This window comes from Sabethes cyaneus, chromosome 2 (assembly GCF_943734655.1).
Source record: "Sabethes cyaneus chromosome 2, idSabCyanKW18_F2, whole genome shotgun sequence".
Lineage (NCBI taxonomy): Eukaryota > Metazoa > Arthropoda > Insecta > Diptera > Culicidae > Sabethes > Sabethes cyaneus.
Window position 1 is genome coordinate 133,719,796 of NC_071354.1, and position 254,072 is coordinate 133,973,867.

Consider the following 254,072-nt stretch of genomic DNA (forward strand, 5'->3'; position numbering starts at 1 on the left):
TCTGTTACAAGCATCGTTTGGTCGATGGGACATGAATAATGTTTCAACAGTTCCATAGCTTGATATAAGTGCATATCAACCCAAGATTGTAAAATTATGCAATACTGTCGCCAAAGTAGCTTCCGGTTCGCAAACGGGAAGCTTACCTAGAGTAGTAGAATAGGAAAACTACATTCAATTGTTCATTTTTTACTTTCTAACATATGTTTTACGTATACTGCAGCTACCTACATGTATTTTCTCATGTTCTCATTTCAATTCTCTTTGCATGGCCCAACAAATTCAACAACAAATTTTCGGCATCGAACACGGAACCAATGTCGTTTTATAACGTAATATTGTTGCTTTGCCAAACGACGACATCGCCATCATCGGTAAAACGACAATGATAATCATCGGCACACTACCCGCTTGTACAACTTTCGGCATCCACTCAACTGTGATGGTCAACTGACGAAAATATGCCAAAACGTCACCTCCAAAATGATGATGTCGTTATGATTCCTCGGCACTCGACAAACGGGGACGACACAATTGATCGTAACCTGCAATTTTCCAACCACTATCTAATGGTACCGATCACCCCCAAAATATGGACCTTCTGCGACAACTGCTGGCTGGTAATGATAATCTTTAAAACTGTTGATACCTTCTAATGATCACATTTGGGAATACATTGCTGCATTAAACAATGTGCTATCCGATGCTTCTACTGACCGAATGTCCAATGCTGCTCATTTCCGCTCGATGTCTGTGGCTCGTCAATTGACCTGTTGACAAACTTAACTATGTGTAAATTCAACGAATGAAGGGTGTAAGTATCATTATCGTTGCGCTATAGCTTTTAGTTTGACGGACAGGTAATGGCAGGGTTAGTCGCCAGTTATATTTTCTACATTAGCCTGCTTCTGATGGAACACATTTTCTAGTATCTATCGCACGCTGCGGTGAAACGACACAATAAACTATTTATTTTACTTTAGTTTTTCTTTGCATTTTCAGTCACATGAAATCATCGTTATCCTATTATTTCTATTGATAGTTCTTCAAATAGCTTATTAGTTTGTTAGATAAAACTGTCATAGACAATATTTTACTGCAAATTTAATATAACACGAGATACGACGCTGATCTTACAAAGCAGTCACCGCATGTTTTCGAATCTCGGCAAGGAGCAACGTAAAATCGTAACACTATCCCTGCAATTGTTCTACACTATAACAGTTGGCTTCGTAGTTTGCTCAACAAAAATAGAAGGTTAAGTTTCGAAAACTACGTTCCGGACCTAGGCTTTGCGAATCTGAAAATGCGAGCATCATGAAATGTTCTCAGCGATTTCCTGATCGATTTTAAACATATTTGCACCACTCAATCGAAAAAATTTTCTTCGAATCGATTCCAATAAAGACAACAAGAGTTTACTAGCTTACTGTCAGATTAAATTTTTCTTGATAGCTAAGTACGAAAGATGAGATACGGTGCAATATTGTTACTTATTATTTATTTTTTTATATCTATCCGACCTGTTTGGTCTCAATAGATTGAATGGAGAAAAGCCTAGTAGAAGCCATTTTATTGCAGGCATAAAACCCCCACCATCTTTTTCAAACTCAAAGAAATGTCGGGAGCACAACGTGCCCACGTATCATATTTTCGTGGATTTCAGGAAGGCATACGATACGATCGAGGGCGAACAACTATGGCAGATAATGCAAAAGAACGATTTTGCGGAAAAACTGACGCAGCTGATTATAGTTACCCTAGAGCGAATGATGTACTACGTGCGTGTTTAAGAGGCACTGTCTGTGGCAAGGAGATGTACTATTCTGCATGTTATTCAACCTCGCTGTTGAAGGTGTGAACCGCGGAGCTGGCATCGAAACGAGAGGAACGATCTTCACCAAAAATAGCTAGCTCTTTCCTTTCGCAGACTACCTCGACATCATTACTAGAAACTTTGAAAAGGCGAAGGCAATCTACGCCATACTAAAACCGGAGCCTAGGAAGATTTGGTTTCATATCATTTATCATTTCATATCATTTACAAATCAATGCTTCGAAAACCACATATATGGTAGGAAGACGCTCCAGAGAAAATAACGTTCTCCACCCACGGACAGTGACTACTGATGGCGATGAACTGGAAGTTAATATATTTGGCATCTCTCGTCAACGCCGAAAATAATTCGAGTAAGGAGATTCAGCGACGCATTCAAGCTGAAAATCGAGCCTACTTTCCCTCCGCAAGACACTTCGACCAAGGAACATATGCCACCGCACAAAGCTGACGTTGTACAAAACGCAATTCAGACCGATAGTCTTCTACGGACTTGAGACAGTAACCTTACTTACGAAAGATATGCCTGTATGCCGTATTTGAACGAACGGTGTTGCGGACTATTTTTGGCGGAGTACAAACGGATAGCAGAGAGTGGCGTAAGCGTATGAACGACGAATTGTAGGCTCTACTTGGAGAGATTCCCATCGTACACCTGGCGAAAGTTGGGAGACTACGGTTGGCCGGTTACGTCACAAGGATGCAGGACGACTGTACAGTGAAATCCGTTCTCCTCAAGAATCCCACTAGTACCAGGAATACATGGGTCCAACATGCTAGACGGCAACTGGGTATTAGCATTGGAAGAACTAACTGCATCAAAGATCTAGGCGTGCTATTAGATATCAAACTATCGTTCCAGCAGCATATTTCATTTGTAATCGGGAAAACCTCTAGAAATCTAGGTTTCAGAAAACAGTTCTTCCCAGTATATTTTTTTCGCAGTTTAAAGGTAACGTGGTTTCGAGATATTCATCATGTAGGAGGAGAAATGAAAGTAATTGTGTGCGGTCACCTGCAGAATTCATAATCGTCGTCTCGGGAGCTGGCGGCAATGACGGATTATCCTAAAAGAGCTGTGGTGTGAGTAATTGAGGGGTGCAAGAAAACTCTCAGAGCTGTCCGCAAGGCGCAGGCCAGATGTTGGAGTTGAACTCTTGATCCTTAACTGCAGTTGAGGGTCATTCGGAAAGTCAAGGGTGATCTCAGCATCGCAGATTGTGCTTTGGCGATGCTACAAGTGTTACCGAGCCCAACAGAAGCCTCAAACAATAAACATAGGCTAGAATCCGGTCTCATGGGCTGTGCGGCCGGGTGGTGACGAAATGTGATGCATGTGTCTGACTCGATGATGAAGAGAGGGCCGATTTCAGGGGTTAAATTCTTCATGCTCTGGCTCGCGGTAGGGTTTGTAGTAGAATCGAGATTGGTTTTGGCAATGGGTTCCTGATAAAAGATCATGACTTGGCAAGGGATCTGTATCATTGGCATCCATTTGAAAACGAGTGTTTAGTGACGGATAAGAATTCGGAGATACGTAGGGGTAGGTGCCTCACCAGGGGTTTTTACCTTTCATTAAGTCTCATGATAGCCTGCCGTAGTTTCAGCATGCATGCTACAATGGACAATGGACTTCAGTTCATACTGGAGGATAATGAAGCGAAAGCTGAAGATGAAGAGAACAGTCACTGGCGACATTGGTCATTCGTTCGTGTGAGCGGTTATGAACCGTACAGTTTCTGCTGCGAACCAATTCAAATCAGCGGCTCATGGTTCACGGTTCGTTCATTCAATTTGTTGAGCTGAGTTGACAGCTCGGTATATTACAATCAACGAACCAAACTTCGTGTTACCTTCGGGTGTGTTCAAAGAACCGTGGTTCTTTTTCAAGAGCCGTTCATTTCAACGCTCTTTCTTGTGAACCGGAGCATTTGAACGACTCGTGAGCCCATCTCTACTGGGGAGGGTGTGCACCGGCTGACGAGCGGTGTCAGCAGCAGGTTTTTTCATGCAATGTAATATAATTTCCTATGTTTCATCCTTAAAAACTGTTTCGATTAAAAATTAATCAATGCGGGATGCTCAGTAATCCGAGACAAGACATTCAAATGTGGAACAGTCCCGCATAATCCGGGACGTCTGGTCAGTTTAATCTATAGTCTAAAGTCTTTATACTGTTGGCTGGTGCGTTCATCTCTCGAGTATTACAGCCAAATTTTAAATCCACATTACCAAAGTAGAGAATTGCGGCATGGACGGTAATATCGTTGGGCTTCTTCGGTTATTTAGTAGAGTTGCAGGAGGTTTTGACTTCAATTTGTCCAGAGAAGTGATCAAGCGTAATATTAAGACAATTCTAAATTATTGAAAGATCATTCGGGCATAGTGATAGCCTGTTGATAATAATGTAATAAGTCCATTACAAATATTTTAAAAAGTTTTTGTCCCTCCGGTGTTGGGCCACTGAAGGGGGGGGGGCGAAAAAAAAACAAAGAGAATGTTTTAATCGAGCAAACAACAGCTTGTTGGATTTACCTACGTCGTCCTAAAGTATCTATACCGATAAGGCGACACCGTTCAGGATATCAAAAAAGATTCACAGGTTCACACCACGGGGGATCACGTAATAAAAAAGCAAAGCCTTTAGACAATACCCTTTTTTATTGTCAGACTTCGCACTCGGTTATTAGTGTACACTGAAGTCGCTTTTCACGCGGTTTTTTTACGCGAATTTCGGAATTTACGCGGTTTTTTTTAAGCGGTTATTTGAATTTACGCGGTTTTTTACGCGATTTTCGGAATTTACGCGGTATTGATTTACGCGGGACGTATCCTTCGCGTAAAAAGCGACTTGAGTGTACAGGATTATAACATTGCGGGGCTAGACTACGGGCAGTCTACCTAAGCTAAGTTACAGGACAATTACGGGGTTAGTGCCTCAAGCCTATTGACCCTAACAGCATCTCTCGTTCGAAATTCAAACTTACGACGACAGGCTTGTTAAACAAATATCGTACCTCGAGGCCAACTGAGAAGCTACTTCCCAAGCACGGACGATATAACTGTACAGGGTATGATTACTTGGTAAACCTAAAAGAACGAAACAAATAGAGCGAGAATGAGAATTTAAATTTGGTATCCACCATTAGATAAATTTTCTAGCAATAGTATTCGTTTTTGGCAATATAAAATAGCAAGTTTGCCAAAAATATAGTAAAAGGCAGGTTTAACATCTGTGTTCAAAGTACATGAACATGAACAACAGATAATGGTTCTGATTGTTTAGAAAGAATGCAATTCGGCACCAACTTTTCAAAAGGGCCAATCTGCAAAATGTAAACAAGCCGAGTGAGGGTTGCTTGTTGCTGGAATAGCATAGGGAAAGAAACCCTCACTCGGTTTGTTTACATTTTGCAGATTGGCCCTTTTGAAAAATTGGTGCTGAATTGTATATTTATCGTATTGGTTTTTTATTTAATTTTTTACGCTATATTGGCGGTAGGTACACAAAACACAAAAAAACCTGTCTAATGTAGTCCTACATGCGATCGTGTTTTTTACCTAAAATTTTATCGATTTGATGTTGTAAAGCACTGAACACAAAAGCTCCTGAAATTCGTTTCAGATTACCGCACGTGCTCTGTGAGCTCACAGAACATCAAACTTTTTCGTACCGTCGTTATCCCATCCTTTCGCTAGCTGCTTCCACTGCACATATCTTAATGATATCAGATGAAGAAAACATCGATGACTATCAGCTGCCAGTACCGCTGTTTTGCAATATAATTATGCAAATTGATCGACATAGCCGATAATTACAATCTGCATGTCTTATCGCTAACCTCATTGTTTTTATATGTTTCATGACCCGTAAAACACATTCATAAACAACTGCTTCTAAGAGAGTAGCTTTCGAAGCACGTAGCAAGTTGGTTTTAAACCAGAAGCTGTCAGAATTATTTAGAAAATACGTAGTTTTCAAAGTCAATCGAAGTATCTCATTTTTATCTTCGTTTTGCACTATTTATCACTGTAAGCGACGATCCGTTTATGAATTATACCAATTTTTTAATCAAGCCTAATTAATTATATTATAAACGACTACACTCGGAGCCGATTCTGATCATTTAAAAATACCTCAAACATGTCTGTGAATTAATCTCCCGTGGCTTACCGAAACGGCTTATTTTTCAGCTCGGAACTTTGCGATGTTACTATGGTTCGACTCACCCACCTTGCTGCGCTCTTGAAAGGGTGAAAAGACAATAACAAAGAATAATAATAAAAAAGATGAAGCGACAGAACGAGCCGTATACAAATTTTCCTTTCCGATCTTTTTCTGTAAATCATAACAAGCCAAACATTACTCTGTCTGCAAACTGGCGCGAAATATCCCAAGTTCATCATCGCACCGCATGCGGCACTTCTCCTCCATCGATCTGACGGGATTGTTGCGATGAATCTGGTGCCCTGTTGCGTTCGCTAAGGTCAAGAGACACATTGTAGTTTTGATAATGTTTCATAATTAACGCGATCAGATAGGAATTAGTTTTGTCAGCTCCTTGAATTATCAATTTAAGAAACAAGACGATTGAATGAATGAATAAAAATAAACCGAAACGTCATTGTACTATGCAATCTTGTCGACTTTCCTGATTGCTCCTTATGCCTCACTTTTGTTCTAGATTTCCGTATGCTGATAAAAATTAATTCGATTACCCTAAAAAATCATCTCCCTTAAAGATATTGTTAAAAATGTCATTGCGCTTGGTTAGTGCTATGGGGTCAAACCACCTACTAGTCGCCACCTGCCGTTTTTTACCAGCCTAAAATTTTAAATTTATTGCTAAAGAAAGTTGCAAATGTTGTTTTGCTCCATCTCTTTTCTCTTACACATTCTGCCTTGCCCAAAGGAATAACTATCGAACTTAGCAACAGCTAATTCATTCATAATCAAAGACATAGTTGCTGTTGTATATTGACGGCCAAAATTTTGATATTCCTAATGATAAAACAAACCTTTCTCATACAGGTACCTATTTATTTTATAAATCAAATGTAAATCTTAGCGATGTTACAGTGATTTGATTCTTAATCTATGAAATCTATCTAAAATATATATATTTTTCATGACATATTCACAAACTTTTCAAACAGTTTTATATGCAATCATCAGAAAAGGGCTTTTTAATTGAAAAAACAACCTTTTCCCTTTTTAGGATGATAACGCCTTGAAAGAGCTCCCGCTCGAAAATTGCAGACAAATTTCTCAACTCTGACATTGCACTCCAAATAGAGAGCAACCCGATCCTTTGTTTTTCCGTTTGTTCGAGTTTCGATTTGCATTTTTTTCTTTTTGTTTGTAGATACGTCGTCGTGCGTATTAAGCAAAATATGATTGAAACAAATTGCCCAAATGAAATTATGCTCGTTTGCCTTTTTATCTGATCCAAATCGCAAGGAAGCATAAAATATCGATTGAATGAATTCTTGTTTTGCTTTCCGTTCGTGTCGGAATCATTCGTGTAGTGGTTTTGTCTGTGACATATGAAAATAAATTCAACATTCATACAACATGAAGATTATGTTTTGTTCTTATCATTACTTTGCCTTCAAATAAAGCAGTATAAATTAATAATTTTATAATTTCCGGTCCATGTAGAATGAGTCGCGAAAAACAGTATATTAATCAATGGGCGTATGATTGGCGTAATCGTGTCTTTTTTCGGAACAACTACTTAGTCCGATACAACTTATGTCTTGAACTTCATCATCAGTAAATTTGGAACAACACACAGAATCGAAGTTGTTGGGCTAATCTTGGAAATATTAAATTGCTTTTTATAGCAGTTTTTTAAATTCCATCAAACTACAGTGATACAAATCCGTATTCAGTATACAGCAGCATGCAGATTTCATTTTTCTACATTTTAAAGTTTAACAGAAATTTTATGGACATGTTATTCAGGTAAAATCATAGTGTCAGACGTTAATTTTAAGGTATGTTATCTGGTTTTGGAAAAATGGTTTCATTTACCTGAAAAAAATATAAATTAGCGCATGAGAAAATCCACTCAAATTCATATTCATACGGGCTTCGAATTAACAGTTTTGATTTCGCAGATGTGGCTTAGTTTCAAAGATTAGTGTTTAGTATGGTCTCCCTTGGTCATTGCAATTGCCTTTAGTCGTTTTGGAATGCTGTCTACGAGTTTTTCCGTGTATTCGGTGGAAATTTGGTCCCATTCGTCCATCAAGTGCTTTCTAAGATTGTTTTTGCTAGAAATTTGATGGTTTCTAACTTTTTTGTCGAAATATTCCAAAAGGTTTTCAATGGGATTGATGTCTGGAGATATTGTGGTAGAGTATCAATAAGTTTCGAGTAGTTGTAAAGTGACCATGTGGGTTTCTTAAGTGCTTTGCGCTTTGGGTCATTGTCTCGGTACAATTTGAACCTCTGACTAAATCCCATTTTGTTGGCACTTTGCTTTAAATTTTGGTTTAAAATGTCTAAATAGACAATTTTATCCATTATGCCATCGATGAAGACTAAATTGCCAACACTTTTAGCCATAATCCACCCCCTTACCATTAGTCCACCCCTGCCGTGTTTAACCGTCGCTTTCAGATTTTTTACATTTAGTTCATCGTTTGGCACCCATGGGAAAACCCATGCAAAACGACGACCATCTGAACCAAAGATATTAAATTCGAACTCATCTGCAAAAATAATATCTTACTGAATTACTGAAGAAATTGTCTGTAGAAAAACGAAATCTGCATGTTGCCGTACTAATACGGATTTGTATCACTGTATATCAGAAATACTATTGGAGCTACAAAATACATTTCAATACATATGTCATTTGTTCCAGCTTGTCTTATATAGTGGCGGAAAATTAAAGACATTTACTCATTCAATATTTGATGACTTGTTCCTTTTCAGTAAATTTTAGATCTGATTTTTCGATTGATGCTTTTAGTGTCCCCTTCTGAGTAAAGGTGATCCCAAAAATCACCAATTATGCCCATTTTGTATTTATTTCAGCTTATAAACCTTGTTGGAATGAATCATAACTTTTAAACCACAGAACATTGACACAAAGTTTTATAAAATTATGCGTTTTATATGTTTTAAAGTTGAGTTAAATGTTTAATAATTTGCTCTACTGAAATACCAAATGTGCGCTTGTCTCTCAAAGATCACTAAACCGATTCACGCGAAATTAGTATCTTATCATTTGGTTTCTCAGTTAGCCATGAAACATCAATCTAAAGAACCAGTTGCCTGATGTTCTAATACCGGTGAGAAGCAACTGTTAGAATCAATAGGATTGTATCACTAGCTTGCAATTGTCCTGTATTCTAACCAGCAAGCAGTCACAAAAAAGCAAAATGCCTATTTATAAAGCAAATAAAAAAAAATCACAACACAAGCTCTGATTTTTTATAACGAGATTAGTTTTTACCTCCAGTTTGTCAACCAAACGGTCGTTTCGTTCATACCTTTCCTTGATTCTGCGTCGCTACCGAAAGCTGTTTATTGAAAAGTTTCCTTGTGCCACCATTTGCCTACCTTGGAAAAAAATATTACGAAAACAAAAGCGTATAAATATTTATAATCAAAAGTACCTCTTATTTGTTTCAAATAAGGTCACAAGTAAATTGATCAAAGATTATCGGTCAGGGATATCATCGTATAGGGCATTCCTCGCAGATGAGGACTGGTACGCCAGAAAGCATAAACTTTCATTTACAGACTTATACTGAGAAACCTCACGTCTTGTTTTTACCATTGTTATATGCATTGAAACAAACGTGTTGAAATCAGTCACAGAAAGTACCTCATAAATATAATCGTTGAAATATTTCAAGACTGATTATTTCGATGATTAAGACTGATCTCTATAGAAATTAATCTAACTCTAAAATTACCATAAAAATGTGAATAAACAGATTTGTAAGTTAGGTACAGATTTCGATTAGACATTTGTAACATAACATCTTCTATGCGTTGAAAATTATACTAGTTTATTTGTTAAAAAGTCAACAGATTGTTCGATACTTATGACTACTTAAAAACTACCAGCTAATGTCCTGAAGGGGGAATTAAGCACGTTGCGACAGACGTCAAAGTTGAAACAGGTTACGAAACGGTTAAAATTACGTTATAAGCCAGTTATAGTGCTAAAGGTGCTGTAATTGGTTCTCCTGTGTGGTATACGCAAGAATAAATTGTTCCGTGATAAACTCGGCCGAGCTAAGATGTCGATTCTCTCTAATATCCAAGGGCAAACGTCAAAACATCTAATATTAAGACAGCTTTGATTACGTCCCGACGTGTTAGTAGAGAGTCCAGGTTGATTGGTCTGCAACGCTGTTTGTAGCTTGGTAGTCTGATCGGATCGTTCCACGGACCGTCGGAGCGTAATGCGAATGGACCTCCGCTGCACCGTCTCGATTTGGATGACACCATTTGGGTAAAAGGGGCTCCACTCGGGTACGCAATGTCCGAGACTGGAGCGAACTATCACACAGTAGAGCGATTTCTAGCAGTATATATCATTGAAGTTTTTGGCGATACACATAATGAATCCCAAATTCCAACAGGCCTTGTCGACAACGAAAAAATCATGTTGTTTGTTTGAAGGTCAATTTGGAGTCGAGTTGTACCCCGAGATCTTCGACGCAATCTACACATCGTAAAGGTATGCTTGATAGTCAGTATTCGAAGATCATCGGATTCAACTATCTAGAGAACGTAATACTTCGCATTTAGCGGGATTCAGTATTGGACGATTGTTTTTACACACTTTTCGGTGAATAGCAACAGTTGGAGTGCGAGGAGTATCAGATGAGTCATTGACTTTTGCGAACAGTTTAAAGCCGGCGGCGGACGTAAACCGAGGACCTTTGAGCATTATGTTGACATCGTTAAAATAAATAAAAATCAAGGGTCCGAGGTAGAAAGTGGTGAAAGTCTGCAAAAGAGACCCGTCGATAGATACATTAACAATACTATTCGACAGATATAATTTAAACTACTGGAATAGCGGTCCTCCAATTTGGTGGTTTGGTGGTTTGGCCAGTTTAGCGAGGGTGATTTGATAATTCAGCTTATCAAAGGCAACAGGAGGTGTAGATAACGTCTATCTGAGAACGATCGTCGAAGTAGTTCATTACGTAGGAATAAGTGAGTGTTAGTAGATTGGTGGACGTTGGGCGCTTGGGCCTAAATTGAGCGTGCTGCTCATCGGCCATGTACTGCTGGACGTCCGAGGAAATTGGCACGATCACAACGAGCTCGAAGAGTGTTGATCGCCGTGATGTAAGGAACTACCGCGGGATTACTAGTCTCTCCGCGGCATCAAAATTGTTTGAGATAATTGTGAGCGGTGTAATACTGTCCCGAACTAAAAACTATATATCCACTGTTCAACACGGCTTTATGCCTGGTCGATCTGCCTGTACTAATCTGTTAGAGTTTACCTCGACGTGTATTTTGCAAATGGAAGAGAAAAAACAAGTTGATGTCATCTATACCGACCTGAAAGCGGCTTTCGATCGGATTGACCATGTAATACTTTTGCGAAAGCTCCAACGACTTGGTGCATCCCAGAAAATGATTGATTGGCTTCACTCATATCTTAGCGATAGAGAACTACGTGTGAAACTAGGATCCAGTACTTCGTCAGTGTTTAGCAACAAATCTGGAGTCCCTCAAGGTAGCAACTTGGGTCCTTTGCTTTTCTCATTGTTCTTCAATGATGTTGCGATTCTGCTAGAACACGGCTGCAAGTTAGTTTACGCCGATGACCTGAAACTATTTGCTACGATAGATAATGGAGATGACTGCCGCCGTTTGCAACATTTGCTCAATCTATTTACTGAATGGTGCAGACTTAATTGGCTTATCATCAGCATTTCAAAGTGTGAAGTTATGAGTTTTTACCGGATTAAAAATCCAATTTGCTTCGGTTATACTATCGACGACATTGAACTTCGCAGAGTGGATCAAGTTAGCGACCTGGGTGTCTTGCTGGACACTAAATTGAAATTCAATCTACACTGTGAATCAGTCATTTCCAAGGCGACCCGACAACTTGGATTTATTGCTAAGATTGGACGGAACTTTAGAGATGTTTACTGCCTGAAATCATTATATTGCGCTTTGGTTCGTCCGCTACTTGAGAGCTGTAATTTGGTTTGGTCCCCCAGTCATCTTACTTGGAACCTACGGATCGAACGTGTGCAACGTAGGTTTATTCGGCTGGCTCTACGACATCTCCCATGGCGGCATCCTGATAACCTGCCACCTTACCCGAATAGATGTCGTCTACTTGACCTCGATACACTCGAACGCAGGCGTAAAATGCATCAGGCTATATTCGTGGCTAAACTTATCAACGGCGAAATTGATTCTCCAAAATTGCTATCTATGCTTAACTTTCGGGCATCGCAACGGACATTACGCTCAACTGGCTTGCTGCAAATACCGTTTCATCGAACCGCGTTTGGAGCTAATGAACCGATTACGGAATGCATTAGGTTGTTCTCAAAAGTCGAAGAACTATTTGACTTCGGTATGCCTTCGCACTTATTCGCGCAAAAGATAAGAAGATCGAATTTACTGTAATCTGTAATCAATTTTATTCATGTAGACAATTTATAGTCAGATGAAGTACTCAAATAAATAACAAATAACAAATAATGCACATAAGGCGGAGAACATAAGCGGATTTCCAGGCAGAAGGCAATACACTTGGGCTATTCGATAATCTTAATAAACGATGGATTGGAGCTACCAAGGCTGGGTCTTATACCTTGAGTACCTCTTTAAAGTAGTTTTTTTTTGGATTTAAAACAACGCAGCGTAGCGCTTATCCGAGGCAGATACGGTTCTGTGCGTATCTTTTTTTAAGCTCGAGGCGGTTGATAATGTAATTGAGTAATTCTCACTGAAACGGGACCACTACTGACACGAGGTGTTCTAATATAGGAAGTTTTGCGCTTAATTGGTTGAAAATGGTTAAAAAATTAAAATTACACTTTTGATACCTTGAAATACTGGACCCCTCGTTCGCCAAGGGGCCTAACAGGTTCAAAAAAGTTGAATTTTGAGCAAACCTTGAGATCTATATCATGTGATATTTCATAAATTTGCCATGAAACAACTGACAAATGACCCGGTTTTGTAAAGAAGAAGAACAGGGCTTTCAAATCAAGTAACAAAATTTTTGGCGGCGCCATGTTGAATTTTATCAAAAAATCGCCGTTTTTCATTTCACCTCAACCGATTTTCATTTTAAGACCATCATCGGAAAGCTGAGAAAAAATGCTGTGAGGAACATTCATTAAATTACATGTGTAGTGGCATTAAATAAACGAAACAATTAATTCTGTATCAAGGTTTAAAACTCTCATGTAATGGAATATCTTGCTACAGGAAATTAGTTGTTCTATTTAGTTAGTGCCATTGCACACCTAACTTGATGAATGTTTCTTACAGTATTTTTTCTCAGCTTTTCGATGGTGATCTTGAAATTAAAATCGGTTGGGTGGATCATGGCGAAAACGGCGACTTTTTGATAAAATCTAACACGTCCAAGATGGCCGCCAATTTTTTTCCACTTTGTTTATAAGTCCTATCTCTCCTCTTTACATAACCGTGTCGTTTCTAGTTTGTTTCATAGCAAATTTTGGAAATATCACAATTATTATATGAAAATTGTGAACCTTGCTACAAATAACTGGTTGTTTTATTCAGTAAATGCCATTGCACACCTTATTTTATGAATTTTTCTTGTAGCATTTTTTCTCAGCTTTCCAATGGTGGTCTTAAAATGAAAATCGGTTGGGGGGCTCATGATGAAAACGGCGATTTTTTTTATAAAATCCAATATGGTGACCAAATCCAAGATGGCCGCCCAAAAAATTTTTACTCTATTTGAAAGCGCTGCTCTTCTTCCTTACAAAATCGGGCCATTTGTTAGTTGCTTCATGGCAAATTTATGAAATATCACATAATATAGATATCAAGGTTTGCTCCCAATTTTTTTTTAACCTGTTAGGCCCTTTGACGAACGAGGGGTCCACTATTTCGAGGTATCAAAAGTGTAATTCTTATTTTTTAACCATTTTCAACCAATTAAGCGCAAAACTTCCAATATTTGAAGACCTCGTGTCAGTAGTGGCCCTGTTTCAGCGAGAATTACTCAATTCAAAAGATGCGAAAAGTTCAAAGCAGCAGCGTTAAGGTCATTGGCGTCAAAGGCCCAGGTGATACTCGTTAAAAGTCTTTGGATGAGGTCAAAATCGGCACGATTGAAATCATAGTACACAGACAGTGGGGCAATCGCAACAGCAATCGGGGCCTGCCACAAAAGACGATCATGACTGTCGCAGTGGCCTTTTAACCCAATGCCCTTCTGGCATACAAAAAAAAACACAGACAGTGTCAGATGGTGTATGTTGATGAATCGAAATTAATAATGGTAAATGTGGGAAGGCCTCCATGACGAGAGGAGCCGGTGCCAACGCACATTCTGGAGCAAGACTGTTAACGCTAGCGAAGTAAGGATCCAAACAGTGTCCGTTTTCGTTGAAAATTTTATTGATTTGCTTAACAGTAGCTGTACTCTAGCAAATGAGCAACTCGTTGGTGATAGGGGGAATTGTTGAAGAAGTCGGAGTCGACGAACAGATATCCGTTGCCGCGTTAACACCAATTTATACTGGGAAGGTTGAAATCACCCGAAATGAGCATGTCGGTCAGAAGTGGAAGCTGTCGAGGAAATCTCGGGAACCGAAGTCATATGAGTCTTAAGAAGAACGACGTCTCTTATGTGGTCCGGTGAGAAATAGACGGCATACAGGTATAAACAGTGATCGGATAATTTTATAGTGAAACTTGGTCGTCAGGTAACCAAATGTTGTGTTCCAAGACGGACGCCTTGAGTTGAGTTGGAGTTGAGTAAAATGCCGCCACCCGTTGATTTACGGCTGTTCCCAGCCAGCACCAGCTCGTATATCATTGTATGAAAATTATCGTAAATTACTTTTAACAAATTCGGATTCGTAAATAAAGCCTAGTAAAGCGCGTACAAGTTGATACTCAGCACAAAGTTGTATAGCTGTATGAAGCTGGTCGCGCCTACTCGGATCTTATCGTATTGAAATACCTATATAAGTGTATCGCTCAAAATTATTCCCCAGTGCGTATATCGTCTCCAATATGGTATGGATAAGCGGCTTTTGCGCGTCGAATACGATTTTGTTGGATACATATCAGTACATAACTCTTATTTGCAATCTAATTATACTTAAGAAGATGCTGACTGCGTTCATTCCACCAATATTTTGGTAATACACGTTGAATTTTCGTAGTGTATGTCGCTCATGCTCAAAATTAACGGTGGAATCTGAATTGGTAATAGTGTCACTTTCCTGACCAGTAGTTTTAGAAGCCCCCATCACTGTATCCACACGCAGAGCCGGGACGGCTGTAGAACGCTGGCAGCAAAATTCCGACTGCGCAGGATGGCAGGATGAGAACTTCCACAGTACCAAGGTCGGTGCGCCCCGACGTTCTGTCATACTCTGTCCCACGACTTGTTGGTACGCTTCACCGCCAGCATTGGTCATGCGACAGATGGACTGGTGGCCATAAGTTTGTCTAATTTGGCAATACAACAAAGCTGTCTTTTGCTATTAGGTGAATTGAATGTGGCTTTTTCATGACGATACAGTGAACAATACAGCTACTCTAATTTTTTTGCTATGTTGTGATCACAACGGGATATTTATAGATTTATGAAAATTTACTCTAAGCGTTATACTAATAAAAACTATCTCTAAACTAATCGCAATATCGAATTCTGGTATGATATATAAGTCGCGTAAATTGTAGCGCTGACCAAAAAAATCCACAAAGGTATACTCTTTTATCTCGCTGTGCTTGCGCCTTATCTTCTCAAACGTCGTCGTCCTCGCCGTTCTTATATACGCTCTTCGTGGTTTTCAGTTCCAGTTAAAGTCATATCGTTATCTGTCATCAATCCAAAAGCCGGCAGAAGCAAATCATTCTCTTCACGTACTTTCGATTCCACATCAATTACAGATCAGCTCTCATACGATAACAGAAATGTTTTATTTCAAAATTGAGACATTTTCATTTTAACAGTGAACCGCTTGCTAGTAAATTATGTACATAAAGGATGAAACGCAGCTATCAACAAATATCAACTTACGACATGTCGTATTGAATAGGTATTGTAATCTAATAGATACTTCGCTTTGTACATAGTGAACAATACGGATGAAAAGTTTTTTTTCAAAAAATGCCCTCCAGAAATAACAAGGGTATCTATCGTATAAAAAAACATGATTGAGTGATGGCAGTCAAATCGGTTTACCTATTAGTCGCAACCGAATTCAACAGTAAGCAGCATACTGCAGAACCACCTGTCGATCCCTATCACAAAAATATACACCTTCTCGCCTCGAGACAGATAACAACAAAAAAGCGATTCTCCAGCAGCACCGGCAGACACGTCAATAACAGACGATGAATATAATAACAGCCAGTGTTAATGTTAGGCATTTATGTTACGACATGCTTTTTCTTTGTGAGGAATGTCATAAAAAGCTAACAAACTTGTTAAGAGCGGTCCACTCGGTCAGCTTTGACAATTTAATTGCTGCCGCCGTTGCGGGTTAAATCCTAGATTTATGGGTCTCCGTCTGCGAGGATCATTCAACCGTTCCTCAAAGCATAACATATAGTGGCAAAAAGCGATTATTGAGGTCGTTTTGGCCAATTTCCTACATGCCATGCTGTTATCGTGACACTTATGATCCAAAAGTAATAGCCACAACAAAACTGGGAAATTTTGCAATGCGAATGGATAATGGCAAAAAAGAGTACCGTAATTGATTACATGCAGATACTTTTTGTTTTGCTCGAATTTATTAATGTAATCGTTCATTATGGTTGCTTTATGTTTTTCACCCTTCTCAGCTTAAGAGATTATCGCAAGAACTTTTCATTGCTGATACGTTTGTGTTATGGAGTCTCAAGAGGAAATAATTATAGTGAATAATTTTTATCTACTTATTCGATAATACTGTGTTTCAGTATTCAAAGTAGTAGTTACAAGCTGCTTCAAATTGCAAGCACGTACGGTACGATTCATTTACGATATGAAAAGCTTCAATCCTGCAATCTTCAATTTGTTCATATCTCATAAAAAATGGAATCAATGTTAGGCGCGCGTAAGCCTGCAATCAAAAACGTGGATCAAACTCGCTACTCTTTTCACGAAATATTATCAAAAATTCTACAGTTTAACAGCTTCGTAAATTGGCATAGTCGTGGTTCGCATATTAATACACAGGCAGGTGCCAAATCGTGCACCTTTTCTTCCACCGTTTAAAGGTTCTCTTCAACTCATGTGTACAAGTTACCGACAATAACCGCCAAGGTTGCCTCTACGATGCGCGTCTGATAAAAATCAACATCTGGCCTAGTTGATATTTAAAGAGGTTGCCGCGTACCGGCGATATCGTTGTAATTATCATACAGTAGGTACTCAAAATTTAGACAGCATTTTAGTTGCTAAAACAATTTTCGTTCTCGACAGAAATATAAACAATTCAAGCAGCTTTGGCAAGGTAGTTCAACATGTTGAAATACATATTATGTAACGCAATAGATAAGGCGCAATTTTCTAAACCGTAGTAAAGTGTGATACACTACATTATATTTTTAGTTTATTATTTCTCCAAAAGTGAAAAGAGCAAATTCAAATTTAACTGTGTGAGCCAACCCTGCTTTTTCCTGGCACTTATTCTACAATAACTCTTAACTTAACCAGTACCTATTTATTTCCACGATAAAACTCGCTTTCAGGCACTTGAAAATATAAGATGCCAAAAAGGTAACTTCAATCAGAATCACAGAATTTTAATAGAATTTTATATTATCAACAGTAAAAATTCCTGCTGGGGATCGAAGAACCATCCAGTGCACAATTGATTCATATTGTTTCGAATCTATAGCATGATGAAACCTGTATTTTTATGATACGAATTACTTAAGGCACTCATTTTTCGTTACCTACAAAGGCGATTTTTTCTGCTCAACATTATCTAAATGAATCTCCCACTTAAATTCGTGTTACTTTTTACCAGCAATAACTTCAGCGGTCAATCATAATTTAATGCTTATTTATTTCTGTGAACAATTTTCGATCTCATATGATGATACGCATTAGAGTATGCAGCAACCGACGCGACGGCAAAAAATAAACATAAAAAGACAACTCCACCTTTTGCTACCCTCTGCCAACCACGATGCTGCTTTTGTCTTTTGCCCTTCGAAGAACATCAATGTATCGTATAAATTATTTTAAAGTTTCTCTCTGATATTTTCTCGTTTCATGTGCGCAACACTTGCGAATCTCTTCTGCCTTGCTTCCGCTGGCCATAAATTCTACAATCGAATGAAATCTATACCCGATCTTTACCGGAATCGCATTTTCGTTCACCTATTCAACAACATCAACCACTCCTTGCTACTCGACCGGCCAACAACTACTCGAACGCATCATCACATGGACATGTAATCCGATACCGACAGTATGTAAGTATTTAGTTTATTTTTATTCGATTTTAAATAGCGTATCGTGTTCTCTGCGCGTTGTTCCCGCGCTTAAAATGGGTTGCCGACACAGGTACTATTAAGTTCAAAGTAGCTCGAAAGCGACTACTTTAAAACGATTCATTGCCGATGCATAACCGGAGAATTTGCATCATCATACATACGTTTGATTTTTGGTAGGCTTCGATAGCCGGTAAATGATACCGCTCTGTTGCAATGTAACGCCCCACAATTGGGTCGTAATATGAAATTCAAAGGGAGAAAAGGGCATGGATATTAACCTAAATCAATGTTTCTCATATATGCTAGCCCAGGTATCTATGTTTAGCGAAAATATTATGATTAGCGTTTTATTTGATGATAATAGTCGATAAACAAAAGATTTCTACTTTAATACTATTCATACTCCAGAACGTTCAAAATTTTGTCGCTCCTTCCTTTGCGATAATTTATGTTTAACCCAGTCTTCCGAATCTTAAATGTCATAGTCCAACAAAACCGCATCAATACTGAGAACATAATTTCGTATTTCTTTTAGAAAAAATATACGTAAAACTATATTCGTAGTAGATAAAAAATCATACCGTTTAAAAACATTCGTAGGCTTATTATTCGTAGGCCAAATGTTATTAATACGACCGGTTCGTATTTGGTACGAGCACATTTTGCACCAGAACACATTTGATGCACAGTTATTGTCTGACATCGATATCGACGAGATCGGGTTGCAAAGATTGTATGTAAGTCAAAATATACCTACTTGTGCAATTATGACCTGTGCCTAACACGCAGTCGTCGTGGTTATGACAATATGACAAACGAGTTCAACTTCGTTTCCCGATCATTTAAACTTTTTTCGAAGAAAAAAGAGATTTTACAATTTTCCGATTCCGTGTCGGTATTAAACTATTCTTATCAAAAGCTTTTATAACAATCAAATAATACACGAAGCATTTCTTAAAATACAATAATTTGTATGAATATAACTTTTTTATATGTACGAAAAATTCAGCATTGATTTTACGAATCTGCTTCGTGGTAGAAAACAACAAAAGAATTCGTGAAACAAGCGTGCGTTTACGTACCATAAATCATGTTTTATTCTTAGTAAACTCTGAGGCGTCGTAGTTAGCTGAAATTGAATCAATTCTCAAGTAGAGCATCAGGAATAGACCGCTGAAAATTGACCCAGATGGGACGATGTTGCGCTGAAGCAAGCGATGGTAGTACTCTTGATCCATTTTTGAAGCTAAAACCACCCTTGACCATGATAGTGCCACCGCCACGCTTGACTGAAGGCGCTACACATACACGCTCAATATGACTTTCGCCGACCTTTCTACGCGCCTATTGGCTCCGTTTATTACCGAACAAATCGAATTTCGATTCATCTGTCCAAAATACATTTTTCCAATCATCAATCTCCAATTGCCTCCAATGAGAGCCTTTTTTGCTTGTTTACGGGTCTCAAAAATGGTTTTTTCTTCGCGACACGGCCCATCATGCGAAACACATTTTTCCCAAGGAGACCCAAACTTTTACATAGAAGTATATATTGGAGCAAGCCAACGAATTCCATGACGTTCCCATTCTCGTGTTTGTTGATTTCGAACATGTATTCGACGTTTCGACCATGCAAACAACTGGTACGCTATAAGAAGCAAAGGAATCCCAGATGAGCTCATTCATCTTATACTGGTTAGGGGTGTCTAACCGGTAGTACTGATAGTACGGAAGCCGGTAATACCGACCAAATTTTTGGATACCGAAATACCCGTTTTGGAAAGCCGAAAAACTAATATCCTAGTTATTTTTAATTTCCTTGTTCGAAGAAGAACATAGTTTGATAGAAGATTGTAAAACTCATAGAAAAACAACATGGAGTAAATGCTGAATTGATTCTTCAACTACTAGCAATGAAAAGGGTGAAACTGTGGTTCAAATAATTTTAGATATTGAACCCGTTTAAGGAGGGACCCTACTCTAGAAAGTCGGAAAAATAGAATTTTATTTTTCTGCATTTACCAGACGCTTAAGCCTTCAGAAATGTCATGCCAAAAGGATTTTTTGATATCTGATCTCGTTGAAAACTTACGGCAAATATTGTGAAGTCACCTCAAGGGAAGTCCATTGCTGTACGAAACTCTGAACGCGTTTTCCCCGAAACCATGTTTCTTCAGCTGGCGATACGTGTATCTCAGAATCCAGTGGATCGATTTGGCTGAATTTTTTTTTTCAGCATGGTAAAAATGAATTAATGAATTAATGAATTGTTACGTAACCGTTTTTTGGTATCTCAATTTTTCAATTTTTTATGAGCTCTTAATTGGCGATTTTTGATGAAAAACCATCTTTATTTTGGAAAAATTGCCGCCATTTTGGTAATTATTCGAATTTTCAAAAACCGCTACGTAACAATTTAGGTATTGACCTAAAGCTTCAAAATCATCCTTGAAATCCGTTCTACGATACTCCGTTGGTTCCCGGCACGTACCGCCAGCATGGAACTATTTTATAGAGGGCATTCACGCGCCCACCTACCACCAGCATAATAATCACTATTCTGGTATCCAAAAAATACAAAATTTATCTTCAAATATACCTTAACCAATAACCAAAATACCCGAACACTTAACTATAATTCTAGTATCTGAAATTTTTGTACGAAAATCTTTAATTTTTCGGTCTTCCAGAGTAGGATCCCCCCTTCAGGCACAGTAGAGCATCTATGCTGTACAAAGGTTTCATTAGGCCATATAAATAAAAGCGTTTACTTTACTTTGCCCATAAACTTAACAGGAGAAAAGCAACGCAAACTGTTTTATTCATACGGGCTATCGTATTAACCAGGTCGCGTTTCAAATTATTTTTGAACAACTTGATATTTAAAAGTCTAATTTGGTTCGAAGTTCAAATATCGAATTTAGGAAAAAAGATGGCCCGGCAACGTCACATCAATAGTAAATCATCACTCAACAACAGAGGTTGGAAAACTCGCAAAATGAATAGATGCGCCGAGCATCGGCAAACGGTTTTTATCATGATAAAACAGCTACGCGAGTGGTTCAATTCGCTTATAACAATGAGCAACATACACTCACGCTTCATAGCATCGCTGAATATACGAATATCGTGAGCATCGCAAAAGTGCAAATTACTGCTTTCTGCTGCTTGTAAAGCCACTAACACTACTTTAAACTATTCCCTTTTCGTGGTAATATTATTTTGAATACTTTCCGGCGTCCCCGGGCATTCTATATCCGATAAATCGAACACACTCAATGTTCAATATTCAATTTTTGACCGAATTCTGATGTTCACATTGAGGTTCTGTTCGTGATAAAATTCAAAGCTGATGCGTGCATTATCGGCGAGGCAGGCGAATAGTGTGTGTTCATGAGGGATGTTCATCAATTCAAACGATCACTTTTTCGCGAATTCTCCAACCACTGCTCAACAATGAACTAATGAAGCTTTAGTTTCAACTGAAGCAGCGCTGCTTCGTTTCAAAACTGGCTTCAATCAGCGACAATGAAACGGGTTTCACTACATCATGACGACTGGTTTTAATGTTTCATTTGCATTTTTCTAGCTAATATTCAATAGAATGCCAGCAACTTTGAATGCATATGAATTGAATTTGAGTAACGTTTCCTACAAATTAACGCATGTTATAATTAACCTACTCAACATCGACAAATTGTGCCTTCGCTTCCTGTATGACGCAAAGGTAAGAGAAAGTTAGCTTCATTTATTTGTTTCGACGATGTCGGGCCAAGATCAAAATACGGGTATCTTTGCGCTTTTTGAGCATTCTTGCCATCAAAGGATCGGCCAGGAAAGAATTTGAAATATTGATTGATTGAATAAACAACCAGGTGAAATCTCCAATTGATTATTTTGCACAAAGTAGAAAGTAAAATAGAAGTAGAAAGTAGAAAGGAAAGTAAAAAGTGAAAATCATGATAATTTAATATTTTATAAACAACTTTCTTAAATTAAAAAAATGGGGGTTTTAAAGGGACAAATAATCAAAGTTAGATACCAATGTTATTATCAAAGATATATTTAAAATCTAATTGACACTAAATGACTCAGCTGCACTCAAATTGATGAACACCTACTTAAAGCCTGGTTTTATCCTTTTAGCTACCTTCGTTTTTGTTTTGGTAAAAGAAGTAACAATATACGGTACAGATATTCAAATCAGGTAGCATCAGATAAACGTTCGATTATTCTATCAGCCTGAGAAAATCTTCTATACAGTCGGCTCCGATCGGTTTCTTGGATGGCTTGGAGACATTACTGCTTTGCCTTCCATACCGAAGGCTTTTTATAAAAAACAATTTCGGTTTTGATTTTTTTTCGTGGAATCGATTGGCATCATCGCAATTCGCATGCCGTTTTCGGAAACGCACTTTGCTATAAATTAACAAGCAATTGCTGTCTCATTTTCACACAAGAAGCCGCGTAAATAACCAAAAACAGAAAAGATTCGTTCGTCTGTCTACCTAAATATATGTTCCGATTCACATCGAGAGAGTATACACCTTGGTCATTGGTTGCAGTTAAAGCGTTCCAGAAATATTTCCTAAAAGAAAGGAAACGCGTTGAAAGGTTTTAAACCGCGTAAATATTTTACGGCTAGTCTGATGAGCCCCCACCAATCTCTGCCCGGGCCGGTTCGGATTAACCGGAGCTAAAGCATAAATTGCAAACACCTTTGAAGTGGACAAAACGCTCCCCAGTGACAAAGCAGAGAAAGAATGTTACCACCGAACAATGACATTTTATTGGGATTCCATCGTGCTATTCACGAGCGATACTTTAAGAACGGAATGGGAAATGCCCGATTAGCAGAAGCGGTAGACTCATATATACCGGTAAACCATAGATTCAAATGTGCAAATTCGATTTTGGTGATTGTGACCATTTATCTGTTGTGTTTTTATAAATTTTCGCCACCCATCCGACCTGTACCGTGGTATGGGTATTCTTTTTGTGCTATAGCCTACGTTGCTTACCGGTAAAAAGTAATCCTGGATGGAGTCAACACCTGTGTACGTTCCATTTACTGAGCATTATAATATTTATGAGATTTATGCCACTATGCAGGAGCTTATCCCAATTGCTTTCTTCATGCTGATGAGAGTAAAAGTGGTGCATTATTGATATAGGACTTTTTAAAATGATATCGATACTCTAATTATTTTGGCGATGAAGAAATAAGTAAAAAAAAAGTACGAAAGGCCATGATTGGTTCGAAAACAGTTTTTATTATTATTCAATACTTACATGGTTTGAGGTAGCAGTTCGTCCATTAAGCATCATATTATCTATTCGCTTTGGGCAGAAGACATATTTTGAGCGTATTGGGCGCAGCCTGAACAATATTTATGAATTGTGTTGAAATTCTATTTATTCGATACAAGTTATTCCTACCAATTCGTTGGTTAACATTTACTGAATATCTGAGTGAATTTTGATATTAATAACACAGGCCCGCGGATTGATTTGAAGATGGCAGACTTATGAATAATTTTTTTGATGACACAGGTAGTAGTACCTCGTGCATATTGTAGATCTGATTGCTTTCTGGTGTAAATTTTTTTGGAGATTCCTAAAAATCGGCTTTTGCTGCCGCCTATTTTACATTTTGGTATGCGCAAGAATGGCCAAAGGTTGGATCACAAACGCGTAGTTGGGTTTTCGATCGAAAATTAAACTCCTCCGTTTGAGGTGTAGCAAACAAACTGAATCTGACCAAAAGTTTCGTGCAGAACACCAAAACTCAAGCTAGATTACGTAGGTTCAAGGTTCAGAGAGCCCCAAACCGTGACGAAAAACAGAATGCGGTCGCGAAGAGCCGTGCCCGAAAGTTATACGGTGACCAGATTTCAGGAATGGTCAGGTGTCTTTGAAAGAGTGTCTCTAAAAGCGACTTTTTCCTCTCTGAAGTCTCACAACCGTGGGCAGATTTGGCTTAATGCCATTACGCAAAAAACGTGCAGTAGTGGTATAAGGTAAATTGTAAAACGTAAAACGTAAAACGTGCAGTAGTGGTATAAGGTAATCTTTACTCGAGTACAGCGTGTTATTTTCTTTATCGATTGGTATACTATGATACTTATTTACTTTACCAGCCGAGAGACGGTGTGGCTCTTACCGTATCAAAAATTCCACTCCGCCGTACTCAGTCCTAGGCTACTCGTCATCAATTCATTGAGCGTCTCGACACACCTAGTCGGTTTCAGCCTAGTCGAACCGTCTAGCACGTTGGGTCCCTTTATTCCTGGTGGCTGTGGCCGGCCCAAAATTCGCCAAGTGTACGATAGGAATCTCTCCAGGTAGTACCTGTAACTCGGGATTCATACACGTACGCCTCTCTCCGCTATCCCTTTGTACTCCACCAAATATAGTCCGCAACACCTTCTATTCAAATACGGCAAGTGCACGTATGTCTTCCACAAGCAAAGTTGCTGTCTCAATTCCGTAGACAATTACCGGTCTGATTAGCGTTTTGTACATCGTCAGCTTTGGCGAATAATGCTTCTTAATCGAAGCGTCTTGTTGAGGAAAAAATAGGCTCGATTTGCAGCTTGAATGCGTCGTTGAATCTCTTCACTCGTACCATTGTCCATTGTACCATTGTGACAAGAGTTCATCGCCGTAGGAGGCAAACGTTGCTTTCCCTAGAGCCTCTTCCTACCATATATTTGGTTATCAATGCATTGATTTGTAACTCAATCTTTCTAGCTTCCGTCCGGTTTTAGTCTGGCGTAGGTTGCCTCCGCAGTCCCAAGATTTCTAGTAATAATGTCGAGGTCGTCTGCGAAGGCTAGGAGTTGGTTACTCTTGCTGTAGATCGTTCCTCTATTGAATAGCATACACGACAGTAACCTTCTGCCGCAACCCTCTGCGGGATTCGAAAGAACGCGAGAGTGTCCCCGAAACGCGCACGTAGCACATCTCTTGCGTCAGGGAAGCTTTGGTCAGCTGCGTCAGTTTGTCCTAAAACCCGTACTCGTGCATTATCTGCCATAGCTAATCGCGTTCAACTGTATCGTAAGCTGCTCTGATCTCCACGAAAATATGATGCGTGGGCACGTTGTACTCCCGACATTTCTGGAGGATTTGTCGGAGAGCCGTCTGATATTGCCCTACGAATTCTCTTGCTATTGGGTATAGACAACGCAACAAAATCTGAGAGAGCACCTTGTAGGCGGCGTTAACCGACGTAATGCCGCGGTAGTTGCAGCAATCTAGGCGATCGCCCTTTTTGTAGATGGGACAGACTTCACCTTCCATCCACTCCTGCGGTACTTTCTACTCTTCCCAAATACTTGAGATTATCCAGTGAAGTGCCGTTCTTGGACATTTTTGTAGAGTTCTGCCGGAAGTCGATCCTTTCCGGCAGCTCTATTATTCTTCAGCTGACCGATTTCTCGCCGGATTTCTTCCAGATCGGGGGCCTGCACACTATTGTCTTTGATAGGCACTCCTAAGGAAACTTCCGTTGCGTCTCCTTCTGTTATGTCGCCGTTGAGTTGCTCATCGAAGCAATGCTGCCACCTGTCGGCCACCTCGCGCTCGCTTGTGATTTAGGTTGTAGGGTAGGTTTAGGTTTAGGTGTGTAAACCTTACGAGATTGGTTCACCTTCTCGTAAATCTTGTGCGTGTTATTAGCCCGGAATAATTGTTCCAGCTCCTCATGACTTTTGACCCAGCACTTTTCCTCCCCTGAATCTTGGTCAACTCATTCCGCGCTCGTCGATACTTGGCCAAATTCTTTCTCGTTGATATGTTTATATAGTTTTTCCAAACTCTTTTTTCTTCACTATTGCTTGTTGGCATTCCCCGTCAAACCAAGCGGTGGCGGTCTCTATGACGTCCGAGCGTATCATACTCCATACGTTTTCGAGGGTCAAAGCATCTAGCTCAACAGAGAAAGGCAGAACTTCTTCCGGTACACGCCCGTAGTTTTCAGCAACTCGCGGGTTGTTTAATTGACGAATGCTTAAAAACCGTCGATAGTTTTGAGCGCACATGTTCTGCTACTAGGTAATGGTCCGAGTCGATATCCCGTAGGGAGCGTACGTTGATGATGTTCGAGAAAAACCGGCCCTCGATGAGAATATGGTCAATTTGGTTCAAGGTTCGTTGGTCAGATGATCTCCAAGTGGTTTTGTGGATATCTTTGAGGGGAAAGCAAGTGCTTCTGATCACCAAGCCTCGGGAAGCTGCAAAGTTGATGCATCGCTGGGTGTTATCGTTCGTGTCGGTGTGCAGGCTATACGGCCCTGGGCGTTCATATCTCCGATGACGATCATGAAGTCCCGTGGTGAGTGGCTATTGTACGTTGCCTCCAGCTGCGCGTAGAACGCTTTCTTCTCGTCGTCGGGTCTACCTTCATGTGGACAACACGTCATTCCTAAAACAACTGATCAAACACAAGCAAATTGTAACAAATTTATTTTTATTTTCTTGGTAAAGATTGGGAAATGAATTTTATAATTTTTAAAAATTTTTAACAAAGCATCACCTGAAAAAAGAAGAAGAAGAAATTTACGAAAAAATGCAATTCCTCTTTTTTCAAGTTGTGTTGTGTGGTATATATAAAGCTCAAAAGTTCTAAAGTAAAAACTTCTCCAAACGTATACCAAGAAAAAAAATTTTGAAATAAGGTTTTTTTAGCAGCAAATCCTTGTAACGGATCACAAATAGGGCTGTCTAACCGGTAGTACCGGTAGTACCGAAACCGGTAATACCGGCCAATTTTTGGATACCGAAATACCGGTTTTGGAAAGGCAAAAAACCGGTATTTCCGGTATTTTCTAATCTGAACTAAATTTGATAGAAGATTATAAAACTCTTAGGAAAACAAATTGGTGTTAATGCAGACGAGATTCTTTGACTACTAACAATGAAGAGAGTGAAATTGTGGGTCAAATAACTATAGTTCTTGAACCCGTTTAAGGCACAGGAGAGCATCTTTGCTGTAAAAATGTTTTATTGTATGAGCCAGACGTCGCGTTTCAATTTATTTTTGAACAACTTGATATTTAAAAACCACAAAATTATTCGAAGCTCTCAAATAAAGAATTTAGGAAACAAGTTCAGGGTCCAGAAACATCACTTACAATAGTATGTTGTTTTTTAACTATGAATTAATGAAGCTTCAGTTTTAACTGAAGCAGCGCCGCTTCATTTCAAAATTGGCTTCAATCAGCGTCATTGAACCGATTTTTAGTTCATCATGACGACCGGTTTTAATGTTTCATTTGTATTTCTCTATTAAAGGCCAGCCACTTTGAATTCAATTGAATTGATTTTGAGTAACATGTCCTACCATTTAACGCATATTATGATTAAACTACTCAACATCGACAAATCGTGCCTGAGACTGTGTCATTTGACACAGTCTCTAGCTTCAGGTGAAGTTTGCTAGAAACGCTCTGTTCAACAAATGAAACAAGTCACTTCATATGTGAAGCGAAGGTAAGAGAAGGTAGCTTCATTTATTTGTTTCGATAAGGCCGGGCCCTGATCAGAATACGGGGACCTTTGCGCCTTTTGAGTATTCTTGCCATCAAAGGATCTGCCAGGAAAGAATTTGGAATATTTTTCAAGTCTTTCGAGTGATATATTAAACAAGGAGATGAAATCTGCATCCCACTATCTTCGAATAGTGGGACTGATAACAGAGAAGAGAAGATATCTGTGCAGGATTATTGTAAACTTCAATACAAGATATTTGTAAATAATTAAAAGCGGGTTTCCCTACTTTAAATTTGAAGAAATGAAAGGAAAATTCCTGATGCGCTTAGAGTCGTTCGTCAGACATCGATGAAAGCGGAAGTTTTTTCAATTGTTGGAAGCGTTGGTAATAAAATTCGTTCTAGTAACGGAAATACATCGCTTAGAGTATTATATCTACATAAATTCTACTTTAATAAGCAACAATACTGAAGCTAAAGTTTAAAAATAAAAAGATTTACTGAAAAACATCGACATCTATTGATTTCGAATAATCTGCCAATACCGGTATTTTACCGGTACTACCGGTATTTTCTACGCCAATACCGAAATACCGGTTTTCACCAAAAGCGCCCAATACCGACAGCCCTAATCACAAATGAAAGCAATTAAGGTGTTTTCAAGCAAAACTAAAATTTGTTTCAAAACTTTTACTGAATAAGTAATTGAGCGATACTAATAGTGTATTATTTGCAATGTACGCTAACCAGTCTACCCAGCAGTCCACTTTATCCATCCAAACGATAGCGGTCAGAATAAATTCCGTTTACTGATAATTGAATCGTCATCTGAATCTCTGACTGACCGTACGAATTCAGAAGAAAATGCAGTCCATGCAGTTGTCAATCATTCCACATACCGCTTAGGATGCAACTGCCTTTTAATCGGATAAGCTTCTTTACTAACTCTCAGTCAATCGTATAGAACTAGACATCGATCGATTCTTTCGTTCGGAAAGCAGATTGACAAAACCAAGCTTTTAGCTCCTTGAAAACTGTCCAACGACCTGGAGAAAATTCTAATTAAAGCATTCCCCTTCACATCTATAGTTGACAATTGATGGAGCAAAAGATCCACCGCAATTTTTCGAAAGGCTGCCGATACCAGACAAATCGCTTCGTATTTGTATCAATTTTGTTGGCTCTTCTCTTCATTGTAAGCCAAAATTCATTCTGCTTGGGCTGGGTACCTTTCTTCAGCGGGGAATAACACAAGAAAAATCAATTTGAATACAAATTCTGATAACATCTCGCTTATAGTCCAACCTAACCACCTCCATACACATAGGCGGATGAGGAAAGCTCGCATTTCTGCCATCGTTTATATACTGGTTTCTGTTTTTTCTCGACCAAAGCACCGATCAGGCCACTAAATTGTCACGGAATCTTGTTCCCGAACAGATTGAGACAACAATACACGAAGCTTTTTTCAGATTTTCCCTAATAACCATAAATTATGTCACTGCGGAGAAAATAATGTTTTATGCGGTCGTGCATAGCAACGTACTGCGGAGCATATTTATCTCCACATAGCTGTAACAATAAAATGTTATCATTTGTTACGATATTGTTTTAACAAATCGAACACTATTAGATTCAGACAAGGTAGCAGTACGCGGCTGTCGTCCAAGCAGCCAACTGCGGCGAATTGAATCCACCGAACAGTGAATATGCTGACCCTGTAAGTTCTATATTTTGTATTCTGTTTATTGGATACAAATATGTATAGGTAAAAAAGGTACTATTATTATATTTTCTGTCAGTTAGCTAAAACGGCGAAACTTTTGGCAAACGTTATATAGACTCTTTGTAAACTAAAGTTAAATATGCGGTTTTACAATGTTAGTAATAGTCGAATAATATATGATGCTACTTTTCAAATCCAATTCAAAAGAAAATACCACTCTACCACTCTATGATAAATGCAAAAAGCAGCTGAAAACAAACGACATCTCGATATCAAAGTGTAAAATCACTTTTTACTCAACCCTTTCAGTTAAAAGGTACATCGGAAAGATACTTTGTCTAACACTGGCAAGTCTTGTATTCAGCCCGCTTCCCCCGGCGCGGAATGCAAATTTATAATCGATGTTAGGAGCTACTTCATAAGCCAGTTTTTGCCGTTTTTGCATGCATTCCGAATGTTAAAATGTATGTTCGTAGGAAAGTACACGTGTTATTTAAGTTTTTTTTACTGCCAGTGACGCTAATGGTGATGATGATGCTCACTTGCTCTCTGTTTCGAATTGACTCTACAAATGTGAATCCATTGTTCGAATGCAAGTTTGATCTGCAGAATATTGCGCCCTAATGGCAAAGGTGTGCTTTTCATCGCATAGTCAAGGAGGTAGGTATTCCGTGTCAACTAGTTTTTCATGTTAAGATAAAAATCAATGAAACCACAAACAAATATAATAAATTTCGTAACATCATCCTATCGTTGTTGTAAGAGTGACTAGCAAGCTATTCTGTTGAGGACCTTTATTTCATTCGTATTTTGTACATTTTTCCATCGCCCTCACATTTTTAGGCTTAAAGTTAATAGCGGTTTCATTCATCATAGTTCCAACTTTACGACTAGTACCTATCTCATTTTTATATCTCCATTAAATCTGTTGCGATCAAAATAAACCAACTTGCTTTGTATGTTGCTTAGATATAAGAAAGAACTAAGATTTGCTATTTTACATCAAAACAAAATCAATATTGAAAATCCTAACTATAATAGATAACAACGGCGCATTCATGACAAATTTTTATTCACAACAACATCTCATCGAATAGTTCTAGCTTATGTAATATAAGCAACCTCTTTAATTGTAGAATTTAACAAATAGAGTATACCGCAAAAAGGCAACACAATGGTGTACAGAAACATATGTACACACTGCACTTGGTTTCCTTAACTTGCAGCGCATTTTCCTACATCTCTCCTGTTTGTTTTTATCAGATAATCATCTTGGCGACAGCATAAGACAACAATGATAGTGCGATTGCGTCCAAAAAGGAAAATAATTTATTGAGAGTTTACCTTTTTGCTTCTTCTCACGAACTGACACAATCGGGTTTGGATCGTCTCCCTGGGCGATGTTAGGCCGACTTCTTTTCGAAGGATCGTCCCATCTGCACAGTACGAATAACAATCCACGGGACCTGAGCTGTTTCGCCCGGGACCACAGAAGCAGCCACTCGCTGGTAGCTGCTGTTGTTGCGGCAGATGGAGTAATCTTCGAATTGAAACAATTTTATTTTCAAGAAGTTTTGCATTACCTGTCCTGCATACTGTTTCTGTTCGGAACTGCGACCTTCAATGCAGTCTTTCACCATATATAGGTAACGATAGCATGTAAACGCGGCTTTTTGCAACGCCCGCAGCCAAGTGACGAAGATTTGGCTGTTTACGCTATTTTCGTTGCAAACAACTATTAACATCCGCTAATCCTCGCACTTCCGAAACAGATGCAAGTTTTTCTGTGCAAAACGCTTCAGGATAACATCCAGTTCGCCATTAGTTTAACCAAAGCAAAGCATTGCCGTTAGAAATAATCATATAAAATAAATCTTCTACGAGCAGCAATTTTATCCTAAACGATGTGATTATGGCAACAAGCAAACATTGTGTAGAAGTGAAACGTGCGAGATAGTGATCATATTCCTTACAGCGTACCAATTAGGACGATTTGCTCAACTTTATTGGCGTGGTGGCAGCAGTTGTTCGGATGTAAAATAATATATATGAAAAAGAAGTATTCAGGATTTATAGAGATTTCCCCATAGCCCCTCAAATAGCAGAATAGCAGGGTTGGAAACTACAGGGTTAAGGTGTAAGCAGCGATAGCATCAGAAAGCGTTGGTGCGCGGGATCAATCCCGGTGTAGTGGTTAGCATTCACGACTCCCACGCCGAGGACCTGGGTTCAATTGCCAACCCTGCAGAAGTCACGAATGGCCTAAGCTGTTAAAGTGACCATAATAAAAAAGCGAGGGTGCGTAAAAAAAACGATGGCATTTTGAAAATGTTGAATATTTGTTACAAAAAACTTTCAAATTAGTTTTTCGCACACATCGTTATGTGTAAATACAGTACCAGATATGATAAATCACTAGAGTCGAGTATTCAAAACGATCCAATCGAAGTGCATTCTCATTGAAAATTTTACTTTACCTTTTTACTCTCTTTAGTGTGTTGACCTAGCAGGGTTTAGTGTTGACCTAGGAGTGTAAGAATTCTCGCGTAACTTTTCAAAAGGACCTAAGTAACATTGAGAGACTCTCTTTGGCGTCCCTCTCTTCTGATTATTACGGCGACATGAATGCATTCCAACAAAAAACTTCCTCACGTTTAGCTGGATAATGACGCTAGCAACCGATTAATGCAAAGCTGGTATTTTAAAGTGCATTTGCATTACCGTGGGAGGTGAAAGAGAATAGGCACGAAGAGAATCTCTCATTGTTACTTACTTACTTACTTACTTAGGTGGCTTGCCATCCTAAGACAAAGCCTGTTGAACAAAGTTTCTCCATGTAACTCGGTTGAGGGCTATCGCTCTCCAATTCCTCGGACACCGAGTACTCTCCGCCAGATCTCGCTCCACCTGGTCTAACCATCTTGCTCGCTGCGCTCCTGGTCGTCTTGTTTCTACCGGATTTGAGGCGAACACCATCTTTGCAGGGTAGTTGTCCAGTATTCTTGCAACATGTCCTGCCCATCGTATTCGTCCAGCTTTAGCCACCTTCTGGATGCTGGGTTCGCCATAGAGCTGTGCGAGTTCATGGTTCATGGTTCGCCTCCACACTCCGTTCTCCTGTACGCCGCCGAAGATCGTTCCTAGCACTCGTCGTTCGAAAACTCCGAGCACTTGCAGGTCCTCATCGAGCATTGTCCATGTTTCATGCCCGTAGAGAACAACCGGTCTAATAAGCGTCTTGTACAGGGTGCACTTTATACGGGGACTTAGTCTGCTCGACCGTAATTGCTTGTGAAGCCCATAGTCAGCACGACTTCCGCTGATAATACGCCTTTGAATCATCGCTGGTATCATTGTCCGCCGTTACCAGTGAGCCAAGGTAGACAAATTCATCGACTACCTCAAACTCATCGCCGTCGATCAATATACTACTGCCCAAGCGGTGTCGTTCGGCCTCGGTTCCGCTGGCCAGCATGTACTTTGTTTTAGACGTATTTACCTTTAACCCAATCTTTTCTGCTTCGCGCTTTAGTCTGGTGTACTGGTCAGCCACCGCCACAGATGTTCTGCCGATAATATCCATGTCATCGGCAAAGCAGACGAATTGACTAGATTTGTTGAATATCGTGCCCCGCGTGTTGATATCCGCACCTTAGAGCGCTATATTGAACAGCAGGCATGAAAGACCATCACCTTGACGAAGCCCTCTGTGTGATTCGAATGAACTTGACAATCCTCCCGAAATCCGAACACAGCACTGTGTACCATCTATCATAGTTTTAATCAGTTTGATGAGCTTCCTAGGGAAACTCATTGTTACTTAGGTACTTTTGAAAAGTTACGCGAGAATTGATCTTGCAGGGAAGTGAAGTGTTGACCTAGCGGGAAGGGGAGCGGGGGGCGTGACAATTTATACAGGAGCAATGTAAGGGTTAATCTAGCAGTGGAGGTAAGGATTAACCTGACAGAGAAGGTAAGGGTTGATCCAGCAGGAGGGGGAGGGGGGGGGGGGGTAAGGGTTGACCAAGCTGGAGCGAGTTACCAAGGGAGCCAGGTGTTGACTAGCAGGGGAGTAAGGGCCAACCTAGCAGGGGGAGTGAGGACTTGCATTACTGGGGGATGAGCTCGACCTGGCAGGGGGGTTGGGGACTGATCTGGCAGAGAAAGTTGAGATTGACCTAGCGTGAGGGGTGCGCTGAACTGGCATGAGGAGGTTTGAATTGATCTACCACGGAGGTAAAAGTTTATCTAACAGAGTGGGTTCAAGGTTGACCCATTTTCTCACTCTCGCCTTTTCCCTCTCTATCTTTCTCAGTCTCTCTTCCCCTCTCTTAATTTATTTTTTTTTACTTTTTCTTCGGTTCTGTATCTCCATTTCACTGTCTCTCTTTAGTTCTCTTTCTCCTCCTCGTTTTGGTTCTCATTCTCTCTGATTTTCTCTCTCTCTCTCTGTTTGTTTCGAGACCTGTTTCTTAATTCAACCACTCGCCCCAGGTCAGACGCTGTCGGAGCTAATTCGAGCTGTCGAAGCTAATTCGAGCTGTCGGAGCTAATTCGAGCTGTCGGAGCTGATTCGTCAGACGCTGTCGGAGGGATTCCTAATCTGGAGTACAGACACAGTGAGTGTTAATCTGGAAACGATGTACCGCCTTACAGGCAGTAGAACCATCAATAAGTACCGTTCCTCTGTTCCTAAGGCCCTGGGAGGAAAAATTCATTCTCATCTGGTTATAATTGGCTCCAATTATAGCTTGGTTCGATCCGTGGATTTCCCAGCACAAGACTTCTTAAGTGTTGCTTCAATGACCGTCCCTTACTTCATTCTTCCGCTCGTTCCCCTTCACACCTGCTTCCATTGTGTCTAGATCCTATCTACATCAAAGACTACCGTTATAAAAAATTAGTAAAACCATTGTTAAGAGCCGTCCTTGACGTGGGGTCACGTGCTCCATGTAGCCCCATACCCCCTGTCAGCATATGACCTTTTACCGGGGTTGTTTGATCTCGGTTTTATTTGATCGAATAATTTAATCGAGTTCCTTCATCGAATTGTTGCTTCTTAATTTGTGGCAAATTCAAGTTCCCAGCTAGCACCAAATCGTACATCAACGAACGAAAATTATCTAGATATTTTTTTTTTTTACTAATATAAAATATCGTTTATTCATCTCGTAACAAATTCGGAATTATAACTAAAGCTTAATTAAGTGCGTCCAAGTTGATTTTCATTCATATATAATGATAATAATTGACACACATACCATTTTCAGCACAGAATTGTACAGCAGTATGGAACGAGTCGCGCAAAGTCGGGTATTATCGTATATAAATACATGGATGAAACCCGTATCAATATTCCTTGTCATGGATATCACCTCTGAAATAGTAGGGGAATGTCGTCGTGGTTGGGCCATCTTTTGGTCCACAAATCTCTTTTCAAAAGAAACTTTGGAAATTTAACAAAGGTCTAAATAGAAAGGTCTAAATACGAATACTATTAATAAGAAAATTAGACCACACGAATGTGGGCTTCGCAACACTGGTCAGGTTTGGTCAAAATTTTCTGTATAACTCTACCAAGTATTGATATGTTAGATTGAAAAACTTAGTTCGTAAAGATCTTCGATCTAATAGGGTTTCAACAAGTCAGACCTCACTTGCCTCAGAATCACGAATAGCTCAGTGGGTGCAGATCGATCCAAAGAATTTAACAATATCATAAGCAGCTATGTTATTCTGTCCAGCAGGCTTCTGTGCTCCGAGGGTTGGGCAATATCGGCAATTTAAGGAGATCTAAAAGTTGGGTTCGAATCCGGTTGTGATTGTCCCCATCATCCCATACATGAGAGTGTTCTAAGTCTAAAAATGATTTGTAACTTTTATCGTTCGTGGTTGTACTCGTGTTCATCAAGATCGTATTGTGTCAAAGTATTTTCTAAAAATCTATTTTAAAAATAAATAATGTTGACCTAAATTCAATGTATATGACGATTTTCTGCTATTGCCTTTACATATTTACCGATAACGAAACCAGAAACGTGATTCTCGAAGTAACTTTTTTCGACCAATTCCTAACAACCTTCATCGATGATTATAATTCGAAGCGAAATGATCTTATGTCCCCACATTTCCCAACATTGCAATAGCAATCGACTACACGCCTCCGTTTGTTTAGCCGTAAAATGCGGTCATGCTGCTCTCGGTTAGTCTACTGGGCGAAATCTGCAAACAACGGCAAAAGAAGGATAAATATAAAACTACTGTCTCCCACAGACAACATCATTCCTGACCGGCCGTGGTGGCGCTGGTGGCTCACGGTTGGCGCCATCTCATCATGTAGTTGTGGCTATAATTTCAATTGCAAAATTTTTTTAAACCACCCCGGAGAATTTGTGGTAAGGTTTGGCATCAGGAGGAGTCGACGTACGTAGGGAATGATAGGATTTCGTAAGAGAACAAAAGTGCATTCCCATTTCCGAGTGCATAGTGGGGCTTCAATTTTTTATTACCAAGAAGGGCAACGATTTAGCTGTCTGTGTACTTTGTAAGATTTTCTTTTGTGTGTTTTCCTCGGAATCGTATAGGGCGATGGATCATGAGCTACAAAGGTAAGACTTCGTTCGTGATTTTAGCGCGTGGATTTAGCTAGGTAGCAAGGACAGGAAGGAACAGCCAGACAGGTTCAGGTTGCGAAATATTAATCATAACCGTGAGACAATACAATACACGCTCGCTTCACGAATGCATCCCTGCTCAAACCATTTGTCCCCATAAGGAGAGTGCCAGAATGCATTTTTCACTTCATGCTTTTGGATGGTCGGTTAAAACAATTATCTGATGGGTAACTTACCAACGGCAAAGCAGACTATATTTCTACGGAAGAACCACGGGAAACAGCAGACTTAGGATGACATCAGTTTTTGTTGAATCTCGAACTGATTTTATCTCGTTGCAATAATTATCATCATTATGATATACCAGTTTAAAATCTTCATAGCTCAGTTACGTTTCTGAGAATAATATTTGACGTATCTTATTACAAAATAATTATACGCAAATAAATAGACTATCTACCTAGTTCATTAATTGATTTATTTTGAAATGCTGCTGAAATCTTGACGATCTCCGTAAAAAACAATTTAAGGGGCATATTTTATTATTATTATTCTTTATTTAAGAGGTTTTCAGCCTGCGACTGGTTTAAGGCGCATAGGAGTTTTTCTGTTCTAAAAACTCGATTTTGAGCATATGTATCTGAAGCCGTTTGTATAAATTCAAAAAATGACCAAATTACAGCTATTTGTACCGCGCATGTCCGAAGTAATGATACAGCGAATAAGAACTTCTACACTGTTTTTCTCGAAACCTGCTCAAGCAATCCCTTTATTTCTGCTCTTGTTTAAAAGCTTTTAAAATTAAATAGTTTTCAACCAATCTTTTTTCCTAATTGCAATTGTCGTATTTTTAGGAAAGTTTAAATTCAATTTCTTTGACGAAAAAACTGACTTTTATCTTTGAATGCTTCGCCGTTTTGTTATGCTTTCGAATTTGAACAAAAAGTTTGGTCAAACACGAGAAAATTTAATATTTTTTCATGTCGTTTTAGAGTTTTTCATTTCTGATAAACCACCGAGCGCCAATCCATGATACCGCATACCATGCATTTTGGAATGATTATCTCCAAAGAGCCATAGGGGAGAGGAGAAGAGGTCCCCATACTCAAACAAAATTGCTAATGTTAGTCTAACAGCCAAGTTAACGCAAAAAAAATCGGATCAACGTGTGTTTCGCGTTATTGAGAAAAAAAAATTTATTCCCGGTGGTGCTTTTTATTGAGATGTATTTACATTTCAATTTAGATATTATTAAAAAGAAACGAAACTACAATTTATTCCAAAATTTAATAAAATCAAACTTGCAGTTATTAATAAAATCAAGGCGACATCATTTTTCATGGTAAATAATAATTTAGTGCACTCATTTTGAATCAATCAATTAAACTCATCAATATTCCTTTAGGTCAGATGTTATGCAAAGTTATTGTTATGCATAAACTATTGAATATGATTTATCTAACCGTTTTTCGTTTTCAACAGTCATTCGAATAGATTTAGTAGATATTTTTATCCCAGAATAATAACAGTACGCAATTTTTAAAATAAGCTATGTGAACTTGTGTTTAAAACCTAAATTACCTAAATTTGGCATTATAGAGAAAACAACGATTTTTATTTCTTTTCTAGACCGCACTTCACTGGGCAGCCAAGCATGGTAGCAAAGATGTCGTTAAACTGGTAGCCGGAACACTAAAGGCAGATGTCAACGCAAGAACGGTATTAATTATGAAATTACCATTGGTAATATACGACTTCTAAATGCGTTTCTTTTTTCCCTTTCTCTTTTCTTTGGTATCATTTCATCTCGTCCTTCGGCGTGCGGGAAACCTTCACGTAATTTGTTAATCCAACAGAATGGGGTGAGTAGGTCGTCACACGATCTTATCTTAATAACATAATCATGAGCTTCGAATGAATAGCTGTGAGCTTAAGCTGTTGATCTAGGCATTCCTTGGTAAGGTTAAGGCAAAATAACTTAGCTCTTAAAAGCATGATACCCACGACCGAATCAATAAACATTCCGCTACAAAAACAGTTCTAAAAGCTGGTACTAATTATATTTACTTTAGACGAGACAAGTCGAGGTAACCTTAACACTTTGTCTTCTAATTAAATATTTTTTGTCTATTAATATTACAAATGTTTAATTAATTCGTTTGATGGTTGCACATATTATTATGACATGCTACAACTCATTGTCTAAAAAGAGAGCATCGCACAGTGGTCCAAAAGGACGAGAAGTGGAACTTTTTTCCTAGGATCTTTTACTTTCATTTTAGCATTCAGGGTCTTCAGCACTTTGGTTCGTATGAATCTAGAAGTGTCAAAAGTTAGCCATCGCTTACTATAATAAAAATACAAAAATAACTTTTTTGTATTAGGAAATATCGACGTAGTCTCTTCGGCAAAGTTGTAAACAGTGTAAAAACAAGCAAGTTTGCTGAAGAAATCAAATTTATATCTTTGTCGAGTGCAGAACTGTAGAACATTTTCTTTGAAAGATTTTTAAAAACTAGTTTTTCATACTAAGCTTTTGTCAGTTGCATTTTACAAGAGTATATTGCTTTAAGCAATTATCGAGGCACCCAAAACACATATTTTTGCAGAAGACCGCAAGTCACCTGGACCTTCACGTGCTAATTTATCGCATATTGAAGCTTTAATTTATCAAATCAGTGGTTCACCTTAAAGCTTAGGTCGAGCACTATAAACTTGTATAGGTGCCGCAAGTGATTTCTGGTCACAACCGACGCGAGTGCGAGTAAGCAGATTAAACGACACATTCGGGCCTACTTTTCCCTCCACAAGACGTTTCGATTACGGAGCTTAAGCCGCCACACAAAGCTAATAATCTGTACAAATCACTAGCGTGCCCAGGCACGAGCCCCATCTTCTCAGTAAAATTTAATGTAAAAAAATCTATAGCCCAGAAGTCTGCACTTTTTAATTTGATTGGCCATTATTTTTATGTTTAGTAAATTAAAATTAATTGCATGAAAATAGTTTCAGTTTTAAGTCCAATATCAAGTCCAGTTATATACAAAATTTCAAGATTTGTTTCAAACCAAATTTAAGCCCAATTTCAAGTTTGAATTCAATTCTACTTTCATGCCCAATTGCAACACCGATTTCAGCTCTAGTCTTCTAACCAATTCATTCCCATTTTCCAAACTGGTATGAAGAAAAGAAAAATGAAAGAAAAACGTGAGAAAAGCAGAATGGAATGCAGAGCGGTACCAAAAAGAGAATAAAATAGGAAAGAAGAAAAGGAAAAGGAAAAACAAGAAAAACGAGGCAAAACCGGAGCTGGAATGGACAGAAAAAGTTGAAGAACGGAAGAGAAGAAGAGCAAAAGTGGTGGGTAAAAGGAAACCCCCAAAATAAAACGAAGAAATTGAGCATAAACTGGACAGACAAGCAAATGAAAACAGAAGATAAAAGGGGTTAAACGGAAAACAAAAACAGAAGGTGGCATGAAAGAAGGAATAGCAAAACATAAAAAGAAGCAACGAAAAACGGAATAAGAAAGGAGTTAAAAAGCGAAAAAAGACGAAAATCGAAAATCGAAACCGAAAAATTTGAAACGAGAGAGAAAATAAAAAACATTTAAAACGAGAAAAACGGAAGAAAAAAGATTAAGAACGGAACAGAGGCAATGCATGACCCAGGAAAAGGACGAAAAAAGAAACAGGAAAGAGGAAAGAAAGAAAAGAGCAAACAGCGGGTACATAAAACGAGACAAGAAATGGAATACATAACAGAATAGCAAAAGAGAAAAAATAGAAAAAACGAGAAGAATGGGAAAAGGGGTCAAACAAGATTCGAAAGGACAATTGGGACAGATACGAATATGAATCAGAAAAAGAAGAAAAGAGAAACGAATTAAAGAAAACGGTACAACGGAAGAGAAGCAAAACTAGAGACAACAAGGAAAAACGATAAAGAAAACGCAAAAAATAAGGACAAACTAGACAAAAGGAAAAAAGAAGAAAATACGGGACCAGGATAAAGGAAAAACGAGAACAGAAAAGAAGAAAATGAAGGAAACAATGAATAGGAAAAGAAGAATAGCGAAAAAAATGAAATCCGATAGAGAAAACAAGGAAAAGGAGTCAAAGATATAAAGAGAGAAAGATGGGGAAAAAATGGGAAAACAGAGGAGAAAGCTGCTAAAACAGTCTAAAGAAAAAGGTAAAACAGAAGAGGAATCGAAAAATAAGGAGCCAAAAACAGAATAAATGTGACAGAAAAAACCAAGCATCAGCAGAAAAATCGGAACAGACTAAGGCAAAATTGGAAACGATAAAAGGAAAAAAGTCCGCCTCCCAGTTGGCTTCGAGGTATGATGCTGGCCTACTAAGCCAGTCGTCGTATGTTCGAATCCCGGCTGGGAGAGGCTGTCAAAGTCAATAGGATCGTAGCAACTGGCCCTGCAATTCTCCTGTACTCTAACAGCTGGCTGCGAAGTCTGTCGTATAAAAACAGAAGGTCAAGTTTCGATAACGGAATGTAGCACCTTGGCTTTGCTTTGCTTTGCTAAAAGGGAAAAAGTGAATAAAAATATTTAAATGCGGAAAAGGAAAAAAACAAAAACAAGTGAAATACATAAAAAACAAGACGAAGAATAAGAAAAAATAGTACAGGAAACGAAGAAAACCGACACAATAAAACAAGAAACACGCAACAGAAAAATGGAAAACGAAAGAAAAAGAGAAGAAAAATGAGGTCAACAACCAAGAAAACGGTACGGAAAAGAAAAAACAACGTTTAGTTCCGTTATGAACAGACAAAAACGGTGCAGATAAGAGGTTAAACGTCTGAGAGAATAAAACAAAATATGCCAATCCTAATTTCAAGTAAAACTTCGTATCTAATTCCATGTCCATGTCCAATGTGCAATAAAACTTCAAGTTTAAATTAGTCCAAATTACTTCAAATTAATATTGTTCAATATCAAGTTTAATATTCAATTGCATGTACGATTTGAAGCCCAACGTGAAGACTAATTTCATTTCAACTTTAGGGTAAATTTTAATTCAAATTGAGCTCTGATTTGCAATCCTTCTTTAAGTACCTATAATTTGAATTTCAATTTCAATGTTATTCCAATTTTATGTCTAATTTCAAGTAAAGTATTCAGTCCAAATTACTCTAAATTTGAGTCCAATTTTAAATTTGAAGTCCAATTTGCAGTTTAATTTCAAGTCCAATTTCCAATTTAATATGAAGTAAAGCTTCAAGCCCAAATTAGTCCAAATTCAAGTCTAGTTTACTGTCCTATATTAAGTGTAATTCTAGTCCTAACTTTCAACCTAATCGGCCGGTATTTTTGTGATGCGTAATAATAGATTCACCATCTTACGATTACTTTTTCCAGACCAAAACATTCTTCTGAAAGGTCGTGTGCCCCACCTTTTGTTTATATCTGGGCACTAGCCAAATACACTACAAAATATGTAAATGTGCTATGACTTATAGTCAATACGTTAGGAATAATAAATTTATTTTAATAATTCTTTATGTTTCGCATATACAGTTCACAATTTATTGGAACGTGGAATATTTCAATGAATACGTGTAAAAAAATAAATGATTTTATTGAGCAACCCCAGATACCGACAAAAATTTGCAACATCACTACAACGAGACATTTTTTGATTATTATGTTTGTCGTTATTTAGCTATCGGCAAATAATCTCAAATTATCAACAAGTAAACAACAAGCAGACATATATTAATACACAATTACTCGTGATTAAGCGTGTGCGACATTGCATGCGACGTTTTTTTTTTGCAAAACGTTGTGGTAGGTAACTTGAATTCCCATCCGTAAAATACCAAAGAATACTCCTTGCAAGTTTCCAGAACACGACTTTGAGCAACAACAATCTGCATCATCCGTGCTGTTGTTGGTAGGTAGTAGGTAGACATCAGATAACATAAAATATTCGGTCACGACTTTCCGATCCAAAGACAGGAGGCTACATGCGGAAATTAAGATTCAACTGAAATAATTAAACAATTTTATTCCAAACAAATTAGTTTTTAATTCCTACGAGAGCTATATATCCGCTTTTATGATAGCTCACGATCTACAGCAAAATTGTTTTCGACCGTACACAATCCTTTAAGGTTATGGCTCTGATAACACGGATTAAATATTCCCATTTGAAGGTCAAAGTTAAATGTTGCAACTAAATTCAAGCCGGTATCTGCTAGAAACGGGTACGTAAAGAGAAAATGCCCTCGTGTACAAGCAATAAAAATATTAATATATGCATGCATAATTTTTGCCGCTATTCAAATTAGTCACACATAAACAATTAGAATAACGTGTGTTTGGTTACTTGGTTTCTCTCTTTCTCTTGGCCATTACCATAAACAATATTACATACTGGCCTTTTACCGGAATCAACCTTAAGAAAACTGCATGCTCCGGTATAGCCGACGCTAAGTTTTGATTGATTGTGGGAAAGTTTCTATTGCCATATTGTGTACAAATTGAATCTTGGGCATTGTTCGATACACCTAACTGCATATTTCTGATTTTCTCATAAATTACATAAGCTTGACCTTTCGAGTCTGCTGAATTCTGTAGTATGGCATTTGAATTTTTCAATCAATTCTCCGTTTCTTTTAAAAATATTAAATAAGTTTTTACATACATGCATTTTCATAAATAGATGTAAATTATGACGTGTGCGTTTCGTGGTTTGTTTGCAATATTTCAGCTATATATTAGCTCAATATCGCAGTGCTGTCTACTTTAAAAAAAATCTAATAAATTTTTGCATTGAACCGTACTGTGTAGCATGTGAGTTTTATATATCTTTTGAAATATGTGATCGCAAACAGCTTGCATGAAAGATAGATAGAATCCAATAACTCCGCTGTTCACAGAATTGTATTATTATTACAGCTTGGTTCAACGCGAAATCCAATAAATTGGGCTATTTTTCAGACAACCGATTTTAAAGCGCGCGTCTGCTGTGAAAAAGCATAGGGTTAACTTTAAACTTTTGAGCCAATTCACTAGACCATTGCAAGCGGCGCCACGAGCAATCAGTTCCGCTCATCAAAGGATGTGTTACATTGAACGCATGAGAACTGCGTTTGCACACACGGGAGAAAGGAATAAAATGTGTTCCGAGCAAAATGACAGACGAAGTACAATAGCGACTTGGTACAACGGTTACCTATGTCAACGGTGGAAAATAGGAATCACATTTTGTACATTTTTACCCTTCGTTTTGTACATGCTATCGAGTAACGATTGGTAGCAACAGCTTGTATATTGAATTTTTAAGCATGACAGAATCATGTTACCTAGCAGTTGATCCGTTCCTGTCCGGTAAAATGCACCGTTTGGTCACATTGTGCGTAACATGCCGGCAATGCTTATAAAGATGCCTTTGACGACGGTGTAATCCGTCCAGATCAGTACAGGTAAATGAAAGTCGGTTATAATATTTACCGGGTTTATCAATAACTGTAATTTTGACGTATACTTACTCGTATTAAATTTAACTAACTAACTAATACACTATTTCAGTTGACGCTACATTACTTTATTGCTCTAGCAAACGGAAATATAAAATGAATCAACAACACGAATAAGAAACAGATTAAAGTGGTCTTTTCTTAAAAGTTATAGCAGTTTCTGAAAAGCCGAGTGTATGGTTCGCTGTTAAATTCACTGCAAATAGCATAAACAGGGCCATTTCTCCTGATCCCATCGATGGACGGACATCTGAAGCTCTACCTCAAAAATTTTCTAGATCTCAGTAATACTACGTTTAAAAACGTTAAAGTTGCGAGGAATTAATATTTCCGAGTAATAGTTTTAGAACTTCACCATTAAGTCTTTAGACTTAAAGACGACGTACGATTCAGTTTAACGAAATGAACAGGATTTTCCAAAAAAAACAAATTAGACTGATGCGTGCTTTCTAGACGGCTAAAAATCAAGCGTCAGGATAGCAGGTGAGGCATCGGACTCATTTGTGACGTTAGATGATTTGAAAAGTAAGGTGACGGGCTATCGATGCATTGGATTTGCATTGGAAGGTGCTATTCGACGGCGAGGCGTGCAGAGAAGCGGTACCGTCGTCACGAAATCACATGTGCTCCTAGAGTTTTAGGACGATATCGATATCATCGGTATTTACCATAGAGCTGTGAAAGAAGTGTACACGCATCTTAAGGAGGCTTATCATACATTCTCTACTAGCCACCAGATACCTTTGGTGCTACTTTAGAAACGGTCAACGAATTTGTTTACCTTGGTACGTTAGTGACATGTGACAAGGATGTGAGCCGTTAAGTAAAAAGGCGGATAGCGGCTACCAATAGGGCCTTCTACAGATTACGTAGCCAGCTGAGGTCCCGTAGCCTGCAACTCCGTTCGAAACTCGTGGTCTATAAGATGATAATTCTCCGTATGGTACTCTCCAGCCACGAAACGTGGACGTTGAAAGAGAACGACCGACGCACTCTTGGCGTTTTTCTTGGCGGCATATTAGATGAAGGACTATGGCGCAAATGCATGAATCGCAAAATATACCAATTATACAAAGATGTGGATATTGTGAAATGACAATGGCAGGCTACAATGGGCTGGCCACGTAGCAAGGATGCCGGATGAGAGACCAGCGAAAATAATATTTAGCAGATTACCCGACAGAGCCAGACCCCATACCCGTTGGATGAGCACTGTTTACGTGGATGCTAGAGCAGCGGGTGTTAGGGGTGACTGGAAAACGGCAGCCCAAGACCGAGAAACGTGGAGACGGCTCCTGAATTCAGCATGGATTCGATAAGCGAATTGTCGCCGAAAACATAAAGTAAGTATAAGGGAAACTCCATAGAAAATACGACTGTTATGCGAGTAGCGGCTGCGATGAGCATCTTAACGGCGATATAACAGAAGAACCCGCAACGAAAGTTAACCTAGGAGTGCCTACAAACGATAACAGCCGGCTTCCAATCTCGAAGAGATCCGGCGAGAAATCGATCAGCTGAAGAATAATAGAGCCACTAGAAATGGCCTACTCCCGCCAGAACTCTACAAAAATGGCCAAGAACTGCTAGCAGCTTCACTGGATAATTTAAGGATTTAGGAAGAGGAGAAACTACAGGATGAGTCGATGGAATGTGTGGTCAGTCCCAGCTACAAATAGGGCAATTGGCCATATTGCTGTAATTACCACGATTTCACGCAGGTCAACCCAATAGCAAGAGAATTCGTAGGGCAGTATCAGGCCTCCATACCGTGCTACTACGGATCAAATTTTTACTCTTCGACAAATCCTTCAGAAATGTCGGGACTACGTACCCACGCGTCGTATATTCGTAAATTTCAGGGCAGCATACGATACAGTTGAACAAGAACAGCCATAGCAGATAATACACGAGTACGGTTTTACGGACAAACTGACGCGGTTACTCATAGCTATCCTGGAGTGAGTGATGTTTTACTTGCGCGTTTCGGGGGCACTCTCGCGACTTTTCGAATCGCGCAGAGGGTTGCGGAAAGGGGATGGAGTGTCCCGTATGTAATTCAATATCGCTATTGAGGGTGTGATCCGGTGAGCGGGCATCGAAACGAGAGGAACGATCTTCAGCAAGAGTAGCCAACTCCCATCCTTCGCAGAAGACCTCGACGTCATTACTAGAAACCTTGGGACGGTGGAAGCCATCTACGCCAGGCTACAAACTGGAGGCAAGCAATATAGGGCTATAAATCAATGCGTCGAAAACCAAATATATGGTAGGAAGAAGCTCCATAGAAAACAACGTTGGCCTCACTCGGACAGTGACTATTGACGGCTATAAACTGGAAATGGTTGATGAGTTCGTATATTATTGCATTTCTCTGATACGAACAATACAATACGAACGACATATTCAAGCTTCAAAAGATTGCAGATGTCCTCGTGGGTGTCATCAGCTCTAGCATTAAGCAACATAGTTGTTGGAAGCCCACTTGTTTTACGTTTCTCGTTCATAACATTCCAAAAGGTTTCTTGGATTGCGCTCTAGACCAGCTTCCTTTCCTCGGGACCATCTTGAGCAAAGGTAGCCATTTAATGTCCGGTACTTGGTACTAGCGACGGTAAATTCAGTTGATACCACAATAGATCTTTCTAATTGTCGCAATGAGCTTTTACAAAACAAAATCACCCTTTCTCAACGTGGTTACTCGTATCCGTTGCAGTTCCTGAAATTGATGATTCAACCAGAGCGGTTTTCTCCGAAGGCGTAAAATAGCAACAAAGCGATGACAATACTACAAAAACCTGCGATAATAATTGCAACCAATGTAATAATTGAAACCAATGTTTTTTGGCAAAACTGAATGGGGAACAGTTTGAACACACTAGATCAGTACAAACAAATCGCGTTTATTGGCATTGTCTTCATAAGCAAATAATGTCATGTTGATTATGACATTTAAACCATTTTCAATTTGTACCTCGTGAAAATAAGCGGAGTTCATATTAACAAAAATGTTCACGTTAAAAACGGTCAAGCGAACGGGGATTCACGTACAGGTTAGTGACAAAAGCTGGATGGAATAGATCAGTCTGAAGTAGAGATTCGACTGTCTCAGACACGGAGCATCTCGAAACAAATTAATTAGTGACTAAAAAATAACGTCCAATATACGGACTGTTTTGAACATTGCTAATTTGTTTCATATTCAAAGTAGCTATATCTTCAACTGAAGCGGAGCTTGGATTGGAAAAGCTTGATTTTGATGGATGGGGACAAAAAGAAACAGAAAGTTATATTAAAAAGTGATTTTTTCTCACATTATCAAAAACTAGAATTGATTTCTAGTCGATTGGTAAAAAGAGAACAAAAATAATGAGCCTCTTCCAACTCAGATTTAAACGCACGATTTTATAAATTAACAGCAAAAAGTAGGAAACAAGTGCAAAAAATCGTAAAATATGAGTTTTCTAGATATAAAGTGGTGAAACATTTTTGTTATACCTAATAACCAAAAAAAAGACACAATATTTTTTTTACGAACAAAATAATTCGGATATCTGGAAAAAAGTAACTGTTCCAAATACGTAATCGAGTTTGGCTTGCATCAATTTGTTATAACCATTCTTTATGCATTATTTATTAACAAAACTGGTTACTTTTTTTTCTTTTTTTTTTTTTTTTTTTCAAACATTTTATCGTTCTTTTTTCCATTGAGATTTGATTTCAGAATGGCAGTTTCGATCTCTATTAAAGGTAAAATAGATAGGTGATTGATTCCGGTGAGAGGGTTTCCGGTGCCTGTTCAGGGCGTTTTCTAACCCTTTATACACACTATTTGTGTGGTGTTAAAACGACAAGTTACGGAAGGGCGGTATGGGCGTTACGGCGCATAGCAGTGTGGGCGAAGAAACATTTCAAAATGTTTTGAGTAGATGTTTAATTTTATTTATATATGTTTCAAATACAATTGATGAGACAGACAAAAGTGAGTGAAAGAAGGTGGCAAATGTTTCATCATAGGTGGAGCTGGGCTCTTTCTCCAAGGTTTGGTTGTAGTTTGGCTGTGTTAAGCGCACCATAGTGGTTGCCTGCTTTGCCCCATACAAAGGCGAACCAGTCAATGGATTTGACGACAGGCAGAGGAAGAGAGACCGGAAGATCATTCGGTATGAACCAAACCAAACATAGTATGTGGAGAACAGAATTGTGCCAGAGATCTACATCACAGGAACGACGAACTCATTGATTCGTTATAACGCTGGGAACATCTAGTATATTGTTTTGGATTTTCAATTTCCTATGTACAAGATTCATGCTTTGTGCCTTTCCCGGCTGTGCACGGATGCTGTAGGCTACATTGCAGCAATAACGTTTCTGATGTATGCGAGAGAAAATATCCATAAAACAGAGCCTTGTAGCATCACAGTGAATTACTGACATCAAATCCGCTGCTCGAATGCAGCGTCGAGTTGTAGGTGTACACCTCTGCTGTTCTCTAGCGAAGGGATAGAATTGAAGTTTAAGTTTCATTATAATTTAACCCAAGACAAGACCGTTAATTGATAAGTGGTGTTGTAGTGCTCCTTCAGCCTGCCACACCAAGAGGTATTAATTTTGCACGTTTACATCACGCTCTGGTACACAATCTAATGGGAAAATTGCGATCCAGTTTGTCATCTGCAAACATTTGGTAGCTGTGTCATCTCGTGTAAACATAAGATTCCTTTGAACTGTGCGGAAAACGCAAATGCGACTGATGAATATGAATAAGGTTGGATACAACGTGTAGTGGCAGGTCTAAGTATCTGGAATGAGCCGTTAGAAAAGAATTTTAAGTAGAATATTCTTTTTTATATTTCACACTCTGCAACTGATAAATTTCTTTTCTTTTCAATTAAATAGCATGGCATTAATAAATAAAATCCAAAAAATCTCTTATTTAGTTGGAAATTTTCATACTTACTTTGGTTGACCAAGAAAATCGTTTTTTACTGTGCATTTAGTATTTTAAACTAAGCACGTTTTAATAGTACATTCTATAAAAATTGTTACGGTGACTAAAAATAGAAAGTAAGCACGTTTTACTAAAATTAAAATTCTAAAGTTTAAAAAGCGATTGATTCACTTGAGAGTATACATTCAATTTCACTTACATATCATCAATGCATCAAAGATTTTAACTTTCGGGAATCGTAATCAATCGTGACATTTTCAAGAAAAAATCACAGGTAGAAAGCTTATAGAAAGTTGCAAAACGTATATATTTCGGAAAAAAAGAAAAAATTGTTTTAATAGTTTTGGTTAATAGTTTTAAAATTTTTTGGTGATTTGTTTTGCGACTATATTTTATAATGTCGTTAGTTATAACGAAAACTAAATTAATTGTTTTGAATTGCATCAAATATAATATTGTGTTAAAATCTCTAAAACAATATTGTTTTTTTTTCTGGCAGGGTTTATAGTATACCATCCGATTACATTTGATGTGAAACATAAAAAATACATCACAAGTAACTTAGTGTATATAAATTTCCTAGCAGCAGCAGTACCTATAGTTCAGCATGACTAGTGTCGCAATATACAGGATACAATAAAACAGGCTCATGCGCCATGTTGCGTAAATGGCACAATCATTGCGACTTTTTAAAAGGGGTGACATAAAAATGCAGCAGAACGTTTACGCTTCTTGTAAACTGTCAATCAAAATTATAAAGTCAAATCTTGGCACCCTTTTATATGATCTAAATTTTCCGCATACCTATTGCGGTCTATTTTATGAATTCTAACGCATTTTCAGTAGCTTAGAATTATTCACGCAAAAAAGTTCTAACTCTTTCATGTACCAATTTCATGGTTCTAATTATTGTATTTAAAATACGATTGTACAGTTTGTTACCACGCGTCAATCAGATCTTAAAACTTTTTTTTTCATTACAGGGTTACACGGCTCTCCACATCGCAATGCAATTCGGAAGAAATGATATATTCGAGCTTCTTTGCAACGTTTATAGTAAGTAATCACTATTAGGCACTACTTAGTCCGAAAGAATTTTTTACCTTTCAGTAAATTTAGATTTAGTAAGTTAATATCTGTAGTCAGTCACATCACATACATTTCCACGACTCTTCTGACTTCCATCTGACAAAAGCTTAAATAAATTACAGCCTATAGTCGCACTATAAATCATTTCTGCTTGACTAGTCTTCAAAGCAGAATGCATTATACACCGAATATAAAAAAATGGTGATCATCTATGCGTTGATCGATAGCTATGACTTTTTTGTTTTAACGATAATACGTGCCGGTGGCGCTGTAGTGTGTGACATGTTCTCATCAAAAATCTTGGATTAACATTTCGTGCATCGTTTGATTTTTTCTCCGTTTAAAAAAACGTCATACTTACTTCCCTATTTATTGTATTTATTTTATATAACTAAAATAATATGTGGTTTTATTGAAAATATTCAAATACGATAAAAAGTAAACCGAGAAACTTGCATCTAAAAATTGTCAGTTTTATGCTGCGATTTCTTTCAACCCTTGGGTCCTTGTCCGAAGCTGACTATCGCTACTCGAGTAAGATGCATGGTAAAACCCACCTAGTACTAGAAAACAGGAAAAGAATATGTATCAAATTCAAACGAATCAATTAAAACGACTAATTAAGGATAAGAAACACATTACTTCATACGATCATACAGAATCGGAATCGCGTTATTTCGATATCGAAACGGTGCTGCGATCAAAATTTGGTTGCTTTAAACTTAACGCATTTCTTTTAATCGTACCTATATAACGCACAACCCCAACCTCTCTATCCGACAGGTCACAAACAAGCTGGAAGTAGGGTTTATTTCTAATTCCCGTCGTAGTAAGGAAAGCCACTCTAATTTTCATCATTTCTTAGGTGGATTTAATGAATAGTCCAAAAGTTCTGCTGCTGATTTGACTCAAACACACTTACCTTCCGATCCGTGCCCTTTGAATTCACTAAAAAGCGATTATTAAAGCATTTTATTCAAATTACGCAACTGACTTTATATCTTAAATTCGTCGAACCGTTTTAAAATCCGTTCATCAAAATTTTTCATCGTCCGGACTAAAAATCACAATAATGTTTACGAAGCTAGCGCGCATGTATTTGTGCAGGACGGCATGACAAATGTCACTCTGCAAAATTTCTGCAGGCCATGCAAGTTTTCCCGGCTGCAGAATAACGACAATGAGTTGCGTGAGTTATTTTCATTTTATGAATAACGGAAATTGAAACGATTAGTCGACCTTTTCTTCTTCGTCGCACGAAAAAACGTAGGAAATTTAGCTGCTAGAAATTCTTTAATAAAAAATGCCATTTAAATAAAGCTCACTTTGATTGATCGCGTATGATAGTCAACAAACTAAAATATTAGGGAATAACTAATTTTGCATTGTGTGTCATAAAAATCGCTGATATTTTTAATAATTTGTGTTGGATAGGACGGGAATAGGCAATTGTGACGAAGCAGCAACATACCCTATCACTTAGCGTGCGTCAAATGGTAAAAACGGTGAAAAACGAACTGGACTTATAGTAAGTTGTGACTCCAAATCGCAAACGTTGCAAGACGGCCAAAACACAATCCTGGAAGCCTACATCAAGGCCTACCTACATCAAGGTAGATCTCAAACTGCTTCCTGGACAGAAGTTTTATACGGCAACCGGAAAAGTAAAGGTGACTGATATTTTCAAGCATATAAAACTATTGAAGTTTGATACTGTTGCGGTTGCGTAGGTAATAAGTTAGTCACCCCAAGTAACCATAAGCATTAATCCAAAACCGTATATTGGAAATAATTCTGCATCCCTAGTGCCAAACTTTTGTATATCAGCAATCATAATGCTTATAAAACGTATATTAAATTGTTGATGCATAGAAGCATTAACGTAAACCAGCATTAAAGACAGCAATATATGCGCATATAACGTTACAATATAATGCATTTAGTCAATTGCATTAAAACAAGCCATAAGTTTTGATAAATGGCTTGGAATGGAATGGAAAATTATCGTTATTGACTTTTAATAAATTCAGTATCGTAAATATAGCGTAATGAAATGCATACAAGTTTATATCCTGTGGTATTTAACAATTGCAAGTGATTGACCTACGACTTTCAGTACAGAATTGTATATAGCATTATAAAACTAATCGCTTTGAGTCGGACCTTATCGCATACAAAGACTTATAAAGTTGAATTGGTAATGAATATTTTGTAGTACGTATATGGCCTCCAAATTAGTATGTATATGCTAGTTTTGTGCATTAGATACGATTTTTCAGAGTATATATAGGTGCATATAACTCATTTGTTACTCTGATATGCATATGAAAATGTTTACTGGGTTCTTATTTTGCTATTCTACGGCCACTATTAGTGCCCTCTTCCACCTAAAGGATGCCGTCTTTTTCTACCCTATTGGTTTGGTAATGCACGACAAGTAGCTATGATATGAGAGGGATTATCACCAAATTTTTTTTTTTTTTTTTTTTTTTTTGAGTGGTTTTAACCCAAAGGGTCATTCACCACTTGGTACCAAAATTTAAATACGACCAATTTCAACTCACTCAATCACGTCTGCTATGGTTTAGGTTGCAAAGGAGCAAGGAAACGAATGAGGTTGCATGACTAATTCCCGGTTCGAACCCCTGTCTGGCAGGATTCTGTTTATCCTGCTCCCCTTGAGAGATGCTGCAAAAAATCGCTTGCTCTTTTAGTTTTTTAAATCCCGACCGAATCTACTTTTATTTTCCATAACAAGCAAACGATATGCCGTCGATACTTTTTCGATACGTCGATAATGTAAACAAAATGACGTTTCGATTAAGCCTCAAACAAACACTAATAATGTTTATCGAATGCTTGTGGCGTAGCATTTTAATAACCTGCTATTTCGCCTTTTTAGCATTATGTTAGTTCTACAGAAGTATATAAAGAAAAATAAGATTTTTATCATAGTTCTGTATGCTTATACAATGTTGTCAAAGGACTAGTGTTTAGTGCTTACTGGTTACTTGGGACATAGTCCGCTAACGGGTTTGACGTGACCTGCATTAACACTTCCTCTCAGTACGCTGAGATCATGAGTGTGTATACTGGAATGGGAGATTAATGCAAGGAAAGTAGAAATACCCGAACAGAGCCTAAGCCATCCGAGTAAAAGTACTCAAACCGATCGGCTTCGAAGGAAGCCAAATGATCGTTGACACGCTTGTGACCACAGTAAAATCTCTCATTCCAGTGTACACACGCCAGGTTAAGGTGGTGAGACAACGATGGCGGCAGAAGCAGAAATGAACTTACCCTAGTGAGTTCGATCCTGATTCAGTACCAGAGTTCACATCCGAGTCTGCACTAAAAATCACCTCAAGTTAACAAGATCTCAATGGTCGTGAGTCCGTCCCAGTCATCGATTGTATTGCACCGCAACAAGTCATTTAAAAGTCTAACGTGAATTATAAGTACGATCAAAATCTTGGAAACTAGATAACGCAATTGGTGCACAGTGGTCCCAAATCGCAAAAAAATTGTGGAGAAGCTTATTAATAAAAAATAGTGCATCTTTAAAACAAACCCGATAGTGGTTCTCAGCCTGTTATCCAGCAACTCCTATCCCTACCTCCTCGTGGTACTAGGCGGAATTCGAGCAACCTTAGGGTAACCAACCCCGGTGGATACTAAGGTCGTGTGCTAGCAGGGGAGGGGGAATCATCGGCCTCGGGTCAGTGAGGGACGCTAAACAATACTGCCGCGATGGTCATGCGCTGACACAGGGTCCTTGTGACAGGGGGTTGATGCAGGCCTTACAAGCCATCCGTAAAACATACCAGTACTTGCTTCCTGTAATAGTAACATAAATACGGACCGGAACAATCGGCATAAACAAAGGCAATGAAAAAGTACTAATGATTGGAAACGTGGAACATGGAACTGCAGGTCTCTCTATTTTCTGGGAAGTACCCGCATCCTTCCCGACTTAGTGAGGACCCGCAAGTTCGACATTGTAGCGCTGTACGAGGTATGCTGGAAGTGCGTTCCAATCACCGCAGGAGTTCCGCAAGGTTCAATACTAGCTCTGGGGTTGTGGAACGTCATGTATGACGAGGTATTGAAGCTAAAGTTTCCGGTAGGGGTGGTGATTGGCGGCTTTGTGGACGATATCACCTTGGGAGTCTACGGTGAATCTATCAGAGAGGTTGAGTTGACGGCTGCCCACTCTATAAGCATTGTCGAAGATCGGATGCGCTCCAGGAAACTGGAGCCTGCGCATCATAAAACGGAGGTTATCGTGGTGAACAACCGCAAGTCGGTTAAAACTCCTGGGAGTCATGGTTGACGACAAGCTCAAGTTCGGGAGCCACGTCGACTATGCCTGCAAGAAGGCTTCCACAGCTATTTCGGCATTGTCTCGTATGATGTCTAATAGCTCTGCGGTATATGGCAGCAAGCGAAGGCTTTCAGCCAACGTGTTCCAGTCCATACTTAGGTATGGCGACCGGTGTGGTCATCAGCGTAAGAAACCAAAAGCTACCTAGGCAGTGGGCATGGTCTGATTCCACAAAGGGCTGGTGGACACACCGACTTATTCCGGAGGTATCCGGGTGCGTCGATAGGCGCCACGGCGAAGCCAACTTCCACCTGACAGATTCTGTCAGGGCATGGTTGCTTTAGGCACTATCTGCACAAGTTCGGGCATGCGGAGAACCCCGCGTGCCCCGAATGCGTGGATGTAGAAGAAATTGCAGAACATGTTTTCTTTATATGCCCTCGTTTCGTGGGCACGAGAAGCAACATGCAGGCAGTGAGCGGACAGGACACTACTCCGGACAACTTAGTCCAAACGATGTGTTCTAGCTCGGACGTTTGGGGAACGGTCAATGCGGCTGCTACCCAGATTGTACTTGAGCTACAAAACCGCTGGAAAGCCGATCAACGGCGAATAAATAGCCTAACTACCCATATGGTTATATTTTTAGAGGGTGCGTTAAGCACAATAGCACCTTCCTGAAGTAATACCAATAAGGTGGTGCCAGGGGGGATTGAGGCTGGAGACTCGAGTGGGGTTTTAGTGGATCTGGGTCCTCACGTCCCATTAGGGGGGTCGGGATACTAAACCCCACTCCCTGAGTTGTCTTCTCAGGTGTCTGATAGTACCGTATCTTCTAAGGTGCTGAGCAGATTTCACTTCTCGTTAAAAAAGGAGGTATGCTGGAAACGGTCTACAGTGCATTCGTATAGAAATGGATACAACTGCGGCAGCACACACGAGATGGGCGACATAGCATTATCAACGTGCAGGAACTGACGAGGACGATAAGGACGCTTTTTATATGCAGCTTGAGTGAATACGATAACTGCCCAAAGAACTAAAACGGCCATCGACTCGTTGACTTTGGCATCTCTAAAAATATAACCATATGGAGCACTTTCGACACAGCCTCCCATATCGGTACACTTGGGGATCACCACAACAGATGGACTCGCAAATCGACCACGTTGTTTCCTAGATAAGAGGCGTCGCCTGGAAAAAATGGAGTGCGATGACATGGAACAGCCTTATTGCTCTCAGAAAACGCGTAAATTTTACAAGAAACTGAGCACATCACGCATAGGATTTGTGCTACGAACCGAAACATGTCAGGATAAAGGCGGAGGGTTCTTGTCGGATGAACGTAAGGTGGTCGAAAAGTGGAAACAGCACTACAACGAACACCTGAGTGGGTAAAGCAAAGCAAAGCAAAGCCTAGGTGCTGCATTCCGTTATCGAAACTTGACCTTCTGTTTTTATACGACAGACTTCGCAGCTAGCTGTTAGAGTGCAGGACAATTGCAGGGCCAGTTGCTACGATCCTATTGACTCTAACAGCATCTCCCAGTCGAGATTCGAACATACGACGACTGGCTTCTTAGGCCAGCGTCATACCTCGAAGCCAACTGGGAGGGGAATATGCCCAATATACCAGAAGGTCGACAAGTTGGAATGTGGGAACTACCAAGCGATCACTACTCTCAGCGCAGCCTATAATGTGCTTTCTCGGATCGTCTATCGCAGCTAGCGAGTAGATTTGTGGAAAGATATCAAACCGGTTTGGTGGAGGGACGATCGACAATGGACCATATCTTTATGTTGCCGTAGATTCTTCAAAAGTGCCGCGAATACTGATTCCCTTTGCTCTATCTATTCATAAATTTCAAAGCTACTAATGACGCCGAATACTATTTTGCGGAACACCACTTCTCGGTTGACCATAACGCGGAATATAGAGTTTCGCCGTCTCACCATGAATCGTTTAGTGTTACTATAGGTAGTTTTGGTGATCCTATTATTGACTAATGTTCAAACTCAAACCATCATAAAAAATTCCTGCCTTCAAAACCCCCCAATGCCAATATTGGTTCCATTTGCTTAATTAGTTCACGAGTTATGGAAAAATTTTGTTTTTCATTTGTGTGGGAGCCCCCCCCCCCCCCCCTCCCCTCCTTGGGGGAGGAGACTCTAACTATCATAAGAACCTTCCCAGGCCCCAAAAACACTGCATGCAAATTTTCACTTCGATCGATTCAATAGTTTCCGAGTCTATAAGAAACATACAGACAGACAGACATGACCGAAATCCATTTTTATAGATATAGAATCCGAAATATGTAATTGGCAAACAATTGCATTCTCGATGGTACATCTTTAAAACGTAAGAACACTGTGAAAGATCTTGGTGTACTTCTTGATTCCTCACTGACATTCAAAGATCAAGTGTCATATGTTGTCTCCAAGGCCTCGTCGCAGTTGGGATTCATCTTTCGATTCGGCAAGTATTTCCAGGACGCTTACTGCCTCAAAGCCTTATACTGTGCTTTAGTGCGTTCAACTCTCGAATATTCGTCGGTCGTTTGGGCACCGTTCTATCAAAATGGGATCATCAAAGTCGAGACCGTCCAACGCAAATTTGTACGCTATGCACTACGACACTTGCCATGGAACGACCGAAATAACCTACCTCGTTATGCTGATCGCTGCAAGTTAATCCACCTTGACTCACTCAGCGTTAGGAGAGATGTCGCCAAGGCTTGCTTCATCAGCGACTTACTAACGTCCTACATTGACTGCCCTGAACTTCTAGGTCTCTTGGACGTGAACATCCGCAGACGTGCTCTTCGTTCCCATATGTTCCTCGATATAGGGAGATCCAGGACAAACTATGGGATGCATGAGCCAATAAAAAATATGTGTCGTGTATTTGAGAATTGTTTCGAGTGCTTCGATTTTAATTTGTGTAGACGTGTTATTAAAAGTAATTTTGTAAGAGCGTTATCGGTGTGATGTTAAAAGATGTTTGTATTATTTGTAAGTAAATTTAACCCATTATGACCCAGCGTATGATATATCATACCTCGTCTTCAAAACCTGTTTACTGCTGAATTTCAATAGTTAGCATTGTTAATATATCACTACAAGAGAGATAAGACATCAATCTGATGTGTGTGATATAATTTGTCAGTTTTTGTCATTTCATCTGTATTTTCAACAGTGCAAAGTTGTGACAAATGGCGGAAAAAAAGTTGAAAAAATGGCGAAAAATTTTTTGTCTCCAAAACGCATGAAAAAGTCTACATTTAGTGACGAAATATTACCTGACATGTAAATTAGTATTTATATGTAAAGTCTATCACAAAATTCGATAAGAAATCTGTAAAAAACGTTGTAATTTGTTTGTTTGAAACTGAGCCTATAAAATATTTAACCTGCGATATTTTGGCCTTGAAAGCATTCCAAATGACGATTTTGCGTTTCCCGACACATTCGAGCCATAATATAATAGATTACAGAGTTTCACTTCATTTGGTCCAAATTTAGGTATACCCGGGTCATAATGGGTTAAGTGGAGTCATTGGGGTTGTTTTTAACCTGTTGACTGTATATAAATAAATAAATAAATTGACGTTGTCAGACTGAGTAAACGGACTTTATTCGGAAGAATTTTTGTAAAAGTTGAAAACCGCTTCAGTATGAAAGATTAAACCCGAAATATGATTTCTAAAAAGTAGTATCGCTGCAATAATTATTTCAACCTTCTGTTAACTGATTATGCACCCCGAACAGGACATGTTGGCCGTTTCTACCTCCATTTGATAATTCATTATATTGAAATATGATTTTTACTCAAATCAGCGCACAGAAACTACGCCCGCCAATTATTGGCATGATGCCAGCGCGATAAGCAAGAATAATTGATCGATTCCGCCTGATTGACAGGTGATAACGAATGAGTCGCGGCGGGGTGTCTCTGATGCGCGTCAGCGGAAATGAATTCAAAATCACAAGGCTCTCGATTGTTGTAGTGTGTAAAGCCTGGCAGAAGCGTGATCGTCATCAGCCTGTGTGAACACGTGACAAGCGCTGTCGATAATTATCAAATAAAGATATCACATTTCTTAGAAGCGGTCATTGATGTCTTTATTCGACAAATAAACCGCCATTTGTGGCTATAAAGCGATCTTCTACATAACAACAGAATATATTCAAATTTGTTTGATTGCTGATAGGCAACCAGTTCTTTTACTACGATCAATGGAGCTATTTTTTGATTCCTAATTTAAACTTATGAATGAATCCCAAACGATGGTCATTAAGATTAGTCAATACAGTGTCTCGTTTTTTTTTAATGCATTAGATCGATTTTATTTACGCCAAGCTGATTGATGGTTTTCCTTTTTTCGTTTCTTATTTCAACCCGTGCAGAGGCAGACCGCGACTTGTTGGACTGGAGCGGCAAGAAACCGTTGGAATATCAGAAACAAATGACAAGTGTGTCGGCGTCCACCTACAGCAGTGAGTATGATCCCATGTTTGTAGTGAACGAACGGTTCCATTCTCTTCCGTCGAAAAAAATTCTCTCGCCGCTTGCACGAGGCGGTACTTTTATGCGTAAGAAAAGCCGCCGACAGCGTCCTTCCACTACGACTGGGCTCGAACTTCAACGCACCCATTCAATGCTTACTGTGGTCACGCCGGAACAACTATCGCTTGCCACTAACATTCGACCGGTTCCAACCGGCAGCACTAGCAGCGCTAATGGCAGCGGCATCTACAATCGTGACAGCCTAACGGCTCAACCGAGCGACACGATGAGCCTTATAAGCGGAAGTACCGGAAACATACGTAGAAATGACAAAACCAACCAGAGCTTTTTTCGACGCAAGAAAACGCATCACTAACTAACGATTGCATGCCAAGCTACAGCTGGGATGCTTGCTAAATGTTTTCTTTTAGTATGATTTGCCTTCTACTCGTTATTGTTTCATCTGTACTTATCTTAGCTAAAAGTAGGCGTAGTGAAGTGCATTTATTTATTATTTACTATTGCGATTACAGAAAATTTCATTGTTTTAATTATCATGTAATGTATACCATTTAGAAATAATTGTCGAACAATACTTTCGATTGCCTATTTTACATTATTAAACGTCATCAAAAAATTTAGAATGTTGTTTTAATCTTTAATCATGTGTGCAGAATTTAATTGATTTTCAAGCAAAATTTGCATGGTAGTTTACTAATTAAACTCTAAATTAGACACTAATCACAATTATATATTACTATAAATAATATTATTTTCATTCAACAAATTGCAAGTCTTACAGTTTTTGGTGGTTTCTATGAGTGTGCTAAGTTAAGATTATGTTAATCACAAACAATACGCTGGTTTTGGTTTCTTTTATAATATTTTCAACTTCAAGTTACAATGTATTAATATTTCTGTTACTCCGTTGATCTTTTATCTTCTCTATTTGCAATTGTCGTTCCCTGGCGGCCAACATACGGAATTTTAATAATACATTTTGGTGGTGGTTTTATGCGAACGCAAAAATGAACAACATAAGAAATCCAAGCAATGAGACTACAAGCGCTAAGCAGTGGTTGTTCCACATGGAGTATAGGATATTGGAGGCAAGTTTCTGTAAATTTGCATCCTCAAGTCATATATTCGTGTTTGTGTTAAATAATCTAAAAATTGCTCGCTTTTTTCAGTTCAATACTTACTGCTAGCTTTTACACCGCACAATATTCACAGACACATTGAGCTAGTACAATTTCAAGTAATCTGGTGTTCGACACCTGTCAAATTTCTTCAGACTGATTTTAGTTTGCATATCTAGCAAGTTGCTGGCTAATTACGTTTAATTGAACCTCAGTCGAGGTGCAAAAAATGACTTCAAATATTTACTCGTGACTGGTTAAATTATTCTATTATGTAATCGAGACCAAACACTTTGCACAGCTTTTAGCTGCTTAATACGTACTTATTCACGACTTTAGATCTAAAAGCAATAAACTGGTTGTTGTAACTTGCTACGAATTGGCTCAGTTTTGCTTATAATTTTAATAATTGGAAAACAATTCTCTAAAAATAAATGTGCGCGCCTGATTGTGTATTATATGTTTAATAATATGTCTTATTATATGTACAACTAGTGAAAATAAGTTGATATAATGCTATAACTACCAAACTATATATTTTCAATTAATCATTCCCCATTTAACTAAACGGGGCACTAAACTTTTTTTAACGGTTTAAACACTTGGTTCCAGTTTAGCTAAACCTAGAATATTTATTATTATTAAATAGTATTTGCATGCGGATTATTTAACAAGATGATTTCTTACAGTTAGTGTAGGTTTCGTGATTTGAAATTCGAATTTACTGAATTCAAAGCAAAGCCCAGGTGCTATATTCCGTTTTCGACACTTGACCTTCAGTTTTTATACGACAGACTTCGTGGCCAGTTGTTAGAGTGCAGGACAATTGCAGGGCCAGTTGCTACGACCCTATTGACTCTAACAGTCAGACTCCCAGTCGAGATTCGAACATACGACGACTGGCTTATTAGGCCAACGCCATACCTCGAAGGGCTCAACTGGGAGGCTCAATTCACTAAAAATTAAATTCACTTATAGGATAAACCATATGCTGTAAATTTAGGTTCAATTAGTTTTCATCAAGTCAATTCAAGTATGAAGTATGATAAATATCGCACATTTAGCACTGCACCCTCGACTTACTATTTGAATTCTATATCGTTAGGTTTATTGTATATAATCACTAGATTTAGAAATTTCTCATGGGTTGTAAGAATTTTAGCAATTAGAATGGATTTAGTATAGTTAGATTTCAGATCTTCTTCGAGGAACTTGTTATTTATTCATTGACGTTTTACTAACATCTCTCCTGTTATTGTTTGCTGGTCCGAGTGGGAACTTCCAAACAGCTGTTGCCGATTAAACATCCAGTATTACCAGAAGGTGTTGGCAAGGTTTTCGCCTCTGAACACTACGTGTCTGGAGCAGTGTTACCTAGATTATTACTGTCTTGCACAGCCAGATCTACTATCTGTTTCCAACTGCTCACTAGTACCTCACGCCGATTTGTAGGACTCGTGGCAGGTTGTTCAAATTCGCTAGAGCTTCCACGAAGAACGACGATTTAATTGAACGGACTATCCTCTCCCAAGCTCCACCCATATGTAACGCTGCTACTTCTGGAAGCGCCCCTCGAACGTCCAACGAATCGGCGAAAACACGAGTTGCAATATTCAAAACTCAAATTGTACGCAATTTAGAGACGAACTGCCCGAGTGGTCGCACTCGTAAACAATGCAACTGCGTCCAGCCTTTAGTAGAAGCGGAACACTTTAACACATTAGAAAGAATGCTCGAAAGGTGCTAATTTAGCAAAACGAAAAGGTTTCATTGCACGGTGTCACAATGGCGTCTTTCCCGAGTCTTTAAGGTCTACTGCAGATCATCAAAACAAAACTGCAGGTTATTAATCACTGCCTGCGATAAATCATCGATAACTCCATCGTCGATGTCTTCAACGACCGATAACAACCGAAATTCGAGAGCTTAGGTGGAAGTGGATAGGGCATACCTAGGAGAGGAGCGAACGGGATCTGCAGCTACGCACTCGACTGGAACCCGCAAGGAAAACGAAGAAGAGGCAGCCCCAGATGCTCATGGCGATGTAGCTTAGCCAACGACATCCGAACTGTTGACGTTAATCTGTCCTTGCGACAGGCCTGGTAACCGCCCGAATGAAACAATAAGATTCGCAAAGATTCTCTGGGATTCCTTGCATTGCAATCATGTATAGGTATTCTGCATAAGATTCGTACAGAATCCCTTGCTTATAGAACCAGGATTCTTGTATGAGAATCCAAAGGCGAATCCACAGATATCTATAACTCGGTAAAGGAATCTCCTTTACTGTGAAATAGGAATCCTCGAGATTCTGAAACAGGATTCCAGTATGTGTTAGTAAGGGTGTCGACAGTCGAGACCCCGGAGTTCATCCCTTTATTCTACCGGTGCGGACATAGACAAATAAATACGTAAGTTTGCACAGGAAGGGGTTCAGAACACACGCAGCTATCCGATGCGGCATGTGAAGCGATATAGATGCGTTGAATAAGACGAAACTGAATTCGGGGACATTCACGCAGGAGAGGGGTTTTCTCGGTTTCTGCTGCTCCTGCTACTTACTATGCTGTTTTTCGTTCATCTGTTTCTTGCTTCGCCAGCAATCTTCCTTTTTATTTTCGAGTCGATTCGAATTCCAGAGCCACCTCTTTCAGAACCTGCTTGCGAGGGATGCTGCCCTTCTTATAAGCGTTTTCGGGCGAATAATTTGTTGATACTGTTTTCGGATGTTTTACTGCTAAAATTTAACATGCAGAGAAGACTTAATGTCGTGTTTTGTCCAGTTATAGAACTGGACTGTAATAATTTGTAAAGATAGTACTAACAATATACGACGCAAATTGTAAAATAAAGAAAAGAAATTAAAGCTGTAAATAGTACCCTTAAAATAGGACAACGTGTAAAGCAAACGGACTAGAAGATTAAATAATGGCAGGATTGTTTAAAGCACGCTTATTAAGCTCGTAGTTTATTGTATTTAGGTAATTAATCCCTGGGTTAGAACCGGCCTAGCGGACGGTTTCTTATACAACCTAGATAGCGTCCGTTGGGTTCCTATCCGGTATTGATCGAGTCAAATTATCAGTCGATCCTAATCCACAGAAACTTACTGCTGCTAGTAGAGCAGAGAGCCGGTGTGGATCTTGCTATATCAAGAATTCCTCACCACTGTACTCGATGCTTGGCTACTCGTCGTCAATTCGTTGAGCATCTCTACACACGCAAGTCAGATTCAACCTGGTCGAGCCACGTAGCATGTTGGGCCCCCTGTTTCTGGTGCCGGTGGGGTTCTTGAAGAGAACAGATTTCACTGCAGTCGACCGGCATGCTTACGACGTGGCCGACCCAACGTAGTCTCCCAACTTTCGGCAGGTGTACGATAGGAATCTCTCCAGTGTTTGTGTCTGCAGCTTATGGATCTTGTGCAGCTGTGTTTATACGCTCTCCGCTTTCCGTTTGTACTTCGTAAAAATAGTCCGCAACATCTTTCGTTCAAATACGGAAAGTGCACGTAGGGGGACTGGGGGTATAATGCCCACGTTAAGAAGAATATCATATTATTCATCAATGCGGAATGCATTTCCAGAAACTAGACTATAAACCCTAAAGTAGAACAGTTTTCTACCTAACATGCTCGTCCTGAAGCATAAAAATCAATAAAACACGTTTAAATCGTGAAATTATATAAGGCATTTGAAAATTTGTTTTCAGATTCGTTAGGGGTAAAATGCGCATAGGTGTGTACAAAATGAACCACAACAAAGGGTCAAAATGCTCCACAACAAACTGGCAAAATGTTTTATTTTAATGCAAACCCGGCACGACTCAGAACAGCGTGAGGAGCTACCTACTTGTTAAATCTGTTATTCCGGATCGCGGTTTTGCAATCGCCAGGTCCATCTTCGCTGGAGCGGTCGATGCTAAGATATCACACAAGGGTTTTTCTTGGTACCTTGCCGGCAACGCGTCTTTCACTGTTTTTCACTGGTTTTCACTACCGCCGCAAGTGGCAGGCTCAGGCCAAGACCACGGTGGGTTGTTTATGTAGCTTCGCGACATCTTAACCGGGTTTTTCGGAGCGAATCAGAATTAAGAAAACACTTTGCCTTTTTAATATTTTTTTGAAACGATGGTTCTACAATTGATGAAGGGACGGTAGGGGAAAGAAATGAAATTTTTTTTTTTTTTTTTTTTTGGTGACGGAGGGGGGAGAGCGGAAAAGGAAGGGGGGGGGGGTATTGGTAGCTATGCTTGACAAGTAGTCATTTTGACTCCTACCTTTTGTCCAATGCTGGAAGGTGCATGAGTCGAACCAAGCTGTAATCTGAGATTATAACCGGATTCGAACCCACAACACCCTCCAGGGCATGTGGTTCGCTGGTACTTGTACCTTTGAACCATAGAGGCGCTGGACAAAAGGAGACCGCAAAATCCACTTCTCAAGGATAGCTACGCGTGTTGGTTGTGTTATCGACACATATTGTGCCGCTTCCTGCATCAATTGCAGATTACCACCGAGCGAGAAGTTTTAATCTAACTACTATTTACTTTCAGGACGACGGCACTGTGCCGGTCCTTACGACTTTGCCTTTTGCTTTTACCAACGTTTTGACGTTTGCCTAAAAGTGTATGGGCTACTAGATCGATTAACGTTTGGTTGCACTGCAAGTAAATTCATGCTTCTCACGGCGCATTTTGCCCCGCTAGAACTTGTTTAAAAAAAATCGTTTAAATCACATAAATAATAATTCAATTAAGCATATTTACACTGGCTGCTGGATACCGAGACCATTGTTCAAAACAAGAGCCATTTACCGATACGTAATATTGTTTATTGGTGGCGTAATGTCTTACGAAAAAAGTTGCGAAAATTGTAAGAAATAAGACGGCAAATAATATTTTTGTTTTTTCATAGGATTTATGTAATTTAGAAAGCTTATATGCTCAACACAAGTTTGTAATGTAAAATATAAGCGATTGGCACCTGAATTACAGTTTAAAAGTGAGTAATTCGTGAAATATTACAGCGGCGCATTTTGCCCCGACTGGGCATTTTACCACCAGTTACCCTATGTCTTCCGTAAGTAACGTTACAGTACAAAAGTCCGTAAAGAACTACTGGTCTGATTAATGTTTTGTACATTGTCAGCTTTGTGCGGCAGCGTATGCTCCTTGATCGAAGCGTTTTGCGAAGGGAAAAGTAGGCTCGACTTCCACCTTGCATGCGTGCGTTGTTGAATCTCCTTACTCGTATTATTGTTGGCGATGACCAGCGATCCCAAATAAATGAACTAATCAACCACTTCCACTTCATCGCCATCAATAGTCATTGTCTGTGGAAGGCGAACGTTGTTTTCTCTGGAGCCTCTTCCTACCATATATTTGGTATTCGACGCATTAAGTTGTAATCCAAACCCCCTAGCGTTCGTTTTTAAGCTGACGTAGATTGCCTCCGCCATCTCAAGATTTCTAGTAATGATGTCTAGGTCGTCTGCGTAGGCTACTTTTGCCGAAGATCGTTTAATAACGATGTTGAATGACATACAGAACAGTACATCCCTTTGCCGCGATAAACGTTGAGCTAGTCATCTGAAAATCCTCTTCTTGGTTATTCAGTCAAACGCTTTATCAAAATCGACGAACGCTAACAGAAGAAAGACCTGGAACACGACGATCCAAACATAATATGATGCATTGTGATGTGGTCCACACGTCACCGGTCGGCATGGAATCCGATTTGTTGACGCTCAAAAATAGCATCGATCTACTTCTGAATTCGGTTGCTCTGAAGAGTTTTTTAAGGGTAATACCGATCAACACTAGTTCCAGAGACTTCTGAGAGACTTTGACCAATCTATCCTGCATTTAATCCGCTTGAAAAGTTGCGGTCTACCCCAGGTGCTCTATTGAACTGCATGCTGTTGATTATTGCTTCAATTTCAACTAGTAATAGCACCTCAGAGTGTCGCAATTGATGCGAAGAACTGTGGGCGCCATGCGCTATTAGATTTGTGACTCTCTAAAGAATTGTGTAAAATGTTCAGCCCATCGTTTAAGCTGTTATGTCAGTAACACGCCAGTTTTCTCTTTTAACGGCATCTTGGCATTCATTCTAGTACTCCTAAGACAGCTAGAAATGTCACCATGGGCGGCTGCGTTTTCTCCTGCATCTAGAGAGTTCAGGCCCTCTTGTCCCGACTGCTAGATTATTTTACAGTCATCTCCATTTTGGCGTATCATTGACGAATACGACGCTACCGGAGAAGTATATTAGTGCTTGGAAGATCTTTCAGGCCTTATTTAAAATCAGAAAGCGGAATGTTTCGCTTCAAAACATTGCTGTTACAAGCTTTGATGCTCAAGACAGAATTAGAGCAGTGATGATCAAAATTGACTTCTGACAGCACCTCGTATGCATACAGGAAATTTCAAAAAAAAACTTGACTACCGACAATAAATATAAACTTTCGAAAAATGTTGAGAAGAAAATTAGAGAGCACTTTTTCTTGTGTTTTGATTGTAGGGTAGTTGATCCAGTAGTTGTCGTAGTACCAATAGTTGCGCTACTATTCATTATTAATGCATATTTTCGTCACCGTAGCATTTCAAATAGAACAATTACGATCATTGTATAAAACAAGTTCTTTGGAGTACTGGTAGTTATACTACACCATTTAAAATTAAAGCATTATTTGCTAAAATGCCGATTTTCTAAAATCTAACACAACTATAGGCGCTCATTTCTACAGTTCCGTAACAATGTTTTTACCTTTGTTATACTATAACAAAGGTTTAAAAATTGGCCGAAAAACACGAAATTGATCCAAGGCCCGGAGGGCCAAGTCACATATACCAATCGATACGGTTCGACGATTTGAACAATGTCTGTGTGTGTGTGTGTGTGTGTGTGTGTGTGTGTGTGTGTGTGTGTGTGTGTGTGTGTGTGTGTGTGTGTGTGTGTGTGTGTGTGTGTGTGTGTGTGTGTGTGTGTGTGTGTGTGTATTTGTGTGTGTGTGTGTGTGTGTGTGTGTGTGTGTGTGTGTGTGTGTGTGTATTTGTGTGTGTGTGTGTGTGTGTGTGTGTGTGTGTGTGTGTGTGTGTGTGTGTGTGTGTGTGTGTGTGTGTGTGTGTGTGTGTGTGTGTGTGTGTGTGTGTGTGTGTGTGTGTGTGTGTGTGTGTGTGTGTGTGTGTGTGTGTGTGTGTGTGTGTGTGTGTGTGTGTGTGTGTGTGTGTGTGTGTGTGTGTGTGTGTGTGTGTGTGTGTGTATGTAATGATTTTTTCTATCGCCTGTTTCTCAGAGATGGCTGAACCGAATCGTTCGCTATTACTTATGTTTGAAAGATATTATTGTCTAGTAGATCACTATTGAGTTGCTTCATGATACGACTTTTCGTTTAAAAGTTATAAGCAAAAATGTGAAAAATACGTGACACGGGTTTCTGCGGAACTACATGACCGATTTCAACGATCTTAATATCAAATGAAAGCCCTTATTAATGCTAAATTGTTCAGAAATTTTCAATTGAAATTAAACATGTAGTTTAAAAGTTCTGCTAAAAAAACCTGTTTTGACAAGGTAATAATTATCGCCTGTTTCTCAGAGATGGCCCAACCGATTTATGCGCTATCAGTCTCATTTGAAAGATAATATATCCTAATAGATCACTATTGAATGATTTTTTGATTGGACGTTTAATTTGAAAGTTATGAGCAACCGTATACCCCACACCAAAATTAACAATAATTTATAATGATTTAAACCAAGATAATTTATCTAATTTCAATTATTTTAATATCAAACGAGAGGTTTTGACACTACGAATGTATATGCAAAATTTCATAAGAATTGGTTTTACCGGTCAAAAGATATTAACCCTCGAACACTCGCGTTAACTTTTGTAACACAGTTACTCGCGCGTAAAATAGCCCCAAGCCAAAAAAAACGTGTGCACTAGAGTTTTGACTGAGAAAACTTGGTTTTAGGTTTATCAAACCTTTGGAAAAGTTTCTTGAAATTGAAAACTCTATCGTCTGGTGGAATTTAAATTTTGATTAATCCCCCTAAAAGTGAAATAAAAAAATATTTTTCTTCAGTGTCAATAAAACACATTGATGTGTTCTGCAAAGTTTTAGAGCATATTATTACAAGAAATTTTGCTAAAGACAGTAACCTTCTATCTCTGCAGCGAAGATAGAAAAATCTTATTTATTGTATATGAATTTGTAAAATCAGTTTTTCTATTTTTGCTCTTTTTGTAATTGTTCTATGACTTTTCATGTACTAAAAAATTGCACAAATAGTAAAAATACACAACTTTGCTGAAAATAGTATACCTGTATGTTCGCTTGTTTAGGAACTGTAGAACTTTGGTTATAAAGAATACCCTAATTTTGACTCCGAATTATTCGACTACCAGCAGACGGACACATTTTAAACATTTTACATTTGCTGATAGTTTTGCTGTAAACATTTTCCCAACAATTTAAATTAATAATGCATTGAATAATTATGACATTTTGCTCACAATAAGTTTGTTGAAGAATATACGTTAGTTAAATAACGATTTGTAACTTTATAACAATATGGCGTTGAAAAACCTACACGAATTGTATAAAATACAAAAGCGTGAGTAACCGAAGGTTAAAAAAATTGATGAAAATTATTCAAGAAAACTCTATTGATGTGAATCACATAGAATGGCATTACAGGAAACTATGCATAGTTCAAAAATCTATAAACTAGACCTTTAATAGGTAATGTATATGTTAAAGAAAAAGATTTCCTCTTATAACTTACTTTTATTTGCACTTACTCAGATTAATAACAACTTACTTATCCTTACTCAGTAATTTCATGAAAAAAGTATCTATCAAAATTTAAAAGTGTTCCTATTTTGTTCAAATTTTGTAAACTTATTCAATTTTCAAAAATTTTATGTAAACCAACGCACTACGCAACGATAACCAATAGATGAATTATATTCCGAAGACGTGTCGATTTCTATCTCAAATAGCTAGTAAGACCGTATAACAAAGGTTCCTTTCACCACTAGGTGGATTAAATCGGGTTTTCACCTATCACAATTCACAATTCACATTTCAAGGAACACCAAACTTAATTAAGGTTACATTAGCGCAAGTATTGGTACAATAAGTTGAATCGGAAAATTCACTTTTTTTCTTTATAAAGCTTCTCGTGCAATTGTCTTGCCTTATGACAAATACCTTATGTTTGATAAGTTTATATCCCACAAGCATTAATTGAAGCATATACCTCAATAAACAAGAAAAAAGAAATTTTATTGTGCTTAGCTACGCAACGCTCCATTACGTCTACCCTAGTTACTTTAATAGCTTAGGTCATTCGTAACTTCTGTGCGGTTGAGATTTGATCCGGAATCCTTGGAGTGAGAGGCGTTGAGACTAACCACTACCTACCCGGTATCCCTCACAAACCCCTCACAAAGCATTTGAATGATTAAAATTAACATTTCGACAATGTTTCCCGAAACCTAGCGACAAACACAATTGCATTATTGATCCTTTCGCTACAGGAAACTTGTAAACAACTATATTAAGTTTAAAGAAAGACTGCAAGATGTGGAAATTGAAAAAATTAAACTTTAAATAAAAATCATGTTTGGTTATATCCAAATATAGATATCTATACTATTCAACAAACAGTGGATAACATATGTCCTTAAGCGGTAATTCATTCAATACAGGTTTGTGATTTTACATTTTGAATGATTGCACGTACACGATTAACGCTATTCGCGTTTTAAAGACCTAATACATATTCAACTCACTGTCGATCTATCGCTAAGAGTTTAATCTAAAGTAATTTACTAATTTAGCTATAATATTCGTCTAAAAATTTACACAGTTCTACTAACATGACACATTAGCCTCACAAGTTAGATTTTGTGTTTATTGATGTAGATGTAAATTCGTTCATTTTTAATTAATGCCGTTTAAATATATTTCATATTTTTCTATTGATTCCAATCAGAAATCAAAGCCAGGAAAAAGCATACAGGTAATGTTCAACATGGGTTATGTGTTTCTGAATGTTTTCTATTACTGTTACCATACTTTTTCTTCGCCGTATGTTATCTATGCAGAAAAAGACTCGGGATTCCTGAGGATTGGCTCTCTGAACGTTCGAGTGAAGAGAACGACCGAAGCCTTCAGCAACTTTTTGGGAGTTGGGACAAATACGACACGTCTCCCACAGAACATGAGGACTAGCGCTCCGCCGAATTCCGCCTACTTTGAGAAGCTTCATAAGAGTTGGGGATCCGCTGATAATATACCGGTAAGTCCGAAATATATACCTATGTACTCAGGAATTTTTCTATTTATGGTTGAGTTCTCAGCGACATATATCCTAATTCCATACAAATATTTTAGCATGAAGATAACACTATGCCACCACCGAAATACGGTTCTGTAAAAAAGCGACGACCGAAGCAATACATCGAATACGAGCTAAACAGTGATCACCATAGTCAGAGCGTGCCGACAACACCAAGCCAGCCTCGTGCCCCCATTGGTACGCTTTCGGAAAATCAAGACACAGAATCGGAAAATCCAGGCGATTCAGACTCGGATACAGCCTGTGGTTTTGACTCCAATTGGCGGCCAACTTATATATAGGTTTTAAAGTTTAAAGCGACACTTTCGAACGAGTCTCTTTTCGCAAATGAATATAACAGTTGGATAATGTTCTCCTTATTTTTTAAATTTTCAAATACTTATTATGTGTTAAGTCTACTGAACATTCCATAATCAATTTTTTTACTCGGATGTTCTCTTAGTACATAGATTTTATTACACAGCATAACAATTTTGCTAAGATTTCAATGTTTATTTTTCCTATTTCTCGAGCTTGTTTGTTATAAAAAAATCGTTCCGAAGTCGGTCGACTAAAATGATTTGGAAAATAATATCATATATCTCTCGCTTACAATTGTGATTTTTTTTAGAGAATAAAATTCATAATAAATAAGAGTTAGTCGTAGATATTATATGCAAAGCAAAGCAAAGCCCAGGTTGTACCTTCCGTGGATTAGTGCTACGATCTAATTACCCTAACATTTGCTCCCCGTCGAGATTCATAACGCCTGGTTTGTTAGGCCAGTGTCGTAGCTTAATACCAATGGGGAGTATATATGCGTATCCTGGCTCAATTTGAGTAAAAGTTATACCATGGTACCATGGCAATTTGGCCTAGTAAAGGAAGGGAAACCCCAATACACACAAGCACGCATAAATTTAATAAGCATATCGCTCACTCAATAGCGATTATAGCAAAAAGAAATGCAGTGCAGATCATACAGCAAACACCCGGGCGATATTACAATAGATCAACTATACTGGTCGCAGTAATGAGTCCACACATGGAAAAAACTATTTCTACTAAAGTTAACCGCTTAGTTAGTTTCGAGGTACGAGTACCAGTCGTCGTATGTTCGAATCTCGGTTAAGCGGCGCTGCTAGATAAAAGAAAATCTAGAAAATGTCGATGGCGGTCAAATTTTTACAATAAAATCGAAAAATATATAATTCGTACAATCGATTTCGTAATCTATTGATGAAAAACTCTGCGGCGCCATGTTTGAAACACTGAAAGAAATGTTCATTTGTAATTTTTTCAATTTTTTTACTGTGGAATTGTAAAAATTACATTAAATTTCAAATACAAACACAATTCTTATTTCAAAAGCACTGCCAGCCATCATAAATTACCATTAGTGTAAGCCAAAATGCTCCTCAGGTCAAGTACTTTGTTTGAATCATTGCATAATTTAATTAGGTTCGGATGCATTTTTTGTATGGAAAACCGGCTAGTCCCTTTGTACGACGATTATATCCGACTCTTATTCCACACTTCCTCTTAGCAACGCTTGCGCAACATTCATTGCACTCTTATTCCACTGTTTCACCACACTTACTCTCAACGATGCTGCTGATTCGTTTGCGCAATATTCTATCCACAGTTATTCGACTTGTATTCCGCACTTGCTCAACAATGCTGCTGATACGTTTGCGCAACGCTCATTTCACACCTATTTCACGTTTATTCCGCACTTGCTCTCAGCAATGCTGCTGATTCGTTTGAGACACATTCATTCCCCATTCACACTGCTTCCGATCAACCGGACAGTAATCAGATTTTCCGTATGGAAGAAACCAAATTTGTTGAAATAGCCACTGGGGTCGCCGATGGCAAATTACTGAACGACGAAATGTCCCCAACGGACTATCTGGTCAGCAGCTGTACCGATTCGGATGATGTGCATAAAAATCGCATCGCAAAAAGTGCTCCCCCCTATAGGAAAAAATGATAGGGACAAAGAAAAGGACATGGATGAAATGTCATCCGAGCTGGATAACCTTACCAATTCGATAACACCGGAAATACCCACACATGCTTCAAATTTCCTCTCGATGAGTTTGCTGAACAACTGGCGCTGGTTTCCGTTGAGCCAGCTTTCAATGACAGCAGCCTGATTGACCTAGTGTATCCGTCAACATCAACGTTACCGACGAGGCAGCGACTCTTCGGGATTCATTCCACGTTATTCGACTTTTATTCCACACTTGCTCTTAGTAATGCTGCTGATACGTTTGAGCAATACTAATACCACACTCTCTCGCAGCATTGCTGCTGATACGTTTGCGCAACATTTATTTATTTATTTACTATAAGTCTTCGGCCAAGGTAGTACAGACATATCTTATATTCATTTCAAAATTTCATTCTTAAACCTAGTTTTACAAATGTTAAAATCAAACACGTGGTTCACTTCATTGAAACAAGTGGAAAGACAAAACAATTTAAATATCTAAATAGATAAATTCGCCCAATTCCCATGTACGGGGTAAGTGGTGGGCCATCATCATCATTGAACAGCCGACTACACAAATGCAAAGGATTATTCTGGCCATATTGAGTTCGATGACTCCGGCAGAGGAAACCTCGATTTCGAAAAGTACGGCGGTTTACATTCAAGTTAATTTCTTCCAATAAATTACTACAGACGATTATTCCCATCAACAAGTCAAAGATTATTAGTCTCTAAGAAGTTCGTCTCCTTTCAACAAGCGTGCTTAGGTTTATCAGTCGGCAACGATTACCGTAGTACCGATAGTACCGTTTTGATTCAAACTTAAAACAGTCTCAAACTTCGAACACCTAGAATAAAATGCTCGTTAGTATCGCCAATATGATTAAACATTATGCTTATTGTATACTACCGGATAGAGGACATTCTAACGAACACGTCCTGTTTGGTATGGTGCCTACACTGGTGCTGCGTATTCCAAAATACTGCGAAATAATAAACAGTAAAGCGTTTTTAGAGCATAGACGTCTCTGAAATCCGAAGCATTCCATCGTACGAAGCCAAGTACAGCACAAGCTTTTGATTCCGCTGTTATTCCCCTCTTACTCCACACTTGCTCTCAGAAAGGCTACTGATACGTTGGTGCAATGCTCATTATACTCTTATTCCACTTTTACTCAACATGTGTTTTTAGCTGATACGTTTGCACAACGTCTATTCGACATGCATTTTTATGGTAGCCTTTAAGCGACCGGTATTCCAAATTGTGCCGCTGATCCGTTGGCACAACGTTTATTCGAGTCTTATTCCACAATTACATAACAACATATATATGTTGATTAGAAGCTAAAAAAATGGGATATGACGTTTAAACAACAGGTGCTTCAGCAAATTCGCTTATTCAGCACCGGATACTACCACAAAACTCTTATTCAACACCTGTTCATTTAAGGGGGGACCGTACTCTGGAAGACCGAAAAATAATAAATTTTCGTAAACTTTTTTCAGATCCTAGAATTATAGTTAAGAAAGTCACGAATGACCGAAGCTGGTTATAGTAACTATAATCAAACAAAAAAAATTATAGTTAAGTGTTGGGGTATTTTGGTTATTGATTAAGGCATATTTGAAGATATATTTTGTATATTTTGGATACCAGAATAGTGATTATTATGCTGGTGGCAGGTGGGCGCGTGAATGCCGTCTAGAAAATAATTCCTTGCGGTACGTGCCGGAAACCAACGGAGTATCGTAGAGCGGATTTCAAGGATGATTTTGGAGCTTTAGGTTAATACCTCAATTGTTACGCAGCGGTTTTTGAAAATTCGAAAAATTACCAAAATTTCGGCAATTTTTCAAAAAGAAAGGTGTTTTTTCATCGAAAATCGCTAATTAAAAGCTCATAAAAAATTGAAAAATTGAGATATCAAAAAACGGCTACGTAACAATTTAGATAATTCATTTTTACATGTTGAAAAATAATTTCAGCCAAATCGGTCCACTAGATTCTGAGATACACGTACCGTCACCTAAAGAAACATGGTTTTGGGGAAAACGCGCTCAAAGTTTTGTACAGCAATACACTTCCCGTGAGGTGAATCCACAATATTTGCCGTAAGTTTTCAACGAGATCAGATATTAAAAAATACTTTTGGCATGACATTTCTGAAGGTGTAAGCGTCTCGAAAATGCAAAACAATAAAATTCGATTTTTCCGACTTTCCAGAGTAGGGTACCCCCTTAAAGGTTGCCATTTTGTTCCTTGGGAAATGATTCGAATGCAAATCATAATCAATTTCCCTATTCTCACAGTCACCTCACCTAAATTTTTCAGGAACCCAACTTCGACGGTACATTAATTGGACAGAGAAGATGAAGTTTTTCAGGGGTCCAGCGGGCTACTTTTGACCTAAAATAGTAAGATATTCGCTTTTTCTACTACTTTGCTTGTAAGGGGTGCATGGAAAGCTGTGAGGTAGCAAATTTATATATTTTTTGATAGAACTGCAAGTAAACTTGTTTATCTGAACAATTTTAAGCTAAATTAAAGCAAACTTGTAATTATGTAAATACATTCATGTTGAACCGGGATGATAAATCTAAGCATACTATCAATAACTTAGCCCAGGATTGAACCTCGATGACAAACTTTTGAGATAATTTCAAAACTATAACGAATCAAAATGACTTAAGCCCAGTTCTGGTACAAAAATGGTCAGCAATTGATACAGGAATATTAGGGAAATTAGTTAATTTTATCCCACACAGATGGAAACAGTCAAGATTCGAGATGGTCCTACAAAATAGCCATTAAGCGATAAAGGACATTTATTTCAACTAATAGTTAACTGTCCGAATTCTTTTTTAACTGCATTTTTGGGCAATTCAATCTATATGGACTCTATCTTCTATAAAACTGAAAGCTTTTCCCTTCATTATGGCCATGCATCTAATTATGCTTTAATTAAACTCTTTTTTTTAATATATGTATTGTATAGTCTTTGAAAAATACTGAGCAATGTTATTTAAAGAAAATTTTAAGCACTGTTGTCCGAATACTTTTTTGATTGACTGTACTTCATAATAGTTACATTAGATATAAAAGCCATCACCTTTGTCTCTCATATTATGTTTAATCAGTTGAATTCTGTTTATTGGATAATTTTGTACGTCTTTGTTTATACATTATCTATATTAGTAACCATATTCGGTAAATCACTACTCTAGATTCTGCCCTCTCATTCAAAAGTTGCAAGATGGACTTGAAACAAACCTTTTCTGCAACATATTGTTCAATGATTTCTTGTATACAATGACAGCGGAAGCCATAAGCATAAGCAAAAACATTCCATCAAGAAGACTGGCATCTCTTCCACCGACGAACCGACATGACATGAAGTACATTACATTTTCCTTAAAAAACTTGAAGATAGAATTAACAAGAGGGCGAATGTCGCAAGCGTAAACAAATCGAGTGAGGATTGATTTTCCTATGCTGGTCTAGCAAAAATAACTCTCACTCGTTTTGTTTACATTTGCGACATTCGCCCTTTTGTTAATTCTATCTAGACTTGTGTCCGAAATTTGAATCAAAATACGTTAAACGCCATCTTCACAACGGATCGCTATTTATCTTGGAAAAGTAGAGAACAGGTTTGGCAGCGTTAGGCAAAATGTCATTCACTAACCATATGTGTGAGCGACACAAAGAAATAAAAACACACTACTTAGGAGCACAAATGAATGCATAAAGCCCTTTGTAAAAATTACTTTAACCTTTGTTTTTGCAATACACAGAGTTACCGGGTTATCTCCGATATTCATACAGATTTCCGTTAAAACAAACTGGGGTGACATTGCAATTCTCGTTTCGAGTGATTTTGGTTCGTTTCGCCCTTGGTTTCACCCTTGGTTTCGCCCATTCGTTTAACGTGGTCAAAACGAACCAAAATCACTCGCAACGAGAAGTGCAATGTCACCCCTGAATTTTGCATAAATCTGTCTCCCGTACCTTTGTACATCTCTCTGCTGTTTGACATAAGCGGTCGCTCGCTTGTAAGCAAGTGGTCGTTTGCTTGCAAGATCTTGTGAGTCAAAAATGAAACGCCCGCGTCATGTCAGTTCATCAGTGTCTCTTCCTCGCGTCCATCGCGTCCTTCCGACAAAAATTGAAGCAGTGTGTACATGTATTAGTGGGAAAAGATTTGCGTGAGCGTAGCAATGCATTGCATACGTGTTCCCGTACATCCATATTCTAATATACACACACTAGTATGTGATAGTTGAACTTTAACTCGGCAGATAGCATTGCTGTTACTTACTCACTTACTGTCGCTCGACTTTTGGTAGAGTTGCCAGTCTTCTTGATGAGATGTTTTTGCCATAAGCAAACTAAGTAGTCGAGATTAATTTTTTTCCACCCCATCGACATCTCTATATCGAGCTGCAGTAAACGTCAGCGACAGCATGTCCGGGGCTCAAAATTTGACAGCGGGCCCAAATCAGACTGCTGGCAGTTGAGTGAAACGCAGTGCTGACATGCTATCTCATTTTCGCACACACGATATGTTGGCAGCGAAAACATGGTTGTCTGCCAATGGGGTGTTTTTTTCACTTTGTTCTATTCTTTCACTTTTTGTCTTAACAGTATAGAATCAATATATATAGAATGCCAGTGTCGCTGTTTTTCTATAGGACTCATTGTGGTAAACATGATGCTAACAATCTGTATCAAGTTTGTGAATCGGGAACTTCGTTGTCAAAGTTGCTCATTGTTATTTATCTGTTCTTTATCTGTGCGCTGGTTGGTGCTGTCATCAGTGCGTTCTCCGCTGTGTTTTTATACCAGTGAAATGGTTTTAAACGTTCTTTTTCTTTTCGTCCGGATGAATAGAATCCCACAACTGCGCCCTTTTGCACCGATTTCTTCAGAAATTTGAAGCAAGCGAAGTTTCCAATCACATTACTTGGCAGCCATAATTGAAATTTTAAACTGGTTGTCAAAGTTTGACAAAGAGATTCCCCTTTTGATGAATCTCAGGCACACACACATTTGCATATATAATGTAAATACATTATCTGAACATGTGTGATGTTTACCACGCGCACTGCAGCGACACTGGCATTCTATATATATATATTGATTATACTGTCTTAACCCTCTAACGGGCCATGCGTAACCTGAATTAATAACATGAAAAATGTGTTCAGAACAGGTTTCTTGACATTTTAATGGTCAAAGTCCCTACCCCACCCCTTTGGCAGGCAACCATGGTTTCGCCGCCAACATATCGTGTGTGCGTTTCACTCGTCTACCAGCAGTCTGATTTGGGCCTGCTGTCAAAATTTGAGCCCGGCGACATGCTGGTGCTGTCACTTATTGTATAGCTCGATATTAGAGATGCCAATAGGGTGCCTCCATTACTCTGTTCAACAGACGTCCTTTGTGAATGATGCCTAGAGGAAAAGTTCGCAGCTTTTTACGAGCCGTAATGGCAGATGTGTTCGTAATATTTGAACGGTATTTTTGACATTTCAGTAATATATTGTCAATTGCAAGAAAAATTGTCCAATCAATAAGTGCGCAATCGCTCATAAAAGTGTTATTTTAGCTTAAATCGTTTCGGTCTCTTCGGCGCACTTATTGCTGGGAAGATAACGAAAAAGTGCGCCAAAGATCCTTTAGTTTTACCGTGAACATGCGGAAACAAGACGTGTGATGTATTAGTGAAATGTCAAAGATGCCGTTCAAATATGACGAACACGTCCGCCATTATGGCTCGTAAAAAGCTGGATAGCATCAGCAGAGTAGAGTGACTATAGTATATATATATATATATATATATATATATATATATATATATATATATATATATATATATATACAGAGTGGCGACATGTCATCCCAAAAGTATGCAATGATTATTATCTTTCTCTTTCCTGCATACGCGTTGGATTGGTCGTCTGCTCGATTAGAATGACACTGACAGATAATTATCATTCCAATTCTGACATTGCCGCCATCACTCTACACCTACCCCGTAACAAAGTGACAGTTATTAACAGTTTCCCATAACACCCGCCAGTGTCAAAAATGTCGCGACGATCGTTTTTACGTGCCGGTCAAAATTGACGCACCTTCAATTTCCAAAGGAAATGTTAATTTTTGTTACGTTAAATGTGAACGCAAAAAGCTGTCTGGACAACGATTTGAAAAGTGCGTATTGATTATTTCAGCATTATTTCATGTTTTCGGTAAAACTGTTTGAATTCTTGGTGGGTTGTTTGATTGATTTGTTTACAAGATAAAAAGCGGTTTTTATTACAAGATTGTCACTCTTGTGTACGAGTTGTCTGCTCTAAAGTATTTAAATATTGCGTGTTTCATTGAAAGTTATCCGCTGCGCAATTCAAAATGAAATGCTCTTTCATGATTGCCGGATCGATTTTGTCATTACAGAACAAGTTAAGCAAAATTTAAAAGTAAATCCAAGCAATAGAGATCGTTGCAGTTGTACAAACACTCTGTTACATGACAAAACTAAATAGAGCATGTTATTATGACAGAAGAACCAGTTATGCTGCTATTGTCATTACCACGGAAACGTTTTGGTACTTGACATAATGTTGTCAGTTTGTAAAATACTCTATTGAAATAATAAACCAATTCAGATCTTATATGCACAAGGGATTTTTTTGCCAAAACAAATGATAATAAACTCTTTCTTCGATATTTACGCCGCTTTCAAACATCTGTTGTGAACCATGAACCAGCAGTTTTAGGCAAAGTAAATTGATATATACCAGGTATATGACAATGCGAGCTGTCATATACACTTTGCACTAACACATCTACACTAGTTCTGAGATTTCGAGCATTTTATATGGAAAATTAGTTAATTTTTTTAAAAAATCGTTGGATACGCAAGATTTGTCTATTTTTTTTCTCACAGTTTTTATGTTTATGCTTAGAACATTATTTCTAGTATGTATTTTCATGAATACAATGAAGTGCAACATTCCAAATTACAAGCGGAAATTTTTTCGTCAAAACGGTATCAAGATGTCTCAAAGAAATGTCGTTATATCGCTTTCCTACAAGTAGTAAAACAAAAAAGATTTTTTTTAAAATGCTCGGACATGATTGTTCAATAAGCAGCATGAGCAACATTGTTATCCGCCCGCGATATTTTTCGTCTGATTTCTGGTAAGCTTTTAAAGTGTTAATTATCTTCTTAGACCGTTTTGTAGCAATCTAAGATTACTTTTTATGGTTTTCTACGTAGTGTTGAGACGGGTAAATTTATGATAAAAAGGTATCATCTTGGAACAGTGACTTCAACTTAAGGATTTTCAAGCAGTAGCACAAGCATCTATTCGAATAAAACTATTTTTTAAAAGAAGACATCAAAGGCATATTCAAGAGCATCATCCAAGCAAAATGTTGGATGGAACGTGTTTTAATTTAAGCAACCGTATACCGTATTGATCGTGAAGTATTAGAAACATTAATTCATTTTTCAATTGCACATCGAAATAGTTAGTCACCCATGTTCTCAAATTTTTTACGCATAATAAAGAAGGCTACAAGTGCAAATGACTTTAAAATATATTCCTTACATTTCATTGTAAATGTTCAAATATTTCTCTGGAATAATATAGCTGCATTCATTAATTACAATTAATTTAGTTTTAATTTTCATGCAAGTTCCACCATATTTCAGAACTATTTCTTCTTCTTTCTACACACACTAATGCAACCCTCGATGGTCACATACCTGGTATATATCAATTTACTTTGAGTTTTAGGTACGTTTGATTAGTATGGGAGCTGTCACATAAAGCATTGCACGCAGATGTCAGTGCGTTTTTTTCGTTCCAGGTTTGACAGTGTTGTGGGGTTTGTTTTGATTACTTATTCGCAAGACCCAGAAGCAAAAAACTGCAAAAATTGCAAAAATATATGTTGTAAAGAACTGCTATCATTTTCCTGCTTCGGAAAAGTCGGGCATTTCCGGTTTCCGCAAACAAGTGGAATGAATTACAAGTGATAAACCCACTAGCAATAAAATTAGGTTACAAAGGGAATCAAAACAAAACCCACAAAAACGTCAAACCAGAGTTGAGGTTAGGCACCGTGCAAAGGTTTATTGTTACCGGGTTGCTCTACACTCAAAATAATCCACACGTCCTTCCCACGTGAAAAATCACGTAAATTTCTCTACAAGGATTTACGTGACTTTCAGGTGATTGTTATTGGGAAAAATGATAACATCTATGTGATTTTCACGTTAACGCATTAGTATGCGTGCAAACTACCTGAAAATCACGTAAATAGTACAGGAAAAGCTGGGTGGAAAATATTCACATAACTTTTCAGGTAACTTCGACGTGAAATATATTTTGAGTGTATATATATTATATGTCGACCAACATTTGAAAGGGGCGGATAATCCAACTGTCAAACAAACCGAGCGAGAGTTATTTTTTGCTGGTTTAGCCAAGGGTATGTAATCATGCTATCTCCCCAAGGAACAATTTTTGCTTATTAAACGTTTAATCGACAGCTTTTATTCAGCACATGCCGTATAGCTGATTTTCAAGTATGTCTAAATACCTCTGTTCAATGCTTATACAGTTGGTTTTGGAGAATTTAAACAGCACAGTACTGAATATGGGCATGGAAGATACGTTTGTATGACTGTTAGGCAACGTATAGTGATGCGTTTATTCAGTATACGTATAGATATGTTGATTAAACTACTGCTGATGACACTAAAGCTACGTTTATTCCACAGCAGTTCAACATTTAGACAAGCAAAAAGAAAAAATATGTAGGAAGTATTTATTTTATTTTGTGGGTTTCGTTATTTTCATGTCCATTTTTGTATTCATATTATTATTATGATTTATAATGAGAGACTTAGTAGGAAATCATTCATTGACTCAAATTTCATCTAGCCCGCCATTTTACTTTTTTCACTCATCCGGATTCGAACTTACATCCTGTCGGTCGGACGCCGTCGATGAACACATCTGAGATAACCTGACATATGACAGGCGCCGAGTTTTTAGCCGATGTAGATTTACAAGTTAAAGTTTGTCAAGCGTGGAACAAACCTCGGCTAAAAGATATTTAAGCGCTGAAAAGTAGCTTCTTAAATCATTTGACCAAACTCGTGACTTTAGTCATGACCTCGAAACGCGGTCAAGCATATATTATTATTTTTTTTGAAACGATGATGAAGGGACGGTAAGGGAAAGTAATGAAGAAGGATTTTTTTTCGGGACAATGAAGGGGAAGGGTGGAAAGGAAGGGGGGGGGGTAATAGGTAGCTACCCAAGTAACAACGGTAGCTGAATTGCAAGAGCAATGGCTGTTTACGGGTTGGTTTAAGGCGATCAAAGCTGCATAAAGTAAGCGCTCAAATGGTGTTTAAATAAGCGATGTGTAAGCTACTTTAAGTTTTTCAAATCAGTTCTCTCCCAAAAGCTGATAAAAAGCTTAATAGCGGATTTTTTTGGTAAACAATCTGCTTCTAAACAGCCATAAACATCAAACCGTTTTACGGCTGCTTAAAGGTGTTAAAATGTAGAGTGGAAGCTTTCATTAGGCTCACAGTTTTCAAACTACTTTAAGTCTGCTTAAGGGTGTAAAAGTGGCTTAACAAACTTCTACCAAGTTTTCTTTCGGCTCACAGCACACATACTGTCAGATCACAGAATTTCGCAATTCGACTGACAGCAAAAGTTTGTCAGTTATCGACATTATCGACTGCTTCACGCTAGACGAGCTAGGCTTCAGGTGTAAAGATATTCTCACTGTCTGTTCTGCAGATGCAAATGGGGCGGATCATACGGTGAGTGCTTATGGATCAAAAGATGGCGGGTTCGATTCCCGGAAAAAAGACATGCATTTTTAATTAGCTAGCTTACTTACTTACTTGTACGAATTAAAGTTATCCGGAGCTAAAAATATTGCGTTAACGACGAAATAAAAATGACACGTTCCATTTTTTTAAATTTAAAAATAGATTTTTTTTGGCTGCATAAAGGTTGATGAAGCGTTGATTAAGCGACTGGAAAAGTAGATTGCAAAACTATTTCTCGTTCTAAAAATAGAATTGACAGCATGGCGCAAATTGGCTATTTAAAAGTGCAAAAAAGTTTCTATTAAGCTTCATTGCAGCTTCGAAAGCAGCTATTAATTAGCCTGAAGCTTGATAAAATCACCAGATTTAGATGTTCAAGAGCTGAAAAAAGGTTTTCATTTCTTAACCTAAACCATAGATCAGCCACAGGTTGAATAAAATCAGCTATAAAAGCGTTTGATCAGCCTGAAATTGTTACTTGGGTATGCTTAACAAGTTTTCGTTGTGACTCCTATCTCTTGTCCAATGGCAGGTGTTGTGGGTTCAAATCCGGTTATAATCTCTGATTACAGCTTGGTTCGACCCATGCACCTTCCAGCATTGGACAAAAGATAGGAGTCACAACGACAACTTGTTAAGCATAGCTACCTATTACCCCCCCCCCCCCTTCCTTTCCACCCTTCCCCTTCATTCCCGAAAAAAAAAATCCTTCTTCATTACTTTCCCTTACCGTCCCTTCATCAATTGGGTATTTTAGCGGTATATAAATTTTCACATATTATGGTAACATATGATGTCACTGTATCGTCACATGAAGACTTTTTCAAATTTGACGAGTGAATGTAATAAAAATAGCATTTTTTTAATTTAAAATTTTTTTTTGTGATAAGACGATAGCTGAAAAGTAACCCACTTTTCTTCTCAGCTCACCTCAGACAACACAGTGAATAGATAAACTATGGTCATCGGATGATACAGGTTTCATACGGGAGCTGTCAAAAGCTCGGTCAAAATGAAAAGCTCTATCAGAAAGATAGAAGGGAGGGAGAGAATTTCTGACATCATTTCAATCAATCAGCTTGGTTAATATCTGTCAAACAGCAAATCATTCTATTTTTGATTTTTATTAATTTTTTCATTAAATATTGACCTAGTTGAAATAAAAAAAGAACTGTTAGATGCAGAAAACGACGAGCTATCAAATAAGGTGAAAAAATCCACTTTTTTGGAAAAATTAAAATACCCAATTGTAGAATCATCGTTTCAAAAAAATATTCTTAAATCATGTTAGGCATCTGCTGTACAAAATTACGCAAGAAACCTTTATTCAGCACATATTAAACAATTATACACTATTTGTACTAGCTTTCGGCTAGCTGTGAATAATGTGTGGGGTTGTTCATTTGTGATTAGTTAGCAGCAGGAGTGGTTCGTGCAAGTGCCGCAGAGGAGAATTAATTTTGTCACCCCGTCATCACCGATAGTCCGGAGCTTATCGCTGCTTTAACCCGCTCGCTGTCTGCACATCTATTCGTCATCGGGTCGGATTTAAGGTTTTTCATCAAAAAAAAAACAGCAGCGAATGGCACGAGAAGGAGTGGGGTTTTCGCGCACCGGCAGCGGGAGCTGGCCGTGCGATTGCGGCGCTACCAGCGGTGGCATCGCCACTATGCCACCCGATCCGATTCATCTCGTTTAGCGAGTCCAACGCGAGTAACTCGATTGAGTCGGTAATATAATAATATCTTAATCTTAATCTAAAAAAAAAAAAATAAAGTGGGCGTAATACAAATTTGAAGTATAAGGCTGTGAACCATTTCGCGAAATTTTTAACTTTTTGGTTAAAATTTGACAGTTCGATGGTTTTTCGAAAATAACCCTGCTCGGAAGCATGGTTAGTTTTGACCAAGGTTTTGACAGTTCGATGGTTCACTTCAGAGCCAATGAGATATTCACAGATGAGGAAGAGAGCTTCGACGTGTTTCACTGATTTTTCGTTGGATTTTTTTTGCATTGGTATGGATGCTTATCACATAATAAATTTGTTCAAACAACCCGGGTTGAAATGAGATGAATTTTATCTATCAAATAAAAGCAAATCAACATCAAAAATTCATCCAATTTTAACTCGAACAGAATAAACAATATTTTCATCCTCACCTTATAGGCTCTCATTGAACAAAAAAAACTATCAATACGTCAAATATGAAATGGTTCGCATTCTGAACTGATTTTAACCACTCGAGGAGAAATAACCATCAAACTGTCAAATTTTAACTATAAAAAGTTAAAAATTTCGCGAAATGGTTCACAGCCTAAGTGTCATTCAAGTTATTGGTGTTATTGGTTGCCATCAAGCACATTCAATTCCACACCTGCTCTTAAAGGTGCTGCTGCTGATACGTTTGTATGACAATTATTCGACTTTTATTACACACTTCCAACGTTTGTACACATTTAGCAGCGTGTGCGCAACATTCATTCCACTCTTATTTCACTCTTTCACCCAAGCTTTCACCACACTTGCTCTCAGCAATGCAGCTGATATTCCGCACTTACTTTCGATAATGCTGCTGATTCGTTTGCTCAACGTTCATTCCACACTTATTCCGCCTTTATTCCACACTTGTTCTTATCAATGCTGCTGATGCGTTTACACAACGTTCATTCCACCCTTATTCCATTATTATTCCACAATTGCTCTTAGCAATGCTGCTGATGCGTTTGCACAACGTCTATTAGACATACATTTCCATGGTTGCCTTTAAACAACCAGTATTCTACACCTGCTCTTATTCCTGCACTCTTATTCCATATCTATTCCACAGTTGTTTTAGTTATAACTTCCAGAGCGGTAAGTACCGTGGACCCCCGTTCGTTTGACCATTTTTAATCTGAACATTTTTTAATTTGAACCCCGTTGGTTTGCACGACGTGCAAATTAAAAATGGTTCAAATGTCATTCTCAACATGACATCATTTGTTTATGCAGACAATGCACAGAAACACGATTCGTTTGTACTGACCTAGCGTGTTTAATCGGTTTCACATTTCGTTTTCCTAACGATTAAGAGAGAAATCCGATCGGAAAATGCAATATTCGCACTTGCAACTGCCAACTAAAACAAACCACCAAAACAATAACAGAGAGCAGGGCGGCCAGTTCACACAGGTTTCAGCATATTTCGGGTTACCAGTTGTTCAAATTAAAAAGTAACCCCGTTAGTTTGCATGAGGAATCATTCAAACGAACGGGGGTCCACTGTAAACAGAGTGCAAATTGTCGAAAATCGGCAGACTTTCTGTAGGTGTTTGACAGTGTGGCTGTGTAAATCTACTACCCAGCGATTTTCAGTGAACGATTTGGATTCGCAGGTATAAATACAACCCAGGTAACCAATAAGCATTTCCAATGCAATTCAAAAGCAAGCCAATAAGCATTTAAGGTGCCTTAAATGCTACTTAAATGCTATTTTGGCAAAATATGCGGCTACTTTACTGCTAGCCCTCTTATAGTGCTGACAATGCTTATTTGCAGCTAGTTACCAGCAAGAAGAATTTAAATAGAATTTTGGATGCCAATTTGCAACAGTTATGCAGTCAAAAAGCTGATAAACAACAACCTGCAGTATAAAACGCCAGGGATGCTGATAAGCGACTGATTTACTGCTTATTTTAATGCTTAATGGTTACCTGGGAATGATCCCGCAATAGAATCTCTGGTTCCAAGACCAAGTGTTACTTCCACACGGACCTTTTGATTGGCATTGTTAAGTATATTTTTGACGGAGCAATCGACAACGGTCGAAATGGAAACATGTATCGTTTCCAGTTCTCCTGCTAGACGAAATGTACGCGGCAGGATTTCGGAAAGTTTCTTGAAAATAGTTTTTTGACGTGCAGTTTGTTGTCGGTAGTGATAAGGCGCCCGCTCAATGATTATCGTACGATTATAGTTTTTAAGGGCGAGAAAGTGTTATGTTTTAATATTGAAAAGAGCTGAGTTATTTATTTGTGTCCTGACATGTGCAATAAAGTGGATCTAATAATTATTTCATAGTGCTGTTTATGTTATTAGTTGCCCTCAGGCGGCTCTTATTCCACCTCTCTTAGCGCTTATTCGACATGCTTTCTCTTGGATGCCTTTAAGCGACCATTATTCCACACTTGCTTTTAGCGGTGCTGCTGATACATTTGTACAACATTCATTCAACTCTTGTTCCACACTTACATACCAACAGTAGAGACAGTGTAGATGTTGGTTAGAAGCTAGAAAAAAATGTGGGATATGATGTTAACACAATATGTACTTCAGCAAATTAGTTTATTCAACACCGGATGCTACAACACAACTCTTATTCCACACCTGGTCTTTTAAGTGCTGACGTTTTGTTCCTTGGGTCTTTCTCATGTAGGAGTGAAGAGAGCATCCTTCAACTATTTCGCCGGCAATTAGAATTTCCATTGAATAAAGCGTTAGCCGTCATTGGAACCGAAACGTCAGAAAAAACCAGGGGGCTGATATGACGTCACATTTTCGTTGCTCACATGAAAAAGGCGGCAAACGCAAAGCGATTTCACATAACGAATTTAACTAATCATTTACACAGTTTCATGTACTTCGCATCAATTGCCTGCCTGGCATTGGCAATGTGATGCTAAAATCAAACTAAAACTAACAAAATTTAACAATTTACACATTCGACTCGGTTGTCAGCTTGAGCCCATCTATGAAGCTGTCAGCTTGGGCCCGCTCTATGTTGGCTACGTTATTTTTGTACAGGTTGGTATTGGAAGTGTCATTCCCGTGGAAAAAACGCTTACACTGCAATCATATGCATCTGACGTTCGTTTCAAACCCTTGGGTTTAGCCAGCCCATCGACATCTGTATATCGAGCTGCAGTGAACGTCAGCGACAGCATGTCCTGGGGCTCAAAATTTGACAGCGGGCCCAAATCAGACTGCTGGCAGTTGAGTGAAACGCAATGCTGACATGCTATCTCATTTTCGCACACACGAGATGTTGGCGGCGAAAACATGGTTGCCTGCCGATGGGGTGGGTTTAGCAAAGGAAAATGACTCTCACACGTTCTGTTTGACAGTTGGCTTATCCGCCCTTTTCAAATGTTAGTCGACAAATATTTCCATCCCGCACACAAAATACATAAATAAATAAATAAATGTCAGAAGTCAGACTGCCAGCGCCAGGTAGTAGATCAAGCATTTACATGCGGTAGATTTAATATTGAGTTTGAACGGTTTATTAGAAACTCTGTTTGTAAAATGGGTAAAAAAGATAAAAACCAGAAAAAAGGCAAAGGTGCAGAAAAAACGGCTATGAAAACGGACAAAAAATTAGTTGCAAAACAGAAAAAACTTATCGCAAAACTTGGAGAGGTAAAAACCAAAGAACACGCGTAGTATACAGTCCATGTGGGCTCTTGAATAAATAGCTATTTTTACTTTAAGGATGATATAGAGTCTGTTGTTGCGAAATACGAATTAAAGGATAACAAATCCTCAATTCTAACAGAAACAATATGTGCACCTCCCTCTGCCCGTGTGAATTTTTCTATCTGTTCTCATCCTGACAAAGAGGAACTGTTTATCCACGGTGGTGAGTTCTACAATGGTCAAAAAACAGTCGTGCACGGAGAGTTCTATTGCTATAGCATAGTAAAAAATGATTGGAAAGAACTTAAAGCAACTAACAGTCCTGCTCCTCGAAGCGGTCATCAGATGGTATCCGTCAGTACAGATGGTGGACAGATTTGGTTGTTTGGGGGCGAATATGCTTCCCCGTCTCAGTTACAATTTTATCACTATAAAGATATGTGGGTGTTCAGAATCGCAAAGAAGCAATGGGAAAAAATCAATGCCTCGAACGGTCCAACTGCTCGAAGCGGTCACCGGATGGTAGCATCGAAGAAAAATATTTTCGTATTCGGCGGATTCCATGATAATAACAGTTCTTACAGATACTTTAATGATCTGTACGCATTTTCGTTGGAAAATTATACCTGGTCGAAAATAGAAACTAAAGGAGTTGCACCTGCCCCGAGATCTGGCTGCTGTATGGTAGCCAACTCAGAGGGCAAAATTCTCATATGGGGCGGTTATTCGAAATCTTCTGTCAAGAAAGAAATTGATCGCGGAACAACTCATGTCGATATGTTCTCTCTGACAGTAGACAAAAATGACCCCTCGTCATATAAATGGACTAGCATTAAACCGGGAGGCAGGAAACCTCCACCGCGAAGTGGAATGAGTGCAGCAATTGCATCAAACGGCAAAGTTTTCACTTTTGGCGGAGTCATGGATACTGAGGAAGATGAAGAAGACGTACGAGGAACATTTAGTAATGAATTGTATCTATTAGAAACATCATCGCACACGTGGAGAAAGCCAGAGCTTGCTTGTAAAATGAAATCAACTAAAAAAGTTCAAAATACAGATTCAACAATGGACACCAAGATGGAAACTGAACTAAAAACTGTGGTTTCTGATGACGGTATATTCACTATGTCTGTCGGTGGACCATCCAAAGACGTTTCTGTCGGTCAAAATGACGGTGATAAGCTTGATCTTCCAGGGCCTTCACCACGAATGAATGCAGGCTTAGCCGTATGCAAAGGTAACCTGTACGTGTATGGAGGTTTATACGAAAGCGGAAGTCGACAGTATACATTGAGTGATTTCTATTCATTGGGTAAGAGGGAGCATATCGAACTTTTTAACTAAGACAGGAATAATGAGACGTAATTTACACGTTCAATTACAGATGCCCACAAGTTGGATCAATGGAAAACTTTGATCGCAAACAGTTCTACGGAATGGCTAGGTTCAGATAGTGAAGAAGGTTCTTCCGACGATGATGACGACGATGACGATGATAGCGATGATAGTTCCGAAAATAATACAGACGATAGCAGTTCTGATATGGATACGGATTAATTAATACCACACCGTTGTATCATATTGATAATAAAAAGTTACTTTTACTCAGTTTGCATCGGCCACAATTCGCGTTAAGGAATGAACAACGCGACTGTTTTAAGATATTCGCAATATTCCTTTCAAATAAACTTGACTCAATGCAGTTTTTGTCGAAATTTATCGTTATGTGTATGGTGGGGTTTACTCTATAATGCCATAGGGCACTCTATAATGCCCCACTGACAGTGAGGTTTTGCATGACTTGCACGTTTATCGTTTTTAGCACTGTCAGCTAGAGACAATCAAAAACTGATAAAGCATTTGTTTATTTTGGGGCGAACCAACCGCCGGTTGAAAGCCCCATTAAAAAAAGGAAATATTTTCCTATTGATTATCATTGAATTGATGTACTCCCAGGTATGCCAGGTATTTGATTTACTCCCCAAAGCTTTGAAGTTGCAAATAAAAAAAAGCTTAGAATCAGCGTCCGCAAAATTATAACGATCAACTGTTAGTACGTAATGCTGTACCATATAGTGCTTGCTCTATACTGTAAGACTAGGCTAGAATGGGCAGTTTTGTCCTACTGGCTGATCTCACTCTGCCTACTCTTGCACTTGAACAAATTCGTTTTGCTCAGATAATGGATTGGAATGGTTTTTCACCGTCTTGGGGACTTACCGCCGCGACCATGCTTCTAATCTATTGTGGTGTCTTCTTTTAATTTATTATACCACGTCGTATCAGTGAGCTATCGAAGTTTGGTGGACTACCTCTACTACTGTCGGCATTTATCCCAATCAGATGATGCATTTCGCATGAAATTTATCACCTGATTGAAAACAGCATTCCAAATATCGCACATATAATGCAAGCAACACAGTCGCATAACAAATGTTCCGAGCTTTCGATATCAAGATTACTAAAGCGACAGCTATCTTCATTAAGTTTACCGATGAGTTTCAGGTGATATTTACAAGGACAGTGTCCTGTTATCAAACCGATGCATCGTGTATGTGCTCATGACGGATTTTGGCTCTTTAAAACGTTTTGATTGCCAAGTATTCGAGGTAATATTTCAGTTAGATCACAAACTGTGACGTTACGTTGGATCTTACTTGCTTCAACTTAAAAATTTGTATGAACTTTTTAATGTTGCAACCCTGATAACTGCTTGTCGGCAAGAGCTTTAGGGAATGTCATCAATTGAACATCGGTTTATAGGATAGCACGTCTTTTATTAGCAGCGCATCACTATTTTTCGGACACAGGAGGTTATTCAAATACTCATTTCACATGAAAGAGAACTAAACGATTGTAAATTCGAAGTAGTAACGATACTGACTTCGAAAATCGTATTTTCAGCGCAAAACGTCACTTTAAAACCTACAATCATATTTTTATAAAATATTTTTACATAAACATTAGTGAGGTTTATCTTTGCATACAGATATTTTTATTACGGTTTTTTCTTCGCAGGAAAATACATCCAGGAAGCAAATACAATTCAAAAATACACGATTAAAACTTTTCTCATTCGATTTTTTTTATTCAATGTGCCAAAGTAACTCACGAATTGCAATTTACAAAAAGGATGTTCGCTGTTTCAATAAAGGACTAGCTTTGAATACATATAATTTAATTTCCTGCAATTGTAAAAATACCGTTTAGTAAAGTATTTCTTTATTTCTTTACTTGCTTTGAGATTAAAGCTTGCTTTCCGTATTGTTTCCCAGTTGATTGGACATTTCACTAAGGATTAAGTATCTTTGCTTTGTGTATCAGTTTGCTACATAATCTGATTGATTTATGATATTACATATATTGTATTGTATACTCTGGCAAGCTATTTTCAAGCTGCAGACTGCAACAATTGTATATACCAAATTATTTATCACTTCTTGCGGAACTATAATTGAGCGCCGATGAATAAAATAAACAGTGTTAGTAGAATTGTTTCTAGAAAAAACTTATTTATCGTTTGCTAAATCAATACTTTGCATTGAAACAGCATGAATAATTACAAAACACACACATTCAAATATGTAAACGGTATTTTAAGCGTAAAAGAAGTAGACAAAAAAGATCAGAAAAGAAATCAGATGTTTCTTTAAAAAAGATGCAGTACGTATAAAATTTTACGCTTTGCCATTAATCATTTTATGGGATCGCCCTTTCGCTCTGAAATCGCCTTCGTCTTGATCTAGAATTTTGAAAGAAAAAAAACGCATATTTTGAAGCATTACCAATCGGATGAACTGAAAAAATTAAAATTAATTTTGGAACCAAAATTGCAAGCGACAAAAATGTATGATTCAATGAGAGATGAAACTTAAATTTGACGCACATATGTAATCGATATAAGGTTAGCGAAATTAAGGGAAAAAACAACGTTAATTCGAAAGTGTTTTCATTAAACAGAATAGAACAGCAAAAAAATTACTTCATGTAGACATCCTTCACCGAAACGATTGAGTAGAAAGCTATTTTCGCTTTATTTGTTTACTTCATCCCTCAATGCAAAAGAAAAAAAAACTCGCTAATGTTTTTTGATCAATCGGGATTACAGAACCTAATAAAAACAGATCTAACTTGACATGCTTATTCTAATTTCACAATCGACGGTAGATCTAACTCTTATTAAAAACCGCATTCTTCGACAAATCAACACCACCCAATCAGCGTAAAGTTTGGGAGTAAATTACGGGGCCTATAATAGTCATTATTATAGATAATTCATTTATCAACCTGGTTCAGGTCGATTAGCACGACTTTTTGTTAAAACAAAATTAAAAAATTGGATTAATATGAACGATATGAGAAATTATAACTACTGCTGATCAGAGATTAGGGTTATCAAGTGGTCGGTCTTCGTCCGGATATCGTTTATAGGTCGATTTGTGAAACTTCGTATATTGATTATTAATCTATGTAAGAATGATAGCAAAAACCGAACAAATAAATTCCGAGAAATATTCTCGAGTTGTCTGTTCCATCGTCTGCTCTATCGCTGAGTGAAAAATACTGCTTTTTTTCATTTTAGGCAGAAATAAAAACATAAGATGAAATTGACCTTAAGTACAAACATGGCAGACTACTACTGCAGGATAATGGTGAAAAACATAGCACCATCAAACAAAAATTAGCCTCGGACCATTGAAAAGTGTTTCCTAGTACTCAATTTAATTATTTCATTTTTTCTCACGTCGCTTTCATCGTGAAGGTGACCACAATAACAAGATTGTGAGGAAATACAAGGACACACAAAGAACGCAGGAGCTATTGCAGTTATTGAATAAAACACTGGCACTTGCCAAATGTAATAAGTTTGTACATTATTTAAACGGGCGAAAATTTTTTACGAATCAGAAACACTAGTATTATAATAAGTGAATTAAGAGCTTCACTAAAAAATACACAAAACGTTAGTCATCGGTTGAAATAAGGGGTTTCGTATAGGAATAAAAAATAATTGATCAATATACAACCTAGTTCCGCAGTAAAAAGGGTTAATTTGAAATGATTAGTTAGTCAAGCAAGTAAATAGTAAAAAAAGAATGACACAATACGATAATAATAAAGCACTGTTGCATCTAAACACATAGATAGGTAGCTTAATCTTGGTCACTCGAAGCTAACATGCATTGATATCTATTTGTCGCTGTCGCTAGGGCCGGTATTGGGAACGCTATGACAGCACACCGTTTTCTTACCATGAAGCGAATAGCAAAACTTTTTGGTATTGCTCCAGTCTTCTTTTAAAGAGAGATTAAACATGGAGTAATCGGGATGCCCAGTAACCTCCTTCACAATTTTCAGGAATTTCGGCAGAATACCCTTCAGCTTGTCACCAGTTAATGAGGTATATGTTTCCAGAAGAATTAATCCTTTGCACCTAAAATCCGTTAAACAGTTTATAGTCACCATCCACACAGCACATTAACCAGTTGAAATACAGTACCTTGGATGACCCGGTTCCTTATAAATGTCCATCTGGAAATATTGGTTATTCACTAGGAAGCAACGTCGCTTTTTATAAATAGTGAAATGGGCATCATCTCGCTGGGTAAGCATGTTCAGGTAATCTCTGTGGGTAAGCTGCGTTTTAACCTCAATTGATTGACCATGCAGATGAGGACGACGAATCGTGTGAATGTAACTAAAATGTCCATTCTGACCACGTTTTCGCAATCTAGCTTGTACCCGCGGTCCCGCACATTGCAAATAATGATGAACGACGTCGAAATCTTGAAACGCCGGGAAACTAGAATCCGGTGGTAACTCTGATACTAGAAGTGTTAAAAAGTTATCAGCAATGCAAATAGCAATAAAAAATATTGTGTAAGCTACACTTACCGAGAAATTTGACTTTCTTCGAGGTGGTCGACAGTCGATCCCCTGTATCGATTCCGAGCTTTTGACACACACATTCAATCATCCTGTTCATTTTATTTTCGAAATCAGTCGAATTATCAATCACGTCAAAATAAGGATGCCCAATCCAAGCTGCTGCTGATTTGTAGTCCAATTCACGGGCCAAATCGACACCTTCAGAACGACAGGCATGATCTTCGGTCGAATAAAACGGCTCTGCACCATTAGCAGCCGAAACCATGTGGACAATATGATTGTATCGATTATCGCGCAACTCCACCGGGTTCCAGTTGTTAGTTTTCATCATTCGTTCCCATTTTTCTTTGGATACAACTGTGTGTGATGATGAAAAGTAACATTTTTATCTTAACAACCCTCAATAGACAGTTCAAAACTTACAAGCGCTAGCATCCATTACTCCACGATCGCAGATAATCAAACAATTTCTCGTGCAAGATTTTCCCAGTTCGAAAAAAGTGTTTTCGATCTGAATCATTGTCCGCAAAAGGTTCTCCTGAAACTTGTAAGCTGGAAGCGCAAAAATATCATCGAATCAAACATTTGTATTTAGAACAAAATGATTTAAAATATAAACAATAGACTTTTCTACAACAGAAAATCTAGTAAACAAAACAACAAACTTTCAAAACTAAAGTAATTTTGTGAAGGTCTTGTTAGCAATAACTTTATACTCTGCTCTTATAACCATGTGTAAAAATCGAGTTTATTCTGCGAGGCAAGTGACGTGACAGATGAATGTGAAGCGTTAAGTGAAACAAGTCACGTGCCGCGAAATACACATCGCACGATTCGACTTGTCTAATACCGAACGAAACGCGAACGGCAGCGAATTGTAAAATTTGCCATGTCACGTCACTCGCCACGTAGAATAAGCCCCAATAGGAAATAAAATTTTTATAGCATCACTCTAACAGTAGAATAACTCAAAAAAATGTTACTTTTGTGGGCTGATGTTATTGCTAGCAAGGCAAATTGTATTTTGTGTAACGTGCCATGGAAGATGAATGATGGGAGATGGGAGATGAAAATTAAACAAAGAAAAAAAGGTTACCAACAAAGTTACCACTACCTAACCCAAGAAAAAGTAAAGGAAGTAGAGGAATTTATCATTAACGAATTACATCTCGAATAGCAACAGCAGTTTTTGACCAACAATTTATCTTGGAAATTTACATTTTTCGATATTTCTTTTCCCCATGTTTTACAGAAAACCCATTTACATTCTATCCATTGAAGTTTATTTAATAGAAGCGAGTCATCTTCGACGAGCAAACTTTAATAACTTTAGTTTTACCAACTTTTCTTGGAATTAATTTTTTTCTGGATTGCTTATACTTGCACTTTTATAGAAAAATATTTGTTCTACGACGCTTCACTCATGAGATACAAATCATCTGCCAAAACGGCAGAACTGAAATATAAAATTTTTTGATCATAGCATCCAATGAAGAACAAATTTCGCAACCTTACGCGATAATTCATTTTAGTGCGCATTTTAGTGGTTAATGATAGCTCTGTTTCAGGATAAATACTTCCATTTACCTCACCACTCTAATTAAATTAGCTACTTGTATTTCCTATATTTCCGTTCACGTTTATTCCACTACGAGAAGTTATTTAAGAGCAGTATAAAAAAAACTTACAAATTGAGCAAACTGATGCAACATTAATTGTTTCTTTTTAGAAGAAGTAAAAATAGTGCAATAGAATTTTAAGAATTGTCAACATTACTGAATAAACCAATCTGTATTTGCTACATTCCATGCGCTTATCTGAATCTGTGTCCTTTTAAAATGTATTAAGGGGGACCCTGCTCCCTAAATGAAATACTGAAAGCTAGCATGTAAAAATGGATTATCTAAATTGTTGTTGAAAAAACACCTTTTTGTATCAATTTATACGTTGACCTCAAACCTCAAAATCATCATTGAAATCCGTTCTCCGATACTCCGATGGTTCCCCGCGCGTACCGCCAGCAAGGAACAATTTTCTAGAGAGCATCCACGTGCTGCCAACTGCATAATAACCACTATTTTTGCATTCAAAATACCCCAACACTTAACTATAATTCCAACAGCCGAAAAAAAATCACGAAAATCCATTATTTTTCAATTTCCTATTAAAATATGAAAGTCATACTCATAGTAAAGTATGCCCCTTGGACATACATCTGAAAAAGATGACGTATTTTTAAAAACATATCTGTCACATGTGTGTAATTCGAATCATGCGAGCAAATGATATATATAGCTTCGCACTCGCAGTAGCTGATAATAATTATCACGTACGTACGTATACTTCTTTTGTCGTTATATGGACACGGGGTTGTGTTCTGACGACAGACACGCCTTTACTAGAAATCTGCCAAATACCAGATAGAATAGCTGATAATAAATAAAATAAAACACGTAGACTCAAGCAAACAAATATGTTTACAAGTGGAATGATTGAAAATGACCACACTGATAGATGCCAGCGAAATTTACAAACATCTTGCTGCTATTTACCACCTATATGGAATACAAATACGTTACAAAGTATTAATTGTATTTCAAAAACCTCAGTTTGCGCTTCACGCTGGACCATGCGGTTTTTCTTGAGATTGTTAATTAAGCTTTGGATAATTGAATTTTACGAATTACGAATATATACGAAGATATACGATTTTTTACATCATAAGTCATAAATGCAAAAGTACTGCATTTTACATATTGGACGTTTTTGTCTTTGACTTTTGCGTATTATTTTCAGTTTTGAAAACTGATCTATTTTGCAAAACGGCAACTCAAAAACGTGATTGACAACTGACATAGTAAATGAGTTGTCAACCGAAACTGAAAATTCCTATTTTTAAAAGCGTTATATACCTATTTGTTTTGTTTTATTCCAAGGCTAAAAATTGCGGCAGCATATTTTTTAAAGTTCTGCTTTTCAACAGACAAGCTATTCTTTCTTTGAATGTTTTTTTTATTTTACGGCATTTAACCAAGCACTTGTTTACACTTGTTTAGCGTAATTTTCAATAAAACCTATCATAAACAATCAGCCGACATTGTTCGTGAATAGTGTTAGTGTTGTTCATAATTGAATTATGGAAGATTTTTTCGTGCTATATCATGGTACTACAGTCTAGGCGTAAGGTGGTATTGCTACAGATTACTTCACACAAACATAATTTATAAACAGAATCGAACAGTGATAGACTTTTCGCCGGTCGTCGGAGGAAAAGCTCGAGTGTAACAATAATTCAATTTACGTGCGAAAGACAACACAGCTTAACAGAAAATAGCATGAATGAAACTCAGTGCTATTTTTATAATTAGCGTCGCTTCAATCTGTATATACACCGCAAACGTTAGGTATTTCATCATACGAAACAGAAATTTTCTGTTAAGACATGTGATTAATCAAGTATACACTAAATGCGTCTGATAAAAAATTGCCATCTCAGAATTCTTAGTAGCAGATGCTTGTTGCCCGTTTTTCCAAATTTCCAAATAACGTATGATCATACTTCATTTGAAGCTGTTTGAAAAGCGACATTAAAAAACACTATCAGTTCATAAAGGAAAATACATAATGCGTTAATTTAGCTCGGCTTTACTTTAAAAAAAATTAGCTACTCTCTGTTGATTTCGGCTGAAGAAATTGAAAACTTTTTTTGATACGTAATACAGGGATACCTCGATATAAGACAATTTATAATTTCTAAAAGTTGTCTTATATCGAAATTGTCTTATATCGAAACACGGGTTTTCAAAAAAAAAATGCATTAGCGGTCGCCAGTTTTGCTCTGTGTTATGTGTTTACGGTTTTTTAACTATTTATTATCGTTTGAACTATTAGTTTTTTACTATTTTTGGGGTTATTTTGAAATAATGAACATCTTCAGCTCTGGTATCGTTACTAGCTATGTCAAAGGGATTTGTTCCGATATAAGACAAAAATTGTCTTATAACGAATTGTCTTATATCGAGCTTCTTTTATAACGAGGCTGTCTTATATCGAAGTATCCCTGTACCGTACACACTTAAAACGTTCGGTAAAATTTTACCGAACTCTGAACAGCCGAACGTTCGGTAAACATTTCGATGGCGCCAATCGACGTTTACGGATCGTTAATAATGTTTGGCATCATAAAAAAAAAACGTTCGGCTGTTCAAAGTTCGGTAAATTTTACCGAACTCGGTACTTTTTTTTAGTGTGTATGCGATCAAGGGGTTATATACAGTTGGGAGGCCTCAGGTATTGTGAGCCAGTTAGAAATGCCAAGAATTTGAAATTGTTTCGCAATGTTAATGTTCCTAATTTATTAATTTCTTTTTTTTTTGTTTAGATCATAGTCACTTTAACCAGTTTTGGGTCATTCGTGACTTCTGCGTGGTTGGGATTTGAACCCGGGTCCTCGGTGTGAGAGGCGTGAATGCTAACCACTACACCGGGACTGACCCCTATTCCCGATTTATTTCTAATCATTCATGAAGCAAATTATTATTCTCAGTTTTCGTTAATAGTGCTGAGGTGTTCAAGTTAATGATTTTATTGCAAGGAACTAGCATCGCTTTCTTTTGTGTCTCGTTCGTTGCAGAAACTTTGACAACCAAATTTTTTCGAAGCCCTGACAATTACGCAATTTTAAATTCAGGCCAGTAGTTTTGAAGTTGTTTGTATTGTAATTTACAATAATATTTGACTCTGAGGAAACGAAGTGGCCGGGCGCTTAGATACGTTACTTGCATGATTTTTGTTGCGAAACGGTAAATTCGCGGAGCAGCGTAAAATTTTTAATGCAACGGTTCGTAAACGAATCAGAACGCGTGATTTCGGTGACCACCTTGATATCGTTATCTTGATTTTGCAAGAAACTTCATCCTCATATAACAAGACGGATGCAGTATTATCCGCCCATACAGTGGATTCACGCGGGATCAGTTTATGTTTTACTTACGGAGATAAACTATAGTTACTATATATATAGTTCGGCGGATAGAAAACCAGGCGAATTGGCATCCCTGATTTATGAAATTAAATTTGAAATTATGGTGAAATGTGCAGGTTTTTACGAAAAATAATCACTGGCGGGTGTTGAAAATGACTAGTTCTATGAAAATAAAGTGTGTTTTTTTAACATTACTCCTGCATATTTTGGATTTTGAAAAGATTTTGGCTCCGCTTTTGACGTTTATTTGGCTCCCGATTTTCTATCCGCCGAACTATATATATAGTAACTATAAAATAAACGTCAAAAGCATAATATTTATATCATCGAAACGAGCGCAAATACTGGGTATGAAATGGGGAAGGTAAATGAGGAGCGTCCAATATAGCTCTAGCTATCCCAAGCCCCTACCTAGCGCCTCCACGTGGCCATACCCGGTAATGCTCTATTGAGTAGCCAAGCTAGGAGGTGCGATACTGTGTGGTTCCCGGCTGCCTGATCTCATAATCGAGGTTTTGGGCAGACGGCGGAGCCACACGATCTTGATAATAGGTAAGCATAATATAAGTTATTTTAATAATTTTTTTCGTTTTAGCTTATGAAGCATTTCCTGCTATATAGTGAAAACTTGAAAGTGGCCAATACGAGTGTTAATACTGCACATGGATATTGGATACCAGAAGAAAAATTAAATTATTTATTAGAAGCACTAATGGAAACTAAAAGAACGCAACTCTATTCCATTCGAAGGACTGCTGGTGAGATTGTTCTATTTTTACCATATATACCACATTTCATAAATAAACTAGAATCGGGAAGAGGGAGGGACCATCAGAGCACTTGTTTGAAGCGGTGGGCCTAAGGAGAGTGAAACAGTCAACTTTCTAGGGTTAATCTTGGCCCGATTAACAACACATCGTGGATAATGAGCGGGCTCTTCCCCCCACCTGCTGGAGTCATTCTGTATTAAGACGGTTTATTCAAGGATTGACTCAGGAGACTTAGCCCTTGGAAGAAGATTCTCTAAATCCCTGGTACGTGTAAGTGATGTTGCTTATCGACCAATTCCCTTTTGGCCCTACATACAAGAGTTGGGAAGCATGACCAATCGTTGAATATGTTCCACTCTTTTTGACATGATAGGCTCATTGCCATGAACGGATGTTCTGCTAAGGCAGGTGGTAGTACCATATATTCATAAATACGTTGCACGCGCTTACTAAACGACTATTCATAATGGCGATCGCGGAAAGTTTTTGTAATGGATGAAATGTAATCACCGACGCGCGCCTTGTTTCGATGGATCATATCATCTGCCAAGATGAACCCTGTTCTGTACCTTCCCCTACTAACACAAATCCTATCCCGCGATACTTGTGGAGATGCAGTGGTACCTGCGGTCTCAGAAACAACAAGTATCGGACTTTCGTTGCTTCCTTTTCCCATGTACACGGGTACAAATTTAATCTCGATAATGCGAAAAATGACTCATGATTTCAAGAATCTAGTGTATTTTCATGTTATGAATATACACCATGAATAATATTCATGATTTCATACTTTTCTGTATCGTAACGCAGCCTTAGCGTTACTATTTTGCACGCGAAATACTGAAATCATGAATCTTTCAACTTGGAACCATGAATTAAATTCCCGATTTTTCGACTCAAATCATGAAATCATGATCTGTAAACCATTATATGCGAGCTCCTAACCTCACTCTTTTGACAGCAATGGGTAGTTTGTTTACATGGTGTTAGAGTGTGAATTGAAATTTCGCTCGGAAGGTAATAATCAAATTGTTTGGTTTTTCTGAGGGAAAAGTGCTTTACGTGCATTTTAAAGTAAATCGATACAGTAATCTTTCACGAAAACTTATATCGAAACCGCTGGATTAGACAAATTGGTGCGAGTTGCAACAGCAGCAGTGGAACTCCAGTGGTAACAGCATCACCACAACGGCCACTAGCAGCAATAGTAGCACTAGCATGGCCGGTGGAGGTTGGTACGAGCGGAGTTGGATTAAGTGGCGCTGGCAGCAGAAGTGCTCACAGTTCCGGGCGAGGAACTTAACTTTTTACTTAGGTAAGTAAGTGATATTTGCTGCCAGCTCCAATACATCACTTCAAATTCCATTTTTCAGATGCTGATCTGGCAATTTGTCCCGTATTTTCTGTAAGATAATGCACATCTTTCGCACGTACCTTTTGTCAACAGCGAAGTACATCCAAGTGCATCAGCACGTGTCCGATATTATCCGGCCGGCATCTAGGAGGATTGGTAGTAATGTAAGACATTTTGATAATGTAAGATTTAATAATTGCTTTCATTTCTCCTATAGCAAATCAAACCAGTGTTACCGATGGACATTACCAATACGAGGAAGGTGGAGACAAAAATCTGCATGTTCAATATCGATTATTCAGAAAACGAAGGCATGTCCAAATGAGTAGGTGGAATGTATCCCTCTTTGAACGAGTCGCTGTTGGAGACAATCAACTCTTGGTATGGTACTGTGGTTGCTGCCGATGATTTACGAAAAACCATTTGCAACTTGGAACGGGTTGAATGCAACGACAAAATTAACCACGCGTTGAACGGCTGCGTCGACACTCCGGTGGCCTCCAGATAACACATATCCGGCTAATTATATAAGAAACTGACCAATTTATCTTTTCTTACTTTAAAAACACGAAATTTCTACAAATCATAGCTGTCAAGATATTAATGCTATTGCAAAATTTAATCAGAATGAATTGCAAGACCCAGCCCAGCAGACAACCAAACTCAATTGACACCATCAGGCACATCGTCAACGATTACAGAAGACAGCAATAATATCTTAGCCGAGGCTAGCGAAGAACAATGTGGCGCCCGCCATGCTTGATCAACTAGGCAGTTGTTTATACAGCTATAAATACACTGAGCAAAAAAATTGTCCGTACAGTATTTGGTAGCTATACTGTTGCTATTACTAACAACACCAACAGCAGCAGCAGCAACAACAGTTCCAGTCACCTATAAAAGCTAGCTTTTCCCCGAATATCCAAACACCTTGATCAGCACTACATTATTAGAGCCGACCTTGAGAGCAAGCGTGCTACTCATGGCCGTGCTAGCCGTTTGAGAAGAGGTTAGAGTTGCCCACTCTCAAGACCGCCGACGGTGTCTGACCAGCGATCGAATTTTTGTTATGGTCGGTGTTGCACCTCCCACTAATAAAATAGGGCCCTATACCAAGCAGCAGTTTTGATACGGTAGCCAGAATCATTTCAAAAGTGGTTTTAGATAAGAGGACAGATGATAATATTTATGGAGTATGGTTTAAATTAATACAGAATGTTACCAGAGTTGCCCGGATCCATTGACGGATGGATTGGGAATTGCTTGAAAGGTGCTCGAAGTCGGATCAATCCTCGTTATTCTTATGCTCGCTAGTGCACAGGTTGATCTCTGAGTATTCCTAAACCATCAAACGATATTTGGACCGGATTGATCTCTGGCGCATCAGCTATTGCCGGTTATTTACGAGATTCCCTGGTACTAGATGCGGCCATTTCGCCATGAGCTACTGCTAGGCCAATGGAGGCTTTTCTGTTTCTGCCTTCTTGGCTGCGTCAATGATGTATGACGCAAGTTCTTCTTTCACCACAACACTTACTGCGTCGGGTAAAGCAGTCTCATTGTTATCTCAACGGAACTGCCGTCATTAAAACAAATCGATGGTTTAATTTCCATATTCAGAATATAGGATATCATAACCTTTTCACTTTTATCGTCTTCCCCCACTTTCACGGTAGCGAAATTTTCTATTTTGCTATCCATCATTATAATGGCACTTTCAACACACAACTCACGTCAACGAAACTGAAAATCAGTAATCTGTTCACTTTTTTTGCTTATCAGCGACCGAAGCTGTCACAAAAACTTAACTTCTTGATTTAATAGAATCGTCACTTACAAATCCCTAACAAATTTTATTGGCTGCTGTAATTACAAAGACTCGATTTGACAGTTCGTGTAACGCTAGAAGCAATCATGAAGAATATTCACAAAAATGCTTGTTATAGTTCATGATATTTGTCGGTACAGTCATGAAATCATGGGTCGTGGTAATGATTTCATGAAATTTCAAGCTTTTTGTTTTCATGACTTTTTATTCATGAAAACAGAAACAGATTTCTTTCCGTGTATAGTACAGTTTTTTGGTCGGGGCCGGCGTCGTTATTGGTCGCAATTTTCAAAGTATTGAAACAGAAGAAGTTGCAAAATGAGAATATCATGTCACTTCCAAGCACAATTCAATTGGTTTTTTGTGCAATCCTACTGGTTCAACCAATAACGGAGTGCAATTACGGGCAGTATACCTAAGCTAAGCTAAGCAGTTTTTAACCTATTTTATTTGTAGAAACAATTATTGAAATAGCTGCTGTAGTTAGTCTCCTGAAACACTTCTAAAATAAGGCGTAAATTTCATGTTCAGGAACCTTTCGGCTCACTTTGTGGAATATTTTTATAATATGGAATTTAATAATGTTACAACTTATTTTATCATTGTTTTCTGATACGTTTTATTAGAAATTATTAATAATTGCTGAAAACATTGGAATAATATCGACCTATAAAAACCAAACATGTGCAAATGTAAACAAACCACGCTAGAATTGTACAAATTAGTTTTACCCATTTCATAACGTACCGCACTTGGGGGTAAGACCGCTTGCCGTATTACACGCCATGAAAACATTATAAAATAGCCTTACATAAGGGACGATTAAACATAATCGAAATCGAAATCGGCGCTACGTAATATATGAATATTTCCTAATTTATATTATAGTGATTATTAAATACAATACTAAATTACTGTGATATAAAAAATGTTACTGAGAAAAGCAGCAATGAATCAGCAGTATTATTTGTGTTTTGCTGAAATGGCACTATCACACAGCAGTCGAACGTTCTGGGATACAAATGCCTTGTGACGAGAGCAAAACTTGATAACAGAGCGAGGAAATGGTGAATGATAGATGCAACAAGGAGTTTCGAATAGATTCTAATCAAAAAATAAGCATCGAACACGTATCACTTGCGGTAAAACGATTTCCTCCGCTTTTTGCAAGCAACTCACCCTCACTACCATTAGGTTTCTCAGCGGCAGCCGCCAGGCAGCGAGGACACGACGCAGTTTTATCAACACTGTGCTCCGGAATACCCTCTTTCAAAGTCGGCTGATGATCACTGATTTTCCGTCGTTTTTCTAAATATCATATAACAGATATATCATTGGATATTATCATGCAAAAGAGGTTCAATTCATTGACATTTGTATCGATCAGTGTTGAAGTGTGAATGATACTGCCATTATTCACATAGCATGTTACATATTCAATGAGTTCTGAGCTGAGAACAGCATAGCATTCATTGCATTGTAGAGTTTAGTCAAACATGCTGAGTTAAATATAGAGGCGATGATGCTTTCTTCTGGTGCTTAAAATAGGGGTCTCTATACCAACAGGTAAAAATAAATTAAACTGTTATCAATTGGGAATATTTTTCAATTGCGCTTGTTATAAACGCAGATACATGAAGTTCTCAGAAAGATGACATAATCAATAGCTAAGAGTATCAACGCAGTTACAAAATATGCGTCCAAGCGATATTATTATAACCTTTCAATATAAAACATACTATCAAGAGGATCGAGTGAAACTAATTTATCGAAGATAGCTGGTGGTTTGCACTTGTCTGAAACGAAAATATGATTTACTTAAGGTTTTTTTTTATGTGATAGAAGAGATTTTTTGTATGCTGAGTATGGTAGTGGTCTAAGTCAACGTTGGCGTTTCGATAGGAAGAGTAATGTCAATGTTGTCTGAGAAATGCCGGAAGTCTATCAAACCGTGATCCATCTGTCGTTTTGTCTAATTTGATGACTTAATTTCGCGAAAAACACAATTCGAGTTTTCATTCGCTATTAAAATGCTCACGCCATGATCAACACCAACCGCCAATTAATCAATTTTACGAATTTATTCAAATTGGAAGTTATAATTTAATTTTAAATAATCAACTCAAAGAACTTATATCATAAACAATAGATGCGCTTTGTATTTTCTTTGATCTAATGGAGATCGCAATTTATAATTTATTAAAACAAAGCTAGAAAAAAAATGAAATGAAAAAAGAGCAATCTAAATTTGAAATCCGATTTTGTTCGAATCTTGTGATTTGTTTTTCAGAAAATTTCAAACCTGTGATTTTATATTTAACCCTTACGGGCATTTCTGACCGAGGATAGTCCGAAAGGCAAAAAATCATTTGCCTTGAGACATTATTTTAAATTCATACATTTTGAACCACTACTGGGTATCTTAATCAGGTTATTCGGAAAATATTGGATTTTGTTATAAGTGCACAAATATCGAAAATATGGAGTGAGGACAAAGGAGGCACTTTTCTAAAAGATGAATTTTTGAAATACAGTTTTCCAAGAAATGAATTTTTAATAATGCGATGGAAGTGCCTCATTTCTGAGTTGGAGTGGTCACAAAAACCGTCATTTTTGCCAACCTTTCTTTCTTTTGAAATTCATAAAATATTTGTTTTATCTTGCTTTCGTGGTGTGCACACCAGCCTTAATTATCAAGACACTGAAGACGCTGCAAAACTTTGTGAACATTAAAAGTACAAGTTTAAAAACCTTCTATAAAAATGCAGGTATACTCTTTTCCAACAGATTATAATAACTGTGGAAACCAGAGCAATTACCAATTCGTTGCAATCGATAAAATGTCAGCGTGTTTTTTATTTACTAAGGAACAAACATTTCAGGGAACCGACGCCAATTGATAGGAGACCTATCCTTATGACATAGTATACCCGAACAATAAGACAGCGAAAACTGGAAGAGATGTGCGTGACAGATGGTAATTAGCTATTGCTATCGATGATAATATTTTAACTGTGTTATTCTTTGTTAAACAAAACCCATTTAAACTACCAGGAAACCCACGAGCAAAGTAAGAAGTTGGCATGCAATGTAGATATTACAGGATACGGGAGCGGTTTTTTCGGTCTTCGAGCCTATCGTCTATCCTCCTTACACTGAAGGTAAAATTATCAATTTTTGCCAATAGATACCGCATTGCTTACAAAAGCACAGAATGCCGAATAATGGGAAGCCTGCCGAAAATACCATCCCATGTCCTACTTTGTATGATGTATGATTAGTATGCGATAAAAAAATCAAGAAGCAGAGTTCAGTGAAAATAGAGACAACATTCATGCAAATTGTATTTGTATTAGCTGTTAAAACGAAACTATACTAACAAAAAATATGAATTTGTGAAGTATGGTCTTGTTTTAGCTTACCTTCATCTGTTGTCAGGTCTGAAAATTTGATTCCACCACTGCAAATGGAAACGACAGTAGCGTTTTACATCATTCATTTTACAAATATTGTTCTTAGAGCAAAAACATAAAAAAAAATATGTGAACATATGCTTATAACGAATAAGAACGTATAAATAATGAAACATTAGAAATCTACTAATTGCTAAACCTAAATACTTGCAAAGCGAATCGAATATTTATCAGTTCCTGTGTTTATATGTAAATTATATGTGTAAAACTATCGCAAGTATCTACTTTTGATTGTAAAAGATTGCAAAAGTGATAATATGGAGACTTGACCTGTGTCGTTTATCCTCAGAATTAACATATTTTTAAAAGTTGACATTACAAAACCAATGTTTACAATGACAGGCTATTCTATTTCTATCTGGTGTCAACATATTTTATTCAGTTATGTCGGTACTTCAATGCAACGCAATGCTTGTTAAACAAAAGAAAAACAATAGTGAAGAATGTCTTTACCAACTATAATATTACTATATCAAATTACAAATTATCAAAAATTGTGTAAACTGCGTGTAAATTGTAAAAACTGTGTAAATTTAAACTGATCGGTGATTACTGTATCTTGAATAGGTACTATATATGAGGCAATGAGTTACGCGGGTTTGAATTAACGAATGGAAAAGAAATATAATCATATGACACGCGATGTCTAATAAATGATAAAAATGATGAAAAACGTTCTTTAATTCGTCAGTAAGTCGGTCTTTGTTTACAAATTCAACTACTGATCATGTTCACAGGCATTACTAAATCATACCTGAGGAGAACAGTGGCCGTTTCAGGCACTCGAAACACCTGCAAAAATTAACAGATCGAACAAAAATATCCTATATAATTCTCTATTGTTGCTATATAATCTACTCTACTTTCGCAAGTATGGAACAAATGTGTTAGAGCGAATTACATTTCACAGCGCTGAAAATGTATGCCGCAGTTAGTTAAAACATATTATAAGATATTGTTATTGATATATATGAGATTAATGAGATTTATATTTTGAAATAACTCGATGTGGCTTTAACAAACGATAACGCGTATTTTAGGCCGGAAAAATCCTCAACCACGGGCACCAATTTCTTCATTTAAACATTTAAAAAATAATGTACAGTTCTAGATGGGCAAGCAAAACCAATCCATAAAATCAACCATCTAACGCAAAATTTTTCTCAAAATAAATAAGCGATTAGGTAGGTATTCCGATGGTGATGGTAATAATAATAGAATAAATCTACATTACTCCAGTTTTTTCAAGGTAATATATCTGGCAACAAGATGCCATATAGTAGACATGACAATATTTATCCGTAATTAAAAATATTCTCAGCTGCATTTATAAATATAAAAATACGTCCTTTATTATATTTAGAAATATTGAAAAAATTATTCCTAATGGCGTTTGAAGCTAATATGATTCGGCTGACACAATTCAGCTATACAGCTATACAGTACGACCAATAATTTAGTGACAGAAATTTGGATTCTTTTTTATTTTATTTGCATAAATTTTATAACAGGTGTTACAAACAAACAAAAATGGCTGAGATTCAATAAAATATTGGCAAATCGGGTGTTGTCATGTACATTTATGTTAATGAAAAGCCATTAATTTATAAAATGTGAATTCAAAAATAGAAGTTGCGGCACACTTTTATATTTATTCTAGTTGTTCTGCCTCTGAGCATTACCGCTGTGATGGAATTTTTTTTAATAATACGTTGAACACTAAGAGCAACGTGCATTATTTTCAACCATAGAAGTCTTGTATTCAATCTAACATCGAGGAATACCCGCATTGACATAGAAATACATCAACTAAAACCAAACGTTATGGAAGCACAAGATCTACAACAATGAATTAAGAACTTTGGAAAATGTCAAGACGAACGATACAAAAGACGGGGCCTAAATACAAAATGAAAACAAATCGAATGAGGAATATACTTTGTTAGAAAAAGCACAGGAAAATGGACCCTCACTCGGGCAGTTTAAATTTTGGACTTTGGCCGTTTTCAATTGCTGGTCTCGATGAGATTAAAGCGAATAAAATAAATTATTAACAACACATAATTCGTTATGTGTTGACGTTAAGATATTTCAAACATATCTTAGTTCTAACTCGGCAACCATGTAAGGGGATATGAGCATATGTGAATCTCACATGTGTTTTAAAAATAAATCTGTTCGATAGCAAAACAAAACAATCATTAAACGTCGATGTAAAACGGATGAAAACAAAATCGTCAAGTGGTTCTATTGCGATCATGTACTTTACGAATCGTGCTCAGCGCTGTGTGATGATGCAGCGTTACAAAAATAGAATGTAATTCGCCTATACACGAAGTAAGATTTTCCTTAGCCAAAGAAAATCTCTCGGATATCAAACCATTATGCACTCAACTAGTAAATAGCAACAATTTTAAAATCAACTAACGGCAGTAGAGAAGATATATACAAAACATTAGAGACTATTAATATTAATAAATGCTGTCACCTACATACCTTCCATCCAAGATTTTCGAAAAAGGTACACATTCGTGCCTGTCCGGTAGTCTTTCCACCACAGGGTCCTGTAAATAAGAAGAAATTTGCAAAAACAGGTTGAACACTATTTTGGATCAAATTGTTATGATAAAACGCTACACAAAATCGATTTTTAGCGACTGACTTCCGCCTAACTTAAAATCTCGAAAAAAGCACGTAAAATTCAAAACCCGGGCATACCAAAGAAATTACGAAATTCGCGAAAAAAGGCGTAAATTCTAAAATTTGCCTAAAATTCGCGTCAATTCTAAGACTACCCGTAAAAATAGCCGTTAAAAGCCGTTTCTTTCACTTGAAATGTCCTAGATTAATCCAATGGATAGGATTGAATAAGCTGGGAAAACAAATCAATTTCCAATATCTACTGCCTCAACCTCATCAAACCTATAGGTACCCAGTATATTTCATTTGATTCTTAACAAATTTTGCTTCAAACGAAAAGAAATTTACTCAACAACTCAACCATGCAGATGCGGTAAAGCACTTTAAGCAAGAAGGTAGTTAATTCAATAAAGAGACAAAGCTGGGTCGAAGAGCCCTAAACAATACCATGACAACCATAGTCAATCTGTTATGGGAGCATAAACAAAAACAAATTAGTAACTTCGCAAGGCAAACACATGTTGCACATGTGGTTAATATTAATCAGCCTCCAGATATTACAAGCAACAGCTACTAAATACACAAAAATACGTTCTGCCATTTGCAATAGTAATACAGCGCAGTGTACAACGCAAAATGCACCGCTGTCAATTTTCATTTTTAAAGTTTCGTTGTATAAGGAATACAGAGGAAAGACTTATGTAAGAAATCACAATATGGATTCCCTTTTATAACTATTACTATATATCGAATACGACTTACCTCCAGTTAGCACCAGTTTATACACTTTCTTCACGTCAGTGGCTGCCATATTTTTCATTAGTGATTGATTCACGCGGATGAATAGTCGCCTCTTTTGGATGTTGTATGCAATGATTTAATGTTGCTTTTGATATGCAAAGATAATTTTGTAAAGGCGCGATATATGCTAACCTAGCCAGTTTAGTGGTACCTGATTCCTGAGAAGGGTATTCCTGGGTATCCTTAAAATTTTCACACTTCCACTTTTATGTTGCACACACTTTAACACTCAGCCACTAGCCCACACAAAAAATAAATTTTATCAAATAATTTGGTATATACTCATTATTGCAGATTTATTTCTGATTAAAACCTCCATTAGGAACGTGTCTGATACATGCAACTTTTCGATGCCAAGTGAGAAAAAATCAAAAACTACCAAGGATTCCGGCTGTCACTGTCAAAGGCAATGTCAGTGATCCCAGATGATTAAATTTGAAAATACAAAAATTACTCAGATTTCAGTCAGAGTTCAGAGATGTAAACAGATCCCTCAGACCAAGGGGTTTCCAACAGCAATGATTACTACGCACCTTTGAAAAAAAAAATACTTTTGATTACTCTACACTGAGAAAACTATTCGTATAGTTTCTATGTGTTTCACACATGGATTTTTTCCATGTGCCCAGTAAATGAACTTTATGTGCCAAACAGTTACCATTTAAAAAGCAAAGCCTGGGTGCTAATTCCGTCATCGAAACTTGACCGTCTGTTTTTTATACGATAGACTTCATGTGCGGGCGTATAACTCGAATTCAAGAGGGCGAAGGATCCTCTTATTTTTACGTTTCTTAGATACGGAAACGGATCGCGAAATTCTTCCTTAAGAACAGGAAGATAGCCTTAGCACTTGGTTTTGTAAGTTCGGATTACAACGTTCCTTAAAACAGGAGACGTCTAGGGGACATGTGATTTCATTCCTTAGCAACAGGAATAAGCAAATCTACAAGCGAGGTCTTTAGAACAAGAACACTAACTTTATTAAATCGAAAAACTTAGCGTATATAGTCACAATTATTTACATTACAGAAAAATTTCCCTCTTGTGCACTGAGAAAACTTTTCGTATAGTTTCCATGTGTTTCACACATAGATTTTTTCCAAGTGCCAAGTAAATGAACTTCATGTGCCAAACAGTTACTATTTATGTGTTTTTAAAATTTACCTTTAAAATTTGCACATACTATTCATATGCATATAATTTTCATGTGTACTTCTGGGCGGATTGTGTTTATATGTGACAAATAATAATCATAAGGATTTTCATATGGAAATTTTCCATTTGTTATGTGCGGATTATTTTGAGTGTGGGTATCGCTTACATTCTATCCTAATCAAATGTCCTAATCGTTACAAATTCCATCAAAATGCCATAGTAAGAATGAAACGGATAGTTCAATTGATATCAACATAACAGAGATAGATATAAAACTATGTGGGTCTATTTGCCTACCAATACATAAACTTCTATTTGGTTTGAAACACAGAGAACAGACATTCATCTTTGAGCTCGTAACGTGTGTAAAAGCTTAGCCACCATTTCGAAAGTAAGTGGTAATGCTCCCGTTACGTGGCGCTCGTATCACTAACATAATAGGCTTTGGTTGTTAATGTCTGTCAACGATTTGATTTGAGCTTTCGTCATATTTTCACCAAAGCTTTTAACAGTTGCTACAGAAACTAACGTATTATTTACCCAATCTACGCAACTCAAAATAAAGGTAAACATCATTCATTAAAAATAGTAAACAATTATTGAATAATTCGTTTTTAATTCTTCGGAGAAACTGTGTATCTGTACCGAATTGCGAACATACCAGAACGGAACTTTCGGGGTAACGGAATTGCTTGCAGGTAAGTTTCGCCAATTGAAATTAAAACGAACTTCCTGGCGATAAGAGTGTTTTTGATTATGAATCCGATGACGAGTCATTGGCATATAGGTCGAAAATATACCGCGATTATAGTGGTCGCCACCTCTGAGGTCAATGAATCGCAGCCAAACGCTTCTCGGCGGACTTCGATGAAGTAGTACTGATTTTCCGGTGCTCAAAGATGAAAAATCCATAGCTAGTACCACCGCGGTGGGGTCATGCTGGCTGAATGGTGAAATGGTTCGATTCAATGTAGAAAAACTTTAAATACGATACCTGTTTGACCATACTAATCCAAAATAACAGGAAAAATTGAAATGCGCTTTGGTTTCTGTTTTCAATGTTTAGCCGTGTTCGACAAATAACAAACAAAATCGACCCGTTGCTACGGTTGCTACAGTAACTGACATTGGAGTTGCCAGTGTTTCGAATATGTAGATTATGACAAGCATATATAATAAATTTGGCAACGAGGATGTTGGGCAACTGTTTTTAGGTTGCTAGTAAGCGAGTTGGCGAGTAGATCGTGAACTCGCCCTGTGTCATCATACACACTAGCTGACTAGCAGATTGTTTGCTAGTAGCGAGTAAAGTTGAATGCTGCTCAACTTTACTCGCTACTCGATGGCGTGTATGCTTGTTGGCTAGTACACTAGCTATGTGGCATCATAGCTGCGAGTAACTAGCGACGCAGCGAGGGGGTTTTTAAATTATTAATTTTACAGCACCAGAAATGCCAAATATTTTTACTAAGTTTGTAATTGTAAATGCAATGTAAATTAATTGAAGTAATTCCTCCTTCCACATTTACCAATTATACATCTATGAAGTTAGAATTAAATAACATAAGATAACTCTTATGTAAATTGTACATTGTGTACGTTAAACTTGATCGTTTATCTAGTAACGATTTGTTCGAATGTACGGCATCGCTGCCTAATATGTTTTAGATTTATCAAAACCCCTCGCATACTAGCTTACTTGCCGATTTGTGAGTCATCATGACTCGCGCATTCGCTAACTCGCCCACTTGTGAGATCGCTGACTAGCAGCTTACAAACTCGTCCAGTGTCATCGACGCTTAAGAGAGATGTCGCTAGTGTCTTGTTTAAAAACTTACACACCTTTTGCGTAATATTTTATATGAACATAATTGTCTGTTCTCTGTGTTTGAAGCATGAATTTAATAGGAACTTAATTCGTATGATAGAAAGAGAAACACATATTTGTCTTAATCTATAAACCTACTCTAAGCATCCTATGGACCTACGATCACAGAGAACAGATTAACAGGCTCGAAGAAAGTAATCGATTTTGTGTGTGTAAAATTTGGCTGGTAAACGGCTGAATAATGCGTACCGTCGGTGCCTTGTGCACGTGTATTCATAAAATAGACCCTACAGTGGTTCATAGCCTCTTATTCAGTAACTTCTATACCTCCTCGTGGTACCAGTCGGGATACGAGCAACTTTGGTGGAGATCGGGTAACCAACCCCGGTGGAAGCCAAGGTCGTATGCTGACAGGAAAGGACCCCTCCGGCGAAACAGGGGGTTGGTGTAGCAGGCTTTGCAAGCCGTCACCACGAAAAATACTAAAGCACGGAACGAAGAACAAATAAATTCTTACTGGAACAATCGGAATGGATCCACGCGACAAAAAAGGACTGTGGATTGGAAACTCGGGACGTGGAACTGCCGATCTCTCAACTTCCAAGGGAGCACTCGAGTGCTCTCCGACGTATTGAAGAGCCGCAAGTTCGACGTCGTAGTGCTGCAGGAGGTGTGCTAGAAGAGCTCAACGGTACGTACGTTCAGAGATGGACATACCATCTACCAGAGCTGCGGCAACACACACGAGCTGGGTACAGCTTTCATAGTGATGGGCGAGATGCGGAAACGGGTGATTGGGTAGTGCACCATGGCCATGGCCAATCAATCCTCGAATGTGCAGGTTGAGCATCAAGGGCCGATTCTTCAATATAAGCATCATCAACGTGCACAGCCCTCACCTCAGAAGTACCGATGACGACAAGGATGAGTTCTACGCGCAGTTGGAGAGTGAATACGACCGCTGCCCAAAACATGATATCAAGATCGTCATCGGGGATTTCAATGCTCATGTCGGCCAGGAGGAGGAATACAAACCGGTGATTGGAAGGTTCAGTGCACACCAACGGACCAATGAAATGGGCCTAAGACTTATAGACTTTGCCGCCTCCAAGAATATGGCCGTACGTAGTACCTTTTTCCAGCACAGAATCCATCATAAGTACACCTGGAGGTCACCAAATCAGACAGAATCACAGATCGACCACGTTTTGATCGACAGTCGGCACTTCTCAGACATTATCGACGTCAGATCCTATCGAAGCGCTAACGTTGACTCGGACCACTACCTAGTGATGGTTAAGATGCGCCCAAGACTCTCCGTTGTGAACAACATTCGGTACCGACGCCAGCCTCGGTTAGATCTCGCGCGGCTGAAGCAGCCAGACGTCGCCGCAAACTACGCGCATTCACTCGAAGCTGCGCTGCCGGAAAAGGACGAGCTGGACGAAGCCCCTCTCGAGGACTGCTGGAACACTATCAAAACAGCCATCAGCAGTGTATCGGAGAGCTCCATCGGGCATGTGGTCCGGAATCAGCGGAACGATTGGTTTGACGATTAATGTAGGAGGGTGATGGATGAGGAGAACGCTGCACGGGCGGCCAAGATGCGCAGTGCCACACGACAGAACGTGGAAAGACACAAACAGAAGAAGATGCAGCGAAACCAAATCTTTCAAGACAAAAGCGCTACCTGGTAGAGCAGGAATATGCAGAGTTGGAGCAGCTGCATCGTTCTCAGGAAACGCGAAAGTTCTACCAGAAACTGAACGGATCCCGCAAAGGTTTTGTGCCGCGAGCCGAAATGTGTCGAGATAAGACTGGCAGTATTCTGACGGACGATCGTGAGGTGACCGATAGGTGGAAGCAGCACTTCGACAAACACCTGAATCGAGCCCTGGCGGCGGGGACAGCAATTTCGGCGGTGCAACAAACGGGGAAGAGGTGCCAGCCCCAACTATAGGCGAAGTTAAGGAGGCCATCATGCAGCTAAAGAACAACAAGTCAGCTGAAAAAGATGGCATCGGTGCGGAGCTTATTAAAATGGGACCAGAAAAGCTGGCCGTTTGTCTGCACCAACTAATTGTTAGAATTAGGGATGCGGAACAGCTACCGGAGGAGTAGAAAGATGGGGTTATCTGCCCGATCTATAAAAAGGGCGACAAGTTGGACTGTGAGAACTATCGAACGATCACCGTTCTCAATGCCGCCTATAAAGTGCTGTCCTAAATCATTTTCCGCCGTCTATCACCAATTGCGAATAGATTTGTGGGAACTTATCAAGCCGGCTTCGTCGAAGGTCAGTCTACAGCGGATCAAATATTTATACTGCGGCAAATCCTCCAAAAGAGCTGTGAATACAGAGCTCCCACGCATCATTTAATCGTGGACTGGAAAGCCGCATATGATACCATCGACCGGAAAAAGCTATGGAAAATCATGGACGAGAACAGCTTCCCCAGGAAGCTCATCAAACTGATTAAATCTACGATGGATGGTACACAGTGCTGTGTTCGGATTTCGGGTGGATTGTCAAGTTCATTCGAATCACACAGAGGGCTTCGTCAAGGTAATGGTCTTTCATGCCTGCTGTTCAACATAGCGATACAAGGTGTTATGAACCGAGCGGATATCAACACGCGGGGCACGATATTCAACAAATCTAGTCAATTCGTCTGCTTTGCCGATGACATGGATATTATCGGCAGAACATCTGTGGCAGTGGCTGAACAGTACACCAGACTAAAGCGCGAAGCAGAAAAGATTAGGTTAAAGGTAAATACGTCTAAAACAAAGTACATGCTAGCCAGTGGAATCGAGGCCGAACGACACCACCCAGTAAACCATTTGGTTTGTATATCTCGATTGCAACTGAGATATACGAAATCATATCTGAACGAAAAAGTTATATTTCACGCCATATAAGAACATATATGTACCAAAGTGGAGGCGAAATACGTGCGAAAATTTTGCACGAAACTATTTGTAATTCTATTTTGCGCAGTTTTTATAACACGCAACTAAATACTCCTGAATATATTATTAAGATATAATCAAATATTGCAATTGTCTATCCTGCTTTATAATTCACAGTCATGAATTGTATATGAAGACACGCACGACTGCAAAACAACTTATTGTACACTTCGATTTGACATACTCTAATCATTATACAATTCCAATGTGAAATTAACATGAAAACGATTTAATGTGAACTTTCTATTACGATTTTGTGTTATCTGGGCACTTGGGCAGTAGTATATTGATCGACGGCGATGAGTTTGAAGTAGTCAATGAATTTGTCTGCCTTGGCTCACTGGTAACGGCGGACAATGATACCAGCCGTGAGATTCGGAGGCGTATTATCAGCAGAAGTCGTACTTACTATAGGTTCCACAAGCAATTGCGGTCGAGCAGACTAAGTCCTCGTACAAAGTGCACCCTGTACAAGACGCTTACCCAGATAACACAAAATCGTAATAGAAAGTTCACATTAAATCGTTTTCATTTTAATTTCAAATTGGAATTGTATAATGATTAGAGTATGTCAAATCAAAGTGAACAATAAGTTGTTTTGCAGTCGTGCGTGTCTTCATATACAATTCATGACTGTGAATTATAAAGCAGGATAGACAATTGCAATACTTGATTATATCTTAATCATATATTCAGGAGTATTTAGTTGCCTATTATAAAAACTGCGCAAAATAGAATTACAAATAGTTGTCAAAATTTTCGCACGTATATCGCCTCCACTTTGGTAGATATATGTTCTTATATGGCGTGAAATATAACTTTTTCGTTCAGATATGATTTCGTATACGTCAGTTGCAATCGAGATATACAAACCAAATAGTTTACTGGGTATTAGACCGGTTGTTCTCTACGGGCATGAAACATGGAAAATTCTCGAGGAGGACCTGCGAGTGCTCGGAGTTTTAGAACGACGAGTGCTAAGAACAATCTTCGGCGGCGTACACACTTAATTTTTTTCGCCGAAATCGGCAAAAAAAATGCCGAGAATTCAACAGCTGAGCTCTCGGTAACCTTCTCGGCAAAAGTTACGTTTACTGATCACTCGGTAAACGCAAATGATATCGAATTGTCAAAATATACTGAGTACTTCGGCAAAATATGCTGACTCATTCGGCAGTTTTTCAACGAGATCTGGCAAACTTTACCTACGCGTTCGGTAGTTTTTTGACGAGATCTGGTAAAACATGCCGACACACTCGGTAGCTTTTTACCGAGATCCGTTGTATTTTTAAATTGAGTTTGCCGATTTTGTCAGCAAGGCTGCTGATTTCTCCTGTGAACCAAAAATCGCTGCGCGTATCATTCGCACCGTGCTAACCTTTTACATATACACTCGCTTGCCTCATCGGTGACGAACGTATGTGCATAGGGAACGAAACAAGTGATTTTTATTTTATCCCTCTTCTGCATTGTCTTTCCATTCAGCGATTTGTTTTCTTTTACAAATAAGCTTCGAACATTCGGCAATGATTCGCTTCAGTATAGATGTGATCCTAATTGACTCACAGGCGATGCGAAGCAACGTGATGAGAAGCGATGCGATTGCGAGGCGATCATATGCGGTCGCTTCATATAGATTGTTCTGTTGGCTAGCGCTGACGGTAACGTGTCTATTATTTGCAGAGTGACTAAATTGTTCAATAAGTTTGTCGTGTATATTAAAAGGACTACGTCTTCTGGGCTTTACATATGAGCAGAGGTGGGCACCGCTAACCGAAATTTCAGCTTCGCTACCAGCTAACCCGCTAAATCAAAACGTTAGCTAATTAGATAAATACAAAGAGCGAAAAATATATTCTCGGATACAGGATACACATTTTTATGTATCTAAAAGTTGTATTGTAAAGAAATATGTAGCAAGATCTTTATGAAATAATATTTAGTCCTTTCAGTAAATTTAAAATAGTCGGTAATACTAATTTACTTTTGTTTTCGTAGTCTACGACTATAGTACGTTTTGATAATGTTCGCACTTATTTTATGTTCCCTGTTGTTCCTTATTTTGCATTTAAAATTCAACCTGACCTTGCGCTTTTCTGTGCAATTCCGTGAAAAAATTTGCAGGCATTCACGAAAAATGTTTAAAGACCATTTTCACTTGCCACATTAGCACATAACAAAAGGGTAAAAAATATTTCCATGCGACAAAACAGTTTTCTAGATTTTTCATTCGTACATTCGTTTCATTTGAGTTTTCCATCGCTGTGAAAGTTTCTGTGATAGCTTTCCAAATAACATTTTCACTGGACTGCTTAAAAAAAGTTATTTACATTTTATTGAGTTTACAGTTGAGCATAACCCCGCCGATGGGCAACTGTTAAATGGGTAAAAAGGAAAATATTTTTTATGTTTTTTAAGAACGAAGTGTGTTCTGTCCCATGTTAATATTTAGATTTTCATTAAAAATATTTGTTTTATTATATGCTTAGTTCCTGAAATTTCAAATTCCTGCATTTTCAAAATAGTAGGGTAAGCGTACCAGTAGTGGCACATTTAGTAATAAAGTTTCAAGTTTTTAGTAAATATACAATGAAATCCAATGAGCCTTTCGCTGCCATAGAAAGTTTTGTGAAAAACTATTTTGCAGATAATAATCTTCGTTGGTTGTTAAGAAAACTTTATTCATTGATACCTGGTCCAACAATTATGAATTTATATATTAAGGCCATTACAAATATTTAAAACAGTTTTTGTCCTTCCGATGTTGGGTCACTAAAGGGGGGGGGGCGAAAAAAAAGAGATCGAGCCAAAAAATATGGGTTGTAAGTATTTTTTAGGTAAAGTTTAAACGTGAAAACCAAATCTATTCTAGCTTTTAAAGCCGAGGCAACGCTAGCATCAAACGGCATTTGTGCGAACGAGAAAGATAGCATTTGGAAAATCTTGATTATTTCTTAAATAACACTACAAAATAGTTTTACGAATACATCATTGTGTGTAAAACCTGTATCTGATATGATATGTCACTACAGTTGAGTATTCAAAACCATCTAATGAAAGCGCACTCTCATTGAAAGTTTTGCTTCGTCTTTTTTTCTCTCTAGCTTGGCTTAGCTTGGCGCTGGCTTGGCTTTAATACATACGTTATTATTTTCCATGCAAAAATCTACAAAAAAAAGGAAAAAAACGGAAAAAATTATTTTTGGACGATTTTCGGAAATTTTATTAGGATTTCCACTTCTGTTCCGTGCGTAAACTAAACTCGTACACTCAATTTTCGAGCTTTTCACGCTGTAGCGTCCACAGACAATTGATTTAAAAAAAATTAACACATATTCTACAAATTATTTTTTTGCCCCCTGAATTTTTAAGCCAAATCCCAAGGAGGAGGTGACAAAAACTTTAAAAATAATTTGCAATTGCCTAAGTGATGTCCGAGAAAATCGAAAAATCCCCCTTAAGGAGGCCTCGAATACTCGAATTTGTTAAATATTGATTTATTTGAGTCCGCGTACAAAAGTTTAGAATTTGGAATCCTTTGACCCAGTCTAAACCTGAGAGAGAGGCAATCCACCGCTGCCAGCTGGCAATCTGGCATGGTTTTTATGCACCGAACTTTACCTGCACCCTTTATTCTGCGCGATTCACTACCATCGCAAACGTTTGCTTTTTTCTTTGCTTTTATCCATTCACGGCGAATACTCGATCGATTCGCGAAGCGAAGCGCTACGATGCGATGCGATGCGGTGTGTTCGCCTTCGAACCCACATCCTCTACCTCAAGATTTGAATGAATCGTGCCTGATGCGATGAAAAGCCGAAGTTAGCTTGTTTTCGCTCGTGTGTATTTCCCCCTTACATGAAGCATCATGAACGTGTCAGCGTATCGACGCTACTGACTCATCCGTTGAACACAAGCTCTGTTGCTCATTCTTAGTACGATTCGCGTACGATGCATGAATTTGAATGCAACGAAGCGAATATCAGCAGCCTTGTTTGTCAGTTAATTTTGCTGAATGATCAGTATTATTTACTGCCGATATTCGGAAAAAACTAAAACCACTTTTTTGAAAATAGCAAAAAACCTCAACGCATGTAATAATAACGGAATAAATATTATCGCTTAGCCGCTAACCTCGAACGATGCGACCGATGTCTTCGACGCCAGCTCCGGATCGGTGTCCTCTCGCTTCATTCGATTCATTTGCGAGTGCAGCTCGGCCTGCCGCATGGCATCCGTTTCCGACAGGATGTCGAATCCGTTCAACCGGTCCGGCTTGAAAACGAACTTTTTCGCCCGAATATCCGAGATGGTACGAAGCAGGGTATCGAAACAGCGCGGCATTATGCCGCGGTACTGAATAACCCCGGTCATGGTATACGTTTTCCCATTGCCTGTTACTCCATAGGTGAAGACTTCATACGGATCAGCGCTTCAATCAACGGTTGAGCCACCGTCAAGTACAGTTCGTGCTGCGTTTCGCCCGATTCGAATGCGTGCCGGAACAGGTACATATTAGGGTGGGTGTGAAATCTTATAGTTGATTACAATTTCGGGCGGTGTTAAGACAACCATATTGTGAGCGGCCTCCCGCAGACAGGAAAGATCAGATTCGCACGGTAATGGAAATAGATCAGATTCACACCCCAAGCAGCACTTGCAACATCTTCCATGTGGCTATTAAGTCTTGTTTAAATTGCAAAAAACTTCACCGGTTACAGTATTGAAACACGCAACAAATAAGCAACTTCATGTTATTAATATGTTGGATTCAGGTTATCCAATACTTATACTGGCTGTCACAAATATATTAGTCTATATCTAGTAACATGAAACTTCATCGCAACATCGTGTTATTATAATGCCATTGCTAAACAATAATGTCACATGATGTTGCATCATGTTGATTACGGCATATTGTTAAATAAAATGTAACCAAACAAATACAACCAATGTAACATCATATTCCGCCATATTTTTATGAAAAAATATTTTTCAACGAAGGAATGTTTTTATTTTAACAATAATTACACGAACATTCATCAGGAATCCATGGCATTTACTAAAATATTATTTGATTACAGTATCTAGTTCGATTTTACACCGCATTTTTCCATCATAAACGAATTCTTAATCTGGCTGGGTTAATTCTTTAAACTTGAAAATAAATAAATTAATAACTTTCACGAGGCGCATCAAATAATACAACGCAAAATTATATTTTGCACGATAAATTTTGAATGGCATGGAGATTAGCTCATAATAGGCCCAAAAAACTAAAGTCGCATTAAGAATATTAATGTAAATAATTTTCGTCTTGGAGCCCAGAGAGGAAATCCCGGTTCCCGCTAAACATAATTCGTGATGAAGTTGCTCATAATTGTTTGGTTTTTGTGCGAGGAAAAAAGAGAAGAAAGTATTTTTGTTTTTGTTTTCACGCAAGTTTTGACAACGCGGCATAGGATTTCGTGGGAGTGCGAACAGGCTTAAAATCTCTTTTAGTATCGTAGTCGCAAGTTTTGACAACGCGACATAGGATTTCGTGTGAGTGCGAACAGGCATAAAATCTCTTTTAGTATTGTAGTCGCGAATACCTGCTTGTATTTAGATAACGCGCATTGGTTTTTGTGCGAGAAAAAAAGAGAAGGAAGTATTTTTGTTTATGTTTTTACGCAAGTTTTGACAACGCGGCATAGGATTTCGTGGGAGTGCGAACAGGCTTAAAATCTCTTTTAGTATCGTAGTCGCGAATGGATAGATAACGCGCATTGATGTTTCATAAAACATCTGTGTAACAATTGGTTGCATATAGGCTCCGCCTCTTGCGCTTTTTCAATCACATAACAGTTCGATAAAGGTAACTGATGCGAACTTTTACCATATTTGAATGTTTCAATTATAGTTGCGTAACCCTTCATGCAACAAATGGTGCTGCTTGGGACGGTGCTGGTTTTCAAATATTCTGAAAAAAGTCTATTACAATAAGTACAAAAAACTTAATATACTTCCAAATTTCTTACGCACCTTCACACGACGAAAATGAAATCGCTAGCGAAATGCCAAACAAAAATATTGAAATGCGCTGGCTGACGAAGTGACGAACGCAAAACGTTTGACATTTCTCGCTGTCATGTTGCCGCCAAAAAAACTGGTGGAACAAAAAATATCCCATGCATTTGCCGATTTATGGCAAAGCAAGATGCGGCATGAAATTTTACCGAGAGCAAAAATCAAAATTAAGTGTGATACAGGAGAGCGGAGTATGGAGGCGGAGGATGAACCATGAACTCGCACAGCTCTATGGTAAACCCAGTATCCAGAAGGTGGCTAAAGCTGAACGGATGCGATGGGCAGGGCATGTTGCAAGAATGCCGGACAACTACCCTGCAAAGATGGTGTTCGCCTCAAATCCGGTAGGAACAAGACGATCAGGAGCGCAGCGAGCAAGATGGTTAGACCAGGTGGAGCGAGATCTGGCGGAGAGTACTCGGTGTCCGAGGAATTGGAGAGCGGTATCCCTCAACCGAGTTACATGAAGAAATTTTGTTCAACAGGCTTTGTCTTAGGACGGCAAGCCACCTAAGTAAGTAGTAAGTGTGTAAAATCTGCCGGTGGCGGCCTCCAGAAATAGTTTGCCAAACGCATAAAAAAATATGCATGCACCTTTACCAATTTTACTTTGTGCTGGAGTTATTGCTGTTGCAGTTGAAAACCGTAATAATCGACGTGCGATATTCGGTTTTATTAGTTGAATCAATATATATAGAATGCCAGTGTCGCTGCAGTGCTCGTGGTAAACATCACACATTTGAAAATTACGTATTTACACTGTATGCGCATATGTGTGAGTGATCGATTCGAAACGGGAATCTGATTGTCAAACTAAAAAGGCAACCCAATAAAAAATCCTTCTGCTTTTCCGTAAATCACGTAGGATAAATCACCCGATTTGGTCGTTTTGGGGTATTTCGTCGGGAGGAAAATTTTCTATTGGGCAATTTGACAATGTAGTTCCCGTATCCCGACACGAACCAGCAACATGTTTGCCACCAAAATATCCATGAAACACCAGCGACACTGGCATTCTATATATATTGATTATACTGTTTTATTCTTGTTCTGTGTGTCGCAACTACACCACGTGCCACGTGCGACAGAGGTGAATTAAGGCGAAATGAGTCGTCATTGATTTTGTACATTTCAAAAGCAGTTTTTTGATTGAAGCAAAAATTCTTTTCATGAAAACATTCGCTGTGTTCAGTGTTCAGGCAAGAAGAATGCAGGGAATACATTTTTAATACAAAACCCCTGTTTTGTGCCCAAAAACTACTTCCGAAATAGGGCTTTCCGACGAAAAGTTAATGACTGCTAGTTTTCCGTTGATGGTAATCAGAGGTAATCAGTAATAATCAAAGCTATTGTCAATTGCAAGGAAAATTGTACCATCCAAAGTGCGATATCGCTCTCGCTCATAAAAGTGCTATTTCGCATTAAAACGTTTCGGTCTCTTCGGCGCACTTATTGCTTGGAAGATAACGAAAAAGTGCGCTGAAGATACCGAAACGATTTAATGCAAAATAACACTTTTATGAGCGATATCGCACTTTGGATGGTACTATTTTCCTTGTAATCAGCAATATTATCAATTTCCAACCCTTTCGTACGCGATGAATTATAACCGTCGCGGGCGAAACCATCGCCGGAATCGTCGCGGGGGCAAATATCGTTTATTTTGTCAAGTAAATCAATAGCTTACGTGCTAGGCAAGCATAATATATATATACTTATAACTTATATACAGCCAAGCAGATTCTTTCTGCGACGATTTCAAGCTATCAAAAAAGTGAGCAGCGCGTTTTGTTACCAAAGAAACGGACAATATCTTATTTTAAAAGTGCGTAGTAGCTCTTGGAAACCTCTTTTCCAAACTTTATCTTTAAATGACCACTTTAGAAGGGTCCATTTTTAGAGTGTACTTTCTACACGCTTAAAAAATTTTACCCACTTTGACAAAAAGTGGAACAGCTCAAAACATGCGTAATTTTTACACATTGAGTGTGTAAAGAGCGAATGAGTAAAGCCCCAAACACAATGCATACGGATTTTACTATACGTTGCGGCAATTTGACAGTTTTTACATAGGTTTTCTGTCAAATTTCCGCAACGTAGTAAAATCCGTATGCATTGTGTCTGGGCACGGGAACGACACTTCCAATACCAACCTGTACAAAAAAACGTAGCCAACATAGAGCGGGCCCAAGCTGACAGCTTCATAGATGGGCTCAAGCTGACAACCAAGTCGGATGTGTAAATAGTTAAATTTTGTTAGTTTTAGTTTGATTTTAGCCAAGGTTTTAGCATCACATAGCCAATGCCATCCAGGCAATTGATGCGAAATACATGAAACTGTGAAAATGGTTAGTTAAATTCGTTTTGTGAAATCGCTTTGCGTTTGCCGCCTTTTTCATGTGAGCAACGATAATGTGACGTCATATCAGCCCCCTGTGTCTGGGCCTTTACTCGTTTTATGAGTTCAACGCAGAAACTCATTAATGAGCAATATTTATTCAAAAATAAGTACCATTTCACCCAAAATTGAGCAGTACTTACACAAATTACGAGTAAATTTAACTCAGTTATGAGGTCGGCCTAAACCACTCAGAATTGAGAAATTGCCACTACCGTGTACCCCCGTTGGTATGACCTTCTTTAATCTGAACATTTTTAATCTGTACCCCGGTGGTATGAATGCATTCACATCAAAAACCGATCTAGCGTCACACACAATTGACGTTAAAGTGGACCGGTAAATTAAAAAAAAGCAAAAAATCTTAATGCGTTTCCTCTTGCTCAGGAGCTTTGGCAATATAGCTCATATGCAACTTATCTCTCTTCAGCACTCAAAATAGACCATTCCCAACTAACAATGGTAGCTGAATTGCAAGAGCAATGGCTGTTTACGAGTTGGTTTAAGGCGATCAACGCTGCATAAAGTAAGCCCTCAAATGGTGTTTAAATAAGCGATGTTTAAGCTACTTTAAGTTTTTCAAACCAGTTCTCTTCCAAAAGCTGATAAACACGCTTAATAGCGGATATTTTTGCTGAACAATCTGCTACTAAACAGCCATAAACATCAAGCCATTTTACGGCTGCTTAAAGTTGTTAAAGTGTAGAGTGGAAGCTTTCATTAGGCTCACAGCTTTCAAACTACTTCAAGGCTACTTAAGGGTGTTAAAGTGGCTTTACAAACTTCTACCAAGTTTTCTTTCGGCTCACAGCATACATAGTGTCAGATCATAGAATTTCGCAATTCGGCTGACAGCAAAAGTTCATCAGTTATCGATATTATCGACTGCTTCACGCTTGGCGGGCTAGGCTTCAGGTGTAAAGATATTCTCACTGTTTGTTCTGCAGATGCAAATGGGGCGGATCATACGGTCCCAAGCAGCACTTGCAACATCTTCCATGTGGCTATTAAGTCTTGTTTAAATTGCAAAAAACTTCACCGGTTACAGTATTGAAACACGCAACAAATAAGCAACTTCATGTTATTAATATGTTGGATTCAGGTTATCCAATACTTATACTGGCTGTCACAAATATATTAGTCTATATCTAGTAACATGAAACTTCATCGCAACATCGTGTTATTATAATGCCATTGCTAAACAATAATGTCACATGATGTTGCATCATGTTGATTACGGCATATTGTTAAATAAAATGTAACCAAACAAATACAACCAATGTAACATCATATTCCGCCATATTTTTATGAAAAAATATTTTTCAACGAAGGAATGTTTTTATTTTAACAATAATTACACGAACATTCATCAGGAATCCATGGCATTTACTAAAATATTATTTGATTACAGTATCTAGTTCGATTTTACACCGCATTTTTCCATCATAAACGAATTCTTAATCTGGCTGGGTTAATTCTTTAAACTTGAAAATAAATAAATTAATAACTTTCACGAGGCGCATCAAATAATACAACGCAAAATTATATTTTGCACGATAAATTTTGAATGGCATGGAGATTAGCTCATAATAGGCCCAAAAAACTAAAGTCGCATTAAGAATATTAATGTAAATAATTTTCGTCTTGGAGCCCAGAGAGGAAATCCCGGTTCCCGCTAAACATAATTCGTGATGAAGTTGCTCATAATTGTTTGGTTTTTGTGCGAGGAAAAAAGAGAAGAAAGTATTTTTGTTTTTGTTTTCACGCAAGTTTTGACAACGCGGCGTAGGATTTCGTGGGAGTGCGAACAGGCTTAAAATCTCTTTTAGTATCGTAGTCGCAAGTTTTGACAACGCGACATAGGATTTCGTGTGAGTGCGAACAGGCATAAAATCTCTTTTAGTATTGTAGTCGCGAATACCTGCTTGTATTTAGATAACGCGCATTGGTTTTTGTGCGAGAAAAAAAGAGAAGGAAGTATTTTTGTTTATGTTTTTACGCAAGTTTTGACAACGCGGCATAGGATTTCGTGGGAGTGCGAACAGGCTTAAAATCTCTTTTAGTATCGTAGTCGCGAATGGATAGATAACGCGCATTGATGTTTCATAAAACATCTGTGTAACAATTGGTTGCATATAGGCTCCGCCTCTTGCGCTTTTTCAATCACATAACAGTTCGATAAAGGTAACTGATGCGAACTTTTACCATATTTGAATGTTTCAATTATAGTTGCGTAACCCTTCATGCAACAAATGGTGCTGCTTGGGGTGAGTGCTTATGGATCAAAAGATGGCGGGTTCAATTCCCGGAAAAAAAGACATGCATTTTTAATTAGTTTAGTTAGCTTACTTATACGAATTAAAGTTATTCGAATTAAAAATATCGCGCACGACAATGTTCACGGCAAAATAAAAATGACGCGTTCCATTTTTTTTAATTTAAAAATAGATTTTTTTTTGGCTGCATAAAGGTTGATGAATCGTTGATTAAGCGGCTGGAAGAGCATATTGCAAAACTATTTCTCGTTCTAAAAATGGAATTGACAGCATTGCGCAAATTGGCTATTTAAAAGCGCGCAAAAACCTCTATTAAGCCTCATCGCAGCTTCGAAAGCAGCTTTTAACAAGTCTGAAGCTTGATAAAATCACCAGATTTAGATGTTTAAGGGCTGAAAAAAGGTTTTTATTTCTAAACCTAAACCATAGTTCAGCCACAGGTTGAATAAAATCAGCTATAAAAGTGTTTGATCAGCCTGAAATTGTTACTTGGGTTTTATTCGAAACTGCCGAGCCAATTTCGTATTATACAAACCGAACCTTTAGAATTCGCACATGTTTGAGATGTTTTCAAAACGTTTGTTTTCGTCAAATCAAAACAATAAGTTCATAGGGTGCGCGTCTTGCGCGTGTGTGAAAATGAATAGAGTTACCAAATATTCAGATTAAAAATTAACTCGCCCAATCTGAACGAGCTGTTTTTCATATTAGCGGGGGTTGAGTGTACTCATATTTTTGGGCTGTTCTAGAGTGACTATATACAGAGTGGCGCCAAGTCATCCCAAATGTATGCAATGCGGGTTTTCCAAGGTTTTTCTTTCTCTTTCCTGCATACGCGTTGGATAAGTCGTCTGCTCGATTGGAATGACACTGACAGATAATTATCATTCCAATTTTGACATTGTCGCCACTCTGTATATAGTCACTCTAGGCTGTTCCACTCTTGGTTCCACTTTTTGTCAAAGTGAGTCGGTTTTTACTAGAAATACTCAGAGGTGAGAGATACGCGGAAGTAGCCATTTTGGGAGCCAATCGAGCAGCGAGAATTGTCAAAAGGGAGCCAATCGAACACGCATATTGTTTGCTTAGATGTTTGATTAACAAGTATTGAAATAGTTATGAAATCTACTTAAGTTATTGTCACGAACCTTGAATATTATACTCGGACACAGTGTGTATAAAGCTTTGCGATGCATTTCACATTGATTAAGTTGAAAGATATATCGCTCTAATTGAGTTAAACAAAACAGAAGCGGATCACGTTGAAAACAATCAAGTTACACTGCTACACCATTTTGCTCCGCAGCAAGTGCTGGCAGTTTTTGTACATTGGTGCCAAATCGTTGGCTTTAGTTTTCGCGTATCTCTTACTGTGAGTATTTCAAAGTTTTACTCATTTTCGAGCTGAAACTCACTCATTTCTGAGTTAATCTTACTCATTCGTGAGTAAAATTTTTTAAGCGTGTATAAAGCCTACCCTCTCCTCGGTAATTACTCTCATTGGATAATCTTGATAATATGATCTATCTTGTCAAAATAAAATTAGATTTGGATTTGTAATAGTATATAGTATAGTAATAGTAATAGAGCAGATGGACTTATGGTCGCTGTCACTCGTCCAACAAAACCAGAAGAAGAAGAAGAAGAAGTAATAGTAATAATAGCTTTGTATAGGCCTCAAGCACAAGAACAATATGCTCGCTAGGTTTTTTAGATTCGGTAGTGATGTGTAGTGATGAGAGTAACTTTGGTTTTGCTCTTATATGAATTTGTAGCTTGTGTTTTGAATATCCTAAATAAATTTTTCAACGTACCGAGATTGCAACTTCTCCGTGAGATTGTGGATGAAAGAGCAGAAAATCTCGAGGCTATGAATAACGAATCAAAATCTTCAGCTGCTTTAGACGCAGTTAAAAGATATAGTTTCCGACCTTACGAATTGAAACGTATTAAATTTAAGAGTTACAACAAAAATGGGAGATCCAGACCATACGCTCGCAGTGGTCATCGGATAGTTTGCAATGATTCAACGATTTACTGCTTCGGTGGTTTTAATCCTAACATGCCGGAAGTGAATGAAGCGTCATGTTTGTTTCAAGAACTGTGGAAATACGATATCATTCGGAAGGAGTGGACACTTGTTATGGGGCCCAACAATGACTTACCACAAGAACTGGCTTCGAATGCCATGATTTTGCAAGGAGACACTTTAGTTGTAATTTCCGAATAGTTGCTAGAGTTGAGTATCGAAAAATGAAGATTGCTGCCATTTCAGGTATACGGGGGAACAGGATTTCCGTTTGGTGTGAATTGTTCAAATAGGCTGTACGTATGTCAACCTGGTAAGAAACCAAAAGAAATGACCGAAGTTGAAGTTAATGGCGAACTTCCTCCTGCACAGTATGGACAGACAATATTATATCATGATGGCTTTCTGTACACAATAGGTGGTACGGAAGGTTTCAGTTATACCTGTGATGTCTATAGGTAAAATATTATTATGAAAATTTAAAGTTATTTGATGACATTGGAGTTTTCAGGTTGAACGTGTTTTCTAGAACATGGGAGTGTTCCTACACTTGTCGAACCGACATTCGTGAAGATCCGCTAGGTCGTTACCGGCACGAAATAGCATATGATAATGGAAAAATATATGTAATTGGAGGAGGAACTAGCGATACTGCGTTCAGTCTAGCGTCAATACCCACATTCGATCTAAAGAAAAACATATGGACGTATACTGTAACGAAGCCAGATCCAAAGTTACCCGCACCAGGCGTACCATCGGCACGAAAGTGCCATTCGTGTGTACAATATAAAACCGACAATGGAACGGAAATTGTGATAGCCGGTGGCTACGACGGTCGTTTATATTATGGAGATATTTGGAAACTAAATTTGTCGTCTTTTGAATGGCGTTTGATGCAAAAATCTTCTTTGCCTTATCCATTGTTTTTTCACGGTGCGGCTGCTAGCAGTAGTGGGTGCATGTATATTTTCGGTGGAATAAAACTTAGTGTTACCAATAATGTCCGAACGAACGTCATATACAAAATGTGGGCAACTATTCCTAAATTAAGTGAAATTTGCTGGGAAGCAATTGTGCACTATAGTCCAAGCTTAACTAAAACTTCAAAACAAAAATTATTACAAATTGGAATTCCGGCGAAATTTGTAGAAAGAATTGACGAAACGTAAGTGAACGTTTAGGTTTCACTAGTTGTGGATAAGGCGTTCTCCACTTGCGAAAGGAGATTTGTGCCTCTGAGTTATCGAAACTTATTAATAAAAATTGATTAAACATAAATAAACTATAAAGAAATTTACACAACTTTAAGAAGACTTTTCTTTAACATCATCAGACTTATTTTGTTTGCGCGGTAATCATGCTGATCTCTTTTAGAAAATTGATTTACTCGAATGGATGTGTAACTGTTTAAGACTCGCCAAATCGGCGTTTGACTTTGTTTAATTGAGCTAATTTAACAATTTGAATTTGATAAAACGAAAAACTTCAAGGTGGACATCTACATGGGATGTATGTTTAGTGAAGTACGACGTAATATTTAGTTTTTTGTTTAGTTTTCAGACTATTTTATCAGTTTATTAGAATATTTTCAATGTATTGGCCATTAACAGTTAAATGATACAATTGCATTCACACACACTGCTACGCATGGTAAATGCTTCCCATTTTAACAAAAAAAACCTAAAATTTTGGAGAAATTGGTTTAGCTTTCAACAATTTAAGAAATGATTTAAAAAAGTAGTTTAAAAATTGTATAAATATCAATATGTTAGAACACGATGGAATATTGTGTATTTCTTTTAAGTGTGCTCCGTAGTTTGTTTGGATTGTGTAAACAAAACCAAAATAATGATTAATAAAACCCTGTTTTGCAGCCTTCAATTTCTTCGAAAAGGATAAATAAAATAAAAGAATTCAAATTAAATATACAGTAAAGTTTTGAAAGAATGATCCATAGACAATAAGGTTTTTGCAAATAATTTCAAAAGTTTTTGTCAGACCACCCCCCTTGAAATTTGGCTTGAAAAATCGGTGGGCAAAAAAATAATTTGTAGGGTAGGGTTTATTTTTTTTTTTTTATCAAATGAATTGTCTGGGTTCTACAGCCTGAAAAACTCGAAAAATGAGTGTACGAGTTGATTTAGTTTGATTTTTCTTCCGTTTTTGTCTTTTTTCGTAGATTTGTGCATGGAAAATAATAACGTATATTTTAAAAGCAAGAATAGATTTGGTTTTCACGTTTAAACTTTAAATAAAAATGCCTAAAATCAATTATTTTTTTGCTCGAATAAAAAAATCTTTGTTTTTTTTCGGCCCCCCCCCCTTCCCCCTTCAGTGGCCTAACACCGGAAGGACAAAAATTTTATAAAATATTTGTAATGGCCTAATATGCAAAAAAATTAATATTTTTGAAGGAATAAACAGTTCAGTTAGTTTACAAGATGAACCAGTCTATGGCTGAAAATTTCGAAAATAAAGAGAAAAAAAATCCAGTTAACGAAGAATAACTGCATTAAAATACATAATATAATATTTACTGCTACTGCTTTATCTGCTACTTAAGTTTTCACACAAGACTTTAATTTTGATAAAACTTTTTTTTCCATGTGTGGACTCATTACTGCGACCAGTATAGTTGATCTATTGTAATATCGCCCGGGTGTTTGCTGTATGACCTGCACTGCATTTCTTTTTGCTATAATCGCTATTGAGTGAGCGATATGCTTATTGCAAATTGCATCAAAAACGCGAAATGCAAGAAACTTGCAAACATTTTGCAAGCAAAATTCCAGCAGTGAGCCGTCAATTATTCATGTCAATTTATTGGGATTGACACGTGCAATAAGTTGACATAAATATTTGACAGCTCGCTGGTAGCATTTTACTTGTAAACTGTTTGCAAGATTTTTGCATTTCGCGTTTTTGATGCAATTTGCAATATTAAATTTTATGCGTGCTTGCGTGTATTGGGGTTTACCCTTCCTTCAAAGCTTAATCTACTTTACCCAATTATTCCTCGCTGCCAGCACTATCCCATATTATAGCCGTCCCTGGCGAGGACTCATTCGTACCTCTGACCAGTACACTTAACTATAGGAGGGACATTTGCACTGTTAAGAGGGTTCAGAGGGTAAATATAGAATTCAGCACGAAGGAAGGGTAAATGGAGGGGCCTGAGAATAAACCCATGCTAAAGTCACTTGACATCGAATGGCTTGATTCTACTAAGATTCGAACCCACAACCACTCGCTTGTCAAAGCAGACTCGGTAACCTTACGACTACGGAGCCCCCCTTGATAAAACTTTACGAGTCTGTGCTTTATGGGTCGATCGATAAAATTGATCGAAGAACAAGGGAAGTAAAAAGTAATATCGACCAAGTTAAGGATGTATGTAGTATGTAGATGCTCTATCTCTTCAAGATAAGCACTGCTCCACGTGCCCTTCGCAGCTCAGATTTTCTTCGGCTGGATTTTAGAAGAACTGATTACGGACAAAATGAGCCAATCAGAGCTATGTGTTGTATGTTTAATCGTGTATATAGTCACTTTGATTTTAATTGTTCTGCTAATTGTTTTCGAAATCGCTTGCAAAGTTTGAATGTAATCTAGTTAGCCTGTTAGTAGTAATTTACTATGTTTTATTCATGTAGACACTGTTGTCAGATGGATCAATGTTAATAAATAAATAAAAAAAAAAAAATAAATAAATAATCAGTTGGACATCGGTCGGTTTAAAAATGAACTATCCGTTTTCTTAGAACTATTAGTGTTGTGTCCCGTTCACTAAATATTGAAGTAATAAGTGTTCTTGCATGTGATTAGAAAACCAAAAATTGAAAAACTACACTTCTCAAACAATTTTGACTATTTTTTTAGTGATCTGGTTTTATGACAAAATTGTTGTACATTTTATATCCAACAACATATGTCGACCAACATTTGAAAGGGGCGGATAAGCCAACTGTCAAACAGAACGAGTGAGAGTTAATTTTCCTATTTGCTCCAGCAAAAAATAACTCTCACTCGTTCTGTTTGACAGTTGGCTTATCCGCCCCTTTCAAATGTTAGTCGACATATCTAATGATGATGGATCCCTCCCATGGGAAGGTGGTTTGACGATAGGGTTGCCAAGTGGCCGGTTTTTCACTTGTAAAGCCGGTGGCCGGTCAATCTGGCAAAAAGGCCGGTTTTCCGACGTATGGAGCCGGATTTGTACTTTTTGCCTGGTCTGTTAAATTTTCTGATAAATTTATTAGCAATCCTAAACAGTGGATCATTGAAGATCAAGATAGCTAGTTTTGCAGTGATAATACCTGGCTTCTGGCGGTAATATACATCAAATTGTCCACTAGCGCCAGAAGCAAGTAGCTGTCACTTACAAAATTAGCTATCTTCAATAATTCCCACGGGAAAATGTCAACCGACTCCCACTTTCTCTTTATGCCGATTACATGCTATCGCGACTGTCTAACGCACATTACACCACATTACAGACAAATCGTCTAATATGCTGACAAAACCCCCAACCCCCCCCCCCCCCCCCGGGCATTTTTGACGGCGGGACCGAGCCGCCGATTTTTGTAATTTGCAGTCTTGGCAACCCTATTTGACGAGCACTTCGGCATCCGTCTAAAATTTCATTTCCACATGTAGAATGTAATATTGCGATTATTATCTAAAATTTTTCTTTCGTCGGTTTAGTTGTGCGCCTAACAGTTGCGCGCAGCTCTGTTCTGGTTGCTAGCAGTCAAAGTATCTCTTTTACACTCTTACGAAATCTCGTAAGAAACTGTCAACGCAAGAGTGATGAGAAAAACAACAATATTTCTCTCTCGCTCATCAGCTGAATGCTAGGGTAGCTTGCTTCGTGTTTACCCGTTCAAACATGGACAAATTTTTCACAAACGCAATCAGCATTTAAATTTTATCATTTTCGGTTAACGTAAGACATTGTAACTGTGTTGTTTGTAAGTCTGTACGTAATAGGACAAAACAAATGTTATCTAAGCAAAGAATAAGAGCATAAACATAAAAAACTTACACGTGCTTACACTGTCAATAATATATGATTTACCTTTGCGCACAACTATATTAAACTGGAAAACGAAATATTTTCTCGGGAAGCACAATATCCCGCTTAGGAAAAATTCGGATGCCCGGCCGAAATCGAACAGAATCAATATGGCGCCGGCAAAATTTGACATTCAGAACCGGTTCGTCTTCTTCATTTTTCGCTCGCTTTTCTGTATGTCAAAAATGACATTTTAAAACGGGAGATACGTGCTTCACACGATGCTGCCTAATGTTGCAGTTCTGCATTACAGGTAAGAAAATAATATTCAACCTGTTTCTGCGGGATTTAGTTACTGATTTTAAATGCATTCTTTTTGTTTTCAGTTTTTTGTTTGCATTCTTTTTGTTTTCAGACCAAAGGTCCCGCTCATCTGGCTTCAGCTTCTGAAATGCACCGAAAACTAACAAAAATAAGCTGAACGTAAGAATGAACAATAAAGTAGTGTGAAATGCGCAAATGTATGTATTGTATTTAAATATTTATGATGACAGCTTTTTTTAATTAAAAAGTTACGCAAAAAACACAAACCGGTTGAATCGGTTTCGGTATCGGTTCTGCTCGTCATGGCTGACAGAAATCGAACAGAAATCTGGCAGACAAAACCGTTAGGCGAAATTTCTGCCAGAATCGGTTGTTGCATTTCTGCTAGTTTTCACGGGTGACGGCGGCCAGAAATCCGGCAGAATGCCTAGCAGAAAAAGTTTTTCGCTGCCAGATTTTTGTTTGATTCCTGCCGGGCGCGCCTAAGCGGGATAGTTTAAGTTAGATATATGTGTAGTATGTAGTATTCTACAATTTACCTTTACGTGTAGCATGTGTCTCGTAAAGTGAAATGGAGCGGAATTGAACTGATCTGATTTTAAATCAAGTCCGTTTAGGCCGAAGCACCGGGAGAGCTTACTCAGTTCCCTAGATGAAATGCTGGTATGAGGTATGTACAGAAATTTCTCTAGAAAACTGAAACCAAATCCTACCCACCATTCATGATATTTTGACTTACTCATGAAAACTTAAATTTATCGCTAGTTAGAACGAACGAGTGTTCAAAAATGATGTGGTCTTTATTTGCGTCATCGCGACATTTTCTTTGGGTTTGCCATAGAATTTGTGGCTGTTATGCGGTTATGGACAGCACAGCACTGAAAAATATAAACACACGTGCATGTATACATGTGTATATATACGCATGTATGAGTGTGCATGCGTGCGTGTATAGGTATGAATGAATTTATGTTTAAGTGTTCTATGATGAGTCGGAATTTTCTCTTCTATGCTGCCAAACTGCAATTATTAATTGGTAGCGTAGGTACAGTATCCCCCCGCTAATCCGACACCCAATAATCCGACGACTCAATAGTCCGGATCTCGCTACTCCGGAAAATTCCGAATTAAAACGTATTGTACTTGACTTCTTTCAATCGAACACTACCTTCGTTTGGCGTCTCCGTTAAAGTCAGAATGGCACTCTTTCTAACTAAATGAAAATGGTACATGGTGCTGCTTCTAACTACGTTCACTTTTGCCATGGCTATAATATTTTCATTGCTACTCTCAATAGACAATACGTTCACTCTTGCCATGGCTATAATATTTTCATTGCTACTCTCAATAGACTGATGCTTGCGCTTATTTCGACACTAACTAAGAATTTCAAAATATTTTGTTGACGAAATAAAGCATTACCGAGTATAAAACATAGTTATTGCGTACTTACGACAAATATTTTCAAAAATTTCCGGAGTTGTTTACGTATGGATGTAAACAAAACCACATTTCAAACTCACACTGACGTCAGTTTGACTGTCGGATTATCGAGTCAAAATTCGCTAATCCGGCTATAAATTTGTCGGATTAGCGAGGCGATACTGTAGTTATAATCAGTAGCTGTGTTTCCCGTGTCAGTTTCCTGTGTTATTAGGGTAACCAACCTATTTTGGACCCCATCAGCAGCTGTATATAATTTGGACACTTGCATTTGATTTTGCTGTAAGTGTCCAAATTATGTACAGCTGCTGAGGTGGTCCAAAATACGTTGGTTAACCTACTTCATTATTATTATTATTTTTGCTACTGGTGTTACAATTATAATCATCTTCAATATTGCTATCATTTTTGTTGCTGTCACCTCTATTGTATTGTTTTGGATGTAATTAATTATAATTATTATTGTTATTTTCTCATTTCCCTCCTTTATTAGAGTAATTTGCATGTCTTGTGACTAATAGCGTTAACGGTATTCAACTAAATATAAAATTATCATGAATGACGCTGTTTGTCTCCCAAAGACCCTCCTAATGCTGATGAGCTACTGTCGGAGAATCCATCAAGTCGGACGGTGGCAGCTCACCGCTCGCCTGTACCTCTCCATTCTTGCAGTTGTCGGCACGGTTGCACTCAGTGGATCTCTCGAAAAGCGTTACAGCCTCGATATGCATTTTATTCTGTCCATTGCCCAAACCTGGCAGACTTCAACTGGAATTCCACTTCTAATAGCGTTTTTGTTTTTTAACCTGGGTTTATTCCAACCGACTACTGAATAAACAAATGTTTTCGGGTTGTCAGTGTATTGCTTATTGCGAGGTTCAAACTGTGAAAAAACTCAGTGCGAACCCGTCGTCTAAAAAGTGCAACCCAGAGTGAAACTAAGTTCAACCTGAGTGAAAAAACAAACGTTTTGACAGCCGTTCGATTGGAACTAGAGCGACCCTAGATTGGACCTAAGCAAAAACAAAAACGGTATAAGTAAATCTTTTTAGAGTATAGCTCTTCAAGTAAAAACAGGTATTCGATTCTCTGGCTGATTCAAGCGATAGCGAAGGGCTGTCCTCAATATACCATCATTCCCACTTCTTAAAATATGGTCATAGTACATAATATATGGCCATGGTATGAGGATTTTTTCGATTCAATACCATCCTCACAGAATTGGGTTGTTTAGTGCATGAGAAATGTCTCATTTAGACACATTTATGCACGAAGAACACTTCCAGGAACATACAACAAAATTTATTTTTGCATTTAAATTGTCTACAGCTTCGATATTATAAAAAACATTATTTTAAATTTTTATTAAAAGACACTTGCGTTTATATAATGACGTTCGTGAGTTACGTTGAAAAACATGCATAAGACACGTAAGGTGATTTCAACAGGGACAATATTTCTCGCGTCACTTTTCATTTCGTCCAATGTAACAATTGTAAACAAATCCGGTTTATCACAACAAATTATTGCTCTTTTTAAACTCTATGTTATACAAAAACACCTGCCCAAATAGAATTATTTTGAGGTGAAAAAATTAGCATTATCAAAATGTCCAATGTGCACATTCGAATTACGAATGACTGACTGTTACTTCGGTCGTTCTCATCTGATGTCCAAAGTGCAAAAAAAATCAAAACAAACCCAATCTGTACGTTGGACGTTTAGCAAGTGAAAGTTTTTTTTCGCATTATTTATGCATTTTAAGTGAAACAAGCGGTCTAATATTGAAAAATAACCTCGAAAATAGCGTAGCACGGCAACGCACGTATTTTACGGTGATCTCGCTTAATTTATGTGCAAGAGCCTGGAAAAATAAAACCGTCCAAAGTACAGCATGAGATGGTAAACAGTCCAATGTAACTTTTTCCATAATAAACCAAAACTGCTTAGTTTTAATTAGATTTTTAAAATCTCCGTTAAATATTGAATGTTATTATTCATCAACCACGTTGAGTGAATAACTGAAAATTATTTCATTTTGAAACAATTTAAAGTTCAATTCGAAGAACTTCGATCTCGTTTTTCTCAATATGGTGGAATTGTTACATTGGACGAAATCAAAAGTGACGCGAGATTTCATCACTGTGACATCAAGAAATGTCAAAAGCTTTCGCAAACGCGGCGGACTATAGTTGATGTTGAATGTTAGGTTGTCACAAACTATCAGGCAATCAAGCAGTGAATGTCGCGAATGGTTTTTCGAAGGCATATAGTCTTAAATATTGACCTGACATATTAAACATTAAAAAAATTTTTTTTGACGTTTATACAATAAAAAAAACCAAATGGTTAATGTTTTCTGATTTTTTATGCCAATCTGCATCATATGCCATTAAAACCCATATACCGTTAAACAACCCAATTATCAACTTCGTTAACATCTTATCACAAAAGTTACATATTCGATTCGAGCAGTCTAGCACCGGTTTTGGAGTAGTTTCACATTTATTTAAAAAATATGGCATCTCTGTTTTCAAGTTAGTTGGGCGTGTGCTTGTGCTATGCTATGATCTACGATGCTTGTGTTATAGACAGAAAATTCGTGTTTTGTAGTGTAAATAGTTGATGCAGTGATACTCATTTGTGGAGATATGCCGCCGATTGTGTACAGTTTTGTGATATTGTTAATAGGTTTTGTTTACGGTATGTCTTGTGTTCTAATTTGTTGTAAACTTATGGTACGATTAAGCAAGTATTCCACTCGCGCATTACTGACTAAATTATGAGAAAGAGATAGATATATTTTTACTTTTGTTTTAAATACCATGACACTAGAGTGACTATATACAGAGTGGCGACAAGTCATCCCAAATGTATGCAATGCGGTTTTTCCAAGGTTTTTCTTTCTCTTTCCTGCATACGCGTTGGATAGGTCGTCTGCTCGATTGGAATGACACTGACAGATAATTATCATTCCAATTTTGACATTGTCGCCACTCTGTATATAGTCACTCTACATGACACTAGCTTACACGGTTTCTTGCAGTTGCGGGCAGGTACCGAATTCGCAACTTAACTCTTTTTGGGCGCAAATACAAATCTCGACTAACATTTAAAAAGGGCCAATATCCCTAACCCAGTAAGAATTACAGACGGCACGGTAACCAATATATTTTGGACTCCATTACTACAGTACATAATTTTCACACAGCAAAATCAAATGGAAGTGTATAGCTGCTGATGGGGTCCAAAGTACGCTGTCCCCGAAATTCAAAAGTATTCGTTTTTTCTAAGCCCCTAACTCCCCTGCACGACGGACGTTCTTTGTGAATCACGCATTAGAGCGTTTGCATAGTTCACGCGACGATAGTTGAGATGTCCTAGGTTGAAATCTGACACGTCACGTTGCCTATCAGTTTTACAAAAAGTAATGAATGTGTTTTTCTTGATAACACTGCTGAGTGACCTTTTTTTTGTTGTTTCATGCGTGCAAAGCAGTCCAATTCCACCAAGCAGCGATTGGTCTAAAATGGTCTAAAAATCTGCTACGAGTTGACACGTCTCGTCTCTAGATGAAATATTTAAATTATGAAATATTTAAATTACAGATATTCAGCTTTTTTCCCATTGGCGTAACGTTCCTCTTTACCCAAGCTGGAAGATCCGCAAATCGAACCAAGCTATAATGGGAGCCGGCAACCGGATTCGCACCCAACTTTTCCCCAGGCCCAGTGGCTCGCAGATATCAGTGAACCTTCGAACTACCGAGGAATAGATATAAAGGAAACTATAACTCCCAGCTTGGGTAAAGAGGAACGTTATACAGACTTAATAAGCATTGCCTCGTAATTTTCCGCTTTTTGCCTTCCCACCTTGTCTCCCCTGAGATAATCAGCATCTTTGTTTCATTACTTTCTTTTACCGTTCCCTCCGTCAATTATAAAAAAATAGTGCCCGATCACATTATAATCTAGACCAAGGTTTAGTCAAGAGAGGTTTAACTCACCTTGATCTAGACAACAAAACATGAGTATTGCTTAGATTTATCAGCATTAAGTGCCTACTGTTTATTTATTAACCGATAACAATTTAGAAAAATGATTTCCAAATACCTAAATCCTTTTTTCCCCAGGCCAACATAATTTCGACAATGTAGAACTAGGACAGGAACTAATCTGGTGTGCCACCAGCGAAGCAGAAGTGTATAAATGTCGAAACTTTACGGTGGCACTTGAACGTGATTATGCATTGTTCGAAGGTTACTTTTTGAATGTGTCCTGCCATTTTGGTTTCGATCAAGATGAATGTATGCGACTCATTGATGAAGGAAAGGCTCACGCAATGACGTTGGATGCTGGTGAAGTTTACACTGGTGGACGGCACCATTCGCTAGTTCCAATTATGCAGGAAGGATATGATGGAGGTTTTTTACAATATCATGCGGTTGCAGTTTTGAAAAAAGATACCCTTCGTGATGTGACAAATTTGCGTCATTTGAAGGGCAAAAAGGCTTGCTTTGCTTGGGTCGGAAGCCATGCCGGTTGGACTCTTCCGATTTATACAGTGAGTTGCTTGTGCAAGTATGATTATGTTGAAATTAAACAATTTTGTTTTACAGCTCCAACGTGAAGGTGGCATGGAAATAACAGACTGTAATAATCATGTTAAAACAGCAACAGATTTTTTCGGACCGTCATGTGCTGTAAACGCTTTAGTAGACAAATATAACCCAATTGGAGATAATTCTGACAAGTAATTCATTGAGAATATTATTCACGAAGGTTCTATAAATAGCAATCGATTATTTCAGATTATGTTCCTTGTGTACAGGAAAAGTTCCAGGAGAAAAATGCACTCCTAAAGACCCATATGCTGGATTCGAAGGCGCTTTTCGTTGCTTATTGGAAGCAGGCGACGTTGCCTTCATTAAACATACAACTGTAGACGAAATGGTTGACAGCGGGTTAATCCACGGGGTTTCGTCTGATCAGTTTGAACTTCTGTGTAAAGATGGTACACGGCAGCCGATTTCAGAATATCGCCAATGCCATTGGGGCTTAGTACAGTCGCATGCATTAGTTGTATCGTCAGCCAGAACTAGTGCTGAACGACGGCGTTACAAGAAATTTTTCACTCAAGCCGTTAACTTGTATTCTTCCAAATTCAAGCGAGGTAACGAAACGGATAACCGTTTTCGTAACAATAATGAGCGAGTAAATATTAACAATCGATTTGACAGTGGACGTTCTGATGACCGTTATTACAACAGCCGATTTTTTACGTCATCCACAACTGAACGCTACAATTACGGTGATCAACAACACGATAATGATACACAGTTTTATGAAAAATTTAATTTATTTGAGTCCAGACGTTATGGGAAGCAATTAAACCTTATGTTCCAGGATACTGCGCGTTATTTAGCACCGATTGACGAAAATAATCAAAATTTCCAGAATTACCTCGGTGCATCCCTCGATCAGATTTATGGTGTGCGTGCTTGCCCGGTAAGTCGGATGACTTTATGTGTTACGTCCGATGCGGAAATGGAGAAGTGTATCAAAATGAGGGTAAATTTTGTCACTATTTTTTTATTCATTTAATGTAGTGCTAATTAAAGTTTATATCATAGACTGCATTGAAAGCACAACTGATTAAACCCGAAATGCTTTGTCTGAAAGCTCATTCCCACATAGATTGTATGCGACATGTCAATTCTGGACAGGCCGATGTCGTTGTGTTGGATGCCAGCGATGTCTACACGGGTGGTTTGAAGTATGATTTGCTGCCCTTTATGTCGGAAATATACGATTTAGGTCGTCCAGAATATTACGTAGTAGCAGTAGCTAAAGAAGAGGATCCAGATACTGAATTGACATATCTGAAAGGAAAATACACTTGTCACTCGGGTATCAATACGGCAGCTGGGTGGGTTTATCCGATGGCATACCTTATTTCCAATGGATGGATGCGTCCTTATGGTTGTGACAGTATCCGTGCTGCAGCAGAATATTTCACTAAATCGTGTGTGCCTGGAGCGATTAGCAACGAATATAATACTGGTGTGCCTTATGATAACTTATGTGATCTATGTCGCGGAAGCAGCTACCGATATTGTAGACGTGATGCTTCTGAAGATTATTATGGCAATAGTGGTGCTTTTAGATGTTTGGTAGAAGGTGGGGGCCACGTAGCTTTCGTCAAGCACACGACTGTACTGGAAAACACGGGCGGGAAACGACGCGAATGGTGGGCTAGAAACACACTTCCAGACGATTTTGAGCTCTTATGTCCAGATGGTACACGTGCTGAAGTTAACGAATACATGAGGTGTAATCTTGGAAAGGTGAAAGCTAATGCTATCGTAACCCGAGGGGGTCGCAGTTATAATGCAACGCAGTTGAATGCATTTATCAATTTATTTACGTATGCTCAACAGTTTTACGGTCGTCGTGACGCGGATGAATTCAGGTAATATTGCACATCTATACGACAAGTAGTCACATTTAACATGGCTGTTAGGCAAATTTAGCTTTAAATTTTTAGTAAACAGAAATGCTATTTCATGTTTAACTAATTAATATATAGTACACTTATATGTATAAATTATCAGTACAATCCTTTTCACAAATGTGTTTTCTTCTTTGTTTCAGTTTTAGTTTGTTTTATTCAAATCCACCATACTATGATTTAATATTCTCCGATGCGACTCGAGAATTGCGCCTAATTCCAGGTGATAAGCGTTGGTTTGATGCTTATCTAGGACCTGATTTTATGAGAGCACGTCGAATTACAGACTGTCATGCAGGTGCGAGTTCTTTAAAATATAGCATATTAACTGTGACCACAGTAGTACTAGTGTCAACTTTTAGACAATTAATGTAGGCCATCGAATGCATTCAATTAACACCTAGTGTTTTTCAGTCTTATGTTAAGAAGAGTTGACCGTCAAAAAGAATCTCTCGTTTCTTTAGTACCTAGTTGCATTGCTAAATGTTTTGTGATGATTTTGAGTTTTGTAAACAAAACACGCATGTCAAAAACAAAAAAAAAATCTACCTGTAATTTTTGTTCTTGGGTCGTATTATGTTCAAAAACACTATAAAAATCGTCTTTAGCTTACATTCACTGATTTAAAATACGCCATATGGCTTACTTAAATAAAAAGTTATGTCATGACGACCAACTCTTCTCTAACAAAACATTACCTCTTATTACCGAAAACTTTGTATCGGATTTTTAATCAATGCAGTTGTTTGCACGAATAGTTTATAGTAATCTGACCTACTATCAGTAGATAATACGAAAACTCATATGTACAAAGTACTACATTCCGTCCAGGTTAACACCTAAGTAGTGATAACCAATATGTATTGTAGAAGAATGACGCATGACATTCCTGTTTTCTTGATAACTCATGTCTGTATTTTATCGATTTCCTTTCAAATTACCACCATCAGCAACAGATTGAATTGGGCACAGCCTTCGTGCAAGATAAAATGGATTGCAGTTTTATTAAGGATAAAAGAAATTATGCAGAACGAATATACAATAAAGTTTCGTAATCGCATCAAATAAATAAGATGACATCCGTGATCCCGTGAACTAAATCTTGCTCTCAAAAAAGCTACATGCATGATGAGCCAGCATTAGCCTTTTTAGAACTCGAAGAATCAGTCTAGAAAGCACAGAATTTTTTTCCTTAAACATATATAACTTATGAAATGCTTTAAAATTAGTAATTGACATCAGACCGAATAAAGTCCGGAAAATCCGTTCCACAGTCCTATCTAAGGTCCGATAGAAACGAAATCTGAGAGTTCGATTTTGACGTAAAAGTACATTTTTGTTGTCTATATTAGGGTGCACTTCAGAAGTACGAGAAATGAACATGTAACGAAAAATGGCTACGTTTTGCACGCTTATAATTCAGCCATTCTTCAATGACTTTTAGAGATGTTTGTAACCATCGATTTGAAATTTGTGAATATAACACAACTTCGTCAAGTCACTATGCACTCTTTAATGATTCTACCTGTAAGTAAGTCGGATTTAGCTAAAACTTGGTTGAATGTACTCAAAATGCCCTTAAAGAGTACAAACTGAAATTTTGGGTAAAAAATTCAACCAATTTTCGATACCTGCTACCGTTAACTGAATTATTCTCTGTGACAAATAACGCACTTTTAAGTCCCTATCAATTTTATGGTTGAAAAACTACTTAAAATCTGAGTTTGTGTAGCTTACTGTTAGTGTTTAATACTTTGAGAATATCGGTTTCACTTTACTGCCTGGGATAAAACACATGTGAAGCAGGTTATACACAGATGTTCTTCAGTTGATATTAGCCTCATTTAAACTACGAAAATATAGATCTTAGATAAGGTTGCAGGGTAAAAATATCAGAACAGTAGCAGTACTATTGTAGCATAACCTTTATTACTTTTATCCTAACCTATTAGCTTATTACTTTTAGCACTTTTTCCCACGACTAACTCCTAAACTTTCTTCTCCACGAATATCTCACTTTCTACATTTTGAATCTGAATCCCCCTGCTCGTAGCGTTCCCGCCTGTATTTATAACAGCTTTTAATTGCTCGTAGTAAGAAGTACTAGAACAGCTGCTGAGAAAAACAAAGAGAGAGTAGAACGGAACTTAAGTTCTATGAGAGTTTCAGTTGGCGCGCGAAACCTCTCACACATGTACTAAGCTAACTCCCATCGCACGTTCGACGTACAATGTTTGTTATGTTCCACGTGCAAACGTTTGCGCTTGCCCCTGAAACAGTCAGAGAAATAAACTTTACAAAACCGCACCGAAAGGTAAAACTTTCGCTGTCGCGGAAGCTTCGGTCAATGTTAACCGTCAATGCTACCGTTTGTCAATGTTACCCGTACTGGGCACTGACGCTGCATTTGTACACTTTAAGGGTATTTTGAGTAGTTTTAACCAAGTTTTAGCTAAATCCAACCAATTTATGGATAAACTCATTTAAGAGCGTGGAAATAAGCATAAATATCAATCACTGTCAAGAACTCAGCCAGTGCAACATTAGCACACTTTTGCTTCCCAGACACGCGCCAGTAAGTTTATAAAGGTACTTGCGAATTCGACTACCTGAATTTAAGAAAAATAGTGACAGAGGTTTCTCATTCAACAGGCCAGGGATTATTTGTTTCTATTGAAACTAAACCAAGCTGATGCCCGCATAGTTATCAAGCCCTCATAGTTATCAAGATGCCAGCATAGTTATCAAAGAGTACAACCATCTCTTATGAATTGAATTCTTTGTTTAACATAAAAACCAGATATACCTGATTTCCTGATCCTGAACATCCTGAATTCACATCGAAGCATACATAACGGTAGTGCAAGAATGTATGAGCCAGATCTTTTTCACGTTTGAGGAAAAAAATTTCAAGCAAGATATTGGTCTGGACTTTGGATAATTTGCTCTTGGACAAGAGGCTTCATTCGCACCTCGTGCAAGTACAAGTACCGTGCAAGATATCCACAAAGCCACCTGGAGATCACCTGACCAACGAAACGAACCAAATCGACCATATTCTCATCGAGGGCCCGTTTTTCTCGAGCATCATCAACGTACGGTTCCTACGGGGCGCGGATCGACTCGGACCATTACCTAGTAGCAATACACGTGCGCTCATAACTATCGACGGTTTATACCTCGCGACAAAGTCGCCCTCCTCGGCTAAACATTCGGCAGCTAAACAACCCGCCAGTTGCCGAGAAGTACGCACGCATGCTGGATGAAGCTCCCTTCCTCTGTGGATGCTTCATGCTTGCTTCGACCCTCGAAAATGGATGGAGTAGGTTACGCTCGGCCGTCAACGAGGCCGTAACCGCGGTGCTAGGAGTGGAAACCTCGAGTGCAGGAAATGATTGATTTGACGGGGAATACCAACAAGCGATAGAGAGGAAAAAACTTGGAAAAATTATCTAAGCATATCCACGAGAGAGAATTTGACCAAGTATCGACGAGCGCGGAATGATTTGACCACGATCCTGAGGAGGAAAAAGCGTCAAAAAGAGGACAGAGATCGTGAGGAGTTTACGAGAAAGTGAACCAAACTCGTAAGAGCTACACACCTAAACTTGACATGTGTAGGGACGAGGAAGATAATCTAATCACAAACGAGCGCGAGGTGGTCGACAGGTGGAAGCAGTATTTCGATGAGCACCTCAAAGGCGATATAGCAGCAGGAGATGCAATGGAAGTTAACATCGGAGTGCCTACAAATGACAACAGCGAGCCGGCTCACGATCTCGAAGAGATTCGGCGAGAAATCCGTCAGCTGAAGAATAATAGAGCCGCTGGGAAGGACCGATTCCCGGCAGAGCTCTACAAAAACGGCTAAGAACCGCTTGCAGCGACACTTCATTGGATAATTTCCAGGATTTGGGCGGAGGAGAAACTACCGGAGGAGTGGATGGAAGGTGTAATCTGTCCCATCTACAAAAAGGGCGACCGGCTAGATTGCTGTAATTACCGCGGCATCACGTTGATTAACGCCGCCTACAAGGTGCTCTCCTAGATTTTGTTGCGTCTTCTATCCCCAATAGCAAGAGAATTCGTAGGGCGGTATCAGACAGGCTTTATGAGGGCTCGTGCTACTACGGATCAAATTTTTACTCTCCGACAAATCCTCCTGAAATGTCGAGAGTACAACGTGCCCAAGCATCATATTTTTGTGGATTTTAGGGCAGCATACGATACAATCGAACGAGAACAGCTATGGCAGATAATGCACGAGTACGGTTTTCCGGAAAAACTGACGCGGCTGATCAAAGCTAATCTGGAGCGAGTGATGTGCCACGTGCGCGTTTCGGGGACACTCGAGTCCTTTCGAATCGCGCAGAGGGTTGCGGCAAGGGGATGGACTGTCCTGTATGTTATTCAATATCGCTATTGAAGGTGTGATACTAGCCTTGGCTAGAGGCTTCATTGTCACCCCTATGAAAGAAGATTTCATGACGGAAAAGAAAATATATATAACTTTGCCAAATTTAATGGATATGATAAACGGTTTGTCGATAGGATTATCCGGCTACACATGAGTGCACGAAACATAAGCAAAATGTAACTATACTACAGCCAGTTAAAGATAATATCGAAAGAATGCAGCATGCCCAGTGGCGACTCGTCCGCATGTTCAACCTGTTCATAGGACAGTCAACAAAATCCAACCCGACAAAATTGTTTTCATCACTCGTTCATGATTTCGTTTGCACCGACGCATATACAATACGAATTTAGTTTAGTTGCGAAGCTGATGAGCAAACCGTTCAACACGACGTTTGAACGTTGCTTTAGTGATCTCAATGCATAGGCATACCACCACATTATTCCTGATGTTCATTCTTGATAATCTTGATACTGAATTAGCACCAGGAATGTGTTGGTACGAAGGAGATAAAAAGAGAATTTGAAACAGCTTTTACTCGACAGTGCGGGCGCATTATTGTCTCATTAACTCGTTCATCTTCAGCATTGAACAACTTACTACCACATATCCTTATGGCCTGCGCTTTGATTCCATTTTACTTAGTTACGAAGCTAATGAGCAATACATTCAACACGACGTTTGAACGTTGCTTTAGAGATTAGCACCAGGAACAATGTGTTGGTACGAAGGAGCGCGGTTGGCATGCATTATTCGCAAAATTATCTCATTAACTCGTTCATCTTTAGCATTGAACAACTTTACGCATATTGCTTGTGGTGCGTGTAGTGTGGGCTTGTGCGTGCATCGCAGGAAGGTGGTTATTCTTGAATTTGGTTCAATAGGTAAATTGAACGAAAAGTTTTCGGTTCGTAGTTAAATTCAGAGACGAGTTTGCTGGTAAAGTAAATCGTCGTATTCCGTTGTTATTTAAATAATAGCAAGCGCTACGTGAAACCCCTAATGGTGGTTTTATGATTAAAATATAGAAATGCGATAATAAAAAAAAGCTGCGTATCAATTTGTATTTTTCGCTGGTTGAACAGGTAAGCTAAACCCCCACGAGTCGCCACTGAACATGCCATTCTATCCCAATGTGGTATATACAGGTGCGGCAATGTTGGTAAAATGGTGTTAGTGCCATGAAGAAATTTCGTCATGGTGTGGGTGAAATCGTAAATCGACCAATCACGATTAAGCGTAACGTCAAACTCCAAAAACAAAACCCCATTGTTCGGCGCGGTTTGTTTTTGTAGTTTGACGTCGTCTCATGATTTTTCACTACTAATACCATCAAATGTATTCTTCTTCCTCACGTTTTTAAACCATATTGATTCTATCCCAAAGCCACCAACCAACCCGATCAAAAACATTTTGAAACGACATGGCTATCACGTAGTTTATAAAAATAATACTACACTACTAAGATTCCTACCAAAGATAGGTCAGGAAACTATCAAATTAATTGTACACTGCCCGTCAATATATATTGGCACTCGCCGTAAAATCCAAATCAGGATGAAGGAACTAGAGATGGTCGGGTATCGGGTTTTCTGACCCGGGCTTAACAGTTTTACCAGGCGCCGGGTTCAGGTCGGGTTCAGGTCGGGTTCGGGTTTGGCCGAAAAAAAACTCGAGGTAAAAAGAATAAATTTTTGCTTGTATCTTGCAACAGTACTCTAGACGGAGTAGCCTATGTTGGCCGGTTGAACACTGGTAGCACAGAACAGAAGTGGAAGTCCGAACGATTCGGCGATCAAAACTGGTAACAGTCTTCTTTGTTTTTATTTTTCTTTGGGAAGGTTTTCGCACTGAAGCAAATAACAGCAATATAAGCAGAACGCTCGCTGCCAATCGCATAGCAGCTTTCACATGCTTTCGTGTGCATTCGTATGCGTTCGTGTGTTTTCGTGGAAAAAAGTGACTCGTTACCGCCAGGTTCGCTAGTATCTGTAGCAAGTAGCATGTACGAGTTTGGATTTCTACTTCCACTTCTGTTCTGTGCTGGTACGCCAGTACCGACTTACACTAGATAGGTTTCTAAAATAAAACACATTGACTATAGTACGATGGGACTGTTCAAAGTGGTCTCTGTATTCGTCAAAGCGACGCTATTTAAGGGGGGACCCTACTCTGGAAGACCGAAAAATACTAGATTTTCGTAAAAAAATTCAGATGCTACAATTATAGTTAAGTGTTGAGGTATTTCGGTTATTGGTTAAGGTATATTTGAAGATATATTTTGTATTTTTTACAAATCAGAATAGTGATTATTATGCTGGTGGCAGGTGGGCGCGTAAATGCCTACTAAAAAAATAGTTCCTTGCTGGCGGTACGTGCCGGGAACCAACGGAGTATCGTAGAACGGATTTCAAGGATGATTTTGAAGGTTAAGGTCAATAACTAAATTGTTACGTAGCGGTTTTTCAAAATTCGAAAAACTACGAAAATGGCGGCAATTTTTCTAAAAGAAAAGTGTTTTTTCACAAAAAATCGCCAATTAAGAGCTAATAAAAAATTGAAAAATTGAGGTATCAAAAAACGGCTACGAAACAATTTGGATAATTCATTTTTACATGCTGAAAAAAAATTTCAGCCAAATTGGTCCACTAGATTCTGAGATACACGTACCGCCAGCTAACGAAACATGATTTCGGGGAAAACGCGTTCAAAGTTTCGTACAGCAATGGACTTACCTTGATGGGACTCTACTATATTTGTCGTAAGTTTTCAACGAGATCAGATATCAAAAAATCCTTTTGGCATGACATTTCTGAAGGTATAAGCGTCTCGAAAATGCAAAAATCAGAGGGGTTGTGTACAAGACACGACCGCATATATAGGTGACGCAGGACTACGTAAGTCTCTTTGTAGTGATAGTAGCATGTATTCATGCTTGTAATCATTCGATTCTTCATGTATACATGCTATATGCAACATATATAAATGCTATATGCAACATATATAAATGCTATATGCAACATATATACATGCTACATGCGTTGTATGTAACATTTATCAAAGTAGTAACATTGCATACGTTCAATTCTCAAAAGATTGTGCATTTGAAAACAATTTAACAAAATCAAGAACACAAACTATTGCTTTCCTGCTACCTTACTGAAATTAAAGATTGTTTTTATTACCCATGGTTCCCCACGTTGAAGGGATTTTACCAATTCAATCCTATTTTATCAACAGCACATCTTTTCAATACACTTCTAATGAAACGGTAAGCATGCGTATTCACGGGAAACTAGCAGTCATTGACTTTTCGTCGGAAAGCCCAATTTCGGAAGCAGCTTTTCGGCCCAAAAGCGGGATTGTGTTTATAAAAATGTCTATACTGCATTCTTTTTGCCAATCTGAACACAGCGAATATATTTTCATAAACCGAATTTTTGTTTCAAACAAAAAAACTGCTTTTGAAATTGGCAGCATCGATTATGACTAATTTCATTTCAATTGGCAGCATTTCATGACTAATTTCATTCAGTCGTATTATAACCGAACACTACAGCTGTAGCACATTTTTCCAACACAGATATCAAATTCGCCGAGGTTTATTCGTCTCGCAGTAAACAATTTGCGATCTGTTGGGGCAACGAATTTGTGTCATTTTTTCTGGCACACTTCCCTAACACAGACATCAAATTGGACTAGGCTTAATCGCGTTCGTAAGAAATCTGTTGGTACGAGGGGGCTTTGTCACTCTTTCTGGCATACTTCCCAAGCAAGGACATCAAAATGGTCTAGGTTTAACTGCGGTGTTAAGAAATCTTGTTGAAATCAGGAAACTTGGTCACTTGTTTTGGCTTACTTCCCAAGCACAGATATCAAATTGGTATAGGTTTAGATCATCGCAAAGAATCTTTCAACCAATCACGAAGCGAGAATTCTGATAAAAGATAGGCTCATTATTTTCAATTTTTCAATAGTTCAACATCAAGAACCCATACTTTTCTTCATTTGGGTCAATTCTTAGAAGATTTTCCGATCGATTGGTGTAAGAATATTGAAAATCGATCGGAAAACCACGGAGCTATTAGCGCTCAAAACCTTTCATTTTTCGTGACGAAAGGAGGAAATAGCTATTCATAAAATATTTACTGGTTCGAGGGATATCCTGTTGAAGGTTGGGAATGTCGATCATAGATGGTGTTAGTGTGTATGCAAAATGTGCGTAGCGATGTTTTTTTTCAAGATTGCCTTCAAAGAGTTATGTCTGTTTATCTATGGCCACAAAATGTCTCGATAGGCCAAAGTTGCGGAGTGTTTGGAGAGTTATTTTGACGTAGGACTACGTCTTTGCTTACTATACTGGGACTGGGTAGCACTTTGTGAAAACGAAAATAGAAGTGTAAAATATGAATGAAAGATTCCAAATGGTTATAACTACTAAACTACTGAACAATTTATGTGTCGTTGGTTAGGTAAAATGACTAGCAATTTTATGGAGGGGAAAGGAGAGCATTTTTACGGAGGGCGTAAGAGGGGAGGGGGGGCTCCTATGCAAATGAAACACAAATTTCCTTAAAACTCGAGATATAATTAAGCAAATGGAACTAAATTTGGCATGTGTGGATTTTAGAAGGCAGGATTTTTTCTATGGAGTACTGAGGCTCCTTCCCTTTCTAAGAGGGGGGCTCCCATACAAATGAAATACGAATTTCTTCATAGCTCTAGAACTAATCAAGCAAAAGAAACCAAATTTGGCAAGTGGGAGTTTTTGGAGGTTAGATTTTTTTCTATGGCGTACTGAGACCCCTACCCCTTCTAAGAGGGGGGGGGGGCTCCCATACAAATGAAATTCAAATTTCCTCATAACTCTAGAACTAATCAAGCAAATGGAACCAAATTTGACATGTGACGGTTTCAGAAAGCAGGAATTTTTTCTATGGTGTAGAGATCCATCCGTATTTTAACAGGGGGGCTCCTATACAAATAAAACACAGATTTCCTCATAACTTGAGAACTAATTAAGCAAATGGAACCAAATTTGGCATGTTGGGGTTTTCGGAGGAAGGAATTTTTTCTATGAAGATTTAGGACCTTTGCCATCTTTAAGAACCCCTTCTACAATACCCATACAACTCCCATACAAATGAAATACGAACTTCCTCATAACTCTACAACTAATCAAGCAAATGGAACCAAATTTGGCATGTGGGGGTTTTATGATGGTTTGGGACCCCTCATCCCTGTGGTAGGTAGGAGCAAAAGACTCCTCCGCTACCTTACGTACCTGTTGTCATTCATGTCAAAAGAGGACATTCGAATGGCACGTCATATTTGCGATGAACGAGCTTTGGCTTTAATGTTATTTGTAACCAATGGCCCTTTTAAAGGCCACAAGCGAGTTAACCATCTAACGGGCAACATCGTAAAAACGATGCGATTGAGCAAATAATTACTTTATCATGAAAGTACACTCAAAAGAAGCTCGAGTGTTGATTTTCATGGGAAAATATTTATCTGGAGGTCCGCTAGGTATGAAATAGTCCAATTTCTCTTTTTAGTTTGCCTAACGCTGTACCCAAATATTTTTTCAGTTCAAATATATCACAAAATTGAAAAAAGCATGTAAATTACTCATAGCAAAAATTTGAGATCGAACATTTTGTTCTAGATGTCCTTTTTCTTCAAACGTAAAAAAGGGAATAATCACACTATAATTTTTTTTCGGAATTTTTCGGAATTCTTGTTTTTGAAAGATGATAACTTCTGAACGCATAGTCAGAATGTTGCGATATTAGTATTAACATGTCAGGAAATCTGTTCTGAACATATTTCTCATTTTGCCAATTCAAGACAAATTTCGTATGTGGCTCGGAAGCTCTAAAAGCGAAGGCCGTCTACAGACGGTCTTACCCGTTAGAGGGTTAAAGTAACGTTATTGAAACATGGGGTTGACAAAAGAGGGGAGGGGTTCATAACAGGGGGGAAGCCCTTAACTCAGAAATACCTCTACCGTTCTTCATCAAACTTGGCACACATGTTCCTTGACATAAGAGAATCAGCACTGGGCGGTCTACAAAAAGGGAGGAGGTTCCCTAATAGGTGGGGGGTCCCTAATAGGCGGGGGAGGCCGTAACTCCGAAACGATTTGACCCTTTTTCATCAAACTTGGCACACATGTTCCATGACATAAGAGAATCAGCACTGGGGGGTCAATAAAAGGGAGGGGGAGGTTCCCTAATAGGTGCGGGAGGGTCCCTAATAGGGGGAGGCCATTACTCCGAAACGCCTTTACCGTTCTTCATCAAACTTGGCACACATGTTTCTTGACATAAGGGAATCAGCACTGAGGGGGTTGACAATAGGGGGACCGAAATGTTTAGACGGTTCTCCCATAAGTGACGGTAGGACAAAAGGAGGAGCTGATGACCGGAGGTTGCTGACGAGAAGGGGGAGTAACGCCTATATGACTGTAACAATTTAACCGTACAATAGAAAAAATCTGAATACGAAACACTAAACTGCAAAGCTGTAGATTTGTCAAGTGTGATTATGCACCGAATCTAAGTGACCTGTATAAATAGTGTTCGATCATTAGTGCTAATTGTTGTTGTCCGACTCTGTTTGAGTCACAGGGCAATCATTCAAACAGCGTGGAGTTTATCTGAGAGCATCATGTTTTTCCCATGGTAAACTTTATGTGGCATGCTCCAGAGTGGGCTCAGCCAATAATTTGTGCATACTTGCTTCTGGTGGTGACACTAAAAACAAATGTTTACAAACAAATTTTGTCTTGAAGTGAGATAAAAGGAATGACAGGTTTGTTGTATCCATGGAAGAAACACTGTTGCATTTGCACCTTCTACTTTTTTATTAGGATAGCATGTAATACTAAACTAATAAATAAACAAAAAGCTGTGTTTAGAAAAGTACAATAACAAAACTATTCATTTCCTATGGGTGGGGTGGCCATTGTTAAAAGCGAAAGGTGCAAATAGGAAAAATGGCTTTGTTTTTCTTTCTTTATAGGGATTTCCGTAAAGAAAACAAATGTGCAGGTGGCTGGGTTGGCAAAAGAGGGGGAGCTGACGAATGGTGAGGAACGTCCGAAAGAGGGACAGCGTTGTATTTTTGCATTATAAACATTTCGGTTACAATACCGATGTACAAATGGCTGTAAGCCAAAGGCTCCCCGAGTAAGATCGGGCACTCAGCTAGTATTACTATAAAATGCAATGTTTAGAATGCAAAAAAACCTGAATCAATTCGCATTTCGCGTTATCGAGAAAAAAATATTTGAAATAAGTCAAAAATTATGGTGTAAAAAGTACTATGCCCCCTTAAACAATGGCACTCACAGATTCTCATAAACATACACATGCCAGAAATGCAGTTTACTTTAGTCTTTGATCTAATGATCTGATACAGTCCTACGTCACCCTTTCGTACAACCCTTAGGGCTGTATACCTTGTAGTTTTTTAGTATGGCAACAAAAAGAAGCGTAAAAACCGCTTTTGTGACGAACGGCATACTGTAGGTATCATCATTCATTGACTGAAGTTTTTGGAGCGTTTTAGTAGAATCCGAAACCTAAAAATTAAAAAAGGAGAAAACTTATCCAATTTTATTCTACTATGTATATTTTATTCACGACAGATACGTATTTCGCCTACGACTTGCAGGCTTCCTCAGTGTCTGTTTTCGAACATCTGTCGTGAATAGAATATACATAGTAGCATTAAATTGGATAAATTTTCTCCTTTTTTAATTTTTAGATCATCATTCATCACAATGCAGAACGGTTATGTGAGCCACTTCTTCCACAACCTACAACTTTCTTCCACGAGTCCTGGCGAATGTTCTGTGAGTCCGGTCGGTACCTTCTCAATTATGTAACTGCACGTGATAGTTCAGATCGGGTAATTGTTTTTTTTTTTGCTTAAGACAAGATAAACAGAAGCTTTCGCAATTTTTGCTACAACCTACAACACAAAAATGAGAAAATCGCACTCAAAGTAGAAAAACTAATTTTTCTAAAATTATTTATTTTTGAAAATTATCATTTGTCCCTTTTTGAGAAAATGTTGAAAAACTTCAATCAATTTTGTATACATACAACTTCTAAACATTTTAAATGGAATGATATACAGTGAGACAAATATGCGTCCATTTTTTCAGTGGGATAAATTGTCTTTAAATTTTTTCGAGTTTTTCTAGTATAAACACCATATTTTTGATTCATTTTTTAAAAATACACATCGAATTATAACGTTAGACAATAAAAAGTCGAAAATGACAAAATGTAATATGGGACAGTTATGCTTCCACCGGCAGGTAACTGCTCAATCAACTTTGATGAAGCTCTGCCGATGTAAAATACTCTCTACTATACTTTTCAAAATTTCAATCCTTTTTTCTCACTACCGTGTGAAAAACACCCAAGTAACAATTTGGGTTTTAATACAATCTTATTGTGGCATTTAAGACCAATATTGGTCTTGAAGACCGCCATAAGAGTACAATAATACTCACATTGTTGCTTGGGCAATACAAATTAGTGAGTCTAATTATTTTCGAATACAGTCTTAAAAATCTGTACGTAATGACTAAAGTGTCATTAAACCTCAAGTTTAAAAGCAGATTTTTTCGGAATCACAAAATCAGTCTTATTATATTGATTTACCCATTTGTATTCAGTATATTTGTTTTAGATTACAGCGATATATTTTCATGATAATGTTACCGTTCATAGTGTATAGTTAAATTGAACATTATAATTTCACCGATAGTCGTTACTATTGTTACTACCCGAAAAAACAGAAAAAAACGCTCGTACTAATAATGTTCGTGTTTTGTATAAAAATATATATGTGTATATGTGATATTTCTACCAGCCGCGTAACCTAATCATTATTCGTGGTGATGCCTTAGTAGTGTTTAATATTTCGTAAAGTTTCACGTACGGCTCACCTATCTAGTAGTTATTGTTTTATTTGCTGTTTGTTTGAATTTTGTATTTTTTTCCTTGTCTTTGGGAATTACAGTTCAGATTCCGTTAAGATGCTAAAAGAAAGCTGATTTACTATAGACTGAATAAATTACCCCGGGAATAAACCTAGTCGGTAGCTTAATACTTATATACATTATTCGCATCATAATAGTTATACAAGAGAAGCAAAAATAAAGCTTTTGGCTTTAGTAATATGTACTTAGTTCAATGTGCTATTCGAGATTCCATCAAAGTAGAGTAGTGCAAACTCCGCTTGTTTTTATAGTTTGATAATAAATATTGATTAAATAACTAATTGGTAGAAAACTTAACGTTCTGCTTGTAGTAAATTTAGCCTCTATTGATGAGTAAATTAGGAGTCAAGAAAGAAAGAATTGTGTGTCGACATTTGGAAAACTTGTTTGAAATTTTGTTGTGCAACGTGGAAGACGCATTACGTGATAGATAGTCAAAATAAAAAAACAACGGTACGAATTCTTTTCCACTTTCACACTTCGATCTTATTAATTATAAGAACAGGTAGTAAAAGTAAGATTTTTTATCCCAGAACATTCCTTGATGAGGAAAAGAAGGTCGATTAATAACGCATGGGGTGATGCGGCGTAGGAATTTTTGAATAAAGTTTGAAACAAAAATTTTATCTTCTCACGTTTTATACGAAAGGAGCTCAAGTACAACTGAATGATAAATAAATTGAATTGCAAAAAATCAGCCTTTTTGCGTCCTTCTCTTCGCACAATATCGACAAAGTTAGGAATTTATTATAGAGCTTCCCGGTTGAGCTTTCAATGCGATAATGCATACGTTTGTATTATGTGTTCTCCTAAAAGTTAATGGACGACATTTAATGTTTTCATCTCCTTTTTTATCATCATTCTAGGAGATCTAAAGATATCGTTCAAGAAGGTAAAATCACCTGTTTATGCAGATTATTTACAGGTTCATGTATATCTTCAGTACCATAGTTGATAATAATTGATATAGTTTTTGCTTCTTACCTTGTTGATAATGTTTTAACGACTCCTATAAGAGTGGTTTTAGCTTTGTTGGTTCAGTGCTTTGCGTTTCGCAGAGAGAAAATGATATTTTTCGAATCAGTTCTGTTATTTCAATGCTAAAACATTAGTTTGTTCAAAAGTTTAGTGAAAAATGAAATAAAAGTTCCTTTGGTATGAATTACAGGAGTATAATATGTATATATGCATTGTTATTGTAAAATTGTCCTTGATCAAGGACAGATTGCTAAAATAAAAGCATTTTATGCATGTACAACTGTTTGAAGGAGATGCTTATCTAGAAACAGTAGCTTTTGTATCCAAGTGATACCTACTTGCAAAATTGGCTCGTGTAAAGGCTACATTCAACCTTTTTGTTTTCTCTTTGACATGATATCCTATCCTGCATCTCTAGCTAATACGTTTATAAATATTAAACCAAGTTGTTAAATACATATTAGTAAATAGATAACATTTTAAATATGTAACTTTGTCATTTTACTGACATGCCTTCTTTTCGTTAGTCATTATTTTTAGAAGTTGGAACTTAATATGCATAGATATCGTCTCGATCATTTTATCGTCTAGCGCAAAATGTATTTTTCCATGTTTTTACAATTTCTTTGCTGACTTTCGTTAAATCTGTACGTAATTTAGTTCTCAGTAACCGAAGGCTAAAACATTATCGGTTTGAGATATACTCAACCAACGAGCACATGGAACATTTACATATTCACCTCAACTTAAAGAAACTAGGGATTATTTGGCTTCAATTTTCGTAGACTCCCTTCTAATGAATTTTCGGTGCACTTCGATCGTTGATTGTTCGATTTCGCTTCAGTGTCGCACCCCGTTTGATTTGATCCATAAGTGATTCATGGCAAATGCGGGGATCCGGCTATAATAAAAATAATCGGTTAGATGAAAAGTTTAACATTATTTTGGCAAATCTTCGCACATCTAAAAATTGTATGTAAAATGTTAGGTTAGTTTTGAAAATAACGAAAATTTTGAAATGGCACCAAAAGTTAACGAGAGCTACAACTTTTCGAAAATAATTGCATACTAGCCGATATCATCGTCGAAGTAGAAGTAAAATAGTAAAATTTAACCATTAAACATTTGAAAACAAAATTTGAGAATAAGCTATAATCAAAACAAGCTAGAATATCCAATTCTAAAACAAGACAAAAAAATCGAAAAAGTCAAAATCCAAACACCTGCATCCTCTCCTCCGCTCTTCGTTGATGTCTCACCCGCTATTCTGACGCGAGGTTTTGACCTATCCAGTGTCGTACGAATTAATTCGACTAGCTTAACTAGTGCCACAGCTCATTTCGTTTGACTGAACCACCTTTTAGGCAGAAGTAACCATTTCGATCAATGACCATCAGGTGCCTTGCTCAATCAAACTCGAAATTTTAGATAATTGGTGTTATTCACCCGGAATAGGTTGACAATTAGCAAAAATTCACTAATATTCAACTAGACTTCAACATCTTTCAAATGCAGGTAAAAGTCTTGAAATTGGATTAGTTCAAATTGGCAAATGAAAGTGATTAGAAATTGGATTAGGAAATTGGGTTTCGGAAAATACATGTAACACATGTCTCTAAAAAAAGAATATTTCGTTGATGAACTAATTCTGCACCGAATACTAAATAACAAAATGAGAATGACTCACAAAATGTTATATAATGTACTCTTTTTTAATACAGGTATTCAATTAATGTGTTTTAATATATGAAGTTAAAAAGTATTCGGAATAAAGGTTTTACATATATTAAATCAAAAAGGGAAATAACCATCCAGACAGATCGGCTGGTTGATTTTCTCTGTTATTTGAATGATGAAATATCAAACGCATTAATGGTGACAATAAAAAAACAGACATTTTGAGGGTATTAGTAAGATTGGATCCAAGCAGCATCCGTGCACTGCAGCGTATTAGGCACAATGTACTTTTAGCTGTTATTTGATTAAATTCGAAACAAAGCTATAAAAACTCACACCTCACCTTATAAATAGAAGAATCTCAATCAACACCCAAGCTTGATATTAAAAGCTGTGGAGCTGACTAATAATTGTACGGCAGATTAGACATTTTGATAATATTTGTGACAATGCTCATCATCCTTAATCAACACAAATAAACGCAATGATAGGAGAAATAAAAGAAATTGGTTTCTTTATTAAGTACCTCCAATAGTTGAACATAGTAGAATTTGACATGAGTTTGTAAGATGCTTACCAATGCTTTACTGTTGATGAGATTTCGCACCGCAAACGCTTTTCCAGAGAGTCTCTGTTCGGCCAGTCTTGCATTTAGGTTTTCCAGAAAACCGGCACTTGTTTTTGCAAGTACATTACTGGTGTTGCTAGCATTGCCACTATTAGTACGGTTTTGATAATCTGTAGAAATGAATAATTTACTTTAAATTTACGAAAGGATTTATATATTAAGCTAACAAAAAAATTTAAGCACACACTCAGCACATAGGTATTAAATATTTGTAGTTTCTGGATGAATTTAAGTTGACACTAAAGCGCTGCTGTACAACATGCACTCGATAAATGCGATAAAACCAATGATAGTTTCTGGGTTGATTGGTGAGATTTAAATCAGCGGTGACCAAAACAAAAAATAATTTAAAAGTAAACGATAGTGAGCTTTTCAAGCTGTAATAAAAGCTATTATTTTTCAAAAAAGACGAAATCTTTTCGATTTCAGAGTTCACTTAGAACGATATGAGTTATCATTTCAAAAACAAGACTTTCGCCAGCGGTATTTGTATGGTTCGGTGTATTTTAATTTAGTTTCATTCGTACATGACTTGTACAGATTGATTATGTCTAACATGCAATACTTTCGAAACAAATACTTTCAAACCCACTTCCTCGAATATTTCGCAAATGCACAAATGTGTAAATACATATTTTCTCGAATTTTTCCAAATGCACAACTTTTCCGAAACCCATTTCTCCGAATGAACTTCCAGAAAATCATTTCCCTGAATTTACCGCCCCGAAAGGTAACAAAGAAATCAATTTCCCGGCAATCTTCCTTCAACAAACTATTTGAATACTCAAATTGAAAGCACGTGGGGTTTATTTCCAAATACCCAATTTTTTCAGCATTTTTATAGTTCGCTTTTACGATATCTGAAATATGTTCAGCAATATGTTAATAAGAGAAAAAGGTCTTTTTCGTTTTTACGACAATTCCGTGCACTGCGGAAAATTTGTTAAATATACACAGGTTTTTTTGTCCTAATAGAAAATAACTACGAAAGAAACTTTGGAGAAGAGCAAAAAAGATTGCGATATAATGGAAATTCGCGATTTTCTCATTCATGAATTTTACTCGAGGAATTGGTACATCCGGTAAAATAATTTTCGGGTATATTCACTATTCTGGGGATATATCCTTCGGGGAGGCAGTTTTTGGAGAAATGGTTTTCGGAGAACTGTTATATAATTTCACATAACTGTTATATAATTTCGGTTAACTGTTATATAATTTCAATTAGTCGTCCATTAGAATCATAAAATTAGTGAAACAAAAAAATTCTACTAAAAAGTGAAATTATTGCTAACGCAAAAAGTACATATAGAAAACAATTCATTTTTCGAGGAGTTTTCTGCATCATGTTCAAAAGTATCTTTTACTTGGTCATCATTCATATGAGATCTACCGTTGGAATGCAACACAAATTCGGTTTCAATATAAATGTAGTGCAACGTAGTACTGCCTCTACATTCAAACTTCTATAATTGGTTATTTTCAACTTCGTTCGGCTCAAATCCCAACACCGAGATGCCATGAATAGCAGCACATGTCAAAATGTTAGCTAATCACAACATATAGTTCAATTCCAACGCATATATCTGTTTAATTTCTAATTCGAGCAACTATCTAACAACACAACAAACATAAAAAGGTATAATTTAATATACTGTGTCCGATAACAACTGCACGCCAAAATAACAAAATCGAAACAAAGCAAACTAATACACAAAAATCCAGAAGATAATGCTGCACGATTCGTAGCACTTGTTTTGCAATTACTTGATCGGCTGTTTACGCTTTGGGTGGAACTATCATTGCTGCCAGCAACGTGACGACTATCCCGAGGCGATTTACCAAAGGATGAAGGGGAATAGCTAGAATGAACAGGGCTTGCTGTTGCGAATGGATTCGTAGATACGTAAATATTTTGAGTTGCAAAGGATTGCTGTGGCTGCGTTTGTTGATATAGGTACTGGGACTTCGTTTGCTGGTACTGTTGAGAATTATGCTGCAGTTGCTGAGCATGGTGGTGTTGTTGCTGCTGGGTTTGAGATATAGCAGGTGAATAAATAACATTTTTACCGTCTCTTTGATTGCCACTGCTCTTGGATGTAGAATGGTGTTGCTGTTGGTGATAGTGGTAATGCGAAGTTTGTTGCTGATGTTGAACTTGGCTATGCTGAGCTGATGAATAGATCCCCAGAGATGATGCTTGTGGTTGCTGCTGATTTGCAATATTGGGAGTACCACGCTGCTCCGCTTGATTTCTTTGAAATAACGATTCATTCGAAGGCGCCGTTGTATAAGTGTAGGACTGTTGTTGCTGCTGCGATTGGTAGTGTTGGGGGGATGACTGCTGCTGAGTTTTACCAGGATTAATTCGAGCATTTAATTGCGCTAGTAATCCACTATTTTGTTTTTGTGGCCCTTGGATAGTAAAAAAGAAATTTGAAAAAGAAAAAAATGTTTAAATACATTTACCATGTTAAAGGTCATTTGCTTTTCAGATATCATCTCAAAAAATGTTGTTTCGTAATGAGTAGAAAATATAATATATAGGTAATATCCAACTTTTGAATTAATTTTTGTTTTACCATTTTCAATGGATGTCCTAATTTCACTTACTCCACATTAAGCGCTCCCAACGATAAACAAATAGTAAAACTAAGTCTCTTATCTTTCAAATTAGTTATCCGATTGAGTAATAATTCAATTTGGGAGAAAGTTCAAAAAGTGACAAGTTGTGTTTTCGTTGAATGTCACCACGTAGTGTTACTCTTCAGTGAAGCATTTTGCACCTAATTTGTAACGGAAGCCATAAACTTCTATAGAAAATTTAATAATCTATCCGAATCCATAGCTATATTTGAGGTTATTGCAAGTCTGAAAAAGTTCGAGACGTAACAACGAAGAGTGTGTCAAATATGATCAATCTAAGCTGATATACGAAGGTTCATTTAACAACCTATTGAATCAAAAACGATGTTTGTATTACCAATATTACAGATTTTACGTAATCGTGGTAGCTTGAAAATTAGCTGGGAATGATTTTTGTGCAATACTGAAAAGTAGAATCTAATCTAATCGGGAGTCTAGAATCTTATCGGTAAATGGATACTTTATAGCAGTAATTCTAACTAATAACTGTATTTACCTGGGCTTGTTGCACGAAAACTGGACATGCTCGTAATCTGTTTTGGCTGTGCATAAATGCCTTGTTGATGATGTACTGACTTCGAAGTTCGATTCGCTGACTGTTGCGCAGATTGAAAATCACATAGAATAAGAAAGAAAACGTCCAGTCCAGGTTAAAAATTATAGATCTTTAGAATAGTGGCGAAAAAAATCGTACCATGTTAGGGCTACCACCACTAGTTGTGGAATATGAAGCAGAATTTGGTGGAGAAAATTGTGATGTGTAAGGCAGTGCAGTACTGGATTCAGGTATAAGCGTGCTACTTAATACATTGATAGGATGCTGCAGCTGGTTATTGTAGATAATAGTCACGACACGACAGGCCAATTGCGAAGAGGTAGACAAAATATAAAACCAGGAATAAAAATAAAATAACGTTTGATTTTATTTGCGACTGCGATAGAGTGGAAGGGCTGAAATGAATCATGAACATAGTGCAACTTACGGTTGATGACTGTTGTTGATTCGGCATATTATGAGGGATACGTCGCAAAACACTGGGACTAGCAGGTTTATGTCGGATTTCATTCAGAGCTTTTACCGTGCCCGCTACGTTTCCTGGAACTATGCATGATTATTATGATAATTACAATCTACTTAAATAGGAAAGATACATACCCGGAGAATGTCCAGCATTACTATCAAGCAAATATGCAGGTGGGGGCGGCAAGCTTTCTGATGAGGTATACACAATACTCTGCTGGACAAGATTTGGAGAACTCTACAATAAAGTCAAATTTGTTAAAAAATTTACATTTTGAATGTGCGTGCTACATACAGTCCCTAGATTGGGATTTGGAGTAACACTGGAGCTTCGGCGCACTGGCGGTGGTGGTTTAACAGTATTCACAGACGATCTCCTGGCAACACGACTGGTTCCTGGAAGAAAAAATAAACAGCGCGATGTAATCTTGCTCACACCCTATGGTATTCTAGAACACATTATTATTATTAAAATATGTGACTTCAAGCATTCTGAAAACTATAAACCATAAAGATAATGAAAGTACAGTAGACTCTCGGAAAAGTTAACTCTCTGAAAAGTTAATTGTTCAGAAAAGTTAGGCGAATATCAGCTCCCATGCAACGCTCTAAAAAGTTAATTTTTGCCTTAACTTTTCTGAGAGTTCGAATTTATTGGTTGTCCAAACGTTCGTCCACACACGTGTGTTTTCATTCTATCTTTATTTCGCATTTTTCGGTTTATTTCGGTTTGTTTCACAGTTTCATACAGAGTCGCATCATAACTGCGATTAAATTAAATTCTTGTACCGGACAGTTGCAACAATAGCTCAATACGGGCACATAGTTACTTCAGGATTATTGATAACATACTGGAAAAGCGCCAGCTCAGATTGAATTTTAAATGCAAAAGAAGGAATAGCAAGGAACTAAAAATAAGCGCGAACATTATCAGAACGTAGTCGCAGACTACGAAAAAACAAAAGTAAGCTAGTGTAACCGACTATTTTAAACTTACTTAAAGGAACTAAGTGTTATTTCATAAAGATCTTGCTACATTTTTCTTTCCATTACAATAAAAATGTGTACCTTATGTCCCGAAATGCATTTTTCGCTTTGGTATTTATCATTTTCACTGATTTTTAGGACTACTCGGAAAAGTTAATTTTTCGGAAAAGTTAATCGACCCATTCCCCAATCGATTAACTTTTCCGAGAGTCTACTGTACTGCATTATTGATAAAATCTTTCATAAAAAATCAAAGTTTGAAGGAATGTATGCATAAACATATCATATAACATCAATAGAAATTAAATAGTCAAATGATATTTTTAATAATATTTACAGGGTAGATGTAAAAAAACGCCATCATTAATTTGAATAAAATCTAAAATATCCTTTGGTTATTTTATTGTTATAACCCATTTAAATTGATTCAAGAAGTCAAATGAATTAAAATTAAATAAAATTCAGTTTTAGTTTTAGAGCGCGAAAATCATATTTAATCTTTAAAATCTTTGGTAGGAGGCAGTTATGACTGTCAGACTGTCGCAGTGGCCTTTTAACCCAATGCGCTTCTGGCATACAAAAAAAGCAGTTATGCAGATTGAAAATTGTAGGAACTGCTAATGCTAACTACATGACATAATATTTCATACATTTTTGAAATATGTGATCGGCGTGCTTCTGCCTTTGTCTTACTAGCCCTAATGGTAGTGAGAGCTAGTACGACTTCCAATTTGGTTGAGGATTTTTTCGTCAGAAAGCCACTCCTGACAAAAACTTTGGTACGCTATCATATAATTAGAGTCAGCTCATGCCCTCACCAGCCGGTTAGAGTTCGGGATATAAAAGCCAACTAATAAACTAACAAATTTCGCGATAGCCTAAGAGAGCCATTATCGGACCAGGCCCTTAAATTATATTTAACTAATTTAATTTTTTTTATCCCCTTTTTGATCATTACATTGTTTGAACTTCTACTTTCTTGTTCAGATTTGTATTTCGTATCCGATTTGCCCGCATCTTCAATGGCGGCTGTATCGAGCTGTGAAACTGATAAAGCCTACAAGTAACAGGCAAAAACAAATCTCTCAGAATAATAATTAAATAATAGAAAGAAAAAGAGAAGTTTTTCTTCCTCATCAGTTCATTTAATAGTTTTTGTTATGGGTAAACCATGGATACATAGCAAAATTGTAGTGCTGGCTATGCAAAAACCCGAATTAAAAACATTTTTTTGTGAATGTCTGTAACATTTTACCTTCTTATATTCTATCTTTTGTCGAAATTATTAGGGGAATTTCGTCGTGGTTGGGCCACCTTTTGGCATTTGCCAATAACTTCCGTTTCAGAAGTAAGATTTCTATTTCTTACATGAAAAAAGTTATAGAGCCAAACTGTCAGGGACACGTTTAAAACAGACTCTTTAAACTTCGCTTTGCATGCCTTTCAAATGTTCTAAGAAGTTGGTAATCGAATTAAATTGCACATTTTTGTCGAAGATAGTAGAACTCTATCCTTTTCCTTTTAGAAGCCAGCACTAGTTTTTTTTATTTTTACATGTACTCTTTAAGAGGGTGTATATCGGGAGAGAGCGGCTCTATGAGCAGCTAATTTCACTAGTTTTTTGTGAATCAATTTATGCTGTATTCCATCATGTACAACTTAGCATTGTGAACATTGTGGTATAGCAGCATTGGCGGAACTAGTGCTCATTTCTAGGGGGGGGGGGGGGGGGGGGCTATAGCCTCCGGAATTTTCAACTGTTTTATTTCGTCGGCATATTAAAATTTAATGCACATTAATGCCTGGAATCTTATAACAGTCATGCAAATAAACTTTACACTGAAGTTTTTCGTACCTATAGTTATCTAACTATTGGTTTTTCAAAAATTAAAAAACTTAGTCAACTTTTCTAGGGGGGCTAAATCTTTTCTAGGGAGGGCTTAGCCCCCCCTAGTTTCACCAATGTGTAGCAAGCCGTCACCACGAAAAATACTAAAGCACGGAACGAAGAACAAGGAAATTTTAATTCTTACTGGAACAATCGGAATAGACCCACGCGACGAAAAAGGACTATGGATTGGAAACTCGGGACGTGGAACTGCCGATCTCTCAACTTCCAAGGGAGCACTCGAGTGCTCTCCGACGTATTTAAGAGCCGCAAGTTCGACGTCGTAGCGCTACAGGAGGTGTGCTGGAAGAGCTTAACGGTACGTACGTTCAGAGATGGACATATCATCTACCAGAGCTGCGGCAACACACACGAGCTGGGTACAGCTTTCACAGTGATGGGCGAGATGCGGAAACGGGTTACTGGTTGGTGGCTGGTGGCCAATCAATCCTCGAATGTACAGGTTGAAAATCAAGGGCCGATTCTTCAACATAAGCATCATCAACGTACACAGCCATCACCTCAGAAGTACCGAATGAATTCTACGCGCAGTTGGAGAGTGAATACGACCGCTGCCGAAAACATGATATCAAGATCGTCATCGGGGATGTCAATGCTCATGTTGACCAGGAGGAGGAATACAAACCGGTGATTGGAAGGTTCAACGCACACCAGCGGACCAACGAAATGGGCCTAAAAGTTATCGACTTTGCCGCCTTCAAGAGCATGGCCGTACGTAGTACGGGTCGAGGACCCGGGTTCAAATTCCAACCCCACAGAAGTCACGAATGAGCCAAGCTGTTAAAGTGACTATAATCTAACAAAAAATAGTCCACCTGGAAGTTACCAAACCAGATACTGAGAGAGAGGAGCCAGCTGGGATTGTTTTTGTGCATCGAACTGTCGGGTGAAACCGGGTAAGAACTGTCACTGTGAACCGGGCTAACTTGATTGAATAAAACAGGGGAAGTATTTATTTGCGATGAAATTTCAAACCCCTCGCAAACCCGAACATGCTGACTTGATTTAAGTGGTGCTATTTGAATTTTCTGCATCAAATATAAGAAGAAGAAGAAAACTAAAACAATCAATCTATCACTGAGCTGGCCCTTCTCTCTCAGATCAGACAGAATCACAGATTGACCACGTTTTGATCGACAGTCGGCACTTCTCAGACATTACCGACCTCAGATCCTACCGAAGCGCTAATGTTGACTAGGACCTAGTGATGGTTAAGATGCACCCAAGACTCTCCGTTGTGAACAACATTCGATACCGATGCCAGCCTCGGTTAGATCTCGCGCGGCTGAAGCAGTCAGACGTTGCCGCAAACTGCGCGCATTCACTCGAAGCTGCGCTGCCGGAAGAGGACGAACTCGACGAAGCCCCTCTCGAGGACAGTTGGAACAGTATTTAAACAGTCATCAGCAGTGTAGCGAAGAGCTCCATCGGTCATGTGGTCCGGAATCAGCGGAACGATTGGTTTGACGATGAATGGTGGAGGGTGATGGATGAGGAGAACGCTGCGCCGGCGACCAAGATGCGACACGTCAGAACGTGGAAAGACACAAACAGAACAAGATGCAGCTTTCGGAAGAAAAAGCGCTACCTGGAAGAGCAGGAATATGCAGAGTTAGAACGGCTGCATTTTTCTCAGGAAACGCGAAAGCTCTACCAGAAACTGAACGGATCCTGCAAAGGTTTTGTGCCGCGAGCCGAAATGTGTCGATATAAGACTGGCAGTATTCTGACGGACGACCGTGAGGTGACCGATAGCACTTCGACGAACACCTGAATGGCACCCAGGCGGAGAACCATGGCGGCAGGGAAAGCGATTTCACCGGTGCAACAAACGGGGAAGAGGTGCCAGCCCCAACGATAGGCGAAGTTAAGGAGGCCATCATGCAGCTAAAGAACAACAAGTCAGCTGGGAAAGATGGTATCGAAGTGGAGCTTATTAAAATGGGACCAGAAAAGCTGCCGTTCGTATACACCAGCTAATTGTTAGAATTTGGGATACGGAACAGCTACCGGAGGAGTGGAAAGATGGGGTTATCTGCCCGATCTATAAAAAGGGCGACAAGTTGGACTGTGAGAACTATCGAGCGATCACCGTTCTCAATGCCGCCTATAAAGTGCTGTCCCAAATCATTTTCCGCCGACTATCACCAATTGCGAACAGATTTGTGGAAACTTATCCAGCCGGCTTCGTCGAAGGTTGGTCTACAACGGATCAAATATTTACACTGCGGCAAATCCTCTAAAAGGGCCGTGAATACAGAGTTCCCAAGCATCATTTGTCCGTGGACTTCAAAACCGCATATGAGTCGACCATCGACCGGAAAAAGCTAAGGAAAATCATGGACGAGAACAGATTCCCCAGGAAGCTCATCAAGCTGATTAAATCTACGATGGATGGTACACAGTGCTGTGTTCGGATTTTGGGTGGATTGTCAAGCTCATCCGAATCACACAGAGGGCTTCGTCAAGGTGATGGACTTTCATGCCTGCTGTTCAACATAGCGCTACAAGGTGTTTGAACAGAGCGGATATCAACACGTGGGGCCCGATATTCAACAAATATAGTCAATTCGTTTGCTTTGCCGATGACATGGATATTACCAGCAGAAAATCTGTGGTGGTGGATGAACAGTACACCAGACAAAAGCGCGAAGCAGAAAAGATTCGGTTAAAGTAAAGGTAAATACGTCTAAAACAAAGTACATGCTGGCCAGCGGAACTGAGGCCGAAGGACGCCGCTTGGCCGGTAGTATATTGACGTCGGCGATGAGTTTGAGTTAGTCGACCGATTTATCTACCTTGGCTCACTGGTAACGGCAGACAATGATACCATCCGTGAGATTCGGAGGCGTATTCTCAGCGGAAGTCTTACATGCTTACTCTGGGCTTCACAAGCAATTGCTGTCGTGCAGACTAAGTCCCCGTACGAAGTGCACCCTGTACAAGACGCTTATTAGACCGGTTGTTCTCTACGGGCATCAAACATGGACAATACTCGAGGAGGACCCGCCAGTGCCCGGAGTTTTCAAACGACGAGGGCTAAGAACGATCTTCGGCGGCGTACAAGAGAACGGACGGATACGATGTTGCAAAAATGCCGGAGACTACCCTGCAAAGATGGTGTTCGCCTCAAATCCGATAGGAACAAGACGACCGTGGTGGCGCGAGATCTGGCGAAAGTACACGGTGCCCGAGAAATTGGAGAGCGGTAGCCCTCAAGCGAGTTACATGGAGAAACTTTGTTCAACAGGCTTTATCTTAGGACGGCAAGCCAAGAGTAAGTTAGAAAGATAGCTTCTAAAGGGAAAAAGATAGATAGGCATTCAATGCATATTTCTTCGATTTTCGGCGGTGGCCTAAACTGTACAACGCAACGTGGCCCGACTTTGACAACATTTTTTTTTACTTAAATGGCCCTAACTTGATTGCTCGAAAAATCAGCTCAGGATTTTCTAAAAATATATCTTGTTTTTAGATCATTGTAACGATAAATTCATCGGTGCTAAAGTTTTTTTTTTAAGGAAAGCTATGGATAAATGCCAAATTAGCAGTTTTCTTAGCATTTAGCTTCCGAAAAAGTTATGGTTATTTATGCGGTTTGCGGTTACCGTAGCTGACATTTTATTTTAGCGGATTAGCTGTTAGCGGATCAAAAATTTCGGTTAGCTGTGCCCACTTCTGGATTTGTATGTGGTTAGAGGCGGATAACAATATCTGACAGCCAGATGAGGAGGGATGCAGAAAAATACGAATCAGCGCATTTGTAAGCGTGTTAAGTTTAAGAGCCACGTGATTCAGAACATGACAGGAATAACAATAGATACATAGTAGAGGAAACATAAACTCTGACTTGCTATCTATGGAGACTTAATTTCGATACCTACCTAAAATGCAGTTTTGTTCAAATTATGCTGTGTATAACCATGTTTTTTGCCTTTCTATTATATGAAAATATAGTATAAAGGTATAGATAGGAATCATTTGGAAAACCGAAAATGGAAAAAGACCCAGCGAGTCGAATGTTATATACCATTCGACTCAGTTCTGAAAACTGAGCATTTTCTGTGTGTGTGTGTGTGTGTGTGTGTGTGTGTGTGTGTGTGTGTGTGTGTGTGTGTGTGTGTGTGTGTGTGTGTGTGTGTGTGTGTGTGTGTGTGTGTGTGTGTGTGGGTGGGTGGGCAGTTGTGTGTGTATGTAACGCTTTTAGTCTCACTCACTTTTCTCAGAGATGGCTGGACCGATTTTGATGGTCTTAGTGTCAAATGAAAGGTCTAGTTGTCCCATAGGTCGCTATTGAATTTCATATTGATGGACTTTTAGCTCGAAATACGAAAACTATGAGACTTCATTTTCTCATAGGTCCCTTAACCGATTTGAAAAAAATGCTTGCATATGAAAGGGAAGTCTTTCAAACCCTCAGCTTCCAAATTTCATGAGGATTGGGCTTGTGATTTGAAAGTTACATAAATAAATGTGGAAAAAAGTAGTTAAAACATATTTTTGTAATATATAAGCATTTATTCAATGAGAAACAATTTTAAAATTTGCATTGAAAAACAAGAAAAGGGAGAAACATTTCAAGGGTTATTTTTTTCACTTACTGTTACTCGCAATTTGACAAGAAATAAATTTTACGCATCAATAGATGCTTTTTCCAATCAATAGATGCTAGAGCTTAGAAATTTCACATGAAACATAGGAAGAAAAGGTTACTAGTAATTTTATTCGATTTGTTTCGTTAGATAGAAGTCTAATGTATCATGTTTTAATAAATAAATATGATATTATTTCGAAACGATGGTAATAGGTAGCTACGCTTAACAAGTTGTCGTTGTGATTCCTACATTTTGTCCAATTCTGGAAGGTGCATGGATCGAACCAAGCTATAATCTGAGATAATAACCGGATTCGAACCCACAACACCCGCCAGGGCATGTGGCTCGCTGGTACCCGTGTACCTATGAACCACAAAGGCGCTGGACAAAAGGAGTCTGCACAACCCCCCTTATTAATGTAGCGACTTGGGTTGGGCTATTTTTAGACACAAATTGTCCCTCTTCCTACATCTACTGTAGTAACCGCCGAGCGAGAAGTTTAATCTAACTGTGTGTTTACTGGCGGGACGACGACACTATGCAGACCCTTGCGACTTACAAGGTACTGCGTGTGAACGCTGTTCGTCTGCTAGCGTGTTAGCATTACTTTCCCTTACCGTCCTTTCATCAATTGTAGAACCATCGTTTCAAAAAAATAATAATACATGCCTGACCGCATTTCAAGGTCATGACTAAAATCACGAGGTTTGGTCAAATAAATATGAGACCGCTAATGCCATCGAAAATGACAAGCACTGGAAATCATATTGATTATATTTCATAATCTCCTGCATGTGTATGGAGTTGCTTTTGCACTAGTTCTTTGATCTCATCTCGTATCCTTAACCCGCTACGAACAACATCGTAAAAACGATGCAATCAAGCTAATGACAATTTTTAATGAAATTACATTCAAAAGAACCTCAAGTTTTGATTTTCATGCTAAAATAATTATCTGGAGGAGCACCAACTAAGAAAAAGTCTTATTTCTCTTTTTCATTTTTCATAGCTAATGTTCTACTCAGTTAGGCCATTGCAAATTATTTTTAAAGTTTTTGTGCGCCCCCTCCCCTCCAACAAAATTGGAATCTAGGGACAAAAAAATGGTTTCACGTGAGTAAAAAGTTTTTGTATAAAATCAATTGTCTGTGAGCTTTGCAACTTAAGGAACTTGGAAATGTACGAAAGAAAAATGGAAGTTTTTCTCTTATTTGGCAGGTTTTCTCATGGAAAAAATAACGTTTATAGAAAAGTAAGAATGGTTTGGTTTTCACGTTTTTACTTTAAGTAAAAATGCATAAAACGCCTAATTTTTTTCGTGATTACACTGTTTTATTTTTAATTGCAGAACATCGGAAGGGCAAAAACTTTATAAAATATTAGTAATGGCCTTATTTAACTCAGTAAAATATTGAGGTCATCATTTTCTTCTAGATATCCTTTTTCTTCAAATTTGAAAATCAAATATTCGCGCAATATATTTTTTGGAATTTTTCTGAATTTTTGTTTTTGAAAAATGATAACTCTTGAACGCATAGTTAGAATGTTGTGGTATTAATATCAAAATATCAAGAAATCTGTTCTGAACACATTTTTCATATTGTCAATTTTAAACTTGCTTCGTATGCAGCTCTGTAGCACAAAAATTAGGACCGTCTGTAGACCCGTTCGAGGGTTAATTTCTAATTTTCTATATAAATATTCATTCAAGTCAAGCAAAAACTATCTTTTGTGCTTACATATATGTTTCTATAAATTACGTAAATATGACAAAACTAAATAAATAGATAAAATAAAGCGTTGATCAAGTAAATCAAATGACGCTTACAAATATTTAATATACTCTTGGAAAGAAAATGTACCTAAAATTAAAAAATAAGAAAACTTATCCAATTTAATTCTACTATGTATATTTTATTCACGACAGATACGTATTTCGCCTACGACTTTCAGGCTTCCTCAGTGTCTGTTTTCGAACCTTCAGTCTTCAGTCAAGAAAATGTAATTATTTCACGCAGTACGCGCCTTGTGAATTTCACTGTCAAATGAGGATTTTGAGGATTAAGGAACTGATATTTGAAAATATAGTACACTTAATTTTAGATGTTTCTGAGAAATTAAAAAAATAGCTGTTGTTGCAGAAGAAAGGCTAGGTCACACCGCTAGGTGGATTAATTCGGGTTTTTTAATTAATTTTATATTTTCTCGTGTATGAAAAAACGGCGGTAATTAAAAAGGTAAGAGATAAGCATATACGTAAAAAGCATATACCACAAAGTCTCCAATTATTTGCAATATTGTGAAAAATCTCATTTAAAATTGTAAAATTCGTAATAATTCAATAACAAACGCATTAAATACTTTTAAGCTATATTAAAATTGTGTATACTAAAAATTTCTATAAACAGAAATTTGCTTTTTCTCTAGATTGAAACTTAGGTTTACATTTCGATCATAATCCGTTACAATTCATGACTTTGTCCAGTCAGTTTTAAGATTTTTACCTAATGTCAAATATAAATTTGAATTCGCCATAATAAACAAGCAAATCTAAACAGTTATTACAAAATATACCACCAAGAATGTTGTCTCCATCCAAAATAAAAAGAAATAATATAAAGAATAGCACGACTTTTATGAACTGACGGATTAATGATATTTAGAAATGTTGTTTACCTAATGGATGAAAACCTAAAGATACAAGATGGAAAACTAAAACTATGAAATAAATTAAAAAACACAAACCAGTTAACGATGCGGGTCGCGGTGTGATGGCAGGCTTAATTCTATTAATGCGTTCATCTGAAGGGATTGACATCAACGAACATTTCTGATTACCATTGGAGAAGACTTGCTGCAAAGTTTGTTGCTGTGGTTGAGGATGATTTATCACATGATTGTTGTTGTTGATATTATTGCTGCTGTTGCTACGGACACTAATATGCTGTGGTGACGTAATAGTGGGAGTTGTAGCACTGCTTGGTGGCACCGAGAAAGATGGTGTAGGTGATCTAGAAACACCAAAGGACGATAACGCTGGCGATGCGGATCGAGAACTATTGAGTTTGAAAGAACTGAGACGCTGCTGGCTGTCGATACTGGAGGCATCATCTACTCTGACTGAATCATTGGTAATATCCTTGCATCGCAGAACTACGACTTCGCTCATATTTTGGCTATAATAGTTTTCCGGATCAACATTGACAAAGTCGTTTTGACGCATTACGACTATTTCCGAGTCATTGAGATGCATGAAGGAAGGGTTTTCGAAACCAGTACTTGGGTATTCTATTGAATCGCTATTGAATTGCTCACTTTTGGCAATATCACTATCACTGCAGTGGAAGAGATATTCAGTACCCACATTAGTGCTGTTTAGTGACATATTCATTCCATCGATATTCATCGAACTTGATACAGAGATCTTATCATTGCGTTCACTACCTGTCGATTCACTATTAGCCGATGAGAATTTTCCACTGTTGTTTGAGTAATTGAGACTATTTTTAAGTGACTGTATCGGTTGCGAGTCCTCTTCCAATCGCAGTTCGTGCTCCTTTTGAAATAAGTCTAATTCACCGATTAAAATGTTAAGTTCTTCAATCGTTTCTTTGTCGATTCGATCTATTGAGCATCATTAAGCAGTAGCAACAGCAGTTTTTAGCAGCAAAACAGCGACATTCGCACATTTAAAAATTTTTTTTTGCAACGAATAGTTTCCAATATAAAAAAGCGTATCACGATAACACAGGCACGTACATAAAATACAACGAAAAAGAAAGAAAACAAAGCATACAAATGGTTAAAATAATGGTAATACACAATACATTCAGAATAAAACCATGTTTTGATATGTTACGGTATGTTTTGTGATTTAGCTAAGGTGCGATGTTTTTAAAAACCTGCGATCTGCTTCGAAAAGTACATGCAATGATATACTACTACTAACTATGAATACTAATGTGGCATAACATAATAAGCAACTTCAGGCAGACTGTCAAATTTTTCTGGGTGGAATCTCCAAACTAATTGTATTTTTAGCGAGTGAAGCGAAACTACTAGAATAGGTAAGCGTAGTATTTAATGCGACTCCAGACATTTAAATGATTTAAATTTGCTTTAATTGGCTATACAACATATAAAAGCATATAGGTACAGTACACACTTTTATCACGACAAAGCAAAACGTACGTACGTCCCATATAAAAAAAGAAGATACAAGAATATAGTATCTCTAGAAGTTAAACTGGTCCGAACATCATAGTTTTATTTATTTTGCATTACTAAAACAGGCGTCCCAGTTAGGCTCGGCACGACAATGCATTGCATTGCAATGACTACAATTATCTCGTACCCTTACATCTGGCTGCGAAGTCTGTCGTATAAAAAACAGAAGGTCAAGTTTCGGAAACAAAATGTAGCACCTAAACTTTGCTTGGCAAAACAACAAATTTGGAAAGTTAATAAAATCTTATCTGCATGCCTGTTTTGCATTTGGAAAAGTGTTACATGTTACGCTGTTACAACTAGAAAGGTGTGTAATGTAACGTAACATATCAAAAAGTCAATTTAAAAATAATTGGTTATATTTTAGTGCGAGAAAGGATAGATGGAGCCTCCATAGCTCAAAATAATATATTGTACTACTCGAAACCAGAAAACATGGCGTGAAAAATATGTAATAAAAGTATAAAGAGATTGGGGGTTTGGGAAGGAATTCCCCCAAACATATAGAGTAATTTTCGCTGAAACGGGGCCACTACTGACACGAGGTCTTCAAAAATTGAAACTTTTGCACTTAATTGGTTGAAAATGGTTAAAAAATAAAAATTACACTTTTAATACCTCGAAATAGTGGACCCCTCGTTCATCAAGGGGCCTAACAATTTCAAAAAAGCTGTTTTTGAGCAAACCTTGAGTTCTATATCATGTGATATTTCATAAATTTGCCATGAAAAAACTAACAAATACCTCGGTTCTGTAAAGAAGAAAAACAGGGCTTTCAAATGGAGTAAAAAATTTTTAAGCGGTCATCTTGGATTTGGTCACCATATTGGATTTTATCAAATAATCGCCGTTTTCGCCATGATCCCCCCAAGTGTAATTATTATTTTTGAACCATTTTCAACCAATTAAGTGCAAAAGTTTCAATTTTTGAAACCTCGTGTCAGTAGTGGCCCCGTTTCAGCGAGAATTACTCATATGTTCTATAAAGCTGAGTAAGAGCTTACAATTGCAGTGCACTATGGCTATTTTTTGCGGAGTTGTCACATAGATGATGAAAGCTATGTATATTGTAAATTCATGTGTAGATATCATGAGCCAGTATAAAACGAACTTGGGTCGTTCTACTTTTCGAGATACTATAATTCGGCTTATTGATTCTTAATATTAACAAAATGATATGAATAATTTCTATAATCAACAAATTAAATATAGAACAATAAACGGCACATAAAGCATGTACTACTGGTATTTCAACTTTTTACTTTCCCATGATACGGATATCCTCAATATATGAGTGTAATATCATTGCATGCACTTTCAGAATGAATGAAGAAATAGTGTCAGGTGTGTGAAGCTGCTCAAAAGGCAATAATAGGATATAGAGTACTGACCTGAATCTCGATCTGCTGCTAGCAAAGTCGCACTTTTGTAAATATCCTCGCCTTTATGTCCATAAATGTTTTCATGTCGCACCGTGGGGTTGTGCGAAACTTGCTGCTGGTGTTGATTACTATTGATTTGTTGTTCGAACATTGATGTTTTTTCTAGAACTGAACCGGTAGATTTAAGGATATATGTATCTGTGGCGAATTCAAATTGGTTATTAATGTGAGTCTGAGCAGGGTTATCATCTAGGACATCAGAAGCTGCTGTCAATGGAGGCTTGTTGCAAGCAATATTATTTTCACTGTCATCGATTGTTGCTGTGAGCTTTGGACTACTTGGGATATCTCCGCCTACAACTGAAGATAACCCACTTTCTAGCACGCCTACATCCCCGGTGGCCACTGTGTTCTTCACACTGTAGACGGGTGTTTCGGGTGATCCTGTCTGGGGTGTATTGTGCGGTGTTTGAGTGCTACAAGCAGACACATCTGGAGAGCTGACCGCATTAGTGGCACACGAATCTGGTGATATGAGTGATGATGCGGATGATAAGACCGGTGAATTCGGTTGTTGTAGCTGCTGGTACCCGACAGCTTGCGGTTGTAGAGGGGTTTGTGCCGATGAAGGGGACTGATTAGTTGCATTATTATTATGGTTGTTAGTAACTTTGGTAGCAGCCATTGATGCCAGTTCTGTCATATTGACGTAGGTGGGTTGTAGTTGCGGATGTTCTGTAATATTTTCGGGGTTATTTGGTAAGTACGGTAGTAAAACACGGATCGTATACCAAATTAAAACTAGTATCTTACAGTTGTGTTTTAATAAGTAAAATAAATCAATACTAACCTTTGGTAATATGTGCTGGAATCGGCGAAGGGCATTGCCTGGGAACATTTGGGTTGGAATTTTTTATTGAAGCTGTCGATAGTGGCCTTTCAAGCGATGAGCATCTCTGTAAATATATCAAAATCCAATTAGTTTCTATCCATCATGCTTGTTATACAAATTTCGTTCGAAATATTTGAGTATAAATATTAGTTTCAAGAATATATTGTGAATATTTTAAGTTAGTATTTACAATATTCTCGAAAAATCTGCGCTTCAGGAAAATAGATTTCCTAATCGCTCGGCTACAGGTATTTTATCTTATCGGTACGGAAAAATTAGGCAATTATACTTACTACTGGTAGTGGCGGCCGACACGCTATATTAGCAGGTGACTTTTGGTTTTCGGATATTGTTTCTGGGTTTTGGAATGTATAGACTGTCAACGCGGGTCGTTGATGTCCTTTTTCGTACGCTGATGAAATAGTGTGCGGCCGATCGACACTTGTGGCTCCCTCCTGCGTATGTGGCGGCCAAGTTGACACGGCATGTGACTGACTAGCGAGTGTAGAGGCCTTTCATAAAGAATCAATCGAAAAAAAAATAGATAAACTCTTTGTCTTGACTTTCACCTTCAACTCTATGTAGATAGAGCAAGATACAACTAATAGCAAACTAATTACAAAAAAAATTAACCTGCGAAGTCAAAGCTGGCGAAGAACAAAATCCGCTATCACTAGATTCACCTGGTTTCAAACGAATCGCTGGAGAGTACTGGATAACAAAAATAAAGAATAATAAATGAATAAACTAAATCTAGAAATGTGAATGCGTAAAGAAAGCTAGGATAGTAGAAACTAAAATAAATAGCGCTATGATCATGCTCTGAATCAAACTATGAGAGTAAATAATACCGTTCCACGCTTGAAATATAAATTTCATCACACCTGTGACAAAGATCGCTGAAATTGATGTCCTGGAGATCCACTACTGCTACTATTCATTGAGCTTATTGAGCATACTGAACTTTTGCGTGAACCTAGAGAATTGGAACAACCACCCTGGGAATTAGATCCACCTGGCGAATCAGGATATAGGTTGATATTTGTTTTCGATTCTAGAATTAACTCTTCAGATGCTTGCGGTAAGATAGATGGATCTTTTGTTACTATTGCTATCAATTGCATTGCTTCCTGTAAAATAAAGCGCAAACATTACATCATAAATAACCCACTAAACATTACTAAAAACTTACTTGGAGATGACTTAATTCTGACATCACCTCACATTCTTCATGAACCACAGGCTGTAGCATATTTACAAAAGCGCAATATCGTGATCGCTCCTCGACCATAATTGCACGTAACGATTTTCGTTCAACTTCCTCGAGTTCACTTCGCCGCAGAGTAACATCCTGCATAGAAGACTCTACCAGAATGTGCAAATTATCGGCCTGACCCTTTTTAGCTTTTTTCTGTAGACGCAAAGTGTCGCTGGAACGTTTTTTTAGTTCTGCTCGGCAACGCTTATATTCTTTGGCATGGTCTTTATCAATAACAGCTACATGTTTCCTCCAGTCCTCCAATTTCTCCTGTAGTGGTACAATCAAACAATCCATAATAGCGGCAGTGAAAGTTTTCATACGATTTTCGACTGCCTTATGCCGTAAACATACTCGTGTCAAAGCGGTGCCGATCTCTTTCGTAGCACCTAATAAAAAAAAGAAAAACAAATGCATTTGTAGCTTATCTTACAGTTTTGCAACATTTTATTTTTGGAAATAATGTGACCAATAAAAGTGGTACAGTCACTTCACAGTTGTGAATCACCATCTTTGACTTGCTCTGTAAACCGTTACACTTTCGTAAGGCATATTATTTCAAACAGTAACTTTTTTTGTAGTTTACACTCGGTGGGAACATTAATTTTATTTCCTAAAGTGATTTCCCTTTTACTTCATCTCGTACAGATTTTGTTTTTGCAAAATATGCTTTTTATATGGAAAAGTTACAAATTCAGTGGAAGAATCAATACCACATCAGTACTAAGAAACCTAAACAAATTTTTGTTAATTTTCACTCAATAAACATATGAAAAATACCACTGGACTAAAACATTTTTTCTGTGCATTTTTCAAATTTTTTCTCTTCAAAACAGGGTTACTGCACTCAGTTGCACTCGTTTAACTGAATTGCCTTTGCATTGATAGTCTTAGGATGGATAAAAATTTCGGGAACATGATCGAAGTTGTTTGCATTTATTTTGTATCATCTAAATACTTCTTTATCAACTTGCACGAAACTGTGCTCTACCAATATCATATGACGCTTTATGGTTTTAAAACGTCATAAGGTTTTACCAAAATATAACGGTGAATTCACGGCCATATACAGGTCAAACTCGATTATCTGGGTGGAAATGTTTTTTTAAATGGTAAATTCGTTTTTAACGTAAACACGTTTCAAAAAACCCATTTATAAAAAATCACCCGGATAATCGAGTCCGAGCAGTATGAGTAAATCTCTTGTTCAGGATCTAAACTAAGATCGAACTAAGACTAAGAACTAAATCAAAACTAAGATAATAAGATCTATAATACGAGATTGTTTTAGTTGTTGAAACTCAAAACAAAAAATGAAACCTCGTACAAAAACATTTTGAAGGTTAGTTATTATTTTTATAGATCTGATAACAGAGGACGAAAATAGATTTAGTTTTTGTATAATCTATAATTTGAGACCGTAAATCGTACAGTTAGGCTGATATATTGTTTTGAAAACAGATTTTTGCACCTGGACTCGTTTCCCACTAGTAATTATATACCACAACACAAGTAGTTAAAAGCTGACGAAGCGTATGCTTCTTTCGTTGTGCTGCAGTGCGTGAAGATGAAGCAGCCAGGCTAATATGGTGAAAGTTCTGGGATTCAGACCGATGCGCACGAAGCGAAAATTTACTGCTATTATCACCAAATCATCAAACTCATGTTCATTACGATCATCATGATCAATGGATACGACAACTGCTTTGCTATCATGTCAAAAAACTATTGTGTGCCAGCAAAATATTCAACTTCGATCAACTTTGTTTGAAAAGGCTGTATTAAAAATTGAAACACTGACCGCTAAATGGAACTCGAAACTAGAAAATGGCTTTATGTTTATTTACAATGGATTCCCCGATATTGCTATCATGATGAACGTATGGAATGTTTTTGAAGTTCATCTCACGTGGAAGTAAGTTTATCCGACGTGTCGGTTATAGAAGACAGTGTTGTACGTTTTTATATATGTGTGTGAATTTGAGTGAAATCGGTTAAGCAACACCTCAACGAAATTGCCTTTTGAATTAAATTAAAATTCTACATAACCTCCGCATCGCTTAAGATCTAAGACATCGGGCATCCGATCAATTTGCCATGTTAGACAAAGCTGTTTACTTACTGTCAGTTACTTACTTAAAGTACGATTTTGCGAATATGACATTAACGCAACTTCTTGTTGACAATATGATAAATGTTTCCAATGTGTGCCTCTGGGAATGTCTATGAACAAAATTTTGACCGAGCTTTTATCAAAATTTTAATCACTGTGATGTGTAAGTGTCAACGTATAAGTGTCTACAGATAATAGTAAACGGTACATTTATGCACTTCCCATTTCTGGTAGCAAACTGTCTAGCCGGCTTAAAAATATAGCGCGGAAGACTATTCATGATATCCAATCATGGAACACTTGTTATACAAATGAATGCAACATTATACTTTGCGCAAGCGTACGATGCTTGTGCACATTAATTATTATGCACGCGTTTATGGTATCACAATAACACAATTGCCAGCTGCATTAGATAGAACTTTCCTACCTAGTATGTAGACATACTAGGCACCAACTAATAATTTTAATTATGAAGTGGCAACAGAATTAACATTGTTCAGAGAATGTTTGTTTTGAACTTTTAAACAATTATAGGAAGCCCGATGTCGTCGTCAGCAGCCCGATGTCAGATTTAGGATATATTCTACACTGAGTAAGGGGGTAAGGTAATTTTTATAGCATCGCGGTCCACTGCGAGCTAGTTTGAGATTTAATAAATAGAACTTACCCTTGGAATTGGTGGCTGCATCTGCAATTTTTTGAAACGCTTCCAAATACGCTGCAAGTGCCTGAATAGCCGCTCTGGAATAAAAAAATGCAAAATTAATTCTCTGTGGTATCAAATATTGCAAGCAATCAATCGATTTTTACGAAAAATTAATGATTCCTAGGGCTATGAAATAAGAGCTACTGGAAGGAGTGTCAAATAATGCCAGAGTTCTCTCAAGCTCCTACCTAGTGCCGCCTCGAAGATTTAAGTCAAATGAAGACGAACGATAGCTACACCTGGAAATGCTTCATGTACATACTAGAGCAGCTAGGTTAGGAGATGCAAACTTGAGCGCCTGCCTCCCGGTGAGGAGCGGCTCAAACAGCATCTGTCTCGGAGCGTTCAGCGGTAATCATATGTAACGTAAGGTAACTTGTATTCCGCAAGCTATATCTAAGATGGATAAGCCATTAGCGGGATTTAGGAACGCGACCCCGGTAAGGTAGTATACCGAAACTCTCATTCACCGGAAAATGAAAATAAGGAACGGATCAATCTGTATAGAACACAGCAAAGAACAAGGAAACGAATCCGGTAAAGGCGAGTTCCATGCAGCAGACTCTATTGCAGGCACTTCTTTTAAGTTCCATTTTTACTACAGTGGCGGAATAAAGGCAGAACATGAAATCAGATTCGTAGTGTTGGGAAAGCAAAAGCAAGGAGTAATCCGGTGCAGGCCCGTAGATAAGAATTAAGGGCAAATTCTTCAACTACAGCCTAATCAACGGCTACGCTCCGACAAATAATAAATTTATTTATTTATTTATTTACTAGTCTTCGATGGTATCGCACAGACAGTTCCTAATTCTAATACATACTTATTCTAAATTTAAAAGTCATTCTACTAATATTAAAATCATAAGAGTCAGACACTACATTGAATTCACGATGAGTGCGATGCATTGGAAGCCGAAAAAAGTCAGATCGACGGATAAGCATGGGTGGTACGTTGATTTGAAGCCGCTCCAGCAGCTCCGGGCAGTCAATATTGTTTCCAAGAAGATCAAAGACAAATAAACGTTGCAGCAACCTTCTCCTATTCGCCAGCGTGGGTAGCCGTATAAGAGCGCATCGATGTTCATACGGAGGCAATCGAATTGAATCATCCCAGGGTAGCGTTCGCAAGGCGTACCGAATGAAGAGTCGCTGGATTCGTTCAATCCGGTTGATCTGGACAGCATGGTAAAGTGCACATACTATCGCTCCGTACTCCAAAATACTATGTACTATCGCGCAGTAGAGTGACTTCAGACAGTAGACATCATCGAACTGCTGCATATTTCTTTTGATGAAGCCTAGTAACGCATATGCTTTGGCAGTTGTAATTGCAACGTGCTGAGCGAAACATAGTTTGCTATCAAGGAGAATTCCTAAATCTTTTACAAAATCAACCCGGCTGATGCTGACTGTTTGCATTCTATAATCAAACAAAGTAGTCTTTCTGTTCCTGCAGAATGAGATCACATTGCATTTCTGTATATTAACTTCCATGCCATTCAATGTACACCAATTCAACAGCGAATCAATATCGGATTGTACAGCGCAGCAATCAACTGACGATGCTACTACCCGGTAAAATTTTAGGTCGTCAGCGAACATCAACTTTGGAAATTGTATAGTGGAGCACAGATCGTTCACAAAAAGATTGAACAGCAGTGGGCCAAGGTGGCTTCCTTGGGGCAAACCTGATTTTATCTCAAAATGGAGGGAGCTAGTTCCATTAACTCGCACAAAGGCATCGCGGTCGGTAAGATACGACAGTATCCACCGTGTTAGTCACTCAGGAAATCCCAACCTTACCAGCTTCGTTACCATCAAAGAATGCGGCACCCTATCGAAAGCTTTAGCAAGATCCACATAGACGGCAATATCCGATCCGATAATGCCAAGAACGAGTTCTACGATAAGCTGATATTAGTAGGGGAGAGACGTCTACAGTGAGACACTTTTTTTCCTTTTTTTCGGGTTGCCCAACTGGTCACTTAATAGCGTATAAAACTCTACGCTGAACCCTTTTGTGATGTCAACAAAGTGTCAGGGAAACCTCAAACATCAGTTCTACCTGCCGAGACCTGTCGCCGCAATGTCGCCCACTAAAACACAGGTAGAGCCCCAAGCATAGCCATCACGCCTATACCCGCAGGTGGAGGCGTTCCGGCCCTGCGCGGACTCCACGAACTGACTCTAAGATCTCTCTGTCAAAGGCCGGAATGCCATATTTTAAATATGATGATGATGATGATGAGAAGAAAAATAATAGATCGAATTTTTAAATGTGCTTTGGATTTTTTGTACTACTTGAGTTGTAACATGTGGTATAGTGAAGAAGTGGAGGAGTCGTCAGCCCCACCTAACACCGGTCCTCAACCGCGCGCCCGCTATCAATTTTCCAACACAAACAACTACAAATGAACTAATAGGAAAGACAAATTTCGGAGCATTAGTGGTTATCAACTTATCAGGGCAAATTTAATCTTTCATCCCCCTAGCATTTATGCACTCTCCCAAGATACAAAGTAAATTGAGCGCAGCACAAGCTGGACGTTGGCGGTAGTCGACAGAAGCTTCAAAATATAGAGACTCACCCGCCTTCCAACCCTCGAGACCAAAGAGCTAGTGCAGTAAGGTGGGCTTAAACGTCTCTAAGACTCGAACCCTTCCCTTCGACAAACCCCGCGGGCGGCCATCAGACCACAGGACAGCCACGGGGCCAGTGCAAAAATCCTACTGACTCTATCTAGCAGCACCGCCCAGCCTACCCCAGACTCGAACACACGAACACGAATTGACCTAATTTTCCCATCTGCTACTTAAGCACTTCTGTTATTACCCGTAATCATTATAGAGTGGTCCTTCGGCATCCAACCGGATCTGGTATCCCGCTTGCATCCCCTTAATAACCCTAAGCCCCCGACCGACCCAATCAATCCGACATTTTTCAAAGCTATTTGTGACAGCTGTGATAAATAGGGATGAGTCCCAGGGATGATTTGAAAAAGAGTGAGACAACGAGTATTGCATCCTGAGGGGTTGTAATTTGGGTGCAATTGAAAATTCCGATTATTTTCACATTCTTGTTTAAGCCCGCGGGAGTGATATTCTATGTCATCATATCTTCTCCTGTGGGCAGAAAACCTCTCATCTTTTAACTTGTACAACAGATAACATAACATCCTACAGTATAACAGTTTAATTTGGTGCTATCTTAATAGCTAGTTCACATACATTACTCTACTTTATACATATGTATACTGATTTAATACCTATAAGCTAGACAAAACATGACGATATTTCTTCTTTAACATAGCACGAGATACTTACTTACTTAATTGGCCTAACGTCTTACGACGAGGCCTGCGAAGTATAATTTCTCCATCTATTTTGGTCCAAGGCAGCTGGTCTCCAGTTCTGCGGGCACCCAGTGCTCGCCAGATCCCGCTCCACCTGGTCTTGCCCCTCGCTCGCTGTGCCCCTCTTCGTCTTGTTCCTACCGGACTTGATGCGAAAACCATTTATGCAGGATACTTGTCCGGCATTCTAGCAACATGTCCTGCCCAACGTATCCGTCCAGCTTTAACCACTTTCTGAATACTTGGTTCGCCGTAGAGACGAGCGAGCTCGTGGTTCATTCTTCGCCTCCATACATCGTTCTCTTGCATTCCGCCAAAGATGGTTGTTAGCACCTGCCGTTCGAAAATTCCGAGTGCTCGTAGGTTCTCTTCTAGCAGTGTTCACGTTTCGTGCCCGTAGAGGACAACCGGTCTAATTAGCGTTTCGTACAGTGTGGACTTTGTACGGGGGCTCAAATTGTTCGACCGCAAGTGTTTGTGGAGTCCGTAGTAGGCCCGACTTCCGCTGATAATACGTCTTTTAATCTCACGGCTGATATTGTTGTCCTCTGTTGCCAGTGAGCCAAGGTATACGAACTCGTCGACTACCTCGAACTCATCCCCGTCGATTATCACGGTACTGCCCAAGCGGGACCTGTCGCGCTTGGTCCCGCCAGCCAGCATATACTTCGTTTTAGACGTATTTATCTTCAATCAAATCTTTTCTGTTTCGCATTTTAGTCTGGTGTACTGATCTTCCACCGCCTCAAATGTTCTGCCGACAGCATCCACGTCGTCAGGAAAGCAGATAAATTGACTGAATTTATTGAAAATCGCGCCCCGCGTTTCGATCGCCCCTCGTCTTATACCACCTTCAAGCGCAATGTTGAATAGTAGGCAGGAAAGACCATCTCCTTGTCGAAGTCCCCTGCGAAATTCGAATGGGTCCGACAATCCACCCGAGATTCTCACACAGCACTGGATCCCATCCATCGTAGCCATGATAAGTCTGGTAAGTTTACCCGGAAAGCCGTTTTCGTCCAAAATTTTCCATAGCTCTTGTCGGTTTACGCTATCATATGCAGCTTTGAAATCGATGAAGCGATGAATCGAGCGAGCTGCCTTGGACCAAAATAGATGGAGAAATTATACTTCGCAGGCCTCGTCGTAAGACGTTAGGCCAATTAAGTAAGTAAGTATCTCGTGGTGGTGCGTGGGGACTCGGAATTTACGACACTTCTGGAGGATCTACCGCAGGGTGAAGATTTGGTCCGTTGTAGACCGACCCTCCATGAAGCCGGCCTGGTAACTTCCCACAAATCTATTGGCTATTGACGATAGTCAACTTGGGACAGCACTTTGTAGGCGGTATTCAGGATAGTGATTGCTTGGTAGTTCTCATAATCCAGCTTATCACCTTTCTTGTAGATAGGGCAGATAACCTCGTCTTTCCACTCCTCCGGTAGTCGTTCCGAATCCCAAATGTTGACAATCAGTTGATGTAGACAACCGGCCATCTTGTCCGGGCCCATTTTAATAAGTTTCGCTCCAATGCCATCCTTTCCCGCTGCTTTGTTGTTCTTCAGCCGCTGGATGGCTTCTTTAACTTTCCTTATCGATGGAGTGGCACATCTTCGTTGCTTGCTACGCCAATGTGGTCACTTCCCCCACTATCATGGTCTTCCGTCTGCACGCCATTCAGGTGTTCATCGTAGTGCTGCTTCCACCTTTCGATAACCGCACGGTCGTCAGTCAAGATACCTCCATCTTTATCTCTGCACATTTCGGCCCGCGTGAGGCGACCCTCATTCCCTGTGTTCCCAAGTACGCATTTTTATCTGGCTGAACCCGGAGGTATCAATCCCGGTCAGCTCAGAGCATAAACTTAACATTTAATTTGATCACCCGCGCCGGTCAGTGACTCGATCGAGCGACGGCGCCGGTAGGGCGAATTACCTACATTAAAATGTCACGTTCGCACCACATTCTAGGTGAACGAGCGCGCATGATTCTTAACCAGCGCGAACGAACAGTTTCCAAAACAAATCAAATGCGCTGTTGCGATTTAGCCGACTAAGGTAAAACAACGAAGCGCAGAACTGTTCGAGGTGCTAAGGGTTGGCCGTTCAGCGAAGCTATATGCTCGAAGCGTGCCAGATTCTCTCATAAGAATATGTCATTTGTTGACAAAACGTGAGGGCCAAAATGTATGCGCGAGAGGGAAGCTTGACGGACAGCGTGAGGTCTGCCGCTAGGCAGAATAGGACGGAGCTACCTCAAGAAGGAGGAGTTTCCTTAGGGAGAGAAATACTTTTAGCGAGTAGGTTATGAAATTGTAAATTTAGTTTTAATAAATGATTGAAGATTCGCTTTTGACACGCCGACCCCTCTGGTCGGTGGGTGATAGAAGAAACATTTTTCATTTACATACGAAAGAACAGTATACCCTCGGGAAGGGGCTACGCACACGGCATAAAGCCTTTGCGAGATCCGTTGAGTCTCTGATAGAACTTCCGTGTGTCGTGAAAGCGGTACAGTTGTTCGAGTTCTTCGCACTCCTTCTTCGTCAGCACGAGATACATTCAAATCAAATACTTTATTACAAAGATTGAACACGCGACAAAGATTGAACACATATTCATTTATCTATACCTATAAAAATGGATTTCTGTCTTGCTGTCTGTCGGTCTGTTCCTTATAGAATCGAAAACTACTAAACCGATCGGCGTGAAAATTTGCAGTAAGGGTTTTTGGGCCCGAGGAAGATTCTTATGATAGTTAGAGATCCCTCCCCCTAAGAGCGGTTCCAGTGATGCAGAGTTGTCAAAAAGATTGTTCGCATATTACGAACACAATTTATAGCGTCCGCCATTATAGCGCGTAAAAAGCTGGATACCAACAGGGGAGGGGGCACAGTGTGTCTCGACACTGCAAGATAGCAGCCCCATCAAGACTCGGTAGCGTAAGCCCTACTACGGCTACCTATCTAAACCTAAAAAAACTAACAAGTCAAGAAATATCTTCTCGGAATATTCGGCATGGACCAAGGCGACGAAATAAGGACATGGAATGGAGACTTGGTACCTGGAACTGCAGATCGCTAAATTTCGTTGGTGGCGTCAGGGTGCTGCTCGATCAGCTAGAACCCCGAAAGTTTGGCATCGTGGCACTGCAGGAGATCTGTCGCAAAGGCGAGAAGGTGTGGAGGATCCGTGGCGGTAAAGCCCGATTTTTCCAGAGTGGCGAAGCGACCAACGAGCTGGGAACGGGCTTCGTAGTGTTGGGCGAAATGCAGGATCGCGTAATGGACTGGAAAGCGATCAACGAGAGGAAGTGCGTGTTGAGGATAAAAGGCCGTTTCATCAACTACACCATCATAAACGTGCATTGTCCACACGAAGGTAGGCCCGACGACAAGAAGGAAGGGTTCTATGCGCAGCTGTGTAACTCCACCAGTGAGGGACCACGCTGATGAACTAGCACGTGAGACTCCATAAAAAGAGTGAACAAGTGATGGGGAAATTGGATCGGGACCCAAACTGTCTGTCACAAGCCAGGATAAAGGAGGAGTGTTGAGATTTGTCTTTTGGTGTGCAGCGCTGGATGGCTCCATGACAAACACGTGATGGATCCATCTAGATCTGCAACGAGTCTCTTCCGCGGCAAATCTTGTAAAAAAACGTTTGCTCCCAATGTAGCAAGCAACATTGGAGCATGCTGCATTCTGAGTAAATTGCGGAGGAGGACCCCAATCCTCGGTGTAACGCGACCCGTGCCTAAGGATGAATGCTTGGGGGGGTCTAATTAAGTCTCCCAAGGTCGAACGGAGCCTGCATGGTACCAGGGCACCCCGTGCAGTAATTTGCTCCCTCTGTTCTAAGCTGGTAACGGACAGCTGATTCTTTCTCCCAGCAAATTAAGACCATTGAGATGGAAACAATTAATAAAACTTTTAATATAAATATAAATAACAAATCAAGTGGGGGATCAGCACTCAGGAGGGACCCTGACATCGATAAGACCCAAGAGGAAACTGGCGATGCTGATATAATCAGTCAAATCCCAGGACCCAGTTGTGTCAACGGTGCAGGACTAAACCCAAAACAGCCCGGTCGTACCATAAATCATATAAAATTACAAAGAAAAAATGTTAAATTTGTCCAGGTGAATCTTCACCATGCAAAGGGAGCAACTGCTGTACTTTGTAGAAGATTCACAGAAAGCAACCTGGATGTAGCACTGATCCAGGAGCCCTGGACCTATAAAGGTAGGATACAAGGAATTCCTACAAAGTCGTGTAAATTGATTTGCGCCGAAGGTGAGCTCACGCCAAGAGCTGCCATTTTAGTAAGTGAAAACATAAAAAGTTTTCCAATTACAGAATTGATTACAAAAGATCTCATAGCAATAATGATGGAGGTTCCAACGACCCATGGCACGACTGAAATTTGCGTAGCATCTGCATATTTTCCAGGAGATTTGGGTGAAGTACCTCCACCAGAAGTGGTAAATTTGGTTTCTTACTGCAAGAAACAAAACAAAGCACTTGTAATTGGATGTGATTCAAACGCCCATCACACTGTTTGGGCCAGCACAGATACCAATAACAGAGGTGAACTCCTTTTAGACTATATATCATCAAATGATATAGATATATGCAATAAAGGGGAAGAGCCAACTTTTGTAAACGCAATAAGGCAAGAAGTACTTGACTTAACACTATGCAGTCCAACGATGACTGATAAAATAAAAAATTGGCACGTATCGGATGAAGAATCTTTGTCCGATCACAAGCAAATCATGTTTGATTACGAAGCTAATCAGCAACTTAAGGAAATTATAAGAGATCCCAGGAAAACAAACTGGGATCAGTATAATTTGAAACTGAAGGTTGGAGTCAAGAACTTGAAAGGCTGCTCAAGGACATGTAAAGAACTTGAGGACAACTCAAAACAACTTTCAAACCTGATCCAACAAGCTTATCACGAAAGCTGTCCTGCAAAGGAACGCTCTACGAATAGAGATGTACCTTGGTAGAACAAAACTTTGGAGAAATTTAGAAAGAAAACTCGGAAATTATTTAACCGGGCAAAAAGAACACAACAGTGGGAGGAGTATAAACAAACTCTCACTGCCTATAATAGGGAAATACGAAGATCAAAGAGGATTCACTGGAGGCACACATGTGAAAACATTGAAAATACTCCAGCAACTGCTAGATTGCAGAAAATCCTCGCTAAAGATCATTCTAATGGGTTAGGTACTTTGAAAAAAGAGGATGGCTCTTTTACTAACTCAACTAAGGAAACATTAGAGTTAATGATGAGAACACATTTTCCCTGTTCAATCATTAATACATGCGGAGACCAAAGTGCACCGGCATTGAGAACTGTAAATCTTGAAACCAGGACAGACATTCTCGAAATAGCGAGTGAAATGACTGGGCTAGATAGAAACAGGAATGATGCTTGTACTTTGGCCAAAAAAATTTTTACAAGAAGCAAGGTTGAATGGGCGATTGACACTTTTGAACCCTTCAAATCACCGGGTAGGGATGGAATTTTTCCTGTACTACTACAGAAGGGCAAGGCGTTTTAACACCTATTCTAACAAACCTTTTTCAATCAAGCCTGATACTAGGTCATATACCAGCAGTATGGCGACAAGTACGGGTCACGTTCATTCCGAAGGCTAATAAGAAGGATAAGACTTCACCAAAATCCTTTAAGCCGATAAGCTTATCGTCCGTTGTGTTAAAAACAATGGAAAAAATAATTCATGAGCATATAAAATCATCATATTTAGCCAAAGATCCTTTGAGCGAATATCAATTCGCATATCAAGAAGGCAAATCTTCAATAACAGCAGTACAAACTGTTGTAAAAAAAACTAGAAAAGTCTTTTGAAGCGAAAGAAATTTCACTAGGTGCCTTCCTTGACATAGAAGGCGCATTTGATAATTCATCTCATAATTTAATGATTACGGCTATGACGAAACGTGGTTTCGATATATACATTATCGACTGGATTAGCGAAATGTTATCAAAAAGGGAGATATCAGCAAGCCTTGGAAGCTCATCTATAAGCATTAGAGCAGTAAAAGGTTGCCCACAAGGAGGCGTAATATCACCTCTACTGTGGTCTTTAATAGTTGATGATCTTCTTCAAAAGTTGACGGCGCTAGGCTTTGAAATAATTGGCTTCGCAGATGATATAGTCATAATTGTTCGAGGAAAATTTGATTCTATTATCGCTGACCGAATGCAAATGGCTTTAAATTTGATTTCATCATGGTGTGATAGGCAGGGTCTCAGCATAAATGCCAATAAAACTACTATCATACCATTTACGAGAAGGAAAAAATTTACATTAAATAACATCAGATTGAAAGGAACACTTTTAAAACTTTCAGACACTGTTAAATATCTTGGAGTATTTCTTGACAGAAAACTCAATTGGAACACACATCTAGAGCAAGCAGTAAACAAAGCAACAAATGCTCTATGGATATGTAAAAGAACGTTTGGTAAGCAATGGGGACTGAAACCGAAGATGATCCATTGGATCTATTCGGCCATTGTCAGACCCAGGATTACCTATGCTTCGTTGGTCTGGTGGCCAAAAACGAAAGAGAAAACTACCCAAACAAAGCTGGAAAAACTTCAAAGGCTAGCCACTCTCTCAATAACAGGTGCAATGAGAAGTACACCTTCGAAGGCATTGGATGCTTTACTCTATATACTTCCATTGCATCAGTTTATACAATTAGAAGCTGAAAAAAGTGCTCTGAGGATCAAAAGATCAAAGAACCTTTTTGAAGGGGACTTAACAGGTCATCTCAGTATTCTAAAAACTATTAGTATAAATCCTCTTGTAACCAGTAATGAAGATTGGATGGAGAAAAAATACAACTTCAACCGAATATTTCGTGTATTTGAGCCTAGACGTGATTCCTGGGAAGATGGTGGTCCCGATATTCGTCCAGGCTCGACAGTTTTCTATACAGATGGTTCAAAAATGGACAATCAAGTGGGAGCAGGAGTCACTGGCCCAGGAATAGACATGTCAATTTCTATGGGCAGATGGCCAACTGTATTCCAAGCTGAAATACAAGCAATTCTAGAATGTACGACTGTGTGCTTGCGCAGGAACTATAAACATTCAAATATATGCATCATGTCCGACAGCCAAGCAGCTCTAAACGCTCTAAAGTCGGCGACATGCACATCAAAACTTGTCACTCCAAAAATTGTCTCGTCGTAACCAAGTCAACTTGTACTGGGTTCCAGGTCACTGTGGAATTGATGGAAATGAGAGAGCTGATACACTAGCAAGACTCGGATCATCTCATCAATTTGTAGGACCTGAGCCCTTCTGTTGCTTATCTGCTTCTGCTTTAAAAATGGAGCTAAAAGCATGGGAATGTACGAAAGTGGAATCAAATTGGAATAACACTTTCAATGCTAGGCAGTCGAAACGTTTCATCTCTCCAAACGTTTCAATTACTCGCAAAATACTGGAGCTTTCGAAGAAAGATCTAAGCATTTATACTGGTCTTATAACAGGACATTGTCCGAGCCGCTATCATCTGAAGCTAATGGGAAAACTTCATGATGATATATGTCGCTTCTGCGGCATAGAAAAAGAAGACTCGGAACACCTGTTATGCCGATGTCCGGCAATTCTCAATAAAAGATTAAGGTTCTTCGAAAGAGGGCTGTTAGAACCCTCTGATATTTGGAGAACAACTCCCAGCGCAGTAGTGCACTTCATCCGAAGTGCATCACCGGGCTGGACAAATGCTATTAGTCAAACAATGACAATCACTTCTGCTAGTGGTGCGTCATCTTGACAACATAGCTATAATAAAACGGGGTATATATCACAATAGATCAAACAAATGGTCGCAGTGATAAAAATACCCAACACGGAAAAAAAATGCGCAGCTGGAGGCAACGTACGACAGCAGCTCACCACGGGACATCAAGATCGTCATCGGGAATATGAACGCCCAAATCGGCAAGGAAGCAATGTATAGACCGGTGATCGGGCTCCATAGCCTGCCCACCGACACGAACGATAACGGCCAGCGATGCATCAACTTTGCGGCTTCCCGAAGCTTGATGATCAAAAGCACCTTCTTTCCCCACAAAGATATCCACAAGGCCACCTGGAGATCACTTGACCAACCAACCTCGAACCAAATCGACCATATTCTTATTGAGGGCCGGTTTTTCTCGAACATCACCAACGTACGCTCCCTACGGAGTGCGGATATTGACTCGGACCACTACCTAGTAGCAGTACATGTGCGCTCAAAACTATCGACGGTTTATACCTCGCGACAAAGTCGCCCTCCTCGGCTAAACATTCGGCAGCTAGACAACCCGCGAACTGCCGAAAACTACGCGCGCATACTGGATGAAGCTCTGCCTTCCTCTATGGAGCTGGATGCTTCGACCGTTGAAAGCGGATGGAGTAGGATACGCTCGGCCGTCAACGAGGCCGCAACCGCGGTGCTAGGTGTGGAAACCTCGAGTGCACGAAATAATTGGTTTGACGGGGAATGCCAAGAAGCGATAGAGAGGAAAAAAAGAGCTTGGGAAAACTATCTGAGCATATCCACGAGAGAGAATTTGACCAAGTATCGACGAACGAGGAATGAATTGACCACGATCCTGAAGAGGAAAAAGCGCCAGAAGGAGGACAGAGATCATGAGGAGCTTGAACAACTATTCCGGGCTAATGACACCCGCAAGTTTTACGAGAAGGTGAACCAAACTCGCAAAGCCCACACACCAAAACTTGACATGTGTAGGGACGAGGGAGGGGATCTAATCATAAACGAGCGCGAGGTGGTCGACAGGTGGAAGCAGTTCTTCGATGAGCACCTCAACGGCGATATAGCAGCAGGAGACGCAATGGAAGTTAACCTCGGAGTACCTACAAACTACAACAGCGTACCGGCTCCCAATCTCGAAGAGATCCGACGAGAAATCGGTCTGCTGAAGAATAATAGAGCCGCCGGAAAGGACCGACTCCCGGAAGAACTCTACAAAAATGGCCAAGAACCGCTAGCAACGGAACTTTACTGGCTGATTTCAAGAATTTGGGAAGAAGAGAAACTACCGGAGGAGTGGATGGAAGGCGTAGTCTGTCCCATCTACAAAAAGGGCGACCGGCTAGACTGCTGTAACTACCGCGGCATTACGCTGGTCAACGCCGCCTACAAGGTGCGCTCCCAGATTTTGTTGCGTCGTTTATCCCCAATAGCAAGAGAATTCGTAGGGCAGAATCAGGCGGGTTTGGTACGGTGTAGTATTAAATGACATATTTAATAAAATAATGAAAGGCAGAAAGGTAGTGTACATTAGCTTACCTTAAACAAGCGTGCAGTTTTGTAGCCTTTGCAATAAAATCATCCCATAGTGGACTGGAGTTCTGAAACAGAATAAAAATTATCGTTAATGTATTTATTGTTATATCAATTATAAAGCAAAACTATGGTTAAGTTTATTTTCAGGCCTAGGTCGAAGTGCATGTTTTATCAGTATGTAAACAACAATGACAATAATCTACTAGTTCTACTAGTTTCTTAGCCGCAAAATTACAGAACGTGGCATTCAAAAAAAACTAGGTTGAAATTTACTTTTGATGTTAACTAATTTTAAGTCGCAAGGGGACCAGATATGCGAAGAGAAGTGTGGCATATAGTGGCTTGCAGGAGTGAAAATGCAAGAGTTGGTTTTTCGATACAAATTTCAAACATATTTAGCACGTATGGAATCGCTTATGCAATCAAAAAAGACGCTGCAAAAACGGTCATTTTGCCACAGCCTCATGATAGTTTTGCTTTGTTAATTTTTGATTTTCAACATATATTCAATCAGATCTGGAAAAATTATCATTTATGTGTATAAATTTTTATAAACAAAGTCAATACGTTAAAAGTAAATAAGGCATTGATACAGTAAAGTGACCGGGTGACGCCAACAAATATTAACGCATCTTATAAAGGGAAATAAAATAATTGCACTCAATACAATCTTGCAAATATTTTAGTTAAATAACACTATCATTGTTTTGCGGGAGAAAAGCCAAGTCACATTGCTAGATAAATCAATTGAGTTATTTCTAAATGTTTTTTTACAAATACCCCATACTCACTACTCACTGAGTAGCGTGAATCACATCGCATTTTTCTAAATTTTCAAAATAGTACTAAAAAGTGATATCAATGTGCCAAAAAAAACAATATCAAAATTCTGCCAACTCACTAGTAGAACGAGACCGTGATAAGGCACCGAGTGACGTTGTTGTTATTTAGTGTTAGCCAACAAACCAGATATGACCCGAGGATCGGTGATGCAGTTAAAAACAATATCGTGTTTTCTATATATACATTATCGCTTTCCATACATATGTGTTGTTTCATTCTGGTAGTCAGTAATCAAACCAATAATGACTAATTGGCGATATCGTTGGTAGCAAATCATGGTTTGCTAAATAAAGTATGTGATTAGTGAAAATTTGGCCAACTTTAGGTTAAATGTTTGATGTAACTTACACAATTAGCCCGCTATCTATTTTGAATGGATTGGTTGTTGTTCAATCAATATTCAGTTAAAATGGAACAAGATTCGAACGTTCAAAAGTGTTTATTTTCCCTGACGCAAATTTTGACGATACGTAATGTTTCGTTGCAAAATTAGACCGACAATGTTTTGGGAAAGTGTAACAGGGTTGAAGTGTTTTATTTTTCCGAGCAACATATGTTTAATATAAGAGAGTACATATATGATAAAGTTGTTCTTTTTTTACAGCAGAAAAAGACTCGGCTTTCGCTTTGATAAAAGCTTCTACTGTTTGACAGTCGTACAGTCGTAGAAGAGCACTGCGAATTCACTGTGAATACATTTCTTTATGTAACTGTTGGCTAAATAAAAGGTATGTTGCAAACAGACAGCGAGTTTCGTCTTGTGTCCATATTATTTCCTAATACAAAGGAAACAGTAAAGCGGGAACGAAAAATTGAAGTACACCAGCTTGATGCTTGCTATCTGCAAAGGCTGATTCTGAAGCAGAGATTATGAGATCGACGCTTCACATAGGCACAAACCTACATATTTTCATCGCGTTGTGTATAGATAAAGGGCAGCTGCAGTGGTACTAACTTCATGAATAAACTTTCTTGCTATAAAAACATAGCATTTGATGCATTACAAACTGTTATGTTTAAGAAACATCATATTTTAATATGTGCTCAGTTTGATCTAGTGTGTGTCTGTGTATGTTTACAACGTTAGTAAAGATCTACTGAAGAAAAAATAACGTTTGGAGACTTAAAAACGACACAAAACGAAAAAATTCAATTCACATTTGACTCAAATTGAAATGAATATGAACTGTTGAGCATGTATTAAAAATCAATCAAATAAAACGCAAAACGGCAACAGCAACAAGATTCAAAATCTCGGTCATATATGGCCCGATGCGCTATAAACAGTGAAACAGAATACCTTTTAAAAATGAATCAAAACTGCTGCTGCTGCAAAAAAAACTATAATAGCCATTTTTTGCATTTTTCTTGAACTTTTAAACAGTGGTAAATCGACTATTTTGTAGAAATATATAATGTCTATGTCAATGAAATTACGAAATAAACAGAGCTTCTTGAAGAAAAGAACATTTATACATATATTTATACACTAGAATCTCTTTTTACGTACATTCATTTTATGTAATTTCGTTCTACGTCACCTTGTTTACGTCCGAAATTTGAATTACCGTCCTCTCGTTTTACATCAAAAATTTGAATTAACGTCGTCGTCAAAAACCATTAGGTGGTTTTAGAAAATTCGAAATAACGTCTTTTCTTTTTACGTCTAAAATTCGAATTACCGTGCACTTTTTTACGTTCAAAATTTGAATTAACGTTCTCTTTTTTACGACCGATTTCTTTTACGTCCCCCAGTAGTGGACGTAAAACGAGATTTGAGTGTATACGAAACAGTTTTCAAAGGGTGTGAGGTGGAATAGGGTGTGTGTATGTGTGTGTGTGAGAGAGAAGAGAGAGAGAGAGAGAGAGAGAGAGAGAGAGAGAGAGAGAGAGAGAGAGAGAGAGAGAGAGAGAGAGAGAGTAAGTGAGTGTGTGTGATTTATGCGCTATTAGTCTCATTTTAATGATATGAATCAAATAGAATAGCATTGCATAAAATTATGCATTGTTCAGTTTTACCAAAAACCCTTTAGACTGGCCGCTTTACAATTAATATTAAATATTTCCTCTTACACCTTACTTTTACTTGTACGCAATCAAATCAAAAACAACTTACTTCTGTTTGAAATTAAACAAAAAAGAAAACTTTCCAATTGAATTCTACTATTTATATTTATTCGTGACAGATACGTTTTTCGCCTATGACTTGCAGGCTTCATCAGTGTCTGTTTTCGAACTTTTCGAGTTGACATATACCCATATTTAGAAGTAAACGTAACCGCTGTTCATTTACTGATTATCCTATACCACGTCAAGATTCAGTTTTATCGTAGGGAAAATTGTTGACTTAAATGGCCTGATTCTATCAAGATTCGAACCCACGCCCACTCGTTTGTCAAAACAGACCCTGTGTTTGGGAAACCTGGAATCTATCTGGAAAATCTGGAAAATCTATTTTCATTATTCCTACTAACCGTTTCTATTTTTTAATGGATTAATGGAACTCGACAACGTTTCTTTTATAGAAGTGTGGAAATAGCTAATAGTTCTCCGGTTACGAACAGGTCTTCCAAAACAGAGAAGATATTAAAAGATGATAGTTCGATTTTACGAATCTAGTAAAACGAAAATACAAAGCGGAAAAATTTAGAAGGGAGCGGATTTTACGGAGAGCCAATTAATGTCGTCGTTAATTACTTTCGCTAAGTGATCAAGGTGTGGCGGAAAACTCACTGAATCGCGCAAATGTAGATCTCTCAACGCGTTTTGGACATTCATATAATTCATTTATCATTCATGCACAGGTTCGGTACAAATCAGGTCTTATTTTTGAAACGTGGGCGTACTAGAGAGCAATAAAGCATTTTCAGGCGATGAAGATCTCTAAAGTTTCGAGCAACTGACACGATGTGCGTGTAGCTTTCAACATTGTAGTTGAACGATCTAAATCGAGAGTAAGCTTAAAATCAAGCAAGACAGCAAGGTCACATTGCGCATGCATAACATACTTTCTGTACAATCCGTTTATGCACGATTGCTTGAAATTTTGCAGTCACCCAGTGGTGGTACTTTAGGTTCGCCTATTGTTAATTTAATTTGAAAGTCGCTTTAATTGATCTTTAAGTAAATCAATTGAAAAGTTAGTGTCATGCAAAAATGTTAATAAATGATAACTAGTAAACAATTAAAACATTGTAACTCAATTTTCTCACAATTACTCGACTCATGTAAAACGTAAATAGACACATCTATAAAGACTAAGTGCAAGTGGTCGGATATAGTTAGGACTCGATTTTTGAATAGAACCGCGTGAGTCAGAAACGATAAACTTCCTGTTTCACACAGAGATGCAATTAAAATACTTATGAACAATTTTATTGCAATTTATGAGCAACAGGATCAATATTAACATGGGAAAGTGAACCCAAGCGACTTGAGGATGCAAGTTACATCATGGTAACAATTTTGTACTAGATACTTTTCGACCGCTTAAAATAAGGTAACTATCATAATAAATCATAATGTCAAACATTAGCTGATGTTTGAATTGAATTCTTGGCTTCACTCACGTAGTTGCTGATTGTGCGTTAATTGAGATAAAGAAATAATAATGGAAGAAGAAACTGTAAAAATGATGCAATTGTTGATTAGCAGATCATGAAGCATACTAGCCAGTTCATTGTTCGTTTCTGTTTTCTACTGCCTAAGCCTTTGCACAGTTATGATTATGATGTATTCAGCTTTACTTATGAAATCAGAAGACTACTCGGCTTTGCCATCATTGACATACATAGGTACAGCGTGCCGACAATGGAAAAGTTGTGATGTTGTAAAGCCTTTACTATGTTACGGGGTTTCTTTGCTGTGACACTACATTTTCTGTTGAATATATTTATTCTCTCAAACTGTGAAAATGAATCATAAATCAAATGCAGACCATTTTTTAAAATGCAATTATCCCGAATAATTCTAGTAATAAGTTTGCCAGAAATGAAAATTTGTATCACAGAAGTTTTATTTGCATACAAAAAATAATCATCTGTTAGGACGCAAGTAGTAGTTTTGCTTAGCTATTATTGAGTGCTTAGCTGTGGAAGATTTCTTCCACCAACAAACTAAAAAAAATAATCCAATGCTTTGATTAGTTTCCGAAATAGGTACATACATTAAGTTATAAAATCATGTTTGTATAGAGTAGCGTTTCATTATGTGGAGTTAGTTCCGTGCAGCACCATAATACTAATGTGATTTTTTTTTCACATCCCGTAGTCTAATAATTACAAAATTATACTGCTTCAAAATCAAAATCAGAAATAAAAAAAATTGTAAGATAGTGATTTTTTTCAAAATGTTTTAAAATTTAAACAAGATTTAATCCACTTAGTGGTGAAAGGAACCTTTGTTATACGGTATTACTTGCTATTTGAGATAGAAATCGACACGTTTGGTTTACATGAAATTTTTGGAAATTGAATAAGTTTACAAAATTTGAACCAAATAGAAGCACTTATAAATTTTGATAGTTCCTTTTCTCATGAAATTGCTGTGTAAGTTGTTACTAATGAGGGTAAGTTCAAGTAAAAGTAAGTTGTAAGATGAAATATTATTCTTTAACATATACATTGCGTAATAAAGGACTAGTTTATAGGTTTTTGAACTATGCATAATTTCCTGTATTGCCATTCTATTTGATTCACAACAATAAAGTTTTCTCGAATAAATTTCATCAATTTTTATTAACCTGCGGTTACTCACGTTGTTGTATTTTGTACACCATGTGTAGGTTTTTGAATGCCATAATGTTATATAGTTACAAATCGTATATTACGTATATACTAACGTATATTCTTCAATAAACTTGTTATGAGCAAAATGTGAGAATTATTCAATGAATTATTACTTTAAATTGTTAGGAAAATAGATTAGCATAAACCGACATCACAGAAACGAAGCAAGTAGCATGTGAGGTGTACCGCAATTGGCCCCAACTGGAATTTTCTTTCGTTTCTTCATATGGAAAAATGGTGTCTGTGTGCAGCCAAACTACCAGCAAATGTAAAATGTTTAAAATGTATCCGTCTGTTGGTAGTCGAGTAATTCGGGGTCAAAATCAGGGTATTTTTTATAATCAAAGTTCTACAGTTCGTAAACAAGGAAACATAGAGGTATACTATGTTCAGCAAAGTTGTGTATTTTTATTATTTACAACGCATGCAAATGCGTGTCGCCTATGTTGCCAAAATCGAAACCGTGCCAACATCGAGACCGTCTTTTGATATGAAAATAGTGTTAGAAATTGACTAAACGATTGCAACCTATGTTTACAAAATCCGCCAAGAGCTATCTGTGCGGTGCAAGTAAGTTTTTGGCGAGCGGCGGTAAGACGTAGTCGTACGGCAATAAAAATATTATTGTTCGAAACATTTTATAACCGCAAACTTTTTTTCATGAACACACTTAGGCCAATATTGTTTCGTCATTTATAGTAGGGGAGAGTAGTCAACAGTGAGACAACAGGAACAGTGAGACATCGGTAATAGCTTCGCCATAAAACATACAAGATCCATGATATTTTCCTGCAAAGTAAGGTTTGTGAATCTATATCACATAATACAGTTTGAGAAAAATTTGTTAATTTTTTAGTATATTTTTCAACAAAAGTCGTTTTTGGGGGGTTCAAAGTAAATTTTATTGCGATCATTTTCATGTGATTTTTAACGGCAAATCGCATAACTAATCCAAATTAAATTTACTACATGGCATCTCATAGGAATGAGAGATAAAAATAAAAAATATAAGACCATCGAATTGTTTGCTAACACCACTATTTCACTATTTCTTATAAAACATTCCTATTGGGAACAGTGAGACAAACAGATGTGGGTAATTTTCAAAAAAAAAAAAAAATTTGTGTTGAATTGTAACTCAATCCATATAAATTGATTGTAAATGAGTTCTGAAGTGTAAGCTGAAGGTCAGATAACCAGGATTTGACCTTCATATGAATATAAATGTAGATGTGAGAAAAATCGGAATTTTCAATAATGCACAACAATAATGTTTCCTTTATGCACAAAATAAACAGTACGACCTCTAAACTATTCTTTGTAAACAAAAAATATGGTTTAGGTTCAATTCTAATATGTGTCTCAGTATTCAATACTCGTTGTCTCACTCTTCCCACCTACTGGGGAACAGTGAGCCAAAAAGACACCTTCACATTTGCGTTTGTAACTAGTTTATCTTTTAATCAAAAGGGCTGAAACTTTTTTTCAGACAACTAGAAGGATATACCTTTCAAATGGATTGAAGACCTAGTTGGTAACTATCACCAAACATTTTTGAAAATTTTTGGAAAAAAAGTGTCTCACTGTAGACGTCTCTCCCCTATATATGTGGAAACTGACTGAAATTTAAGAATATTTTTGGATGTAAAATATTATGTGTTGCCGAAAACGGATACTTTTGTTGCCAAAATCAAACCATTCCAAATTCGAAATCCCACTGTATTTTCACTATTTTGACGTAGGACTACGTCTTTGTTTACTATACTGGGACTGGGGAGCACTTTGTGAAAACAAAAACAGAAGTGTATCGTTTGAATGAAAGATTTCAAATGCTAATAACTACTAAACTACTGAAGGAAACTAAACAATATATATGTCGTTGGATAGATAACGGGTGACAACAAAAATTTTGGAATTTTTTCGAGGCGAAACGAGAGTGCGTATGTGTTAGCTCTTTCTCTCCTCTTTCTGTCAGTATTTTTTGCTTTGTTTATGCTGACCAAGTTTTGCTTGAAATGACGTCAAAACAAGAAGCATTCCGCGAACGCGTTGTACACTTCTACGAACTTCCACCGAAATCTCGGGAAAAAATTTACGGTACAACATTTAAAAAGCGAATATGTTGCGGCTTCGACTGTTTACCATATCTTAAGATGCCCAACAACTATTCATAAGCAAGGTAGTGGAAGACCAGCCAAAATTATGGACGCAGAAGGACATCGTTCTTTTTCTAGTTTCTTCAACAACAAGCCAACCAGAGGGGGCTATCAATTAAGAAGCACCAGACGAATGTTTGAAGAAAATTTTGATCCCGTTTCTACAAAAACATCATAGAGATGGACAATACGTGTTTTGACCGGATAGAGCATCAGAGCAGTACACCAAAAAAAAAATACAATCGTTCCTGCATACCCATTCGATCCGATTTCTACCCAAATACCACGACCCGTTAAATCTTTCTCAGTGCGCCCAATCGAAGATTTCTTCGGGATTTTGAGTTCCTTGGGGTACAAAAATAACTGGAGAGCCACAAATTGCAAACAGTTGATTGGTAGAATCAACGCTAGTAGGTAGTACAACGCTCCTGTTTCGACGTCAAACGAAAGCTTCGCCGAACAGCCGATTACGAACCGTTTTCAAATGTACACTAATTTTTTTTAACAATGGATAATGAGCTTTTACTTCACTTTTTGCGCTAACGTAAGAACTTTTACCGATCGGATAATGTATCTTTAGTTTCGGTAAATCAGATCTTCTTCATGTATCTTTGTCTTTTTTGACAGCTTGAGAAAAAAAAATCCAAAATTTTAGTTGTCACCACAAATTTCCTCAAAACTCGAGAACTAATTAAGCAAATGGAACCAAATTTGGCATGTGGGGTTTTTTGGAGGTATGAATTTTGTTACGATGGTTTAAGACCCCTCATCCCTGTGGAAGGAGGATAAGGACAGTCATAAAAATAAAACAGAAATTTTTGCGTATGTGCCATATTTTCTGCTATGTGACAAGCAGTAAGCTGTGAAAGTAAACTAGTAAAACCTTCTCGGAGCAAAAGACAGTGAATCGACGTCGCTAACTTACGTGCCAGTTGCCATTTAGGTCAAAAGAGAAGGACATCCCAGTGCTATGCGCCAACAGATGCTACAGACCTGCAGGAGAAAGTTTTGACAGCCAGCTGAACAGCGCTGTTGAGAAAATCCCAAAGGGGGACATCCAAATTCAGATGGGCGACTTCAACGCGAAGATTGGCTCAAACAACGCGGACCTTGAACGCGTCATGGGACGCCATGGCCGTGATCGTGGACGTAGTCATTGGTGGATCGCTCTTCCCCCATGGACCAGTACATAAAGTCACGCGGGTTTCCCGCGACGGCCGAAAAGAAAATCAAATCGCCCACATCTGCATCAACCGCAAAAGGCAAAGGAGCCTTCTTGATGTACGCATCAAACGCCAGCGCTGATATTGCATCCGACCATCATCTTGTTATCGCTGACATACGTCTGCGCGACGCACGTGTCCAACGACGGGAGGAGAAAGTTGGGTGCCGCTACGACGTCCGCCGATTGGAGAATCCTGAGGTGAAAAGGGCCTTTGAACAACTTGAATCTCGAGCCTCAGAGCTGCCACCTGGTGAAACCGTCGAAGAGCAATGGACCGGCATCAAAAACGCCTTCATCACGACCAGTGATGAAACCCTCGGCAAAGCGCGCAGCGGGCGGAAGAAGTGAATTTCGGATGAAACTTGGTGGAAGATCGACGAGCGGAGAGAGACGAAAGCCGTTATTGAGCGAGCGCGGGCCAGATCGGCTAAGACAGCTGCCTGTCAACGATACGCCGAACTGGAGAGGGCGGCTGTTAAACGTGCTTGCGGGCGGGACAAGAGAGCCTGGACTAACTTCCTAGCCGAGCAACGAGAAACCGCCGCGCCGCCGCCAATGGTGATATTCGTTTGTTGCACGATATTTCTCGCCGCCTTAGTGGTGCCGGGATGAATACAAAGATGTCGCTAAAGGACAGAACTGGTCAGCTAATGACCGACCGTACAGAACAGCTTAAACGATAGCCAGGCTTGTCCTGCACTCAGTGAACTTATTTTGCTTTTTTAACTGTAGCACCTCAGCCAAGCGAAATTCGAAAATATTATATATGGGGCATTTATAGAGTAAATTATTATCCATAAGATTGCTGAACTAAGTATTGCTGTATCTTTAGTATTTACGGCGCACTCCCAGTTCACACTGGCATCGCACCTTGGTGCAACTTTTAAAAAATATCTGGTTGGTATACCAGGCCAAATAGTGTGTCTATAATTCCTTTAAAAACTCGAAATAAAGTGTAAATCGTGCTTACGTATGACGAGGTGGCTTCGGCACGCTACTATCAAATAATGGAGCTTTAAACACATGCCACACATGACACGAACTCTCAATTTCAGCAGTCGCCAATTTTGCTCTGTGTTGTGTGTTAACGTTTTTTGAACTATTAATATTATAGTTTGAGCTATTAATTTTTTACAATTCCTACATATATTTTGAAATAATGCACATCTCTATGGCGCCGCTTTTGGAATGGGAAATTAGCTCTGATGTCGTTACCAACTATGTGAAAGGAATTTATCTTATATCGAGGTAAAGATTGTCTTATATCGAATTGTCTTGCATCGAGGTTGGTTTATAACGAGGTTGTCTTATATTGAGGTATCCCTGTATAGGGAATCGATAATCCAATATGTTGTTTTTTGAGTATCCAGCTTAGCATACTTTTTCACGAAAATATCATCAGCCTCGTAAAAATAGATTGGAGTGCAATAACAGATGATAAGATTGTAAGCCCAAAACATCATCTTAAACTTTTTATCGTAATACATTTTGAGGCGATAAAACGAAAAATTAAACTCGGCTTGTATGGAATTTATAAAGCAGTCTAATGATGGTTTCGAAAATCGACATTTCAATTTCTCGCGGTTGATAAATGTTACTTTTTCCCATCGAATTTATTTTAAACAATTTGTATATAATGCACAAGTCATAACCGCATCACGGTACAGATTGTATTTATTTAAACCATTGCACAGTGGGTAAAACCGATCGAAAAAAAGGAACTTTTCGTTGCCGCTGTTTTTATGTGGTAAAAAGTGACTTTTCTTATGTAAAAAATCACGAGAAATCGATTGGCGATGGTTTCAACGCGCGGAAATGATGAAAAGTCCCATTTTGCGCCATTTACCCCAATTCATTTACCCCTAGAAAAGTCACTTTTTATCCCATAAAAACAGTGGCAACAAAAAGTTTCGTTTTTTGGTCGATTATGCCCACTGTGCATTGCATTGAATTATTTTGTGCTGTTCAAGCTGCTGCCTACAATCATAGGTTATAATTCAACAATTAAAAGCGTTCAAATCCATTAAGTCGTTGGTGAGAAAATTTATTGCGGGTATCAGCAAACAAAGAGACAAATATATAGTGCTATAAATGGTATATTTCCGTACTATGAAAGCTTTGATCTTCTATCCCACAATAGAAATATCGAGTAACGTTTCAAAAAAGCCAAAATAACATTAACAGTTTGTCTCTTTGTCTTTCTGTTCTTGCGCTAATCACGGCGTACGGCATGCACTTGAACAAATATGTTTTACATGAGACGGTTGCTGGCATTATTTGTTAGGTAATCATTTAGAAAACTGCGTTGAAATGCGTTTATGTCGCCGTGGTAATCGTAAGGTGTCCCTCTAAATGTTACTTTGACCAGGCGCAAAATAAAAATACCTGTTTGTTACACCGCAAAAGCAAGCATAAGTATTACTGAAACTTTATTATTTATTGGAATGAAACAATCAAATTCAATTATAAATTATATGTGCAAAATCAAATTTACACTCTATAGAATAGAATATACCAATCAGTAGACAATACAGATACCCTCGAATGCATGTTTGAATCGACCTTCAGAAGCTATAAAAACTAATTTACATTTTCTGCGAGCCGTACCGTAAATAGTAGGTTCAATTGATAGCAATTTAGAGTTAGTGCGTTATATAACATAGAGAGAAAACAGTAAGAAGACTGCAACGTGAGTTTTGATTTTATTCCTACATATTAAGCCTTCCAACTGAGTTCGACTTTCGTTGCAACCCTTTTTGATTCGACTGCTGGCGTTTTGGTACCTATATGGCCAGTTATACAACTGTGCATTTTGTTGACTACCGTGAGATTCCACCAATACACTTTTTTTATCGATTTTGAATAACTGTAACCGAAACCAATGTTTGATGTCGATTTCAATTATACGATGCTCAGCTACATAACTAATTTGTGTAAGCGGAAGAAATAAAATTAAACCAAATAGTTAATCAAAAACGATTATCATTTGCCAATAGCTTTGTTGCGGATGCAATAAGAAAACAGTTTTTCCAAAATTTTAAATCCCGTATACTTCGCGTTACGCGATGAAAATTTTCTTACAATATTGGATTGTTATTATTTTTATATAATTACAGGGTATTTCTAAGCTTACGTTTGTGCGCTTTCTAATGTTTACAGGAATTTAACCTTCGTAAATGCCGAGCTAGGACATAGATCATTCCAACATCTAGATTCGTAAGCGAAGCACTTAGTTGAAGATACCTTTTTAATTGGCATATAATTACTTACGTATGAGAAAATATAGACTGGGTAAGCTATTAGCTTTTCTTGAGCAGAAATCCTTAATCTAACCTATAGATTGTACATTTTTAGATTTAAGTTTAACTCACTTAATTAAAACTTTAATAGACTTACTTTAGATTAAGCATAAATTGTAAATAGGTTGTAAATATTAGCACGTAAGAACTTTTTAGTTTAAGTATAACTTTTATATAGTTTTGAAATCAGCAAAGTGAAATTTTAAATTAGATTCCCAATCACTTGTAGGCACGTAAACAATCTTTTTCGATGACAAGACGTTTTAGCTCGATGATCGTGATTTGCAGTTTTACGCAGCTGTCGCAATTGACAGTTCTATCGTTCCGAGAGTATGACGGTCGTAGCACGGTGAAGTGCCGCTTTGACAATGAGATACGAGTAGGTGCAGCGTTGCACGAAGGGCATGCGCAACAAGCTTACTTATGTTATAACACCTTGCTCTTTGATAAGTATGGCTAAGCGAAAGAAGATCGATCATCAGAAACTCCAAATTTAGTAAACTCAAACACAACGAGTTTTAGAATGCATTTTTACGCATCGTTCGCTAATAATTTCAAAATATTTAAAACTTTATATTTGTGTTATTAGAATTTGAATTGCTGTTACATAACTATACCTATAGGACTTGAATGCTTAATTAAAAAAAGAAACGAAAATCAATGTAACAGATGGAAACATAGAATTTAATTTTATATCAATTTAAATATAGCTTCTACAGTAGGTAGATTATATTGAATAAAATGATGCCAGAACATGCATTACGCCTTGGAATTTGACATTCTTTTTTATTCGAAAAACTAAAGCACAAAATAATCAAGATTTATTTATTGATTAACTGATTGTAGGCTTCGCCCGTTATCATCATTAAAACTAATTAATTGTCATATAAAATTTACATAAAACAATCTAAAACTAGACTTAATTTGCTGCTGTGTCATTTGAACATTAACAATATCTGGATGATTATTAAATATGGAAATCATTCTGGACACTGGTTCATTTCTAGCATAGTTTTGGACTTTATTTGTCAATTGAAAAGGACTAACCCGCCTAAATGAAGAACGTCCAACGTACACGGTTATCTGACTCAACAGATACGGCGAGTTATACCTGCCGCTGAGTAGATCCTTTAAGAAAAGAGCATCTGTTATACGTCATCTGCTCTCTAAAGTTTCCGTTCCAATCAGCATGCATAACGACTTGCAGGGTGGCCACAGAACTTCTTGAAAAAAATTCCCGACTTTTTCCCGATATTTTCCCGATCGGATTCAAGTTTTTCCCGACAGAAACTTCCTTCATTTTTCCGTTATAAAATAAAGGTAACATATGCTGTGTATATTGCAGTTTGCAGAGCAGAGCAGAGCTCAAGGATCGAAACTATCACTTTACTGTGAGTCTACGGAGTGCACTCGTCGATTCTGCCACGAAACAGAAGTGGAAGTTCAAATAATGTAGTAGCCGAAAATCAGGTACCTTTATGGACAGCCTGGGCACGACTGGCTCTCAAGCCCACTAAATGTGCATTTAAATTAGTTTAAGAGTGCAGCACAACGAAGGGAACTTTCCCGCCAAAACAAAGTTTCATTATTCAGGGTGCCTGGACACTACGGAAACGAGAGTAATAAGCTTGACAGCCTAGCGAAACAAGGATCAGCTCAGACAGCAGTCCGTCAATGATACGCCAACCTGGGGAGGGCTGTTAAGAAGTCTTGTAAGCAGGACTAGAGAGCCAGGGTCAAATATCTAGCTGATGAATGACGACGTTACTTTTTACACCCTTCCGCTAGTGGCAAATTTTCGCAGGCTTCTGTCGTGCTCTGCAAAATATCTCAATTCTCGGCGTTTTCCTGGCAAAGCACAGAAGACGAATCGATTTGCTCTCTCTCAGTAGAATGTTACCTTCGTCGAGTTTTGTTTTGCTCTTGCAATGCTTTGCTCTGCCGGCGAGTGAGCATCAGTTTGGTGTCATCTTTCTTTTTCTGCCGGAGCGCTACCGAATGCATGCTCTCAAGGTCACGGGACAAATCGTTCCAGTCCATATAATTACCTAACGCATATTCTCTTTGGGACACAGAGCGAATAGCCTCGTGTCTCCAGCGTGCGAAGATAATACTAGCTCTGCTTGTCGTTGTCCGCCTTCTGCGCAAGATGAGTGGTCGTAAGAGTAAACAGTATTTAGGCATCGTTCGAAGGGAGAGGAAACGGTTGAACAGAAAACGAAAGCAATTTGATCGTTGTGAGAAGCAGATTACTCTGCCTCTGTATGCACAAGATGAGCAAAATGAAGCCTGGGCAAACCCATCTTTGTTAGCTCAGATGATGCATCAGCTTTTTAGCAATATGTTAGCAATAAGGAAACTGCAACTTTTCCGATGGACTGGATGCAGGGCATATTGGTCAAAGTCCCTAAGAAACTAACTGAATGCGGTAACTGGCGTGGCATCACGTTGCTTTGCATTACTCTCAAAGTACTCTGTAAGGTAATCCTCAACCGGATCCGAGACAAAATCGACGCCGCTCTCCGGCAATAGCAAACTAGATTCCCTGCCAATCGATATAATACGACTTTCCGTATTATGTTGGATCAAGTCATCGAAATTCTGACCTGTTTTCTTCTGGTACTTGTTGATTTCGAGAAAGCATTCGACCGAAACATGAAAACACCTGGGGCGTACTAAGGCGTAGATGAGTTCCTGATAAAGTAGTCTATCTCATTGTTTTAGTGCAAATTACTGCACGATGGCCTCCTGTCGGTCCCTATATGTGTTACTGCAGGAGTTACATAAGGCTACATATATACTGTCACCGCAACTGCTCCTCGTTGTGATGGACCAGATTTTAATTGGAACCATTGATAGTGAACCAGACCGAAGATTACCCTGGGGTCTTTTCACTTTCCGCCCAGTTAGCTTCGAGGTACGATGCTGGTTTAACAAGCCAGTCGTCGTATGTTCGAATCTCGGCTAGGCGGTGCTTGCTAGATAGAGTCAGTAGGATTGTTACACTGGCCCGCTGCGAAATCTGTTGATAAAGAAGAATAATGTCTAAAGACGGTTTAAGCCCAAGACTTTGCTATTGCTTTGCTTTTGACTTTGGCCGACGACATTCTTTTGCTCTGCTGACGACAATATGATGTGCAGAGCAACCTTGATGACAACTCCAAGATAGTAGGTCTCATATTCAACGTCGCGTCGACCAAGTCAGTGAGATTAAACATTATTAATCCATCCAATTTCAAAGTTAGATCAGGATGGCCAGGGATTTGGGACTATGGAATTTGGGAATTGGGGCTCGACACACAAATCAGATTACCGTACCGATCCTAATACGAATTTTCAATTGAAACGTGAAATTCGTTCGATTGCATGCTAGACGTGGTCCGTGTCGGTGGAGGCAACTGCAGGTCTTCATTCTGCATCATTCAGGATTCGTGGTCTCACACTTGGATTTCCAATTAGGAACCTTATCGTCAATATCGCCACATAGAAACAGAGATTCGGAAGCGTAAGTGGAGAACGATCTGATATATTTTGAGAAGAGGGGCGAACGAAATCGGCAGGAAGACACTCAACAGGAGAGCAGAGGAAGCAGATCCAGAAGCTGCTGATGGCGTGGTCTTGCTAACTGTATTCAGATTATTATTGGAAACTCACCTGGCGACATGTGGCAGATGGCAGAAAACCATGGCAGATAACCGTCCACCAACCAGACTTGATACCTTTGTTCTGCCGAACCACAAACCAACGGACATGAACACATCAGTAATTAAGTCATCAGCAACAAGATAAAAACGGGGAATATTACAATAATTCAAAATATTGGACGCAGTGGATCAGCTCCGCAACAGAAGAAGAAAGCTCTATTTATTACTAATCGTCTCCTCCCAGTTGGTCTCGTGGTACGATACTGATCAAATAAGCCAGTCGTCGTATGATCGAACCTATCAATTTTGCTACACACTAACAGTTGACCACAAAGCATATCAAACACAACATTAGGAGACCAAGTCACTGACGAACTGACATGACACTGGCATTTCACTAATCACACATAAGATCTCACAAGCAAACGATCACTTGCTTGTAGTCAGGTGGGCACAGTTGGTGTACTTTGCACGTTTGCTTTTTGCTACCCGTTTTTTGATTTCAAACATCTCTCGTAAAAAAATCAACAAATCAAAGCTGACTACTTTAAGGTAAAAATATAAAGCGCATAACTTATACAAATTGTTATTCAGTAAAAATTGTTATACGTGCGGAAAGAAGTATTAAAATTTTTTAATAACCAAGAAGCCAACTGAAAGGAGACGGTTAGCAAAAAATGGAGCTCTCTTCTTCTGTTGCTGAACTGAACCACTGCGTCCAGTATTTTTAAATATTGTAATATTCCCCGTTTTTATCTTGTTGCTGATGACTTAATTTCTGATGTGTTCATCCGTTGGCTTGTTGTTCAGCAGAACAAAGGGATCAAGTCCAGCGACGTTCCTTGAAACCAACTGGAAGGCTGTACCCTCCACACACCACTATTACGAAAAAGCTGATACAGAGAGTGCCATACGCTCACAGTTACAGACGGTTTTCAGTTCGTCTTTGCAGGTGGAGAAAATTCCTGGTACGAAGATTTCGTTTGAGGTCTAAAGATTCATGTGTTTCAGAATTGTAGGGGTGTCGACATGTCTCCCAGATTCTATCAAGGTGTTAAACTTGAACATCTTTACGTAAATTAATGAATTCCCGATTTATAGCAATTTTCACCAAATTCCCGACTTTTTCCCGCATTTTTCCCGACAGGTTCCAATTCCCGACTTTTTCCCGCATTTCCCGCTTTTCCCGAGTCTGTGGCCACCCTGGACTTGTAATCGGGCATCTCTCCAGACCAACCTAAATTCCGAAGGGCATAGCGTATAATTTTTTTCTGAATTCCCTCGACTCGTTTCTTATGTACTTCATAGCATGGTTGCCAAATTATGCTCGCGTATTCAATACCACTGCGTACTAAGAAATTATATAGAGTAATGATAGTATACGGGTTATTCAGATCTCCACTAAGGCGTTTGATTAAACCGAACAGTGAATTTGCTTTTGCTACTATCTTTTCAACATGATTTCAAAGATCGAGCATAAAATTTAACCTCAGTAGTCCCTCAGAATAAAGATAGTATTACTCACCAAGCCATCAATAAAATATAAATTTGATAGCTACAGATACAGCGTAATAAATTAGTGAAGCATTCTTGATATGATATAATAAAAATACAATGTGATATTAACAGACATAAAAAATTACAAGTACTAGGCTTCTTCAAGCTACCATAATCGAAAAAGAATTGTCCCTTATAAGTTATATATTCGCCTCATAGGAGCAGTATTTGCATAAGAAAACAATCACAGACAGATGAAGAGTTACTCTGTCGTGTTTTCGACATCTTTAGCTCATAGCAAGGTAGTAACAGCAATACCCTTGTTGATTGTTTTCTAAGATGCTCACTGAATGTGAATTAATTTTGTTTTCTATTGTTAAAACCAATGCATGCAAAATAAAAGATGCACGTTAACCACCGTTCTGCCGGTTATCGATCAAAGTAAAGTATTGGATTATTTCGAAATTCGCAGAAATTAATTAACACCTCTAATAACTTATATGCATCGGAAAGGTACTTGATCCGCAGATCCACAAAACAAAGCTGCATTAAATGTGCTATGTGTGAATTTTCTGAAAGAAGAAATGAGCGGCTAGTTAAAATCATTAACTCGCGGATATGGTGAAATAGGCTGAGGTCACGGTCATAACTTATGAGAGCTACGGATTGAACAGACTTTAGACGTTTCACCACCAGCACTAACCGGCATCGAAGAGAAAGTTATAAGGTTGGCATGGATTTATCTCTCTCATGCTCAACCATGCGGAAATTAATTATATCCGTTTAGTTTGTGGCTATGCCAGCGAAGACTGAATTTGTTGTACCAGAAAAACAATATAGTAAAACAGGAGTCGAAGTTTCTTTTGCATTGAAACTCAATTATAGAGTGGATCGCATGTAGAGCTTTGTTTTCATCTGCAGATTTGACTGAATGACGTATTTATGTCGCACTCTATCGTTGAGCATAAAATTTGTGCTTCATCTTCTCCACTCACCAAATTCGAAACGTGTCCATGAGCTGCTACTAACAAGTTAGCAGGTTACAAGTGAAACCTGTAACGCGAGACCAAGCTAGCAATTCCTATTAAACGACATCCGCTCGCAGACGCTGTGTTGGCGGCGAGTTGAGCATCCCCCGCAAGTGATTTACATTCAAGTGATTTGTGAAATAGTTTTTTGGGCACGATTTGGGTGCCACTTGCGCTGTGGAAAATTAACAAAACTTGAAATAAACTATGCGACAGCATGGCGATGTTTATTGGCGCTCAACTGTGGCTTACGCAGAATGAAACTGTAACTTAACGTAAACCTACTACAATTCGTATGCAATTGCCTATTGCCGGCCTACTCAAATAGAGCCCACACGAAATCACACTCCGGGTTGAGCATACACATGGATAATAGCGTGTAGGAGCAGTCCAACATCACTTTTGAAAGCAATCTCAATCCACCTAACAGAGTTCTTATGCCTTTCCCATAAAATGCCATACGATGTCAGTTTCAGATATGTAATGGTTTTAAAACAACCATTATTAAAAAAAGAGGGAACACTGTTGACTGCGGGAGGGATATCGTTTGATTGTCATTTCTTGCTATTTTCGGTATTATATTGGTCAAGATAAAGTATTATTATGCAACAATTCGATTATTATTTAAGTAGATATTATTCAACATTCCAGGAGAAATAGTTGACTGCGGATCTGCTGTGTTAATGTTTCAAGCTCTGCCATTTGACATAAATTACCAATACTACTGCAACATTCAAATAAACGTTTAGGTTTTTATCGAACACATGCGATGTACAGTACAGTGTTTGTCGCTCTAACACAATAACGTTAGCCACTTTCGGTTTCTCCTTAAACTATTTTGTAAAATCCAAGTGTTGTTAGCTAGGTTTGGTACGCATTTTTCGCTTTGATTTTGTCCTTTGAACACTGCTCCTCAGCCAAGCAGATTTAGAATAAGTTGTGAATGGAACGTTTGAACTAGTAATTATCTACAATAATGCTGAAGAAAATAAAGTTTTATCTTTAGTATTGACACCGCTGTAGAGCTGCAATGTCGTTTGTGTCAAAAAGAGCACTCTTTAGGCTACTAACGAGCTAGCAGCCTTATAGCACCATAAATACAAAAAGCTTAACAATAATTTTTTCAGCGATATTGTAGCTAAAAACTAAATCTACAATTGCCCCATGCATAATTTCTTACATCATTTCAGTAATCAAAAGAGCTGCAGCTTCCAGCATAATGAATGCCCCGGTCTCCTACAGGCTCTTCACGAATTTTTCCTGCATCCTTCATCATCGTTCATTCAGATCCTTTAATGGCAAGAATGCTCAAAAAGAGCAAAGGTCCCCGTATTCTGATCTTGTTTCCTAAATTCGTTGTTTGAAAGTTTCGAATAATTTGGTAGCTTTGAATATCAAGTTGTTCACAAATAAATTGAAATATGACGTCTGGCTCATGCAAAGAAACAATTGCACGGCAAAGATTCTCTACTGCGCCTCAAACGGGTTTAAGAGCTTCATTATTAAACCCACATTTTTACCCTCTTCATTGATAGTAGTCGAAGAATCTCTGCAGCATTAACACCAAGTAATTTTTAAAAGTTCCACAATCTTCTATCAAACTTGGTACTTCTTCGCTACCATATTTTCGAAGCAAAGTTTTAAAGGGATTCAAAAGTATTTCCATCTATCACCACCGCAGTTCCAACACCCGAAGAGCTACCACGCTCTCTACCAGCCACCATATACTTTGTTTTGGTAGAATTTATGATAAGCCCTATCCTCGCAGCTTCCTCCTTAAGATGTGTGTACACTTTTTCCACAACTCTACGATTAACACCGATGATATCGATGTAGTCCGCGAACCCAGAAGCATATGAGATTTCGTGATGATCGTGCCGCTTCTTTGCACGTCTGATCTTCGAATAGCACCTTCCAATGCAATGTTGAACGGCAAATTCGATAGTCCGTCACCTTGCTTTAAACCATCTAATGTCACAAACGAGTCCGATGTCTCACCCGCTTTCCTGATGCTTGATTTTGAACCATCAAGGGTAGCACGTATTAGCCTAATCAGTTTTGTTGGAACACCATTTTCAAGCATAACCTGCCACAGGTCATTTCGTTTAACTGAATCATACGCCACCTTGAAGTCTATAAATAAATGGTGAGTCTACAAGTTGAATTCCCGGAATTTATCGAGGATCTGTCGCAAGGTGAATATTTGGTTCGTCGTGGAACGTCCCTCTCGAAAACCGCACTGGTATTCGTCAACAAAGGTTTCCTGCAACGGCATCAGTCTGAGAAACATGATGCGGGAGAGATTTTTGTATGCAGAATTCAGGAGAGTAATGCCTAGATAATTGCTGCATTCGAGCCGATGGCCCTTTTTGTAAATAGGGCATATGAGACCTTCCAACCAGTCCGTAGGTAATTCCCCCTCAGTCCATACCTTTAGTATAACCTGATGGATTGCATAATACAACCGTTCGCTCCCGACTTTCATAAGTTCGGCGGGGATGCCGTCCTTTCCAGCTGCTTTGCCGAAATAGTAACATTCTGATGGATAATAAAATTATCTAGCCGATGTTGTTGTCAAATTACATTTAACATAATAAACCGTCGTGAAAAGGTGCATACACTACAAAGATGCAAAAATTGGCATATTACCCTAATTGCTGGAGAAATTTTCATGTCGCAATATGGTCAACCTCTACTGAGTTCCTGGCCATTTCGGAATCAAAGGAAACGAACCTGCTGATAAATAAGCAAAGGAAGGGTCATCCATGCAGTTCATAGGACCCGAAACTTTTTTGGACTATCTTCCTGTGCCTCAAAATGGAAGTTAGGAACTGGGAAAAAATAAGAATACAGTCTAAGTAGCATGTTTCCCCGAATCCGGCAATCAAAATGGCTTATAAAGCCAAATGTTCTTTAAACACAAACATTTTTGAAGCTCTCAAAATCCCACTAGAGTACAAACAGCCCTTGGTGAACATGATGTCGCTTTTGTAATCTTGTAATTAAAAACAACGTATATATCTTGATAAGAAGTTGATTCAGATCTGCGATATTTGGAATGCTGCTCCCAAACAGATGATAAATTTTATATGGAATGTATCACCTGAGTGGGATAAATGTCCTCAGTAATAGAGGTAGTTAATCAAACTTTGATAGCTAACTGTGTCGTATCAGTTAAAAATAACAAAAATCAAAATAATGGTCACGGTGGTAAGTCCACAACACGGAATAAAAAATGTGAGGGTTTTACACATACAATGTTGAGAAGAGATATATCTCGTGCATTGAATGAGAAGATGGACAAATTCAAAAAACGAACAATTGTATGAAAACGGAGTAGATCTTTAAACAGCATCAAGTTAGGAGAGTGCTGAAGAAGAGATTAAAAACCCGATATAATCCACCTAGTGGTGAAAGGAACCTTTGTTATACGGTCTTACTTGCTATTTGAGATAGAAACCGACACGTCTTCGGAGTATAATCCATCTATTGGTTAACGTTGCGTAGTGCGTTGGTTTACATAAAATTTTTGAAAATTGAATTCGTTTACAAAATTTGATCCTTTGATAAAATTTGATAGATCCTTTTTTCATGAAATTGCTGAATAAGGATAAGTAAGTTGTTAATAATTTGAGTAAGTGCAAGTAAAAGTAGGCTGTAAGAGCAAATATTATTCTTTAACATATACATTGCGTAGTAAAGGTCTAGTTTATAGATTTTTGAACTATGCATAATTTCCTGTAATGCCTATTTGATTCACACCAATAAAATTTTCTAGAATAAATTTCAAATTTTTATTAACCTTTGGTTACTCACGCTGTTGTATTTTGTATAACACGTGTAGGTTTTTGAACGCCATATTGTTATAAAGTTACACATCGTTGTGTAACTAACGTATATTCTTCAATAAACTTGTTATGAGCAAAATGTCATAATTATTCAATGTATTAATACTTTAAATTGTGGGGAAAATTGATCAGCATAAACTGACATCACAGAAATGAAGCAATCAGCATATGAGGTGTACCGCAGGGTTGGTGATCCGCGAGAAAACTGCGAGTGGCATTCAACTTTTTCTCGGTATATGAAACGACATCGTCTATCAGTGTATTGCTATATTCATCGTACGATGCTGCTCCGTGTGAGAGCACAATCGGCAATCCTGGTGAGTTAGTTCTCTCTGTATTGCATCCTGAACGTATACGCGCCATGGGGAATGCGATTCACTCTCTCGTGATTCGCTCTGATATTTACATCACGGAAAAGGATCGCCAGGCGATAATTTTCGCAGATGAGAAAGGATTGCGATCATTGGATGATTATCGTTCTTTTTTCGATTGGTAAAAAATGTAAGATTTTTCGGTTATGGATATTTTTGTTGCGATTGTGTTGGCGAATGGAGGATATGGTGATGTCTGATATTGTTTTAATATAAATACAAGGCAGCAACTTGCTGTTTAGTAAAATGTTTGCAAAAAATATTATGGCTGAATTAAAGAAATGTTCAGCAAGTTTTGCAATTTAAGAACGAGGAAGCGCGTGGAAAGCAAAGATTTGAATGGCACTGCACGTTTATAAAACCGTTTTGCGTACTCAGTTGTGTTGATACACTGTTATTCTGGTTATCCATATCACCACCTCTGTGAATTTAGGGCCATTATACAGTGGGATTTCATTTGGCATTTTAGTAACAAAATAATCCGTTTTTGGCAACATAAAATATTTCACTTCAAAAAATATGCTAAAATAACAGTCAGTTTCCGCATACAAGCCTTAAATGACGAAACAATGAATGTTACGAACAGTATTATTTTTATTGCCGTACGACTACGTCTTACCGCAGGTTGCCAAAAACTTACTTGCACCGGACGGATAACTCTTGGCGGACTTGCAATCGTTGATTAATAATATTTAGTCAATTTCTAACGCATCTACAGTCAATATTTTCATAACCAAAAAGGGTCTCGATTTGGCACGGTTTCGATTTTGGCAACATAGGGGACCTGCATTTGTTGCCAAATTCGATTAGAAAAACGCGTGAATTCGCGTAAAAACCACGTAAACCTTGTAATTTTCAAACCTAGGTACGTATAAAAAAGACGTTTTGAGCACATCCACGTAAATTCCGAAAATCACGTAAACCGCGTAAATTCCGAAATTCGTTTAAAAAACCGGATTTAATCCACCTGCTGGTGAAAGGAACCTTTGCTATACCATCTTACATGTTATTTGATACAGAACTCGAAACATCTTGGGAACATAATTCAACTGTTTTTTTTTTTTTTTTTTTTTATTTTGTCATGTTTATTTAAATTAATATTTACAATTCAAGAATAGCTTTTAGCGAGTTTGTGTCTATTACATTATTGCAGTCATTAAGAAAACATATGTATTTTGAAACTAGGTTTAGTATTTTGGTTTTGCTTATTCTCGATATTCTATTGAGTACTGGTTGATTAATGTCTACATACTCCATTCTTCGTAGTCCGGGAAGGCACGCTGCGATCATCTGCTGCAGCAGTTTCCATGCATCGGCTGCTCGCGGGCACTCGACCAGTTTATGTTCCAACGTTTCTACTGCTGCGTGACAATACAAGCACTGTTAGTTGACGCTTTACAATTTATTCCATATAACTTGGACTGACATTTAAATATAAAGAATGACAAAACCATTTATTTGGTAGTAAAATCATTAAAATCGATTTGGTTGTCCAAAAGTTATTTGAAAATAAGTTTGGCAAAACAATGATTTTTGGGAGAGGGCCTTAGAAAAAGCCAACCTAAACGCCAAACGAAAAAAATACAAATCTAAAATTGTTTTAAAAACGAAAAAGTTTACTAAATTTGAACATAATCAAAGCACTTTTGAACTTTGATAGATCCTTTTTACAATAAATTGCTGAGTAAGTAAGTTGTATTTAGTTACGTCCTTTTAAAGTTTCAAAGGGCAGATTGCTCATATAAAGTAAATAAAAATCATCAATTACACTTCCGCAATGAACATAAATCGCAGCCTGTATTGTATGTAATTGTTTTGCAAAATACAGTTGGATTTCGAATTTGGCAACAAATGCGTGTCGTCTATGTTGCCAAAATCGAAACCGTGCCAAAATCGAGACCCTTTTTTAAGATGAAAAAATTTAATGGAAGTGCGTTAGAAATTGACTAAAGGTTATTAATCAACGATTGCAACCTTTTTATGTTTATAAAATCCGCCAAGAGCTATCCGTGTGGTGCATGTCAGTTTTTGGCGACCTGCGGTTAAACGTAGTCCTACGGCAATAAAAATATTATTGTTCGAAATCGCAAACTTTTTGCCATGGACACACTTAGGGCAATAATTTTTCATCATTTAAAGTTTGTATGCGGAAATTGATTGATATTTAAGCATATTTTTGGAAGTAAAATATTTTATGCTGCCAAAAATGGATATTTTTGTTGCCAAAATCGAGGCATGCCAAAATCGAACCATGCCAAATTCGAAATCCCACTGTATGCCCATTGGCAAGAAATTTTGAGCCGGGTTAAGTTGCCGTCGAGGGAATGACTACTTTACGACCTGAACCGAATCACATGATCCGTGATCTCAAATCACACTAGAAATATTCAAAATTCAATTGTCATCTCTTCTTCTTTTGCATCCGCCAACGCGGTTCGATACAAATCCACCTGCAAAGGCAAATCACACGTTAAGATAGCAATTTCAAACCTAGTAAAATATTTTAAAATGAAGTCTATTATGTTAAAGACGTAGTTCTACGTCAAAATTATCAAGCTCATTTTTATGTAATAACGGTCATCTTAGTGTTTACACAGCTGTGCTAGTGGTATACGGCTTCTATTTGCCAATTTCATTTCAAAATTATGCGTAGGTACCCGCCGCTCGTGGATTGTTTCCTGTGTTTGCTGCTTGCGATAAAATTTTCTTCCGATCGCTGTACTGCATTATCGCCAAGTGATTCGATCGGAAGTTCAAGACTCATCACTCACTCGTATCGGGAAACGATAATTATCGCCGATCAGTTCACTCGGAGAGAATCAAATATGACACACGCAAGCAGCGATACACACACAAAGCTTTATCGGCGATAGAGGTTCACGTGTTGTTTTTTCGCCTCATTCTTTTGCGTCTTTGGTTCTCTTTTCGCAAGAAGATACAAGCGTGCCGTGATCTGCATGTATTGAATCGGCAAATGAATGGGGAGTGAGTGAGTTTTGATCCGATTCGAACCAACCTTGGTGTACCGGAATTGGCCTGGAATTTTCTCTCGTTTCTTCATATGGAAAAATGGTGTCTGTATGCATCAAAACAATCAGCAATAATGTAAAATGTTTAAAATGTATCCATCTGTTGGTAGTCGAGTAATTCGGGGTCAAAATTAGGGTATTTTTTATAATCAAAGTTCTACAGTTCCTAAACAAGCAAACATAGAGGTATACTATATTCAGCAAAGTTGTGTATTTTTACTATTTGTGCAACTTTGTAATACATGAAAAAGTCATACAACAATTACGAAAAGAGCTAAAATAAGAAACTGATTTCACTAATTCATATACAATAAATAATATTTTTCTAGCTTCGCTGAAGAGATAGGGGGTTACTGTCTTCAGCAAAATTTCTTGTAATAATATACTCTAAAACTTTGCAGAATACATCAATGTGTTATATTGAAACTGAAGAAAAATAATTTTTTTATTCCACTTTTAGGGGGATTAATCAAAATTTAAATTGCACCAGACGATAGAACTTTCAATTTCAAGAAATTTTTCCAAAGGTTCCATAAACCTAAAACCAAGTTTTCCCAGTCAAAACTCTAGTGCGCATATCTTTTTGGCTTTGGGCCATTGTGCGCGCGAATAACCCGTATTACAAAAGTTGGCGCGAGTGTTGGAGGGTTAATATCTTTTGATCGGCAAAACCAATTCTACTGAAATTTTGCAGATATATTTGCAGCATTAAAATCTCTAATCTGATGTCAAAATAATTCAAACTAGATAAATCATCTTAGATGAAATGGTTATAAATTATTATAAATTTTAATGTGTTGTATTCAATTGCTCGTAACTTTCAAATGGAACGTCCAATCAAAAAACAAATCGATAGTGATCTATTAGGCTATGTTACCTTTCAAATGAGACTAATAGCGCCTAAGTCGGTTTAGCCATCTCTAAGAAACAGGCGGTAATTATTACCTTGTCAAAACAGGTTTTTTTAGGATAACTTTTAAACTACTTGTTTGTTTTCAATAAAATTTACCCGAAAAATTTAGCGTTAACAAGAGCTTTCATTCGATACCAAGATCGTTGAAATCGGTCACTTGGTTCCGGAGAAAATCGTGTCACGTAATTTTCACGTTTTTACTTATAACTTTTAAACGAAATGTCGGACCTCGAACTAATTCAATAGTGATATACTAGGCAATAATACCTTTCAAACAAAAGTAATAGCGAACAAATCGGTTCAGCCATCTCCGAGAAACAGGCGATAGAAAAGTTGCGCCCCGCACATACATACACACATACACACACAGACATTGCTCAGTTCATCGAACCCTGTCGATTGGTATATGTGGCTCGGCCCTCCGGGCCTCGGATCAATTTCGTGTTTTTCGACCAATTCCTAAACCTTTGTTATAGTATAACAAAGGTAAAAAGGTAATTGATATAGAGGCAATTTAGATCAAACTGATTGGATGCAATCAAAACAATGTCGTTATTGACGGCTCTGGAATTTTTTATAAGAGGCAGAAGTCATCATGTGCTTGTCTTCGAAAAAAAACAAAGCCTTGGGTTTATACCGTCTTGAAATATTACCCTTCTTTATCGACAGACTTCGCAGCCGGCTGTTAGAGTACAGCAAAATTACGGGGCCAGTGCAACAGTGCTTGTCTTCTAAGACACTGCCGAATGAGCTGGTAAAAGATGACAGTCTAACCGGAGTAGCAGTGTTGTAATGGATGAGGACATTTCTTTTATTCTCTCATGTTATATCGCATTTATTAATCAAATTATTTGTTAAATGTTGGTTTTATTCCTACTTATTTTTCCCAAATGATTAAATTGCGTCACTTGAGTGAATCCTGACTTATACCCTACCTCTTTCCAATTCCGTGGGCCTCCCATCCCATCATCACTTCCTTTCCATATTCTCAAGCTGCGGTAAAGATGGGCGTGGCCAGCAATAATGGCTTTCAGGCAAGACTTGAACTTTCACTATACTAGTGTTATTCTCAAACACTGATCTTTAGACGGTAAGAGGAGGAATTGAGAGTTGTTAGTATGCAACCTACAAAATAAACTGTGTTTATGCTATGCTATGCTAGTGCATGGACACCCTGCAGAGCCCTCGTATGTCCTCTTCGAGTATTGTCCACGTGTCAAGCCCGTTTAGAATAACCGGTCTAATGAATGCCTTCAGGATATACTTTGTACGGTGGCTTGGTCTATTCGACCATAACTACTTGTGAACTTCGTAGTAGACACGACCTCCGTTGATAATACGCCTCCCCAAGTCACCAATTAGCCAAAGTAAATGAATTCGTCAACTACCACAACCCTTTTTCATACAGCCAATTTATTGATTAGCTGAGGTGTATAAGGTTTATGGAGTACTTCGAACGTGTATTGGTGCCAATCGTTACACTATTGCCCAAGAGCGCCAGGCGGCCCGGTTCCGCCAACAAGCCAGTTGTCGCGCGAAAAATTCTCACATAAAAATCTGCCACGTTAATATGATTTGTGACGTTATATATTATGTTATGTTGTACATTATATATTCGAAACTTGACTAGGAAAGACTGTTACAATTTTAAGATCGTACTAAATAAGAAAGTTTAGCGTATTTGTCTGATATTGTGGAGCTCTTCCGTCTTCTAGGTAAAGCTTATTTTAATTCCATACGCAGTATGGAAACTCAAATGCAAGAAAATCATTGGCTATTTTATTCATGTAGTGCCTTATTAGGCCATCAGTTTACAGTGGTCCAGCAAAACTTAATAACGGTTATGAGTAACTCGTAAACTGTGTATAGCCATCGGTACTTACTACAAAAGGCAATCTCTAAGATTGTCACAGTGGCCTTTTGAACTCAGTGCCCTTCTGAAATAATAAAAAAACGGGATCGTTTTGCTAGTCCCGTAATTGCCATGCACTCAAACCGTTTGGCTTCGAAGCCTGTCGATTAAAAACAGAAGGTAAGGTTATGAAATCGAAATGTAGCACCTGGCTTTGCATTTATAATCATTACACACAACTGTACCTATTGCTTCAGATTTTCTGAATATCAGTTTTGTATAACTTTAACAAACAATGTGTAAATAAAGCTACTCGTAAATATTCGTGGACCCGTAACAATAAAAAACGAAGATTGTAATAGATTCGAAACAAAGAATTGTTTCAAAAAGCATAATAAAATGTAAATAACACCTATCGTGCTCCAAAGAGAGTATGCCATTACTCAATCGACTGAGAATGTCGAATCTACAACGTTGAATCACGATTTTTTTTTGCAGAATTGGATCGCGGCTAAACAAACAGCTACTAAATCGGATTCACGCCTCGCTCAAAACCGTTATGCAACATGGTCGTGTATTCTATATATACCATCAAGCCGTAGTCATCGTAGCTGCAGACAACTTCTTCCTTTGCTTCATTCTCTTTTGTTGTTAGTCTTCAGGTCTGGTAACTGAGAAGCAAGTGTTATGTGTACACCATTCAACCAAAAACGAAAACAACAAATTCGTTCGTTCGCCTCGCGTGCATCTTTTGCCTAGCGACCATAAAAAGATGCCATAGCCACAGCTTATAGTACGCATACATACCATCGTAGAAAGGCGAACCTTTTTAGAGCAGAGTTTACACTTCCTACACATCAACTATACTATTCTGTGGCAGCGACGCCGCGGCATTCTCATTCATTATTGCACACTTGAGATAAGTTGGTTCTCTCTCACTCTCGAGATATTTATTTATTTCTGTTGATCCATTGATCGACTTTCGTTCTTGTGCACCAAGCGATCTCAATATGATCGATATGATATGAATTACAAAACAACCCTAATTTAACTCATTTAACGGTAAAAAATAATTTTATTACAATACTCCATTAAGGACGAAAAGTGCTGCAAGAGTGTACATTATATAGTTTTGACGCGCAAATAAACACATCTGCTATAACAGGTTCGAGCTGAATAGTTAATCAAACGCCATCATCGCCGCTAAAGCATGTCTCTGCCGCAGCGCAGGCAATATGTGATCAACCGACGATACCGACAAAGGCATACATTCTAACAAACACTCAATAACTCGTATCCAAGAGAGCCGTCACGTATACTAAAAGTTTTTAACGCACAAGAGAAAGATAATGCGTTTGCTTTAATAGACTTGTTTTAAAATTGCTCGGTAATGTTATCACTTTTCACAGAGCTGTTCATAAGCCTAATAGATTCAAAAGTAGAACAAAGGGGGTAGCAACAAATCTACATAAGTTTGTGAGAGAGAAGCGGTAATTTAACTTTTTCTTTAACAATGAAATATTCTTTTTTGCAAAGAAAATTGATTGATTCAAATTTTCGAATGAAATAAGTATACAAAATTCTATTTCACTTATTTTCATTGCTTTATAGATCAAATGGGTGGGCACTAAAATGTTGTAATTTGTTGCTCAATTTGTCAAAAAAAGGCAAAAATACTTGAAGATCTGATTAACTGAAATTAAAGATATATTGTCCATTGTTAAAAAAATTAGTAAACATTTGAAAACGGTTTGTAAACGGCTCTTTGGCGAATTTTCCGTTTGATGTCGGAACAGGAGCGTTGTACGACCGTTATGTAAACTTTACGAATGCATCTCTTGATTCTTCCAATCAACTGTTTGCAATTTGTGGCTCTCCAGTTATTTTTGTACGCCAAGGAGCTCAAAATCCCGAAGATATCTTCAATTGGGCATCACTGTGGCAGATTTGTCAGGTTGTGGTTTTTGGGTACAAATGGGATCGAATGGGTATTCAGGAACGATTGTAGTTTTGGTGTAATGTGATAACACTTTATCCGGCCAACACACGTGTTGGCCATCTGTATAATGTTTTTGTAGAAATGGGATCAAAGTTTTCTTCAAACATTCGTTCTTGATTGATTGACCTTGATTGATAGCCAAACCAGAGGGCTAGAACCATGACTTAGAAATACCTCATACCACCCGCATTCACGCCTCTCACGCCGAGGACCCGGGTTCGAATCCCAACCCCACAGAAGTCACGAATGATCAAAGCTGGTTAAAGTGACTATAATCTAACAAAAAAACTCTCGGAAATGGCAATGTACAGCATCACTTTCTGTTCAAACTTCTGTTTAAATTTACATTTTGTATCCGGAGACATAGCAGAACTATCCATGGAATAGTGTCGATCATTTCCTGGAATGTGCGTCTTCGAAAGAGGGACGTAACTTTCGTTGTCCAAAACAAATCATTTTCCGGAATATTTTTTCATCGACCTGCGGCATTGGGATTTCAGCGCCGAAATCTGTTCCTCAGTATATTCCGGGGCTCCTGTCTTCTTTCGGTACTTTATTTCGATTGTTTTCAATGTTTTGCAGAGAACTGGTGTAAAACAGTGGAACTTTTTTCCGGTATCCCGTTGGTTCACGGAATCCTCAAGCTGTGTTTTATTTACGACACTCAAAAGTTATAAAAGCCTTTGCCAAGCTACTACCAACGAAACAAAAAAAAGTTTGTTCCAATACGTTGTGTAGTTTCCGAGAAAAATGTACATAAAGTTTGAAAATCGTGGGTTTCCAGGAGCGGCGTTTTATTCCGCTGAAGTTGTTCCACGCCGCACTATGGGGCAGAACCCGAAAAAGCTCGGACAAAACCTCAAAATTTGTATTTGAGATATTCTGTCAAATTTGATATTCTACATATAGTAGACATATAATGTATAAGAAATATGCATAATTTGTTTTAATAAGTGTTTTTTCAATAGGCATTAAAGCAGGTGAAACACAGTGTAAAAAATATTTGAAAAATGAAAAAATAAATATCATTCAATCTTTTAGTATCTAGCTACCATGCTGCTTAAAATTCTATACTTTTAAAGGACAATTCACATCAAAGGGATTATAAACTAATAGTTTAGATGATATTAGGACAGATTTTTTACTAGTAGGCTTTGTTCTGACGAAGTGTTTTGATTTTGATTTAATTTTTCTTTATTGATGTGTAGGCTTTGCCCGTTATCAGACTTAAAAAAAGAATGTTTTAGAACAAAAAAATTGTTATTTTTGTCAATTTTCAATAGTGTGTAGAAAAAGATTTCCATAGATTTCCGGTCTGACACTACCATAAAATCAACATTCAAGATGTTAACTAGTAATAAGCAAAAAATTAGCTGCTACTAGTTGCGAATTGCCATGTTCGGAGATATTAAAGTTTTCCGAATGCATGTTTTCCGCCATTTTAGGCTATAAATTAGTAAATGCGCGCGCCAGTGCGAAGTTTATTCCTACTGTACGTTAAGTAGTCATGCTTGTGTATGTAAGACACAACGTTATTATCGTTATGAGATACATTGGAGTCGATAAGGGGAATTTAGGACATTGTAAAGGCGACCACTTAACAGGTTTTTCCCAATTAGCTCTGTTTCAAGTCAAATTGGTAGTAGAATATGTTCGGTTAGACTTTCAGCTCGATTGAACTAGCCTCCATTTTGTTTATTAAGAGTCGAACATGTTGATACGTGTTTGCAGGATAAACAGATAGCTACTCTGTCAGATACTCGTTATTTTTTGTGCCTTCTGCCAGGCTTTGGCTGAGGCCGATGACGGCATATCTCGCATCCTTTTTCTGCGAATGGCCAAACTAATGAAATAAAAATTTCAAATATAACGGAGATCATACTACGGAAACTTAGTATTATAAATGATCGAGAGACATACCATAAAATATGTAAAGATGTCCGTAATTTACCCTTTAAAAATCAAAACAAATGCTAACAGAGCAAAAGAACTATGAAATATTTTCATCTTTGCAATGAGAAATGACTTCTAATATCGGTTAAATTGTTAAGCTATCAAAAACATATGAATGCACTAAAGCAGATAGTAGGATAAGTTAACCTATATAGTGAACCCTTTACCTGTAATGAACCCTCGGATAAAATTTCGGTATTTATTAGCTTATACTTCTTATTTTTGAGGATATATGACATGAAACAGAACATACTAAACATAACACACATTTGAGTTTATAAAATTTTAACAGCATTTCATTTTTAGTGCTTTAAAATCGACATTTTCAACAAGTGAGGGTCCATTAACGGTTAACAATGCAAAAAATGTCGCAATTAGCGGACCCTCTCCATGCAAAATACACTAGAATTCCTATAATGGACTCGGTCGTTATTCTATTGTAAACCACTAGGGTCCATAAATGGAAAATGGACATTCCAATCTGTTTTAAAAAATTTGTAAAATATAGATATTTGCAGCATAAGTTGATATATTTAGGCTTATTCGAAAGTTATTAATATTGTAAGTGCCATTGGTTGGGTGTTTAGCGTTACGAGTCAAAATAATTTATAGAAAGGTCTACAAATGGTTGATTTACCCTATACCAGAATAATAATACTAATTTGCTCTGATATACAGATTGTGATAATTTGTATAGGAGGTCGTCCGACAACCAATTTCGAATATACACTGAAAAAATGTGTTTGAGTATTTAAAATATTTATAACTTGATTACCGTAAGTCCTACAGTTTTGGTGTGTTCAGTAACTCTACGTAACTTTGTAGGACAAACCACTTTCCTGAAGACAAGCCGTCTAAAGCCGTTATTTAAAAAGTTAGTACTCAACACCATCTATAGGAATAAAAATACAACTACTTAAAATTTACAAAAAGATTTGTAAACAAATTTAACAACAAACAATGTTGCTGAAGACAATAAAGCTCTACGAAGCATATGGAAGAAGTTATGAGGTTTTGTCCGAGCGCCGGGTCAATCTTCCCCACTGTGCGCCGCACTGGAATGCTTATGTGTATGATCGTTTATCGGCCACTTCCCGTGGTCGGATCATTACAAAATTTGTATCAACATAAGCGGAAAAGACTGCAGAATCAAAATCTGAAATAAAAAATTTATGAATTTTTCAAAATTTTTAGTCGTTTATGTCCCCTTAAATTGTAAGCGTGCTTGTGTGTATTAGGGTTTATCCTTCCTTCAAAGCTTGATCTACTTTACGCACTTATTCCTAGCTGCAAGTACTATCCCATATTATAGCCGTCCCTGGCGAGGACTCATTTGTTTCTCTGACCAGTACACTTTTAACTATAGGAGGGACTTTTGCACTGTCAAGAGGCTTTAGCGGGTAAATATAGAATTCAGCATGAAGGAAGGGTAAATGAGAGGCCTGAGAATAAACCCATGCTAAAGTCACTTGACATCGAATGACTTGATTCTACTAAGATTCGAACTTACAACCACTCGCTTGTCAAAGCAGACTCGGTTTGCTCTACTCTTGTGGAGCTCTTGCGTTTTCCAGATACTACTTTTTCGCAAGCTACCTACTAACTCCATACTCTGTATGGAAACTCAATCCCAAGGTCATTGGTTTTATTAACCATGCTGTACCTAATTGGGGCACAGTCTTACAACAATCAAGCTCAACTTCTTCAATGGGTATGAGCAACTTTGTAAATTGTGTATAGTACGGGCCCAGCTAGAAAAGACAATCTTCACAGTGGCATTTTTGAACTCAGTGCCCTTCAGGCATACAAAAAAAATCTTCATCCGGGATGTGGTTAGAAGGGAAGGGATGTGTAGCAGTGAACCGGAGACTGCGCCTTTCATCACTTCCTCAACAATGACATCAAGTATATACAAAGAAGAATGCTTGAAGAAACGTATTTTACCATGCATTCGTAAACATAAAGGTAACGAAGACCAAGGAGACGGTAAAGTTGAGAATTGCAACTAACACGCTGATGGACGAACAACATCACGTGCAGTGCCTTGTGAGTAGAAAGGGCCCATACAATTTCGTCGTCCCGTCAGTAAAATGAGTTAGATTAAAACTTCTAATTCGGTCACCGAATTCTAAACTCTACCGTCCCCTTCGTTGATTGTGAAAAAGTAGGGGGAAGTCCTCTATGCTCGGACACTTTAAGTATTTAAGATAAAACGCAAAAAATATCGGGTTTATTACATCTATTTTCACTTTAATATGGAGAAAAACAATATTATGAGAAAAAAAAAATACAAAGTAACCAAATTTGCGGTGCAAAGTTAATTTTGAAAGTAAATACAGGACTTCCCCTACTGTTATAGCAAATTAATTAAATGTCTCACCTCATTAAAGGTCAAAACAAAAACATGAGGTTGGTCTATGGCACTATTCGTTATTTCACTCTTCCCGGTTATTAAATAAAAACAAATTGTAACAAGTTTTAATTATAATCAAAAAGACTTTTTTTGGGCAACTAGAAGGGTATACCTTTCAAATAGACTGAGGAGATCTATGGCTGTTACTAAAACTTTTCGGCTTCCAGACCGGCACACAGGCAATTTTTTCCATGTTATTTCCGAAAATTTAAACGAATGTATTAAATCCTGTATCAGTAGGATTGTAGCACTAGCCTCGTAACTGTCCCGTACTCTAATAGCCGACTGTGAAGTCTGTCGATAAGGAAGGGTCAAGTCTTAGAAAGGACGTTTAAGCCAAAAGCTTTGCCTAGCTTCTAAATTCTAGTGCTCAATCGTACTGGAAATCACGTGAATTATAAACCGAAGGCAAACTATCTTTACTTAAGTACGTTAGCATCTAAGAAACTTTCATTGTAGTCTGTAAATGATCAGACCAGACTACTACATGAATTGTTTTAATTTTTTTGTTTCTATTTTTTCCGGACGCTTGTTCATTTTCGCAGTAAATACATAAACTCCTATGTCAATTTTTCCAGTTTTAGCTTTGCATTGATCTGTCACGTACATAGAAAGGTGAACAATTACATTGCATAAATTATGAGAACGTGATGCTTACCTTCATGTCGTTGACAATGTGTTGAAAAAGGGTACCAATAGTAGCCCCTCCTTCGTTTCGCTCGATGCCTATATCCATATTGGTCTGCCGTAACACTCCTTGCCAATGTAAAAGTCTATCGTAGGAAGATGTTGATTCCTTAAAATCGCTTTTTTCACTTTTATAAGGTTATGTTCGCTGGATTTTAACCTCACTACCTCACATCTGCGTCACAAACAACTATTTTAATTTGGCCAGGTATAGCACTAACGTATTAGCTTTTTCTATTCTTGGCACAGCATTTTCACTATCATTCACATACACATCACCAATGCTGCCAAAAGCTACCAAAGCATAAATTGTTGGTTTCCATACTTTCTCCTATTTTCATTTCGAGCGTGTTGTACAGATATCCAGAGGCATAGACGAAGACTGTCGGTGTTGAATGAAATTTATCCACCAAGAAATGCATTCGCACATTTTGCTCAAACGTGAATAATCTCCATCGAATACACTGCAACTGATCCTATTAACCGATTCGATCAGCATACGCCTGGCCCTGAAAGCAGAAAAACACAAATTTTCAGTTGAAGTAGTGATCAAGCGCTCGATTAAAATGACAAAAATGTAACAGTCTTATTCAACTGAGTTAATTCAGTCAGAATCGCATTAGTAAAACATGTTTAGAAATGGCAACTGTTCTATATAAAAGCGACTTCATTGAAACATAAGGTGTAGATCCCATTGCTGGTCGAAAGGAACAACCACAGAAGCTGCGAATTACCTAAATATTTTATCGCAAATAAACAGAGCTAGGCAGTCGGTGGAAAATCGCAGCACCTACTTTCCAACCGGGATCTTACAATCTCGGTCATCTATGCTGTAGGTTCGAACTGACTGCTGTGGGCGGTATACGAGTAGAAACAGAAACGCTTCAACTGGGTGAAACAAAGCAGTAAGCTAGTAGCGGTCAGATAGAAAAGTATTGGAAAGGTGTTTTTAATCAGTTTGGTTAAAAAGAAAAGCATGAAACTCTGCTTTGGTCCGTGAAACGTGTTTTCTGTATTTTTTTGGCACTTGGGATTTTTACGTAACGTAACGTATTAAAGTAAAACACAAAAAAGCGCATCAATAAATAAATAAACCATATTTAATTGTATGAAGGCACAAACATTGTGTTGAAAACGCGCTAGGAGAAAATATTTTCGCAAAAATTATGTTCATTCAGAATCAATAAAAACCACGTGCATCAATGTACCATTTTTGGGGATATACTCAATGCAATGGTTCAATTCACAAATAAATTCCGTACAGGTTGTCTTTAATTGTCTTATCGTCTAGATAGTTAAAGAAACTAACTTTTACGCGAATCGTCCGAATCGAAATTTTAAATTGAAATTAAATTAGTTACTAGTCGTAATATTTTCCTAAGATGGCACGAGTTTTGATACCAAATTGTTTTGACATCTAGACTGACGGGAAAGGTTATAGATTTCACTATCTTCAATTTTCTCCACAGCGCGATTGAATGCAAATGTCATTTAAGGACGGTCTTATAGCTAAAAGACGCTTTTAAATAAAAAAGGAATCATGATGCTTGCTAAACTAGGAAGTGGCAAATGTATATTCGAATTAAATATCAAGTGAACATGGGTAGCAAGCATCATAAATATGTTGAAATGGGAGCCGATGCGGTGAATAAGATACAATTGTCACACAGGAATAAAACATGCGTAAGCTGATACAGCGCAGTTTAGCGGTTGAATGCAATGGCTAGCATTATCGTTGCTTGAGGGGAAATGTGGTGTCCATACTAACTATCCATATATCACATTCATAGTCATTGAATGGACTAGCTGGTATTGGAGCAAATAATAAAAATTGCATTACATTTTTATCGTAAAACAACGCTTCATTTTCGATCGTAAAACAAATCTCCGTGAGAGACGTTTTATGGTTTTATAGAATTTAGAGCCGCGTGCGAACATCAGAAATATGTTCAAATGCAATAAAGCATCTGCTTTTTTTGTCAGAAATGTTCAAAGAACTTGTGGCAAAGAATGGCAACATACAGGATACAAACGAAAGTTTCAATTCAATCGTTTGACTTATCTTATACCATAACAGTAGCGTTCTGTTATTTTTCTATTTTCTATTTTTAAAGGTATTGGAAGATACACATTCATCAAAATACACATTCATGTTACAGATGATGAATGGTCTGCACATCCTTATTAAAATTCAGTGCAAGCTAAATCCGCCGAGTCCAGGTGTAAGAAATAATCCACATACTTCTCATGAAAGTTATTATCTTTCTTTTCCATAAAAATACCACCTATCTCTTTTTCATTTAACCCATTAAGTCCCACACTTTTTCCAGCAGAGATAAAAAGCTGAAACTTTCAGGAAAGTTTTGTTTTACATCAACTAAGAAAAAAAGGCAGAGATGTATTTTTAATTTTGACCGTATGTCCCGCAACGTATCAATTTCTACATAGCTTTGTTATTCCGGAGAGGTTCCAGAGGAATTCAGATTTGAATTCAGAAATACTGTCATTGACGTTCCCGCTTTTACGAGTTTCCGAGGACAAAGTTATTAGTTTCAGCTGACTGAAAATTATTTATTTCGTTAACCGATGTAGACTAGTACAATATGTATTTTCTTATATAAAAGTCGTATAATCAAATGAAGATTAAAAAGTGTACTTATTCTATTGTTTCGTTTGCTACGCGTTACGATTACGTATTGACTTAAAGTATTGTTTAAGTCTATGCCGAGACATTTTAAAGTCAATGATTTGGCAGTTTTGATTGTTCGAGGCCATCATACGATTTAACGGCTCGAATTTTGCATAATTTGTGCGATAATGGCCTATGGCAAACAAATTTCGATTACGAAGTTGCCAAGTAGGTGTAAAAAAGTTCAGTTTTGATAAAAGTGTTGCTGAGTCAAAATGATGCGAAACGATATCGTTTACAAATAAGACCATTGTATATTTACGACGCTCTTTTATTGATAGCATATTTATGAGCATGCAGCGTGCTTCATATGATGGAAGAGGAAATGTTGTCCAATTAACAAAACCTGTTATCTTTACGCGACTGTAATTTTGTTATATGCAAGCTTTGAGCAAAAACAGGTCGATTAGAATTTTCTTTCTTTGTTTCTTTGGGTCCAAGTTGATATCTTAAACCTAGCCTTTTCTAGAATCGAGAGAAGAGTGCGTTGCGCTGGGAGGAAATGGGTTAAATCCCATGAAAGAAACCGCATTTAATGTTTAAAAAACTTGCATGTCGTATTAAGGTGAAATTAGGCATCATCGATACTGCAATTTTCAAAAGCAGTGCCTTTGTTTGAAAAAAAAAAAAAGAAAAAAAAAATTGTTTATGAAAATATATTTGTTGTAGATTGACAAGAAGAATGCAGTAAATACATTTCTATAAACAGAACCCCGCTTTTGAATCCAAAAACTGCTTCCGAAATTGGGCTCTCCGATGAAAAGTTAATGACTGCTAGTAAATAAGCACAGAAATCTAAAATTTAAAATTCCAAAGTGGCATTTTATTAAATTGATAAGTATGCACGCAAAAATAGCGAGAAATTATCGTATTCTTTTTTTTTAATTAGCATTGTGTGATTACTTGATATTTACTGGTGCGAATCAAACGTTCGGGGCTACTGGTCATGATCATCAATCGTTTATTGCTGAGAAACTATGCGGTGAGAGGTTCATAGCAACCAAGTGATATGTGATACCATGTCTCACGGATTTTGGTTGAACAGATGAGCGATTGTATAGCTTTCCATGTTTATAAAATGCAGAGCGTCATCTAAACGCTGGCAATGAGGTTGCAATTTGCAATATTATACGGAGAGCAATTTTCAAGATGCTTCGTGATCGCAAAACCATTCGAGTAGGTAGTTCCAGGATATTGACTTACGCTCGTAAGGCAGACAGCAAAAATCAGAGGAAACAAAACCGCTATCAGTCGAAGCAAGCATAGCATCAAATGCAGTAATTTTCATCCATTTCGTTTTCTAGAGTCTCTACCGTCTAAGGAGTGCGCCTATGCTCAACACGGTATGAAGGCGAAACTGTGTCAAGCTATAAGGTACTTTTTCAATGTATACGTTGAGCGTTTCATCACGACGTTGTTCACCGGAACGACCGGGCTTTGCAATGCATGATACCATCGGCATTCAGCTGATGTCTGGTTTTCGTTATGAGTAGCCTTTATTTAACACCTTCAGGGATAAGCTAAATTTAAACTAGTCCAGTGAAATCTACTTCGGTTAGCTAAAGTTACTTTTGGTTTTACCTGCAGTTTCGATGGATGGTATAGCCGACAAAACGGTGTGTAGTGTCTAATTACATATTAAATAATAATTGATTTTTTTCATCCCGCGCATGAATTAACTAATGGCCTTGTCCAAGGCATGGCATGTGTCTCTTCTTGTTTGTCATTCACATTTAGTTTTCGAAACGTTAATTTGTCTTATCATTTTCCATATTTGATTATGATGATGATATTTGAGTATTGTGGGATATGTCGGTAATTCATCAAATTAAAACCGTTTTTTGCAGCAGCAATAAAAGGCCGAAGCTTTCAGGAGAAATTTCTTTTTGTTTAGATTTACTAAAAAAATTCCGAAGGCGTAAATATACGGCTATAAAATTCTTTCATAGCTTCATTTTGTGTAATGTAATAACGAATAACTCAAGTGGTGAATGACTCTTTGGGTTAAAACCACTCTAAAAAAACGAATAAATAAACGAATTGAAATACTATATGCTACTCTATGTTTTTATGGTCTAGTGTAGATCATAAATTTTAACTCTTTTTTGAAGTCCATTCATTTGACGTTATTTCTTTTTTACATACACTTTTTATGTCTGAATTAATGTATTCTCTTTCTGCGCCAAAAACTTGAATTAACGTTTTAAAACTTGAATTAACCTTTTTACGTGCGAAATTTTAAATAATATCCTCTCTTTGTATGCCCAAAATTTGAACTAACGCCCCCTTTTTTAAACATTCTACACATGATTACTCGCGAATAAATTTATATTTTTTGACATGTATTATACATTAATTGTATATTCATTAGAATAGTTTTGCCTCTATTCACGATTTGGCCAAGAAATTAAAGGCGAATATCCGAATGATTCAAGCCGATTAAGCACAAACATGATATGAAAACAAATACCGGAAAATGACAAAACAATCTTCGGGTAGCAACATAGTGAATGAATACCCTATATGAATGTTTTCTGGATAGAATCTTGATGGACGAGATATTTACACATGTGACTTGCGATTGGATAAGTGGTGTCAAATATAAGGTGTTGTGGTTCTACAAATATGATCAATCTGCTTCATTTAATCGATGTAGAAATTTTTGAAAATATTTTGACGCAGGACTACGCCTTACGGCAAGGTTTGGGATAGAGTGCCATTCCGAAAAATCGAAAAATGCAAGCGTCACAAAAAATGATAGGTTTTGACCGTTAATAGCTTAGCGGTTTCCCGATCGATTTTGAATATTTTTGCACGAATCGATCGGAAAATCTTTCCACGCATCAAACCCAATATAGAAACCTATTGATTTCAAAGTACGCACTATTGAAAAATTGAAAATAAGAAGCATTATTCAACTAACAATCCTTGCTTCGTGATTGGTTGCAAAAGAAGCCGTAGTTTTAACATATTTTATTTTTAAAAAAAGTGACAAAACCTCCCCATCCCAGCAGGTCGAAGATTCTTTGTGAACCTAGACCAATTTGATATCTGTGCTAGAGAAGTGCGCCAGAAAGAGTGACAAAGCCTCCTCGTCCTAACAAAATTCCTTACGAACGCGATTAAACCTAGTCCAATTGACACATTCCAGCGTTACGGGACACAATCAGCACCCATTGTTACCGTGTGAATCGCCTCCTGTTTCACCAATTTCTTGGCAAATACCTTGTACAATAGTTGTTTAAGGAGTACTTTATCTTCCACTAGAATACCAGCGATTTGATGAAAAAGGAAACGATCTACATAGTAGGGATAGTGTCCCGTAACGCTGAAATGTGTCAATTTGATATCTGTGCTTGGGTGGTACGCCAGAGTGCCAAATCACCCCTCTTCTTCAACCGATGTTATTGTTTAAGGCCGAGCCAGCACACTACAGAGAAAAAAGCCGAAGCAAAAATTTCAATGAGAGTGCGCTTTTATTAGATGGTTTTGAATACTCAACTGTATTAACATCATATGAGATACGGGTTTTACACACAATGATGTATTCGAAAAACTATGTTGTAGAGTTATTTAAGAAATATTTAAGATTTTGAAAATGCTATCTTTCTCGATCGCACCAACGCTTTCAGCTTTGATGCTTACGCTGCTTAGGCCTTAAACATTAAACCTAGTCCAATTTGATGTCCTGAACGTAAACAATTTTGTTGAAGTGTAAAACCACCCCTTTCATTCAACCGATACCACCTTTAAACATTAAATCTGCTCCAATTTGATGTCCTGAAAGTGAAACTTTATAGAAAAGTGAGCGGCCAGCGGCCACCCTTTTCTTTTGCCAAATTGCATCCATATACACTCAAGTCGCTTTTTACGCGAAGGATACGTCCCGCGTAAATCAAAACCGCGTAAAAAAAACAAAATTTCGCGTAAAAAACTTTGTGGATTTCAACACTACACGAAAAAATAGACGTTTTGAGCACATCCGCGTAAATTTCGAAAATCGCGTAAAACAAACCGCGTAAAAAGCAACTTTAGTGTACTGCAAGAATTTGTTCAGAACTGTAACTGTTGTTTTGTTCGGAAACAGGGCTGAAGGAATATTTGTTCATATGACGTGACGTAGCAATTCTCAAAGCAAGGAAAATCAGCAACTCTTTTATCCGAGAATAGTTTTGAATGTTTTATTTGCTGTTTTGCGTCAGTTAGTTGCCTGCAATTCTTTACAGAGTTTCAATAGTCAATAGTTACAATAGTCAAGCATTACATTTAGATTACTTTCTTTCGAAATTCATGGACAAGCAAGGCAGGAGTGATCCGTAGTGATGTCAATGTTCATTTGACCGCCAACTCAGTATAAGGCAATCAGGTACAAAACATTTTGCAAACAACTTTAATTTACATATATAATTGCTTTCAATCATTAAAACGAATAAAACTTCGTAAAAAAAATTGTCGACTTCTAAAAATTTGGATTTCTGAACCTACAGCACAGTCAACCCAAGCAAAATTTCAGGTTTTATTGTACCATTATGGCGGTTTTCATGACAATGGCCATTTTCATTTTGGTCTTAAATGCCATCATAAGAGTGTAATAAAACCCAAATTGCTACCTGGGAACCCATTTTAATATAACAATTTTTGATATCATCAAAATACACATATATATGTAAATAATGTTTGATGCAAGGGTAAGTCGCTTAGAACATTGTTACAGGCCCAATTTAGGGAACAGCTTACCTCATTGATTTCAATTGCGGTACATTCATTTCACAGTTTATGGCACACTGTGGCCCACCTTTTTGACATTTAAATTTTGAAATGTTAGAAATTAGCAGCCCTGTCAATGTTTGTTATTGTCAAAACGATCAAAACAGTCAGGCTGAGCGCAGGCGAGGTTGACAGGTTTCACACGATCAGCACCTCGGCGGCACAGTAAGGCACAGACTGAACAAAATTTCCATGAATGAAGTGAACGAAATGTTCTCAGCGACTTACCCTTGGCTTGATGTTAAAGTAAGATCTGAGGCGCTAGTAACATTCATTTAAAAATAATCGAAATTTCTCAACCTGCAGTTAGTTTCAACAAACGCTACATTTAGCATGTATACATGAAGAAACCTATTCTTACTTGCCTGGATGCATGCTGCTGTCGCTACAAAGAGACTTACGTAGTCCTGCGTCACCTATGCGGTCGTGTCTTCTACACAACTCCTCTGATTTTTTCTTTTTTATCAGTTTTTAATCTTTTAGTGAAGATATAGTGATAGTATTATTTTTTCTTCCTATGTTATGGCCATAAAGTGACAAAACCTTTTCTGGATGAATACAGCATATATTTAATGGCTAACCCGTACGGAGTGTTGTCCCGTAACCGTCCTATATTTCTAACAGTCAGCCGCGAAGTTTGCCTAAAAGAACTTTTAAGTCTTTAGCCTTCCTAATGGATTGGGGTCGTTTTTGGCCCATCGACATACTTACAAAGCTCGATAGTCAGTAACGGAACGAGCTAGAGACTTGAAATTTTCTGACTTTTCCTAATTTTGGAAAATTAACCTTGTTGGGAAGCGTGTAGGGCGCTATATCTCTACATATTTGCGTTGGTCGGAGGAAATGCTTATCAACTTAGGAACTATTTGCTTTAAGAAATGCTTTATTGGTTTCACTGTTCACTTAAAAATCGCCAAAAATTTTAAAATTGTTGTGCAATGGACAATGTTCTTAATTTAGTTTTGTTCTCATCATTCATGAAGCACATTATTATTCTCAGTTTCCATTTCATTTTCATTCAACTTGTTTTAAAAAAACCGAATTAGGTTAAGGTAAAAATCAATCAAACAATATATGAGTGAAATTCGGTACCGCTTTTGACGGGATATTCCGAATTGTAGTGGGATTAGTTTTTCCCGTCATAGGTACTAGATAAGATAAAAAAGAAATACGACAAATTAGACACTCCGGAATATCAGCTAACGGTTCTTTCGGGACTCTAAATTGATCGTTCAATTCCGTAGTGTTGAAGTACCTACCCTAATTTTGGATGCTAGGAACGTAAAACACAAAGATACACCTTTTTACCATGCATCGAGTACATGCAGAAAACATGTCACCGAATTGTTCGAAACTTCAAATTTTCGAAACGGTTTGCATCCTTAATATACAACGGTAAACAAGTTATTGTTGGAGAATAAGCATTAGCTGAGGAATGGCCTGATATTCATGACTAAAAGGTTAACCCAGAAACAAACATAAATAGTTTCAGTGATTTGTTTTCCTAGAACATGTCGGTAGCACATGTGTTCCAAGTAAAAAAGTTGTAGGAACCTAAACTACCATTAATTAGATTACGATACTATTTCGTGGTTATCGAGTACTAGGGGACTAGTAAGTTGCCCAGTTAGCTCGAGGTATGATGCTAGTCTAACAACCCAGTCGTCGTATGTTCGAATCTCGGCTAGGCGGAGCTGCTAGATAGAGTCAGTAAGATTGTTGCACTAGCCCCGTAACTGTCCTCTAACAGCCGGTTGTGAAGTCTGTCGATAAAGAAGGGTAATGTCTAAAGACGGTTATGCCCAAGGCTTTTTTTTGTAAGTGACACGGATTGGGATTATTAAAAAAAAACAAGGTAACTAACCGAGTAACACGCAAGTTCAAAGCAAAATTCAAATGAAGGTCAAGTTATACGTTTGTGGCTCTCTAACGCAATCCTGTGGCACTTCACTATTATCAAACTGGCTCATCTCTATCAGGATACTTAATTTATTTGCTTGGGTCGAAACATTTTTAAGTTTCGTTCGGTGTGAACAAAAAATTTTGGACTGTACAAAATTTTTTTACACTCAAGTACTTTTTTTACACGGTTTAGTTTTTTGAGTATTAAGAACGGGGTAACTTAGAGACCATTCATTTATTTCTCAATACATTTGGGAGTAGCTCGACATTCCTCACGTAGGTTGTAAATAGTTCCTTAGCTGCACCGTTTTCGAGTAATTGAAAAAAACAAACCGTGTAAAAAAAGACTTGAGTGTATTAAATTTTTAATATTAATATGGAAAATAAACGCTTGTTTCTTCTCTTTTGTTTAGTTATTGTAGGTTTGATGTTATTATTTTTTCTAAATTATTATTTTATTCAAAACAATATTTTGAGATCAGGGCATAAACTTTTTTTGAAATTAGTATAAGCCATTTCAAAATCCAAAAATTTCTCCTGGAATCAGATACCGGATGTTCCAGAACCGATGGTAAAGTGGCGATTTGGCTTTTAAATGGCCCTATTTTACTTCTATCAGACTTGTTTTATCAAGCAGATGTGATTGGATGTACCGTAAGATAAATCATCCTAAACTTAAAAATTGTTCCCAAAAACCGGATACCGAATGTTCCGGAACCGATGGTGAAATGACCATTTGGGTCCAAAATTGCATGTAGTTTTATTTTATCAGGCTAATGTTAAGCGTAGCTACCAACCCCCCCCCCCCCCTCACCTTCCCGCTGTTTCCCCACCACTCCAAAAAACTTTCATTACTTTCCCCTACCGTACCTCCATAGTTACTATAGTTATTTTAAGATTGTTTCAATTTTTAATTAAAATATATTACATATATTATAATATATCACGCACGGAATTAGGCGCGCTGACAGTAAATTCACATAATGTATTTAAATGACATTTAAAATATATTATAAAGTTCTTATGAATCTTTCGGCTTATTTCAGCAGAATCAACGTTATTCATTTCAGAGCCCACAGCGTCGATTGCTGTGTGGAAAACGACTTCAACGTGAAACTTAAACTTACCAGATTGGAACAGAGTGTTGCTTCGAACTAAGTCAAGGTAACCACCGCTAGCAATCGTCTGACGAAAAATTACCACGAACCAACGATACCAAAAATAAAGGAAGTTTACAATAAAAGTTTTTATTTTGAAGTACGAAGAGGTTTATACATTACAACTAATCATTCAAGCATAGTGCTTTGTCACATTTTCTCTAAAAATAAACTGCAAACGATTGAACCTGATTTAAATTTAAATTTAATAAACTCTTGGTAAGCAACACTAGCGTGAATGTCAGCAACCTTCGTGAATAGTGGTGTACAGAGGAAACCGACGATACTTATTACGGATGAGTGGTTAGCAATGCCAATGGAATTTAAACAGAAAAAGTTTACAAAATCCAGCAGCTGAAACCTTCAAGTTTGTGTTGTCGAGCATATCGAGACTTTGAACGCCTTTTTAGTAATACATATTCAGTAACAGCAGAACCAGTATTGTTCACAACCGGTTCACTAAATGGACTATGTAGTTTTTCATAAAACCATTACGTAAATATGGAAAGGTCACTTTACCTGACAAACGGTTAATTAATTAATCTATACCTATAAAAATGGATTTCTGTCTGTCTGTCGTTATGTTTCTTATAGAATCGAAAACTACTGAAGTGATCGGCGTGAAAATTTGCATATGGGGGTTTTTGGGGCCGAGGAAGGTTTTTATGATGGTTAGAGACCCCTCCCCTCACTAAGAGGGGGGCTCCCATACAAATGAAACACAAATATCTGCATAACTCGAGAACTGATCAGGTAAATGGAACAAAATTTGGCATGTGGGTATTTTTGGAGATAAGAATTTTTTTATGGTGCATTGCGACCCATCCCCTCTTTAGGAGGGGAATTATGTGCCCTCCCCTATTTAAGAGGGGAGGCGGGGCATACAAATGAAATACAAATTTCTTCATAACTCGAGAACTAATTAAGCAAATGGAACCAAATTCGGCATGTGAAGATTTTTGGAAGCAAGAATTTTTTCTATGATGAAAGCAGGGAGGGGTCCCTATTTTAAGAGGGCGGCGAGGGAGGGGGCTGCCATACAAATGAAATACAAATTTCTTCATAACTCCAGAATTGCAATTGGAACCAAATTTGGCATGTGGGTGTTTTTGGTGACAATTTGTTTCTATGGTGAATTGAGGAGGGGAATTATGACCCCTCCCCCGTATAAGAGGGAGGCTTCATGTGGGGTTTTTGTAAGGATTTTTTTTATGATGGTTTGAGACGCCTCACCCCTGTGTTAGGGAAATAAGGACTCTCAAACAAACAAAACAGAATTTTTTTGCGTAACTCAAAAACTAATCGAACTCGAGAAATTTTAGACTCTTCCATAAAACATAACAGACAATAACAAGACTAATAAAAACTATCTGCAGCCCCCCGCAGAAATCACCTCTGTCTAGGTTTATTTGTTTTCCTAGGTCCACTGACCTCTATTACTTTCCTTCAGTTGGGTCCGAACGAGCGACGAGTAAGAAGAGGATCACCCCGAGGATCGAAATGGTACTTTCCACGAGAAGATTTTCCGTGAAATGGTACATTCCGCGTAAGGTTTTTGGCGAAATGGTATTCGGCGAAATGTTATACAATCACGGCGAATATTTAAGTGCTATCCGCTTTATTTTATCTGGCTAAGTAACAGGGGGATTGTTTTCAACTATACTATGAGGAAATATTAAAAATTTGTAAATTAAACTACCCATGCTTTCATAGTGACGTAACTGCCAAAATGAATTATCTAAGGTTGAGCTCCTCAGGCACTTGCTAAATTCAAGATTGTGACAGATTCACGATTTATGTACAACACTTTTTAATTTTAAATTTTAATGTTTATCACAGCTGGAATTGTAAACAAAGTTTGACTTTGAGTTTGACAAAGTTTGAGAACGTTCACAATGGATTAAATTTTTAGTGAACTCAACACTTCCAAACACAAACTGGCTCCTCATTATTTCCTTTAAATCTAGTGCAAATGAATGCAGCCACTAACCTCATTTTGTCGATGATGACAATCGAGTTTCTTCATTTTAGTATGCAGTAACGAATGAAATTGTAACTATACAAAACGAGAAGACTCCGTTATACCTTAATTTTAAGCACATTCTACGAAAGGAATAAGTGGTCATCAATGCAATGGTTATGCTGTGCTTATTTATAATGGAAGAGATCGCATTATATGTTCATACACGCAGATATGCTTCCAGATTCAATTCATGAGTACCGTGAACGCAGGTTATTTGGATTAGTTCCGAATTCCGATCTCTCACAACCAAAGTAGTCAAGATTGAATAAAAAATCACAGTCAATGAGAGTACTCCGATTATAAGCATTCTCATTGACTATAGTTTTTAATGCAATGTTTTCAAAAACGACTACATTTATTAAGTGATCGGAATTAGAAGTCGATCGAAACTACCTGCGTTTACGGTAAGCAGAGAGAAGTGTTTCTTTCGAAACTCGTTTCCATTCGTTGCTTGTTTGAGTCTCCGCAGCTGAAAGATATCCCGATGGTATACGTCTTTATGCATTCTAGTGTTCCAAATCTATTTTTTTACGTTTTATTTTGGAAACTGTTGGTAACTGGGCCAAATTGGGTTAGACACGACCATATTTTTTTACCAAAAAACAGGTTATTTTCGTTTCTTGACTTTTTGTTATATTATAATACATTTGTTGTTTTTTCACGTTGCTCTTAAATTGAATGATGTTCAATTTAGATTACGGAAAATTAGGTACAATTTATGTTTTCGCAAGAATAAATACCGTTCAATTTCAAACTACACTCAAGTCGCTTTTATACGTGAATTTGAGTTACGCGTAAATCAAAACCACGTAAATATAAACCGCGTGAATGCCGAAATTTGCGTAAAAAACCGCGTAAATTCAGATAAAAATATTAGAGAAACAGTCGTAACAGCAGAAACGAAAATAAAATAAATAGGTACCAAATTTTGCAGACTTTTACGTATTATATATTATCTTAATGCAAATAAAAAATTATAAAAAAGAAAACACCGCAAGATAGACTTATCATTCGTTTAGCTGTCCTCAAAAGCAACAAAAAGAATTCAAGGGAAGGCAACGGTAGCAAATTTTTGAAACAAAATTGAAATTAATAATGAAAAGTACTGTTGGAAATAACATACTCACCTCGCCAATACAAACGATTTATTTCCCGGGGTTTTACTGAACAATCCTACATTTTCGATTACGACTCACGAGCAGGTTGCTTTGCCTTTTAGGCACTCGTAAAAGGGAAAACTGGCCAAGCTTTCAGTCTGGTCTACTACCCCCCTCACTTTTTTAAACACAAACCATTTGCAATGGTTTTGATATTCTATCGGGCAGCCTTTTGTTTGTCCTAACGCACACTTATTTATTTCTTATTTCCATGTACACACCAACACATTCCAAAAAGATTTAATTTTTGCGCAACCTTTTTCATTCGCCTTGATTTATTTTGGGAAAAATTGCCACTTTCCAACTACACGATTTACCACGCTGTATTTGTTTTAATTTTAATTCACTGGATTAATCTCCATTAACACATTTGATAACCTTTTATTCCTATGAGTATACACCTCTTATGAAGGGCCGGAAAAATAAAAATATGTCTGCTAATGAATCGTTTCCGTTCTACGAAAGAGTACATTACTAATATGTTCGATAATTCAATAAAAAATCCGTTTTACGCACAATTCACTGTTCAAAATGCGAATATTAGAGAAGAACCATTAAATGGAAGCATTTTAATTTACTAAAAAAATGAGACCAATGAAATTAATCCAAAGTAGCTAGACAAAGCAATACATGCCACAACGCGAACATTTCTTACTGTACTGAAGAAGAACGAAGGAAAGTTTTGCTAGCGGCTCTTGAGCTTTTCATTTTCAGAGATTGCGACTGTGGTGGTTAGCAATGATGCCAGATTTGTTTTTAAAGAAAATGAAATATATTGTATAATCACATTATATAAATGTTTAATCCTGGCTTAACCTGATAGGACTTTTTTTAGTTGTAAATAAGCTGAATTTACAGAAGGTTGTTGAAATATCAGTACTACAGGTACTATAATTTGACCAACAGTCAAAACGGAAAAAAATCAGTACATTTTAACTGAGTAAGTGGAAATCTGGCATTACTGGTGTAGCGGTGAATAAAAATCCCAATGAAAAATATATTTGCTATAAAGTGCATTATTTACACTCAAAATGATCGACACGTCCTTTCCACGTGAAAAATCACGTATATATCTCTACAGAGAGTTACGTGATTTTCAGCTGATTGTTATTGGAAAAATAATTCGCGTTGACGGCATTAAACGATCTCTTGCACACTCATTGAAATGCTCGTAGGTACGTGTGGGTGAAAATCTGCCAAAATGTTTCGATCTCTTGCGCTCTTTAAGAAATTTCTATTCCGCTTCACCCCTGCAGTAAACTTTTGGAGCTGGCAAGAGCTGGCAGCAGCTTACGTTCGTCAACCCGAATGACATGGCACGATTCAAATATGACGTCCACCAAATTTCTGCTTTTTAGACCCCCCCTCCCCTCTCGCCTCTGTCCGATTGTGTCACAAAACTCAACCTCCCCCCCCCCGTTTTGGACGTCACACAAACCTAAAATAGAAATAAAAAGCATGTTAAAAGTAAAAAGTGTTTTATAAAAATAGCTCAATCTAAGAAGTAATAAGCTATAAGAAGTGCGAAGTAGTGTAAGATGAAAAAATCATAGAAAATAACAGTCGCGTATTTACTCGAAAAAAAAAAAACAAATTTAAATTTCTAGATTTTTCCGGATAAACTGATCTTAAAGTTATCTTTTTAACGAAATTATAAAAAGATTCCACGTTTTGCCAACTTTCTCCACCCAGCGAGTAGTTTTTATTGATTTTTTACAGATTTTTTTACCCAATTGCTGTATGTAATTTCATTAATAAAATTTTTTTATGAGCATGATTTATGAACTATGAACAAAGGCTCTAACAACCTGAAATGAAGAAATGAAGTTTTGGTTGCAATTGAAGAGCACCGCTCCGCTTTAAAACAGCTTCAATCGGCGAGGCAGGTTTCACTACATCGTGACGATAGCTTTTAAAGTTTATTTTATACTTGTCTATCGCATATTTAGGAAAAGGTTAGAAAAGTAGAATCAATATATATATAGAATGCCAGTGTCGCTGTTTTACTATGGGACTCATTGTGGTAAACATGATGCTAACAATCTGTATCAAGTCTGTGAATCGGGAACTTCATTGTCAAAGTTGCTCATTGTTATTTATCTGTTCTTTATCTGTGCGCTCGTTGGTGATGTCATCAGTGCGCTCATCGCTGTGTTTTCATGCCAGTGAAATGTTTTTAAACGTTCTTTTTCTTTTCGTCCGGATGAATTGAATCCCACAGCTGCGCCCTTTTGCACCGATTTTTTTCAGAAATTTGCAGCAAGCGAAGTTTCCAATCACATTACTTGGCAGCCATATTTGAAATTTTAAACTGGTTGTCAAAGTTTGACAATGAGATTCCTTTTTGATGAATCTCAGGCACACACACATATGCATATATACTGTAAATACATTATCTGAACAAGTGTGATGTTTACCACGCGCACTGCAGCGACACTGGCATTCTATATATATTGATTATACTGTTTTTGATTGCAAATGAACTGAAATTGATTTACATATATTCTTTAATGTAACGCATGGTATAATTAATCTAGTGTAACATAGGCAAATCGTGCCCGACTTTCGGCGCCGTCAGCTGAAACAATTACCAGCATCAATTGAAGCTTGCTTGAAAGATTCTGTTCAACAAATGAAACAAGTTGCTTTTTGAGTGAAGAGAAGATAGGAGAGAATCAGCTTCATTTATTTGTGTCGACGATGTCAGGTCCTCTTGCGATCTTCTGAAGTAAGCTAAGTTCGAAAATCGAAATCAGTTTTTGTAGCCTTTTTCTGAGAATAAATTTTCTTCGGCGGATGTCCCATTTGCCAAGACCCCCTCCCCCCCCCCCCTCTGTCACAGCCTGTCACAAAATTGACACCCCCCCCCCATAAGCAGTGGACGTCATTATTGAATGATCCCCATCCACTTGATTTTCACGTTAACGCATTAGTATGCGTGCGAACTATTGAGATTGCTGACAGCCACCGTACGCACACTATGCCGCGTATACGTACACGCAATTTGTTGTTGCTGCTGTTGGTTTTTCCATGACGTTTTTCAAACTGGGGGAAAACAAACCACCAACACAACCGCAAATTAGCAAGCTCTATGAAGTAATTTGCGGTTTCGTCACTAACCAGAATGACATTAGCTGAGGATCGGTTATGTAGGAGTGAGAGGGGAGCGAAGAGTGGAGGATAGGATCCGGGAGTTTGATATTTGATGTTTTTGATATTATTCCTACTGCAAACAGCCTCAGCGAGGGCCTCAGCTAATGTCAAAAAATCCTTATATGTGTGCGTGGTGGAATACTTCATTGTCAGTTCAGAGAAAAATTCTCATCGAGCGATTTTGAACGAAAAAGAAGAAACAACCCCGCAGTTGTCAAACTTCTCAAACACTGAAACAAAAACGCCGTTATGAATAACACGTGATACACTCATAATTGGAAATGCACAAAAATAAAATTTTCGCGCAAATCGTCACAAAAAAATTTTATTCCGAAGAACTAACGTCTGTTTTTTTTTCATTTAAATATAGAAAAACGTTTATCTAGTCACATATTGCCATATTTTACTTACTCACATATTGAAAAAACGTCACGTCGAGATTTATTTGTTTATAACATTCAAACAACCGAACCGATTTTAATGATTTTGGTTCCAAATGAAAAGTTTTCCTATGAAGTTTTTAGGGAAAGTATTAAGCTGAAGCAATAAAACGAAATACACTTCTAATTAAAAATACGCGTGAATAATAATCTTTTAATTATGTTGGATTTGGTGTAGGCCAAAAATAAATTACCCATAATCCGTACCTATTCAGCTTTTTACGAGCCATACTGGTAGACGTGTTCGTAATATTTGAACAACATTTTTGACATTTCCCTAATACATCGCACGTTTTCTTTCCTAGGTCTATAGAACAAGACAAATTTTGATATTTAACTTTTGTCATACAAATAAGATTCTAAGTTGAATTTATATTTTATTAAAATTATGTACTTCTTTAGATTTGGATTTAAGAAAGAATTATCTGATAAACAGTGTAGAAGCCAGGCAGGATATAATTTATTAGGTAGAAATATCTACGCCTTCTGGAAAAGAATATGAAGGAATGGGAAAACCCGGTTTTAGTGTAGGAAATCAGGATTCATCGGAAGTCCAGGCGTAGAAATTGTATGTCTCAAAGCGCACGTGACGTGGCATTGAAATTGATTTGAGCGAGGATGTTTGGAGAGTCCAATTCGCCCACTAAAACTTTCCTGATTAACAGAACTCTTTCAGTTTTTCTCCTATTGTCAAGAGTTTCAATGTTGAGTAGGTTGCAGTGGTCTTGATACGGCGGAAGCACTAAAGGGTTTCACCAGGGTAGAAATCTCAAAGCATACCGTAAGAATTTTGTTTGTACTGCTTCCAACCTGGAGGACCAAATTCCAGTGAGGGGCTCCAAACTTCAGCAGCATAGTCTAGCATAGAACACACAATAGAGAAGTACAGAGAAGTACAGGGAACGTAAGCAAGATGGATATCTAAATTCTTTGGATACCCTAAATATGAAGCCCAAATTTTGATTGCCTTTAGATATTACATATGAGTAGTGTTTCCGAAAACAGAGGCTCGTATCAAGAAGACTTGGGAGTTCTTTGATTGCATTTACCCTTTCCAGTATTTCGTTGCTGATGCGGTAGTTTCATATAATAGGTTCTTTCATGCGACTAAAAGAGATGATCGAACACTTGCGCACGCTAGTGGAAAGCTCATTCTTTTGACACCAGTCTGCAAAAATGTCGATTAGTTTTTGTAGTTCAAAGCAGTCTTCAATTGATTTGACCGTCACAAACATTTTAAGATCATCAGCGTACAGCAATCTGGATCCTCGTGGAAGTACAGCACAAACGTCGTTAAAGAATAAGGAAAACAATAGCGGTATGAGGTTACTTCTTTGTGGAACGATATTGAAAAACATACAGGACAGTCCATCCGCTTGCCGCAACCATCTGCGTGATTCAAAAGGACACGAGGGTGTCCCCGAAACGCGCACATAGCACATCACTTACTCCAGAGTAGCGTTGATCAGCCGCGTCAGTTTATCCAGAAAACCGTATTCAATGTATAAAACGCTTACTAAATAATAGTCTGCCATCTTGGATTTCAAAATGGTTCAAATCTATTTTCGACTACTGGCAGTTAGCTCCGATCTAAAAAAGTCTGTATTGCAAGGTTTTTCATGAAAAATGCTAAATAATAGTCCGCTATCTTGGATTTCAAAATGGTGTCAAACATCTATTTTCGACTACTAGCAGTTAGCTCCGATCTAAAAAAGTTGTATTGCAAGGTTTTTTCATGAAAAATGCTAAATAATAGTCCGCCATCTTGGATTTCAAAATAATGTCAAACATCTATTTTCGACTACTGGCAGTTAGACCCGTTCTAAAAAAGTCTAATTGCAAGGGTTTTCATCTAAAATGCTAAACAATAGTCCGTCATCTGGGATTTCAAAATGACGAGACTTACAAAGAACGCATGAGACTATTTTGCAAGATGACATTTAGTATCAGTGATGAAACTGACCGTCACCAGCCCCGATAGGGGTAGCAAGTACATGTAGTTCACTACGAGTTGAGTAGGTTTTTAAACTACCCAAGTAACCAGTGAGCACTTAAAGCAGCAGAAATCTAGCTTTTTATTGTCCTATGGTGCACACCATATCGTGCAGCATTGTTCAATATGCCTATAAAAAGCTACTAGAAAGCCGGTTTTGGCGAAATATCCGGCTACATTAGTGCTTGAAGATTTACAAATGTCATAAAACGTAACGCCTGTTGCGTAACGGTAGAACGTCAAACATAAAAAATACGAAAAATATATACACCCTTTTTTATCTTCCCTCTCTGTTATCCTTAATACTTTGTTGACGTTTTAAGATTGTTTTTTTGTTATTTTTCTTTTTCGGTTAGAATTGAACCGCCAACCAAATCTGTCGATTACGAGGCTTGGATGAGTAGGGCAACGCCTTTACCAGTTGATCTGTAAATGGTAGTTGCAAGTCAGCTGCCAATAGCTCTACTTAAATTACCGAAATTCTTAACTCGGATGTTTGATTTGCTTATCAAGGTGGAATGGAGGGAAAGATTTTATTTTTCACATTTCTACCCAGATTTCTTCCATAAGTTGCGCTTTGGGAGAATTACCTACCTTTTATTTTTTTTTTAGGTGATGGCATACATGTACCTATAGAAATATTTCTTGCATATTATTCGTCTGCATATGCCATATAGATTCGTGTTGATGTTTATTCTATCGGCGGTGCAGGATTTTTCGTAAGATAAAAAGAGAGGGAAGCATTTTTTCTTTTATCACACGTACGTTCGTAAAGAGATTTCCTGCAAGTGTGAGCAGTTTGCAAAATCTCTTTTGATGTCGGTAACGGCAATAAAGCTCGCTTAGAGCATCTAATCAGCTTTTCATAGTGCTTCAAGTGAATTTTAATTCAGCATTGAGAATGCCATTTTAAAGCTGCTATGCATTGACAATGCTGAATTATATCTGGCAGCATGTAACTTGCAAATATAGAGCAGCTTTCAAGCTTAATCCAGTGCTTAGCGGTTACCTGGGTACTGCACGATTTAGTTAGATACTCTGTTTAGCTCACAGCAGCTATATGTTTGATTCTAATGGGATGCTTTTTATAACCTTTTCCATGTCAATAATTCGTATTTACATTGCTAACTCTAAAAAAAATATGTTTCTGCGTCGTTGAAATGTACGCTAATTTTTCTCTGAATGGACAATACCTGAAACTCACGTAAATAGTACAGGATAAGCTGGATGGAAAATAGTCACATCATAACTTTTCCTATGATTTCGGCATGAAAATTATTTTGAGTGTTGTCTTTCGAGTCTTTCTGCTTATGCAGCTTTTTACGAGCCATAATGGCGGACCACATAATCCGATTCTGTGTTCGTAATATTTAAACAGCATTTTTGACTTTTCCTTAATACATCGCCCGTTTTCTTTCTGCACATTCACGGCAAAACTAAAGAAATGTGCGGAAAGAAAACGTGCGATATATTTAGGAAATGCCAAAAATGCTGTTCAAATATTACGAACACAGATTAAACGGTCCGCCATTATGGCTCGTAAAAAGCTGAATAGTTTGGCGGATCCAGCTTTTTAGGGGCGTGTTCGTAACAGGAGTGAGAAACAAACGTCAAATGCATATGATTGCTGCGTAACCGTTTTTTCTGACGTTTTGATCCGAGTGAGGGCTATCGCTTTATTCAATAGAAATTATAATTGCCGGCGAACTATAGTTGAAGTATGCTCTCTTCATTCCTACATGAGAAAGAGATAGCACCGTCGAACTGACATTACACTTAGAAGAAAATCCTTTAAAAACCAGCGTTCTACACATTTTACTTGCACACTAGCACCCGCTGTTATATGCATATGTTGCGGAGTAGCTTGCATTTGCAGGGTTTTACATTTGTATGGTTTTATACTGAAAACTCGAAGCAACCCAGTAAACCATTTGGTTTGTATATCTCGATTGCAACTGAGATATACGAAATCATATCTGAACGAAAAAGTTATATTTCACGCCATATAAGAACATATATGTACCAAAGTGGAGGCGATATACGTGCGAAAGCTTTGTCAATTATTTGTAATTCTATTTTGCGTAGTTTTTATAACACGCAACTAAATACTCCTGAATATATGATTAAGATATAATCAAATATTGCAATCGCCTATCCTGCTTTATAATTCACAGTCATGAATTGTATATGAAGGCACGCACGACTGCAAAACAACTTATTGTTCACTTAGATTTGACATACTCTAATCATTATACAATTCCAATGTGAAATTGACATGAAAACGATTTAATGTGAACTTTCTATTACGATTTTGTGTTATCTGGGAACACTTGCGCGCCGCGGTGTGGCCATGTTGCGAAACATGCTTTTTTGAAAAATGAGTGGTTTTTGATTGGACGATGGAATTAACGCGAGTGCCTCGTCTGTTTGCCTGTGGAAATAGCATGATTACACTCAAAATATTCTGCACATAACTAATAGTAAATTTCCACAATAAACAAAATACCTAATTTTCGAATGTTTGCCATTTAATACCATTTTGGCGTGCAACGCAAATAAAGCATGCCTTTCGCATCAAGACGAACCTTATTTACCGTTATAAATATTTTCAAATAAAATTTTTGTATTTTGTTATTTTGGCCAAAATCATGCAAAATCTTACATAGGGGGAGGGGGCGATTAGTCAACAATGGGGAAAAGTCGTTACATAATTAATCCACAGCCCCTATATTTTAATTACTAATGTGTCCAAACCCTAAGATTAGGCAAGCATTTCATTATAATACTTCAGTATAGTTCTCATATGGGTATTTCTCTTTACCTGGAAGTAAACTTTACCTTACATATACTTCGTTACGTATGTTTTATTACCAGACTATCACACACCAAATCAGCACACTACACTCAAAATAATCCACACGTCCTTTCCACGTGAAAAATCACGTAAATTTCTCTACAGGGATTTACGTGACTTTCAGGTGATTGTTATTGGACAAAATAATAACATCTATCTGATTTTCACGTTAACGCATTAGTATGCGTGCGAACTACCTGAAAATCATGTAAATAGTACAGGAAAAGCTGGGTGGAAAATATTCACATAACTTTTCAGGTAACTTCGACGTGAAATATATTTTGAGTGTATTGTTACAAAATATAGTGAATTTAGACCAGATATAGAAAATATGACGGCCTGAACAGAAATCTAGAGAAAATAAACCATATAATGCAGTTTATTTTTTCCGTTAGGGGACACTATTTGCAGAATACCGTTTGCCCAACAGCGCATGGTGTCCCGTAACGAAATGATTTTTTTTATATCTTAAAAACTAAACACAAAACCTGAATATACTTTTACATTTTGAGTTTCAGGCTGCCTTCAGCTAAAAATTTTCGGAACATGTCGACTTTGAAAAACTTGAAACAGAGCAGAGTTTTGCAAATGTTTGAATCATGTTCAGAATACGCATTTTCTGCGATGGTGTCCCGTAACGAAAAGTATTCCGCCACTATTCAATGATGCTTATTCCTTATTATAATAAATATTTCGCCCTCGTATTGAGAAAGTACTACTAAATAGCATCTCAAAAATCGAAAGATATTCGTCAGACTGTTGGTAAAATATGAACAAATTTGCTTCGAAAAAACGGTTGCACATGGTATCTCGAATGTATGTATCTGGAATGTGTCTACGACTCATAAGGCCACCATCTTTCAAATCAGTCCGCGGGCCACACGAATAATTTCGAAGGGCCACATGCGGCCCGCGGGCCGCAGTTTGGCCGTCACTGACTTAAACAATGGCACTAACAGATTGTTATAAACATACGTATACCAGAAATGCAGTTTATTAGTCTTTGATCTAATGATCAGATATAGTCCTACGTCACCATTTCGTACAACCCTTAGGGCTGTATATATCTTGTACTTTTTTCTTTAAAAATCAGTGTTGCGCAGAAGAAATACATTCCGCTAGTTATCCGTACAAATAATTCTACACTATACTGCAGAAAGAGCTTTGGTCTGGCCGAATCAAGGGCCGAATGAATAGTTGTTCCACGAACTATTGCGGAGTTTCCACCTATTTAGAGTCCCATGCGAAAATTATTAGTGTGGTTATTTTCTGCGTTTACCACGCATGTTTGCAATTTAGTAATTTGAACTATCAGTTTTTCGTTATTGCCTCCCCACTGCACCCCTCCTTGCTTGACAAGCATATTTTCAATGTTTTTAGTAAGTACAGGATAATTACTATTAAAAAAAGAATTTGCGTAGGACTCGTTAAATTACTGTCAGGTGCAATATTAAAGTTATTTATCAGCAGATTAATAGGGTAAATTGCCAATTGTTGCATAGCTAAGCCCTCGTCTACAGCAATTTGATGATTTTGAACAAATGAAAGCAAACTTTATTTGGCAAAACCGCTTAGTATGCCGATAAACTAATATAAAATAGATTCTCATGGCCATCTGTGTGAAATTTCTTACAAAAATCGTGTAAAACGCGTTTTTTGCATAGCAACTCTGCACACAATTGAAGATAGAATCGCGTCACTTTTGATTTCGTCCAATGCACAATAGTCGGAAAATTGCGATTTTTGGCCAAAATTATTTTTTAGTTTCAAATTGATTCTAGATTATATTTGTAACAAAAGAAATGATTTGAACATATAAGAACTCATATTTAGGGTGATTTGGGGAAAAATGATCAAATGTTACCGATATAAATATTTGCTTGACAAAAAAAAATTTTCTTTCTCGCGGGGATTCTCCCATTTTGTCATTGAAACTCTCTTCAGATACTAAATAAATTTAGTAACAAAGATAATCAAATTTGTTGAAAGAGTACTTAAAATTTCAAAGACTTGCTAAAAATATGACAATTTTAAAATTATTTTTTTTTCGGAAAACGTCAAATTATAGCAAACTTTCAATTCATGTTTTGATACAACATACTTCGAGCTTTCAGACGCACTGTTAGAAACTGCGGCGACAAGAGGCGACAAGAGTTGTTTTTTTGATTAAAGTTTGTGAAAATTTCATTTTTATTATAAGTAGCCTATGGCGCACCACATTGAGTTTAAATTTGTTTTCATTTCATTTTTAATAGGCTAAAATATCAGTTTTAAAATAATATATAACAATAATATTTACATCCGCGATAACTATTTAATTTTTTGACTTTTTCAAAATGACTCATTTTTCAAACTTTTGAAATGGGCAACTTTGACGGCTTATTTCTACATGACATTTTTTTTCTTTCAAAATTTTATTCACGAATCATAAAAATATAGACAATTTACTACAAAACCGCGTTTAAGCATGTGCTAAAATGTGAAATTTTACATTCGGCAATTTTGGCCGCTACTTTATATGGAGCCCTTCTTATGTGCAATGTAACAATTCCACCATATTGAGAAAAACGAGATCGAAGTTCTTCGAATTGAACTTTAAATTGTTTCAAAATGAAATAATTTTCAGTCATTCACTCAACGTGGTTGATAAATAATAACGTTCAATATTTAACGGAGATTTTAAAAATCTAATTAAAACTAAGCAGTTTTGGTTTATTATGGAAAAAGTTACATTGGACTGTTTACCATCTCGTGCTGTACTTTGGACGTTTTTATTTTTCCAGGCTATTGCACATAAATTAAGCGAGATCACCGTAAAATGCGTTGCCGTGCTACGCTATTTTCGAGGCTATTTTTCAATATTAGGCCGCTTGTTTCACTTAAAATGCATAAATAATGCGAAAAAAAAACTTTCACTTGCTAAACGTCCTATGTACAGATTGGGTTTGTTTTGATTTTTTTTGCACTTTGGACATCAGATGAGAACGACCGAAGTAACAGTCAGTCATCCGTAATTCGAATGTGCACATTGGACATTTTGATAATGCTAATTTTTTAACCTCAAAATAATTCTATTTGGGCAGGTGTTTTTGTATAACATAGAGTTTAAAAAGAGCAATAATTTGTTGTGATAAACCGGATTTGTTTACATTTGTTACATTGGACGAAATGAAAAGTGACGCGAGTATTAACAAAAGGGCGAATGTCGCAAGCGTAAACAAACCGAGTGAGGGTTGATTTTCCTATGCTGGCCCAGCAAAAAATAACTCGCTCGTTTTGTTTACATTTGCGACATTCGCCCTTTTGTTAATTCTATCTAGAATTATTGCACACCAGAATCAATGATAATGAAGTAATTTGCGGTTTCGTCACTAACGAGAATGACATTAGCTGCGGATCGTTTATGTAGGAGTGAGAGGGGAGCGAAGAGTGGAGGAGAGGATCCGGGAGTTTGATATTTGATGGTTTTGATATTATTCCTACTGCAAACAGCCTCAGCGAAGGCCTCAGCTAATGTCAAAATGTCAAATGTTTAAATGTGTGCGTGGTGGAATGAAGTAATTTGCGGTTTCGTCACTAACCAGAATGACATTAGCTGAGGATCGGTTATGTAGGAGTGAGAGGGGAGCGAAGAGTGGAGGAGAGGATCCGGGAGTTTGATATTTGATGTTTTTGATATTATTCCTACTGCAAACAGCCTCAGCGAGGGCCTCAGCTAATGTCAAAAAATCCTTATATGTGTGCGTGGTGGAATACTTCATACTTCATAAAGAGACAGGTTAGGAGGAAAGTCGTGTTTGATTATACAGCCCGGACTCGATTATGCGGGTGTTCACTTTTATTTTCTGCCCGGATAATTGAATCATATTTTTGGTAGTAAATTTTTTGTTCAGTGTCATGTTTTTTGGCTTGTAGGTGTCATAAATCCACCCCATCGACATCTCTATATCGAGCTGCAGTAAACGTCAGCGACAGCATGTCCGCGGCTCAAAATTT

General features: G+C 38.0%; 6 protein-coding genes across 12 annotated transcripts; 4 read left to right on the plus strand and 2 right to left on the minus strand.

The window, feature by feature from the left end:
• The first annotated feature begins 23,263 nt into the window (after positions 1–23,263).
• LOC128736023 (uncharacterized) lies at positions 23,264–70,566 on the plus strand. Its single transcript, XM_053830508.1, has 9 exons — positions 23,264–23,362; positions 37,964–38,053; positions 38,191–38,196; positions 49,772–49,844; positions 58,612–59,077; positions 65,467–65,642; positions 69,863–69,889; positions 69,975–70,168; positions 70,264–70,566. The coding sequence occupies exons 1-9, from the start codon at positions 23,264–23,266 to the stop codon at positions 70,507–70,509; spliced, it is 1,377 nt and encodes a 458-aa protein (XP_053686483.1). The 3' UTR covers positions 70,510–70,566.
• A 16,725-nt stretch (positions 70,567–87,291) lies between these two features.
• LOC128736946 (kelch domain-containing protein 4) lies at positions 87,292–89,153 on the plus strand. Its single transcript, XM_053831461.1, has 3 exons — positions 87,292–87,470; positions 87,543–88,782; positions 88,855–89,153. The coding sequence occupies exons 1-3, from the start codon at positions 87,357–87,359 to the stop codon at positions 89,025–89,027; spliced, it is 1,527 nt and encodes a 508-aa protein (XP_053687436.1). The 5' UTR covers positions 87,292–87,356; the 3' UTR covers positions 89,028–89,153.
• A 1,087-nt stretch (positions 89,154–90,240) lies between these two features.
• LOC128738644 (TRPL translocation defect protein 14) lies at positions 90,241–109,554 on the minus strand. Of its 3 annotated transcripts, none has more exons than XM_053833941.1 (10): positions 109,342–109,554; positions 109,171–109,261; positions 108,265–108,332; positions 106,523–106,560; positions 105,718–105,755; positions 93,783–93,911; positions 93,366–93,716; positions 92,971–93,298; positions 92,723–92,904; positions 90,241–91,212 (listed from the first exon to the last, which is right to left on the minus strand). In XM_053833941.1, exons 2-10 carry the CDS (start codon positions 109,226–109,228, stop codon positions 91,148–91,150), a joined length of 1,257 nt encoding a protein of 418 aa, XP_053689916.1. In that variant the 5' UTR covers positions 109,229–109,261; positions 109,342–109,554; the 3' UTR covers positions 90,241–91,147. The 3 variants fall into 3 exon arrangements, with proteins under 3 accessions (XP_053689916.1, XP_053689917.1, XP_053689915.1); XM_053833940.1 differs by having other exon boundaries at positions 90,242–91,212; positions 109,171–109,294; positions 109,361–109,554; XM_053833942.1 differs by lacking the exon at positions 106,523–106,560 and having other exon boundaries at positions 109,171–109,294; positions 109,361–109,554.
• Positions 109,555–127,596: 18,042 nt separating this feature from the next.
• Positions 127,597–129,730, plus strand: LOC128735038 (kelch domain-containing protein 10 homolog). Its single transcript, XM_053829498.1, has 3 exons — positions 127,597–128,123; positions 128,184–128,395; positions 128,449–129,730. Exons 1-3 carry the CDS (start codon positions 127,644–127,646, stop codon positions 129,104–129,106), a joined length of 1,350 nt encoding a protein of 449 aa, XP_053685473.1. The 5' UTR covers positions 127,597–127,643; the 3' UTR covers positions 129,107–129,730.
• A 7,541-nt stretch (positions 129,731–137,271) lies between these two features.
• On the plus strand, positions 137,272–142,265 carry LOC128733524 (melanotransferrin). 3 transcript variants are annotated; one of them, XM_053827173.1, is made up of 7 exons: positions 137,272–137,421; positions 138,851–139,281; positions 139,337–139,470; positions 139,529–140,288; positions 140,351–141,189; positions 141,372–141,526; positions 142,179–142,261. In XM_053827173.1, the coding sequence occupies exons 1-7, from the start codon at positions 137,370–137,372 to the stop codon at positions 142,187–142,189; spliced, it is 2,382 nt and encodes a 793-aa protein (XP_053683148.1). In that variant the 5' UTR covers positions 137,272–137,369; the 3' UTR covers positions 142,190–142,261. The 3 variants fall into 3 exon arrangements, with proteins under 3 accessions (XP_053683148.1, XP_053683147.1, XP_053683149.1); XM_053827172.1 differs by having other exon boundaries at positions 141,372–142,265; XM_053827174.1 differs by lacking the exon at positions 137,272–137,421 and adding an exon at positions 138,098–138,250 and having other exon boundaries at positions 141,372–142,265.
• Positions 142,266–154,331: 12,066 nt separating this feature from the next.
• LOC128738569 (dual specificity protein kinase splA) lies at positions 154,332–242,256 on the minus strand. 3 transcript variants are annotated; one of them, XM_053833813.1, is made up of 19 exons: positions 241,607–242,256; positions 227,913–228,450; positions 192,401–192,462; positions 179,651–179,724; positions 176,802–177,256; positions 176,494–176,739; positions 176,243–176,320; positions 175,903–176,121; positions 175,568–175,673; positions 174,727–175,452; positions 171,854–172,732; positions 161,913–162,013; positions 161,753–161,855; positions 161,580–161,692; positions 161,291–161,422; positions 161,093–161,192; positions 160,021–160,365; positions 157,900–158,060; positions 154,332–156,546 (listed from the first exon to the last, which is right to left on the minus strand). In XM_053833813.1, exons 2-19 carry the CDS (start codon positions 227,988–227,990, stop codon positions 156,439–156,441), a joined length of 4,086 nt encoding a protein of 1,361 aa, XP_053689788.1. In that variant the 5' UTR covers positions 227,991–228,450; positions 241,607–242,256; the 3' UTR covers positions 154,332–156,438. The 3 variants fall into 3 exon arrangements, with proteins under 3 accessions (XP_053689788.1, XP_053689787.1, XP_053689789.1); XM_053833812.1 differs by having other exon boundaries at positions 161,580–161,698; XM_053833814.1 differs by lacking the exon at positions 171,854–172,732 and having other exon boundaries at positions 161,580–161,698.
• Between the last annotated feature and the right edge of the window lie 11,816 nt (positions 242,257–254,072).

Coding starts and splice junctions, on each gene's coding strand:
- LOC128738644 (XM_053833941.1), bottom strand. CDS start 109,228: ATGAAAAATATGGCAGCCACTGACGTGAAGAAAGTGTATAAACTGGTG. Junction 105,756..106,522: donor ACGGCCACTGTTCTCCTCAG/GTATGATTTAGT, acceptor TTCCATTTGCAG/TGGTGGAATCAAATTTTCAG. Junction 92,905..92,970: donor AAGGAACCGGGTCATCCAAG/GTACTGTATTTC, acceptor AACGGATTTTAG/GTGCAAAGGATTAATTCTTC.
- LOC128736023 (XM_053830508.1), top strand. CDS start 23,264: ATGTTACCACCGAACAATGACATTTTATTGGGATTCCATCGTGCTATT. Junction 49,845..58,611: donor GCTTCTTTGCAACGTTTATA/GTAAGTAATCAC, acceptor CAACCCGTGCAG/AGGCAGACCGCGACTTGTTG. Junction 65,643..69,862: donor GAATTCGGTTGCTCTGAAGA/GTTTTTTAAGGG, acceptor GATTCCAATCAG/AAATCAAAGCCAGGAAAAAG.
- LOC128733524 (XM_053827172.1), top strand. CDS start 137,370: ATGCCGCCGATTGTGTACAGTTTTGTGATATTGTTAATAGGTTTTGTT. Junction 137,422..138,850: donor GTTAATAGGTTTTGTTTACG/GTATGTCTTGTG, acceptor TTTTTTCCCCAG/GCCAACATAATTTCGACAAT. Junction 139,282..139,336: donor GGACTCTTCCGATTTATACA/GTGAGTTGCTTG, acceptor TTTGTTTTACAG/CTCCAACGTGAAGGTGGCAT.
- LOC128735038 (XM_053829498.1), top strand. CDS start 127,644: ATGAGAGTAACTTTGGTTTTGCTCTTATATGAATTTGTAGCTTGTGTT. Junction 128,124..128,183: donor TGCAAGGAGACACTTTAGTT/GTAATTTCCGAA, acceptor CTGCCATTTCAG/GTATACGGGGGAACAGGATT. Junction 128,396..128,448: donor TATACCTGTGATGTCTATAG/GTAAAATATTAT, acceptor TGGAGTTTTCAG/GTTGAACGTGTTTTCTAGAA.
- LOC128738569 (XM_053833812.1), bottom strand. CDS start 227,990: ATGGATATAGGCATCGAGCGAAACGAAGGAGGGGCTACTATTGGTACC. Junction 161,193..161,290: donor GTGGTGGTAGCCCTAACATG/GTACGATTTTTT, acceptor TCTGCGCAACAG/TCAGCGAATCGAACTTCGAA. Junction 158,061..160,020: donor CAGTGGCAATCAAAGAGACG/GTAAAAATGTTA, acceptor TCATTTCTACAG/ATTATCAAAACCGTACTAAT.
- LOC128736946 (XM_053831461.1), top strand. CDS start 87,357: ATGGGTAAAAAAGATAAAAACCAGAAAAAAGGCAAAGGTGCAGAAAAA. Junction 87,471..87,542: donor TTATCGCAAAACTTGGAGAG/GTAAAAACCAAA, acceptor TTTTACTTTAAG/GATGATATAGAGTCTGTTGT. Junction 88,783..88,854: donor GAGTGATTTCTATTCATTGG/GTAAGAGGGAGC, acceptor GTTCAATTACAG/ATGCCCACAAGTTGGATCAA.